This window comes from Macaca thibetana, chromosome 3, assembly GCF_024542745.1.
Source record: "Macaca thibetana thibetana isolate TM-01 chromosome 3, ASM2454274v1, whole genome shotgun sequence".
NCBI classification, from domain to species: Eukaryota; Metazoa; Chordata; class Mammalia; order Primates; family Cercopithecidae; genus Macaca; species Macaca thibetana.
Genome location: NC_065580.1, coordinates 181,050,887 through 181,294,679, shown reverse-complemented (window position 1 = coordinate 181,294,679; position 243,793 = coordinate 181,050,887). Strand labels below are relative to the sequence as shown.

Here is a 243,793-nt window from a genome sequence, read left to right as displayed (position 1 = left end):
AAACAATAGCGGAATTGCAGATATAGGAAACAGCCATTACCTGTAGGCCTAAGGCAAGAGCATCAAAGGAGAAACAAATCTGGAGTAAGAACCTTTCTCTGCCATTTGAGAGGCTGGGGTCACGACCATGTCCCATTGGTTAGTGGAAAAGTTCTCTGAGGACTATTGCCAGCAGAAATTGCTAAGAAGTTGCCTTCTGGGATGCTTGGGAAACTATCCACAGGGGAGAGTTGCTTCATGGAATTTGCTGGTAAGCTGCTTGAAGGGAAGCTGTCCTCTGAAATGCCAGGGGAAGCTGCCTGTGAAAAGTTGCCATACAGCAGAGCTCACTGGAGGGTGGCCCTAATGCATTTTCTGTGCCCTGCTAGATGTTGTGTATCATAGGAGCAAGCAGAGAAAAACACTGGAAACAAGCCCTGTTTTCCTTCAGTGTTTCCTAGAGCCATCTGCTGACAACACTAACATTGGGCATCTGACAGAGGAGAAATATTTATAAGGTTTAGCTCCAGTGTCACAGGCAGAGCAATGGAGGATGGATTTGGAGCTGCAAGGAAATAAACTGGTAACTGAACAAAGTAAGTAGAATTGCTTTATTTTTTTTCCTAAGTGAAAACAAGGGGTCTTGCAAGACTTGGAATTCACAGATTTATCCAACCAGGCAGAAGAGTAAAATTTTACATATGGCTTCATATAGTTGTTTAAACTGCATAAACAAGAATCTAGTTAATGTTTAGTTTTTGGAATATTCCTTTGAAATATTTAAGTGCATTTATGCAGTGAGAGTGTCAGAATTCTCAGTTTTAGCCTGTGAATATGCTCTATTGGAGAATTTCTTTAAAAAATAAAAGATACTGCCTGGTCATAAACAGTTCATTCCCTAGGGGGAATGTCTGTGGTTTCTTAAAAATTGAGTTGAGATAGTATTTGCATGGTTTGAGCCAAGCTGATTTTGGTGTATTGCTGAATCATCTAAGACATGGAGTTGTATTCCATTTAACCTGATTGGATAGGAATAAACATGCCATGTGTTGAGGTCGCATCTACAATACATTGTAAATTGTAAAGTACTATGTAAATCTACTCTAGAAGTATTTCTGTTTTGACTCTACTTTTTCTAATGTCATTTAACTTGCATAACATTTAAAAAATTCTCTTTGTAAAATCATTCTTAAAAGCTGTTGAAGTGATATCACAGAGCTCATCGGAGAGGCCAATTCAAAATACTATTTATAACTCTCTGTGACTATAGGAGTTTACTATAAAATAACAGCTTCTAGATGTCATCTAGAGGAAAACTAACTCTTTCCCAAGTGGGCTTGAACATTATTAGAACCTCAGACAGCTGTCACCCCTTAGGCAGAAATCTCGTCATTTCATACTACACTTGTAATGTTCTGAATCTTTATTGTCCAGAGTTAGTTTTGCAGTGGCTGTAGAACCGATCAAAGAGGAATTAAATTGAAGTAATGGCTTGCTCTTTCCCAGTGTATTCCACAAAAATATGATGAAATCCTATCATCAGAATGAATGTTTTATAAAATTGAGTTTATTTTTGTGCTAAGAATTCTAGAGTTTACCTTCTACCATAAGGTTCCAGCATATCCCAAATTTAATTTAAAAAGGTTTGGGAGGTTCCAAATATCATTACCATGTTTTCAAATCATGCACAATCATTTTGTAATTTAAGCAGAAAAGAAAATACAGCATGAGTACGGCTGAAGTGTTTGCATCTGATATATCTGCCTAAACCGTGTAGCTGAAAGAGTGGATATTTCAGATACCACAGGGTGGAGCATGGGCCACTCTATAACTCTATTGCAGAAACTGCTTTTTAAATTTTCTGGAGTAGAGTTATTATTTAATTAAGTAATAGAGATCCCCCTCTAAAAATTAGTCCCCTCCCAAATTCCTCCTCTCTTAATTACTGTAAATACTGGTTTCATTTTGCTTGCAAGTAATTTTCTGCTTCCTACATTTTTGAGGTTTACTAATTTGGAAAGAATTATAATTTGTGTACTCTACCTCATAAAACTCGGTAATACTACAGAGTCCAGGGTCGGAAAGTTTCATTTTCCGTGTTTTGGTCAATTTTCAAGAACTCTTATTCATAACACAGTCAGTTTTATTTGTTTTATAAGACAATAATTTCTTACAAATACAAGAATGTTGGAACTGCCATTTAAGAGAAAAAAGCTTCCTGTCTTCGTTTACTTAAATATTAAAATTAGAAAACCACTTTTGCCTAACAACATTCATCCCTTAGATTCAGATACCTTCAAATAAAACCAGTAAAGGTAGAAAGAGACACGTTTATCCTTTTACATTTGATTTAATGGAAAAGTTAGTCATCCACAATTTTTTTTTCTCTTGAAAATAAAAACCAGGTGAAAAAATCATGTTAAGGCAAATGGCCATGCAATTTCAGATATTCAACGGTTTTGAAATCTCAGTGGAGTCTTCCAATTCTTGCTTTTAAGAGTGAAAGGTTTACAAGAACTTTTATAGTCTTATCTCACAGGGAAAAATATTCCGTAAAAAGGCTTGTATTGCTTTTGAATCATGCCATTATCTCATAAATAAAGACTCAATAAAAACTGACTAAAAAAGAGAGAGAGAAGAAGCAGTATTTACAGTGAGATGGTATATTAAAGACAATCAAATTCAATAAAACCTTTTCGCGCTCGTTTTTCAAGGAACTAGATACTAAGAACTCATTAAGGAAGAAAACTAGCTCAGAGCAACTAGAAAATTAATGAACTATTTAACTTAAAGTTTGATGGGCACTTGTCTCTAAGGGTTCCATTCTCACGAATAATATTCATAATTATGTTTGACAATATTTAAATAATCCTGATTTACAAGCAATTAGGTATATAAGCACTTGTACATGATTACGGGATGTATGTACAGGGATTGTAAGGGATGGTGAAAGAAAATATGCAAATGAATGTGGACAAACGAACCCCAATCCATAACACAGTTGACAATAATTGGTATACATGGAGTAGAACACATACATTTTTGACCCTAATTCTTAAGTTTTTAACCTATATTCCAGTCTCATGTTGTAAAAAGCCATTATTAATTGCTGTCATTAACTTTTTTTTTTTTTTTGAGGTGGAGTCTCACTCTGTTGCCCAGGCTGGAGTGCATTGGTGCCGTCTTGGCTCACTGCAACTTCCACCTCACAGGTTCAAATGATTCTCCCACTTCAGCCACCCGAGTAGCTGGGATTACGGGCGTGCACCACCACGCCTGGCTAATTTTTGTATTTGTAGTGGAGACAGGGTTTCACTATGTTGGTCAGGCCAGGCTGGTCTTTGAACTCCTAATCCCAAGTGATACACCTGACTCGGCCTCCCAAAGTGCTGGGATTACAGGCGTGAGCCACCGCACCTGGCCCGCTGTCATTAACTTCTCAGTGGTTGTTGGTGCTGGGTGACCATTTGCATAAATACATTTCATTAAATGGGACTTATAATTCATTAGCTATATTGAGCTATCCCACTTCACCAACATTTATAGTAAATCTGATACATAATAACGACTATTAAATTCTTTGTCAGATAATTCCATTTGTGCCAGTTTGTTCTTGGCATCTATTGGTTGTTTTTTATCATTCAGGTTGAGATGTTTTTGGTTCTTGGTACAAGGATTCATTGGTGACTGTATCCTGGACATTTTGTGTGTTATGTTGTGAGACTGGATCTTACATACCTCTGTTCCATAGACTCCTCTGGTGCTAGCAGGGGATGTGGCAGGATCTCTTCATCACTGTCATGTGAGAACCAAATCCAGGTTCCCCACTAGGCCTCTGGAGGGAGGTGGCCAGGAGGGGATACCTCATTACTTCTGAGTAGGGGTAAGAATTTAGCTGTCCTATTCAACCTTTGCTGACACGTGCCTGGCTGGAATGCCTTCTTATTGCTTTCTTCACGGCTTCCACTGACACCACAGGGCAGGAGTAGGAGTGGCCTCACCCTTCCGTGAGCAGTGGGGAGAGTTTGGAATCTCCACTAAGCCTCCTCTGACGCCACTAAAGGGTGGAGGGGAAGGTGTTTTAGTGCCACAGCAAAAGGGTGGAAGTCCAGACTCCCCGTGTGCTCTTTGCTGACACCTGCAGAGTGGGGTGGGATTTCCTACTGTTTGATGGAGATAAACTTCTCAAAATCCTGCTCAGCCTTCTCTGACCACCCAGCAGGAGTGGAATGTGCAGGGTGCGGGAACAGCTGGGTCAGAGTGGAAACCTAGTCTTCCTACTCCGCCTTTGTTGATCTGAGAGGGTGTGAGACCACAGTTTTTTCTGTGCTATTTGTTTGGATGCGAGCTGTTATTTTTTAGTTTCCTTTTTTCTTACACTTTCGGTGGAGAAAAACAGGCTTTCATAGAGCGCTACTGTTTGTGACCATTAGCATTTCCTGATTGGAGGCATCTTCAGCTTCAAATCTGGAAACTATAGGCAGCTATATATATATAATATATGAGCCTCAGGCGTCTCATCATGGCACCATTCCTTGGGTCCGTAGTCCCTAGCTAGTCTGTCCGCTCTCCGCCTTTGAGAGCCATCTTATTTTGTTTTATCTATGGCGTTGAAGATATTTAGCTTTACTTAGTGGGAGAAATAAGGAAAAGTGCCTCTCCATGTTTCTAAAATGAGAAAGAGTTTTCAGTGATCCATAGTAGAAGTATTAAAAGAAAATAAAGCTTTCGCTATAAGGGAATAGGATGGAAGAAAGGTACCAAAAAAGGCAACAACAGAACAAAGAAGGGGGAGGAGGAAGGCCATTGATTTGACTGAATCTGGTGAAACCGCACTTTGGCAAGGGTAACAGCATGTTCCCACAACCACGGCCACACTGTCCTCCAATATGCAGACTTACCCCATGCTTTCCCCCAGGATGTGGCAGGCCAGGTTTCCCTAATGCAGGCCTCCGTGACAACGGCTTCAGCACTAATTGAGTGGTTAAGTTAAATATCAAAAGCTGAAAAAGCCAGTGCCCTTATACAAAGGCTGGAATGTAACAGAAGCCCATCAAGAGTGTTGCCTAGGCCTTTCCTGGGCCTTAAAGCATGACGAAATAATGAAGGAATTCCTCACAGGACCCATTTAGGTTTAAACGAATTGTATTGGGGTCTGAAGACACTCTCCAAACCTCCGTGATTTAGCAGGAGACAAGATAAAGGTAATCACCCCAGCACCTGGACCCATTTAGATTCAATTCACTGAGGCTTCAGAAGCAGGTCTTCAGGCCTCAGACCTTAGTTATAGATGAAAAGAAGGTAATCATTTATGTCTTCAGATGAGTGCACACTTACACGTAGACATATAGCTTAGAAGGTATATAAGCTCTGAAAAGCTTTGTAATTTGGAGTTGGTCTGGTGATCATTTCCAGGCCTTCTCCCTGTAACTGGTTACAGAAGTAAAAACTCTCTTCCTCCCCAGTTCATCTGCATCTTGTTACTGGGCCATGAGAAACAGCAGCTTGGCCCTCAGCTTGATCTGGGAACAGGACGAAATGACACAAATGCCCAAATCTTTGGGGACAAACTGGCTGAACGATGGATTGTGGCTCACTGAATCTTTCTCCAGGATTTTTGCATAAGGCCTGGGTGGATCTGGCACGCAGTGTGACTGCCTGCTTTTATGGTTGTGTGGTAAACAAACTTCATTTGTTTCTTTTTTCTCTACCCGTGTGCAAACTTGGCTTCTCTCATTATGGTTTCAGGAAAAAGCAATGTAAAGCTTGGTGTCACCAGAAATTTCGTTCAAGACAGATTTTGTGGTTTAACCAGACTTGTGAGCTCTGATATTTTTTTTTTTTTTTGAGACGGAGTCTTACTCTGTCACCCAGGCTGGAGCATAGTGGCGTGATCTTGGCTCACTGCAACCTCTGCCTCCCAGGTTCAAGTGATTCTCCTGCCTCAGCCTCCCGAGTAGCTGGGACTACAAGAGAGCGCCACCTTTCCCAGCTAATTTTTTTTGTATTTTTAGCAGAGATGGGGTTTCACTGTGTTAGCCAGGATGGTCTTGATCTCCTGACCTCGTGATCCACCCACCTCAGCCTCCCAAAGTGCTGGGATAACAGGCGTGAGCCACCATGCCCGGCCGAGCTCTGAGATTTTATGTTAGCCCACTGCTTGTAACCTCAAAATATCCCAATCCAGCCAGGTGTGGTGGTTCACGCCTTTAATCCCAGCACTTTGGGAGGCTGAGGTGGGAGGATCACCTGAGGTCAGGAGTTCAAGACCAGCCTGGTCAACATGACGAAACTTTGTCTCTATTAAAAATACAAAAATTACCCAGGCACGGTGGTGCACAACTGTAATCCCAGCTACTCGGGAAGCTGAGGCAGAAGAATTGCTTGAGCCCGGGAGGTGGAGGTTGCAGTGAACCGAGATCATGCCACTGAACTCCAGCCTGAGCATCTATCTAAAAAAGAAAAAAAATTCCAATCCATGAAAATTAAGTTGTTTTCAGAAGGACATTTTCAAGAAATCTAAAAATCCCCTATCCTTCGACTTTCCAATGTTCTGGCATTGAAGTCACAATTCCCATGTTTGTTACATTAGAATCATACCTGATATTCATTTCGTGCTCTCTCAATTTACCCAGCTGGGGTGAGACTTTGGGAAATAAGAATTGATGTTTAAAAACAAGATAAAATCATGGCAGAGAAACCAGTAAATACTTATTTTACAAAACTTAACACCCAACATAGTACCTTGGATCAGTGTTGGAACTTACTCTGCATATTCAATCAGGAAACTATAGTTTATTCAACCATGTGCTAAATCTATAGTTTCAATATGTGCTTTTTTGCTCCACTTTAAAAAGTGAGGCAGGCCCTGAAAGAGTTTGAGGCAATTTCATTCACTCATTATCCGAGTCCTATATCACAAAACCTTGTGAATACTCTCTGCAAAGGGGATGAGATAAGGGCAAGTGCCTTAAGTCAAGATCTGGACTTGAAACGCTCATGATATTAATTGACTTCTAGTAGCAAGGCAAGGAGAACTACACTTACCTCTTCACATATCAGTAGGGGCACATCAGTAACTTCATGAAAACATTTGTGAAGATTTTCAGAATCTTGCAATGGTCTCTGTCTAGTTTTACCATCTCAGTATGGGTCATGCTTGAAGGACGAGGGTTACCTCCAATAAGTATTTGCATTTTGGAAGGAAATAGAGATAACTGGTATTTCATTACATTTTAACACCCATATCAGTGACTCGCATATAGTAGGTATTCACTAGCATTTGTGCATTGACTAAATGCCTCATTATAAAAAAAAAAAAGGTCATTTTCAAGTATCACAGTCCCTAAAATACTAGATAGGACTCAAGCTGATTACTGAGACCGTAAGGGATAACACAGTTCTTGGATATTTGGTCCAGTTGACAAAGAACTGTAAGTGTCATGGGGTAATATTATGAAATATTAAAAGATGAAAGAGATTCCCTCATCATTGCTTTTCTTTGTACTCTTTGCTTTTCACCCAGTTAATCAACTACAGTATTACTTATATCCTTACTTATTTCCCAAATATTAAATTATTGACATTTTAGTCTCTACCACGTGTTTTATTTTAGGACTATTTTATGAGTAACACAACACTTTCTGCCTATCAAAGTATTAACGTTTCCTGGAGCTGAAGAAAAGAGATGAGTAAGATGGTGAAACAACAAGTGAATAAATAATGGGAGTCCCTTGGAGAAGGGAAACTTTGCCTCTCCTGCATGAGGGATCATTCAGACACTCCAGATAGGTTAGGGGATTGTAACAGAAGGGGTGCCTTACTTCCTTGCCTGTGTACAGCCCATGCAGGCATCAGTCTTACAGAAGAGAAACCATTGTTTAACAGACTTAATCAGATGGGTCTGTATATTAGTTATAATATACACTAGCCCATAATAACAGACTCAATCTAGTAATGGCTAGACAAAAAAGAGAAGTTTATTTCTTGATCAGTATCATTCCTATTGGGTGTTCCAGAAGATGGCTTTCTAAATCATTCAGGAAGCAAGGTCCTTTCCAGCTTGTACAGCTTGTGTCTCTGCAATCTTGAGGGCTTTGCTTGTCGCTGCCATAACAACAGAAGGGGAAATAACACAGGGGCGTGTGGGTGGAGGTGTAGGGGCCAGGTCTGGAAGTGGTATCAATTATTTCTGCTCATATCCCATTGGCTAACACTCAGTTACCTGTCCACACCTCCCAACAAGAAAATATGGTATCTTTGTCCAGGAAAAAGACAAAATGGATTTAGATGGACAACTATCTCTGCTAAACGAGATGGACAACAATCTCTCCCAAACTTAAGATAACACGCTTTCCTCACATCCCAGCATGATACCTGAGAAGTACAAATATCTCCTGAAACTAAGAGGAGTAAGGAAACAATGAGAGATTACAGATTGCCTCATCTTGTAAGTCTCTGGCTGTGTGATGAGGAAAAGGAGGATGATCTCATGGGAGTCAGCACAGAGAGAGCGTACCTGAAGGAACCTTGTGAGTGGGGGACCAATGACTTAGCAGTGACCTGTTTGGACAGAAATCTGCAGACCAGAATGAATTATGGATTTCTCAGCAGATCTCAGGAGATGCAAGTACAGATTATGACACAGGGGCCAGATGCCCTGCTCCTCTCACCCACCCCAGCATTTGAAACCCAATGGTAAGGCCATTCAATGGATATTAAATTGTTGTGATCTAACTGCTTGGAAGCTGGTAATAGAAAACAAACTAAGTATAGAAAAATAAAATTGTATTATGTGCACATCTGAATTTTTATACTGAGTTTTGCATCCACTGCACATATCTACTTATTATTTAAATCATATTGCAAAAGCAATTAAGGATCTCTTATGATTTACTGCTTTGAATACATTAGTCTTCTAAATGTCTATTAGTTTTTAAGAAATGTAGTTGCCATAAACAGCCTTGAAATTGCATAAAGTAGTTATACACCCTAATGTACAGACGTTCCTTATTTCATAATGGATAAGGACAAAAGGCTCCCCAGTTCCACTCAAGATCAACTCCTAGGCATACTATGTAATAGCTTTGTGATTTTGGGTGAATTACAATATTTTTCTGTGCTCCAGTTTCCTTATCTGTACAATAGCAATATTGAACTACCTAATTCTTAGGATTAATGTGAGAATTAAATATGGGAATATATTTATGTGTGTTCTGGTTGTAGCCTCAAATTGCCACTTCTTACTCCTATTTCAGGCTTTCTTTCACCTGAAATTATTATATTTATTAATTCTCGATGAGAATATACCATCTTTTCAAAATGAGACAAACATTCTCTTGGCTTATAAGTTTTGACAAAAATATATACCTGTGCAAACACCAATCTTATTAAGATATAGAACATCATCTACAAAAGTTCCCTTCTGTTCCTTTGCAGTTACTTCCTCACCACCCACCCCTAATACCAGGTAGTCACTAACTTGCTTTCTGTCACTATAAATTTGTTTTGCTAATTGTATAATCTCATGTGAATGGAATCATACAGTACAGATACATTCAGGCCATAGCATCTGTCTTGTTAATCAATTTTATAGGTTTGTAGGGTTAGATCATTAGAGTTTCAATTTGCATCATTTTGATGATTAATCATGTTGAGTATCTTTTTGGGGGTTTATTTGGCCATTTGTGTATTTTTATTTATGAAGTGTCTATTCAAATTTTTACCTTTTTAAATATTTTATTTTACTATTGAATTATAAATGTTCTTTATATATTTTGGATGCATGTGATTTGTTGGATATATGTATGGCAGATTTTTTTTCTCCTAGCCTGTGACTTTCATATTTATTTTTATAATTGTATCTTTCTAGGAGAAAATGCTTTTAAATTTGATGGAGTCTTTTTACATTTATGTCTGTGATCCATTTTAAGTTCATTTTCCTGCATGGTATGAGATGAACATTGAGAATAATTTGTCCAAAACTGATATCCAGTTGTTTTGGCCTGTTTATTGAAAGAACTATCCTTTCCCTGTTGAATTACCATATTTATTAGTCAGGGTTCTCTAGAGGGACAGAACTAATAGGATAGATGTATATATGAGGGGGAGTTTATTAAGGAGTACCGACTCACATAATCACAAGGTGAAGTCCCACAATAGGCCATCTGCAAGCTGAGGGACAAGAAAGACAGTCCGAGTCTCAAAACCTCAAAAGTAGGGAAGCCAACAGTGTAGCTTTCTGCAGGCTGAAGGCCCTAGAGCACTTGGCAAACCACTGGCGTAAGTCCAAGAGCCCAAAGGCTGAAGAACTTGTAGTCTGATGTTCAAGGGCAGGAAGCATCCAGCAAGGGAGAAAGACGAAGACCAGAAGACTCAGCAAGTCAAGTCCTTCTAAGTTCTGCCTACTTTACTCTAGCTGTGCTGGCAGCTAATTAGATGGTGCTCACCAGGATTGAGGATGGATCTGCCTCTCCCAGTCCACTAACTCAAATATTAATCTCCTTTAGCAACACCCGCACAGACACACCCAGAAACAATACTTTGCATCCTTGAATCCAATCAAGTGGACAGTATTAACCATCACACCTTGGTATATTTCTTGAAAATCATTTGATTACATGATGTGTGAATCTATTTTTAGACTTTCTATTTATCTGTTCTTACTCTCAATTCAACAGTCTAACTACTCTAGTGTATTATAAGTTCTGAAATCAGGTATAAAACTCTCAATTTTGTTTTGTTTAAAAAAATTAGTTTGGCTATTCTATGCCTTTTACATTTTTTTTATTTTTTATTTTTTTATTTTTTATTATACTTTAAGTTCTAGGGTACATGTGCACAACTGCAGGTTTGTTACATATGTATACACGTGCCATGTTGGTGTGCTGCACCCATTAACTCGTCATTTACATTAGGTATATCTCCTAATGCTATCTCTCCCCCACCTCCCTCCCCACAATAGGCCCTGGTGTATGATGTTCCCTTTCCTGTGTCCAAGTGATCTCATTGTTTAATTCTCACCTATGAGTGAGAACCTGCGGTGTTTGGTTTTCTGTTCTTGCGGTAGTTTGCTGACAATGATGGTTTCCAGCTGCATCCATGTCCCTACAAAGGACATGAACTCATCCTTTTTTTATGGCTGCATAGTATTCTATGGTGTATATGTGCCACATTTTCTTAATCCAGTCTGTCACTGATGGATATTTGGATTGACTCCAAGTCTTTGCTATTGTGAATACTGCTGCAATAAACATACGTGTGCGTGTCTTTATAGCAGCATGATTTATAATCCTTTGGGTATATACCCAGTAATGGGATGGCTGGGTCAAATGGTACTTCTAGTTCTAGATCCTTGAGGAATCACCACACTGTCTTCCACAATGGTTGAACTAGTTTTCAGTCCCACCAACAGTGTAAAAGTGTTCCTGTTTCTCTACATCCTCTCCAGCACCTGTCGTATCCTGACTTTTTAATGATTGCTGTTCTAACTGGTGTGAGATGGTAACTTATTGTGGTTTTGATTTGCATTTCTCTGATGGCCAGTGATGATGAGCATTTTTTTCATGTGCCTGTTGGCTGGGTAAATGTCTTCTTTTGAGAAGTGTCTGTTCATATCCTTTGCCCACTTTTTGATGGGTTTGTTTGTGTTTTTCTTGTAAATGTGTTTGAGTTCTTTGTAGGTTCTGGATATTAGCCCTTTGTCAGATGAGTAGATTGCAAAAATTTTCTCCCATTCTGTAGGTGACCTGTTCACTCTGATGGTAGTTTCTTTTGCTGTGCAGAAGCTCTTTAGTTTAATTAGATCCTATTTGTCAATTTTGACTTTTGTTGCCATTGCTTTTGATGTTTTAGACATGAAGTCCTTGCCCATGCCTATGTCCTGAATGGTATTACCTAGGTTTTCTTCTAGGGTTTTTATGGTTTTAGGTCTAACATTTAAGTCTCTAATCCATCTTGAATTAATTTTTGCATAAGGAGTAAGGAAAGGATCCAGTTTCAGCTTTCTACTTATGGCTACCCAATTTTCCCAGCACCATTTATTAAATTTGGAATCCTTTCCCCATTTCTTTTTTTTTGTCAGGTTTGTCAAAGATCAGATGGCTGTAGATGTGTGGTATTATTTCTGAGGGCTCTGTTCTGTTCCATTGGTCTATATCTCTGTTTTGGTACCAGTACCATGCTGTTTTGGTTACTGTAGCCTTGTAGTATAGTTTGAAGTCAGGTAGCATGATGCCTCCAGAAGAGCTAATTATGACAAACCCACAGCCAATATCATACTGAATGGGCAAAAACTGGAAGCATTCCTTTTGAAAACTGGCACAAGACAGGGATGCCCTCTCTCACCATTCCTATTTAACATAGTGTTGGAAGTTCTGCCTAGGGCAATCAGGCAAGAGAAAGAAATAAAGGGTATTCAATTAGGAAAAGAAGAAGTCAAATTGTCCCTGTTTGCAGATGACATGATTGTATATTTAGAAAACCCCATAGTCTCAGCCCAAAATCTCCTTAAGCTGATAAGCAACTTCAGCAAAGTCTCAGGATACAAAATTAATGTGCAAAAATTACAAGCATTCTTATACACCAATAACAGACAAACAGAGAGCCAAATCATGAATGACCTCCCATTCACAATTGCTTCAAGGAGAATAACATACCTAGGAATCCAACTTACAAGGGATGTGAAGGACCTCTTCAAGGATAACTACAAACCACTGCTCAGTGAAATAAAAGAGGACACAAACAAATGGAAGAACATACCATGCTCATGGATAGGAAGAATCAATATCATGAAAATGGCCATACTGCCTAAGGTAATTAATAGATTCGATGCCATCCCTATTAAGCTACCAATGACTTTCTTCACAGAATTTGAAAAAACTGCTTTAAAGTTCATATGGAACCAAAAAAGAGCCTGCATTGCCAAGACAATCCTAAGCCAAAAGAACAAAGCCTTTTACATTTTATTACTAATTTTTGAGTCTTTTCAATTACTGCTTTCCACCTCAAGTTATTTTCTACTTGGCATTATGTTGGATCTGTGTATTGATTTGAGAAGAATTGACCTTTAACAAGATTTTTTCTTCTTATACACAAACATGGTATCTAGCTCCACTTATTTAGAAAATCTTTAATTTCTCACATCATAGTTTTATAGTTTTCAATGTTTGAATTTTGCTCCTACTTTGTTAAATTTTTCCAGAAGTGTTTTTGTGATAAGTACATCATAATATATTATTACTATTTTTGCTTTAACCTGTCAATTATCTTTTAAACAATTTTAATTGTCATACAATACACGTGAAAATATTCTGTGTTAACCATTTTTAAGTGTATAAGTCACTAATGTTACATATATCACATTGTTGTGAAAGAATATCCAGAATGTTTTTATCTTGCAAAACTGAAACTCTAAACACTTAATGACAACTCCTGATTTTCCTCTCCCTTTAGCCCATGGCAATGACCATTCTACTTTTAATTTTCATACATTTGACTCTTTTAGATATCTCGTATGAGTGGAATCACACAGTATTTGCCATTTTGTGACTGGCTTACTTCACTTAGCATAACGTCCTCAAGGTTCATCCATGTTGTAGCATGTGACAGGACTTCTTTCCTTTGAAAGACTGAATAATATTCCATTGTGTGTGTGTGTGTATATAACATTTTATTTGTTCATTCATTCATTGATCGACATTTGAGTTGCTTATATCTCTTGGCCTTTGTGGATAATGCTTCAATAAATGTGGGTGTGTAAATATCCCTTCAAGATCTTTCTTTCAATTCCTATGGATAAATACCCAGAATAAATACCCAGAATAGGGATTACTGGATCGTAGTTGATATCTATCTTTTAAAGACATTTTTTAAATAGTAAAAGAAAATAAATTGTAATTATCTACATATTTAGCATTTTTGGCAACTTTTATTCCTTTGTATAAATTCTAGTTTTCATCTGATATTATTTTATCTCTGCCTGAAGTAGTTCCTCTAATAATTCTCATTGTGTATATCTGCTGGCAATGAATTCCCTAAACTTTTATTGTCTGAAATATTTAATTTTGTATATATTTTTAAAATATACTTTTATGTAGAGAATTCTGGGTTGATGTGCCTTTATTTTCTTCTTAGAATGAAATATCAGTGGTTATTCTTTTTTTTTCCCTGGTTAGCTCTATAAAATGCGGAAGAGTCCTACACAAGAATGTAAGTACCAGAGAATGAGATCTTTAGAAGTCGTCTTGGCTACAAACATTTATCTTTTGGTTCCCAAAGAACCAAATCCTCACCATATGCAAAATACAGTTGTGCCCTGCTAAAGCCTCCCAGATGTTTCATCCATTGAAACATTAGCTCAAAGTCCAGAATCTCATTATGTAAATCAGATGTAAGTGTGGATGTGTCCCTTAAGATGTTACTCCTTAAGGACATCTCCTCTTGTTCAGTTCCTCTTTATCTGAACTAGAGAGAAGTTATGTGAGCCAAATGCACCAAACATACTGTGGCTGGAAAGGCACAGAATATTTGCTCTTGATCCTCCTGTTCAAAAAAGGGTGAACTTGGAGGCATATAGGAGTTACTAGTTACAGAATTTCTACAATGCAGCATGGCAGTAGTTGACTGCTACTTAAGACCCAAGACCTGGGAGTAATATGCCATAGCTCTTAGATCCACATTCTCGGCTCTTGGTTGGTCTTCAGAATCATCCTTCCTATGCAATGAAAGGTTTCTCATATTTGCAGCAGAGTAGTTTTTTCTGCCTGCTTTCTGCTTGTAGAAGTCTGGGAGTCCAGAGGCCTCTAATCGCTTTGTACTGTTTCTGTGTCTTTCAGTTCATATAAGCAGTGTTTCTGTCAATAAACATCTTAAATGCTTTGTTCATCAGATAAAAGCCACATCCAAAAATCTCTTTGAATTAAGCCATTCTCTACCTTGAGCTTCTGGTGAGATTGCTGAAGGACAATCCCCTTAAGATTTTCAGACTCCCTGTTATCTGACTGAATGGTTCTTCAAGTCATAATCCTTAGTCGTCCTAAGGTCTTAATAAAGAATTTTACAGTTATATTTTTGGCCTTATCTTTTGACCGTCTTTTATTGAGGGTGTCCTAGCTTTGGTCTTTACCTGGAATCCCTTTCTTCATTTTGTCATTACTTGTCCTCTGGACATTCATATGCAGCAATTCCAGGATCTTTTTTGTTTAACATTGTTTTCTTTAGATTATCTTTCTCCTCTCACGTTTTAGTTTTAGCAGTAGAGATAAAGAAGGTAACACTTTCCAAAAAAATCCGGTGATACCTTCAAGACTATCAAATGATATGATTGTCACTTAATATTAATATCTAAAAACAACCAGCTATAATTATTGCTTAATTAAGGGAGAACCATAATGGTCAATAATAATTTTGATGAATAAAGTAAATTGTTGAGCTTAGATAGGGATTTTTGAAGGTTTTGTTTTGGGATATACTGATGACAGAAGCAGGAATAGGTTATCTTTAACATTAGCAGCTTGTTTTGTGCTGATTACAAAGGACTGATCATTAAAGTGAGGTTTCAGTCAGTGGTTAAACAGGTTTAAAACAAGTTCTAGAATTATTTGTTATCACAGATTTTATTTTCAAACTATGTAAGCTCTAAAGAATTTCAAAGTCATACTGTCAGTATTCTAACTTCTTTATTGTTAAAAATTTGTTTTAAATCCCTTTACTATCTTACCTTTTCTTTTTAAACGTTTATCCTTTCCTTCATGCACCCAGGCAAATTTCTTTAAATTCGTAATATCATTAGACTATTTGCATTCACTTTTCTCGGCTCTTTTTTTCCTAACAATCTTTGTGAAACAAACAAAATCCATAGTAAGTCTTTCATTTATTTGGTTTTGAGCAGCTCAATCCATGATCCTTCTTCTTCAGCTCTGAAATAAGTTTAGATAGGTCTTTGGGTCACCACACTCCACTTTGAAAGATAAATATCAAGCTATGACATTTTGCTTGAGAATAAAAATGTGATAATATTAATCACGTATTTCTAAAGTTTTCAATATGGATATAATACAGGCCAGAAAAACAATACAAAGAGACAAAAACAGGGGTCGCCAAACTTTCCGTAAAAGGCCACATCATAAATATTTTAGATTTTACAGGCCAAGGGAAAAAAATCTAGGATATTATAAAAGCACTTATATAACACTAAATAAAAATATTTATGAATTATTTCATTGATGAGATTTAAAATATGATAATGATTTAGCAAACATTTTTGTAATGTAGGTTTACTAATGGGAGGAATTGAGTTTTTTTGTTAGGGGATCCACCACTTCACTTAATTGAGTTTTGATGTTAGTGTTTCTGTCTTGAAAATTGATTGCAAATGTTCATCTGTTAATGCAGATATGTAATGATATTTTATGTATTTCATCTTTGGAAAGATCTTTTCACACAGATAGTTACTACCAGATACAGATGTCAATCCACAAACATATGATTTTAATTGAGCATATTCATCGTTGGGAATGGATTCAAAAAATTATATTAGATTCTTCTCTTAATATTTACCTTTTAGCATGTTGTTATATTATAATTACTTCCAATTGAAGATGATATAGAAATTCCTCAATTGCGCAACTGGAGTTGGAAGTATGGAAATTCCCTTTGCACAGTTATTTAAGTTCAGAAAAACAATCCTGGAAATGTAGATTCAGTTTGGAAGTTATATGTGTTGCAAATTTTTGTGTGCCTGGAGGTCTCGCTTTTTTTTTTTTTTTTAACTTTTGGTGAATGTAAAAAACAGCTAGACTTATTTGTGATTCAAACAAAGTTAGTTGTCATTAAAATAATTGTTCCACACTATAAGTGTTGCATATAAACACTGTAATTTTAGATTGAATTCATTAAGACACATTATGAAGTCTGCAGCAAAAGCTACTCTCCAAAGCATCCAGTATATGCCAATGGTGGTTAAGGGTGTTCCTCCTCATTCAGAAAAATTTCAATCTCAATCCCCACCTCAAAAATTCACAATAAAACTTTACCACCATGAAATTATCAAACTGATAGGGAAATCGGGATATTCGGTTCCTGCTTGTGACAAAAATTCACAGAACTGATGATGGTTATGAAAGCAAATGAAGCTCACAATTGAAACTACTAGTCAATAACTTAGGATTGACTTAAATATCTTCTGCAAATTACTAGCTGTTGAATAACACGGTATACATCTAGAGTCTTTAAGTACTCTACATTTTCACAAGCTTTGTAAAATTGTCTTTCTCCACATATATTTTTACCAATGTTAGTGGGTAAAATTTGCAGATTCCACTTCAGTTTGTACCAAGTTAATGTTTTCCCAAATTATTTGAAAATATTATCGCCAGTATTTGTTCCACATAGACTATTTGTAGAGGCTAATTCTTTAGTCACCTCAAAAGTCAGCATGACTTGTCCAGTGAACAAGGACTGAACAGTGTTAGTAATCTTTGTCCATTCATCAAGAGGCAAAGAAAGTCACTGAAAATCATTTAGATTGTCTTTAAATTCATAACTGATATTACTCTCAGTGTTCTTCACTCTCTGAGCAAACATTCTCACCAAAAGTCTAATAGTATTAACGTAAAACCATTTAATGGAAACTCCATTCTTAGCTCCCAGGCTGTACGATAATAGGTGATCTCCAGGCAAAAATATTTACCAAAGAAGTGTCTTTTGATTAAAATGCAGCCAATTACCAGGCTCACAGTCCTGGAAGAAAATAGTTTAGATCAATGTGACTAATCTTTCTTTAAAAATAGTTACATCTCTTTAAAGAAAGAAATACACTCACAATCTCTGAGAATTGATTTATAATGTTGTTTTCATGATGCTATTTATGTACAGTAATCAAGGGAGGCATTCGTTCTTATAATTCTTCTATAATTGTAAACTCCAAAATTTAGCTGGAAATTAAATGGAAACAATATGACAAAACCAATGATATTCATATAAAATTAACTTAAAAGTGACAGATGATTTCTTTTCCTGAAACTAAAATGTTGCTTGTTATGAGAGTATAATTCTAACTCCTACAGTATATTAAAAAATATTTAACATGACTTCATTTCCATGATAAACAGATTTCCCCAAGGCCTTTCTCTCTTTTCAAAAAACTTAATTCATATGGTATAACTTGATATAATTTGGCTTTTACTTTGTGTAAATGCATCAGTTAAGTATTATGTGGGTATCTGTTCTCTCATGAGCCTACACAAGTAAGGTGGTATCATCAGAGCTTCCATATAAGGAAATACAGACCAGAAAGTGGTATTGGTGCTTACGCAACTGATGATTTTTAGATCATGATCGACATGATAATAAAACAGTTAAATAAACAATCTAAAAACAATATTCAGACCACATAGAGCCTCTGATGAAAAACTCATGTAGATTGCATTAGTGCCAATTATACATAGAACAACGTAGAACATCATTTCAAAAGGTAGTTATCCATATTTGATGGCCAGTCTTTCCTTGTATTGAGGTGACTCTGAAATAGACCAGTTGCTTGGTAAATCAACTATTTTATTTTATTTTATTATTTTATTTTCCATAAGTTATTGGGATACAGGTATATTTGGTTACGTGAGTAAGTTCTTTAGTGGAGACTTATGAGATCCTGGTGCACCCGTCATCCAAGCAGTATACACTGCATCATATGTGTTGTCTTTTATCCCTCGCCCCCCTCCCACTCTTCCCCCCAAGTCCCCAAAGTCCATTATATCATTTTTATGCCTTTGTGTCCTCATAGCTTAGCTCCCACATATCAGTGAGAACAAATGATCTTTGGCTTTCCATTCTTGAGTTACTTCAATTAGAATAATAGTCTCCAATCTCATCCAGGTCATTGCAAATGCTGTTAATTCATTCCTTTTTATGGTTGAGTAGTATTCCATTATATATATACACACACACACACACACACACACACATATATATATATGCCATAGTTTCTTTATCCACTCATTGATCAATGGGCATTTGGGTTGGTTCCATAATTTTGCATTTGTGAATTGTGTTGCTATAAACATGAGAGTGCAAGTACATTTTTCAAATAATGACTCCTTTTCCTCTGTGTAGATACCCAGTAGTGAGATTGCTGGATCAAATGGTAGTTCTATTTTTAGTTCTTTAAGGAATCTACATACTCTTTTCCATGGTGGCTGTACTAGCTTACAATCCCACCAGCAGTGTAGAAGTGTTCCCTGATCACTGCATCCATGCCAACATCTCCTGTTTTTCTATTTTTGATTATGGCCATTCTTGCAGGAGTATGATAAGTTTTTGGTTATGGTTGTTTTTTGCAGGAGTACAGTGGTATCACATTGTGGTTTTGATTCACATCTCCCTGATCATTAGTGAAGCTGAGCATTTTTCCAAATGTTTGTTGACCATTAGTTTATCTTCTTTTGAGAATTGTCTATTCATCTCCTTAGCCCACTTTTTGATGGGATTGTTTGTTTTATTCTTATTGATTTGTTTGAGTTTTTGTAGATTCTGGATATTAGTCCTTTGTCAGATGTATAGATTATGAAGAATAAATCAACTATTGACCCTTATTTAGGCAGTGTGGTTTATATTCTGAAAATGACTCACAGATTTTGAAAAAAATTACATAAAAATCTTATAATTTTATAATTTTCTGTCCATCACACTTTCTCAGTATTTTTGCCATAAAATTTTCTTAAACTAAATGAATTTGAATAACTGCTTTGTGATTTACTTAGGAAAATTGCTTATGTATCTGTTTCCTCATTTGCAAAATAAAAATAACAAAACCTTGTTCATAAGATTGTTTAAAGGACTCAATAAGAAACATTTGAAAGTCCCTGTAATCTGGCAGATGTCAGAAATACGAGTTTCTTTCCTTTCTTGACACCAGTGAGTGTAATAGAAAAGTAACAGAAATAATGCTTTAGCTAATTTTGGCTAGAAATCACCATGACCTTTGTCTCTACAGATCCATGAATAGATGAGTTTTAAAGACTGATTCATTCTTCAAAGTCTTTATTAATTCAATGGCATAATAAAAACCTCACAGATACAAGCCATCTTTTTATATCTCACATTTTGACACCATATCAAACCCTTTTCCTGGTACCATTTAACTCACTCAATTGAGAAAGACTGCATGGTTAGATTGCTGAAGACTTTTATTCCTTTCACACACAATTAACACTGGGAATATGCTGCGCAATAGTATAGATGATATAGTGTAAGGTAGAATAGCACTTAACCATGGCATAAATTCAATTGTAATTGTGTCTTATATTATAAGGTATAATTGGGCAAAAACTAGATTCTAATTTTAGTTTATATAATTACTGTGGTAGAAGATGTATTATAATGTTTAAGTACTGAGATTTTTTTTTCTGGGTTTTTGCATTCCAATTCTCTGTTATAGTTTTGTCTTCCCATAGTGGTTTTCTGTCCTATCCTCCCTTTATAAAGTTGCAACACACATTTTTAAATGCAATTTCTGCTTAGTTCTCTTTTCTATGAAAGAGCAAACATTCCAGCTAAGAAAAGAGAACAGTATCAGCCTTTAGATAGTGTGGGCGAAACTGAGAGTCACTTCCCTTTCAGCTCAGTTTTGATTTCATGTTACTTAGACTCTACCTGAAAACGATTTTGTGTCATATATTTGTATGATGTAAACATCATCCACATTAAAAATGTTAAAGCCTCAATGTCTTCCCTAAGTATTTATGAAAAGAAAACAAGAAACTATTTCTGATTATATTATCAATATTGAGAAGGAATGGTCAGTAAGTATGTGATATTTTATGGTCTTTGATCAAGAAAAGAGGAAGGTAATTTGAAAGTGTTTGTATTTCTAACCTTATCTGCTGGAATGTGTGTGTTATCTGTTGGGCTATAGTTTTAAACAGCTCATTTGTTAAAGAGCCATTAAAACTATGAGTTTGAAAATAACCAAGGAATTTAATACTACTTAATAAATATTTTGAGGTTAAAAATAAGTGTTACATTTTCTTTAGTGGCATATTTACAAAGTTTCATCTCTTATTTATATCTCACAGTTTCAACACTTTACTGCAAACTTTAAATACTCATGGCAGGAACCTAGAATGAACAAAAGAGTTTGCATGTCTTTATTTCCATGATAAATTTTCCCAAGGCCCTTCTCTCTTTTCACAAAACTTAATTCATCGGGTGTAACTTGATATCATTTGGCTTGATACCATGTTCTATGTTTGTCTTTTGTGAAGTTCCAGTCATATCTGGATAAACATTTTCTCTCTTTTTAAAACCATTTGACAGAATTACATGCACCGGATTTTCATTCCTTCAATGTGTTATCACAATCTTGTTTTTAAAAGTTATTCGATCTCTAAGATCTAATGTACTTTAAGAAGTTCTTTTATTTGTGTTTTTGGTAATCTGGTTTTTTTTGTGTGTGTGTTTTGTTTGTTTGTTTGTTTGTTTTAGCAAAACCTGAAAACTTCTTTGACTAAAAGAAACTTGCCTTGACAATAAATAAAAGATTATTTAGCTCTTATTCAAATTTTAAAAGACAAGTTTTGAAGTCAGTCCTTTTTATTCTGTTATTTGGTACTTATAGTAATACATTAAATTAATTCAGTCTTTAGATTTTAGAGGACTCTTAGAAATATTCCTTTCTTAAAGCATGCACACTTTTTATAGTCATTGTGGCTATTTTGTAATAAAGAAATGAAAGTGTGACTTGTTTGTAGTTACATAGTCCTGATGAGTGGAAAACGGGTCCTCCGATTCTCAACTCACCTCTTTCCACAAGACTTCACTGCCACGTCTGACCTCCCACACTTGTTTTTGTTGCAAGATTTCCTTTTCATGTCCCTGGGTAAGCAAGGGTAACACAGCTCTCTGTGTTTTTGCAGCTTAGGGAAGTGAAATGAAGGGGTCGTCAGGGTCAAGATGACAGTGGGATACTCAGTGCTTTCCTCGCCAGGCTGCTGGTCAGCCCTTTCAGCCCTGCTGCCTTTGAAAACACACTTGAAAGTAACTCCTTCCACTCCAAGTGTTCAAAGATGAGCAAATCTTGTGGCGTTTACTAAACATAGTCATCAGCTTCCAGTGATCAGTTTGCAAAGAGAAAAGAGAAAAGCATGTGTAAGAGAAAAGACTGTGTGTTAATGTGTCTCCTATGGCCTTCAGAATGTGGTGAAAAAGAAAACATGTAATCACAAGTAATTAATAAATATCTATGCAGATAAAGGAGATACATGGATAAGGGGGTGATTAGTGGTTACCCCATTTCCTTTTGTCTGAATTATTGACAAAATGGTTTTTTCATAAATAAATGGAAGAGCATATTAAAATTTCTCCACAATTATTTTCAACCCTCAAACTGTATTGTTAGAAAAGTATTTTTATAAAACCAGTAAAGGCACTTGAACTTGTTTACAGAACTAACCTATTTAGAATGAATACTACAAAAACATGCAAAAGAAATGTGTGTTGTTCTGAAACTAAAGCTCAGGAACAATATAAATGAAGAAACATCAAAGTAAGAAATGTTATCTCAACCAAATGTGAGTCACTTCCCATAACGTTGCCTATTGGATTTTAAAACTTGGGGTCTCTCCCATATGGGTAGCAATTTAGAAAGCAGCGCTGTGTCCCAAAAGATTTTCTTTTCAGAAAAATATCACTAAAATACATCTTCCTAGTAGAATCCCTGCTAATAAAATCAGAATATACCAGATAATTGTAGTAACTAATGAAGTCGTATTTTATATGGATACTAGCAAATTTTAGTAACTAAAGACTCATGTGCAATAAATATCCTAGGCAATTGAAGTCCTATAACTTTAAACTCATGCATGTTTTTAAAGAAAATTCTAGCATAAAGTATTGATTTTATAAACAATAACATCTTTATACAGATTCATGGCATTTTGCCATTCAATTTTTTTCCATATGTAATATTTTATTTGCTGAGCTATCAGAATTTAAGTGCTGTGCAAAACAAATATTTTCTGAAATTCACTTTACGATTTAAGATAAAGGTCACTCCTCTTCTTCCCCACTCTTGTATCCATCTATTTTTGTACAAATCATTCAAATAAAAACTATTTAGACTGAACTGAAGTTAAAGAATAAAGGAAGAATGGTTATGGTTGACAAAGGCAGCCTCTGTCCCATTACCATTTTTCCTCTAAGTCAGCTTTTTGTACTATACTTTACTCAGATAAATGCCCAAAAATAAGATTCCTACATCCCATGGTGGTTACAGGTTTAGTTGCATCAACAAATGCCAAACTGTTTTAAAGAGTGTTTGTATGTTTTTTACATTCCCTTCAGCAATGTATGAGTGATCCTGCTTCTTCACATGCTTGTTAACATTTGATGTCACTATTTTTTATTCTATTTATTCTGAGAGGTATGTACTGATATTTCACTTTGGTTTTAATTTTTATTTCCCTCATTGCTAATGATGTTTTCCTATACTTATTTGCTCTCTCTATATGGGAGATATATATATATATATTCATATCTGTTATCTGTTTTCTAATTGGGTTGTTCTGTTACTGTTGAGTTTGAGAGTTGTTTATATACCCTAGATACTAAACCTTTATTGGATAAGCAGTTTGCAATACTTTGGATAAGGAGTTTGCAAATACTTTTGCCCAATCTGTAGCTTGTCTTCTAAGTTTCTTAACATAGAAAATGTTTTTAATTACAATTTGGTCTATTTTTTTTTTAATCTTTCATTTTTAAGTTCAGGGATACATGTGCAGGTTTGTTACATAGGTAAAGTTGTGTCACGGTGATTTGTTGCATAGTTTATTTCAACCCCCAGGTATTAAGCCTAGTACACATTAGTTATTTCTTGTGATCTTCTTCCTCCTTTCACCTTTCACCCTCCAAGATACCCCAGCGTGTGTTGTTCTCCACTATGCATCCATGCATTCTCAACATTTAGCTCCCACTTATAAGTTAAAACATTCAGTATTTGATTTTCTGTTCCTGTGTTAGTTTGCTAAGGATAATGACCTCCAGCTCCATCCATGTTTCTGCAAAAGAAATGACTTTGTTCTCATTTGTGGCTGCATAGTATTCCATAGTGTATATGTACCACATTTCTCTATTGCAAAAATGTTCTCCCATTCTGTAGGTTGCCTGTTCACTTTGGTGACAGTTTTTTTTTTTTTTTTTTCTGTGCAGAAGCTCTTTAGTTTAATTAGATCCCATTTGTCAATTTTGTCTTTTATTGCCATTGCTTTTGGTGTTTTAGTCATGAAGTCTTTGTGTATGCCTATGTCCTGAATGGTATTGCCTAGATTTTCTTCTAGGGTTTTTATGGTTTTTGGTCTTACATTTAAGACTTTAATCCATTTTGAGTTAGTTTCTGTATAAGGTGTAAGGAAGGGGTCCAGTTTTAGTTTTCTGCATATGGCTAGCCAGTTTTCTCCATTTCCCCATTGCTTGTTTTTGTCAGGTTTGTCAAAGATCAGATGGTTGTAGATGTGTGGTGTTATTTCTGAGGCCTCTGTTCTGTTTCATTGGTCTATATATCTGTTTTGGTACCAATACCATGCTGTTTTGGTTACTGTAGCCTTGTAGTATAGTTTGAAGTCAGGTAGTGTGTTGCCTCCAGCTTTGTTCTTTTTGCTTAGAATTTTCTTGGCTACACGGGCATTTTTTGGCTCCATATGAAATTTAAAGTAGTTTTTTCTAATTCTATGAGGAAAGTCAATGGTAGCTTAATGGGGATAGCATTGAATCTATAAATTACTTTGGGCAGTATTGCCATTTTCATGATATTGATTGTTCCTATCCTTGAGCATGGAATGTTTTTCCATTTGTTTGTGTCCCCTCTTATTTCCTTGAGCAGTGGTTTGTAGTCCTCCTTGAAGAGGTCCTTCACATCCCTTGTAAGTTGGATTCCTAGGTATTTTATTCTTTTTGTAGCGATTGTGTATGAGAGTTCACTCATGATCTGGCTCTCTGTTTGTCTATTATTCATTGATAGGAATTCTTGTAATTTTTGCACATTGATTTTGTATTCTGAGACTTTGCTGAAGTTGATTATCAACTTAATGAGTTTTTAGGCTGAGACAATGGGATTTTCTAACTATACAATCATGTCATCTGAAAACAGAGATAATTTGACTCCATCTCCTCCTATTTTAATACCCTTCATTTCTTTCTCTTGCCTGATTGCCCTGGCTAGAAATTCCATTACTATGTTGAATAGGAGTGATGAGAGAGGGCATCCTTGTCTTGTGCTCCTTTTCAAAGGGAATGCTTCCAACTTTTGCCTATTCAGTATGATGTTGGCTGTGAGTTTATCATAGACAGCTCTTATTATTTTGAGATATGTTCCATCAATACCTAGTTTATTGAGTGTTTTTGGCATGAAGCGGTGTTGAATTTTATAGAAGGCCTTTTCTGCATCTATTGAGATAATCATAAGGTTTTTGTCATTGGTTCTGTTTAGGTCTCTAAGGGGTCTAGTTTCAATCTGCATATGTTGAACCAGCCTTGCATCCCAGGGATTTGCCTATGTCGAACCACCCTTGCATCCCAGGGATGAAGCCAACTTGATCATGGAGGATAAGCTTTTTGATGTGCTACTAGATTCGGTTTGCCAGTATTTTATTGAGAATTTTTGCATCAATGTTCATCAGGGTATTGGCCTGAAATTTTCTTTTTTTGTTGTGTCTCTGCCCAGTTTGGGTATCAGGAAGATGCTGGCCTCATAAAATGAGTTAGAGAGGATTCCCTCTTTTTCTATTGATTGGAATAGTTTAAGAAGGAATGGTACCAGCTCCTCTTTATACCTCTGGTAGAATTCGGCTGTGAATTCATCTGGTTCTGGGCTTTCTTTGGTTGGTAGGCTATTAATTACTGCCTCAATTTCAGAACTTGTTATTGATCTATTCAGGGATTCAACTTCTTCCTTGTTTAGTCTTGGGAGGGTGTATGTGTCCAGGAATTTATCCATTTCTTCTAGATTTCCTAGTTTATTTTCATAGAGGTGTTTATAGTATTCTCTGATGGTGGTTTGTGTTTCTGTGGGATCAGTGGTGATCTCCTCTTCATCATTTTTTATTGCATCTATTTGATTCTTCTCTCTTTTCTTCTTTGTTAATCTGCCTAGCAGTCTATCTATTTTGTTGATCTTTTCAAAAAATCAGCTCCTGGATTCATTGATTTTTTTGAAGGGTTTTTTTGTGTCTCTATCTCTTTCAGTTCTGCTCTGATCTTAGTTATGTCTTGTCTTCTGCCAGCTTTTGAATTTGTTTTCTCCTCCTTCTCTAGCTCTTTTAATTGTGATGTTAGGGTGTCGATTTTAGATCTTTCCTGCTTTCTCCTGTGAGCATTTAGTAGTATAAATTTCCTTCTGAACACTGCTTTAGCTGTGTCTCCTGGTGCATTATGTCTTTGTTCTCATTGGTTTCAAAGAACTTATTTATTTCTGCCTTAATTTCATTATTTACCCAGTAGTTATTCAAGAGCCAGTCATAAAGTTTCCATTTTTTTTGTGTGGTTTTGAGTTTCTTAATCCTGGGTTCCAATTTGATCTCACTGTGGTCTGAGATGATGTTTGTTATGATTTCCATTCTTTTGTATTTGCCAAGGAGTGTTTTACTTTCAATTGTGTGGTCAGTTTTAGAATAAGTGTGATGTGGTGCTAAGAAGAATGTATATTCTGTTGATTTGGGGTGGAGAGTTCTGTAGATGTCTATTAGGTTCACTTGGTCCAGAGCTGAGTTCAAGTCCTGAATATCCTTGTTAATTTTCTGTCTCCTTGATTTAATATTGATTTATTATTTATTTAATATTGATTTAATATTATTACTTATTTATTATTTATTTATTATTGATTTAATATTGACAGTGGAGTGTTAAAGTCTCCCACTATTATTGTGTGGGAGTCTAAGCCTCTTTGTAGGTCTCTAAGAACTTGCTTTATGAATAATAGTCACTCTGATTGATGTCAGGTAGTACATCTCATTGTGGTTTTGCTGTGCATTTCTCTAATGATCAGTGAAGTTGAGCTTTTTTTCATATGATTGCTGATTGCACATTTTGTCTTCTTTTGAAAAGTGTCTGTTCATGTCCTTTGCCCACTTTTTAACGGGGTTGTTTGTTTGTTTTTTCTTGTAAATTTGTTTAAGTTTCCTATAGAGGCTGGGTATTAGACCTTTGTCAGATGCAGTTTGTAAAAACTTTTTCTCATTCTCTAGGTTGTCTGTTCACTCTCTTGAAAGTTTCCTTTGCTCTGAAGAAGCTCTTTAGTTTAATTAGATCCCATTTGTCAATTTTTGCTGTTGGTGCAATATCTTTTGGTGTATTTGCCATGAAATCATTGCCAATTCCTATGTCCAGAATGGTATTGCCAAGGTTATCTTCCAGGGTTTTTATAATTTTGGGATTTACCTTTACATCTTTTAAACCATCTTGAGTTTATTTTTGTATATTGTGTAAATAATGGGTCCAGTTTCAGTCTTCTGCATATGTTCATGTCTTCCACTATTATTGTGTGGGAGTCTACGTTTCTTTGAAGGCCTCTATGACCTTGCTTTGTGAATCTGGGTGCTCCCATTTTGGATGAATATGTATTTACAGTGGTTCGATTTTTTTGGTTGTTAAATTGAACTCTCTACCATTATGTAATGCCTTTCTTTATCTTTTCTTATTTTGTTGGTTTAAAGTCTGTTTTGATAGAAATTGGGATTTCAATCCCTGCTTTTAAATTTTCCATTTGCTTGGTAGATTTTTCTCCATTTTAAAAATTTTGAGCCTATGTGTGTCATTGCATGTGAGATAGGTCTCTTGAAGACAGCGTATCAGTGGGTCTTGGTTCTTTATCCAACTTGCCACTCTGTGTCTTTTAACTGGGGGCATTTAGCCCCTTTACATTTAAGGTAACTATTGATATGTGTGGATTTGATCCTGTCATCATGATATTAGCTGTTTATTTTGAAGACTTGTTTATGTGGTTTCTTTATAGTGTCACTGGTCGGTGTACTTCAGTGTGTTTTTGTAGTGGCTGGTAATGGTCTTTCCCTTCCGTATTTAGTGCTTCCTTTAGGAGTTCTCATAAGGCAGGTCTGGTGGTAACAAATTCCCTCAGCATTTGCTTGCCTGAAAATGATCTTACTTCTCATTTGCTTGTGAGGCTTAGTTTGGCCGGATATAAAATTTTGGGTTGGAATTGATTTTAAGAATGTTGAATATTGGCCCCCTGTCTCTTCTGGCTTGTAGGGTTTCAGCTGAGAGGTCTAGTGTTAGTCTGACGGAATACCCTTTGTAGGTGACCTGTACTTTCTCCCTAGCTGCCTTTAACATTTTTCCTTCCATTTTGACCTTGGAGAATCTGAGGATTATGTGTCTTGAGAAAGATCCTGGTGGTTGACTGGAATTCCAAGTTAATGGGTCTTGCCCTGTGAGGTCCCATGGAAGTGGGCCCTGCAGGCTGTTGCTGCTCAGCCCCCTGGATTCAGCCTCTTTCTTGGGAGTGTATATGGGGATCTAACATCCTGCTTTGGTGAAGCTGCCACTACTTTAGCCAGGAAGCATGGAAAACCAGAGTATCTAAAGCTCGTGGGTCTCTGCACGTGCCTTAGTGGCTGCACTGCTGAGACTCCATGTAGCTCTGGAGGCTTGGGTTCATGAGGGACTCTCCAGACCCGAGAGTTGAAAAGATCCACTGGAGAAACCTGGGTTCCCGGGGTTGCACATTCACCCACCACCTCCCTGGGTAGGGGAGGTCTCCTTGGCTTCGTGTCACTCTCAGGTGGGCCATCGTCCTGCCTCGCTTTTCTCCACTATCTGTAGGTGTAGTTGTTTCCTTGATTAGTCCCAATGCGAGTACCTGAATGTCTCAGTTCAAGATGCTGTATTTCATTTACTTGCCCCTTCTGTTCCTCTCCATGAGAGCTGTACACATTAGCTGTTTCTAATCAGCCATCCCAATTTCTTAATTTTTCTATTTGTGGATCATTCTTTTGTTATCAAGTCTAAGAACTCTTTGTCTAATTCTGGATCCTAAAGATTTTCTTTTATTTTATAAAAGTTTTATAATTTTACATTTAAGTTCCTGATCCATTTTGACTTAATTTTTGTTTAAGGTGTGAGGTTTAAGATAAGGTTTAATTTTTTTCCTATGGCTGCCCAGTGTTCTCGCACCGTTGTTGAAAATGCTTCCTCCATTGAATTGTTTTTGCATGTTTTCATAAAGTCAATTGGGCATATTCGTGTGAGTCTATTTCTGGATTCTCTTTTGTATTCCTCTTGATCTCTCAACCAGTATCACATACTCTCTTGATTACTAGAGCTATACAGTAGGCCTTAATATCAGGTAGACTTATTCATCATATTTTATTCCTTTCTTATTATTGTTTTAGCTATTCTAGGCTGCTTGTGCCTTTCTATATAATTTTTTTTTTTTTTTGAGATGGAGTCTCGCTTCACACAGGTTGGAGTGCCATGGTTCACTGCAACCTCCACCTCCTGAGTGTAAGTGATTCTTCTGTCTCAGCCTCCCGAGTAGCTAGAATTACAGGTGCCCACTACCACACCTGGCTAATACTTGTATTTTTAGTAAAGACCAGGTTTTGCCATGTTGGCCAGCCTGATCTTGAACTCCTGACCTCAGGTGATTCGACTGCCTCAGCCTCCCAAAGCACTGGAATTACAAGTGTGAGTTGCCATGCCTGGCCCCATAAAAATTTTAGAATAAGCTTGTCTGTGTCTACAAAAGACATTACTGAGATTTTGATAGAAATTACATTAACCTATGGATCAACTTGAGCCCATTGATTTTTTTTCTTTACTTTTTAAAAAATGTTCCAAGGAGATATAATTCATATAACATACAATTTACCCCTTTAAAGTGTACAATTACATATATTTTCACATAGTCATAGAATTGTGCACCATCATCACAGTCAATTTTAGAACACTTTTATTGTCCCCCAAAGAAATCCTGTACTGACCAGTAGTCATTTCCCATTCCCTACCTCCAATCCCCTCAGACCTAGGTAACCATTCATATACTATCTTTCTCTAGTTTGTCTGTTTAGGAAATGTAATATGAACAGAATCAAACAATATGCAGTCCTCGTCACTAGCTGCTTTAACTTACAATGTTTTCAAGGTTCATCCACATTATACAATATTCCCCTTTTTATGACTGAATAATATTCCATTGCATGTGTGGTAGTTAATACTAAGTGTCAACTTGATTGGATTGAAGGATGCAAAGTATTGATCCTGGATATGTCTGTGAGAGTGTTGCCAAAGGAGATTAACATTTGTGTCAGTGAGCTGGGAAAGGCAGACCCACCCTTAATCTGGGTGGGCACCATCTAATCAGTTGCCAATAGGGCTAGAATATAAAGCAGGCAGAAAAACGTGAAAAGACTAGACTGGCCTAGCCTGCCAGCCTACATCTTTCTCCTGTGCTGAATGCTTCCTGCCCTTGAACGTAGGACTCCAAGTTCTTCAGTTTTGGGACTTGAACTGGATCTCCTTGCTCCTCAGCTTGCAGATGGCCTATTGTGGGACGTTATGATCATATGAGTTAATACTTAATAAACTCCTATATATATATATATATATATAATAAAAACTATAAAACTCTTAGAAGAAAGCATAGGACACATCTTGATTTTGGATGAGTCAAAACTTAATTAGAGATACAATGCCAAAAGCCCAAGAGATAGAGGACAAATCAGATAAATTGAACTTTATAACAACTAAAAGCTTTTGTGCTGCACACTACATCATTAGAAAAGTAAAAAGACAACCTACAGAATGAAATGAAATATTTGTAAATCATATATATGATAAGAGAATTAAGTTCAACATATATAAATAAGTTTTATAATTCAATAATAAAAAGACAAATATCCCAAGCAAAAAATGGGCAAAGGATTAAGCAGACAAGTTTCCAAACAAGATATACTAATGACCAATAAGCACATGAAAAAATGCTAAACATAATAAGCCATTAGATATACGCAAATCAAAAGCATGATGAGATACATTATATATATGTGTGTGTGTGTGTGTGTATATATATATATATATCCTATTAGTTCTGTTCCTCTAAAGAACCCTGACTAATACATCATGGATATAACGTATCTTTTTATCCATTTATAAGTTGCTAGACATTGAGTTGTTTCTGTATTTTGGCTGTTACAAATAATTCTGCTGTGAACATTTGTGTGGACATGTTTTTATTTCTCTTGGATATATACCTATGAGTAAAATTACTGGGTCATATGGGAACTCCTTATTTTGCATTTCGAGGAACTGCCAAACAATTGGTTGTACAATTTTACATTCCAACTAGCAGTTTCTGAGTGTTCCTGTTTCTCCACATCTTAATAATTATTATTATCTGTCTTTTTAATTATATTTATAGCTATTCCAGTTGGTGTGAAATGTATCTCATTCTGCTTTTGATTTGCATATATCTAATGGCTTATTATGTTTAGCATTTTTTCATGTGCTTATTGGTCATTAGTATATCTTGTTTGGAAAATTGTCTGCTTAATCCTTTGCCCATTTTTTGCTTGGGGCATTTGTCTTTTTATTATTGAGTTATAAAACTTCTTTATATATGTTGAATTTAATTCTCTTATCATATATACGATTTACAAATATTTCATTTCATTCTGTAGGTTGTCTTTTTACTTTCCTAATGATGTAGTGTGCAGCACAAAAGCTTTTAGTTGTTATAAAGTTCAATTTATCTGATTTGTCCTCTATCTCTTGGGCTTTTGGCATTGTATCTCTAATTAGGTTTTGACTAATCCAAAATCGTGATGTGTCCTATGCTTTCTTCTAAGAGTTTTGTAGTTTTTATTTTTAAACCTAGGTCTATGGTCTCTTTTAAGTTATTTTTTATGCATGATGTAAACAAATTTCAACTCTATGTATCTTGCATGTGGATATCCAGGTGTCCCAGCACCATTTGTTGAAAATACTTTTCTTTCTTTATTGAATGTTATTGACACCCTTGTTGGAATCAACTGACCATAAATGTAAGAACACATTTCTTGATTCTCAGTTTAATTCCATTGACTTACATGTGAATCCTGAAGCCAGTACTGTAGTGTTATGATTAGTGTAGCTTTGTAGAAAATTTTAAAATTAGAAAATGTGATTTTTTTTCCAAGTCTGTTCTTTTTCAAGACTACTTTGTATATTCTGGATTCCATGCAGTTCCACATGAATTTTATGATCAGCTTGTCAAATTACAAAAAGAAAAATAGGTGGGATATTGATAGGGATTGTGTTGAATCTGTAGATGAGTATTTCCATCTTAACAACATTATGTGTATCAATTGATTTTTGACAAATGTGCCAAAATAATTAAACTGGGAAAATCTGGTCCTTTTAATATATGGTGTTGTACCATAGACTTAAATATCATAGCTAAAACTATTCTACCTCTAGAATAAAACACAGGAGAAAATCTTCATGACCATGAGTTAACCAAAGATTTCCTAGATATAACATCAAAAATATAATTCATAATAAATATTTGATAGCTTGGTCTTGAACAAAATTAAAAACTTTTGATCTTCAAATTATACCATGAAGGAAGGAATAAGAAAAGTGATAGTTTTGGAAAAATTATATCTGAACTTTTACAACTCAATAATATAATAAAACACCCAATAAAAATCCTTAGTAAAATATTTGAGTAGATATTTTACCAAAGAAGATATGAAAACATTAAGTAAGGAAAGAAAAGCAGTCCCAGGCTTCAAAGATTGGAAAGTGTGGGTAAATGGATTTATGGGGAAACTAATGAAGTAAAGTCCGCTTTCAGATTCCTCTGGTGCCCCTCTCTGAGCCTATAAGCACTGTCTGTAGTAAAGGAAAATTTACATTCTGCCTTTAGGTGGGAAAGGGGGAGAGAATAGGAAGACTTTTATCTTTGTAACTTTCTGCCCAACATTTAGGCTAACAGAGGGAAGGCTAAGAGATCCCCCCGCATCTTGTCTTTAGTTCAACTATTTTTCATATTCTAGCTTCCTTCAATATTATAGCAGCATTTATTCATACTATCCCTCGAATAAAAAAATCCTAATGTCCAACAACTATTTTATGGATAAATAAAATGTAATGTATCAATACAGTGGTATTTCATTATTTGCCAATAAAAAGGAATGAACTACTGATACATACAACAACCTACACAAACCTCAAAAACAATATGCTTAGTGAAAAAAGGCGAGCACAAAAGACTACATACTGTGTAATTTCATTTTTCTGAAATTCCAGAAAAAGCAAAACTATAGAGAGAGAAGTCAGGTTGCTGTTTGCCTGGAGCTAAGGCAAGAGCATGGATTAATTGTATACTGGCATGAGGGACAATTTTGGGTTAATAGAATCGTTCCAAAACTGGATTTTGGTGATAATTGCACAGCTATATAAATTTAATAAAATGAAACATCAAAACAGTAAAGAAAGGCATTATTACAGAACAATAGCTTACAATTTATAGGAATTTCAAGTAAGCGGTTTATTTGCTGATATCAGTAAGCAGATCTTCCTTTTGGATGTCTCTCTCTCTCTCTCTCTCTCTCTCTCTCTCTCTCTCTCTCTCTGCTTTACCTCCTGAACTTTGCTAGCACGTGGGGAGTATTACTGTGGATACTGCTTCTTTATCTGTTTTCGCTTATGGATTCTGGGTTTTCATTTAGTATCCATGAATCAAAAGGAAGTCTAGTTCCTTGTTATTGACTGTTGTTTAATTGTCTCACTATTCTGTGTTTTAGTCATTTACTATACTTCAATTGATCCTCTATCTGTATATTCTTGGTTGACTCTTCCCTGTGAGTTCTTTTAACAAAGATTAGTTTAATATTAATGTTTAAGCAATGTACAACACAGCTGTAGCCTAGCCCCTTATAATAAGTATATCCTGATACACATACACACACACACACACACATTCTATTTTTTTAATGTGATGAGCATAGTTTGAGAGGTAAGTGTAATGTGTATGTTAAGATTAGGTTATGAAGGCCGATTTTCACTGATGAGCATTATATTTTGGATTTCAGCTCTACTTTTCCAAATACCTGTCACTACAGTCACTATTCAAGTGCCCATCTCTATTGGAGCATGCCTCCTGGGCACATATTTTGTCACAGGCTTTGCTTAAAATTACAGCTCAATAAAATTTCTTATAACTACAGAGCATTCAGTTCTGTTGGCAGCAGTTATTTTCCACCTATTTGTATTGCTTGTGACTGAGTTCCAGCAAATCGCTTCACATTTTTTTCTCTGTTGTTATACTTACCCATTTTTATTCTCAATGCTAGATGTGATATTTATCCGACTGCCAACATTTTATATGCCCAACTCCATAGTTTTAAGTTGTTTTCAGATGAGCAGCTACGTAGTAATAGTAGACCAATAATGACAATATTCACAGATAGTCAGAAGGCGCTGCAGACTGACCTTTGTCTTCTCAATAAGCATTAAAAAAAGGACATATGTAAAATATATGTCTTTTATTGTAGTCTTATGATTTAAGATAAATTCATAAAATAATTTAAACATCTTAGCTGATTTCCACTTTAATTTTATGTTTCATTTTGGAGGCTAGTGCTTAAAATCCTAACTTCACACAGCAGGAAAGTGCCATGGCTGTGGCCTAAGCCAATGGCAAGATTCCAGATGGTGGCTTCCGGTTATAGATTATTTGCTGTATCTAGGATGATCATGACAGTGAATACTATGATGATGATAAGGAATATGACGATGATGATGAAGATGATTTTTGCTGTCAGAGAGTGGGGATATTCTCGACTGCCATCTTGAAAACTCCTCTTCGGAATTAATGAGGCCAGAAAAATATTCTGCTAATGTATATATAAAATAGGCATTCATCACCAGCATAATGAAATGTATGCTATATATTTTAGTTTTATTGCTTTGAATGGTAACATTTTAGTTGTGTCTTTATATATGTCTCTCTATAATAAAATTAGCTACATTAAATTTTTACCAGGCAATTAAGTCAATGAACACTGCTATCCTACTGGCTCTGAAATGAAGGCACACCCTTTCAGAGTGTACCCTATCAGAAAGAAAGAAGAGGAAAAAATATATAATTATTAATTTATGATGCTATGCAGGTAAATTCTCTACCTCATCGTTCTGCCACCCGACACCTGACTTAGGGTTTGAGCGTCATGACAGATTGTTTCTGTTGATGGTACTGTGATTCAGGCACCTAATTGTTCTCCCTTAAATCACTTTGGGTTGTGAATACTATAAAAACTTCAGTGTTTGCTTGATGAAGAGAAAATATATATTATAATGAAAATTTCCAAGATATGGCATTTCTTACATGTGATGCTTACATGTAACAAGTTGATGAGTATTTTGGACTCTTGTTAATAATTACTCATTGAAATATATGAGCTCTTTTTAACTAAGCTCAAAAGGGTAATCCATTATATTTAATATGCAAAGATTGATTGTGGTGGAACATATTATGAAATTTTGTTTTGTTTTGTTTTTGAAAAGGGAATATTGAATAGAACCAAATATTTTTTACTCTGCTTTTAAAAGGTACGATTTTTAACTAAAACAAATGTTCTCAACATATACCATTCCCTTCCCTATGATGGTGAATGTGCTGGCCAGTTGAGGGGGACTAAGATTTGGGTCCCAAAACTAATGAGCTTGAATCTTGTGTTTATTCACAGTAAATGATGTTGACAATAGCCATACATCACAAAACAGGCTAGATTAACAAAATAAAGTTACAGAGAAAAAATATTAACCCATATCGTGGGTAATTATTATAGAAAAGTCTTTCTACTTAACAATAACAATGAAAAAGCTACCCTTGTCCTTGTATTCCGATCACGAATACTTAATTATTCCTCTATCATATTAGGTGGAGGTATAACTTGAGTCCCATAAATGCATACTTATTTCCTTAACAAGCTGTTGGTATGAGAAAGGCTTAAACCTTTCTCTGAGATTGGTACATCAGTAGGTTGGGCATGTTGGTATGAGAAAGCCTTTCTTTCACCTTTAAGAAAGGCTTAAAGGCTAATTACCTTAGATGATGAGGCTTTATGAAACCACAAATACCTTGTAATTAATTTTGAACAATCACAAATTTTTTATAACTTTAATATTGTGTCTTATTGTAAAAATAAGTATTCATTGTAGAATATTTAGAAAATGAAATTAGGAGAAATAAAAATCCCTAAAAATAACTTACAATCCTATTACCTAGAAACAAACACTATCAACCATGTCTTCTATATTATTAAAGTTTAAAAATAGGCACCTAAGCCCCTCTAACAAAACTGGAATTGCAGTGTATATGTTATTTTATATCCTTCTTAGAAAACAAAAATCAAACTTTCATTAAATTCAGGTATCCTCAAACCTTGTTTGCTTGTGGGTGCAGATGTGAGTGTGGTAACCTCTCTGATTTTTCTGGCTTTTGTCTTCACCATCTGGATAGAACTTCAAGTTCTGTTCAAATGGTGACAAAGTTATGTCTGAGAATAGTCTAGTCGTTACTTAATTAGTTCTAGTACGATGTTTTGTGTTCCCTGCCACATAGTCCTTGGTGTCACCATATCCTACTGGTGCTACCATATCCCACCAGATTGTGATGGAACGTTGCTGTGCCCACCAGGCTTCATTGCTCCACTGGGCATTACCACTAATGTCCTGGGAACTCACGGGACAAAATTATGCAGGTCATTTGATGGCACAGTGGAAAAGCCTGCCTTTGTCCTCTTTGTGTTATGGTATATTAGAAGAATGCTAAAAGAATACTTTTATACCCAATGTTACACAAAGGAAATAGTAAAACAGTCCAGAGTAAACACACTGAATAAAATGAAACCACTTAAATGGATACTTACAAGGACTATGTTTTGTATAATATTAACCAGACAAAACCATGTGTATCATCAGGCTTTGTGAGGTTGGAGTTAACTGCTATTGAAGAGATGCTTCAGGCTCTGGTCAACACAACGAAAGACAGGGAACGGAAATCGCCATTTGATGTGAAGAGAGTGACTTTAAAAGAAGACAAGAAGAAGACACAAGAAGATTTGCTCCAAACTAGTTCTTCCCATAAAACCTCTGCGCCGGCTGGGCGTGGTGGCTCACGTCTGTCATCTCATCACTTTGGGAGGCTGAGGTGGGTGGATCACCTGAGGTCAGGAGTTCGACACTAGCCTGGCCAATATGGTGAAACCCCATCTCTACTAAAAATATGAAAATTAGCTGGGCTTGGTGGCGGGCGCCTGTAATTCCAGTTACTGTGGAGGCTGAGGCAGGAGAATTGCTTGAACTTGGGAGACGGGAGGTTGCAGTGAGCCGAGATCGCGCCATTGCACTCCAGCCTGGGCAACAAGAGTGAAACTTTGTCTCAAAAAAAAAAAAAAAAAAAAAAAAATCTCTGCCCCATCCTCCAACATGGAGTAGCCCCTGTGTCTCTGACCACTCCCTCATCTTCTCGACCTTTTTTGGATTTCTACTGATGCATTGAGAATTTTGATTGTCCTACAATTTACCTTGGTTAATGCAGACCTTAAACCTTGAAGTTCATGTTAAATGCCGTTTGTTTTTTTTTGTTGTTTTTTTTGTTTTTTTTGGTGTTTTCCACAGATATTTGCTAAAGCCTTTATATAGTGACATTATCCTCCCTGATCAGGTTCTTGATGATAAGTATTATTGAGTTTTTTTTTTTTTTTAAATTTTGTGGGCACATAGTAGGTATATATATTTGTGGGGTATATGGGATATTTTAATGCAGGCATACAGTGTGTAATAATCACATCAGAGTAAATGATGTGTCTATCACCTCAAGCATTTATCCTTTGTGTGATAAATAATTCATTATACTCTTTTAGTTATTTTAAAATTTTCTGTTTAACAATACATTTCCATGCCTTTTCTCTGAGATTGGTACATCAGTAGGTTGGGCATGTGTTAGGAAGCATCACACTGATTATTATCAGGCAAGTTTAGAAAACATTGTCTCACAATTCTCATTACCTTCCTTTTTCTTGTAGACCTCAGTTTACAGCTCTGGAGTTTAGAACCATCTGGACCTCACTCCCAGAAACACTAGTTTAATTGGTCTGTGTTAGGGTCTATGTGGCAGAGATGATTCGAACGCTCAGTGTTGATAACTACTATCTTAGGCAAAAATCAGATGCTTTTGCAATCACAGCAATTGTTCTACTATGAGTATCCTTCGAAGTATCTAATACTAATTTTTCAGACTGTTAAGATTACCTTTAGAAATGAAATTTGTTGGGTGAATTTGAAGCTTTTTAAAAATGATTGTTTCATGCATTTTTGAAATAAATTGCTGTTTTTGTTTCCCCATGCCTAAATATGTGGAATTTCAAGCTATCTCTGCTTATCTGCTGTGCTTCCAGCTTTTTATAGGAAAATTGGTTATGTTTGCGTATTGTGCTGTTAGCTGGGAAATTATGTGATTAGATTCATTTTAGGATTTTTAGGATGAAAACATGTCTGAAATAGCTCTTATTTAGGTTGCAGCAGCAGGCATAACTTAACACATGCAAAGCCACAATGAGGTGATTTGAGGACTGATTTTTTTCCACTTGCTGCTGTTGGGATCAAGTCAAAATTTGTCAGTCATTGAATCGGCCCTATGGATGTATTTGCTCTGGCATCGCTAACCAAGTGAAGTCTACCAGTTTGAGCAAAAAGCTCACTACATTTATTCTTACTGGTTGACAGTTTTATTTGTGGTCCCTATTTAAAATGGAGAAATTGAGCCCAGCCCTTAAACTTTTGGCTTTGGCAAAACTGCTTTGGACAAGATACAGAAAGCTAAAGAAGGAGCAGCTGAGATTTTTTCCTTAATAAACGTTTCCTTTATAAAGTTGGCAAACTGTAGACTACTAAATGGACAAGTTTAAGCATGTTGTTCGATGCCAGCATGACCTAGAATTTCTTGACCGGTAAGCACACTAGCTCCTTGTCACAGACAGTGTTGGTACTTTTCAGCCACATATCCCAGAAAAACTCCTTACACTTTTGAAGTTTTATAAATATCAATTTGTGGCCTTGGCGCACGTTAGAGGAGCAATGTGTGGCTTTGTAAGTGCTTAACAGCTATTTGCAAACTGTTTTCTTCTTGGTGCAACTTAGAATAATCAATCAACAATTAGCAAATGTTAAATAATAATCTCAAGGTGAACAACTTGTATTTGGAACAATGAGAAGGTTGTCTCTAATTTTTACTACTTTTCATTTCTGTGTTTCTATCGTACGAACACCAAGGTAAAAATGGTTTGAGGAAAAAAAGACAAAAAATGTTAAGTCATGAATTGAAAGTTTTTTCAGAAAGGAAGTTGTAGCCAACGGAATGGCAGTAGAGAAGTCATAAATACTTCATTCAATTAAGCATAATTTTTATGACTTTTCAAAACATAAAGGGAGAGTTAGGGAAAGGAATTTATGAGTGAGACTTATAAACTGTCCTATTTTCTTTTGGAATTTGAAAGGTGTTGATTTTTGGTAAGATTTTATATATACAAGATTGACCTCATTTTACCAATACCTGCTGAGCAATGCTTTCCGTATTTCCAGACCAGTCCAAGAAGAAGATGGGATATAAGAGATACTTGACAATTTCAAAGTCCTAGGCCCGCTTCCTGAGCTGAGCAAGGTAAGTTGTGGACTTTTTAGATCTCCACTTTACACAGACACCTACTTACTGGGTTCTATCAGACTCTGTCTTATGAATAACTTTTGAAAAAATATGTGGTGTCGATAAGATTCATTCAACGCTTTACTGATATTGATAATGTGTCTATTTACTCTGAGCCAGGCACTGTTCTGAGTGCTGGGGATTCAAACAAAATCAATGAAAGTCACTTTCATTCATTGTGAACAAAATCAATAAAACTCACTTTCTTGTGAAGATTATGTTTAATAGGGAAATACAGCGATAACACCTAATAGATATAATACATTCATCAAGTATAATAAGTAAAAATATAGTACATTAGAAGTTGCTGAATGTTATGGAACAGAAATTGTGCAGAAATGAGGGTGATTAAGAATGCAAAAATGGTGGTAGTTTTCAATGTTCAATAGAGTGCTCAAGAGTAGGGGTCTTTTAAACAGAAAAATACGGCAAAGACTAGAAGAAGGGGAATCAGAGAGCCATCTGGATATCTAAGGAAGCTGTGTTCTAGACAGAGGAAAAAGCCATATTTGAGGTGTGAAACTGCAAGTTCCAAGTTTCAGTGGCATGAAAGGAAATCAAGGGCTTAAAAAGCAGCTGATTTCATGTCTAGCTGGGTCTTAGAGGACAAGTGGAGAAGGATAGGCAGAAGCCAGATGATTGAACACTGTGTGTGCTCTGTTAAATTGTTTATACTTTATCCTATGGGGGCCAGTTTGTCTTTCACACAGGATACATTCATAGACAGGATAGATACATAGACTCTTATCTGCTGACCTTTGGATATAGGAGGCTCTCAATAAATGTCTAATGAATTAAAACATGTTTGATTTTTAAAAAGCTTCTAGTAGTGTAGTAGTGGCAAGAATTATAAGAAATAGTTCTTTTTCACAAACAATTGTATGAGTAAATTTTATCTGTAATAGTTTCCTATTGCCACCATAACAAATTACCACATTAGTGACAACACAAATTTATCATCTTGCAGTTCTATAGGCCACACAGCCAAGATTCAGTGGCTGTGGTCTGGGCTGACCACACCCAGACATCAGTGGTCTGGGCTGTTATCTGGGGAACAACTGGCTTCTAGGATCTTTCAGGTTGTTGACAGAGTCTAGTTCCCTGGTTTTAGTACCAAGGTCTCCATTTCCTTGCTGGTTGTCAGCTGGGGCTTGCTCTTATCTCCTAGAGGTCCTTCTCAGGCCCTTGCATGTGGGCCCCTGTATCTCAGAGCCAGCAACAACTTGAAGTCAAATCCTTCTTCGGATTAGATTTGTTCTGACTTTCTCTTTTCTTCCTCTTTTCCCATCACTCCATCTCTTAAAACCAATTCTCTGCCTTTCTTTTCTGATTTTAAAGGACCATGGAATTTCACTGAGCCTACCCAGATAATCCAGGATAAGCTCCCTGTTTAAGGTGATTAGTAACTGTGATGTTGTGAAATATATATTTGGTCTTTGTCCTATTTCCTGGCATACAGCTCTTAAAATCCTTAGAATCTCCAGAGTGGTAAGAGTGTCCTTTTTATGCTAATGAGATGCCTGTTCGTTGGGGCCATCTAGATTGCCTCATGATTGGGGGGCTGGTCACAAGAAAGACCACGCTATGACTATGCGGTTGGAACTTTAATCCCATCACCAACCTCCGGGTTGGAAGAGAAGATAAAGGATAAGTTGACCACTAATGGTCAGTGGTTTAATCAATCACACCTACATAATGAAACTTGCATTAAAACCCCCAAAGGACTGAGTTTTGATGGCTTGGGGATAGCTGAGCATTTGGAGGATTTGGGAGGGTGGTGCACCCATGGAGGGCATGGAAGCTCCGTGCCCCTTCCCAAATGCCTCACCTTATGCATCCCTTCCATCTGGATGTTCATCCGTATTCTTCGTCATATTCTATTTGGTATTATTGCAATTTTACATTATATAATATTGCAATAGCGTATTATAATATTACAATATAATTTGAAATATTCTTTATAATAAACCAATGTATGTGTGTTGCAGAGTGCTGTCATTTGCTGTAGTATATTAATAGAACCCAAGAAAGCAGTTGTGGGAACCTAGTTCGTCAGAAGCAAAGGTAAAACAACCTGAGGCTCGTGATTGGCATGAAAGGTAGTGGCAGTCTCAACCTGCGGGATCTCATGTTGCTTCCAGGTAGATAGTGTCAGAATTGATTTAGAGGACAGCCAGCTAGTGTCTGCTGCAGATACCTCTGTGGAATTGCCTGGCGTAGGTGGGAATGGCCCCCGCCCCTTGCCCCCTCACATTGGTGTCAGAAGTATTGAATGAGTGAATAATAATAGGAAAAGCACTTCAGATTTCTGTATTCTCACAGTAACCTTAATTGTATCTGCTATTAAGGTTAGTGTGGTGTTGTGCTTAGATTCATGTTTGAATAACTAGAGGATGGGTATCTTGTAGGAGACATCTTTAGAATTTTTACCTATCACAGTGTCATGTCTTGGGGTGACTCATGCTCAAATAATGATTTTTTTTTTTTTTCCTCCAGTGGGATACAGTTGAAGGGAGCTAGGTGGTAGTACAGAACCTATTCTCTGGGGAAGAACTGACATAGGAGTTGTTACTAAGTTGCAGTTGATGGTAAAGGGATAGTGAGTTGAGGGGTTCAATTTTTGAGGAGTGTTGCAGTCTAATTTAGAAGGCAGAAAAATGTCATTTCCAGTTAAGTCAATAGTGAGTAAACCAGAAAGCAGGGGATACAGAGAGCCAAGTATACAGTGATGCTTATTCATAGAATTAATCTGTCTGTAGGCATAGGTCTCCTTTGCTGGGTAGGGTTCAGGACAGGGCCTCGGTCTTCAGGCGGTGAAAGGCAATGGGGTGATCATGGGGTTTTAGGCAGAGGACAAGTCAAAATTAACCTATAGGGTTAAAATAAAATGAAAAGACAAAGAAAGCAAATGTGTAACAAGGGCAATTTAGGGACGAGAGCCAGCTGTATGCACTGCTTGATGACAACAATTTTGGCACTGACTTGATGTAAGTCATTTTTACAAAGAAGCTTAACAGTTTGTCAATAGTGCTGTATAAATACAAATGTCTAGTCTAAATCCTTCTGCCTTTAGAACATGTCCCATTTCTCCTCTTGTAAATGCAGTGACATAGCTGACAATATATAACAAGAGTTGGTAGCTTACTATGTTTCAGAGGTGGAAGCGGGCAACATTCCTCAATCGGCTTTTCTTTTGTTCTATAGACTTAAATATATATATATTTATACATATCTATTTATATATTTATATTTATAAATATATATTTACATATTATATATTTATATATATTTATAAATATATATTTATATATTTATATTTATATATTATATCTTTTTACATATTTATATTTATAAATATATATTTATATATTTATATTTATAAATACATATTTATGTTTATAAATACATATTTATATATTTATATTTATAAATACATATTTATATATTTATATATTTATATATTTATATATATTTATAAATATATATAAATATTTATATTTATATTTATATTTATAAATTTATATATATATATATATATTTATATATAAAAAATATATTTATATATATATATATATATATATATATTATATTATATATATATATATATATATATATAATATATAAATTTTTTATATATATTTATATATTTTTAAAATTTATATATTAAAAAATATATTTATATTTTTATATTTATTTATTTTATAAATATTTATATTTATATTTATATATATATATTTTTTGCCAAGTGGTTTACTTTTAGCACATGTTACAAAAAACTTTAGAGAAGAGAGAAAAAATGTGAATGCAAGTAGACATTTACAAAGATTGAAAATAACTTTTTTCCCCCTTTCCTAGTTTTAAATACTTTAAAACATTTGTTTTTGGTCTGAGAAAAAGAGAATATCTCTTGGTAACCTAGAAGGGTTCTTGGATCTGAAAGGAGAACCTTAATTAATCCTTTGGGGAAAACATCATTGAGACCGAGTGTTTTTAGGGCTCTTCCCCAGGCTACATTTGCTGGACTCTGCTCGCTGTCTTGTGACCAAAGACCTTCATGCCAGATAGCCATTTGCTATTAGATGTGAGTGTATGTGTGTCTGGTCGGGGAGAAGTTGGGGGAAAATGTGGTAATTATTGAGTAGCATTATTCTGTTTTTAGTCAACTTGCACCTCTATAATAAGCAAGTTTCTGCTTCACATTTTTCATCCATCTAGCTGACCTGGCTACAGCTGAACCTACCAGATGATTGACCATGGCATTATGGCATTAGCTGACACCTTACTGCCTCCAGTTTCCTGCTTTGGGTTGCCTCTCCCGGGGTTTGTCATATTTCAAGTCTGGTTCTTTGCCAGCCGGTTCACTATCCCAAAGATTGCTTTAGTTATTACATGAGCGAGCCATATGTGAGTTAAGTGATGATTAGTTCGTTAATTGGTACGAACTACTCTTTTAGATCATCATGCAGATATAAAATGCTGTGCATTTTGCTGCAGATTATTGATGCTTTTGCTGAGACAAACATAAGTTCATGTAGCAACGGCTATGGTTAGTGTAGCAGGTATTTGAAATAGAACAAAAACAATAGGAAAAAGGCAATGATTAAGTTCAAAAAAACATTTGGGACCAGAGATTTTTATTTTATTTTAATCGTCTCATTAAGGTTTCTAGCATTTCCCAGGATCCAGGTCCTCCCTGGCAGTCAAATGAGGCTGCTTTATTGAGTAGCCTCTGGGTTACTAATCCGATGAGTTGGCAGTAGGTACTAAGTAAGCTAAAGTTAGAGATTCATGCTCCCATAATTGACATAGATTATACCCTTATTCTTAAATTGAGCTGCAGATGAATTCTGTTTGTAAAAGGCTATGTACTGATGGCTCAGTACCATCTTCTCCCATTCTGGAGAAATTACTAGATATATCTTATTAAGAGAGGACCTGTGACGTAACTTGCATATTCAGAGGACAACGTGGGATATAAATGTGAAAGGGTAAGAAAGAGGAGTGCAGCCAGCTCATGATAGTTTGCCTTTTGGAAGTTTTCTGATAGGGTCACCGTATTCTGATTTGGAGACTGTGTAGGTTGTTCAGTTTTCTAGGCTAAGCTGAATTTATAGAAGTCTGAGGCATAGACTAGAATGCCATTTTTAGTTTTTAAAAGAGAAAACACAGGGGAAAAGCTCCTTGCCATGGGTCTTGGCAATGATTTTTTTATGTGTGACACCAAAAGTACAAGTAATAAAAGCAAACATAAACAAGTGGGACTACTTCAAATTGCACAGCCAAAAAATAAAATCAATAAAATAAAAAGGCAGCCTACAGAATAGGATAACAGTATTTGCAAACCATATATTTGGTAAGGATTTCATATCCAAAATATGTACAGAACTCACATAACTCAACAGCAATAATAATAGTAATAATAATAATGTGGTAGTTATTGAGTACCATTGCTATGCTGGTCCTTTACCCACTTTTTGTAAAGGACCAGCATAGACATTTCTTCAAAGAAGGCATACACATGGTCCAAGGTACCTGAAAAAGTGCCCAACATCACTAATCATCAGAAAAATCCAAATCAAAGTCCCAGTACAATATAACATTATATCTGCTAGGATGGCTGTTGTTGAAAAGACAAGGGATTATAAGTATTGGCAAGGGTGTGGAGAGAAGGAGACACTTTCACACTGTGAGTGGGAATACAAATTGGTACAGCCATTATGGAAAACAAGATGGAAGTTCCTAAAAAGTAATTTAAATTAAAACTACTGTACAATTCAGCAAGCCCAATTCTGGTTATATATTCAAAGTAAATGAAATCAGTATCTCAGTGGACACTCCCGTGTTCATTGGAGCATTACTGACAACAGTCAAGATACAAAAGTAACCCGTATCTATAAATGGATGAATGAATAAAGAAAATATAGTATGTATATTGACATACATATATGTATATAAAATGATATATTATCCAGCCATAAAAGAAAGGGAATCTTACCATTGCAACCACATAGATGAACCATTGGAAGACAGTGTCATTGTGGAAGATAGCAGGGTGATTCCTCAAGGATCTGGAACCAGAAATACCATTTGACCCAGCAATCCCATTACTGGTTATATGCCCAAAGGATTAGAAATCATTCTACTATAAAGTCACATGCACACGTATGTTTATTGCAGCACCATTGTGAATAATATTCACTATTCACAATAGCAAAGACTTGGAACCAACCCAAAAGCCCATCAAGGACAGACTGGATAAAGAAAATGTGGAACATATACACCATGGAATACTATGCAGTCATAGTTGTTTTTTGTTTGTTTGTTTTTTGTTTTTTTTTTAAGACAGAGTCCTGCTCTGTTGCCCAGGTTGGAGTGCAGTGACATCATCTCAGCTCACTGCACCTTCCACTTCCCAGGTTCAAATGATTCTCCTGCCTCAGCCTCCTGAGTAGCTGGGACTACAGGTGTGTGCCACCATGCCTGGCTAATTTTTGTATTTTTAGGAGAGACGGGGTTTCACCATGTTGCCCAAGTTAGTCTCAAACTCCTGACCTTGTGATCCACCCACCTCGGCCTCCCAAAGTGCTGGGATTACAGGTGTGGGCCACCACACTTGGCCACTGAATGGGTAATTCTATCTAATTTTTGAATTTGAGATTTTATTCCGTGTGACCACTTAGTTCAATATGGGCTTTCTCAATGATAAAAATTATGTTTTTCTCTTTATGGGCTAACTCCTTTACTTATTGTTCAATTAATTTAGAACTTGGGCAGCTAAGAACAATGTCAGTTACTGGCCTTTCCTGAAGTCCCAATTAATTGTTAAGCATTAAAAATACCTAAACCTAATGATTTTGTGTGGAGTACAAGAACATAAACTAATTAATCACTTTCAATTTATATAGAATCATATTTCAATGTAATGATTTATTTTCTGGTTTAACATTGCTGTTGAATAATTTTGGCATGAAAGTACATAGAGGCAGTCATAGTAAATTAATTAAAACTTTTTTTTTACTTTATGCATTTAATAATCTCCTGAGATATAAGGTCAAAATTATGTTAAATTATCTCAATACACAGTGGCTTAAAACAACAATCAGCTTTACCAGCTGCTATAATTCTGAGGAGTTGACTGCATTTAACTGAGTGGTTCACCTGCGTCACATGATGGATTGGCAACATCCAGAGGGGTGTTGGATGGGCCAGAATGTCCAAGATGGCTGCCTCATGTTGATGGCAGTTGTTGTGGTTGATAGCTCAGCTGGGGTTGCTGACAAGTATGTTCCTGTTCTCCATGTGGCTTGAGCCTCTTATAGCAGGTGAGAAATTAAGCTGACATTTCTCTTAAGGCCTCAGCTGGGAAGTCCCAGAATATCACTTCTGGTGCATTTCATTGGTTAAAGCTAGTCCCAAAGATAGATTCAAGGGGACAGGACATCAGCTTCACCTCTTGATGTGAAGAGTAGCACGTGCATACGAGGTGGGAGAATTTGTTAGTGTCATTCTTGGAGATTAACTTATCTGAGCAGGAAAAATTTTAATGCCTTACTTAGATTATTTCAAGGAAATTAATTCTCATAGTGTGAGAGATGCTTCCCTTTAGATACTTTAGATAATTCAAGCTACATCCTGAGGTGGAAAACCTCATATCCCCAACCAACAGACAGTGAGATCCTGGCCTCTCTGTCTCCACTGCATACCAGCAGACACCGGATGGAGAAAAGCCTTTGAAAGTAGGTGACAGAAGCTGCAAAATTTATAAGACACTGAAGGGGAAGTGGGATCTCATCATTGTCTCAGATTGGGATTCCTGGAGAATGTGTGGTACATGAGAGCCAGTTATCTGGCTCAGGTTGTTTTTGCTAATCTGACTCCCATACTTGGATTCTGTACAAATTTCAATGAAGAACAGCTTACTCTACCACTGGAAACTACTGTGTATTCTTTTTGGGGGAATGATGGGTGAAGCAATATCAACGTCATGTAGAGGAGAAGTATCTCCTTTCCTCTTTGTCCAGCTATCACCACCATCATCATCATCCACCACATTGTGAATTACAAGTGGTGAGGAGTGTGCCTACAGTTTGAATAATGGCATGATCAATTCCTTTTACTTTTTCCTCTCCAAGTCTATATACACTCCTTGTGTAGGGATAGAACAGAACCTAGATTACTTGAGTATAGAAGCTTTTATACCTATAGAACTTAGAACTTTTTGTAGAGAAAATGGTGTATTCAGGGGAGAGACAGCATTCGTCTAAGGTAAAAAGAGAGTTTATGCCAAGTATTTCAACATGCAGGAGGGTTTTATTTCAGATGAAACAGGCAAGGAAGTATCATTGCAAGAGAATGCATCTGTAATATTTGGAAAGGCAAAGATAGGATATGTCAGATGTGAGGGAGTGGGTTTGGGTAAAAAGTATATGTAGCTGGGTCAGGCGTGATGCCTCATGCCTGTAATCCCAGCACTTTGGGAGGCCGAGATGGGTGGATTGCTTGGGGTCAGGAGTTCAAGACCAGCCTGGCCAACAAAACGCTGTCTGTACTAAAAATACAAAAATTAGCCAGGCGTGGTGGTACATGCCTGTAATTCCAGCTACTTGGAAGGTTGAGGCAGGAGAACTGCACGAACCTGGGAGACTGAGGTTGCAGTGAGCCGAGATCACACCACTGCACTCCAGCCTGGGTAACAGAGCAAGATGCTGTATTAAAAAAAAAAAAAAAAAAATTAGCTGAAGAAGTTTGTCTTCTATTACATGATAAAGTCCTCAGCAGTAAGAATTATATTTGGGATGACCATGGCATGCTACAAAATAATTTTAGTGTTCAATATTTGTTCAACATTGGCAAGTAAATGATGACAAGCTATTATATAATAGCTTGACAGAAAACAGTATGAAAGAAGGATGTTTTAATATGGTATTTTTCTATGTTTGAAGATTGGGGCAAATGATTTAAAATTCTGCTTTTGAGAGCTCTTAATTTAGAAAAATAGGTTACTGTGCTATAGGAGTTTATTTTTATTCACTTTGGAATTTATATTTTAATTCAACTTTGGGATTCACATTTACTTAAAATAATTTCTTGACATTCATTTGAAACATGAAATGTAATGAATAATTAAAATAATTAAAATTTCAAGAGAGGATTTGATAAGTAAGCTTATATTCCAACTCTAAAATATTCTGGTATTCCCCAGCTAATACTGGAAACCATCTGTGATGGTTAATACTGAGTGTCAGTTTGATTGGATTGAAGGATACAAAGTATTGATCCTGGGTGTGTCTGTGAGGGTGTTGCCAAAAGAGATTAACATTTGAGTCAGTGGACTGTGGAAGTAGATCCACCCTTAATCGGGTGGGTTTCTGGTCGTTAATACTTAATAAACTCTCTAATCTATCTATCTATCTATCTATCTATCTATCTATCTATCTATCTATCTATCTTTCCTATTAGTTCTGTCCCTCTAAGGAAACCTTGACTAATACAGCATCATTTTGATTTCTTTAGAAAGTAGCTAACTTTTTTCCCCCATGTTTTATATTTCCTTCTTTCTATGTATGTTTGTGAAACAATGTCACTTTTATTTATTTTTATGCTAATATTTGTAATCAGTTATTATACTGTGTTCTAGATATAAAAATATGAGGCATTTAAGCCGAATCTACTCTGACCCGGAACTTCCTTCTTGAATAAATTCCTCATTTGAACTTAGTTGAACTTCCTCTTTTCATCAGTAAATGACAGAATGTTTGACTTCGTGATCTGTGAGCAATACATACAGCTAACTGAAGAAAAGGATGAAACAAACTTTATTAAGCCTGCTTTTTTAGAAACAGAAAATTATAAAAGTCACTGTTTTGGTCAGTGTCCTTCGACATTTTGTCAGCTTTAGCATGTTATTATTTTAGCAGGAGTAATTGCTTCGATCACCTAATCAACGTCACTAGCTTCATATTAAAGGAAGTGTAAATCGTCATCTTGCAAAGGTTTAAGACCTTCTCTGTAAAGAATGTGAGAAGTCAGGTTTCTTTTTAAAAGTATATGCAGTGCCTACTTTTCTGTTTTTTGTCTGCTGGGATTACTGTGATTCTGGTACTTCATAGTGCCAGGTTTTTGAGTTCTACATGGGTATGTGAAGTCTTACTACCTAGAAAACTATGAGCTGCTAGATCATCATCTTAACAAGCCAAAAACTGGTTTCTATGAAACCAATTTCCTCACTTGATCGTTTCAATTAGAAAAATGGAAAATCCTATGAGTCATTAGATCATTCTTTGAAAATAAATATTTTTAGGAGGTTCTATCTTCATTTTTACATTTAGAAAGATAATTGAATGTAATTTTTCATTGCATATTTTAACCTGTAAAATTTTTAATTATTATTATATTTTACTCAGATGGGAACATAATAATACTACAGATAGCATCCAATTTTGCTAAATACAAGCATCTCGAAAAGCCAGCATCTTTAATGGGACATGAAGAGTGTGTCAAGTTAAAGAAAACAAAACTTTATTATTGTTTACTTTTTTTTTTTGTATTTTACAGCATGCAACCTCAAAGAGAAAAGTTTAAGGAAATCACCTCAGGACAAAAAATTACAATGTAAAGAGAATTATTTATCTCCAAATTCCAGATTACCCCCCTGCCCAACCCCTGCCAGCAGCACCACCCACATGGTTTCTCATTTAGTTTCGAGTTAGTTTAACAAAATAGACTCTGCAATCTGGATAAAGTAGTAAGTCACTTCAGGTATGGTACTGATAGGATGCTCCTATGGACACTGCAGATTTTAAGTACTATCTTTTTATAATATAGGAGGCATATGCAAGCCTGTCATATGTGGAGATGCCGTGCATCCATCATATATACTACATGCTGTTTTAGAAGACACATTATCCATTTAGGTGTCTTATAACAACCTACATGGAAAGTTACTTTCCAGTGTGTTCAAGGTTCCTTATCTGATTCTGCAGAGGTTGAGATCTGAGCAGGTCACTATTTCTGGAGGCTTGTTACTTGATGAGAAATACTAATAAATATCTCCCATCAGACATCTCATCTTTTTGCACATTCCTATAATACTCTTACGCTTTCTACAAACATATAAATACCATCCATTTATATATTCTTATTTAACCCCTGGTTAAGATATTGGCATCAGTTTGTTTTAACAACAATAACATAATTATCCCTAACAATCAGCATTATAAAAGCTGTCATAATCACTTACATAACTACAACTATTATCTAGATAATAGTTAATAAGTTAGATTAATAAGAATTCAGTGTTACTCAGCACATTGCTATAATGTTTTCATGTGCTTTTATCTTATAAGCTAAATCTTATGAGCTGTTACTTCTGGAATAGAACAATATTTCATTAATATATTTAAAATTTTAAATTAATAAACATTTTCTTCCAAGAGATTCTGGTTCTATGGAGAAAAAATAATGTGATCAACAATTTCTATTGCTGGAAACAAACTAACAAATCATTTAGCTCGAAAGCCCCTCTCTTACAAATACAGGAACTGAGCTGACTGACCCCTCGTTTAATGACCGTGCTATTAACAGGTAATGCAGTTTCGAAGGACAGCACAGGCTGAATACAGAAATCTCTTTCCAACAGGTGGTCAGTCTTTACAACAATTGAATACTAATTATTTTTACTCACTAAAATTTGGCTAAGACTGAAATGGTAAACCATGTGAGTCTCTCAGGAGAGTTTTTAATAAAATAAGTAGGGCCTTTATCATTGCTGAATGGTCTTTGTACAGAATGGACCCACAAGCCTCACCTGTTGTAGATGGGATTGCTTTGAGAGAAGTGGATTTGCTGAAAAGCAGATGGAAGAACACAGGATTTAGAATTGGCATATTTGACTATAGCTTCTGCATCTACTTGTCTTTGTGTTACAGAAATGATTAGAGAGAAGAAGTGGGAAAAATTCATAAACTTCATTATGATTATTTTTCATTTTAAGGAGGACATGGGACCTTTATTAAAAAAAAAAAAGAAGTTTCCCATACGTGAAAGATTCTTATTTCTATAATGGGGAAATGGCGAGACTATGAAAGAAAAAACAAATATGTAATTGAACTTTAACATATAATGCCAAAATAAACTATAGGTCACCTTTGGCAGTATATAATGTTTAAAAATAATTTCAATGTTTAAAATGCCTTAAGAGAGGACTGTTAAGATCAGATTGAGAAGATAAAAGAATTGATGTTTTAGGGTGCCATTCTACTCTAGAGCGCTGTAATTTCTATGGTTATGATGGTTCTCCTTTGTTAAATAAGGACTTATAAAAATTATTTATTTTATGTTTGTATTTATTTATTTGCCTGTTGGTACTAGTCATCTGCTTCCCCTTATTTCCCTCAACCTACTATGACAACTAATCAAATGTAATATTTTAAGACTATTTACCAAGGTTGCTTTAAATTTTTGTCTTCTTTGTAAAGTGCGAAAATTATTTATTTTAAAGTTAGCATTCATTTCATTATTCCTTCTTTAATAAAGTATTTATTGGCCAGGCACAGTGGCTCACACCTTGTAATCCCAGCACTTTGGGAGGCTGAGGCGGGTGGATCATAAGGTCAGGAGTTTGAGACCAACCTGGCCAACATGGTAAAACCCTGCCTATACTAAAAAAACAAAACTTAGCTGGGCGTAGTGGTGCGCCCTTGTAATCCCAGCTACTCAGGAGGCTGAGGCAGGAGAATCGCTTGAACCCGGGAGGCGGACGTTGCAGTGAGCTGAGATCGCACCACTGCACTCCAGCCTGGGTGACAGAGCAAGATTCTGTCTCCTCTGTCTCAAAAAATTAATAAATAAATAAATAAATAAATAAATAAATAAAAATAGGTAAATAAATAAAGTATTTATTGAAGGATGGAATTCATGTACTTCCAAAGTTCTGAGAGGCAAAGCATGGTGATGGCTGATTCTTTGCCCGTTATATCTTGCTATGTTATCAGAGCAAGTCAAACATATAATTATAATATAGTTTAAGAAGTGCTGTAATAGAGGAACAGTACTACTATGGGAATTCTGAAGAAAGGAATGAAAATCAGACAGGGGGAAGGGAAAATGTTTTCTCTTTCTGAATAGCCAGGGATATTTATGACATTGCACTGATAAATGCAGAGATCTCATTCATGCCTCCCTGAGCTAATGTGTATGTTTCCCTTACTGCTATGCAAACTTCTTTAAGAAGGGAGACATTGTCTACAGTATCTAGAATAGTCTTTTGGATACAGTAGACGTATACATGAAATAAGGATACACATTAATTACTTTCTCAGTAAGCTTGATAAAATGGAAGATGCTCAATAACAGTTCAGTTTCTTGTCCCTTGAGAAGTGGTGCATGAATTGTAGCCTGGGTAAATTTCATGTCTTTGTATGCTTTTGTTTCTTTTTTATGTCTAAATAGTAAATCAGGAGGAATTTCTTGGATATGCTGGTGATTAAGACTTGATTCTTTGGTTTTAATAATGTTAACATATTGAGGTTTAGTTGTGACTGACTATGAAATTCATTGTTTTTTACTTACATAAAATCGAATTACAGAAGCTTTGGCCAAAGAATAATTGTATAATATAGAGTGTCTGAACTTGCAAGCTGTATCTGATTCGTGAACATTTATTAACATGGCCTTATGTATTAGAATGTCCTCTACAAACATGTCAAATTATCAAAATTCAAAGCTTTTCATTTTCAAAAGCTGCCTAAAATGCCACCCTCTCAAGACAATCACCCTAGAAGTCATGGTCTCTTCTCCGAACCATTGTAATTCCTTGGTTCTTTCAATAAAGAATTAAATGCTTTCCAGTTTCTTTCTGGTCTTGATTGTTCTCAGGGATCTCCTCAGAGTTATTTTTTATATTTTGTTTGAAAATTTGAAGAGTTATTTGTGGATGAATTCTCATAGAATATATTTAATTATGGAGGTTCTAATTATACTTCATACATGAGAAGTAATTCTGAAACAAAAAAGTCAAATGCCTTAAACTCTTTATGGGCTGCTTTATTCATCAAAGGAGATGTAGAATTAACCCATTAGAAGTACTCTGCTTTCTCTGAGGGGAACTTAATTGTACAGTAGATTGGTATATAAATTGAAATGTAATTATTTGCTGTTTTATTAACATATTTTAAAAGTAATTGAATATTTGCAGATGAGAGGGAAAGAAGCAATAAATCAAGCTACAAAGCATTTATTGAACACATACTTGCTCTTTTAAAAAAATTACATTCTAGTTTATATAATGCGAATGCAGGAATGTTCCCTTTCTTTCCTAGTCTTCTTCATCCTTCAGTTTAAAAGAAAGACATCAAGTTGACATTTTGGGAAGACAGAGGCAGTAGCTTACATTTTGATTCTCCCTAAGTGTTTCTATTATGCAAATACAGAGGGAGAAAACCAACTGGAAAGTGTGGCAGTGTTCTGAGAATAGCACTCAAAGCTGGAAGGGCTTTCTCCGGATCTAATTTGCTGGTTGGTTCATGCAGACAACAGTAAGGTACGGATCCTAAGAACTCTCATACTATAAAACAGATGCTCTCTTCCAGGTCAAAGCTTTGAAATAGGAGACACTTTTAGGACTAGAATTCAAACTGACCAGGATAGTGACAGCAAGCTCAAAGGAAAATGTTGGTCCGGGAGTCAGGAGTTGGCAAACTTTTTCAGTAAAGGTCCATAAAGTAAATTTGCAAGGTCTATTGGGGTCCACATGCGGTCTCCTATATTTATTTCCTCCCTCTCTCTCTTCTTTCCTTTTTTATTTTCAACTCTTGAAAAGCCTAAAAACTGTTCTTAGCTTGCGAGCAATATAAAACAGGCCCAAGGTTCGTATTTAGTACACAGGTTGTAGTTTGCCTCCCTTGAACTCCGTAGAACTGAAAAAGAGAAGCAGGGGAAGCAGGTCTCAGAAAGTAGGACTCCTTACAGTCTTTACCACTTTATGAAAACAACAACAGAGGGCGCTTTAGAGCCACAAAGTTGGAAATGCTAACAGGGCTCATCACTCTTTTCTAAAAGGACGTGAAAACTTGTTTTACTTAAAACAGAGCAATAGAAAAAGGTAAGTCAAATCTTATGCCAATTTAATATTGGGGAAAAAAGAAAAAGGAGTACCAGAAATCCTTACAGATTAAAAACATTCTCGAGAGACATACTCTCAAAGAAATAAACACTGTAACCTAATATTTGAAAACAAAATACGCCTGTAGTCCCAGCTACTCGGGAGGCTGAGGCAGGAGAATGGCGTAAACCCGGGAGGCGGAGCTTGCAGTGAGCCGAGATCGAGCCACTGCACTCCAGCCTGGGCGACAGAGCGAGACTCCGTCTCAAAAAAAAAAAAAAAAGAATATGATAAGAAGTGTGAGTGACCAACATACATTAGAATAATGAAAACACAGAAATGTACTAAAATATACTATTCTGAAGAAATGTTTGCAGTTTTTTTTGTGTACATGCACACATGTATAAAATAAGTTGATTGAATGAATGCTGATTTCCATTGTCAAACGTGAACCTAAAAAATTAACTCTCCCTCTTTAGTCTTTTGTATCGAAAAGAGGATCTCTGGGTTTTGTAAAGCATATGATGAAATACTGTCTTAATTCTCTATCTCTTCTCTTACCAGGTATTTTAAGAGAGAATTTCCTGATTTTTGAAACCATCTAATGATTGGAGTATGTACTAAACAGATGGTAGTTTATTTCGTGAGAAATTTTATTGAACAAGTACATGATAATAGAAATAATATTTACAAGTTCAGAAGTTAGAATAAACCCTGTTTTCAATAAGCAAATTATATGAGTGAGATAGATATTTTCTTACATTCATTTCTTCATTGTTGTTTTGATCAAGTCTCAAAGGATGATTAAATCTGTTGAAATTTATCAAAGTTATCATTTATCTGAAAGATGACCTTTTCTAAACTACATAGTGCACTTAATCCATTATATGAATGCGCACCATTCTGGGAGGAGAGGATTGCCACTTTTCTAATATTACACTTCTTGTAATCAATGCTGTTCTCAGGAGGATTTTTGTTTCATGGACTAGATGTTCTTTGTAAATTCTCAACATGACCTAATATAAAAATCAATGCATCTTTAGGTAAGTTCATTTCTATTATTAGATCTGGCTGTAGCTTCACGCTAACGTGTTTCGAAATATAAGCAGCTCCCTACCATAGGGCATGGCTTTTTCCTGGTAATGTATTAAATTTCATTATGGTAAAAACCATTACAATAAAATCCACTACAGTCTCCCAGCTCCAGCAGATTGCCAGCAATGTGTGTGCTTTAATGTTCTCATTACAATATTTATCTTGATTAAGGCAAAAATACTTTTGTCCAGGCTGTATCTCTATTAGTGATCTCTCCCCACAACAACAGAACATGGAGTTCCTGGCTTAGCAAGGACTGAAGGAAGCACTTTACCATGACACTTGAGCGGGGACAGACAGATAAACGACTGGGAGCTCGGAGCAGAAGGAAGGACAGCCATGCACCCAGCACTGGTTACAAGATAGATTAGCATGAACAATGTATTTCACAGACTAAGAAAATGATGATTAATTCTACATTTGGCCTATTCTTGATGAAACGTGCCCAAATTGAACAAAAGGTGCCAAAAGAATCCCTGGGGGCGTTTAAGGTCTGCTTTATTTTATTCCCTTTTTGACCGGGGAGGTGATTAAGTACCTGCAACTTGGTTTTTTTAGCCATCATTAGAGCATTCCAGCACAAGGAAAGAATTTAGAGGCTCTTTGAAGTGGTTGTAGAAAGATTTGCATTGAACTACACTCCTCCTAGAATCCAGAGTATGTGGAATACTTCAGTGACTGAGGTTTCTATTCATCTTACTCTTCCCTCAGAGGACAACTTTTTGTAAATCTTACGTGTATTTGGATGTGGGTGGCGTTTTATTGGTCACCCACATTTTTCATTATGTATTAAAAATCTCATTCATAATCTGGCTTCCTAATGATGTGTTTGATTGAAATAGTCAAGCTATGCTTTTTCAAGTTTAGCATAGTGAAAAGAGAGGTAGTTCTGAAGCAACATTATTGTACATATGCAAAGGAGCTGTGAGTCAGCAAGTTAGCAGAAATTCTTGGGGCCTGATCACAATGGTGGTGTGAGAGGTGTTCTCCAGGTGAGTTGGAAAGGGGCGAAAGGGCAGTTAGAGGACACAATGGAGAAAATCAATCTTCAAAGCTTCATTGTAAAATTTCAATATTTAGTTTGAATTATTTCCAGAATAATAGACATGCTCAAAATAACGACATTAAAAATAGTCTTTGGACATGTGATTCTTGGATTGTCTGCCAGTTGGGATAATAAGAACTCTTGTGTCCTTTGATTAGCACTGATAATTTTATTCCATTGCTTACTCTAATTCTCATGTTGGTGTCCCATCATTAATATTTTGTGACATCATCTTGAATCTTAAAAGCAAAAGTATACAAAATGGTTCTTAAAATTCCATTGCTGTGTGCCATGAGCATTTTTTTTGACATTTCATGTTCTGTGATGTTTAAGGGGAAAACATCATGAAAATCGTTACCCTAATATTATTATCCAACATGGCTGCTCACAGGTTAGGAGGAAAAGCTCCAGGATTGTTGCAGGGGGATGGCGACTCACCTAGTGAGGAAGTAGACTAAAAGTTGAGAGTTGTTCTTTTAATCTCTTAAAGAGTTCTTTTGCATAAAGCTTCTTTTTCTGAGGAGTGGTGAAGATTGTAATGACGGTCCCTTCTTGTACTCTTCCCCAGTTTTGCATGACAATTGGCTAGCAAATTTGTCAATATGGTCCAATTAGTCTTGATCCTCATGAACAAATAAATGAGAAATAAAAAAGAATATTGAAATCAATTATAAATCCATAGTGCATGCAAAATTGAGAACTATGGCCCATTCAGTGAGAGACCTAGATGTTACAGGACTGAAGATAGCAGCTACCTAGTTGAGGGAACTTCTATTTAGTGGAAAGAAAGTAAGTGTAGCCTTTAGGTGCCCAGTGATATTAATTCTAATCTGCCAATTACCAGTGACATGACCTTCAAAAGACCCTCAAGTTTTCTGGATCTTCATTACATAAATGGCAAAAAAAAAAAAAAAAAAAAAAAGGATTTCTCAGATGACATTTCATTACAACACTCTGTGAATAGTTTTTATTCATTATATTCTTACAAGATTGGTGTATTTTGGTTTATAAGAAAAGATCTCATTTTTATTTTATGCAATTAACCTAAGGAAATACTTAAAGAAAGGAGGACACAGCCATAAACAGTTCTAGAAGGGTCATTTCTCTCCGTGTCTCTTCTGGATTCTTTATAGATGTATTTAAGAGAACAAAAAGAAAAGATCAAGAACGAAGAAAACAGTGTTATTTAGTTACACATCTTTCAGTGTCAAAGAATTATTTGACACCTTGAAGATACTTTTCACTAGGATTCTTGATTGGTCAGAGAATGCTAAATACAAGATTTTTCTGGGAAAAGAATGACTTTTATGATAATCAATGTTCTTTGTTCGATTTCTGGACAAAAATCTTAGCCCTTCAATAACGGCCTTTTCTAATTCTGTTTTGTAATTGCAGTAAGGCATCTTGGAGGATTTATCTCTAGTGATACAGGCCAGCAGTATGTGGCCTTTTCTTGAACCCGTCAGAATTGTGACTTTTCTTTGAACTCTTGGCTGCTTGGTGCTACTGACCTTGTTGCTCATTTATAACTTGGGTGCCATTTATCACTCCCAGACTTACAGATATTGTTGTGGAAAGAGACGGAATGCAATCATTCATGCCACTGCCTCTTTCTAGTGGTGCCTTCCAGCTTCCTTCCTTACAGGATAACTGATAGGGAGAGATTAGTGACAAAGCTGTAATTCTATTGAGGGATTGTGATGTAACTGTATCATAAACCATGAAGTGAGACTCCAGAGATTTGAGATCACCAGAATGCTGAGATTAAGTTACAGCAGCCACAGTCAATCTCTGTCAATATGTGTTTTGTGATGGTTTGTAATCTGCCTGTAAAATACTAGCTACCTGTAGAAAATTCCTCTTTTTATAGTATTGACTTTATTATATAGTTTCTGGAATTTCAGAGCTTAAAAGAAATATCGATTTTTATTTTTACAAATACAGACATTTTAGAGACCATTAAGAAAGCTTGCTCTGAGTTGGTAATGTATGTTTTAATTCTGTGAAACTTTTTGTTGGTTTCTCATATACCACTTGAAATATTTAGCTTTTGATATTTTGAAATGAAATCTTTTATGTATGTAAAAAATTAAAAAAAGATTTATTGAGGTGAAATCTACATAATAAATGATTTGTAAGTAACAATTTAATAGCATTTCATGCATTCACAATGCAGTAGAACCATCACCCCTATCTAGCTCCTAAACATTTCCATCACCCCAAGTTAAAACCTTGTACCCATTCAGCAGTTTCTTCCCACTTGTCCCTCTTCCTCATCCCATGTGTGAAATTTTCAAAATAAAAATAAATGAATAGACTTGATATTTTCTTTACTTAACACTTAAAACGAGTTAAAGACACTATGTTTGATTAATCGTTTCAGTAAACTGATGCCTCTAGCCACATTTTCATAAGCCATTTGTGGGGTGGGGCTTGACCGAGTAGCACAAGTCTTCGGAGGTATTAATAGATCTGATGTATTACCTTTGCCAAAGAAACTGGAGACGCTAATATAAACAGATTTCCTTACTGGAGGATTTTCTGTAGAAACCTTTCATGTGTCAATGAACTCTCCTTCTCTCAAGTCTACAGCCATAGTGTACAGCACTTCCTGAATTAATTGCCTCTTTTTTTCTGGAGTATTCTGAGTCTACTGCTAAGACCCATTCAATGTAAAAAATATATATAATAATCTTGGCCTAATTATGACATTGTTGGAGGATAGTACCAGGAAATAGGAGCTTTTTACTAAAGGGATTTAAAAAATATGAATCCGACTTTTAAAGCTAGTATTGACATTATATTCTTTGCTAGAAAGAGAAAAAACCCTGAGATACAGGGTTTCTGAAATTTCTTCTAGTAAATTAAAATAGTAGTTAATATTTTGTTTATTTTTATTTTGTTTTATTTTATACTATTTTATTCTATTTTGTTTTATTTTTGGAGGTAGGGTCTTGATTGGTTGTGGTTAACATTTAAAAAACTTTTATACATTATCTACATTTCTATCAGTAACCCTGAAAGCCAGGATTATTGTCCCAATTTTATGGATGGATAAACTGAAGCGCATGAGTAAATTAATGAACTACATCAAAGTATCTTCCTCTAGGGTTAAATGATTTGCCCAATATCCATCCCACAGTTTTAAATGGTGGAGTAATGATTTGAATTCAGATGCCTGTGCCTCCAAATCCTGCAGTCTTTCTTTGTACCCTGCAGCACTGCTGTGTAAGCATGAGTTTGGACTCTAGTTTTCTGGACCTTCGTTTTCATATTTATAAAAATGAAGAAACCGAATCATCTCTAAGTTCTCTTCCAGCTTTGAAATTATATTGCTTAAACCCTGTGCTATTTCCTAGGCTGTTTAAAGGCTTTAGAGGAAAATAAACATTCATATATCAAGAATACCAAGATCTCAATAAAAATGTTAAACTCCGTTCTTGAATAAATGAACAATTACAACAGCTGACCTTTATATAAACCTCCCAGAACTCAGAGTGAATTATAGAATCAAAGGAAGAATTCTGCTCCATTTTTATATAGTTAAGACCAACGTAAATACATGACTTGACTTAAACACTAGGAATTCTTAGGCATAGGTTGAACTTGCAAAGCAGGTGTGTGTGTGTTAGCCTCTGCCTGGCCGTCCTTTATCAGATAAAGAGTTAATCCTGGAGCCTAGGCTTGTGTTCAGGTGGGAGGGAAATGTTAATATAAATCTACCACCTTTAAAACAGCACAGTTGTTACTTTATTAGAGAAAAAGGTGAGAGTGAATAGATGTGGTCAAATGGATTTTATTATTTTTCCTCTCCGACCAGTAAAATACTTTTTTTTTCTGTTTGTAAAGACCAGGATTTTTTCCTCTTGTTTAAAAAACATACATCTCAATTCCCAAATTTTCCTTCTTTCTGATTGTGATAAACCCTGTTAAAATCACTGTGTTATATACATATTACCACCTAGGAAAAAGATTTTATAGCTTTATTTTCTGTGGTTTGTATTAAACTATGAAATACTTTTTGTAGGCTTTGGAAATTTTTAAATAAATCTCATACTAAATATGGTTCTCAAACTATATATCTCCCTTTTGTTCATCTTTTACCCTGATATTCTGCTATCTCCTCTCAGTCTTGTTCTATGTTTTGAACTGTGGTTGAGTGAGCCCCTCAGGCTATAAAGTAAAAGTTTTGTTCTCACTTCATTTTTGTAAGAAAGACTCCTCTCCATTATTGAATGAAGAAGCTGAAAACAGATTCTGCATATGGGAGAGTTATTTGGTAATTAAGTTTCCTGCAGGTTATCTGGATCACAAAAGGAAAGGGAATAAACTCACCAGATTATATTTTTTCAACATTTATGGTTACTAAAAAACAACAGACTTTTTCTGAAGACCCAAGTGGGCTTTAACTTCACATGTGACTTTTATAATTATCAAGAGAATCATCTTAAAAAAATGGAAACTTCGTAACTTTTCCCCAAATTCACTCTTAATCTTTTGATAGTTAGCATTTGCTTTCGAGGCAATTGTCTTTTCCTCAGTTGTTAACTAGAGTAAGCCAGCTAAATTTTTCACTGCCAGTTTCTGTCCATAAAATAAAAACAGTCCTCCAAAATAAGTTTCATGAACTTTATGAACTCTCACATCTTCTGCATAATTTGTAATTTCACTTAGCAATCAATTTCCACTGTCAGATTTTTAAGCTCCTGAGGAGAAACTGATAGACAGGTTCCATTAAGTGGTTGATATGATGAGCAGGAATGGAAGTTAGCATCAGGTGGAAAGGAAAGTTTCAGTGAAATCTAATTGGTTAAGACATAATATTTATGTTGAATTTATTCATACGATGTGGCTTCATAACAGTGGTGGGCCAGAAAATAAACATCTAGGTGTCGCAGACCACTTTAAACACCACAGCCTTCTGGAAAAATAACTTTATACAGTATAGTTTGTTCTTCGTATTTGAACATTTTACTCCTAATAAAATTGATTTTCTTCTTAGATATCTCACCACCATCCAGACTAGGCATTTGATTCCATTTGTAAGCCTACCCACATTTATCCCTTGTCCATCCACAAAGAGAGAGACATGAGAAGTGAGCATAGAATTGGCGACACCTGTAACTAGCTCTCCTAATACATCCCAGACAGCTTACTGACCATAGAATAGGTCAAATACTTCCTATAGATAATCTTAGATATTGACCCTCCTGTCTATGGACAAGCAGAACTGCTGCTCAACAGCACCTGGAGGTCTATGAAATCCCCTTAGGAACATGTGGCTTGTTCTGACAGAGCAAAGAGATCTACGCAAGGACTCATAAAATCTGACTGATTTATCCTAGGCAAACACTAGGATATTGCCCCCTCTGGTCCATTCTATGTGGTGGGGGCACATAACAGGCTATTCTTGCTTTTCATCAGCAGATGTTCATGGAAATTGTCATGACTTATTTCATTGTCAAAAAGATTGATTTTTCCCTTAGGAACAATTGTAATAGGTGGTAGATGTTGTATTTCTGACCAAGGATAGGGAAACGCATACAACTATAAAAGTCTGTAATAATTTAAACTAGCAAAATTGTGCTCAAATCCATAGACTGGGGAAGAATGCATTAAAAATACCAGTTATATAAATACAACTTTTGTTATAAATTTGATAAAGAAGTATAGCTAGTTGTGACAAACACTTAACTAAATGACTGTTTTATTTGCTTTCTTAGAAATTAGAATGTTTTTGAAATAATTTGTTTTTTTTTTCATCTAGCTTTATAAGCTATCCAGGGAAACTGAATCAATGTCTTATTTTTTCTTTCTAGATATTTTTCTGAAGCAAGCAGATATGTTTTGCAAAAACAATTTACAGGTTGTATTTTATTTTATTTTATTATTTGTATGTTTGCCAAGCCTGTGTATCATTATGTATTGAGTGAGACTTCCAAGAGTGTCAACACTGAACAGAGTTAGTGGTGAAATTTACCCAAAGCAGTTAGCTGATGGACCCTGAGGGCCTCATGTAAAAATACCCAAGGAAAACCTCTTGAAGCAAACTTTTGTGTTTCTTCGTGACGGACGTGTTCTTTGAGTATGGCATGTTCAGGTTTCCAGAGCCCTGTCTGAAGATGAGGAGATTTAAAGAGGCTACCAGGTTAATCCCTCCCTGTAGGCCTTGGCATTTTTTTTCCCAGCCTTCCTTGCAGGTGAGCATGTTGGCGCCATCTCAATGCTTACTTCCTTCCCACCTCAGAGTGGATTACAGACCATTCTCTGTGACAGACGCTCATGAGCCACAGACATTCTTCTCTTCTGGCCCTTCACTGCCATACCTCTTTCTATTTTTTTTTTTTTTTTTTTTTTTTGAGACGGAGTCTCGCTCTGTCGCCCAGGCTGGAGTGCAGTGGCGCAATCTCGGCTCACTGCAAGCTCCACCTCCCGGGTTCCCGCCATTCTCCTGCCTCAGCCTCCTGAGTAGCTGGGACTACAGGCGCCCGCCGCCACGCCCGGCTAATTTTTTGTATTTTTAGTAGAGACAGGGTTTCACCGTGTTAGCCAGGATGGTCTCGATCTCCTGACCTCGTGATCCGCCCGCCTCAGCCTCCCAAAGTGCTGGGATTACAGGCTTGAGCCACCGTGCCCGGCCATACCTCTTTCTAACGCATACACATGTTCCTTGTCTAGACCAAGAATCTGGCTTATTCAGGCAAATAGGTGCATTCTAAAGAAAGAATTGGTACACAGTAAATGAAGTGGGAAGTATGAGTTAGCTTCAGAGGTCATTTTAAATGTTAAGCACTGAAGTGTGCAAAGAACGAATGTGAACTGAGAAGCCTGCGTAAAGGATAGAATGCTAGCCTAGAACTCAGGAAAGGTGTGCTAAGGATGGTTTTGCCACTTATTTGCTGTGTATATTTGAAAAAGTGTTTAAACTTACTGCATCGCAATTTCTTAGCTGTAAAGAGGACCAACTTTCACATTCCCAATTGCATGTTTATAAATGAGGTTTGCCTTTATTCCTTTCTGCTCTATGGGAACTAGCAAATACCAAACATACGCACCAGAATAAATATATAGGAATATTCAGTTAACATGCTCATCTTAACTAACTTATAGAATTCTATCTTGTTTAGAGGTAGTTGTATTAATCAGGGTTCTCCAGAGAAACAGAACTAAAATGTTCAGAGAAACAGACCCAATAAATCATACATAGTATGATTAATATTAATACATAAAAAATCATACAGCATACCCATGATACATTATATATTAATATATTTTTATTATATATTTATATATCATTATATATTACTATATAATAAATCATATAGTATATATAATAAATTATATATTATGTATTATGATGTAGTATTTATTATAAATCATTTAGTATATGTAATTATATAAACTATATACTATAAGGATAGAGTATAGATATTAACATATAACGATATATATTATATATAATTATATACATACTATGTACATACCATGTATTATAATTATATATAGTATATATGTTTATATATGATATTATATGATAATAAATACTATACATTATTATAGTATAGAGTATATATAATATATATCATAATATATACTATATGATTTATTATAAGGAATTGGCTTAGATTATGGAGGCTGAGAAGTGCCAAGATATGCAGTCATCAAACTAGAGACCCAGGAATAAAGATGGTATAGTTCTCATCCAAAGGCCAACAAGCTCAACACCCAAGAACAGCCCACGTTTCAGGTTGAGTCTGAAGACAGGAAATGATGAATGTTTCAGCTCAAGCAGTCAGGCAGGAGCAATTCCCTCTTATTCACAGAAAGGTGAGCCTTTTTGTTTATTCAGATCCTCAATGGCTCGGATGAGGGTCACCCATACTGGGGAGGGTGATCTGCTCTCCTTAGTCTACTGATTCAAATGTGAATCTTGTCTAAGAACGCCTTCAGAGACACCCAGAATAATGTGCCACCAAATGTTTGTGTACCCTGTGGCTTAGCCAAGTTGATACATAAAATTAACAACTCATTACTCAGAAAGGGAGATATGTAGGAGGTATGTATTTGTCTCTAAGCTTTGGGGCTAGCTACTGCTGTTTGTTTTCCAAGGGGCTTTAAAGATGTTTGAGAAACTAAGAACACTAGAATCATATGGCCCATCCTAAAAGCCCATCCAACTCAGGAGTCTCCAACTTTAATAGGACCACTCGTGTGGGGAGGACCACTCGTGTGGGAAGGATCACTCGTGTGGGGAGGATCACTTGTGTGGGGAGGACCACTCGTGTGGGGAGGACCACTTGTTTGGGGAGGATGGCAGCATTTTTCTTTGATCTGTATCACAAAGAGTAGAGATTGAAATTCAAAGGTATGACTTCCTTTTGATAATGCTCTCTTATCTATGAGGTCTTCTACAGTTTTCTTGACACTCTTTATTTTCATATCTATTACCTTTCAGGAGTTTCAAGCTGATTAAGTCCCTAAGTAGAAGTATGCATTCATTTTCCAAAAAATGTTTTCTTCAAGGTTCAAGGACATGCTTCCTTTTGGGCTCATCCTAGATTTGTAAATGAATATGTCCTTCACGTTTATATATTCTTCTCATGATCTTTACTTTTACAAATGAAAAATCTTAAATTGCCTTTATTCTATTTTCATCTAGAACTTTGTATTTCATCTGGATTATTTCAGTTGTCCTTGTGTTATAATAACCACAATTGCTACTGGATATGAATAGGTGAAAATAGGAAAATGGGGATACTGGAAACTAATAGGAAGAGAAAGATGGTGATGTCCTTTTTTTAATTTTTGAGATGGGAGTTGCCCAGGCTAGAGTGAAATGGCATGATCTCTGCTCACCGCAACTTCCACCTCCCAGGCTCAAGCGATTCTCCTGCCTCTCAGCCTCCAGAGTAGCTGGGATTACAGGCATGAGCCACCACACCCAGCTAATTTTTTTTTGTATTTTTGGTAGGGACAGGGTTTCTCCATGTTGGTCAGGTTGGTCTCGAACTTCTGACCTCAGGTGATCCACCTGCCTCAGCCTCCCAAACCGCTGGGATTACAGGCATGAGCCATCGCGCCTGGCCGGGTTTGAGCTTTTGCACAAATTCTTGCCCACAATCTTCCTTGCCTGTTAAATACTGAGTTACTTTTTCAAAAGTCAGCTCCAGTATTCATGTGCCTTATGAAGCCTTCCTTCATCTTCCACAGGCACAATTAATTTTTCTTTTCACTTTTATGTAAAATAAATGCATATTTATTATGATGCAAATGATATTTCAACTCAAATAGTTATGATTTGAGTCTCATTCTACTCATTGCAACAAGTAGAGTGTTTCTGGGATACGACTAAGGCGAAACTTATAGCTGCACTTTGAAAATACTTTTTGGAATGTTTTGATGCAACACATAAGAAATTATAGATGATTGAGACATATTTTAAAAAGTGAAATGAATTTGCAGAAAAATTAATTGAGCATGAAACAAAAGCAAAAAAGGTCAGGAATAAATTTAATCAGTTTTTTTAAATAATGAGAAGCAAATTGCATCAAAACATGTTTAAATCATAACTAAACTAATAAGTCATGAAGAGAGAGATTTATTTTTTCAGGATAATAGAACTGAATGGCTAGAGTATTATTAGATAATTAAATTAGCGGAAAGGAATGAGTCATCTGAACCCATGGAAAAAGACTTAAATTTATTGCTGATTAAATGTGATTATTGACTTTAATGAGGATAACATGAAATTCCTAATGACATCAAAGCAATGAAGAGGTCTATGACAAACTGGCTAATAAGTGTTGTCAACTCAGCATGTTAACTAAGTCAACTTCTTTTCATACTCACATACTCCGACATTTGACAACTCAGTCGATGTGCAGGAGGAACATTTGCAATACCTGAAATCTTATCTATATGAAAGAAACTCGATAACTTTCCCAAATTGGAGAACAATCACAAAAATTTTCTTAACTACCAATAAGTTGTGAAGATGAAAGTTTCCTAAACTATCAATAATTGTTAATTTCACATATTATGCTAAAGAAAAGACTGGGTTGGTTGACATTGTGATATTTTCGGCTTTTTAAATTTCACAATTTTTATGATTTTTTATTCTAAATATTCACATACATGTGTAACTTTATATTTGTAAGTTTATATTCTCTTTCTTAAAGAAGTCTTCTTCAAATTGAGTAAGTTTCAGGCACAACAAAAGTTGGACCAAACTGCAGAGCACACTTTGCAGGTATTAGTAAGCATTTATTTTATTTATTTCGTTGTCTGTTCATTCCTTGTAGAAGGAAACCAGGATGTTTGTCTTTAAAACCTTTGGGCCTAGCACAGTGCATGATATACTATAGTAGAAATTGCTTAGTAGATGATTATAGGATGTATAAGTATCTAATAGACCGTGAGATAGGTATGAGAAACCCTCTCAAGGAGGTTCTGAGTCCCCTCTTCTACTAGCAAAATGCTTGAACTATTCAGATGAAAATTATTATATGTTAGCAATTTATCATTTTAGAAAATTTGGAAAATACTGCTTTGAGTAGTCCAATCATTCAGTGAAAGCATAGCATCATTTGACTTAGAAAAAATGTTTTCAAAGGTGTCTGATTCCATCTTTCCCTAACTGTGATTTAAAACACAAAATTTATCCCAAAAGTAATGATGACCATTTTGAATGTCAAAAGAAATTTCTATCAGAAAAAGCCTTACACTTTAACTTTCTTTCAACTTTGAGTGCAAATTACAAGTAAAATGAATTCCAGTCAGATCTTCATTTAACTTAAGAGTATGTTTAGAGGTAGCTATTATTAGTGCTATAATTGGTTTTTTTCCCTTTTGAATATATCTGGAGCATACAACTGGGTGGATCAATATTTTTAGTTATGGAAAGTTAAGGAACAAAGCATGAACTAAAGACTCTGACTCTTGTTTCAATAACGATGGGATATTTTCATTTTCAAAGAGAAGAACAGTTATACTGTTAATAAATTCATTTATTCTGTTGCAAGTAAGTTTTAGGAAAGGAATGATAACTCAAAAAGGAATGAAAAACTCAAATATGTTTGAACTTCATTATTTTAACAGAATGTTGATATTTTATACTGCAGTGAGTGATAAAGTATGAATTTTTGTTGTAGATGTATAATTAAACTAAATGTAACATTTCTTGTCATTTTCTTAAGATTAGACATATAAATAAAATGAAGATTCTATGAAATTTGTCATGTACAAAGTTATGTCTTTTTCTTTATTTTCATTAAACACTGTGATTAACGTATGCAGTAAAATGATGTTTCATAATAGGTATTTTCCAGTTTGTTTCTCTTTTAAAAAAATATTAAAATAAAATCCTAAAATGGGAAATTCAGGTGAAAGCTTTAGGGTAGGTTCTCATTTACTTGGGCAGACTTTAATATGCTTCTGCCCTTATAAATGAGGCTGCTAATTTCCTAACAGTGCAGTAGAGGATATGATGCCTTTTGCAGTTCCCCAAGGAAAACATCAGAGAGAAGAAGAAGAAGAAGAAAAAAATACTGATTGGGTTTCAAGATTGAAGAGTGAAAAATCTAAAAATGTTCTCAATAACCTACTGTAGAAATAATCCCCAGTGGCTCAAACTGCTTAGCTAGATGTAAAAAAAAAATAAACATTCTCCTTTTCCCAGCATGCCTGCCCCTCCGCAAATTATTTTATACAAGTCTCATTCATTCGGTCAGTAAATATGCATTGAATAACTAACAACATGAGTGCCAGGCATCATGGCATATTATCATAAGGATATGAAGAAACAGATAAAAACTTAACTTGCTCTTGTTAAACCCTTGGTCTAATTTGGGAAAATAGATTATGAAAAACGGTCATGTTATCAGCAAGTATAGAGTGCTGTGGGAGCAAGGCGGGGCAAGGGAGTAACTACCAGAATCACAGCATTCTAGAACTGGAAGGGGGTTTAGAGATTATTAACCCATATATTGGACACACAGTTTTTAAAAAAGATTAAAGAATCAGTGCACTCAAAGGTGAAACTTTTCATTGATTTAGTCAACAAACAATTTCTGAGTAACATGTGCCCAGCGTTGTTCTAGATGTTGGGGTTAAGACCGTTAAAAACAACAGCAAAGGCCGGGCGCGGTGGCTCACGCCTGTAATCCCAGCACTTTGGGAGGCGGGCGGATCATGAAGTCAGGAGATCGACACCATCCTGGCTAACACGGTGAAACCCTGTCTCTACTAAAAATACAAAAAACTAGCCGGGCGAGGTGGCGGCGCCTGCAGTCCCAGCTACTCGAGAGGCTGAGGCAGGAGAATGGCGGGAACCCGGGAGGCGGAGCTTGCAGTGAGCAGAGATCACGCCACTGCACTCCAGCCTGGGCGACAGAGCGAGACTCCGCCTCAAAAACAAACAACAACAAACAAACAAACAAACAAAAACAACAGGAAAAATTCTTGCTCTCATGGAAGTTACGTTTTAGTGGCAGTGAAAGTCGCACAGCTAAAATTAATCTAAGACTAGGATTGAGAACTACGTAAGTAGAGTAACTAGAAAATAAGTAATAATGAAGATCATGAAATGCACCAGGGCATAGATGTTTTTACATCTGTGTCTCAGCACAACAGAAGAAAAAGCATGACCACTGATTCACTGAAATATCTGCAAAGTAGCAAGTCCCGACTCATTTAATTTCAAAAGATAACCAAATAAATAACATTTATTTTCATTATGGTAGATTTCAAGATATTTGCTGAATCCTTGCAGATCAAAAGAGGGGATTTCTAAAGAAGTAATAGGCAAGTAAAAAGTCAACTCTTCTGGACAAGTATTTTACAGTAGGGAAATTAAATGGAAAGATCTTTATTTGGAAGGCTAATTAGAATAAAGGAGAACTATATCTGTGTTATAAGTGAACTCTCTTATGGAAAAGTTTTTGTAACTCTATATAATACTATAATTGTAGGGAGTATATGATGTATATTTCTATAGCGTATACAATATATTTGTATACAATAAATTTGTATAGAGTATACAATATATTTGTATACAGTATACAATGTGTAAAATGTATAATGGTACTATAATTGGTTAAGGATTAGGTACATTTTGGAGGAGAATTTAGTTGACAAAATGACCATATTTTGTTTGGTCATTTTGTAATTTATTCTTTTTATAGAAGTGCTAAAACCTAGGCTCAAACACAAAACTTGATCCTCCAACTCCGAAATCTTTGCTTTGCAGAATTGTTGGCTTATCTCAGTAAGTGGTAGTCGAGCACATAGGAATTTACACATTATTATGAAAATTCTTAACTTCTCAGAGTTACTGAACAAAATGGGATTCTTAACTCCTCTACATTTGTAGATAAAAAATTCTTCATATTATGCAAAAATTAATATGCCATAATTTTAAAAATCGTAAGAGTAGCTTCGCTTTTATCAGCCTGTGGCTTGGACATAGTTTATGAATCTAGCAAAGGTCATGTTTAATCTGTGGAGCTGCTAGTTTTCATACATGTGGGAGGAAAATATTCAAAGATATATGAATCATTCAAACTCTAGAGATCAATTCTGACCATTTTCTGAAATTTTTTTTCTTCTTCTAGTTGACTTTTTCTTCTCCTTGGAAATATCCATTTCACAAGAGCAGGTTTTGTTTTCTCTATAATGTTCAGCTATTCCTTTCTTTTCTTGTTCTCTTGTCCATTTCCTTTTTATTCTCTATTTCTCTGTTTTTGTGGGGAGAATATTTTATCCCTATTGTTTTCTGTTATACATTGATGGTCACATGATAATAGTACGTGGCAAAATCAATTAACTGGTACTCAAACAGCATTTAAAAAATGAAATAGAAGGGAAATAGGAGGACAATACCCGATTATCTACTATATGTAGTAAGAACAGACATTTTTTAAATGAAATATTATTAATCTGTTATGTGTGTGTGTTTTTATATATGATATTAAATGAATTTTTTACTGGGAGTCATAGTAAAGAGGTAAAAAACCACTGGAGTAAGGAGTGTTAAGGACTTGATAAAATTGTACAGAATTATTTCAAGTAACATATTTTAAAAACTCAACAGAGCATAAGCCATAAGCCAGGGCGTATGACTGTTTTCCCTATGGTGATTATTTGTTTTAAAATTTTTGTGGTAGCAGAATTTGGCCCTGTTAACATTTACTATAATGTTCATTCATATTAAATATATTCAGGTTGGAATGGATTCGCTTCACAGAACAATCTGGCCCTCAGGAAAATGGTGAAATGAGGGGATTTTTTTTTAATATTCATACCTAAGATCCCAGACAGCTTTCTTTTTGGGGATTTGCCTTACACCTTCCTATCTAATATACTCTTCCACATAAGATTCATTTTAAAAGTCATTTTCCTCAAGAAAAAATTTCTTACTAATAATTCATGTACCAACTTACTAAAAACACACAACATAAAAATGACAGGTGTGGTCTTATATTAATAAAATGAGAGACTTGCCTGCTCTTGTATTGGGATTAAATGTTTTAATTTTTATTTTTTAATCATTCTTTTACAGTAATTGTGTGGGAATAAAAGTGAGAATGATTTGTAAAATTCTTATTTATATTTAAGAAATCCATTTCAGAGTTTTGTCTGAAGTAAAAAGAGTAAAAGCTCCATATGCTGAATAATTACTTGGTTATTTTTAAGCTAGTACAGAGATTAATCAAGAAGTTACTGGGAACTTACTACTTGAGTAAGAATAAGTTGCAGAATAAGCAGATGACTTTGTTTTTTTTTACTTTATGCAAAAAAAAAATTAAAGAACTAATACTAGACAATACCAGTTATAGAAATTTATAGATGTGTATTCCTCATTTGCCCTGGTCGACCATTCCCATTTGCTACCAACCTTATAAATCCTTTGAATATGCACTCGCAATGAATAAACATAATGAATTATTACACTGGGGGTACTCAAAAAATTTTGTTGGGAAAATGGACTTCTTGTGGCCTTAAGACTCAATCAGTGTTAGCAGAAACCACACAGAGACACAGAATGTTTGAGCTGAAAGGGCCTCAGAGATCTTAATTTAGGTCTTTGGACTTCGTGACCAACAGCTCACAGGTTCAGGGCCTGTCCACAGCCATAGATTCAGAGGAAGAGTGGTCCTCAAACGCAGGACTTCTTAGTTCAGTTAAGGACTGCTTCTAATAACAGTTGCTTCAGATCTCCCAAAATACTCTCAGGCAGGCTGTGATAATGTACCCCCAAGATAAGAGCACAGCCAGGTGTGGCTAGCCACAAACACAACTCAACTATGTAGACAAATGTTCTACCACAAAAGTTTATACAAATGTGTACATCCTTAATAGTGTTTCTAGATACTTTCAATTACATAAGATTAGCTAAATCTTAGATGCCAGGAAAGTGGATTGTAATTTTTTTCTGACTTAGCGAACTCCCAGATACATGACTGCGTAACTCTGTGAGTGTGTGTATGCACCACCCATTGGTACCTTAACCTCCTGGTGTTGAGAAAGAACAGCCAGAAAATGGGTCATCTCCCTTTATTGCAAGATGATGCTTGTTAGGTATAGTACTTGAAATAGAACATCCATTTTAATGAGTGTCTAATCATGATAATCTTGTAATATATGATGCTCTTAAATTTGTGCTGGATCATATTAACACCAAATTAAATTTTAAACTGGTACAGTGTACTTTTAAAAGTATATTTAATTCATACTTTACCTTCTACCTATTTTTTAGTTGCTATATTCTCACTCTCTTGATTTTGGGGAACCAAAACATATTTGTACGATTTTCTGAATCTCTAATAAACTCTACTTTGAGCGAACACATCTATCACAAGAAATGCAATTTCAAGATTATATTGACTTGCAACTATCTGTACCAAGCTTTGTTTGTAAACCATCACTAACGTTTTTCACGAGTTTTAATTTTTTATGAACTGTATTTAGTGTCCCTTTAAGATTTCAAATATTGCAGGAGAACAAATGAGTTATGATGTGATTCTCCAGGCTAAGAAATAAAACAGACACTTTTCACAGTTCTGTCTAAAGTGTACTCTTAAGCCAAATTGTAAGAGCCTGGGTCTTTTAAAAATGTTTCCAAAACTAAGTACTCACAAAATGTGCTGTACTTTTCCTATCTTAGCACTCATCACACTTTACTGGACAGGTTTGATAACAGTTAGTCTCTTGTAAGAGATTTTACAACCTATGACCTTACCAGGACCATCTTTTTCCACTCTACCATTTGCACCTAATATAATACAAACACATTACAGGTATAAGACAAATATTTTTAGGTTAATGAGAAGTGGTTTAACTATTGGTAAGATTTTACTTAATATTGTATTTGTATACTGTTTGTGACCTAACCATTTTTTGAGTAGCACCATATTTAATAATTAAAGACAATAACAAAATATGTGCATTTTCAGATTATTTTATCGCATTACTTAAAATGCTGTGAAAATATATGGTGTCCAAAGCACATAGCTAGCTCTACTGTCAGGTGGATCACTGCTCCACAAATACCCTGAATACGTAACATCTTCTAAGACCCCCAGTGGGACATGCACTTAAGAATATATAAAACATTGCTTTCATATATGGTATTCAAATTTATATCTCTAAAAATGAAAATATATTTTCCTACTACTTTATGTTAAAATTCATGGTAGATAAAAAGGAATGAGATCATGTCCTTTGTAGGGATATGGATGAAGCTGGAAGCATCATCCTCAGCAGACTAACGCAGGAACAGAAAACCAAACACCACGTGTTCTCACTTATAATTGGGAGCTGAACAATGAGAACACATGGACACAGGGAGGGGAGCAACACACACTGGGGCCTGTCAGAGGGAAGCTGGAGAGGGAGAGCATCAAGATAAATATCTAATGTATGCGAGGCTTAATACCTCGCATGGGTTGATAGGTGCAGCGAACCACCATGATACATGTTTACCAATGTAACAAACTTGCATGTGCAGAAGCACGTGTGTCCGGAACTTAAAATAAAATTAAAAAATAAAAGATTTATGGTAGAACATGTATGTAATTTGCAAATGAGTATAATATATTGGGAAAATGATTCTTTTTTTGACAAACATGTGAGTTAAAAAAATGGAATATTACTGTTTACAAGACCACCATTAATATATATCCAGAATACTATGATGATGCAAAATATTGAACGACGGTTCATGAACATGTTTACTCTTCATTGACATAAGTGCAGATGATGTAAACAGTGCATTATAAATATGCATATATTTTAAACCACCATTTGAGATCACGTTGTAGGGAAGTCCTGGAAATTATAAGCAAATGACAGATAAATAGAAACCAAATAGAATTGAGGAAGTTGAAACACAGGTGAAGTAGAAAGCCAATGAAAAAGTGGGATTTCCTAGCAAAACTGCAAAAAACCGCCCCAAACTGGCATTAACAAGATCTTGGCTAGTCTATGAGGTTGTTAGCGGGATAATTTATTGCAAAGCTGCTAAGCTGGGCCAGTCAGAAAGGGCAGTTGGAATGTGGTGGAAAGCAGTATCAGCAACAATGGAAGCTAGAAATAGGAGAATATTATTTTCAAGTAGTGAAGGGAAATAATTGTTTGTCTAGAATTTTCTATCTCCAAGCCTTTAAAAAGGAGAGATAAACTCAAGATTTTTGCAGAAAAATAAATAAAGGGGGCATTTCTCATCAGCAAACCCACATAAAAAATAAAATGACTTCAAAGGAAGTCTGAGATGCAAGAAGACACGGTGAGCAAATAAAATAGATACGGCTTTGTAACTGTAAGGAAACATTTACCAGGTAAAAGAATTACAACATTTAAAAACTAACGGGATAAAAATCAAGAAAAATAAATACGAAAGAAGAGAATATAAACTGAGAAATGGCTGATTAGATGAAAGCTTTCTGAGTTCCTTTCATTATTCAGAAGTAGTGTAAAAAGATTGATTAGGCCGGGCGCGGTGGCTCACGCCTGTAATCCTAGCACTGTTGGAGGTGGATCACCTGAGCACAGGAGTTCAAGACCAGCCTGGCCAGCTTGGTGAAACTCCGTCTCTACTAAAAATACAAAACTTAGCCGAGCGTGGTGGCGGTAGGAGGTAGGAGAATTGCTGGAACCCGGTAGGCAGAGTTTGCAAGAGCAGAGACCCCGCCACTGTACTCCAGCCTGGGCGACAACAGCCAGGCTCCCTCTACAAAAAAAAAAGCGGCCGGGCGCGGTGGCTCAAGCCTGTAATCCCAGCACTTTGGGAGGCCGAGGCGGGTGGATCACAAGGTCAGGAGATCGAGACCACAGTGAAACCCCGTCTCTACTAAAAATACAAAAAATTAGCCGGGCGCGGTGGCGGGCGCCTGTAGTCCCAGCTACTCAGGAGGCTGAGGCAGGAGAATGGCGGGAACCCGGGAGGCGGAGCTTGCAGTGAGCCGAGATCGCGCCACTGCACTCCAGCCTGGGCAACAGCGTGAGACTCCGTCTCAAAAAATAAATAAATAAATAAATAAATAAATAAATAAAATAAAAAATTACATTTAATATGTAAGTGAAACATTATGTTAAATTTTATAGGAAAACAGCTAATAGAACAGAAACAATGTTTATACACCAAAGCATAAAGAGAAAAAAATAACACTGATTTTCAGTGAAGTGATTTAATAACTATTTAGTTAAAGATGCAAAATTAAAGTACTGACAGTAGAGGGCAGGGTATCCCTGAGGCTACGCTGATAATTTCTTGAAATTGCCCAGTATCTCATGTTATCCCTGAAGTCATATATTTCATGTATTGAACCAGATATTAAAGATTTTATGCTTAAAAAATACTGATAACACAATTTATTTTTTATTAAAAACAGAGATCTTGATACGATCTGTGTAATACGAAGACCTAGCTTCTAGACAGGAAATAGTATATTTATTTTCATTCTTTGGTTTTAGAAAATGTATTGAGTTTTGCTGATACATGTTGAGAGTAATTTTTTTTTTTTTGCATTGAAATCAATTTTGAAGTCTCTTGGTTAAAAATAAAAAAAGAAAAAAGAAAAAAGTGACTAAAGTGACTATACAACAGGATAGTGACCATCCCAATATCCAATCTCTAAATAATGCCCAATATTGTTTCTGGATGTGATTCTTTGGCTATATGCTCTCCTATCCTATAAATAACTTTAAAAATCCTTCTTTGATTCTGAATCCCTTACAACATCTTTGTGGTTTAGTGCAGACAAAACTGGATCTTATATCCTGTTTTAAGCAACTCTGTTAACATATAGGAAACACTCAAATGCTTGTTTCTTTGTAAATAAATAAGACGTTTTATGCTGCCGCCCTCATTGTGTTAATTATTCTAATTAAAGTGTCAAAGTACAAAGGGTAACTGGACTTTAACATTTTATTAATTAGTCACTTAGGGAGCCTAGGTTATTCTGCTATTAGTCACTGATATTTAAGTCACTTGCTATTACTGGATCACACTGATATCATTGATATTTAAATATCAGTGACTTACAGCAACACTATTTTATTTCTCATTCTGCTGTGCGGTCCTCCGGGTTGATGATTCCATATTGTCATCACTCTGGACTCCAGCTCATGGATCAGCCCTTCTCTGCAATATTCTAATCTCATAGAATAGGAGAAAAAAGAAAATGCCAGACTGCATAGTGGCTCTTGAAATTTCTGTTTGCTGGTGACACGTGTTACTTCTGCCTACTTTTCTCAAGTCATGCGACCAAGGCTGATATCAGTGAGTGAGGGAGTATAATCCTTCCTCAAAGCTGGGCTGTAAACACTTGCCAAAAGTAACGCTATCTACTACAGTATCTTTATGATGTTTCTGAGAAATCGAGCCAAAATTTTAGTCAACTGGTTTGTGTAAACTACTTATACAGATGTTCCGCATATATTATTATTGTTTAGTCTTCAGTCCCTGAGAATTCTGAAGAAAGTGCTCTAGGAATCTGGTACAGTAAGTACTGACTTGATATTGTTAATAGGCTCTTGGAAACTGACTGAGTGGAAAGATGCATAGGGAAACCAATTTTCCCATAGGCTACTTGGTATAAATAAGAGTTAAGTTCCTACAGCACATTTTGATCACAAAAACATCTGCAAACTTTTAACTAAAGACTAAAACACTTCTAATATTAAATATTATAATAAATGTGAGCAATGTATGCATTTAAGAAAGATTAATAAAAACAAGTAAGATAATTATTTACCCATTTATTTCAGTTCAGGGTTGTGGGTGTCCAAAGCCTATGGGGACAGCTTAGAGCACAACACAGGAACCAACCCTAGACAGGATGCCATCCCATCAAAGGGCCCACTGACACACACACACACACACACACACACACACACACACACACTCAGACTGGGACCATGTAGGCATCCCAGTTCATCCCACATGCACAGCATTGGGGCTTGGGAGAACACTGGAGGATGGGGAGAAAACTCACGCAGACATGAGGAGAATGTGCAAACTCCATTCAGACAGTGGCCCCAGCTAGGAATCAGTTTTTTTCTCATCAACATTATAACAAAGTGATTTTATTTGAGGACCTGCTGTGGACTGTATATTTAGGAATGACTATATCTTATGTTGGTGATTATTAATGGTAAGGAAAATTTTAGAAGGTCCTGAAAAGTGAAATGATGCTGTGATAGTGAGTTGAGTTTGCTTTTTCACAAGGATGAGACTGCAAAGAGAGCTCCTGGTCTCTTCTTCATTCTGTTCCTGGTGGAAGGGATTATAGATCTATGAAGGAGAGAGGGGAAAAAGAAAACAAAGATTTTTTCTCCTTGTTAGAATCAACTGTAAATCTTAGAAGACTACTTTCGTGAATACAGTGTTTTAAATTTACAAAATCATTTATGATTTTTTTTCATAAAACTTTTAGACTAAGCCTGGTAAGCTAACAGGTGATATGATTGCCATGTTCCTGTGGAGGGTTCAGATTTGGAAATAATTAGCTTAGATAATGAATAATGTAAAGACTGAGAATTTAAATTTTATGACTCTTTTTTTTTTCTTTTGCCCATAGATGATATAGCTTCTCAATTATTGTAGAAGTCTTATGTTATCTTTAGTCAGGCTGTATTCCTAGATGTGACTTTCAAATAAATTCTGGTGAAAACTATTATTTAAAAAATGAAATGACTGACCCAATACATTGATTATTTTTCAACTCTGCTTTACAAATATAAGAAAAACTAGATATGATTAAAATATCTTTCCCTAATACTTTGAATTTTAAACTTAAAGCATGTATAGCTATATTGTCCATTATTATTATATTTGTGAGATAAATTTACAAAGTAACAGTATTATTGAAATTAAGAAAAAATATAGATCATAGGACTTGTTAAACTAGATATTTCTGTATTAAAAAGAGCTCAAAATCAGCTCCTTTTCCCCACTTTCATTTTAGAAGGCTGAATACTGTTCAAATTTCAGGTCTACACATCTACCCTGAAATAATGTTGTTACATTCACATTCTGCTAAGGGAGCTACCTACCTTGTTTATGCTCCCTGGGCATCCAAATTTTTTTGTCCACTAAATCATGACAAGTAACAATTCACATTACCTGGTCAGTTTCTTTAGAATAGGACTATGTAGACAGCCAAAATAATATTTGAGAATTAGTGAGCCGGCCCACACTGTAGAAAGAGAACCGTATTTATTTTATTTTCTCTTATTGTATGGCAGTTTAGTTATCAAAGGCATGGAATTGAGTTTGAATCTTGGTTTACTGCTTTTTAGATCAGGAGTTGGCAAACCATAGTCAGTGGCCCCACCAATTCTTTACGCAACACAGCTATATTTTTTGTTTTAAGTATTGTCTATAGATGCATTTTCTTTATGCAGCAACAGAGTTGAGCAGTTGCCATGGAGACTGTATGGCTGCTAGGCCAAAATATTCACTCTCTGGCCTTTCAAGAAAAAGTTTACTGACCGCTATCCTAGGTAGATGACTTTGTTCAAGTTATTTAAGTTTCTTTGCTTCATCTTCTAATTATAAAATGGGAATAATAGTCTCTACTAAGCTGGGTTTGTGTGGATTAAATAATTTAATTTATACAAAAAAATTAGCATAGAGATAGATTGGAAATAAGTGCAACCTAAAGACTAGTTATTGATAAAACCATCATCTTATCAAGAAATATAGAATGGCATGTATTTCCTTGTTCCTGGAGGAAATATAAGGAACTGGTAAAAACTCTTATAAGAGAATGAATCTTTGGTGACATTTCATCAAGAATCTGGATTCTTTTCCGCTGAATCTCTTTTCTGGGTTCCACGTAATTCTAGCCTCTTGCAAACCTGTTCTGGACTACCACTTCTTGTAGCAGGCTCTTTCTTATTATTTGTGGGGATATCTCCATGTCTACATCTGGAATTGCCCAAAGGTCACTGTAAGTATTGAAACTTTATTAATGGATTTTTTCCCCTCCAAAGTACTTTCCAAAATGCCTGCAGCCAGGAACTTATAGCTAGAGCAGGGCTTTTCAGTCTGATTTTGGGGACCTCACTGCTTTGCCCTGTTTTTGCTTTCTCAGTGAAGAACAAAAAGGTTTCATTCTGTTTGCTATTAGGCATGAAGAGTTTTCATGAATTAACAAGTTCTTTATTGGGCAAATATATTTCAGTCCAGCATGTTTAAATATTACAGATTGGAGCAAATTTTAGGGCTTTCTGATTTACAATACTATGTTCAATATCAGGTAAATTGCAAAATATATGAAGACTTATTTTTAGCTTTGTGACTGCCAACATTTCTTTTTTTTTTTTTTTTTGAGACAGAGTCTCGCTCTGTCGCCCAGGCTGGAGTGCAATGGCCGGATCTCAGCTCACTGCAAGCTCCGCCTCCTGGGTTTATGCCATTCTCCTGCCTCAGCCTCCAGAGTAGCTGGGACTACAGGCGCCCACCACCTCGCCCAGCTAGTTTTTTGTATTTTTTAGTAGAGAGGGGTTTCACCGTGTTAGCCAGGATGGTCTCGATCTTCTGACCTCGTGATCCACCCGTCTCGGCCTCCCAAAGTGCTGGGATTACAGGTTTGAGCCACCGCACCTGGCCGACTGCCAATATTTCTTAAGATTGTTTTTCAGATCACAAGTAAAATATGTAAATTTTAGAAATTTTAACAAATATAGAAAAAGATAAAAGAAGTCTGCTTTAAGTCTTTTCCTCAGTTGTGGCACTTTCTGTCATGTGTTCTCTTCACACACACACACACACATACACACACAACTGTACTTTATATGGTAATATATCATTGGTATGCTTTATTGTATCTTGTATCTTGTTTAACTTGATATAGTCCCATGCATAGTTTCCTATATGATTAATTATTGCAACATAGCATTTCAGTCTGTAGAAGTACCGTGATTTATTTAAACATGTTCATATTCCAAACTTACGAAGACAGTAAATTGTTACAACTTTTCAAAAGGTTAATCTGTTAATATAATGTGAAATTTTAAATTTAGAGGTTCTTAGACATAGAAAATTGCATTTCTAGGAATTTATCCTAGGGGAACTAATAGGAAAACCTCACCCAAATGCATATTGAGATGCTCACATTAGAGTGTATAAGAGTGAAAATAGTATTGCGGGCTCAATGTCCACAAGTAGAAGATTGTGCAACTACTTTATGGTGCACGCTTCCAGTGGAATGCAGTCTGGTTAAAAGTGAAGGAGTTCCTTTTTCTTTATGTACATTAAAATGGTTTATGCTGTTTTAAGTGAAATAGAGCAAATGAAATGAAAAAATAGTTTGTCAGACACACACACACACACACATACACACACAAATCTGGATGAGTATTCGTCATGATACCCTCTGTAATTAACTCTGAGTACTAGCATTATGTAGTATTGTTTCTTTTTAATTTTTTCTTTGTAACATTTGTCAGTGATCCATGTATTGCTTTTGTGATCAGGGAAGAAAAAAGGTAACTTCATAAAGAGAAAAAGGATTTATTAGGTATGAGACACTTCATAAACCTGTGCTTCCATTTATTTACAAAAGTTGAGAAGATATTGGGAACAATTCTTACTTTTTAGTGGAATCTTCATTTTTCAAGTACTCACGAGACTTGGTAATGACTCTGCTTACAGTTCAAAGGTGCTATGGAAATATTTTTATCCGAAGATTGTTAGACTCAGGGACAAATGGGAACATTATGATTTCTCATACAAGGTGGACAGTCCTACGGGTAAAAGTACATGCTTGTAGCTTTTGCTTAATATGATTTCTTCAGAAAGCTGCTCAATCCATAAGAAGAAGGAAGGTGATAACAAGGGAACTGAATAGGGGACCTCAAGCTGCTAACATTAAGAAATCTTATAATCAGTAGAGAGGTTGTAGAACTTTTTGCGCTCGTTACCATTTTGTTCCGTTGGTAAATAATGGGACTATGAAAGTGCATAGTTATTATTAAATAAACCACTATTATGGCAACCTAGAATTATCATCTTGCTCCTAATTCATCTATAAATAGCATTTGACTAATTAGAATTAAAAAATTCAAACCAAACACATGTCCTTAGCAAGAATTCCTAATTCTAATTAAGTCTGTCTCTTTTTGTATATACATACATATATATAGAAATACATATATGAATGTATATATTTCTTACATATATAAGAAAAATATATGTATATATACACACAATTATATATTATATATACTCCTATTATATATTAATATATTATGTGTATAATATGTATGAATTTGGCCTTCAGATAGTTTGTGAAGTTTATGTTAATATCCTCTCCTCTCTAGCCATGTATTATGGTATTTAATTTGTGATGTTGTAGGTCAAAATAGAACGTTATTGTTTTCCTTTACTTTTTTTAATTACTAGTGTGGTTGAACATTGTTTTCTTATTCTATTGATTGACTAGTTTATTCTTGTTCGAAATCCTATTATAGTTCTTTGCCCTTGTTTTTATTAGAGCAACGGGTTTGTAAACTCTGAGCTGCAGACCAAATGCAACCTGCTACCTATTATTGTAAATAAAGTTTCACTGAGAAATAACCATGCCAATTGATTTACATATTTTATTGTTTATGTTTTTGTGATTGTTGTTGTAACAGAAGGATCAGGTAGTTGTGGCAGAGATTCTATGGCCTGGAAAGCCTGAAGTATTTACTCTCAGACTTTATAGAAAGAGTTTATGGTATCCTACATAACATTAAGAAATCTTATAATCAGTAGAGAGGTTGTATTAGAGAACTGGTTTATAAAAAATATTTTCATCAATTTGAATGAACTATTTATGAAGTAAAAATTTTAACCTTTTCAAATATTTTTGCAAATATTTTAAGTATTTTGCTTGTCTCATTAGGCCCGCATGGTTTTTCATCTCTATGAGATTCCTATTTCCTCCTCTTTTGATTTCTTAGAACCCTGGTTGCTGGAATGATGGATATAGTGTCCAATAACTTAGCAGGGCCGCCACTATCCTTTTTACCATGATTCCTTTTCTCCTTTGACTATCTTTCTCCATTGTCCTGCCCCACTTCTTACTATTTCCTGACTTTGCTATTGTTCAATGGTCTGTTTTCAATGTGGGATCATTAGTTATGTAGGAGGTTTTTAAATTAAGAGCCAATTAGATGTTATATAGCTTTCTTGCATATGTTATTTGTCACTAGGTATTTTTATAATTGAAAAGAAATGGATCAAACTCTTTCTTTCCATTCATAGTCATAATCCAATATTTTGAAAAATGTTTCTCCACAATGGTGGTGATCAAATGATGTTGCTATGGCTTATTCATGTTTATCTGAACATTATAAATACAGGGAGATGGAAATCACTAGTCCCCATGATAATCATTATTTCTCTCCTTCCTAAGCACATGTAAAGATTTCCTAACCTCCCTTGCGTTTAGGGCAGGGACATGCATCTAATTATATACTAAGGTTTTGAAAGGAAGTGCCGTGTGTCACTTTAAAAGTATGATTGTAAATTCCTATTGATCTGGCCACCTCAGGATCCAAAAGTTGAGATGGCAGACTGACAGTGATACAACCAGTATCTTGGTTCGCTAAATGACTATATGGAGCAGAGTTCCCACATAAATTGCACATTTCATGTGAACAAGAAATTACCCCATGCCTCCATAAGCCACTGAGATTCTGTGATTAATTAGTTACCACAGTATAATCCCATTTATTCTCACTAACACAGAAATTAATTTTAGAAATTGAGTTTTGCTATCACAAAATACTTTATGTGTACTCAGCAGGCAGTGGACAAATGTCGAGAATGTCGACCCTGAGGCAGGCAAAGAAGAAAATTAATATTACATGATAGTAAAACATTTGGTGAAACTGTGATAGTCAGGACTTGGAAGGCAGACCATAGGCCTAGGTACCTTTTAGCTTCTGGGTGAAAGGGGGAAACTGGAACCAAAATAGTAAACGTTAACTGCTGTTGGCTATATTTGGCAAGGTGGTGCTAAAACAAAAATGAATTCAGGAGAGAATCAGCTGGCTCACAAGCAGGAATGAGAAGAAACAAAGAGGATCTATAAATGTGGATTCCTCCAGTATGGGAAAAAAACAACTGCCTCTTGACCCAAAGCGGTAAGCAAAGGGATTTTACAGAGCGTTCAATACAACCGTTTGGTTGACTAAAGTTGTTTAAAGACCTTAAGTTGACGAAAGTCCTTTTTTTTGAGACGGAGTCTCGCTCTGTCGCCCAGGCTGGAGTGCAGTGGCCGGATCTCAGCTCACTGCAAGCTCCGCCTCCCGGGTTCCCGCCATTCTCCTGCCTCAGCCTCCCGAGTAGCTGGGACTACAGGCGCCGCCACCACGCCCTGCTAGTTTTTTGTATTTTTAGTAGAGACGGGGTTTTACCATCTTAGCCAGGATGGTCTCGATCTCCTCACCTCGTGATCCACCCGTCTTGGCCTCCCAAAGTGCTGGGATTACAGGCTTGAGCCACCCGGCCCGGCCGACTAAAGTCCTTAATAGTGAGGCCTTCCCATCGGTTATTGCAGGTATGTTGAAGGTCACCCCATCAAACTGAGAGAAAGTGAAATGGGGTTGAGAAAACAAAGAGCTCTCCAGGAGATCCAAAAACTAGGTATTTGAAAGCGTGGGTGTAGTTACTGGCACAGGGCAGGGACTGGAAACGGATAGAGAAGAAGCCTCTTAAGCATTTGCGAGCAATGTGCTGCCAAAACGACCACACGTGTGGACTGAGGAAGCCTTTGACCGTATGAGGCTGAAAATGACCTTTGTGCACAGAAGCTTATGTGAGCAAGAACGGGGCTGGCAGAGCTGTGGAGTCTTATTTTCAGTTACAGTCGCAGAAGGGAATGGAAAAAAAAAAAGAACCTGTCAGAGGGTAGAGACAGAAGCCACATACAGGTGGGGAGCCTTTGCTGCTTGAGCTCGGCAGGACTTCAGGATTTAAATGGGCTGAGGCATATGTCCTGTTCCTCTGCTTTCTAAAAGTGAGTATTATTATATTCTGGCTCTGCCACGCATTCATTTAGCGTGTGCGTGCGTGTGTTTGTGTGTGTGTGTGTAGGACAGGCAATTTGGCTTTTAAATTTAGAGGTCTCCAGACCAACGGAAACACGCTCTGGGCTTGGAAGGGATTATTGCATTTCACGTAGATGCTCTGGACTTTGAGATTCAGGGACTGACTGGATGGACTTCAGGCTGTTTCCCATGTGCAGGTGCCGAATATGCGTTATGCGTCAGAAGAATAGCGAACTGAAAATTCATGAATAAGAGGTGGTAGAGATTAATAGTCTTCACCATAATGGATTCTTCTCCTTTTGCTTGAAAACTTCCTAACACTCTTTGAAGTACTCAGGGACAAAATTTGCCAACGAGCTGTGAACAGAAATGAAGTGCTTCTCTTAAGAGTGGCTGTGAGTTCTCTAAGCTCTTCCTTTGCTATAGCAAGCGTTAAAGCCGTGTGTGTTTGTGTGTTCCAGCATCACAGGATAGGGAGGTCTCCCTCAGCCCAGGTTCCAAAAACACCATGAAGAAACCTTTGTTAACCCAAGCCAGACACATGTGCAAGAAGAGATTTTTTGTTGCACTAAGCCATTGAGATATGAAGTTAACATTTAAAAAAAATCAATGTTACAACAAGTTCTCTATTTGAAAAGCTTACCTGGGATTAGTCCCAGGTAAATAATGGGGCAGAACAGTTAAATAAGAAAACAGAGGCTGCTCAGAATAAAGACTACTTAATATAGGTTCAAGTTAAAAGAACGATGAAAGGTCCTATTCAGCAAATGCTGATCCCCTAAAAACTGTACTTCATGCCCGCAACAATTGTTCATAAATTGTAAGACACAAATTATTTGATTCTAAACATATCCCCCCCCCCTTTTTTTTTTTTTTGAGATGGAGTGTCATTCTTGTTGCTCTGGCTGAAGTGCAATGGTGTGATCTTGGCTCACTGCAACCTCTACCTCCCAGGTTCAAGTGATTCTCCCATCTCAGCCTCCCAAGTAGCTGGGATTACAGGCGCCCAATACCACTCCTGGCTAATTTTTGTATTTTTAGTAGAGATGGTGTTTCGCCATGCTGGCCAGGCTGGTCTCCAACTACTGACCTTCGGTGATCCACCCACCTGGGCCTCCCAAAGTGCTGGGATTACAGTCGTGAGCCATCATGCCCGGCCCAAATATCCCATTTTTAATGTTAACTACCCCAAAAGACCAATGAATGCTGTACGTATTTTCTTTTTAGTACAAGCTATTATTTTCATCTATAATCATGGACTGGTAGAATGCTACATAGTACCTGATTTAATTATGCTTTTCTCATTTTCTAAGTTAATTTAGTTTTATCTAAGGACATCAGAGTAACTTCTTTAATTTTTCATAAGAATCTGAACAAACAGTGCTTACATTAGGGAAATAAACCATTCACTAATTAAAAAGTTCTAAGGATATAGATCTGCAGTTAATATAAGTTATGTACAGGTTTAATGTGTAGCGATAAGTCAAGAACCTTTATTCAAAATATGACTATATCAAATTATTTGCTTTTCTGCTTGATTGTTGGTACAAACTGTAATGAAGATTGGAGTTTTCTAGGAAAGGTAAATGAGAGTTCTCAAACTGAATAGTGTTCACTGAAGGAGAACTTGGGAAACTGAAACTTAGTTTTATAGGAATAAAGAAAGTAAAACTAAATAGATAAAACTGAACTGTAAAGTATTTCTTATATTTATATAAGAAATTTCTTATATTTAATATATAATACTTAAATATAAGTATTTCTTATATTTATATAAGAAATTTCTTATATTTAATATATAATACTTAAATATAAGTATTTCTTATATTTAAATACATAAATGATATGTACATGCAGATCATTTTTGTTTCTATAAACAATCATTTCTACATATTCTTTATATAATAATACGGGGATTGTCAAATTTTCATGTTTGCAAATTAAAATCTATACGTGAAATTGCCTGAATTGTGAAAAACTATAGCTATTCCCAAAGTTTTTCAGTTAAATTTACAAACATTGAGTCTTATTTTCTTGTCTAAACTTTGCTCTTTTCTTTAGAGTACAGTCTATCTTTTTATCTCTCTCAAGCAGCCTCCGATCTTGCACTCGACCTGCCCATAAATATGAGACAGATGGAAATAAATAATCCACTCGAAAATCCACTTGACACAAGTACTACATTTTATGTCTTACAGGACTGGAAATAGGTCTGACTTTAAAGTCATTTCAGGACTGTATGACACTTAGAGAAAATGTCTTTTTATTTTTCCCATTGAGCTAGACATTTCTGGCCTTCTTCAACCTTCATGTAATAGTGAATTTATTGATACTGCATTTGCAAGGTTGATGTTTCATTTCTAAAAAAAGAATGTTTACTACAATCAGATGATAAGATTCTCTTCTGGTCAAAGAAGATCTCTTAAGAGTAGTTCATATGGGGAAAAGAAAAGTGAGTATTATTTATTTTTAGTAGTGGGTTTGTAATGCTGTTTTGCATCTGCACTTGTAAGTAGCTTTAAAAATCCAATATCCATGCCAATAATGATTGTAGAAACACATACAAACCTTACTTTTTATTCCCTAAATTGCATTAATTTCAAAGCATTCGTATGTATTTCCTAGTAAGGTAGGTAGAATGGCTCTTTTTCACGGCATCCCACGAATTCTAAGTGTAATTCAGTAGTCCTCCCTTATCCGTGGTTTTGTTTTCTGAGGTTTCAGTTTTACCCAGAGTCAACTGCGATCCAAAAATATTAAATGGAAAATTCTAGAAACAAACAATTTAGAACTTTAAATTGCGCACCATTCTGAATAGCATGATGGAATCTTGTGCTATCCTGTTCTGTCCAGCCCAGAACATGAATCATCGTTTTGTCTAGCATATTCACATTGTGGAGCCTACTCAGTCCTCAGTCACTTAGTTTCTGTCTCATCATCAGATTGAAAAACACAGTATGTATCAGGTTTGGTACTATCTGTGGTTTTAGGTATATACTGGGGGTCTTGGAACACATCCTCCTAGGATCAGGAGGGACTATTGTAATATTGCATTGAGGATAACACTTTGTCGAGATAATTTAAATGACTTTATTTGCTATAGTAGTAATTAAGGCTTAGTGATCCACAAAGTCTTTAAACCATTGGAAATAAGAGCAAGCACATTGAAATTTGGGACAAATATTTCACTAATACTTTTCATCCTAAAACTTGAAATGAAAACAACTGATACAATTAATGAGCCTACTAAAGAAGCACGCCATGGAACTAACTATAGATAATGGACGGGGTTGAGAGGGAAGGCAATCAGATGGCTCGAGTGGTAAGTTTTCAAAATATTGGCGTTCACCTTTCTTAGGTTCCTCACTGCTGCTTAGTGGAGTATTTTTTGGCAGATAATTTCTCTGCATTTTTATGTGTTTAATGAGAAACATCTTTATATTTTGAAGATGATTGAGATAGTTTCACTTTGAGGGCTATTTTATCTGTGCTCCAAAACCCAAATAGAAGCTTTTAGCTGATTAATCTGAATATTGAAAGCATAAATTCAAATTAAACTTCTCTCCGTGTCTTTCAACCCAATCTTTCTGTTTAACTAACAAAATAAGCAAAAACAGTGCACTTATTTTTATTTAGAAACATTATCAAAATTAAGGCAAGAGTTCCAAATGCCAGCTGTGCCATGGACTCTAAGTAATTTCTGGAACAATTAATAGAAAAAATAATTTTGTTTAATAAGTTACTTGAGAGGCTCAGAATATGTCTCTTATGACTTTACATATTTACATAAATGAGAAGTGCTGAAATTGAAGTCATTAAAAGATGTTTATTTACTTCAGAACTCTACACCAATAATTTATTTGATTCCACTGAACACAGTCTGTTCTCCCTGCTCTTAGGTAATGACATGTATGCTAATCACTCATTTTGCTGGAACATTTAAAAAATGTATTTTAGATTGCTTTAGAAACTCAATTTATAACTTCTTCAGATGCTCAAAGCCAAGTGCAGGACTGTAATACATCTTTAAAAGACAGCGGCATTTTTGTGAAAACAACTAAAAGATCAGTAAATAGAAAACAGAAAATATTAAAGACATTTCAATTCTTTCACTTAAGGAAGAAAGATTTACACTGTCAAATGTCCCTGAAGGGCATTGAGGAGATTTAAGTAGAACATTAAGTAAAATATTTCTGATTATGAAATGGGTTATTTTTAAAGTGGTCTCTCTGTTTTGTAGCAGGATTATTAGTAGACAGGCAGCAGTGGTATTAATGACAGCAACGTCTATTGAGAGCTTACTAGATACCAAACACTGTACTAAATGCTCTGCAGGATTTCTCATTTAATTGACTCCTCCCTTGCTGAAATCCTGAAGTTCATTTTATTTGTATTATACAGATAAGGAAACTGAGTCTTAGATAAGTTCATTTGTTAAAGGCCACAAAGCTAGAGGGTTACTGAGCTGAAACTACAGCAGCCAAGCCTGTAAATGTTACTTAGTTTTCTGAGTCTTCAATTTGTTTTGCTAGGTAGAATAAAAATGATAAGACTGATCTCTGATAATGCTTATTATTACTAAATAAGGTAACAAATGTGAAGGTACATAACACATGTTTTATAAATGTTACTTATCCTCCTTAATTAACTATGCACATGTCACCAAAACTCTGCCATTTATGACATTACATTGAAATTATGTGTATATCCTATTACCAAACTCTGAGCTCTGAGAGGAGTTGGATGGAACCATGTTTTAGTCCTCCTGTATCTCCTTATCTATTACCGCATACACACTCCAGTATGTTTTAAGCATGCAATCAATGTTAACTCTACAAAAAAATGAATGGGGAAGAGTGCAAGGAATGCACCCATGTAATATTGGTTGGAAGGCAGCTGGATAATATAGTTTAGATTTTAAAATGTGTTTACTCTTTGGCTCAACAATTCCACTTCAAAAAATGATGGGGCTTCTGAACTAAGATATGTTTTCACCTATAGTCATCACAACATTGTCTTCAATATGGAAAAGTCAAAAACATCCTAATTGTCAATTTAAAAATTGTAACAGGCCAACAATGGAATAGTATGAAGTCATTAAATGATGTACAAATGCACTTAGTGGGGAGAGAGTCTCCATTTGAGAGTAGAGGGTTGGGAGAGAGAGAGAAGCAGAAAAGGTAACTATTGGGTACTAGACTTAATACCTGGATTTGTTGTCATTATTTCACCTGTACAACACCCATGACATGAGTTTACCTATTTATCAAACCTTCACATGTACCCCCGAACCTAAAGCTTTTAAAAAGATATATTTGTTAGTATGTGAAAAGAGATGTGATATAAATATATGATCATCTTCCTCATACACACATGCACACTGTAACAGTTAATAAGTCAAAAGAAAAAGTTATATCTGGGTAAAGGATCACAAGCTATCTTTATTTCTCACACTCTTCTTTATTTCTTTAAAATATTTTGTAGAAAGTATATATATCTTAATCTGTGGAAAAAAATAAGTTACTTTAAGAGATGAATGGCATCATTATCAATAATTGAGTTTTTGACATAAGGCGTCAGCAGTGGATGGCATTAGGTTTTTAAAATATTGAGCAAGTGACACCTTAAAAGAGTCATTTGGTATTAGGAAATTATTTAAAGCAACGCCTTTTAGGCTATTAGCAACTTTTTTTACTTCGTTAATAACTAAACATAGGAGGCTTTAAGTCATTTCTCAGATTACTTCTTTTTCTACCCTTTGTGTTTACATGAGGTTAAACATATAGAACTTTGAGATAGATTTGTTTGTGTAGTTTGATGACGAGGAAAGACTCTGGATATGTGTCTTTGTCCATTCAGGCTACTATAATAAATTACCATAGACTGGGTGGCTTAAACACACAGAAATTTATTTCTCATAGTCCCAGAGGCTTGGAAGTCCAAGTCAACGCCATTGGCAGATTTGGGGTCTGGTAATGGACTATTGCTTGGTTCATATGTGACTCCTTCTCACTGTGTCCTCATATGGTGAAAGGGACCAGGCAGTTCTCTGGGGCCTCTTCTATTTTTTTGTTGTTGTTGTTGACAGAGTCTCACTCTGTCACCAGGCTGGAGTGCAGTGGTGCGATCTCGGCTCACTGCAACCTCTGCCTCCCCAAGTAGCTGGGACCACAGGAGTGTGCCACCACGCCTGGCTAATTTTTGTGTTATTAGTAGAGACGGGGTTTCACCATGTTGACCAGGATGGTCTCGATCTCATGATCTCATGATCCGCCTGCCTTGGCCTCCCAATGGGGCCTCTTCTTAAAGGGCACTAATGCCATTCATAAAGCCTCTTCCCTCATCATCTAATCATCTCCCAATACCCCCAGCTCCTAACACTGTCACATTGGTGATTGGGTTTCAACATAAACATTTTGGAGGGATACAAACACCCAGACCACAGCAAAACATTTGAAACCCTCTTCTGTTAGATAAAACTACAGGAAACTCCAAGATGGTTCATTCTATGCTTTTTAAAAAAAAATATGAATACACATTAATATTAAAAGGGAAGATCTATTTCTATGTCAGAGAAATATCAACAAGGGAACACTTGGTTCTAAGCAAGTTGGCTGTAAGCCTATTGTAGGAAGAAATTATATTATGAAAAGTAAAACAATAAAAATAAAAGTTTCATGTTCTATCTTGGGAGTGAGTGGTATTTTGACAACTGCTGTTTGTCACAGTAGACAGAATGAGATTCAGAATGGTAGACCCCAGAAGAGGGGCAATAAATATGGAAAAAACTACATATGACATATGAGTATATGAGGAAATGTGATTCTGGAGATCAAAAGTGAAATTAGAATATGAGATTTCAGGAAATCTAGCCCTCTTGAGGTAGCTATAGAATAATTTTTAGGCATTCATTTTTAATTTTCATGAGTCTTAAATGATTAGAAATGAGCCTCTAGTCGCAAAGGTCTGGGAAAAATTGGACATGATTCCCTGCCATGATTGCCTGCCTTGTCCATGATTGTCCTTAAAGAGAACTTCTTTCCTGGTTTATTGTTGCCTCTTATGATCTTTGCAGTTGAGCATTCCTAAATGAGGTGAAGCAACTAGAACACAGGACTGAATATGGCTTGGAAGAACTTTGTAACAATGGTGGTTATCTACTATATAATAAAGATTGTGATTACAGGTTTTATAAAATGTATTTCTCTCACAGAGAGACTTTTTATATAGAGAACACCAAACTTAGTTTTAGGCATTTGACCTAAATTCTATACTGAAGACCATCGGGTCTCTTTCATTATGTGAAATAAATGAGGTTTAGCCTACAGTAGGGTCTGTGATTACTCAACTCTACTAAAAGTAGCTCCAGACTTTGGTTTTGCAGAACACATTAATATTAATTTTGTTACTTGAACATTTGCTTTTTGTGTAACAGAATCCACATGCTTGGTTAAGGCCAACATATGCTGTTTATTATGCAGGTTTATGTGTTCCTGATGATACAGCACATAAATCAAATCTAAATTAAACCACTACCACTTTTCCCGTATGCCATGATATTTGGGGATGACATTGTTGGCTAAGGAATCATGAGAAAACAAAATACTTTTGCTTATTGAACATGACACAATATATTTAGAATTTTTGGGGAGATACTCATACTGACCTCAATAACAACACCATTACTGAACAGGAATTTTAGGTATTCCCATTATAAGTCCTCCTGTTTATGCAGTTGTTTTGCTTAGCTTTTAAGATTTTTCTAGTAGTTACATATGATCTTCCAAGCCAATGAAATTTAAAAAATTAAATTGGCTTCGTGAGACTATGCCTTTTTGCTTATTTGGTTGGTTTTTAAATCTGGGAAAGACAGTATGACACGAATCATATATTGCACATGTTTTAAAAAGTTTGGGGTGCTGATTTTTGTTCTTTTTATCTTCCGTGGAATGAAAGGGTGGTACGACAGCATTCAGATAAATGTTGGGGAGTTTCTTGTTTGAAAGTGGTTTATTAAACTACAGCACGGAGGGAATATGGAGAGACACCTTCGTTAATGGTTTTTAAAATTGTCTTTATCATCAAACCCCTTATTTTCATATTGAGCTGTACTGAAGAAAACATTTTTGTGATAAATTTTTGTGCTTCCATACCCTTTATTCAATGAGGAAATATTTATCAAGCTCGTAAACGCAATACACTTTGAATTGGCGACTGTAAGCCTAATCTCAATGCTCTGAAACTCCCATCATAAAGATAGACATATGGGCACAACCAACTTGTCAAATAGATCAGTACATCTAAGACTTAGCTCACATGTTACCTCCTCTGGACAACTTTCATCTATTCATTGAGTTTGTTTTATTCATTTGCCTGTTTGTTTCCTTCCAGAGCTAGAAGTTATCTTCCCTGCCTGTCAACTGTCATGACAGTTTTTATCTCTAAGCTTTGGTTGCAGGGAACAGATTCATTCAATTTACCTCCAAGTAAAGGCAAGTTTCTTACAAGATTCTAAGGGTCTGGAAATGGAATCGCCTCAGGACTAGAACAGGCATTCTAGCTCGAACTGCAACTCACTCTGGGGCTCAGTGGTCTCTCTACTTGACATTTTCATCCCTCTCTCTCTGCTTTGCGTGATCCTTAGCGACACTTGCTCCACTTCCCTACATCACCTCTTACTGACCCCACTGCTGGGTTTCTTGGCTCTAATTCCCCGTGTAAGACCGGCTACTTTACTTGCCATGCCAGCTCCCCTCCAGGGGTTGTGGCAAGTCTATGAAATGCTTTCTGACATTTGTCCTGTAGTTTCCACTCATAACTGGCACTTGGATAAGCAAGACATCATGAATATTGAATCATTCTGAATGTCTAATAAGTGGAAGGTGAGTTTTTGAAACACATACTAAAAATGAAGAGTCCAGGATTTCTGTTTCTACTAAAGATTGTCAGAAAGCTGGAGAAAGGAGCATGATACTCAAAATGGGTTTGATGATGCATCAAAAATATTGTCTCTTATTCTTTTAAACAGAAATAAAAGTATTTCTGCCTGAATAATTAGCAAGATTATATATCAAAAGACAATATGTTATGAAAATATAAAAAATCGATTGAGTGAATTCTGTTTAATCCTCATCATATCTGGCCTGTCTGTACTTGACAGCATTGAACACTCTTGTCATCTTTACCCTTTGTTCTTGGCTTCTAGAATATCCCATGCCTTGTGTCTCTTCTTACCCATTCCCCAACTAATTCCTTCTCAGACTCCTCTGTTGGCTTCTCTTCGCTTTTCTCTCTCTGTCTTTTTTGAAAACTTAATTGCTCTCCAAGTATTGGTGACATCGAGGCGATTGTTCTTGGATATATTCTCAATTATCCAACCACCAGTGACCAATATCCTTCTCTCCCATGAGATTTTCAGTCAACTGTAATCATCAAAGTTATGTTTCCATCCTCAACTTCTCTACTAAGTTCCAACTTACAGGAATTTTCCATATGGTTTATTGGACTTTTCCAGCTGGATACTCACAGGCATATGCAATCCTGCCTTGTCAAATCCAACTCTTTGTCTCCACCCCTCTCCCCTGACACTTTTTCTGACTTTTGTTATTTTTTATGTCAATGAACATTTCCAACTAGCCACCCAAGTCACAAAGGGTGAATAATTCTATCCTTCCTTGTTCTAAGTCCCGGATTAAATTATCTTCTCTAGTCTACTATTTTTACTCATTCAGGGCTTGTCTCCAGTCTCCATTCCTCTGCTACCAGTTTAGAACTTCCTCATATCTCCCATGACTCTTTTCCCTATTTAGGGATCATTCTCCTCTGTTCCATAGTCCTCATTGCTTCCAGAGTGAGTTTACTAGAATATAAATATGTCATGCTACTCTTTTTTAAAAAAGCCATTTTTAAAGGCTTCTCACTGCCTACAGAATCAAGCTCATACTCATTTTGATATCATCAAAGATATTCAGGGATCATGTTCCTCCTCTCTCCTTTGTTCTTATCCTTCCCTTTCACATGCTTTTTCCTATATCTGTAACCGACATAAACACATAAAGTAAGAAGATCTGGTGTGCACAGAAAATTAAATAAAACACAATCTTTCAACATTCTGATGAAGTCTGTGAATTAAAATGATCACTTTAAAATTTTATATTAATTTATAAACCGCATTGACAATTTTTTTTACTTTTGATAAAACACTTAAGATTATTTTTAGTAAAGATTGCCATAATACCTGGCTTACCAATAGAAGGGGTAACATATATTTTTGGTTTCGAATCAATTAAATCACAAAGAAAATATGCTAGTATGTGACTTATGACCAATAAAAGGTGTAAATTGTGTAACTTGAATCTATGGTATCTTTATGTGACAGTCATATTAGCAATGGATTAGCATTTTTTTTTTTTTGGTTGCTTAGAAAAAGCATGAACAGGCCAGGCATGGTGGCTCACACCTATAATCCTAGCACTTTGGGAGGCTGAGGCAGGCAGATCACCTGAGGTCAGGAGTTCGAGACCAGCCTGACCAACATGGTGAAACCCCGTCTCTACTAAAAATATAAAAATTAACCAGGAGTGGTGGTGGGTGCCTGTAATCCCAACTGCTTTGGAAGCTGAGGCAGGAGAATTGCTTGAACCCAGGAGGTGGAGGTTGCAGTTAGCCGAGATGGTACCATTGCACTCCAGCCTGGGCAACAGAGCGGGACTCTTTCTCAAAAAAAAAAAAAAAAAAAAAAAAAAAAGGCAAGAATGTATCATACATTTAGGAAAATAAATGGAGTCCAACATTTCAGTGCCCCTTCTGCTGAGTGATTTCAGAGACTATTTGGGAACATGATTTACTGACGTATGATGTGGCCTGTAAGAAGAATCTGTATAGAAAAGTGGGGTTGGCTGAGAAAAATGGTTACTTTCTTCAGTGTGAAGAATTTTGAACTAGATAATTTGTAGGAAAGGTCAGAAATTCAATTTTGGCTACTTAAAAATGCCTTTGTTCTGTTTCAATTACATCATCAAAATACAATTTTTCTCCCCTATCATATAAGTTCTGTATGACTAGTTGGACAGAATGATTGTTGAAGTTTACCAAACTAATTTTAAGGTTTCTAGTCTGTTTGATATGATGTTCCTTATATAATCAATAAACTTTAGATGATGGGTGTTCTTCTAAAGTCAACATCGTATAAGAAATAATAAATTCCTTCCTGGAAGAATATACTCAGAGCATATAAAACAATCACTGAAATTATTTTAATGAGAAAAGGTAAATATTTTAAGCCTGTTTATTTCAGTAGGCATAAAAATGAACTGGTCAATTTAAATAAGTATAATTTAGCAACCCACAAAAAAGTTAAACAACTAAAGATACTGCTCTATTTAATAAAATAGGTCTATCTATGAAAGTGTATCTTTCAAAAGAGATTACTGTAAGACAGGATATAATAAAAATGTAAAGAAGACATAGAACAATGTGCTCCTTTCTCTTGTGTTTTGTTTGTTTGCTTTCATTTTTATATCTCCTTTGTGTATCTTCATATATATATATTAAGACTGGTTGCTCTTAGCTATTTTTATTTCCTGGAAAGACTTTGTTTTGTGTATCTCTGAATTCTGAAGAGTGTTATTATTTTTTTCTGTCACTCTTTCTTACATGAGTTTTCCCATAAAATTCATTCAGAGAAATAAAATATAAGCAGCACTTTCTAATACTAGGCCTCAGGAGCAAATATTACTCTATGTGACTTCAAAATTTGGTCTAGTCTATTCCAAAGGCCTAAACGGAAAAGGTAAGTAGATACATGGAAGATACATCTGGTACTGCATTAGCTCACAACTATAACATGGTTTTGTCATGTGTATTGGTTTCCTATTGTTGCCATAACAAATTACCACAAACCGCAGTGTAATTATCAGGTTCTTAACTACTTATGTCACACTGTTAGAATGACCGTGGACTAACATGGATTAGTTTGTCACAATAAGTATGGTTTTCTGGAATTGTAGAATATTAGGATCAATGCCATGGATAGAAAAATGCTTCCTTCTTTGAGAAGTAGGAGCTGTCTGTCAGTTTCTGGTCCAGGGACTAAAGGGGAAACTAATGAGGGAGGAGTGACTATGAAGGTAACATAATGAGGACTGTCTATAAAGGTAACATAATGTAGTGATTAATTTTGTCCCAGCCTAGGGCGTAATGTGTGAGGAATTATATGGTCTGTTTGTCGAACTATACATAGAACACTCGATCGTGCTTCTCAGAATAAGACAAAGGCCCCCAGGAAGAGGTGCTTGCTTCCTCATTTTCTAGATCCTGATGTAAGCAGGCCTAGGAGTCAGTGAGCTGTCCCCACGGGATCTGACGGTTAGCAGGCCCCACCATTTAACTAAACCAAATCATCAAATTGTAGAAGTTTGATGCCAGAAAGGATCTTGAAAGACCATGTTCTCTACCATTTTTAACATGACAGAGTGTATGCATTAGATAAGGAAAAGAAAAAAGATGCTGAGGGTCCATCTATTCATTACAATGGGCACACAGTAGCAAAATTACAGGTCAACTGTTGTCCACCTCCTACCCCTTCACAAGTTCCTAACTTGTTGGTTAGGACTGTACTTGGAAACAGGCTCTATATAATACTTATATATTATTGTACTCAACTAGCTATTAAACATATATACAGAATTTTTATGTTTTTCTCAGCACAGAGCTTTATAATTTTTTTTTTTTTTTTGAAACGGAGTCTCTCTGTCGCCCAGGCTGGAGTGCAGTGGTGTGATCTCGGCTTACCACAAGCTCCGCCTCCCGGGTTCACGCCATTCTCCTGCCTCAGCCTCCCCAGTAGTTGGGAACTATAGCCGCCCGCCACCATGCCTGGCTAAGTTTTTTTTGTACTTTTAGTAAAGACGGGTTTCACCGTGTTAGCCAGGATGGTCTCGATCTCCTGACCTCGTGATCCACCCGCCTTGGCCTCTCAAAGTGCTGGGATTACAGGCGTGGGCCACCACACCCCGCCATAGCTTTATAGTTCTTAACTGGAGTAGCCAAAGTCTTCCTTTTCTGTGCCTCTAATCCTTTCTCCACCAGTAATTTGTGTGATTTGGTCTGGACTTAATGAGTGCTTTTGGCTCCAAGACCTTAGTCACCGATAACAGAATTTTCTCAGTTTTTGCTTATGTCTTTCCCCAAAGTAGAGCTTGAAAAATCAATTCCTGACCAGCGAATAGCCTTGAGGTTTGGCTAATATGTTCAATGAGTAATGTGGCTCTTCGCTACTGAAGTTCTCTGCCTTTCTGTCTACGGTGCACAGTGTCTACACCCGTGCTCTCTCTGGGTGCTTCAGTGTCAGGATTGGTTTGGTGTGCCAGGGGGTTTGGGTCACTTCCCACTTGGAAAATAAATTGAAAACATCCTTTCCGCACTCTGAAGTGTGATGTTACTTTCCCCATTTTCTTTAAAATTTGCTCTAAAAGAATGGCTGAGGGGTGATAATATTTCATCTTCAAAATTTGCTCTAAAAGAATGGCTGAGGGGTGATAACATTTCATCAATGTATATCCAATAGTGTGGGAACCACACATGTGCAACATACAGAAGGATGAAATTCAGAAAAAAAAGCAGATTAAAAAATATACGCCCTTACTACCCAAACATATTTTGATATGCAGATTTTTGCCATATTTTTTAAAAAGTTTGATTTAGCTGTGATCTTACTACTTTCACGCATTTTTTGTTTTTTTTCCACTTCATAACACATGTATCTATTCCTCACATTTTAAATATTATCTCATTATTATTCCACAAAGTCAACTTTTCATGACATGTGTGATAATTTTTCTAAAGAGTTCGAGGAGTTGTTTCTGCTAATTTTACTGCAATAAACGACTTTGTGCTTTAAGTCTTTCCAGCTTTCATATTTAAGATAATTCTTTAGAATATATTGTCAGAATCTATGTGGTCATTTGCAAAATAGGCCTGATTTTTCCATACTTCCTGAATTTATGCCCCTTTGCAATGTCATTGAGAAATTTTTCCCATCAAGAGCGAAGCCTGTTTCTCCACTACTTTAATCAGAAGCTGTAACTTGATTTTACCAATAAAATGCAGCAGAAGCCATGTGCAGTGGCTCACATCTGTAATCCCAGTACTTTGGGAAGCCAAGGTGGGAGGATTGCTGGAGGCCAGGAATTTGAGACCAGCCTGGACAACACAGGAAGACACTGTCTCTACAAAAATCTTTAAAAAATAATAGCCAGGCATGGTGGCTCATGCCTGTAGTCCTGGCTACTAGGGAGGCTGAGGCAGGAGGATCACTTGAGCCCAAGAGTTTGAGGCTGTAGTGAGCTATGACTGCACCAATACACTCCAGCCCAGATGGAAAAGATGTCTTTAAAAAAATTAAATAAAATAAACAGAGCAGGAATGCCAACTGTGCTAGTTCCAAACCTAAGTCGTAAGAGGTCTTGCAGCTTCTGCTCTGATTCTTGGACTCCTTCCAGCTGGAGGTTCAGAACTCATTTGCCCCTCTCACTCTAGCTGATTGTCAGCCAATTGCAGAAGCACGGCCACCTCCCTGATTGACACGAGATACAAGTGCACAAGTGAGCCCAGCATGACCAGAACTACCCAATTAAAAGAATAATAATAAATTGTTGTCATTTTATTTAAGTTTTGAAGTGGTTTTCACAGTAAAACTAACTGATACAACCTATTTGATTAAAAAGAATAAATATGTTTAAGCCTTATAATTTGTAGTGATGAGTTATTTCCCAAAACTGTGGTAAAAATTTGCCCTATCAATAGTTTTGCTGCCTTCATCAGCCAGGCTTATATCATTGTAAATTTTTGCTAGTTTGTAAAAGATAATTAGTATTTCGTTTTAAATTTAAGTGCAACATTTTAAAACCCAGTTTCCTCTTACCCCAATGAAATAGTTACTAATTTGATGTCATTTCATTAAAACAAGTCACATTTTGCTGTGAATCTTTTTCCAAATTATTTTCCTAGAATTAATATAATATTTGTCAGGTTTATTTCCTCTTAGAAGATATAGAGATTGCAGCACAAATTTTAATTTTCAATTTGCTAAATAATTCTTTATAAAGTCTGTGTTGTGACCCTTTTCCCAGATATTTTTAATTCAATACCTATCAAATTTATAAAATTGAAGTTGGTTTTATTAAAGTTTCTACTGACATCATCTTACTGCATTGGATGTTGATCCCAGTGATTGTGACTATTCTCAGTTGTTAAAAGCCATATAATCATTATTGGCTCACAAGCAAGAAAATGAGATAATTGTATTCAAATTGGAAAATTTGCTTCTGGGTAAAGCATATGCAAAGAAAATATAAGGCAAAGTATTGGCCATTATACTTGTGAGACTTTGAAGTGTTGCCATCACCCAGTGCATTTTCATTGCAGACAGAATGAAAGCAAAAATTACATCATTTATGTGTCTTTGGCTGTAGGTAACAGAAAACCCACTCAAACAGCACTAAATTATGAGACTCATTGGTTGGACTGATGGTTAGCCAATTCCTGTCGGGATAGGAAGAGTAGTTTTTAAAAACTTGAAATACTTTTTCACTGATTGCTAAAAAGTATAAAAGTAACTTCAATAAGTCGTAAAATTAATTAATAAAAAGAAATTAGTAGATGAAATTGCACCTGCTGCCTGTGGCACAAGAACTCAGTGGTATATATTCATAAAATTTATTTAGCTTATGGTTTTATGAGATTCAGGTATTTTCATGTGAGCTCAGCTGATCTCACCTGGGTTTGTTTATGTGGCTGCTGTTAGCTACATGCCAGCTAAGGTGTCTTTCCTGATCTTGGCTGGCCTTGCTCACATATGTTGGGGCTGGCATGGACTTTGATAACTGGAGTAACTCAACTCTGCTCCACCTGTCTCATCTTGTAGAAAGTTAGTCCAAGTATGTTCTCATAGTAAAGGCAGAGGAGCAAGCACGTGCCTAGTCACTCATGTGTTTTTCAAGCCTCTGCTTGCAGATGCCTACATTTGTCAAGCCACTTTGTGGATTCCAGAGACAAATGGATGGCACTGCAAAGTTACATGCCCCAAACACACAGATGAATGGAGTGGTGAAGTGGTGAGATCATTGATAACAATCAAACTACAATAAACGTACTGATTCACGTGACTTATAGGATGCTATTGATAAATAATCCTCTTCTTGGAATGAGATCCGAAACATTCGCAGTTCCACTCACCTGGTGTAATCTTGTCATGGTAAGCAGCATATGCATTCTCTAAAAAGTGTTCTATGTTTTAGGAGAATCAGCATTTTCATTGTCCTTTAAACAATTGCCATTGTTTGGAACTACACATACTCATTATAGGAATTTATTGGGATAATTGAGAGTTTGGATAGCAATAGATGCCTACGTAATAAACATGAATCTTTAGAATTTGTGAGAGCACAGCAAAAATATAAAGAAATAAAATAATAAATTGCCTACTGGGCCATCTTCTGATGCTAGGTAAAAATCAGAAAGTGGAATATATTTTGATAATGTCAAGAATTAATATAAAATGTAACAAATCATTTGCATTTATTGAATAAAAACTATTATTTCAACAAATGTATAAGTAGCTTATCATTGCTTTTGAGCATTAAAATTGCTTAAATTTTGTGTCAATAAAAGATGAAAGTGCTTAACACATGTATTTCATTAGAATTTATCATGTTCCATTAAAGTTCATAGTTGTAATGAGGAAAATTTGCAAACATCAAACAGGGAAAATTGGCAAACATCAAAGGGGAAAATTGGCCTCGCATGGTGGTGTGCATCTGTAGTCCTGGAGGCTGAGGCAGCAGGGCCACTTGAGCCCAAGGGTTCAGTGCACTGTGATCGCACCTGTGAATAGCCGCTGTACTCCAGCCTGGGCAACATAGCAAGCCCCTGTCTTTTAATTAAAAAGAAAAAAGATGGGGTGGATCATCAATCAGTTATCAATTCCATTTCATATATCCCATCAATCAGTTTCACATAACGCACTTGAAATAATATCAGCTTCCAAACATTTTTAAAAAGAATATCAATAAAGAATATAAACATTTAGAAAGTACCATCCAAACTTCATTTTAGGTTAGAAATATTCAAGCACTTCTAGATATAAAATATTAATAGAGCATAACAAAAATAATATGTGCATATTATCGTAGTCTAGATTTATGGCTCACTTGGAATCATACTTCTGGAAACAGTTTATGAAACTTTCCCACTTTTTTGGAAAAATGTGTATATCAAGACAGTAGAATTTCAATTATCACTGATGAAGCTTCAATTATTTCACATAAAAATGATTAATAATTAACTTAAAATGTGAAATTCAAGACTGAAAATAGTTTTATGTTTTGTTATTCATCAGGGAGCCAAAAGAAATACCAGAAATAATAATATATCAATCTTTATTTTCTTTATTCAAGAAAAATAATTGGCAAATATTTGCATACAAATCTTATGATATATTTTCATATAGTTGTGTTAACATAATCTGAAGGACAGGTTGGAGTTTAGGCTAAGCTTTCATAAAAGTTTTTGGATATTTTTATTTAGCACTACATTATTATATTCAATTATCTCTGGGTGAGGCGATAGAAGATGTAAATAAAATTAAATTCCTTTCTTGATGGATTTTATACTATTATCATATATTAGATGAACATCAGAGAGAATTAAATGATGTACTAACTGGCTGGGGGAATTGATCTAATGAAAATTGAATCATGTACCTCTATTTGTAGCCTGTTTCACTAGAATAGCAAATATAGTTTGGAAATTTTATCAAATGTTGAATATTCAATAGAAATTGTGAAGTGGAAATAATTAAGAAATTGGAAAGTGGACTTTTTAAAACAAATTTGGGTTTAAATTATTATAGTTTTACAGCTTTCACTACTTTGTTTAACTTGAAAAATTTTTGTTAAAGCTGGCAGATTAATGCATGATAAAAGTGATTAAATCTATAAAACTAAGTAATGCTGTGAAAGAAAAGATGTAAAAATAAAGGCATATGATTTAACAGTTGAGGCAAAATAGTTATAATAAAAAGACTGTTACATACACTTAAATCACATAAAACTGATATCACAAATGAAATGTTTAATAAATTTTATGACCTTTCTATTTGTTGGATCCTGACATTTTCCAGGTAATATTAGGTAGATTTGTAGTTTTAAGATGAACATACCTATAAAATTAGGCTAAGTAATTAAATATGATATTCTAATAAATACCTTATGAATTATTAATACATGAATTTAATATGTAAAAATCAGAGTACTATAAAAACTTGAAACATTTTCAATATAATTTTTGGTAGTTTAGCAGACATGTAGACAAGATCCAGTAAAATTAATTACATTTCGTGTGTGAAGAAAAATTCCCTATCTGTTTAGACTATGTTACCTAATAACTAAAAATTTTATGAGGAATTTTTGGAAGGAGTTGATGTAGTTTCTTATGTCAAATCATGACTGAAAAAGAGATATTATTTAGCTAGAGGCAGTCACATCAAAGAAAAGATCATAACACTCTAAAAATCAAGAAGCAATTTAGAAGTTATTAGAATGATTTGATGAGTGATATGTACTGTGAGTTATTTATAAGTTACAGCATACATCACTTAATAAAGTTTCAGGCTGGGCATGGTGGCTGAGGCAAGCAGATAGCTTGAGCTCAAGACTTTGAGATCAGACTGGCTAACATGACGAAACCCCGTCTCTACACTAAATACAAAAATTAGCCGGGCGTGGTGGCACAGACCTGTGGTCCCAGCTACTTGGGAGGCTGAGGTGGGAGGATTGTTTAAGCCTGCGAGGTGGAGGTTTCAGGGAGCTGTGACCACGCCACTGCAGTCCAGCTGAGGTGACAAAGTAAGACTTTGTCTCAAAAAAAAAAAGTTTCATAGTATATATGTACACATATATGAATAGTTTATTATATTTTGGCTTATATGTACATATATATCATACTATACAGGTTGTTTCATATTCTTAATATCACTCAGCTTATTGGCCCCTGTACCTGGAGTCCAGAGACAGGAAGGGACTTGGGGCAGGCTTCAGCTGGCATTTCCACCTATTTCTCTCTAACCCCTTTGGCTCTGCTCTTCTCCATAAGGACTTAGTTCCTCAGCAGTAGAGTTCCGTATTGGTGGCAAAATGGTTGAAGCAATCCCAGGGGTCATCCTCATGTCATGACAAGCAAAGAAAGATTATCTCCTAGCAGCTTTTTTTCCAGAGCAGTTAAACTTCATCCCCATAACTGTGCAAGATATCCTCGCATCTTGCATCTTGTTCCAGACTGCGTCATGGGCATGTGTTAAATCTTGTCTGTGTGGTCAGGGAATATCATACACAGTCTGGCGTAGGCTGATTTCTTGAACAACTCCTGGCTCAGTCGATGGTATGCTCCTCGGCCTGACAGGTGCAGCCCTGAAGTCTGGGTGATGCAATGAAAGGGGAGCTGAGTCTGGCCTCTGGTCACATCCAGTGTAAACACCCTGAGTTAACCTGCAGTACCCACTGTGGCCCACTATCAGCCTATACTTCTAGCTGCATCCCCTGCTGCTATATTGCCTGCACGTTAAACCCTGAATCACTCTGCACCAAGTATTGTTCCCTGAATCAACAAAGTAGAAGAAAACCTGTAAACCCCTTTTTCTTAATCACTTCAATCTGGAATGTTTTCTACTTCCAGCGCATCAAAATCCTATTGCCCCCTTTTGTCACAAAGTCGACTTTATTTGTGATCTGAGACCGTATGACATAAAACAACAGATTGACCCTTTAGTTTAAAAAGTTAAGTCATTTATTATTCACTCATTGTCTTGGAAAAAATGAAAGATCATTTGAATCTGCAAGGATGGTATGAAATTGCTTGGTTTGTTAATGTAAATTGAATTGAGTTTTAATTTTAGTTGTTTCCTTGAGGAAGCAGAAAAATGGTTTTCCTACTAAATTAGTATTTCCTACTAAGTGAGGGAAATTTAGTTTGGACCACATGTGCCTAATGTGGGCTGTTAAATGTGGAACACCTAGAGCTTTGAGAAATATACTGTGAAATATTAGGATTTTTTTTTTTTTTTTTTGAAATTTCACTTGACCGAGCTATGGGGCATGGGGAGAGTGTAAGGAAAGGACTGTGTCCTCTCTTATAATGAATTAACTGGGAGTGGATCACGGGGCTGTTTCTGGACATAGTGCAGTCCATGTTATTGTCTGATATTCAGATTATTCACAGTAAATTTTTTGAATTAATGACCTTCTTAACTATATATAAATTTTTATCCTTTCTTTCCTATACACACAACACCTAATATGGTGTTCCACTTCCCCCTTTTCCTTTTCCCCATATAATTGGACAAAATCACTTTGCCTCTGACTCTTTAATATTGGGTGAAATTCAGTCCTCCAATCTTAGTCCAGGTTTGGAAGGACAAGAGACAGAAATCCAGTTTCAAGGGACTAAATGAAGGGCTACCCAAAGCCTCGGAGGCCCTCCCTCTATTAAATATCTTCTCTGTTACCCAGTTCTCCAGCAGTTAACTGGTTAACTTGTTAAGATGTAAATCTAAAAGAATCCCTGGGAAAATGGAACAGTGGGAGTCTAGGGTTCTAAAATTTGTATTAGCAAAGGGTCTAAAACTCCTTTGTTTACAATGTCTTAATTATTAAAGAATCCAATAGCATTAAACAGCTTGAGAGAATGTTTGCCCAGGGGAAGTCTATATTTTTGGCAAGCAATAAAATGTTGAATATAAATGAAAGCTACCCTGAATCCTAGCATATGTGTCTCTACTATGTTATTTGCTTCCAGATTTTTTCCAAATGGATACTTTTAAACATATTTGTCAGAATACTAAACTTATGCATCTCATTTTTGTTTAAATATGTCTTAAAATTTTCCCCTAGGTTGCTATGGTCTTCTTAATTATTATTAAATATAACCAATTTTCCAAGAAACACTTTCCAGTTTTGTACTGCCTAAACAACCTTGCATTATGATATTTTCTCCTTTTGAATATATTTTCTTGGACTACATTTCCGGAAATAGAATTACTGAATAAATGGTTTGGAAATATTTATGGCTCATTATATGAAATGCCAAACTTTTTCAAAAGAGAGTTTAAAACAATTTCTATCTCATAATACAGTATGTATATCAGTTTTGGTTATTCTCCACTATTATGCATTTTATTTAATTATACTTTCTTTATTCTTTTCATTTTACTGTCCCACTTCCAGACTCAAAGAAGATCCTAATTTCCTGGAGAACTAGGAAAGTGTATTTATTACTGTTGTATTTATTTACTTTTCTATAACATTAGAACAATGACTAACGCAAACTAAGTAAACATTAAATGTTTGTTGCATTTGATTTAAATTAATCATGGGAATTCTTTTTGCAGTTATAGTAACTGCCAAATTACTTCATGTTTTGGTAAATTACTTTATTATGATTTTAGCTTTTTTCATTAACTGAGACTCATGTTCCTCTTTTTAGTGCTTTTTTGTTTTTAATGAAATGCTTCATGATTTTCTGTGTCATCCTTAAAAGAGGACATGTTTATTTTTTCTGGATTGTGCCAATTTTAAGATATTTTCTGCCAAAGCATGCATCATTTAATTTAATTTTACTCCTTCAATAAGCAATTATATGACTGAGTTTACAGTTAGCATTTGAGATACAATTGAGGTTAAACATTTTAAACATGTGCTTATTAAAATAATATTCTTTATTTTGTGAATTGTTTGTTCTAGAGTTTGTCCATTTGAATCTTGAATTTTATCTGTAAAATAATTATAATTAAATTTTAAACTTTTCCTGTTACATTTGCTCTAGATTTTTTTTTAGCTTTTTTCAATTTTTATTTATGGATAAAACTCAGAAATTTCAAAATTTTATAGTCTCATTTGTTTTGGGGGCAGCAGATACCTCTTTTTCTTAGACAGTTCAAAGGTTATTGACTACTACTTAGCATTGCCACGATAGGCTAAATGTCCAGTTTTATTCTATTTGAGGCATTCCAGATATTATTAATGCTTTGTATAATGACATGTTGCACTTTCAGAGTATATTTAGGGATGGGATGTGATTAGCTTGCATAGTCTGCATAGATTTTTTTAAACTGGGAAAACAATTACCTATGCATATATTAATTAAAAACATTTTCTTTTATTTTGATGTATGGGTCAGTTTTTAGTTTTTCCTACTTTTCAATATGATGTAATATATTGATTTTTGTACCATGCTCTTTCATTTATTGATTGCTCAGCATGTATTTTAATATTTGCTAAGTCTACTTTCTCCCTTGTTTGAGATTGTTCTGAAATATTTTTTATTAATTAATAATCCAAATAAAATTTGTCATCTGAAGGCTATAGTCTAAAAAAGAGTTTATCGTTTTGGTTGTGATTTTATTAAACATTCATATTATTTTGGGAAAGTCCAAAATTATGTATGACTGTCTTTCCATCCAGGAGCATGATTATGTGTTTCTACTTATTAAAGTATAAAATTTCTTTCCAATAAAGCTTTATAGCTTTTGCAAAGTATGTCCTATATCTCTCATTTATGTTTTCAAATTAAGATTGCCATTTTAGAAGTTTCGTCTCAGAGGGGCACCTGGCTGTGTGAGGTGTCAGTTGGCCCCTGCTGGGGGGTGCCTCCCAGTTAGGCTACTTGGGAGTCAGGGACCCACTTGAGGAGGCAGTCTGTCCGTTCTCAGATCTCAAACTCCATGCTGAGAGAACCATTACTCTCTTCAAGGCTGTCAGACAGGGACATTTAAGTCTGCAGAGGTTTTTGCTGCCTTTTGTTCAGCTATGCCCTGCCCCCAGAGGTGGAGTCTATGTAGGCAAGCAGGCCTCCTTGAGCTGCAGTGGGCTCCACCCAGTTCGCACTTCCCAGCCGCTTTGTTTACCTCCTCAAGCCTCAGCAATGGCGGGCGCCCCTCCCCCAGTCTTGCTGCCACCTTACTGTTTGATCTCAGACTGCTGTGCTAGCAATGAGTGAGGCTCTGCAGGCACGGGATAATCTCTTGGTGTGCCATTTGCTAAGACCATTGGAAAAGAGCAGTATTAGGGTGGGAGTGACCTGATTTTCCAGGTGCCATCTGTCTCAGCTTCCCTTGGCTAGGAAAGGGAATTCCCTGACCCCTTGCCCTTCCTGGGTGAGGCAGTACTCTCGCTCAGTGGGCTGCACCCACTGTCCGACAAGCCCCAGTGAGACGAACCCGGTACCTCAGTTGGAAATGCAGAAATCACCCATCTTCTGCATCTGTCACGCTAGGAGCTGTAGACTAGAGTTGTTCCTATTTGGCCATCTTGGAAGCTTCCAGAGGAATGATCAGGCAGCAATATTTGCTGTTCTGCAATATTTGCTGTTCTGCAGCCTCTACTGGTGATACCCAGGCAAACAGGGTCTGGAGTGGACCTCCAGCAAAATGCAACAGACCTGCAACTCAGGGTCCTGACCATTAGAAGGAAAACTAACAAAGAAAGGACATCCACACCAAAACCCCATCTGTACATCACCATCATCAAAGACCAAAGGTACATAAAATCACAAAGATGGGGAGAAACCAGAGCAGAAAAGCTGAAAACTCTAAAAATCAGAGCACCTCTTCTCCTCCAAAGGAACACAGCTCCTTGCCAGCAACAAAACAAAGCTGGATGGAGAATGACTTTGACGAATTGAGAGAAGGCTTCAGACGATTGAACTTCTCCAAGCTAAAGGAGGATGTTCAAACTCATCACAAAGAAGCTAAAAACCTTGAAAAAAGATTTGACTAATGGCTAACTAGAATAACCTGTGTAGAGAAGTCCTTAAATGACCTGATGGAGCTGAAAACCATAGCATGAGAACTATGTGACACATGCACAAGCTTCAGTAGCTGATTTGATTATCTGGAAGAAAGGATATCAGTGATTGAAGATCAAATGAATGAAATGAAGCGAGAAGAGATGTTTAGAGAAAAAAGAGTAAAAAGAAATGAACAAAGCCTCCAAGAAATATGGGACTATGTAAAAAGACCAAATCTGCATCTGATTGGTGTAACTGAAAGTGATGGAACCAAGTTGGAAAACACTCTGCAGGATATTATCCAGGAGAACATTCCCAATCTAGCAAGGCAGGCCAACATTCAAATTCAGGAAATACAGAGAATGCCACAAAGATACTCCTTGAGAAGAGCAACTCCAAGTCACATAATTGTCAGATTCACCAAAGTTGAAATGAAGGAAAAAATGTTAAGGGCAGCCAGAGAGAAAGGTCGGGTTACCTACAAAGGGAAGCCCATCAGACTAACAGCAGATATCTCGGCAGAAACTCTATAAGCCAGAAGAGAGTGGGGGCCAATATTCAATATTCTTAAAGAAAAGAATTTTCAACCCAGAATTTCATATCCAGCCAAACTAAGCTTCACAAGTGAAGGCGAAATAAAATCTTTTACAGACAAGCAAATGCTGAGAGATTTTGTCACCACCAGGCCTGCATTACAAGAGCTCCTGAAGGAAGCACTAAACATGGAAAGGAACAATCAGTAGCAGTCACCACATAAACATGCCAAAATGTAAAGTCCATTGATGCTAGGAAGAAACTGCATCAACTAACAAGCAAAATAACCAGCTAACATCATAATGACAGGATCAAATTCACACAAAACAATATGAACCTCAAATGCAAATGGGCTAAATGCTCCAATTAAAAGACACAGACTGGCAAATTGGATAAAGAGAAGATTCATCAGTGTGTTGTATTCAGGAGACCCATCTCATGTGCAGAGACACACATAGGCTCAAAATAAAGGGATGGAGGAAGATCTAGTAAGCAAATGGAAAACAAAAAAAGCAAGGGTTGCAATCCTAGTCTCTGATAAGAGAGACTTTAAACCAACAAAGATCAAAAGAGACAAAGAAGGCCATTACATAATGGTAAAGGGATGAATTCAACAAGAAGAGCTAACTATCCTAAATATATGTGCACCCAATACAGGAGCACCCAGATTCATAAAGCAAGTTCTTAGAGACCTACAAAGAGACTTAGACTCCCACACAATAATAATGGGAGACTTTAACACCCTACTGTAAACATCAGACAGATCAATGAGACAGAAAGTTAACAAGGATATCCAGGAATTGAACTCAGCTCTGCACCAAGTGGACCTAATAGACGTCTACAGAACTCTCCACCCCAAATCAACAGAATATGACATGATTGTATATTTAGAAAACCCCATCGTCTCAGCCCAAAATCTCCTTAAGCTGATAACCAACTTCAGCAAAGTCTCAGGATACAAAATCAATGTGCAGAAATCACGAGCATTCTGATACACCAATAACAGAAAAACAGAGAGCCAAATCATGAGTGAGCTCCCATTCACAATTGCTACAAAGATAATAAAATAGCTAGGAATCCAACTTAGAAGGGATGTGAAGGACCTCTTCAAGGAGAACTACAAAATACTGCTCATGGAAATAAAAGAGGACACAAACAAATGGAAGAACATTCCATGTTCATGTATAGGAAGAATCAATATCGTGAAAATGGCCATACTGCCCAAGGTAATTTATAGATTCAATGCCATCCCCATCAAGCTTCCAATGACTTTCTTCACAGAATTGGAGAAAATACTTTAAAGTTCATATGGAACCAAAAAAGAGCTTGCATTGCCAAGACAATTCTAAGCCAAAAGAATAAAGCTGAAGGCATCACACTACCTGACTTCAAACGATACTACAAGGTTACAGTAACCAAAACAGCATGGTACTGGTACCAAAACAGATATATAGACCAATGGAACAGAATAGATCCCTCAGAAGTAATACCACATATCTACAACCATCTGAACTTTGACAAACCTGACAAAAACAAGAAACGGAGAAAGGATTCCCTATTTAATAAATGGTGCTGGGAAAACTGGCTATCTATATGTAGAAAGCTGAAACTGGATCCCTTCTTTACACCTTATACAAAAATTAATTAAAGATGAATTAAAGACTTAAATGTTAGACCTAAAACCATAAAAACCCTAGAAGAAAACCTAGGCAATACCATTCAGGACATAGGCATGGGCAAGGACTTCATGTCTAAAACATCAAAAGCAATGGCAACAAAAGCCAAAATTGACAAACGGGATCTAATTAAACTAAAGAGCTTCTGCACAGCAAAAGAACTACCATCAGAGTGAACAGGCAACCTACAGAATGGGAGAAAATTTTTGCAATCTACCCATCTGACAAAAGGCTAATATCCAGAATCTACAAAGAACTTAAACAAATTTACAAGAAAAAAATAAAAACCCCATCAAAAAGTGGGCAAAGGATATGAACAGACATTTCTCAAAAGAAGACATTTATACAGCCAACAGACACATGAAAATATGTTCATCATCACTGGCCATCAGAGAAATGCAAATCACAACCATAATGAGATACCATCTCACACCACTTAGAATGGCGATCATTAAAAAGTCAGGTAACAACAGGTGCTGGAGCGGATGTGGAGAAATAGGAACACTTTTACACTGTTGGTGGGACTGCAAACTAGTTCAACCATTGTGGAAGACAGTGTGGTGATTCCTCAAGGATCTAGAACTAGAAATACTGTTTGACCCAGCCATCCCATTACTGGATATATAACCAAAGGATTATAAATCATGCTGCTATAAAGACACATGCACACGTATGTTTATTGTGGCAGTATTCACAATAGCAAAGACTTGGAACCAACCCAAATGTCCATCACTGACAGACTGGATTGAGAAAATGTGGCACATATACACCATGGAATACTATGTAGCCATAAAAAAGGATGAGTTCATGTCCTTTGTAGGGACATGGATGAAGCTGGAAACAATTGTTCTCAGCAAACTATCACAAGGACAGAAAACCAAACACCACATGATCTCACTCATAGGCGGGAATTGAACAATGAGATCACTTGGACACAGGAAGGGGAACATCACACACTGGGGCCTGTCCTGGGGTGGGGGGAGGGATAGCATTAGGAGATATACCTAATGTAAATGGCGAGTTAATGGGTGCAGCACACCAATATGGCACATGTATACATATGTAACAAACCTGCACATTGTGTACATGTACCCTAGAACTTAAAGTATAATTTTTAAAAAAAGTATTAACAAAAAACATGGCTACTTTAATTACTGTTGTGATGAGATACTTTAAAAATTTTTTTTATTTTTTTGAGACAGCATCTCAGTCTGTCACCCAGGCTAGAGTTCAGTGGCAGATCTCTGCTCACTGCAACCCCACCTCCCCGGTTCAAGCGATTCTCATGCCTCAGCTTCCCGAGTAGCTGGAATTACAGGCACGTACCAACCCACCATGTCTGCCTTTTATTTATTTATTTATTTATTTATTTATTTATTTATTTATTTATGTAATTTATTTATTTATTTTAGTAGATAGGGTTTTATCCTGTTGGCCAGGCTGGTCTCAAACTCCTGACCTCAAGTGATCCACCTGCCTCAGCCTCCCAAAGTGCTGGGATTACAGGTGTGATCCCCTGCACAAGGCCTAATTTTTTTTATTTTTTTTGAGACAAAGTCTCACCCTGTTGCCCAGGTTGGAGTGAAGTGGTGTAATCTCAGCTCACTGTAACCTCCACCTCCTGGACTCAAGCGATCCTCCCACCTCAGCCCCCCAAGTAGTTTGGACCACAGGGGCTCACCACCAGGCCCAGGTAATATTTTTATAGAAATGGGGTTTTGCCATGTTGCCCAGGATAGTCTCGAACTCCTGAGCTGGAGCAATCCTCCCACCTGAGTTTACCAAAGTGCTGGGATTATCCGCATGAGCCACTGAACCCGGCCTGAGTGTTTTTTTTTTTTTTTTTCAGTGTTATATTATTATCCTGTCTCATTCATACATTTAATTACATGTAATAGTTTGATTTCTTGAAAATGATGTGCATCTTCTTTTCCCGTAGGTATATACTTTCCTTTCAGTATATGTTAACAGTTGCTTCAGGGTAGACACTATTATGGCAAGTTATCATGAGAACGTCCTTCCATTGAGCAATTGTGGGATTTCTGAGCTAAATTTTCTAGGTCATAATAGATTAGCCTATCATTCTATTAAATCTCATATATCATTTTTTAAAGATCTGCAACGAAGCAGAAGGAAAAATAGCTACAATGAAGTTAGAGATTTGCTCAAATATTTCATGGCCTTAAGCCCAAATGCTTATGGGAACTCTGTCTGCTGTAGCAACGCCTACTGACTTCTTGCATTTCCTGAAGGATGGTTAGAAAGGGATGCCCGTGACTTCTTGTGGGTTGGTCAGATTTCCCAACACTTCCTGCCTGATGTAGGTGTCCAGGTGGAGGAGTGTTCTCATGATCTAACAGTCAGACTTTCACTTATTTCCCTTTTTGCCATCCAGCTTCTTGTCTTTTTTATCAGCGGTTTCTCTATTCTATGGCACAGCTTATCTAGAACTCTCAAAGCTGAAGAATACAATTTTGTTGTACAGACTGAAAAAGGAACCTGGGGTTTGAATACTTTTGTTTCAGACTTTTTAAAGCAATCTTCCTGTTTTATGCCTCCCCCCCGCCCCACGTCCCTACTCCTTGTCCTCTGGAGATAGTGGTTACCTTCAATTCCTGAGCTTTTCTGGAGTTTTATGGCACAAATGGACTTATTTATTCTGGCTTCTCTCCAAGAATTCACTTACCTATCTGTTACTATTATTGCATCCTTAAGTCAGCTTTCAAAAATTTATTGGTCTTATTAGAGTGCTTTTGTTTTCTCATCTTATTTGTCCTTGTAGGTTAATGATTTTATTTTTTTAAACTATCTGAGCATCATTTTAGTCAGGTTTAGGGAGGGAACAGAGGTGCACTTGTCTTCCATGTTTTTAGGAAGTCTCTGTCATGATATATTTTCATACTGTCTGCAGTGGACAGAGCCAGTGAACTCCCTGGCATCTGTTTTTCTATACTCATTGTTAACAAGACATCAGATTACTAACTACGTGATTTTGGAGGAGTAAGCCATTATTAACTCAAACTAAAGGTGAAACATTTTCCAGCTCTTGGCTTTATTTTTCCTTGTGGGGGGAATTCAGGTGGAATAATGCTCCCCACTTCTCACTCCGTCCTCCTTAAGGAAAAGGAATAACATCTGATTATGAGGTAGAAAAATAAAGTAAGTGTTCTCCACTCAGTTTTATTTCTTCTTATTAGGTTTTCTCCCCTCAGCAAGCCAGCTTGGAATAAACTCAGTAGTACAGGCTTTGTCTCGATGAGGCTCTCCAGACATCTGTAGTTGAAGTGTGAGTGAATTCATTTGCCCACAAACTAGACCATGTTCCCTATCCAGCCACGTAAGTAAAAAGGCTTACGTCTCCATAGGTCCATCTCCTGTGTTTTATTTTTCATTTGTTTCTAAACTTGGGCAGGAAAGAAAAAGCCATTATATATCTACTTTCATCTCCATCCTTGAAACAAATAAACAAAACCCAGCCCGACAAGTTAATTCCTCATGCAGCAATATTTGGTTTAACAGTGGACGTGGAGTCTGGGCCTAAGCCATTAGTGCTTAATATTCCTCTGACCATGGCGATTGGTTCACGGTTGGGCAGCATCTATGTTGCTTCTGCAAAGTAAAGACCATGACTTTCCTTTGATTTTTTAAACATCAAAACATGTTTATTCTTTCTCTGGATGGTTTTATGAGAAACTCTTATAACTGGGAAACACTGCAGCAATTTTGCACCCTTGACAAACCCAGTAAGCACATGAAGGAGGAATTCTCCTTGGAGGAAGAGCAGAAGATGGAGATAGAACTCAGATAGAATTCCACCTGAAGTCTACACTACTCCTAGACTTTTCATTTGTGTGGTATATTAGTCTGTTCTATGCTGTTAATAAAGACACACACAAGACTGGGTGATTTATAACGGAAAGAGGTTTAATTGACTCACAGCTCTGCAGGGCTGGGACAGCCTCAGGAAGCTTACAATCATGGTGGAAAGGAAAGCAAACATGTCCTTCTTCACATGGTGGCAGCAAGGAGAAGAATGAGTGCCCAGCAAAGGGGGAAACCCTGTATAAAACCATCATATCTCATGAGAACTAACTCACTATCATAAGAACAGGATAGGGGAAACCACCTCCATGATTCAATTTTCTCTACCTGGTCCCTCCCACAACATGTGGGGATTATGAAAACTACAGTTCAAGATGAGATTTGGGTGGGGACACAGCCAAACCATATCATGTGGGTTAACACATTTCTTTCTATGTTTAAACTCACTTGAAGTGGGTTTCTTACCATTGAGAGCATCTAATCACTGCATTGTTGAGTTTGCTTTTCTAGGGTTTCTGTAAAATTGTCACATTTTAATTACAAGTGAGTTTCCAAACAGTGTTTCTCAGAACATAAGCATTATGCCCAGTCTGCTCAAGCAAAATCTCTGCTCGTGGGTTCAGATTTACTTTCACAAGTCAAAATTGGTTTCATCCTGGGTTAAGTTTACTTAGCTTTAAGACAGGATATATGGTAGGCCACATGGCATGAATGGCAACAACAAATCAGAGGAATTAGGAGACTTACTTCATTGCTAAGATGGACATAGTCTCAGGAGATGAGACAAGATGAGCATGAGCCACCTCAACTCATGGAAGCCACATGTTCTGGCGGCCCTTTCAGCTTTTACACCTTGTAGGATTCATAACATTCTCCTCATATTCACATGACTGGCCCTCATTCTCCAGTATGGTAGTATTTCATTGATACTTGTTCCTCAATAAACAATTTCAGCAATGAGGATCAAATGTATGGTCTGGAATGTAGTAACCACAGATGAATTCTCAATAATCTAGGGTCTAGTCTGCTCCTGTGACTCCTTTAATTAATATGCAAGAAAGATTTTAAGAATACCAATTCCTAGCAATGAAGTAAGTCTCTTAATTCCTCTGATTTGTTGTTGCCATTCATGCAATGGGGCCTATCATGTATCCTGTCTTAAAGCCAAGTAAACTTAGTCCAGGCTGAAACCTATTTTGACTTGTAAAAGTCATTCTGAACCCAAGAGCAGAGACTCTAAGCAGACAAGGCATGGCACTAATGTTCTGGGAAACACTGATTGGAAACTCAATTTGTAAGTAAAAATGTAACAAGTCTATAAAAATCCTAGCAAAGCTAACCCAAATCCTCAGCTGTCTATGAGGCTAACAGTTAAATCATGGACCTACTTTTAACTCTACTCTAAATTAGTATCCTATGAATATGGACAACAAGAATAATAATAATAATATGTCAGGTACCAATTAAAGTGCTTTATACATATTAATGTATAATAAATAATTTTGTTTGGCCTTTGTTCCCAGTTCCTGGGAGTTATATTCTAAAGCCTTAGAATTCCCTGAGTGACAGGAGTGTTTTTGCTATTCATGGTATGTTCTGATAGGTTATGTCAATGAGGTGACTTATGGTGAGCTCATAGTTTATGCTAACAAGATGACTCAGGATGGTGTTGGCCAATCCAGAAAGGCTAACCATGTTTTTAGAGGGTTGGAGCTTTGAACCATGTGATATTAGCCTGACCTCCAGTGAGGGGAGTAGGAACTGGAGATTAAGTTCAGTCACATGGCCAGTAATTCAATCTATCATGCCCACAAAATAGAACTCCAATAAAAACTTAGACACTGAAGCTCATATGAGTTTCCTTGGGTAACAATGTGTATTTTTACACATCAGTGATTGGAATGGTGATGTGTCCTGACTCTGTAGGGAGAGGGGATACCAGAAGCTACACATCTGGGACCTTCTCAGGCTTCACCCTATGCACCTCTTTTTGTTGATCCTGATTTGTATTATTTGTGCCATCATAACACTGTAATTATATGTATTGGACTTTCCTGAATTATCTGTCAGTCTATTAAATGATTGAGCATGAAGAGAGAGTAGGAACGCCTGAATGTTTAGCTTGTTGGTCAGAAGTGCTGGTGGCTTGGAACTCATAAGCTTGTGGCTAGTGTCTGAGATGAGTGAGAGCAGTCCTGTGAAGGCCTGTGCCTTCCGCCTGTGAAGTCTGCCGAACTCTGGCTAGCCCATCGCAAGTCACTACACACGTGTCAATTCAATCAACTCTGTGGTGTGAGTGTTTTATACTCTCATCTTACATACATAGATTCATAAAGACTCATACATAACATGTTGATAAATTGCTGAATAGTACATTTCGTCTCTTTGTTTCATAGTTTATATAATAAATTTATTTTCATATTCTCTCAGAATTTTTACAGCAAAAGAATTATCTGATTTTTTCTTTATGTGTCTTTTAGAAATTTAAGTTCTATTGCTGAGTACATTTTACTTCCTTTTGTAGAAAAATTTTTATCTTACTTTAAGTTCTGGGATATCACTTCCTTTTTAATTTGCTGTGTATTTTTTTCTAAGTCCAAAATTGTTTGGAAGATTTCAAGGGAGTACAGTGGAATATATTTAAAGACTGCCAGACCTCAATTCAAAACCTAATGATTATGTTAAACGAATTTACAATTCTTTGGAGCTTCAATTTCCTCATTTCTGAAAATGGAGATAATTATACATATATAGAATAATGCTATGAAGAGGTATGAGATAACATATGTAATAAATCCAGAAAATATATTAGGTCAATTTCCCCTTTAGATTCAAATAGCCTCAGGGTAAGGGCAAGCAATCTACATTTTTTTATTAGCATAATTCTTTTAGGGATGATAAAGTTATAGAAAGACATTCACTCTTCTTTCTTCTCTTCCTCGGGGGTTACTTTTGCAGTGGTTGATACCATCTCAGAGCAGTGTATGTCAGCATTTGGGGATGGGGCATGGGAGAGGGAGAGATAACTCTTATTTTAAAATAATTTCCTAACAGGAGAGGTTTTGTAAATACCAGCCTAAGTTGCTATTAATGAGACTTTCTTATTTCCAAAAGCCTTCAGAAGAATGTGGTGGTGGTCATGGATTCACAGGTCTCCATTTATAGAAAGCATAGCTAACTAAGGCATGCAAAATGTGTTCTCATGTTTAGGATGAGGCCACGCTTCCTATGTGTTGCTCCCAGCCAATAACTGAGCACAAGACGACTACTAAGTCAGTCAGCTTCCCTGGAGAAAGGGGACTGCTTGATGGCCATTTTGCTTGAATTCTCTACTCTTAATCTGTGGTTGCTTTTTTCTCTTTTAGCTTACTATGGAAATGGAAAAGAACTGCTGCTTTGAAAGTTGATGTTGACGTAATTGGGAAAAATTTGGGAACATTTATCTTTGAAATCCCTTGAAACTATATTATCTAAGGATTTAGTGTTTTTATTTTTGTCAGTAAGTAAGGTCTATATTTATGTTTTGGTGGGGAAATGCAGTAACAAGCAGACAGAAAATAACCCTTAAGATTCCTCATTCTGAGTTACTGGTACAAGTAAATATTTCACATGCCATCCCTTTCATATAGATACATTAATTTGTGAGCTATATTAATTATTGTTATGGGTTACATGACCCTATTTTCTCACTACTTCTGTCAAAGTAATAAATATACCTGAAATTTAAATATTGTTCCCTCGATGTAGTACAGGTTTTTGCCCATGATAGTGGGGTTGGAGGGTAAGAATAACCTGTCGTTATCTTTTAGCTAACCCAGGCACAATGGGAATACAACCTTTTACTACAGATGTGTGATTGTTCATGTCATCTACTAATGGAAGGTACACAGCTTTTTGACAGCGTTGTTCTAAAAGCAGCTATTTCTATAGCTTTAAATTACATGCTTAAATTTATATTTTGCGACCATATTAATGTCAGAAGTAAGATAGTATTAATTTCCTCTGTGGAATTCTAGATAATTAGCATGCTTACATTTCCTCGTATCTTCCCCTCCTTCCTTCAATGTCATAAATTTTGTTGATATTCTTTAAAATTTGTGCCTCAGTTTGTTTAATTAAAATTATTATTTACCACCTGACTTTTGTATAACATATGTCATTCAGTTATGTCAATGTTGGCATTTTATATTATAATCATTTAAAATTTTTACCTTTACAAATTAATTCAATACTTGGTTGCCACTGTAAATATTTATTTTTATCACATGGTGAGGCAGACATAAAACATAAGGCCTAAGAAATAGGCCATATCTATTGAGAAGTATCTGCAATAAGTAGTTGATAAGGGGAACAGAGCTATGGGACCAGGCATGGAGTGTTCAAATTCTCCAAAGAACGAATAGGAGATACATATATAGAGAGATTTATTATGGGAATTGGTTCCTGTGATCGCATAATCCAAGAAGTCCCAAAAACTGCTGTTTGCAAGCTGGAGAACCAGGAAAGCAGTGGTATAATTCAATCTCACACCAAAAGGCCAAGAACCAGGGGAGCAGATGGCATAAATCCCAGTTACAGTATGAAGGCCTGAGAACCACGTGGGGAGAAGTGGATGCTGGTGTAAATCCTGGAGTCTGAATTCCCAAAAACCAGGAGTTTCAATGTTGGAGTTTAGGAGAAGATACATGTCCTAGTTTAAGGAGTGAGAGACAGAGAAAGAAAGAAAAAATAGAGAATTCACCCATCTTCTGCCTTCTGTTCTGTTTAGCTCCTCAACACATTGGATGATGCCTGGCTACATTGGAAAGAGTGAATTCTCTTTACTCAGTGCTAATGATAATTCCTTCCACAAACATCCAATCAGACTGACCCAGGAATAATGTCTTACCAGTTATTTGGGCATCCCTCAGTGCGGTCTGAAAGATGTGTACCCCTCCACGCCTGCCAAACCCTTGGAAGGTTGGTGGGAAGGTTGGATGACTGTCTCTCCCATGTCCTATGTAACATTCTTGTTTTATTCCTTCAAGTTTGTGAGGGGTATTAGTGGAATTTGATAAAACTACCTCCACTTATTTACTATAAAATTAAAGTACTTTCTTGGGAAAAGGAGTTGTGTTTCAGCTTATGTTTTGTCAGTTGGATTCCAATTGTGTTGTATCTGATAAATTTTTTTTAAGTTTGTGACATGTGGTTTTAATATTATACTTTCCTAAATCCAGGATTGAAGGAGTTTCCCTTTCTCTTCTGGCTTCTATTTGGTCTTTTTAGTTAATTTTTAGCATAGAGTTCGTAAGTCAAGTTCTTACATTTGTCTTATTCCCAGAATTTCATTTCATGAATTGCCTGGGCAACTTTCTGAAACTTTTGTAGCATGACATGTCGGGAAAATGACTTAACTTACCTCAAATATTTTATTGGTGTTCTTATTTTATAATGTCCTTTTTGTGACACAGTTTGTCTTGCCTTAATTGCTTATCTTGCCATTACTACTAATTGTCGAAATGAATGAATAAGAATGAGAAATGAAAATGAAAAGTAAATGAGAAAAGGACATGCAAAATCACTTCATTCTCATACTCTTACCAGCAAAACAATGTTTCAGGGTTATCTCTTCCCTAACATGGAATTCTTTCTAATTCCCTTTCTGTCAGGCTGAGATTATTTCTTGTGCACGTAATTCCTCCTGTGGTCTCATTATTGCTGCAAAATACTTTAAAATACATGTTTAATAGCCTGAAGTATTAAGGAAGTGTCAACCAAACTGCTCCTGGGAAATAAAATGAAGTATATTTGATTTTAAATACTCTTTTTTTAAAAAAAACCCTTGTTTGTTCTTAAGCTCTATTTAGTTGAAATCAGTGTATAGGCAAAACTAACTTTCTTTGGTCTGTTTTGAAAATCACTGTCTTTTCAGAATACAACATCATATAATTATGTAAGCTTAAGAAAGATTAAGTATAACATAGCATTTGTATCTTTATATAACTAAATTCTAATTATTTATTAATACTAAAGAATTGGGGTTGAGGAGATTTCATTAAGATGAGTCAAAACTTACTCCTATTTTTGTGTTGTTGTTGTGTTGTTGTTGTTATTGCTTTTTTTGTTTTGTGTAACTTTATCGACCAACAGTATGCACCAACCTCCTTTTGGCAAAACAGTGAATGTTATATCTCTCTTAAATGATAGTGCTTTATTATTTGAACATTTTTCAAAGGACAACCTTATTTTAACATGAGGTAACTTAATATTACTGGAGAGTTTTCATTTTTAGCAGATTCAGAGAGCTTTATGTTAGGGTTTTATTAATTCCCATAACACATTTATAATTTAAAGAAAGCCTTGGAAACAGCCCTTCACCAAGAGACAGTTACCATTCGGGGCTTGCTTCTGTGAGAAAACACCTCACCCACAGTCTGAAAGGGCCAGCATTTAGCACCAACAGCCTCACTTCCCCGTCCCACAGTAATTATTTATGGATGCGCGCTTAATGTCAGTATGGCTCACAAATTTTGGATGAGGTCCTAGAGTTGCTGTCTCACAAAATCTTACGTTTTCTCATTCTTTGCAATAGTCTTCCTATATTTTCTGCAATTGTTTCTGTAATTTCTGCAATATGGTTCTCTGTATTCTTACATGTTTTTTAAAATTTAGTTTGAGTAGGATTTTTTTCTTTCCAAACCAACTGATTTCTGACAAAGACAACCTCAAACTCGGATAAGAAACCATGTGTTGTATTCCCAGTGCTGTCATAAATCTGCAATAATCTTGTCACGAAGAATTAGGCTTTTCTCTCTCCTCCGTAGTATTATTCATAACTCTGCAGCCTTATTTCGTCTACATAGTCTAATTTTTTGATCATCTGTCTTCTTTAGAAGAGGCGATTATTTTATTTTTATCACCTTGATATATTCAGCATCTACTATTGTGGTTGGCTCAATAATGTGTGCTTGATAACTTTTTGTTGATCAAGAAAGAAACCACTGACTATTTGGAGTACAAGTCACTTTATAATTCTTGGATGCAGTTTGCTTAGAAGGAATCAGAATAGAGAATTTCTAAAGTTTCAACTACTTCTAAAATTTTACCGGCCGGGCGCGGTGGCTCAAGCCTGTAATCCCAGCACTTTGGGAGGCCGAGGTGGGAGGATCACGAGGCCAGGAGATCGAGACCATCCTGGCTAACGCAGTGAAACCCTATCTCTACTAAAAATACAAAAAACTAGCCGGGCGAGGTGGCGGCGCCTGTAGTCCCAGCTACTCGGGAGGCTGAGGCAGGAGAATGGCGGGAACCCGGGAGGCGGAGCTTGCAGTGAGTTGAGATCGTGCCACCGCACTCCAGCCTGGGCGACAGAGCGAGACTCCGTCTCAAAAAAAAAAAAAAAAAAAAAAAAAAAAAAAAAAAAAAAATTTACTATTGATCTCTTGTTTCCTTTGGTTGACATGGACATTTTTAGTTTTCCTTTTCTGTCTTGGGTTTTGCTTTCTGCAGCAAGCCCTTTCTTTGTGTGTATTAGGAAAAAGTCTAGCTTTTTGGATATTCTTTTCTTTGTTTCTGTCTCTCCACATATATTTACATATGCTATTTTTAGTGGTGGTGTCTATGTTTGGGCTTCTATAACAAAATGCCATAAACTGGATGACTCGTAACCGTTCCTATTACTCACTGTTCTGGAGACTGGACGTTTAAGATCAAGGCATTGACAGGGTCCTGTTTGAAATGTTTCAGCATGCAGTGCTAAGGTTTAAGAATTCAGTGCTTCCTTTTAAAGAGTCACATTGCTCTGTAATAATTTGAGTATTAGGAAATGAAGTTCTAATATTGCTTTGATGTAAGCTAGTGTGCTTGGCAATTTCTAAATAAAAAAACTAAAATATAATTGATTTCAGCAAGATGATAAAGATTTGTAGAAATAGGCAACTATGTTTGCAGTGTGACAAATATCTTTTTTTTTAAAATCCTTTTAGTAATTTCTCCTAAGTAACTAAAGAGCAGGGTAAGGTCCAAGCACTGGCAGAGTTGGTGTTTGGTGAGGGCCCCTTTTCCTGGTTCATAGGTGGAGCCTCTGTGAAAGCTCTTATCATAGGAACTTTCTGGGACCCCTTTATTAGGGCACTAATCCCGATCATGAGGGCTCCACCCTCGGAATGTAATCACCTCCCTAAAGTCCTGCCTCCTATTGCCCTCCCATTGGGGATTAGGTTTCAACATATGAACTTGAGGGGGACACGTTCTATCTATAGCAGGTGGTTTTTTTAAAAATGCTATGAAGATCCTACCTTTAAAATAATTTAATAAGACCATTATTTTATAGGTGATTAATATGTGAAATAGAAAAATATAAAAACACTTATGTACTCATCCCCCAGTTTCCACAATTATCAGCACGTGGCTGATTGGACTTCATCTCTACTTTACTCAATCCCCCAGCTCTGCTGGATAATTTAAAAGCAAATACTAAACATCCTATCAATTAATCTGTAAATATTTTAATGTGCAACTCTAAGGTTTAAGAATTCAGTGCTTCCCTCTAAAGAATAAAATTGGTTTGTAATAATTTAAGTCTTAGGAAATGAATTTCTCATATCGCTTTGTTGTAAACTAGCATGCTTAGCAATTTCTAAATAGAAAAAAAACTAAAATATAATTGAGTTTAGCAAAATGACAAATATTTGTAGAAAGAGGCAATTATAACTAAAGTGTAGCAAATATCTTTTTGTTATCCTTTTAGTCACTTCTCAGTTTCTAGTCTCTTTTCTCAGTGCTTGGCTAAGATCAGTAGAGAACCGCAACTCCTCTCAAATGCTATACATTCCATTCTAGTAACATGAGATAGTTCTCCAAAAGTTACATCAAGCCTTAAACTTTATAGCAAACCTTACTCCAACATAATAACATGGATTCATGTTACACTGAGCATAGTCCCTAAGTATTACCCTGGGAAGTCTTCATCCAGCTGTTTCAAATTATTTTCATTTCATACGTCACGTTAATAGCAGGGAGGAGACTACTGCTAATGGTTTTTTCTTGGAAATTAATCTGTCAACCTGGTGAAAGTATAATGTTTCAGCAGATGAGAAGGAACCCTTCGGTTTAACATCCTAAGCATATTAATACACTTAGCAAAAGCATAGCAAGATTAAGTAATCGATTAGAATTTCCATTAAGAATGGGGAAACAGCACATACAGTGGGGCATTAACAGCCCTTCAATGTGATGTAGTCATAAAAATGTTTAAAAAATACGTTTAGATTTTAGATAGTGATGGTTGAATTCTAATGATGCACTTTGGGCGTGGGGGTAGATGTACATAGGCAGTGTAGTGTCCAAGATTTAATGTAATATTTTATGATGTAATACGCTATACTGAGCCTGCATTTGTGGTGTTGGGATGGGAGGAGATTTTTCCGGTGAGCCATGTATAAAATAAGCTTTCCATTTCTCTGAAGGTAGTCACTCAAAGGATTTTCAAAAGTTGTTTTGTGACTTTGTAATTGAATAAGGGTGCCCAGGATTCACAATGTTTTTTATTAATGAGTTAGGAGAAATCTTCCATTGTGCAAAAACACAGATTTTAATCACAGGTACAGATTGTTATAGAATCAAAGACAAAGAATGTAATGATGTATCAGTCCTGGAATGTATAACCTCAAACAGATTGCAATATTTCTCTGCCTTTGGCTGTTAATGTTCTGCTTTCTCCAGCATTGAATATGCCAGATACTTGTTTTTCACTTTTACTTCTCACCCAATAATTTATTTCATATCCTTTTAATTCACTCATCACTCTTATGCAACTCTCACACTATAACATAAACTTAAAGCTGCCATAAATTACTTTCGATTTTGCATGTATATATTTATCTTTCATAATTTTAATAGCTTGTGAGTGGACTGTAAGTCAGATAGAAACTTATAACATTAGAGTTCAGCAGAGGTGAGCTAATTTTTCTCTTGTGATATATATATATTTGATAGTCAATAATGACTTAATTTTACATTTCATAATAACTTAAGGATTACAATTGGATTGTTCTTAACTCAAAGAATAAATGCTTGTGGGATGCATTATTACCCCATTGCTATTACTACCATTTTCCCTGATGTGCTTATGTCACATTGCATACCCGTATCAAACATCTCATGTACCCCATAAACATATACATCTACTCTGTACCCAGAAAAATTTAAAAAATATATATTGAAAAAAATTTGTAAGCATTTATAGTGGTTGCGTTTGGTGCTAATACAATGGTGGTTTATATCTCCTATTTGCTGTGTTTTCTCAGTTTTTGATGACACAGATGCAACACCGCTACTTAAACCACGTCTTGGGAAAGGTTAAACAACTTAGCGTAAGTTAGTGCCATCTTGTAAGCTTAATTCGATTTATGTGACCTAAAACAACATTCTGCTATGAGAAGGAAAATGTAATTAATTGTTTTGAGATATATGTTGTAGCTATTATACAGTAATAAAATGTTAGTGAGAGAAGCTAGGTGTGGTGGGATACACTTATTTATTGTAAAATGCCTTCAACTTTGTTGAAAGCTTGAAATATTTTATGACACAATGTTAGGGAGGAACAACAAAAACATGCTCTGAATTTCTGACAACCACCTTACAGTTAAGCTTTCAGAGCATCATTTCTATGCATGTCAGAGGCAGTCAGTGTAAGGTCCATTATTCGTTCAATATTCTGTTTTTCCTGGTATAATCTAATTAGATGTGAAACAGTCAAATATCGGGGGTTATACAAATTGATCTGTGAACACGTAATTTTTTTCTTGTGCTTAAGGTCACTTTTACTCTAAGTTTGATTCTATGGGTTATCTATAATATTTTATTACCCATTCTCCTAAATATTATCTCCTCTATTATCTGCCCTTAAAATTTCTTAATATGTTGATGTAATATTTGAATGATTTATTTATAGGGAAACAAAAGTACATTTTCCATAAATAATATTACTATGTCTACAGTAATAGAAGTCTGTGTATTCACATGTACGTAATATATTATGTGTTACATAGTTATAAAATTAAACATTATTAAGAAGATGGTAACCAGCCGTTCTCCTTCTTCAGTGATGCAACAGAGCTAGAATGAATAGAGCTGGGAAAAATATACAGCAGAAAGAATTTCATTATGCACATGTACTTAATTTGGGAACAATACATGTCTCAATACATGAACAATACATGTCTCAGATGATTGTGTGTGTGTGTGTTTATGTATAACATAGGAATATAGAAATAATTGCCTTGAGAAGGTCTATCTGAAAATGTATATGTACTAAGTTAACCTAAAATGTAAAAAATTTCTTTTTATGAGCTCATAAACTGTAAAAGGCTACAGGCAATATATATATTTATTATCCTGCTATCAGGATATTAAATTAAAATATAGATCACTTCAGGTTTGTGTTTTCTTTTTAAATTTTTAAATTTTAGCTTTTCTTAAAGCACATGAATTAAAAAGATGAATTAAGCTGATCTCATTAAGGAGACAGAAGATCTACGCAAAGCCTCCTAGAGTAGTCTTTCTGAATTGACATTTTTCTTTGGTCAATATTTGGTGCTAACTTTTAGATCAATCCTTTGAAATTATACATTTGTTGGGATTTTCCTTTGGTCAATGTAGTGACAGGAAATGAACCAATGATATTAATTTATATTTAACTTTGCTAAATCCAACTTTATCTAGAGACTTCCTTTTGGTTCCTTGCTTATAAAAATATCCCCTTGAAGTTATTTACGGTTTAACTGTCATTATGATAAAATCCTTCTACTTATGAAAAAATATTTTATATACACAGAGCTAATGAAATATATTGCCTCTGTGTATATGAAATATGAAAGTTTAATATGTAATGCAAAATATATTTGTGCTAGCATTAAATCAGGTTATAAGTAATAGAAAAATCCAAATAGTGGTGATTTAAACAAGACAGAATGGTATTTCTTTCTCGAATTCATAAAGCAGAGAGATAATTTCAGGCTTGTTTTGGTATCCAAAAGACGCTGAAATTGCTTTCATCTTGTTCTGTTAAATATGGCTTCCACCATAAAGGTGAACTCTTAATCCAAGATGACTGCTGAAGTTCCAGCCATTGCATCTGCATTTCAGCCATCAGGATGGAAGACACACTTCCTGACATTTTTATAGAACACTTCAGTTTATATTTTATTGGCCAGAACTTAGCCACATAGTCACACCTAGCTATAAAATAGACTGTGAAATGTAATCTTTATTTCATCTGGCCATGCACCAACCTAAAAATCATGGTTACCTCACTGTGGTAGACAAAACAGTAGCCTCCCAAAGATGTCCATGTCTTAATGATCTTACATAGCAAGACAGACTTTGCTAATGTGATTATGTTGATTATGTTAAGAATCTTGAGACAAGAAGATTATCCTGGATTGCACAGAGGGCCCAGTGTAATCACCAGGGTCTTTAAAAGAGTGAAGTTCAGAGGAGATGGGATGATGGAAGCAGAGGCTGGAGTGAAGTGTGTGAAGATGGAGAAGAACGTAAAGACCTAAAGAATGCAGGTGGCCTCTAGAAGCTGGAAAAGACAAGGAAACAGATTCTTCCTGAAAGTCTCTGGAAGGAACCAGTCCTATAAACACTTTAATTTTAGTTATTTAAGATGCATTTAGATTTTCAACTACCAGAATTGCAAGAGAATAAATGCATATTACTTTTAGCCACCGAATCTGTAGTAAATTTCTACAGGAACAAAAGAAAATAAAAATATCTATGAAGGAAAAGGGGTTTATGGTCATTAGGCCCCTTAATAGTCCACCATACATTTTCTTTTCTTTTTCTTTTTTTTTTTTTTTTTTTGAGATGGTGTCTCGCTCTGTCACCCAGGCTGGAGTGCAATGGTGCTATCTTGGCACACTGCAACCTGTGCCTCCTGGGTTCAAGCGATTCTCCTGCCTCACCTTCCTGAGTAGCTGGGATTACAGGTATGTGCCACCAGACCCGGCTAATTTTTGTATTTTTAGTAGAGATGGGGTTTCACCATGTTGGTCTTGAACTGCTGACCTTGAGATCTGCCCGCCTCAGCCTCCCAAAGTGCTGGGATTACAGACATGAGCCACCACACCTGGACTAGTCTACCATACATTTTCAATGGCATATCCATAATTTTGGTCCTTGAATCTATCTATAGTTTTTTCATATTTGGATTCAGCAGCTACGTGTCATTGGCAAGTGGGTAAGAACTCTAAACAGGTTGCCAAAGTACACAGCGCTCAGTTTACGCACTTGGTAATTAAGAACATCTATTACACAGCCACCAGTACTGTGGGAGAAGGCCTCCCTCAGATGTTTTGTCTAGTATTTGCATGCATATTCCCTCAATCCTAGCATACAACAAGTAAGTAGTAAGGCCTGGGATTGAGGCCAGAGAGAGAGAAAGAACAAAAATCCTGGGTCTGGTAGAGGAGGAGGTCCCAGAGAGTGGCCTGTCTGCATTTGATGTCCTGGTCCTTTCTCTTAGCGCCTGGTGGTCTGTCTGCTAGATCTCTCCAGCTGTCTGAGTTCACCCTCCATTGCCCCTCCTCAGGCTGATTTCTGTCCGATTATCTCACCACTCATGCTGACCACTGCTTTCAAAAGGGGATTTTGGTTGTTATTGACCCTAGATTATCATTCAACTCAAATTTTATACATTTGCCAAGTATTAATTTTTTTTGGTTAAGATTTGCCCCCTGTAGTAGATAGAATAACGTCCCCCCAAAGATGTCCATGTTCTAATCCCCAGAACCAGGAAATAAGTTGCATTATGTGGCAAAGGAGAATTAGAATTGCAGATACAATTAAGGATGCTAATCAGCATATGCTGAGATTACATTGGAGTTTATCTGAGTGGACCCAGTGTAATCACAAATCCTTAAAAATAGAAGAGGGAGGTGGAAGGTTTCAGCATAAGAGGGAGATATAACTAGAGAAGAATGGTTTGTGAGATGCAACACTCCTGGGTTTGAATCTGGAGGAAGGGGCCACCATCTAGGGCATGTGGGTGCCCTCTAGAAGGTGAAAAAGGCAAGGAAACAAATTCTTCCTTAGAGCCTCCAGAAGAAACACAGCCCTGCCAACACTTTGATTTTAGCTCACAAAAACTCATTTTGCACTTCTCACTTCCAGAACTGTAAGATGATAAATTTGGCTTGTTTTAAGCCAATACATTTGCAAACATTTGTTAGAGCAGCAATGGGAAACTAATGATACATCCACCAACCTGTTAAAACAAAAAGACTTGAGAGATTAGAGGTTAAAGCACTGAATAAGAGGAAACATTTATGGGAGAGAAAAAAAGTCCCTCTAATGGAAGCAGAGATAGCACAGTTTATAACACTTGTGCAACAAATTTCGCTTCACATTTTCTGGCATTACAGGCAAAAAGAGAAAGATCTTTGGTTACATAGTTTTCATTATCTGATGACAGCATATCAATACACCTGAAAATGTAGTATTTTTCTTCCAACTGTACTAGAACTGAGATTAATTGAAGTGTCCTTGCTTAGAAGACACTGGCAAGGCTGAGGGCCATTCTTTGAACCATGGTTTAGGAAAAGATACAGTTTCCACTAGCTCCTAAGGGAGCAAAGTCTGTGTTGTGATTCGTGAAGTCATCTGAGAGAGGCTCCAGTTATGTATGCAGAGATTTTGCTTTTTGAGAGTCTTCATGTAGAGATACCTCCTGAAAGAAGTAGCTGAAAGAAAAGTTAATTTAGCTGATCAAACACCAATTTTCTGATTGCAGGGAGAGTAAAGCAGCTGTGTTCTCCTTTGGAGAAGAGGTCTTCTAGACAGAGACAGGCTTTAATGAACTTGAGTAAGTCCTGTTTTAGGCAAATCCCAGTGAAGAAGAAAGGTAAGGGTTCAACAAAGAGGGAAGTTCAGGGCTGCCATTCCTCATCACAGCAGGCAAGTAGCCTGGATCGCCGCTGCCCACAACCACGGCCCCTTTCCTAACTGCCGAGGGTAGGAACCCAAGTCCCAGCAGGCGAAGCAGAACTGAATTGAATAATTGTCATATATAACTGCTTTATATATAATGCTGCAAGCTTTATCCACTGCGGACCAGAGTTGGGTGGTTTGAAAAAAGAACGTATGATTGTATAGTGGTGGCTTTCGATTGAGACACTTGGATGGATGCTAATATCAACAACCTCTTACCAAGATAAACAGTTTAAAAAAAAGTCCTGGAAGAGTTAACATCGCTCTCAAAATTCAGAGTTGTAAGATAACCTTTAGCCAAACTCTACCTTGTCGATTCAGCTGAGAATCACACGCTTTCCATAAGATTGGTGGGAGGCTGTCAATGCAAGAGCCAGATTTGCATCTGCTTCCTGAACTATATCTGCCTTAGAAGAATTCACAGCAGGGACCAGTTTATCTCATATGTATTTTTAATGCTAAAAGAATTTTAAAGTTTTCTCAGTTTTTTAAAAAATACCTCCCCACCACCAGAGTATATTGATCTTCAAAATTCTGCATCACATAAACAGCAAAAAGTAAATTTTTTTTTTTTGAGACAGAGTCTCGCTCTGTCACCCAGGCTGAAGTGCAGTGGTGTGATCTCAGCTCACTGCAACCTCCGCCTCCCAGGTTCAAGCAATTCTCCTGTCTCAGCTTCCCGAGTAGCTGGGATTACACAAAAAATGATTTTATTCTAAGTGCTATTTAGATTAGGATATTATCAGAGAGACTGAGGAAGATGACATGCATCAAGTACATTTCTGGGGGCTATACACCAAGGAGGATATTTTAACATGTGACTTTATTTCATCATTGTGACAACATTCTAAAATAGGTTTGATGATTGATCTCTGTTTTATAAAGAATAACTTTCATCTCAAAGCAGAAGAGCCAAGATTGAAACCTGTGCTTCCTCCCAAGCCTGTGCTTTTCTTACTGCATTACTTTGCTATTTTTTAATTGAATTTTCACCTCAGAAATATACAGTTAATTTTTCAAGAAAGAAATGAATGTAATGTGGAGAAGTTCTTTAATCTCTGTAACTCCATATTGAAGAAAGATGCCACAAATGTAAACACTCATTAAATATTAACTGAGGAAGTGTCTACATGATCTTCACCATCTGGAAGAATGTGGGAAAAACATGAGCCAAATGTTCCTGAATATCTGTACACTTGGCATCATTTTGCTAAATGATGCATATGCTTGGTGTCATTTCTTTTTAACATTTTGTGTAGTTATATTTGTTATTAAAAATACAGTTAAGAGAAAAGGTCCCCATTTCCTTTCCCAACCCATTTAATAAGGAGTAGCAAGTCTTAACACATTGGTTGGTATCTTCCCAGATATTTTAAAATTCTGATTATAAAGGTAGTATTCATGCATGTGTGCGTGCACACTTGTACACAGAATTATACTTATTGTTCTGTGCTCTGCTTTTTAAGGGGATTTTGTCAACGTTTTTGTGTATAGATAACTATCTTATTTCCTTTATGACATTGTTTGATTGCTAAGTGTCATTTACACAGAACTTGAGATGGTATAATCTTGTAAATATTGTGAAAAAACCAATGTGCTCAAAATCTCATTCTATTTCACAGAAAACATTAAATAAAAAGAGAAAAGTATTATACATGATTTATTAAGTTTTATGTCAAAATACACTTATAAATGGTAGTGTTGCTACAGATGGTACTTCATCTAATATGTATTTTTGACAAGTTTTTTGGACTAATATTAAGATTATGTAAGTTAGGATTGTGTTTTATTACATGTAATATATGGCAACTTTAAAACATTAGAGATTATTTTACTCATTTTGGAAAAAGCTACTGAGTTCCATGACACTGGCATCTCATGTCTCCCTCTTTTGCATTTTTTTCTTTCATTTTGATGAAACATCTTCCACTAGATTTTTTTAAAGTTTATATTAGATTGTAACATATATACAGTAGACTGTCAAAATCTTAAATGTACATCTTGATAAAAACTCACACATGCACACACTTGTGTAACTGCCACCCAGATTCAGATATAAAATCTGGGTTTCCTGAACCCAGAAGATTCTCTTGTGCTCCTTTTTAGTTAATATTCTTCTCCCCAACAAAGGCAGACACTATTCTGACCTCTATCACTATACATGAGTTATGCTTGTTCTTAAGTGTCATATAAATGGAATCATATGGTATATATATTTTTGTGACTGACTCCTTCGGCTCAACATTTTGTTTGTATTGTTTAACGTGGAAATAGTTCACCCATTTTTATTATGTGCACAATTATTTTGTCCATTCTATCATTGATGCACTTTTGGACTATTTCCCAAATATTCCTATACATGTCTTTTGGTAGAAATACAGTTCTGTTTTGCTTGGCTGTATACCTTGAGGTAGAATTATTGGATCATTTGGTGTATATACAGATTTTTTTTGATCTTGGCAAAGAGTGGGTGTACTAATTCATAGCCAAATTAGCAAAGTACAAGAGGCTTGATTGATTCACTTTATTGAAAACACTTGATATTGTCATGGGCTTCCTGGGTTGTTGCTTTGCCAGCCGGACACCTCTGTGGCCAGTGGCACCTTTGCCCACATTTTGCTTGAGCCCACTGGGCTCATTCCACCCACTCAGCCTAGTAGGCTGTGCTTGGCTTTTGCTACTGGCCGAGATTCCATGTCTGCCAAGGGCAAGCCAGGCACAGAGAAGTGAGTAATACATGAGTGAGTGAATGCAGAGTCCAGCCACTGCACACAGCTAGGCATGTGAGCTTGCTGTGGGGTGGGCAGCTTCAGGCGCTGGCATGGGCTCTGGCTCCCTGCTGCAGCTGGACCACGTGTACCATGAGAGGCTTCCACTGCAGGCACCGGGGAACATGGTGGCACCTGGAAGCTTGGAGACACCAGGAACCACAAAGCCCGAAATAGGGGGTTGTAGCCCTGGCTCAGGGAGCTCCTAAGTCTGGGCTCCCTGAAAGGCCACAGCTCTTCTCTCTCCTCTCCTCCTCATTACCTGTAACATGGCAAGTGAGGGGCATGTTTCAGCCCTTCTTGTGTTACAACTCTTTCTGTCCTGCCATTTGATGGATCCTGAGTTCTTGTCCTGCATCCAGGAAGAACGAGGTACACAGACAACTGGAGGGTGAACAAGGCAAAGATGTGCTTTATTTGAGCAATAGTACAGCTCTCAGGAGATCCCAAGTGGCTGTCTCCTTTCCACAGGCAACTGCTTCCTGCTGCCATTTATGATGCCCAGGCTGTTTGTGCCCTTGCCAAGTTGCCCAAAGCCCCACTTCGCCCTCCTTCCCATGCTCTTCGGTGCCCAAAGTCCAGAGAGGGCCTAGGTGGCTGGGGGCTGGCATGTCAATGCCACCCTAAGCATGTGCATGCCTGGCTGGGTCATGACAGTGCCCAGGCTTGGCCACAACTTTGCTTGATATCAGAGTGGGTGCCAGGAGTGGGGAGATGCCAGGCAGTGGGAGCAGGCACTTCCAAGCCTGCAGGGGCACGGGGGCTTCCTGGGCCCTAGGTCTGAAGCCGTGGTTAGGTGGCTGCAGCCATGCCCAGGTGGGCGGGCTCCCACCCCACCAACTTAGAAGGGGGAGAAACTCCCACCTGTTCCCAGCTCCCACCAGCTCTGCTCGAGCACGCAGCCCCAGCCGTGCCTCTCCCTGCTGCAGCCAGCGTCTTTGCAGCAGAGGCTTCATATGGGCCACTGCTGCTCTCAGTAATGTTAATCTTCTGAATTTTTGCAATTTTGTAAGCTATGTAGTCGCATCTAATTGTAGCTTAAATTTTTTATATCCTTGGTGAATTGCTTATTTCTATTTCCCATTTTTAATTGGGTTGCCTACATTTTTTTTCTTTATTTATTTTTAGGAATTCTTTATATATTTTGGATGTGACCCCTTTGTATATATTGCATGGACTGAACCTTCTTGCAATATATTTCTTGCTATATAAGTTCATAATATTGTCAAAAACAGACAATAAAAAATATCCAGGGTCATAGAGCAATAGCACTTATTTAACTTGAGATTCTCTAAGTTTCAGATGGTTTCATGCTTTCTTGTGCATTTGCGGTCATCGGTGGGAAAACAAGCTGCTCTACCGTTACTAGCTGGACTCATTGACATGTCTGGGTTGGCTGCCTGTTGACTGATCTAGCATGGCCGTATCTGGTGAAACTGAAGTAATTGAGCTGTACTCCACGTACTTCATTTTCCAGAAATCCAGTTTGAGTATTTTCTTATAACCATGGCAGATGAACAAGAGCAGAAGCAGAAATGGTCAGCTCTTTCAGCTTTCTTTAGCTGTCTGTCACATCTGTTAACATCCCATTGGCCAAAGCAAATCAGAAAGTTGATACAAAATTAAGGGTTGGAGTAAAATCTCTACCTCTTTAATAAGAGGCATTGAAAGTTGCATGAAAAAGCATGAAAAACTGGGGACATTAATGCAATCAATCTTTTGCACTTGCCTTTTTACTCTATTAAATGGTGACTTTTGATTAATATAACTTTCTAATTTTATACAGTGTAATTTATTATTCTTTTATTAACCATATGGCTAGTCACTTTTTGCTGTTTCTTAAACATATGTCTACCCCAAGCTTATAAAAAAAACTGTCCTAGGTTTTTTAAATAGAAGCTTTCTTATTTTTTCTTTCAATTTTGGGTCTATAAGTCACTATAAATTAATTTTTATACAGGGTGTTAAAAACCATATATATCTAATTGTTTAACACAATCACTGGAAAACTTCTGAAAAAAGAGAAAAAATAATATTTATAGTATATTATCAGATAATTGTTTATGAGTGGATCTGCTTTAGAACGCTATTCTGTTTTGTGCTGTTTTTTTGTCTGCCCTTGCACAAATACAATACAGTCTTAATTAGTTTAATTTCATAGCAATTCTTGATATCTGATATAGAAGTCTTGATATTATCTTGGCTCTTCTAAGCCTTTTGCTTTTATGTATAAATTTTGGAATCAACTATTAATTTTCACCGAAACGTATGGTGGTTTTGATTTTGATTTGATAGAATTTATTGATCAATTGGACAGAACTGATGTGATTCTAATATGAAAAAATTAGAATCTGCAAACATGACACATATCTTGATTTATTAGGTTCTTTAAAATTTCTTTCAGTAATATTTTACAGTAATCTGTCTTGCACTTTTTGTTGATTTATTGCCTAATATTTTTATGGTATTGCTAAAAGGGAATTTTAAAATTTTAATATTTTAATTGGTTTTGGTATACAAAACTACAATTGATTTTTGTAGTTAGACTTTATATTCTGATACATTTACTTATTAATTCTAATAATTGATTTGTATGTTTTGGATTTCCATTATGCGATATCAAGTCATCTCCAAATATTGACAATTTTACATGAAACTTTGATGTATTTATATCATTTTTCTTGACTTTTCCTACATGTTAAGAACTGCACAATGCTGAGCATAAGTGACAGTAGTGGAGATTATTGTCTTGTTTCTGAACTAAGGGGAAAAATATTCAATATTTTACTTTTAAGAATCTATCTGTCTATCTATTTATCTGTCTATCTTTTATAAGCTAAGAAAGTATCTTTATTTTACTGGGTTGGTAAGAGTTTTTATCTTGAACAGATGTTAAAGTTAATCAAATACATTTTCTGCATCTATTAGGAAGGTTGCATGGTTTTGCTTCTTCATTATTTAATGCGATGAATTATACCGATGATTTAAAAAAAATGAAAACATTTCAGTCCTAGAATAAACTCTACTTGGTCAGAATGTTTTACTCTTTTATATATACATGAATTCCATGCACGAATTTTTGTTCAGGAATTCTGCTTAGATATTTATGAAAATATTGTTCTGTAGTTTTCATTTTTTGTGTGTAAAATTTTTATCAGGCTTTGTTATCAATGTTAAGCCAGACTCACAAAATGTTTGCAATTGTTCCATCATTCTCTGGTTTCTGAATGATTTGGTATGAGATTGGTATTGTGACTATCTTAAATTTTTGAAAAATTTTACCAGTAAAGCCATTTGGTCGTGGAGTTTTCTTTCTAGGGAGGTGCTTAATTCAGGTTGAATAGTGATTATTCATGTTTTTTGTTTTCTGGTGTGCCAATTTTCGTAAGTTGTATTTTTTACGGAATTAATCCATTTCATGTAGGTTTTCTAGTTACTGGTGCAATGCTATTTCTAATATCCTCTATGCACCTTTTCAATGCCTTTAGTGTCTGTAGCCATGTTCTCTTTTTTCATTACTGATGTTGGTATTATCTTGCTCTGTTTTCATGACATATGTTGGTTAGAAATTTATTATTTTAAATTATTCTCAAAGGACCACTGTTTTTCTTTATTGCGTTACTCTATTTTATGACTGCTTTTTTTTTCATTGATTTCTGCAGTTAATATTCATTTTTTCTTTTACTTTCATGGGGATTAACTTGTTTTTATTTTTCTAGCTTCTTAGAATAAAAGCTTAAATTTTAGTGTTTCAAAAATATATACATTTAATGCTATAAATATTTTTTAAATCACTGTTACAGTTACATGCATTTCACAAATTTGGCAGGTTTTATTTTATTACTATGCAGCTAAAAACATTTTCTAATTTTCATTTTGTTTTCTTCTTTGACACATGGGTTAGTTACAATATGTTACATAACTTTCAATTATGTAGACATTTTTGAGTTATCTTTATAACTGTTATTTTCAAATTATCTTTATAGTTTTACTTTTGAATTATCTTTGTAACTGTTTATCTTTTTAATTCTACTTTGGTCCGATAAAATACATGGTATAATTACAATCCTTTGAAATTTGCTGGTGTTTGCATTATGGTCCAACATCTTTTTCAATTAAGTATTTGTGAAAACAATATTCTGCATGTAATTATAAAAAGGTGATAAGGTCATATTGGTTAATTTTGTTCTTAAAATAATCCTTCTAGGAGATGTCCAGCTTTTTCTAAAATATTATAAAATTATGATATTAGATTAATATAAATGTAAACTGTTATATCTTCCTATTTAATTGACGTATTTGTTGTTACAAAATGCCCTGTTTGTTTTCTATCATTTTTTTTCCTTCAATTCTTTGTCTCATATCATTGTAATCTGTTTCTTTTTTCTAAATGTAGTGTTTGGGGATTTTTCTCTTCATTTTTTTTACTTTCAATCGGTCTCTATACTTATATTTAAAGTTTGTCTCTTATGAACAGCACACAGTTAATATGATTTTATACTCAGTCTAAAAACCTTTGAGTTGAATATTTATGAATATATTTAATGTGATTACTGATAAAAATGGCTTTAAATCAACACTCTTGTGATTGTCTTTTAGTTGTTCCACCTATTATTTCTTCTTTTGCTTTTCTTTAATCAATTTTTAAATTTTATTTATCTTGTTATTAGCCTCATAGTAATAAATTGTTACATTATTATTTTAGAGATTATCCTACATTTCATGGTATCATCTCTGACTTTCTGGTCTACCTGAATTTAGTACTTTCACCAGTTTCCCACCAAAGCAATACTTTTATCATAGTTCATCCATTTAGATAATCTAGGAAAATCTCTTTATTTTAATGTCAACTGATTAGCAACCTTAATTCCATCAGGACCCTTAATTTTCCTTTGCTACATAATGTAACATGTGTAGTTTCGAGGGATCAGGATGTGGAAAATTTTGGAGGACCATCTATCTGTCACTTAAGAGGAAATAACTCAAAAGAGGCTGTTGAAACCAAAAAGCAATGAGATAAATTAATTGGCAAATTTAATTTCTTCTCCTAATCCCTAAGTACCCAGTGGGGTAGAGCATATAATGGAAATTAGCTCACTTTTAGAAAATGAAGAAGCCATGTTTCCTTTGCACATCTGTGGTGTAGAGTGAACATTTTTTTTTTTTTAACTGCACTGCATGCAGATTGTGAGATACAAACTAACAACTTTCTTGTTAATCATTAATTTAATAGCTACTGCTTAATATAATTCTGGACTTAGTCTATGGCTTGAGCTTGAGTAGAGCATCTCCTTCTTTTTCTTCCTTTCTTCCTTCCTTCCTTCCCTCCTTCCCTCCTTCCCCCTCCTTCCTCCCTCCCTGCCTCCCTCCCTCCCTCTCTCTCTTTCTTTCTTTCTTTCTTTCTTTCTTTCTTTCTTTCTTTCTTTCTTTCTTTCTTTCTTTCTTTCTTTTCTTTCTTTCTTTCTTTCTCTTTCTTTTCTTTTCTTTCTCTTTCTTTCTTTCTCTTTCTCTTTCTCTTTCTTTCTTTCTCTTTTCTTTCTCTTTCTTTCTCTCTTTCTTTCTTTCTTTCTCTTTCTTCTTTCTTTCTTTCTTTCTTTCCTTCTTTTTCTTTCCTTTCTTTCTTTCTTTCTTTCCCCCCCCCCCCCCCCTCCCCTCCCCTCCCCCCCCCTTCTCTTCCATTCCCTTCCCTCCTTCCTTCCTTGTTTTACTCTGTTGCCCAGGCTGGAGTATAGTGCTGTGATCTTGGCTCACTGCAACCTCTGTCTCCCAGGTGTAAGAGATTCTCATGCCTCAGCCTCCCTAGTAGCTGGGATTACAGGTGTGTGCCACTATGCCTGGCTAATTTTTTGTATTTTTAGTAGAGACAGGGTGTTGGTCAGGTTGGTCTCGAAGTCCTGACCTCACGTGATCCACCTGCCTTAGCCTCCCAAAGTGCTGGGATTACAGGCATGAGCCACCGTGCCTGGTCACAGAGAGAGTATTTCTTTCTAATTCATCTGGATATTAAAAACAATTTTTATTTGCATGAAAATCATTACTTAGAGACAAAGAGACAGTCCTAGATACTTGGTGGCAACTTCTCAGATGAAAGGTTTTTTTTTCTTTCTAAAGTTCTCTGCTGTTTCTTGTATATAGGAAAGGAAATCATAGTAATTATAGACCATCAGATTCAAGTTAAAAGTTGCTGAAACCTGTGGTTGTTTTTTTCTAATAAAATATTTCTTGTTAGCTGATTAATCTGCTTGAAGATTTTCTTTTCTTTTGGGTATTTAGATGTCATGATTTATTATGTTATCTTTATGAAGTAATTGTATCTTTGGCTCAAGCCTGTAATCCTTGCACTTTGGGAGGCCGAGACGGGCGGATCACGAGGTCAGGAGATCGAGACCATCCTGGCTAACCCGGTGAAACCCCGTCTCTACTAAAAAATACAAAAAACTAGCCGGGCGAGGTGGCGGGCGCCTGTAGTCCCAGCTACTCGGGAGGCTGAGGCAGGAGAATGGCGTAAACTCGGGAGGCGGAGCTTTCAGTGAGCTGAGATCCGGCCACTGCACTCCAGCCTGGGCGCCAGAGGGAGACTCCGTCTCAAATAAATAAATAAATAAATAAATAAATAAATAATCCCATTAAAACAGTTTGGGAACTTCGCAAGAGAAGCCAGTTTTAAAAATTGAGGTGCCATGTTTTCCCACAGGGATATACTGCTCGCCTTTTGGAGGTCAGTATAAACAAGATCAACCGTAACTATGCACTGAGAAGTGTTTTTTGGTATTAGAATGTAGACTAATTGAAGCATCAATGGCACTTTTAAAATTCTTATGCTTTTCACATCCTATAAAGATTATTAAAGACTTCAAGGGTTGTGTATTTGAAATCCAAAGCATAAACACTGAATTTTTAATCTATAAGTTTGTGCACAAAAAGCAGTCAGATATTTAGGGCCATTATGATGATGAGCTGCATCTTGTTCTGTCATCTGAATGCTTGTCATTTTGTAGACGGGGGATAAACAGTGGTCTCTTCATGTTGATGAATGTTTTCCATACTTACTAAAACTAAGTTTTCTTTTTTTTTTTTTCTAAGAATAAGTCAATGAGTAGACAGACAAGTTGCTTTTTATTATTTTTATGTCTCTTTTCAAGTTCACTCTTCTTATAGAATGCATTGTATTATTCATAAAGTTAATGCGATTGGCTGCTATTTCACATTCTTACAGCCAATTTGTGCAGACTTCACTCTTTTGGTGAGATCATCATGATTGTACGTCTCAGGTTGGGCTTTTGATCTTTGTAAAGAAGTTTGCTTTCCTTCATCCTGGGAACACAGATGATGCTCATATTCTCCATACAGTTATTTTATAAATGCATGTCTTTGATCTTATGGGAGGAGGTCATAAATTCCTTATCTATAGTAAAACTCAACCAATTAAAAATATCCTGGCAGCAGCGGATCAGAATCGTGTTTTAATAAAGGATGGCAGCATGATAGGGTGAAAATACGCTAACTAGTTACTAATTTTCTTTGGAAGTCCTGTATAAAATTGATGGTTTAAATTTCTAAGGTCTACTTTTTGTTTAACTTATCTAGTAAAGTGATTCCAAATGCAATTTTATTGAAAAATTATTTCAAATTTGAGTAGTATATTAAAATCTCATCATTGCAATTTATGTTTGGAGTCTTGGAGGGCTAGTAAAAACTGGATAGTAGAATACCATAAGAAATCCATTTTTTTTTTTCAAGTATGTCTAGCAACTCAATGGCAGACTGTTTCTAAGTAGGAAGCCTAGCTTGTCTGGTTTAATGAATTGTAGTACTTAAGAAAGGCCTCCCATACTTTTAGTGTTTGTTTACAAATGCTATTTTGTTAAGCAAGTCAGATATGAATCATCCACTAATCTTGTTTATGAAATTAATATATTCCGTAAAATTCTTTGATTAACAGTAGTTTCCAAACACAACCTATGTGTTAGTGGGATCTAAATCTATGTGATATTATGATAGTTTGAACTCTGTTTTGATTTTTACTTAGCAAAATGGTCAACTCACAGTTAAGTATGACCTCTTTGATTTTCCTAAGCTTTTTCTTGTTCAATGTCAGATCGAAGACTTGAGATGAGTGGGTGGAAAAGTTGCACATTCTTATGAAATAAAAAGGACAGCCACAATTTTATACATATGTGTATTTACATGTATGACATATATGCATATGTGTGTGCACATATGTGTGTATATATGTGTGTGTGAAAGGGAGGGGGGAGAGAGGAATGAGGTCCACATAATTTAATTTGATTACTAGTAAATTTGTATGATTAATTCAAATATTTAGACAAATTTGCCTTTAATAGGAAAATCACCAAAAAGGCAAGGCAAGTAGTTGCATAAGTTTTGCTTTTTTCTGAAATTTCCTGCATTCCCTTAGAGAAAAAAGGATTTCACATTATCTATCAAGTAACTAATTTACATATTTGATCTCAGGTATTTTGATTTCAATGTGTGTAGCAGTTCAGGAATAAAAATGTTGTATTTCTTATATTATTTGTGTGTTTATGATTGAGCCTTATGATCTTTTGGTTTAGTTAGGAATTTGCCTTCCCCATCCCTCCTATTAAAACTTGATTTTTGGAAAGTATAGATAGAAGAGCTGTGCTTTTCTTTTAAAATGCTAATAAAATTCAAAAGCAACTTGAATACATTTTATGATACAAATTTTACATATATTTAAAACCAGGACTACAAAATATAAATGTATAAAAAATGGTTGGGATTCTTTCTCTGTGGAATGAGTATATATTATATACATACAGCCCTATGAGTATAAATAGGTTACTGTTTCTCCTAAAGTGCCTACGTTCATGATGAATTCCGATCCTTATTACAGAATCATGAGCTAGAAATCAAAATACACCAATAGATATAGGTAAACGCTGGTAAAATTCTGACTTAGAAAATAATCAAAGCTTAAAGCTTATCATTCTGATTTGGAGCAAGAAACATGTAAATTATGAAATCATGAGCAGCTTCTGAGCACACCCCCTTTATGTTACCTGCAAAGACCTGAGTCAGAAGCCTGCATTTCAAAATGCTTATTTTTTATTTTTATTTTTTACAGTGTGGATGAATGGCCACGAATAATACAAATTGGCTTTACTTTCCAAGTTTATTATCCTTCAACATTCGTTGGCGGGTTAGCGACATCATTTATTATATAATGAGGTAACCCCCAAATGAAACCTCCAAACATCTTCTCTTTCTGGTCATCATAGGCTGCCATTCTTCCCCTAGAAATTAATACGTCTGTATGCGGGATTGTGCCTTTTCATCCCCTGCTGCAGAGTCAGCGGTCATAAGAGCTTTTGTGTTCATGAATATGTAAATGCAACATGCATAAAATAAAATAAAAAAGCAGACAGTTTCTACCACAGACCGTGCCTAACTCTGCTGAACTAATACACAAAAAGCTAAGATTTAATTTTTCAAGCATTTTGAGTCAATGTTTCAAGGCATGACATAATTATGTAATATGAAAATACATAAATTAGGCATATGCAGATGTGCATGACAGTTAGACTCTAAATAAATCGGCTTGAGCTTGTAGTCATGGCTATAATGATTCGTGCAGATTCACTTACTCCTTCACTCTGATGCCTGGTAATAGGGGGGAAATGCCTTAGGTCTTTAATGACCTTGTATGTAGTGACTAGATTCTACTCCCATACTTCACTCCAATAAATGACGAAGAAATGTTTAAATAATATGTATTATTTGTATATGTATGTACGTGTGTGTATACATATATATTATACACACACACATGCTTTTTTTCTTTTGAAGGGGAAAAGCGATGGCTATATTCCACTGAAGTATTCTGGAGGAAGCTGTGGGAAGAAAATTGGCGGATTTTATTATTGAAATAAGCAAGCATTTCCATGCATATTTTTACGGCATGCATGGCTATGCACCACTCTGTGCAAACAGTGCTATTGCAGCTTGGGCGCGGTAATTAGGTTGATGTAATTATGGTGAAATAAAGGCAGTCGCACTGATAATTTCGCAGTGAATATTAAAGACATATGTGCCTTCCAGTGTACAATAAATGAACCTGAACTGCTGTCAGGGTCTAGGAAGACAGTGTGGCCAATGCACCTATTGTGTCCCGGCTGCAGAAAGGAGCCTGCCGATTGGCCACTGTCTGCAGCACATAGCACTGGCTGGTTATAAAGGACTTGTCTAGGGGAGAGCCTGTAGGTACTCCATTGTCTGGTAAAGTTCATATGACTGCATTCTTTTTTGCAAGGCGGGTGGAGGGAGAGCGGGGAAGGAGGGGGTGTCAGCTCAACTGTAAAAGCTGCACAGATTTTTTTCTTTCTCTCTCTCTGCCTCTCCATAGATCGTTTCTGTTTCATGCCCTGTCTCATTTCGCATAGCTAAAAAAGAATGCTAATTAAGATCCCTTGTCTTAACCTGAAAAATAATGACTCGGCTGTAATTAGAAATCCGGTGAGAGTTTAAAATTCTGGTAGGGGACCAAAAACATCAGTTACGGTGCTTAGGAAGAAAATGAAGAATTATTTTTCTGTAATCAAGGTAAACATGGGAGAGGGGGGTTCCCCCCGTCTTTTTAACCAATTTTAACCAATGGTGTTCTACTGCAGATGAGAAGATACTGTATTTCAAAAACTATTTTAACCATCAAATTGAAGCAACACAAATCAGTAGCAATAGAAGCCTTCTTAATCCTCCTTAGGATGCAATTCAGATGAAAGAACTGCTTTTTTTTTCCTATTTTTCTTTTTGTATGTGTGTTATAGATGGATCTGAGAACGCTGTCTGGGCTTGGTGCCAAGGGCTGGTATTTCACAGCAGCGACCGCCTCACAGACGAGCTGTGGGAAGCAGGAGGGAGACTCTCTCTTAGGGTGCCACTACTATGGAGACACAGCTGGGCTGAACAAGATTTGCTTCAAACGACAACAAGAGAGACAGAAAGTATCTGGTTCAACCGCTGCCCGAGCAGGCAGGCACCAGAAGAGCTAGCAGCCAATCCGGCCATGCTCGAAGCCAGCTCTGCAGCTCAGCCAATCAGTGACATCACTGGTGAGAAACTCATTTACATCATGCAGTAATGAACTTTGTTTAACATAGCCTTCCCCCTTTCCTGTCACCCCCCCTTTCCATATTAGGTCCTTCCATTAATTATTCTGCTGGCATAATTTAAACCGCTATGCAAAAATGTGGCTACATTCTGTCCGATGGCTTTTACCTTTTTTTTTTTTTTTTTTTTTTTTTTTTTTACCCCATTGGTGTCTGCCGTCACTGAAAGTGATTCTGGTTACAATTCTATTTTGTTTTGAATTTGCAAAAATTATCTTCTCTTTCTTAAAAAAAAAATTCTTAACAACATCAAACCTCTGTTTATATTGTCTGATCCCTCTTCTTATGAATGAATACATGCTTCTCCAAGTTGGGGTTCAGAATTGTACAAGGTAACAGAGAATAAGGGGTGCATTGCCATGGAAGTTGCAGGTTTTTCAAACAATCTGTGTCTTAGAACATCCTTTAACGTTTCCAGATTTTATGCTGCAGTGGCCATTTTACATACAGTGCTTTATCCAAAAAGCACTTATGTGCATCTGTCACATGGAGGAAAGTTCACTCTTGTTATATTTCATTCTCCACTGCTCTTGGCCAACATTGTCATTTTATTAATGAATAGAACTGAGGTCATTTCTGGACAAATCTCCCCCTTCCCACCCCAGCACAATGCACCTGATTTGCATCCATTTACTAGAAAAACTGAATACAAGAACCAGCTTGAAAAGAAGTTAAGGGACCAGCTTACATATTATTTCAGAATTTATTGCCGTTATACAGTTTGTTTTTTAAAATGTATAATATTTAACATTTGCCTTAGTGTTTCTATAAAAATGCCTGGTCTCCATTCGCAATGTAATGCCTTTAGCAAATTTATGGGATTGTTACATAACCAAAGTAGATCAAATGAAATAATGTTCACAAACGAGTTCATTTATCTGCAGAAAACCTTTGGAAATACAATTTTGCGTTGCACATTTATATTTAGCTGTCAGGGATAAATTCATTTGTTCTATAGATAACTTAAAGAGGCTGGAACATGTGGCATGTGAAGATTTCAGGTTGCTTTATAAAATCCCAGAGAGCAAAACTGGGTCACACTTCAATGCAATTTCTATTAAGTCATATCTTTATTGCATATTTGCGTTAAAGGCACACTGTTTTCTAGCAGAGAAGGTGAAGTTTCGTTGTCTTTCTTTTAAAAGGATGTTTTGAATATAATTATTCAAAAACATGGAATTTAAAAAATATTGACAAGGGTTTCATAATAGTGCATGATTCGTTTAAGAAGCTTAGAGAGTGCAATGATAGGCATAGTCACTTTTTAAAACATATGAAGGATTTAGATGGGAAACCATGGCCCTTTTAATTCATGAGGCATTCCATCATCCCATCATCAGTATTCAGGGGGCGACTGTCCCGAATCAGTCACGAGCTCCCCTGCTGCAGATCCTGTAATTTGAATCATGTGTAATAATATATTATCCTACTGGGGGCCTTCTTTCAGTAGGAGAATGGTTTATACATTCTGCTATAAGAGAACTTTTGGCTTCTAGCCGACTCACAGCCATTACTCACATAGGCAATCACGATCGTCTTCCTTAAGGAATAACATCTGCACAACCTCCAGAGCCAAAAATCTGCAACCTCCCGCACAGTGTGAATTATGATTTCTTGGAATTGGGATCACTTGACAAACTGAAGTAGAAAAATGGAAGGTTTAAAGGAATGGATCAACATTTTATTGAGTGTGCCATGTGGCGACAGCGCAAATTCCCATTCCTTTGAAATGATGGAGAATGGTGAGGAAAGGAGGCCAAAAATATACCTACATGTGTTCATTTGATTTTTAGACACAGCCGAAATGTAATGTGTTTTATGAAGATGTGGCTGCCTCTGTGTTTTTCTGTGGACATCCTAGCAAGGTCCTGTAAAGGGCGCAGCAACGTGGAGAAATAAACGGGGGGCGAAGGTGACTGTGAAAGCAGAGAAATTGTGTCACCTCGAGAAGGAAGCAATGTAATATCACAGGAACCGTTCTGACCCCGGAGTTAAAAATTATAGTGTGCCTCTGATGCTTTCTCTTGTTATCACCTTGATCAGGTCACTTAATTTCTTTCCATTTTTCTCCTACATTCAAAAATTAAAGACAATGCCAGCATAGAGATTTTCTCTTTGTGTGAAATGCCTTCCCACTTTTTAAGAGTCTAGATCCTTTTTTGCTTCAAGGACCAGGTTAAATGTCTCCTCTTCTGTGAAATCTTTCCGAATCACCATGACCAGAATCTCTCACTTCTCCACCCCTTTTCACCCATTTTATTGCCTGTATGCCAGTCAGTATTGCTGTGGGGCCACATGTGTATATATCTTTGCCAGTAGACTGAAAGCCCCTTGGGGACAGAGACCACATTGAATTCTTCCACCCCCAGCTCTAAGAATAATGAATGATGCTCCTAAGGTTTAAATCCATGTTTTAATTAATGAATTATAAGTACGTTACAGATTGCAGAGGGAGGGTCATACAAATTTCAGGGTTACGATTATTGTTGTCAACTATTACCACTATGTACCAGTTGATGTCAGCTTTACCTCATCAATGTTAAGCCTTTTATTTCACTGGCCCTTCATAATAAAGCTCAGATTAAATGGTCTCTGTATTATTTTTCTTAAATAGCCAGTCATAGGGAAAATGCAAATCATTTTGTTTATTAAATATAAAATTAAGCCAACTTAGTTGGTGTTTAAAAACTTAAAAATAGGTGAAATTTATGTAGATTCAAGCAACCATGATAAGCAAATTACAGTATCCAGCTCTACTGTTAATGATACGAAAAATTACTTGGAAAAGGTAAGCAATTAACATGGAATGTTGAAATGCTTTACAAAGCATAATAAATCAGGAAATATAGAATCCTACGTCAGTGTTATCATTAATGTATATATTTAAATCTGTAAACTAGTACAATAATCTTGAGTGATTTCTAGATGTTTTTGATATAATCTGATAACATAATGCTGAAACAAGATTGATTTTATGTTAGTTACCTCTTTAAGTTTATACTTTTGGTTATTGTACTACTGCTAAGGGGAAATTAATGTTTTGGCAAACAATGATATTTTTGTTAATGTTTGAAATTGTTTTTATATTTAAAAATATATTTTAAAATATTTTTCGCTACATTTTATGAGAAGAGAATGAAATAATTAGAAAACATATATATCTTTACTTTTATATCTGGAAAAATAGAAATTTCAGAGCTTGAAATCATCTGAAGTCTTTATTTTGTAAAAGTATTAGAGAGGAAAATATCTTGCTCAAAAGTGCGTACTTTCAAGTTCCCGGGACAGCTGAGACTGGTATCAAGAATTCAGAAAGACTGGGTCAGTATTTTTTTACTCTACCAAATAATCTTCATGTTAAAAACTAGCAAGATAGGATTATACAATTTTATAGTACTAACATAAATTAAATTACACTCACTTATGTAATCCAATACTGTATGTAAAATTCATATATCATAGGGAAAAAAGGGAGACTGGACATTATTGAGCTGTATTTTTCCACTATCCTACAATAATGCTATTGGTTCCAATAAATAATCATTTGTATTAGTATTCTTTAAAAATAATTATGGTTATGATGAAGTAGAAATGGAAATGATATCTGGGTTCACTTTGCTAGCTTTGAATTCGGCCAACACAGATATTGTATCTTAATGGCAGGATTGGTTAAATAGATTTGGGTGGGTCAGTTTGAACATTTTTAACCAATGAATTATACTGTTATTCTTAGTCTTTTTTATTCTGCTTAAGTCTCCAGTTACCCAAAGATGAGATATTTGCATTTAGCCAATTATTTAAAAATATAATTCTGGACCTTATAAATACTGAGAGATGAATTGTACCCACTTAGAAACGAATGTTTCTCAAAGACAATAAAAAGAGTAGGACTCTGTTCAGCATCTTCTATTTAGAAAATTCCAGTTAAGAGTTCAGAGAGTGACTGAGAAAATGCAAAGCATCTTAAAGAAAATGTTACTTCACATCATAATTTGAGACGTGGTAACTAACATCCATTTGCATTTGAATACTATTTTATTTTTCTAAATTTATTAAAGTAACGATAAACAAGATAGAAATAATGAAACACCCCCTCCCATACTGGTACTTATTGATATCATAATTGCATGATCCTTATTCCAAGATGATTGAATTAGGAAAGTGGGAGTAAATATTAGGGCCTAGGCTTATACAGCAAAACTAGTAAGTTTGTGATTAAGAATTGTTTATTTGTAAGATGGCAAAGAAATAGATAAAACTGGCCTAAAACATTTGCATATTCTGCCTTTTTTTCCTGCTTAGCCCTTACAACATGATTTAAAAGCAATATCAGTATATTTAGGTGTTTACTGAGGATTTCCATGAACTGAAGATAACACATCTTGTTATTAATCAGTGAGGTCGCTCTGTAACTGGTTGCTGAACCAAGAGGAGGAACAAAAGGCTATGAGTTAATGGTTAATATTTGCTGGGGCCTAATATTTGCGCTATATGCCATATGATACGCTATGTACTATGCACACGTTCTTTCATTCAATTCTCAAATCAATCCTTTGGTGTTATTACTATCCTCATTTTACAAAAATGAGAAAATTGAGTTTCAAAAAGGCGAAGCCACTCCTCAAAGTCACATGACTAGCAAGCAGCAAAAGAGGGATTTGAACGAAGGATTCTGACTTGAGAGCATGCATTCCTAATCACTCCAAACTGAAGAATCAGTACCTGTGATTTTGCTGTTTGCTGTAGAAACAGATTTTTTATATATATTGCATTCATAAATGGTGTATCTGGTTCAGTTTTTTAAATGTTCACATATACTTTTATCTTAGTATTTTATAGCTCAGTTTGAAAGCTATTGACTTTGCAATAATATCTACATTAATATTTTCTTTATATTTTGGTATTTCTGCACCCAACCAGATCATTTAGGTAATACATACCGAAACAATTTCTGAACAGTGACATACCAGATAAATGTAAGATCATGTTACTACTAAATGTCTTTGTAAGTCTGAATTACTAAAAATAAGTATTAGACTAAATGTTTCCATTTCCTCTTTTTCCTAGATATTTTACTTATTAAATATATCACCTATTTTATGAGAAAATTAATTCTTATTAATTTGACAGTTGCAGAATGTCACTTTGGCTCATTTAGACCCTGACTATCCAGACATTTAAGGTAGTTCAGTTTCTCACTCTTGGTTACACATCTTGTATCTACAACCCACGGCAATCCACAGGACGTTAAAAGAATCTTACAGTTACTGAATATATAGTAATACGTTTTATGCCTAATGCTAGATATTCTAGTTTTTATCTATAGTGGTCAAGACTAGAGGGCATAGCTGAAAGTTGTTGACTTTCAGAGAATCAGCTTAATGTGGGAAAAGGAGAGGAGAAAACAGAATTGTGTAGTTTCTTACCTTCCTGATGAAACATTGTCCAGTTTTTTTTCTCAATTTTTTATTTCTTTCTCGAACAATGTTGTGCACTTACCATATGCCAGAAACTGTGCAGGCAATAAAATGAGCCTCTTGTGAGCTCCAACTTCAACATTGTTATTAATGTTCGTAATGAAAACACTATGTCAATATATGTTCATGTATAATTGAAGTGTTTAGTTTGGTTACATAATCTATGGTACCCTCTTTTCAAAAAAGCCAGAAAAGCAAAAGTTTTGACCGCTATGATTCTCATTTGAATGAAACTCCACTCCACGGCACTCCACTGTGTCTGTACCTCTTCTATGATCCTGATACCTAGAACTTAATGCAGTGCTCCTTGGAAGGTTTAAGGAATGCAGGGTGAAGGAGGACTGTCGTCTCTGTGTCTGGGGGCCCCTAGGCCCATGGATGTGGTGTAAAGACCTCAATAGCAGGTTTAAGGATCATATTCTGATTTGCCTGTGCCTTACACTAATCTCTGGTACAGTTAGAATTTGATATTATTTTTTTCTCCCAAGATTCCTTGACATTCTCATTACTAATAATTACCTTTGTCGGAAAGATTCAAAGTTAACATAGCAGTTCCTTTCATTGCTTATGAACTTACTGGGAAAGCACTTCAAGTATAGTACTTAAGTACCGGTAAAGTACTTAAAGCATTTATTTTCAGAATGTTAATTTTTACACAGTGAAAACTAGAGATAATAGTGTCAATGACTACTTAGTGATCACTTAACTCCATGAGGCCCTGTGAGAAGTGGTTAGGAGCATAACATCTCTGGATAAATGCCTGATTCTGATTCTGAACTTCATGACTGAGTAGATATATAACCTTGGACAAGTTGCATAACTTCCTTGGGCCCCAGTTTTCTCATCTGTGCAGTAGTACCTACCTTAAAAGACTGTGAGGATTCTAGTGCATTTTTGCAAAGGATGGCGTTATAAAGATGTGTAAATTCATGTTCTTTGCTCTTCAAAGTATAGAATGTAGTTAGAGAGTATGTGTTTGTATACATTTAAATAAATATTAATACAGTGTAAAGTGCTATACCAGAGATGTATTTATGCTTGCATAAATACTTTTAAAGTTTAATTTTACTCCACCTCTTTAACCAGGTTTTTCTTTTATTTGAACAAGTTGTCAACCATTGTTATAATCATCAGTTTTATCCCATCAAATATTGGTTTCATTTAAAAAGTTGTTTAAAAAGATTGTTATTTTAATAATATCTGTGTAAGTTTATAATTTCAGGCAACTAATAATATTCAATTCATTGATTCTACTTTTTCCTTCATTGCTTGGTGCATATATCAGAAAATACAAATGTCCTAAGTCACATGTAAAAATGCACGAAACCATTTATTCTGATTTTTGCAAAGCTCCATGGTAGAGCTAATATTTTAGACCATGATACCCTAGAATGATCAGAGGTTAGGTTCCTAGTTAGTGGCATTCTGTAAAGACAATTAATCCACAGTGCAAGTGTCTAATGTTCAAGAATCAGATACTTGATACACATAGATTTTCCTTTAACAATATCCATTGTACTCAGGAAGAAAATAATAGACTCTAATTAGAAGACCTGACCTAAAACCCTTTGTAAGTGCTCAAGCCTCAGTTTTCTTATTATGAAATGGGGATAGTAATGACTTACTGGAAAGATAATTGTATGGGCTAAATAAGAGGACCTGTGGAGTACTGTTAGGTTTTCTCTTCTGTAGGTTTTGTGAAGTCTGTTCAAGTGTGTGTTTCAAAGTCAGTGAGAACAACAGGACTTCAATAAAATGCAAGCTTCTGAGGAGACAATCTCTAGTATGATGTATTCTATAGAATAGAGAATGACAAGATTCTTTAAAAATATTTCTCATTAATACCCCTGTTCAAATGAATCAGGGAATTGTGAATGCAAGTTAATTAAATCAGAATTCTTTCTCATCTTAACCTGGGAATGACTGAGACTAAAAATAGTTTCATTTTAAAAAGAGGTTCATGAGCTCTCTTCCTCTCTCCACGCCCATCTCTATCTCTGTCTTTCCCCACCTCTGAGAGAAACTGATGTATTTGGGTAGTGAAGAGCATCAGTAAGGGTTTCCAGTGATTGAGGCAGAGGGCTGTTCAAAGGCATGAAGATGTTTAGATTAATAGTAACGATGTAACTAATTTTCAGGTGTCTCATTAAGGTGAAAAATAATACACTAGAAATAGCATCATAATTGAACACCTATGTGCCAATTTTACGATGCTTTTACAATTTCATCTAATCTATTACAATTTGTTATTACTCCCTTCAAGTTTTATCCATGCTTTCTCATTGTGCTAATAATGAAGATGACGATCAAATGAATTTTGCCATGATATTTTGTAGGTGTACCTGTTGTTTGAACTATGTATATAAATAGTAAAGCAGAGAAATTACACATTCTGTTTGGGTATCTTATAGTAACATTGCCTTTTAATAAACCCTGTTTCTCCTTTTATTTAACAGCAATTAGCTAATATCCTATTAAACGTCAATGGAGATAGTCTTGCATGTCATTACGGTGCAATAAGATCTATTTAGCTTTTCAGTTCTTACAAGATATTCATTTTGCAGTGGAGTTAAGCTTTTCTATTACCTTCCTGGCATGATGGTCTAGGAGTCTTTAAAAATTTTTTATTAAACTTATTTTAGTTATTTTTTTTCCCCCTTTGTTAGTTACTTGATTTTTCTAGGGCTGAGAAAGTGGGTTTTTAACATATCACTTCTCTAGGGATAGGCTTCAGCATGGGGGCTGTTGGAGAGGCCATATAACCCGTTTCTCCAGGCGTATGTCTAGTTTATGCCTACCGTACCAGGGTAATTATTGATGGTGCCCTCTTTCATTTTCAACAGTGACCCATTTTTCATTAGAAATTATGTGGCCATTCTATAATACAAAGTTAATTTCTGAATGTTTTGGTAAAAATTATATTTTCAGATATGCGAATCTGTTGTTATCATGAAAGTATTTGTACTTTGCAGATTGTGCAACGTGAGTTTAGGTTTTGCAAATGTAGTCACTACAAGGATAGATAATTTTGTTGATATGTGTTAGACAAGCAATGAGTAATTGTTGATCTAAACTCAACAGATTTGAGCATCAGATTTCATTAGTACTCTAGTCTAGACTAACAGCAGGAAGAAGTCCAGGATGTCAATTCATTTAACAAATACTAGTTGAGCACTATGTGCCAATCATTACTATAAGCACTGAGGGACACAGCAGTAAAGCAAATAGACAAAGTCCGATGTGCTCATAACGCTTGTGTTCTGAGGTCCTTTATAGGGTAATAACACATATTTATTAAGTTATACCAATGACATTTTGCTCTCTCATACAAATTGCTTTGACAAAAGGAAGGCTTCATTTAAAACCCAGCCTGTTTTCATTCGACTGCTCCATGATGTAGGCTAACTTTATACCATGAATTCCTACTGGTACGTTTTTGTTTCTCTCACTCAGTAGCTTACCTGACATCTTAGGCCCTCCTGGAGTTGATGGTGCCAGCTGCCCATGATTTTTATGTTTCTATTTAGTCAAAAAGCAGCTCAGAAATCCAAATTTCTAATACCTTGAGATCTTCTTATGTTCTAGCTAACACACAGATGTACATGGAAACTTTATTATCTTATTTGTTTTTGGAAACTTTTTTTTCTCTCTGAGAACAGGTTATTGTCATTTTTGCCTATATATATAAAATTCATCTTTTTAAATGTATCCTGGAGCTTTTCAAGTGATTTCTCTCCTGTGGAAGCACCTTCTTTTGTTATTTGGCTTTTCATAAAGCCCACGAATATTTTAAAATTATAAATGACTTATGTGCATAAAAATAATAAGCAATTTATATATTAAGAATACATATTTAAGCAATTTATATGTTAAGAGTACATATTTAAAATGAGAACAATTATATCATAAAACCAGGACTGTTTGGAGTTTGACATAGACTTAAGACAATTGTTTAATTCCTTTATTTTCTAAATGTGCCCAGGAAATGTGTAAAGAAATGGTATTCAACTTGCTCAGATTTACACAGCAGTTTGTGATAGACTCAGGAAAAAACCAAGATTTTTTAAAATTTGAATTTTTAAAGTTTTGATTATAAAAATATTTTCTCTGCTCTAAATTTGAAAAATTTAAGAGTTATATGAAAGAAAATTGAAATATTTAGTTATTTTGCTATTTATAAATTACCATAGTTACACAAATTCTAAAAATACATATTTTTTTGAATAATATTGAAGTTTCACTATATAAATAATTTTATATCTTGTTTTTAAACATGAAGAGAGAAAATATTATGTGGTATGATATAAGGGATGTACATTTAGATGAAAAATAAAGGAAGAAAGAATTGATAAGACAGCATTTCAAAACTTAGATATTTTTGAATTACAACTTCACAAATTATATGAGGCGATATGGGATATATGTAGAAGTGAATATGAATACGTCAATGTCATTTCTTAAAAATGTTTTGTGGTACATTGAAGTGAGATATGTCAAAGTGACAATGCTGTCATAGATGCGGATGCCCTTTTTTGTTCCTGGGAAGTAGTATCTCTTCCCTCCACACATACTCTGGGTTATACCCTCTCTTAAATCCTCATGGAATTTGTTCCGTCGATGATCCTTCTCCTGTATCGTCACCTTCCTTTCAACAAGCTGTTCCTTCCCAGCACTCAAAAATGACCAACTTTCACTCATCCTAAGCAAACAGATGAAGAAAACAATAATAGCCACCTCCCATAAACCTGTTTCCTCTTGTATCTCTTGCTTAACCATTCTGTTGCTGGACAGGAAGTCAGGAGAGCTGGGAAAAGACTCAAACTCACTTGGGACAAGTAGGGTAACTTCTTTGCAGTCCAGCAGAATTGATAATTTTATGTTTCATAAAATATAAAATGATATTAAAAAGCTATAGTTTTTCTTTTTTTCCAAAAGTACTTTGTCCACCTTGGACATCACATAAATTTAAAGGAGAAGAGAGGAAATATCCTCCATAAGCTATTTTTTAATTGTTATTTTTAGGGAGCTCTAAACTAACTCTAAAGGTGTTTTTGACTGAATGTAATTACCATTTACAGCCATGATCTCATTTCCATTCATTTATTTTGAGATTCTGTTCCCACTCAGGGTTCTAATGGTGCAGGGGAGGTAGTAGGGTCAAAGTATTTTAAATAACGACCAAGGAAAAATCTATTTTTAAAGGAAATAAGCTCTTTGTGCTATTGAAGAAAGATCACTGGACTTGAAGTCTATTTGTTACTCCAAAATTACTTCAATGAGAATAGGAATCAGGTGATCTCATTTCTATTGCTAGCTATGCCACTAGTCATTTGTGTGACAATGGAAAACCAGTGTTTATTGGTTTATCAATTTATATGATGGACAGGAGACCAGATCAGGACTTTCAACAACTTTTTTTAAAGTAGAATTCTTTCTTAAATAAAATAGACTCAGAATCCCAAAATATTTTTAGAAAATGCAATGACCCTGTTTGGATTAGGGTTGGGAACCTCAGAGCTGTATTCTTGTACTCCTCATGCACTTTAGGTGATGCCTAAGATGCCCTCATTACAGCCTCATAACTCCATGAGAATAAAGCCACTAGAGTAGATAATTGTTTACATTGCCTAGAGTTTGAAAGCGAGACTGTTTTTGTTGTTGTTGTTTTCGTTTTGTTTTGGTTTTGCTTCTTTTGTTCAGCCGTTAATAAATTAATACAAATTAAACTTCCACTAGATGGCAGTAGATCAAATCTTTGATATTGACAATCTTTAGTGTAATATTTAAAACCACGTATTTGGACTACTTACACAAATTTTAGAAGAATTCTATTGTCTTATATTTTAAACTTAAAATTCTTTTTCAACCTCTGAATTTTCACTTGGTATTCTGTTTTCAAGACATTACTATTGGTTAGTCCAGTCTTTATGGTGCATGGTAAAAAAAATACTACTTGCTCTGATTATAGAAATTTTTAAAAATTGCATAATGTTCAGATGAACACATTTTCATGAGCATCTAAATTTATTATTCATACAGTCTTGATTTTACAGCTTCACTGGAAGTCTAATTTTTTGCCCCAAAGTTACAATGACCTGGTCATTCATTTCTCTATCCCATAACACCCACTCCCTTCCACAGCAATGAAATTCCAATGATAGTCTGCATTGTGTATACTCTTAACTTTGCAGAAAGGGGATGCTTTCTAATTATATTAGATGATGGGAATTTGTGATAAGGATAGCTAGGGAAGTGAGGTATCTCAGGAAGCTGCTTCATAATCCTAAGGTTAAAGGTATAGTAGCTTCATGGAGGCACAGAGCAACACCATCCTTTGGGATTAGCAGGTCCTCCAGGAACCCAACAGCTCTGGTACCCTCATGCCAACAATGAGCCTCCCAGAAGTTGCCTCAGCTCCTCTTTTTGGATACCACTTATTTATACTCCCCAGGAAAGAAGAACTGGTTGAGTCAATTTATTGTAGTTGTACACAGATCACCCCTTAAGGTCTGTCTCTTGCCAAGTCCCCTGAGTTGGTTAGATCCCACTGAGGACAGCTTATTCTTTAAATAGTGTATTAGTCCGTCTCATGCTGCTAAAAAGACATACCTGAGACTGGGTAATTTATCAAGGAAAGAGGTTGAATAGACGCACAGTTCCACATGGCTGGGGAGGCCTCACAATCATGGCGGAAGATGAAGGAAGAGCAAAGGGACGTCCTATATGGTGGCAGGCAAGGGAGTTTGTGCAAGGGAACTCCTCTTTATAAAACCATCAGATCCCATGAGACCTATTCGCTATCATGAGAATGGCACAGGAAAGACTCACCCCCATGATTCAATTACCTCCCATCGGGTCCCTCCCACAACACTTGGGAATGATGGAAGCTACAATTCAAGGTGAGATTTGGATGGAGACACAGCCAAACCATATCAAATAGTCAACATAAAAGGTCAAAGTTTATGCCTGTTTTCCAGGTGAAACTAGTGATAGCTCTAGCTCCCCATTTTACTCTCAAAGTGACCCCAATTCAAATGCTCGATGATATGATTACCTGACCACACGATCATCTTTACCTTGAGAACTAAGTCTGATCTTCAAGCCAGAGTCCTGTGACACAAGACTTGTCTAGTGAAAAAGAATTGTCTGCGGCAACTTTCCTAGGAAGGAGCTGTGAGGCACAGGTATTTAGAGTTGTATAAACTGCCATTATGTAGTCCTTAGAAGAAAATAAAAAGAGAAATTAAAGACGAAAGCTAACTTTAAACTCAAATTCCTACCTCACTGGTTCAATTTTATCCATGAGATACTATCTATTTCTAATGCATTGTGGAAAAGAGTATTATTTTCATTATTAAGGACAGTATAAAGCTAAAAAAGAAATTAAGTGACTTGCCTGTATTACATTGTAAATATCAGAGAAAAATTCCCAAATTAGAACTTTAGAGATGGTTAGTCACAATCTGTTATATATAAGTAGTAGACTGAATCTTTTAATTATCACTCTTTATAATAATTCACATGCTACCAAATGTATTGGAAGTAGTTATCTTTCCATCAAAATTATTATCCCAAATTCTTTAAGTAATCATATTTTTAGATTTTAAATACATTTTCTCCCACATTTGTCCTCTATCACTTTAAATGAGTATAGTTAATACAGTGAATCATAGATTCTAAAGCCCTTTCTATTTTGTTGCCCTCAGTACAGATTTGTAATGAAAAAAAAAATAAGTGACTGAAACGTTTAACCTGAGGAAGAGGAGCCAGACTCACTGGTATCATTCCTCAGAATGTAGTTTATTTCAGAGAGGGCTGTGATGAAAGTTTTGCTTATCTCAATGTATGACACCAGAAAGAGAGATGATATTATAATTTAAGACATTTTGTTTAGAACAATTTCATGAATTCTTCCAATCAGAATGGGCTATTGAAAACATTTGTGCTAAGCTTGTTCTCTGGAAATCATTTATTTCATTTGTGGTATTTCAAACATCATCGTGCTGAGGTGGAGGGCAGCAGCCATTATAGTCATACAAATATTACTGTATCACATTGTTTAAAGTATAGAAAGACCCGCTTGTTGGTTGAAAACCTCCTATGTCTTTCTGAAAGATTAGCTCATGTTCACCAAATTCCATCTTATTTTCCTTCTCCTGAGTACAAAGAAAGAGTAGATTTCTTAGCCCCTAAACAGTTAGGTGGCAGCATGTGACTAATTCTGGCTCATGAAATTTGATCAGAAGGCATCAGAGTCACTTCACCGACTCTGGCCTGTGTCCTGAGATGGCCAAGCCCCTGCATGGAAACAACCTGGATTTCTAAGACTCTGCTTGGAGAGGAGCCATACTAAAGTGAAGGATGAAGTGAAATACACTGAGTACTAAGTGAAGAGGAAAGATTTTTATGACATAAATCACTGAAATTTCAAGATCCATTTGTTACCATTGCATAAGCTGGACTCTCCTGACTACCATAGAAAATATATGAAGTTTGTTTTTGTTTTTTGTTTTTTTTGAGACGGAGTCTCGCTCTGTCGCCCAGGCTGGGGTGCAGTGGCCGGATCTCAGCTAACTGCAAGCTCCGCCTCCCGGGTTCCCGCCATTCTCCTGCCTCAGCCTCCCGAGTAGCTGGGACTACAGGCGCCGCCACCACGTCCGGCTAGTTTTTTGTATTTTTAGTAGAGACAGGGTTTCACCGTGTTAGCCAGGATGGTCTCGATCTCCTGACCTCGTGATCTGCCCGTCTCGGCCTCCCAAAGTGCTGGGATTACAGGCGTGAGTCACCGCGCCTGGCCCTGAAGTTTGGTTTTATAATTTAATTTTATTTTTCTGACTTAGCTAGTCTTTGCCATAGCTGACATTCTTTCAAGCAAGTAGTGAGATGGGCCATTACTTAAGTGTTCATTACTTAAATGTTCATTCAAATACTACACCGAATTGGATGATATCTTGTATCATATGTTTATGTGACCAGACTGATCAGGGACAGTTTGAAAAAGATGTATCTGGTGCGGCTAAATGTTGGGAGCCAGAATTAGTCACATTTCATGAGCCAGAATTAGTCACATCGTGCCACCTAACTGTTTAGGGGCTAAGAAATCTACTCTTTCCTTGTACTCAGGAGAAGGAAAATAATATGAGATTTGGTAAACAGTACGAAAGATATGAATTGAGATTATCATCCAAATCATTTTTAACCTGCCTAAAATATGAGAAATCATTTAGAACATATAGAACCTGTAGGCAAATGTAAGCTGTAAATCCATACAGTAAGAGAAGGAAAAAGGCAGTAATATTTTGTAGTTTGTGATTTTAAAAAATCAATGTACAATCTTAGAGTTCTCAGGTTTTATTTGTAAAGTAATAGTGTTGTGGAACTAGCAAATTATCATTAAGTTTCTGTGACACATTAACTCTTTCAGCATAAGAACATGTAAATATTCACCTTGTAGAAATGGTGATGACAGGTCCTGGTTTATTTGGGGCAGTCTCAGTTTATATCTTTTGTTTCATTACAATTCTTTATAGTGTATCTTTTCATTCACATATTACGCTGAATTAGATGATATCTTGTATCATGTGTCTATCAGGCTAGAAGGATCAGTGACAGTTTGGAAAACACGTATCTGGTGCAACTAAATTTCTTTTTTGTTTTTCAGTTCTGTGGAACATAATATGGCATGAAAATATCATTATATGAGGATGTTAGCTACCACATCCCCATGTAATGGGATCGGCCCACAAAATATTTTTGAATCCATAACTTAGTGAAAGCGTTGTGATGAGTACATCTAAAATAAACATTTCTAGGTTTCTGTGGATGGACTCAGGAACCTAATCATCATGTATGTAAAACATTAAATCAAATGAAAAGTGCAGTCTGGTTTTCAATAATTAACTTGCCAAAGAGCTTTAGGACATAACTGTGTTTGTCATTTCAGCATAAGCAGTGGTTTCCAAATGCAGCTTTCAGTTGTATTAATTGTGTTGGTATTTTATTTTTTATTATGGAGGATTTTGAAAAATACCAAAATTACATAATAGTATATCAAACTACTCTGCAGCTATTAACCAGTCCAAATAGACATTAACCAATTGTGATTTCTGTCCTATCCATTTTCTTCCTATGTTATTTTGAAGTAAATCCAGACATCATATCATATTATTTTTACATATTTTAGCATTTGTCCCCAACAAGATGGACACTTTGGTAGACATAGTTTTATGTAGTTTCTATATAATAGCATATGTTGAACAAATATTTGTCAAAACAAATTTGGGTTGAAGTTTAACATGTCAGCATTTACCCACATTAAATAGATATTATCTCTTGGACTAACAGCTTCCCGATATCACCTTTATCAGAACAAATTACCTTTAAATATTCCAAACGTAAACTCTAAATTTCCCTTTAGACAATTTAGAAGTGTTTTATACGCTCCAATCCAGAGATCAAGGAGCTCTGAAATGGATTCTGCAGCTGTCTCCCTTTGAAATTCTTTGCTCTGACACTTCAGATAATAGTACAGCTTAGCTTTCCTGGGAAGCAAATAGCCTGCTCTTCCAAGAGGTGAATACTTTAGATTGACAGGTTAACTTCAAGAATGTAATTCTAATAAATGGAATTTATGGGGCGAATGTTAAAAACACTAAAAAATACCTTTTATTGGCCTGTTTATTGAGACTAGGAACATCATGTTACAAACAAATTCTGCTTTCTTTGTGCTAAAACATTCCTATGTCATCTTTTAATAAACTTAACTGGATTTATAAGAAAGGAAAATTATTCCCTTTGTTTTATACTTCAGAAAATAATTAAAACACATTTCTGATTTGTATGAAAAGAGAAAGCCAAACAAAATTTTTAAAATTTATCAAATATAAAATTGAAAGAAAAAAGAGAGGAAACCTTGGTACAGGTTATATTTGTAGTAAAATTAGAGAAATTTGGAAGGTTGCAACATATTGTTTATGTATTGTACCAATTTCCTGGAACTTACTATCTATATACATATAGATTTTTTATTTGTATGTAAATGATGTAAAATGATTAAGATGGTAGAGCTAATATGGTTTATTGAAGAAGGAGGACATTAGAGTTAGAGCTTATCTTAATTGAATCACTGGTCTTTTTTTGGCTCCTTATATCAATGGATATAGATGGCATTAACTTAATTTAGGCATGTGATTTAGATTACAGTGCAGGAGTAAGAAACATATTTAAGGGAATAGCTCTGTTTTCACCACTTAGCAACCATATAACCAAGGTTAAACCTTGCTTCTCTTATTATGTAATGATAGTAATTTAACCTATAAAGGGACTGCAAGGATTAACTAGAACTGTCTTGGTAAATATTTTTAAAATCAACTCTATTTTCATGTTTATGCATAATAAAAATACTCAAATTTTAAGTGTACAATTTGCATCCTTGACAAATACATATAGTCATGTAGCCAACATCATAATCATGATGGAAAACATTTCAATCACCCAGAAAGTTCCCTTGAGCCCCTTTGTGGTCAATCGGCTCCACCCACCCTCAGCTTCTGCAACTACTGATTTGCATTCTGTCATTACAGTTTTGCATTTTCTGGAATTTCAGGTAAATGGAATAACACAGTGTACAGACTTTTGTGTCTGGCTTTTTCTACTTAGCGTAATGCTTTTGAGATTTACTCAGATCCTTGAGGGTATCAGTAGCTCATCTGATTTACTGCTGAGCAGTCTCCTGTATTAACTGCATATATGACAAGTGGGTGGACATTGAGATGGCTTCCAGTTTGGGACTGTTATGAATAACGGTCTGTGAACATTACAGCATAAGGCTTTTGTGGATAAAGCTCTTACTTATCATAGCTACTTGGGTTGCGTGTTAAGTTCATGCTAAACTTTTTAAGTAACTTACAAGGTGTTTTTTCTTTAAATTGGCTTCCATTTGCAATTCCCTCAACCACATACCACTTGCTTCACACCTCACCAACCACTGGTATCGGTCATTAAAAAAAATTATCCCTTCTAAAATGCGTATGTAGTGGTATCTCATTGTAGCTTTAATTTGCATTTGTTTGGTTTTCAAATCAGGTAATTTGGACTGATAAAGTAGGTTGAGAAGTATTTTATTTTCTACTTTTTGGAAGCATGTGTGCAAAATAGATATTATTTTTCCTTAAATCTTTGCTAGAATTCACCAGTGTCGTCTAGGCTAATTCTTTCTAGACTAATACTTTCAGCATGTTTCCTCATGCTTATTGTCCATTCGAGTATCTTCTTCAGGATGCCCATTTTTACTGCATCTTTTTTCTTTCTGTTGGGTTTTAAGAATTCTTTAAATATATGTGATTTAAATCCTTTGTCATATATATGTCTGTGGCTGTTGTTCCTGGTCTGTGGCATGACTTTTTATTACCTTAACAGTGTTTTTTGAAAAAGGAAAACCTTTAATATTGATGACGTCCTGTTTAACAATTGATATTTCATAATTTGCACTTTTTGTGCCCTGTCCAAGGATTTTTTGCCTAAGCCAACATCACCAAGACTTTCTCTTATATTTCCTTCAACATGTTGTGTAATCTATTATGTTTAGTTCTATGAACCATTTCAGGTTAATTTATGTATACGATGTGAAGTCGGGGTCAATGTTCATTGTATTTGTGCATAAATACTCATTAGACTATTCTTTGTTGAAATGACTATGTGTCCTTTGTTGCATAACCTAGACATGTTTTTCAAAAAAATGAATTGATGGGAAGCCGAGGCAGGAAGATCATTTGAGGTCAGGAGTTCAAGACCAGCCTGGCCAATATGGTGAAACTCCATCTCTACTAAAAATACAAAAATTAGCCAGACCTGGTGGTACATGCCTGTAATCCCAGCTACTCAGAACGCTGAGGCACGAGAATTGCTTGAGCCAACCCAGGAGGAAGAGGCTGCAGTGAGCCGAGATGGTGCCTCTGTACTCTAGCCTGGGTGACAGAGCGAGACTCTGTCTCAAAAAATAAAAAAATCAAATCAAATAAAAATAAATACATAAATGGATAATATCTGTGAACTACCTATTCTGTTGTATTGATCTTATGTCAATTGTTACACCACATTGCTTTGATAATTCTAGCTTTATAATACATCTTAGAATGAAGTGGTGTAAATTTTCCAACACTGTTCTTTTAAGAGATTAAGCCTATTTTGGATCTATGCCTTGCCATTTAATTTTAGAATCACCTTGTTAATTTCTGCATAAACGCTTGCTGAACTTTTCATTGGGATTTCATAAGCCATAGATATATATGGAGAAAATTAAAACCTTTTCTAGTGTTGTATCTTGTAATTCATGGACATGATATCCCTCTCACACTTTTTGTTTGTTTGTTTGTTTTTTGTTTTTTTTTTCACTATTTAATAGTTTATTTGAAGTTACGATCATTGTCACAACAATTTTTCACATTAAACACACATCACAAAACTAAGTAAATAATGACCTAGATTAAATTGCTTATCTCAAGTTAACCACTTACTCTGGAGTACTTTATATAGCTATAATAATGGCGGCTCATGCTTGTAATCCCAGCACTTTGGGAGGTCTAGGCGGGTGGATCACCTGAGGTCGGGAGTTCGAAACCAGCCTGACTAACATGGAGAAACCCTCTACTAAAAATACAAAATTAGCCGGGTGTGGTGGCGCATGCCTGTAATCCCAGCTACTCGGGAGGCTGAGGCAGGCGAATCACTTGAACCCAGGAGGCAGAGTTTGTAGTGAGCTGAGATCGCGCCACTGCACTCCAGACTGGGCAACAAGGATAAAACTTCATCTCAAAAAAAAAAAAAAAAAAAAAAAAAACATTCTTCAAAATCATCATGACTTTTTTTTTTTTTTTTTTTAGCTGTCCCTTAATTCTGCCAAGCAATACTTTGGAGATTTTAATATGCAGGTCTAGCATGAAGCTTAGTAAGTATACTATCCCTATGGGCTTCATGTTTGTTCATTCTATTTTAAAAGACATTTTAATTTAAAATTTAGTTGAGCCTTACTACTATATAGAAACATAACTGATTTTTGTGTTTTCATGTTGGATTCTTTGGCTTTACTACGCTCAGTTCCAGTAACACTTTTTATGGGTGTCTTTGCATTTTCAACATAAATGATCATCTCACCTGTAAATAATGTCAGTTTCATTTTTTCCTTTCCAACATGTATGACATTTTATTTATTTATCTTACTTTTAATCATATTATTTTTGCCCTATTGCACGAATTGGGACTCCCAATATAATTTTGAAAAAAAACCTGGTAAGAACAAATCTCTTCACATTGCCCCTGATCTTAGAGGAAATCATTCAGTCTTTCACAAAAGTGATGTTAGCCAGTTTTGGTGGATGTTTTTATCAGGTTGAAGAAGTTTCTTTCCATTCATAGTTTGCAGGTAAATTTTATTATTATCGAATTGTGAATTTATCAAATGCTTTATTCTTTATCTGTTGAGATGAGCTTATGTTTTTCCTATTTTGTATAATAATATGGTGGATTATATTGATTACTGGATATTAAATCAAACTTCATAGGGCTGAGATAATGTGCTTTTTTTTTTCTTTTTTTGCATTTTTGGATATTGTTTACCAAAATTTTGTTTGGGATTTTTACAACTATGTTTAGGTGACTTATAAGTCCATTTCATGTAAATATGTATGCATGTATTTATGTGTTTATTCATTTATTCAAATATTGCCTTTGGTTGGTTTTCAAATCAGGTAATTTGGACTGATAAAGTAAGTTGAGAAGTATTTTATTTTTATTTTTTGGAACCATGTGTGCAAAATTGATATTATTTTTCTTTAAATGTTTACAATTCACCAGTGTCATCTAGGCATGGAGCTTTCTTTGTAAGAAGAATATCAACTATAAATTCAATTTGTTTAGTAGTTGTAAGGCTATCTATCCAGTTATCTGTGACTTGTTGAGGAATCCTTTGTCAGTGTATGTATTTCAAGGAGTTAGCCCATTACATCCAAGATTTCGATAAGCCTATAGTTTGCTCATAATATTACCTTTAATCATTTTGATGTCTGTAAAATCTGTATTTACGTCCATTTGTTCATTATTGATGTTGGTTATTTATGTGTTTTCTTTTATTTTCTGATTAATCCAATTAATGCTTTAGCATTTTTTTCCTCTGTTCAAGAAACCAAATTTTAGTTTCATTGCTTTACTTTTTTTTTCTCTTTTTCTTGATTTTTTCACTCAACTTTATTATATTCTTCCTTCTAATTATGTCAGGTTTAATTTTTCTATTTTTGTTTCTTACAGTGAAATCTTAGCTCACTGATTTTAGATCTTTATTAATGCTATATAGTTCCTTTAAAGCACTGCTTTAGCTGCATCCTACAAATTTCATACAGCATGTTTTCATTTAGCTTACATTTTATCTAATTTATTCTTACCTATGGTTTATTTATAGATGTGTTGTTTAATTTTCAGACCTGATGATTTTCCAAATATTATTGATTTTTAGATTAATTCTTTAGTGACCACAGAACTTCACATGGTTTCAATTTTCTTAAATTTATTGAGATTGGTCAATCTTTTTCTTCAGGCATTTTATACCCTTGCTAATTTTCCGCCTTCTCTTTCTATCAATTACTGAGGGAGAAGTGTTCATATCTTCAATTATGATTTTGGATATGTGTAGTTCTTTTTCAATTTCTATCAATTTTAAACCTCTGGTATTAGTGTACCCACATTAAGGTTTTTTATGTATACTGATGAATTGATCCCCTCAAAATTATGAATATCATTCTCTTTAAAAAAGTATTTAATCAACCAAGATTGTAAATATTCAAAGTGTACAACACAATGATTACATATGTATACATGATATAGTGATTACCACAATGAAATTAGTTAACACATCTATTACCATCCAAGCCGTATATTAGATTTGTTCATCTTCTAACTTAAAGTTTGTACCCCTTGTGTTACATTTCTTGTTATAAACTCTACTTTGTCTTATATAAATATGAGCACTCTAGCTTCTTTTTAAAAATGTTTGCTTTGTGTATTTATTTTAATCCTTTTGCTTTTAACCTATATGTCTTTATATTTAAAATAGATTTTTTCTAGATAATGTCTTAGGTATTGCTTTTTGATTCAATCTGACAAGCTCTGCTTTTTCATTGTTTTTAATTGAGATGTTCAGACAATTTAAATGTATCATTATTTTCAGTATAGTTGTGTTTGCATTCATGATATTGCAGTTTTTTTCTACTTGTCTCACCCATTCCTGTTCCTTTTTTTCTTTTTCCCTTCTTTATTTTTGATTAAGATTTTAAAATTTATTTTATTTTTACCATTAGTTTTACTTTTGTGTTTTTTATTGGATACTCTAGGGTTTATACTATACATCTTTACCTTGCAATTATACTTTTCCTAATAATATTATACCAGTTCATGTGTACAGTAAGACCCTTATAACAATATACTTCTATTTTCAAACTTTCCATCATTTCTACTATTCGTGGTGAAAATTTTATTTCTCTGTATACTACAAACACCACAATATATTTTTAAAGCACACAATTAATTTTATAGATTAAAAATGCTTACATTTACCCACTTTACTTCCATTTCTAGTGCTCTTCCTTCATTTGTACAGATACAGATTTTTGTCTGATTTTATTTTCCTTCTGTCTAAAGGATGTACTTTGACATTTCTTGTAGTGCAGCTCTGTTGAGGGTTAATTCTCTCAGTGGTTGCTTTTTCTGGGGAAAAAAAGTGTTAATTTCCCCTCAGTTTTGAAAAAATTTCACTAGGTAAAACTTGTAGGTTGGCAGTTTCTTTTTCTCATTCAGTATTTTAAATGTTTTTCTTTATTGTGTTAGTTTTAAGTACTTTCTGAGGAGTCTGCCGTAATTCTTATCTTCAGTCTTCAGTATGCAATGTGTCTTTTTTTCTTCTGACTGCTTTTAAGATGTTAACTTTAGCAGTAATTTTCAGCAATTTAATTTTGCCATGTCTCAATGTACTTTTCTTCAGTTTCATTCTGCTTGGGACTTGTTGAACTGCTGGGATCTGTAGTTTGATAATTTCTTAGCCTTTATTTCTTCAAAAATCTGTTTTTTGTTCCTTCTAACTCTCCTCCTTTTGGTACTCCAATTATATGTAAGTTAGACTATACAGTATTGTCTTATAGGCCACGTATTTTCTGTTCACTTTAGTTCCCAGACTTTTTCCTCTGTGCTTGCTTTATGTTGAATAATTCCTATATAATGTCTTCAATTTCATTGACCTTCTTTGTCTGCAATGTGTAATCAGCTATTAATCTTATCCCTAATCTTGGCTTACTGCAACCACTGCTTCCCAGATTCAAGTGACTCTTTTGCCTCAGCCTCTTGAGTAGTTTGGATTACAAGTCCACACCACCTGTAATATCTGGCTAATTTTTGCAGTTTTGGTAGAGACTGGTTGGCTCTACTAAAGTCAGGCTATCTCCAACTCCTGGCCTCAGATGATCCACCCATGTTGGTCTCCCAAAGTGATGAGATTACAGGCATGAGCCATTGCGCTTGGCCTAAATGTTTATTTATTTATTTATTTATTTATTTGAGACAGAGTTTCACTCTGTCACCTAGGCTGGAGTGCAGTGGTGCAATCTCAGCTCACTGCAACCTCCACCTCCCTGGTTCAAGCAATTCTTGTGCCTCAGCCTCCCAATTAGCTGGGACTACAGGCACATGCCACCATGCCTGGCTAATTTTTGTAATTTTTAGTAGAGACAGGGTTTTGCTTTGTTGGCCAGCTGGTCTTGAACTCCTGGCCCCAAGAGATCTGCCCGCCTTGGCCTCCCACAGTGCTGGGATTACATGCATGAGTCACCGCACCAGGCCTACATATCTTTAAATAATGTATATGTGACTGCACAATTGCAGCATTGGTATCTAGATAGATAATCAATTCATCTATAAACCAGTGATCAAGTAACTGTCTAAATATTTAAAACACAGCTCTTGTTTAGATCTTTCTTAGTTGTGATGACCTTTTTCTGTTGGGTGGTGGGGAGCCCTGCTGGTCACTTTGAAAATCTACTAAGGTCGAATCTTCTGATATCCTGAAGGTTTCTTTCAGCTGGATTAAGCTCCTACCTCCAGGCAAGCCCAAGTTTGTGGCCTCCCATATTAATGCTCTTCCTATCTCCCAGAGTCGACCGTATTTGTTCAGCTCAGTGTCTGAGAGCAGCTCACTCCAATTAACTAGAGTTGTTGACTTTTGCAGAAATGGAAGCAGTGGGATCCAACCGATACTTAGCTGCAATACGAAAGTGAGTTCACTTGGTACCTGATGTCCAAGTAAGATGCACTGAAGTGTCAAGATTTTCACATTCTTTCTGATAAATTGATTCTCCAAATTCTGTCCCATCACTGACATTCGTGTGTAGTTGGAAGTCTCCAGTCCTATAAAGCCCACTGAGAAGTTATTCCTTGTCAGCTTTGACACTGTCAAAGGTCATCTGGTACCCAGCAAGCCAGCCTCATCACCAAAGACAGCCAAACCATGGATTTCAAGTCCTGAAAAATGAAAGTCAACATCACAACCAAAGTGTATACATTCTCGTTGTAACAGGAGGACTTGATCTTATCACTTATCTCTCCTGTGTTTGGTAAGAAGATAGTATCTAATGTCAGTTTCAACCTTGAGACACCTGGTCTTTAACTGTGATTTCTGTTCCCAGAGTGTTCTACTTTTCTGTGAAAGTCAGATCATATCACACCATTTATATTTGGCCTCCAACATCCCAGTAATTTTACCAGTGTCTGTATTAGATGAAGCAGATGTTGAGAATTCCATGCCACTGCATGACTTTTTTTTTTCACATCCAGTTTCACCAACCCTGAGCCAACTCCTTTGTGGAAAGTATCTCTGACAGCTATGCCAAAGTCAGCATACGATGGAGGAATACAATGGCCACACTCAGGTCTGTCTGTAGGTCACCATGGTGAAGTCTTGGGAAGAGATAATCTGGTGGTCTCCGAATGGGGGTGCTCCCACTGCTGTGCTCACAGCTGAGGCCACTGGGTTTGCCTGCCATGGGGTCACAGCTGCCTCAGCTGGAGGACAAAGTGGAGGCACCATTCCACTTGCAGTCTGAATGTTTTTAAAATGTAAAAATATTTTTGAGCTGTATTAGTGCTTTCCTTAGAAACAGAATCAATATGATAGATAGCAGTAAGATAGATAGATAGATAGATAGATAGATAGATAGATAGATAGATAGATAGAAGACAAAATGAGCCAGCCGCAGTGGCTCACACCTGTAATCCCAGCACTTTGGGAGGCCGAGGTAGGAGGATCATGAGGTCAGGAGTTAGAGACCAGCCTGACCAATATGGTGAAACTGAATCTCTACTAAAAATTAGGCGGGCATGGTGGTGCATGCCTGTAATCCCAGCTACTCGTGAGGCTGAAGGAGGAGAATCGCTTGAACCTGGGAGGCAGAGGTTGCAGTGAGCTGAGATCATGCCATTGCACTCTAGCCTGGTGACAGAGTGAAACTCCTGTCTCAAAAAAAAAAAAAAAAAAAGATAAAATGAAATGCATTATGGAAATTGGCTCACACAGTTATGGAGGCGAAGTCCCATGATGTTTCACCTGCAACCTGGAGAACTAGGAAAGTCATTGTTGTAATTCAGCTTGAGTTGGAGGGACTGATTATGTAAATCTTAGTCCACGGCCAAATGACTGAGAACCAGGGGCCTCCTTGGTATAAATTCCATGCCCAAAGGCCTGAGAATCAGAAGCTCTGATGCCCAAGGACAGCATAACCTGGATGTCCCAGCTTAAGGAAAGAGAGCTAAATTCTTCCCTTCCTCTGCTTATTTTGTTCTATCTGGGCCTACAAAGGATTGGATGATGCATATCCATACTGGTAGCAGCAGATCTTCTCTACTTAGTCTACTGATTCAAACGAGAAGCTCTTCAAGAAACACCCTCACAGACACACCGGAAATAATATTTTACCAGCTACCTGGGTATCCCTTAACCCAGTCAAGTTGACATGTAAAATTAACCATCACATTAACCTTATTTCTAGTAGTAAATTCTTGATACATATTTGTTGAATGAACAAATGTCACATTCTTTTCCAATAATAATAGCTGTATTTCTACTAATAACTGTTACTGAGTGTTTAGTAAGTACCAAACTCTAGACTATGTTTTTATGATTAAACCTCATTTAGTTCTCACAACAAATTGTGATGGAAAAATAAGGAAACTGAGGCTTAGAAACATGACGAAACTTGCCTGAAGTTAAACAACTGATCAGAAGATTGACCCAGAGAGCTTGTCTCCAGAATCCAGTCTGAATCACTACCTACTGTGCCTTTATTTTAGCCACTCATGAACAAATAAATTTAGTAACCCTCTTGGCTAAAACATCTGGTACACATAGTTTAGTTGTATATGATTGAAAAATTTTTTTGCACATATATTACTTTTCATTAGAATTGTTATAGTGATTAGCATGCTTATATTTTCCCAAAAGTGCCATCTCTCCATCACAAATTCTAAAGTCAATGAGTTGTCTTTAAGAAAAATAACTGGTTTATATCTTTTAGGCTCAATTCTTGGAGTGATCAATCCTCCTAATGCTCATCTTCTTTCCAGTTAGTAAAGTCTGGGTCCTTGCACTTTTTTGGATTCTCTTTTTAAATGTAATAGAAAAGAAGCAGCTTTGGGCTTTGTCCAGTGTGTTCCTGAGTTGTGATGCGGTTGTCTGTAGTAAGGATATCAATAACTGTGGAATGACAATGGTGATTCGCATTGCCATTGTTTCCTTCTAACCTCCTGGGAACAACTTTTTTCACTGTGTGGGTTTGTCTGTGATGGAGAGAGCTACAACAAAAACTGTGGTTGCCACCATTTTTACATCGGATGGAGGGATAGATACTTTTCATTGTGATTCAAAATAAGTAATTTCTGGCAGAAATAAAAAGAAGTCTCTTGCTGTGCTTATTCCATAGCTAGTGACGAATATTAATATTACACCTCCATAACCAGAGGCCTTTACTGCGCATGACTTTGGCAACGATACATCCTAAACAAATTTGGGAAGTATGATGATGCTTGAGATATGCCATGTTTTCCTTTTTTACTTTCTAATTTTCTGCTTTCCTCTCTCCTTTTCTTAATGGGCTGTGTGTGTGTGTGTGTATGTGTGTGTGTGTTTGTGTGTATGTACACTTTGGTGTGTCTCTTAAAAAGTCTTTTCATCTCAAGCTCCCTGATGTATCTGCAGTGCGTCCACCCCTCTCTGCCTCTGCTTTCTCTCCTAGCTTCTATCATTCCCAGCCCGAACTATAACCTCCTAATTGGTGTCTCCAGTTGTGTTCTGTTTCCCTATTGTTGATTCACCACACACTGTTTAAAAGATGTTTTACGAATGAAAATTTGAGCATCCCTGTTGCTTAAACATATTTGGTGGCTGCCTCAAATCCTTAATATTTCTAATCTTCATGGTTATGTTCCTGAAAATATTCTCTAGCCACATTCATTTACTAGATCATCAGATTTGGTGTGTTTTTGGCTGTCATTATAGTAAGATATTTGTGTTATCAATCAGTACACATACACATACATACACACACCTGCCTACAACAAAAGTTTCACAAAAATACCTACGTTTTCTACACATACATATCCATGTACCTATGTGACATAGATGTATAATATATGTATGAGTACTCCCCATTACATGGAACCAGGAATATGTTTGTCCTATTTGGGTACTTATGGCCAACATTTAGAATTTTTCCCAGTACAGAATAGGTACCTAGGATATATTTGTTGTTAAGAAGTCATAAGCTAAAATAACCTTTATAAAAGAATGGTATGTTAAGAAGCCATAAGCTAAAATAATCTTTATGAAAGAATGCTATGTAAGTGTTTCACGCTCAGGAGTTTCCAATAAAATAGTTTTCTGTAGGAAAAGCAATCTAAGAAAATATTTTCTATTTCTGTTTATTGATGTGATTTTATGTGTTAACTAAAAGTCACACATAATAATTTTCCTTTGAAATGAATAATAGTAACTGTTTCAGTGATAGTTTCACATATTGCACATTTTAACATACACTATACAACATAGTAAAACAAACCACATTAAAAAATTTATGTGTTGCTTTGTTTAAGGTAGAACATTACTTTCATTTTGTTCTGATATGTTTGGCTTTAGACAGATATACATTTTCATTTACTAGACAAGATTCATCATTGTAGAATCCATTAAGTAGGCACTCAGTACCTAAAAGCTTTAGGTGTTTAGAGGATGTTTGGAAAACTGATGAAATGGGAATCTGAGCTGCACAGGTAGGATCCATTTAATTTGGGGGCATGCAGGAGTCAGCCTTAAGGGAGATTCATTATGATGGTTAATAAAACCACCTAGCATATGTAATTGGTGTGGGATTGCATTGATAAACTTCCTTTCTAAGGTATTTGAGCTGGCTATTGAGCCTTTCAGCTTTCAATGTTGGATAAAATTTATATTAGTCTCAAGCACCAAAACCAAGTAGTTTCATGTGTTGATTATTTGTGAGTCTTTATACAGTCCAACTTTATACCAGGATTTGAATGGGGCAAAAGTGCATTGTTCTAATATTCAGATACCGACATATATCGGGTATGGTGATTGATAGATTTCCTAAAGTCATCTCTTATTTGCGTTTCTTAATATCAGCTGTGGTTATTGTCTCTTCTAAAGTTATTTAAAGGAAGAATAGGGTTCTTACTGCTTTTTTATAATTAAAAAAACAAAAGGAAAACAGACTCAAAAATTGATAGTAGTTGGGGTCCAATCTTTGCATTTTTCTATTAAATCTTGAACTCATATATGATATGGATGACGTGTTCTTCTTACAATGATTTACTAGTTGGGAATTGACTAAGCTGCAATGAAGAGATTTTTAAAATATGGAAATTTGAAAGAATTCTTAAAAACAGTTACTTTAAAAATTATCCAGGTAAATTAAAATAATTTATTGCATGCTTTTCTATTTTCTGCCCAGCCTTTAAACTTTTATTTGGCGGTGATGGTATTATTTTTCTTTCTCAGCAAGATATGGAGATGATAATTGTTTATTCCAGTTATGATCTTTATATTTGTGATCCTTCCCTGACCAGCTGTGCTAGAGTATGTTGTTAACACTATCCTGGGAATCATGTAAAAACCTTGGTCACTTAATGTCAGGAGGTAATCTTGGATAAAGTCACTTAGAAAAAGGACAAGGCAACACCTAATCTTAAGAAAAACAGTTGAATAAGAGTATAATATATACTCAGTATATAAGAGCTGCCTTTTCTCTAAATCTTGCCAGCATTTGTTATTTATTATTATTATTTTTTGTCTTTTTGGTAGCCATTCTATTTGCAGTTCTCTGATGATTAGAAACATTGAGCATTTTTTCATATGCCTAGTGGCCATCTTTATGTCCTCTTTTGAGAAATGTCCACTCAGATCCTTTGCCCATTTTGTAGTAGGATTATTTGTTTACTTTTTGCTGTTGAATTATTTGAGTTCTTTGCATATTCTTGATATTAGTCCCTTGTTGGACACACAGTTTGCAAATATTTTCTCCTACCCTACAGATAGCGTATTGCCTCTAGCTATGTTCCTCTTGCTTATGGTTGCTTTGGCTGTTGAGGGTCTTTTGTAGTTACGTGCACATTTTAGGATTGTTTTCTCTATTTCTGTGAAGAATATCATTGGTATTTTAATAGGAATTGAATTGAATCTGTAGATTGCTTTGGGTAGGATTGTCATTTTCATGATATTAATTATTGTGGTCCATAATCATGGGCTATCTTTCCATTTGTTTGTGTCCTCTTCAATCACTTTCGTCAGTGTTTTCTACTTTTTCTGATAGAGTTCTCTCATCTTCTTGGATAAATGTATTCCTAGGTATTATTTTTTGGGAGCTGTTATAAATGAGATTGCTTTCCAGATTCTTTTTCAGCTAGTTTATTATTGATTTTAAGGAATCCTACTGATTTTTGTGTTTTGATTTTGTATCCTACAATTGTACTGATTTTGTTATCAGTTCTAAGGGATTTTGGTGCAGTCTTCAGGTTTTTCTAGATATAAGATCATGTTGTCTGCAAAGAGGGACACTTTGACTTCCTCTTTTCCAATTTGTATTCTTTGTGATTTTTCTCTTGCTTGATTGCTCTGTCTAGGACTTTCAGTACTACATTGAATAGGAGTGGTTAAAGTATGCATTCTTATTTTGTTTCCAGTTCTTGAAGAAAGGCTTTTGGCTTTTTCCTATTCAGCATAATGTTAGCTATGGGTTCTTCATATATGGCCTTTATTATGTTGAGATATTTTCCTTCTATGCTTAATTTATTGAAAGTTTTTATCAGGAATTTATGTTTAATTTTATCAAATGCTTTTTCCTGCATCTATTGGGATGATCGTATGTTTTTGTCCTTTATTTTATTGATTTGATGTATCAGATTCACTCATGTGCCTATGTTGAACCATCCTTGCATCCCTGGGATATATCCCTCTAGATTTTGGTGCATTATCTTTTTAACATGTTGAAAGATTTAGTTTGCTAGTATTTTGTTTAGGATTTTTGCATCTATATTCATCAAGGATATTGGCCTGTGATTTTTTACACGTGTGTGTCTTTGTCTGGTTTTGTTTTCAGGCTAATATTGGCCTCATAGAGGGAATTCAGCAATAAAGCTATCAGTCATGGGCTTTTCTTTGTTGGGAGACTAATACTCATTCAATCTTGCTACGCAGTAATGGTTTGTTCAGGTTTTCTATTTCTTCCTAGTTCAATATTGGTAGGTTCTATGTGTTCAGGAACACATCCATTTCCTCTAGGTTTTCCAGTTTGTTGCCATATAGTTGTTTATAATAGTCTCTAATAATATTTCCTATTTCTGTGGCATCAGATGTAATGTACTTTTTGTTTCTGACCTTATTTGAATCTTCTTTCTCTTTTCTTAGTCTAGCTAGCAGTTTATCAATTTTATTTACCTTTTTTTAAAAAACAACTTTTCACTTTATCTTTTCTTTTTTTTTTTTTAGTCTGTACTTTGTTTAGTTCTGCTCTGATCTTTATTATTTCTTTTCTTCTACTAATTTTGAGATTAGTTTTTTCTTGCTTTTCTAGCTTCTTGAGGTGCATGATTAGGTTGTTTATTTGAAATCTGTCTACTTTATTGATGTAGGTGTTTATTGCTACAAGCTTCCCTTGTAGCATTGCTTTTGTTGCATCTCATAGGTTTTGGTACGTTGTGTTTCCATATGTTTTAAAAAATGTTTAATTTCCTTCTTAATTTCTTCATTGATCAATTGTTGTTCAGGATTATGTTGCTTAATTTACACACATTTGTACGGATTCGAAATTTCATCATGTTTTTAATTTCTATTTTGTTTCATTGTGATCTGAGAAGATACTTGATATGATTTAGATGTTTAAAATTTTTTTGAGACTTTGTCTTGTGGCTTAGTATGTGGTTTATCCTGGGCAAAATCTCTAGTTTCTTATAGGTGGACTGGAGACAGAAAAGTCAGTCTTTGGCAAAGACAAACAGAGCAGATAAGTAGAAAAAAGTGAGCAATATTACAAATTCAGAAAGACAGAATGAGTTGCTGGTTTCACTGTTCCCTATGACTATGTTAATTCCTCTTGAAAGGCATGTATATAATCTAGAAAACATGAAACGTTTCTGAATCCAGAAATAGTAGAAGTAGCTTCCTGTTGCTAATGGCGCTGTGCTGTCAGCTTACTGATCTTGGTGGCTAACAAATTATGTCAGTGATGTTGCGATCCTGAAGCAAGCTGTTAAACTGAAACTTTCCAATTTTCCAGACAACTTTCTATCATAGAAGAGGCAGTAGTTTCCTCCATGGTGCACTTCTGAATTGTGACTTTAGGAGTTTTTCCTGAAGGTTCTGCCTCGAATATTTTTGTTCATTTCTCCCAGTGGTTCTGTAAGTCATTTAACACCCTGTGATACATAAGTTGGGGCTGAAAATACCAACTGTGGATTCTTTTCTCTGAAACTGAACTTTAACAAATACAATAATTATAGCATTTAGAAAACTATAAGGTAATACTATATATTTATTCATTCATACATGCTTGAGAGTCATTGGTAAACAGACAATGCCCTCATGGAATTTATAAGCTAGTGAAATAAGACAGACAGTAAGCAATAAATAGAAAATAATAAGTACATAATATATCATGTGAAAAGGTAGTAAGAGCTAAGAAGGAAGAAGTGGAAAGTATATCTGTAGTTTTAAATAAGGTGGTCAGAGTAGGTGACATCTGAGCAAAGACTCAATTGAAGGAGATTTTGTATTGCTATTTCAATATTGTTTCATTATACAAGCTTGAAGATGAAACTTTAGTTTCTGTTTAATATTTTATCTATAATAATCCTATATAACATTAAAAAAATTTCATATTGGTCTCATATTTGTCAAGTGTCATCATTCATCTTCTTCAGATTAACTGACATGTGAGCTTTAATACAAGTCTTCTCCCCAAATTCATTTGTACAGATTATCAGGTTGTGAGATTTTCCTTTCTTATATCTCATATAGAGCCAGAGCAATTGAAGAGTAGGTTGAAACTGATAAGGCATTAAGTAAAGACCATTAGGTTACAGTTATAGAAGCAATACTTTAAATTTTGATGATCATAATAGTAACAAAAGATAATTTTGCATAGGGTGAAAGTTTCAAACGATTATGAGTTGCAAGAAAACTCAGAAATCATAAATATTGACAATTCTTAGAATGTATGAATCACTTACATAACAGCAAAGATCATTCCAATTTGTCAAAATCTCTCCAAATGGAACAGGCATTTGATTTGTGATTTGCTAAGGCCTATGAACATGAAGTTTTTACCTTCTTTGTTGTGGCCACTCCATCTTTATTTGTGTGGCTTGAAGTTTTCACTAGATGTTGTTGCCTTTTTATCCACACATCACATTATTGACCAGTAATGAACTTGAAATTTACTAAAAACCTTGTCATTGGTACTTACTCAACTGTGCCTTTCTGCATACTTGAAATTTTATTTTTTAAATTCTAATAGCTCAATTTTTTTTTCCATTAAATTTTATCTTGTTAGATTGGGTCATTTTTATGACTATTGAATCTAAGTAATCCCCGACTCTTTTGTCAGATAAGCAATTTTTGATTTCCCTTGTTGTCTTCTTTACACTCTTCTCTACTCTAATTCATGAGACTAATAAATTCTTTAAATGTATCAAAATGGAAGACTAAATCTGGCAGCAGACACCAGAAATGTTTCACTGACTGCCTATCAAAATCTCACACTCATAGGAATGATCCTCTCGACATTTATACATTCATTGCTCAGCCATTTGTAAATAAGAATGACCATTCTGTCATTTATACATTTACTAGTGTAAAGTAGTATTCTCACTGAGTGAATGAACTTCTGTGTGATTCCCTTGTGTATATTTGCTACAGCATTTTTTCTCTCTTTTTAAAGTGGAGTCATACCGTAAGCTTGAAATGCTATTAGGATTAAATAAAATAAGTTAGTAAAATAATCCCTAATATATATTAAATGTCTTATGAATTTAAGTTCTCATTTCTCACTTTCCCTTCTTTTTTATTATATAAAGTTTATAACATAATGTTTTGAGATATATATATATATATATATATAATGAAAGCATTACTACATCAGACAAATAACATATTCATCATCTCACATAATTACTGTGTGTGTTGGGGGGATGTGTATGAAGAGCATCTAAAATCTCTTTTAGCCAATTTTCAGAATACCATATTGTTAACTATAATTCTCATTCTGTACGCTACATCTCTATCTTCATTCACCCCACATAACTGTAATTTTTTACCCTTTGATCTACATCTCCCCATTCCTCCCTAACCTCCTCCCTGATAACCACCATTCTACTCTGTTTTTATGTCATCGACTTAAAAAAGATTCCGCATGTAAGTGACATCATGCAATATGTTTCTTTCTGTGTCTGACTTATTTCATGTAGCATAGTATCCTTCAGGTTTGTCCATGTTGTCACAAACCTGGCAAGATCCCCCTTTTTAAGATGAAATACTATTCAATTCTGTGTGTGTGTGCATTACAATTTTTTAGTACATTCATCTGTCCATGGACACTTAGGTTATTTCTTTATTTTGGCTATTGTGAATAGTGCTATGATAAACATGGAAGTGCAGGTGTCTCTATGAGATACTGAGTATTCATTTATTTGAGTATATTCCCAGCAGAGGGATTACTGGATCATATGGTGGTTTTCTTCCTGACTTCTTGAGAAATCTTCATACTGTTTTCCAAAATGGCTACACCAATTTATATTTTCTCCAACAGTGACAGGTGTAAGGTGACATCTCATTGTGATTTTGATTTGCATTGCCCTGATGATTAGTGATGTTGAACACCTTTTCATATATTTGTTGATCATCTGAATGTCTTCTTTGAATAAATGTTTATTCAGGTCCTTTGCCCATTTTTTAAATTGAGTTGTGTGAGTTCTTTATAAATTTTGGATATTAACCCCTTAACAGGTATTTTCTCCCAATCTGTAGGCTACCTTTTCATTTTTTTAGTTATTTACTTTGCTGTACAGAAGAGCTTTTTAGTTTGATGCCATCCTACCTGTTTTGTCTTCTTTTGTTTGTTTTTGTTGCCTAAGCTTTTGGTGTAATATCCAAAAAGTCGTTGCCAAGGCCAATCACAAGGAGCTTTTTCCTAATTTTCTTCTTCTTGTTTTATAATTTCAGGTTTTACATTTAGATCTGTTATTTATGTTGATTTGATTTTTTGTATATGATATAATATAAGGGTCCAATGTTAGTGTTTTACATGTGGATATCCAGCTTTTTCATCACTATTTATTGAAGAAACATATCCTTTTCCTAACGTGTCGTCTTGTCGAAAATTAGTTAATCATATGTTGCTTGGGTTTATTTTTGCACTCTGTATGCTGTCCATTGATCTGTGTGCCTGCTTTTATGCCAGCACCATACTGTTTTTTGTTTTTTGTTTTTTGTTTTTTGTTTTTTTCCTAGATGGAGTCTTGCTCTGTCACCCAGGCTGGAGTGCAGTGGTGCAATCTCAGCTCACTGCAACCTCTGCCTCCTGGGTTCAAGAGAGTCTCCTGCCTCAGCCTCCTGAGTAGCTGGGACTACAGGTGTGCACCATTACAGCTGGCTAATTTTTGTATTTTTAGTAGAGACAGGGTTTCACCATGTTAGCCAGGCTGGTCTTGAACTCCTGGCCTCAGGCAAAATGCCCACCTTGGCCTCACAGAATGTTGGGATTACAGACGTGAGCCACCATGCCCAGCCCATACTGTTTTACATACTATAGTTTTGTAATATAATTTAAAATCAGGCAGTTTAATGCCTCCAACTTTGTTTTTATTTCTCAAGTTTGCTTTGGCTATTCAATGTCTTTTGCACTTCTATACAATATTAGCATCTTTTTCTATTTCTGTGAAAAATATTATGGAAATTTTGATAGAGATTGTATTGAACCTGTAGATAGCCCTAGGTAGTACCAATATTTTAACAATACTAATTTTTCCAATCTTGTCCAAAGTGAAAAGGAAGAAGCAAAATTATCCCTTTTGGCAGACAACATAGCCCTGTAGGTAGAAATCTTTGATGACTCCACAAAACTATTAGAACTAATACATGAATTCAGTAAATTTGCAGAACTCAAAATCAATGTAGAAAAATCAGTTGCATTTCTTTACACCAACATGAAACAAAAATATTGAAAATATATTTTTTCTTTCAAAACTTTTACTCACTTTCTTATCATACAGCAATTGATTATTAACTGAAAATCCCAAGGCACCTAACCTCATAGCCTTATTTATTTTCTAATTATTTTATTTTTGAAAAATTAATACATGAACCGACATACGATGAAAATAAGTCTCACTCTTTGCCATAGAACCTCCACCCCTCTCCTCCTAGCAAAATAAAATAAAATTTTATTATGCTAGACCAGAAATATCTAGTGGTCTTGGAAATCACTCAACTGTAAAAGGAGGGGAAAACGACATAAAAATGAAGAAGATAATCTGCTAACTTTGTTGTTTTCCCAAACTGAGACTTTAGTTAAAACAATTGGACCTTGGGAATTTAGTCTGTCAGTCTCTTATATATTGACCAAACAATATGAGATATAGACATTGGTTTTCAGATTAAGTTTCTACAAACGTATGATTAAGAACCCCTTTAAATATGCTCTTTTGCATGAAGCACTTTTCAGCATAGTTACTCTATTTTTTGTTTTAAATTTATAAAATAGAACCCCATTTTGCTTGTTTTCAAATAGAGCTCAAGCAAAGAGATTGCCATGATTCTTACAGGATCAGAAATAGAGAAAGCAGAATGAGATTGAAGAGAGTGGTTGACTGAGATATATTTATCAATTTGATTGAAGAGACACTACAGTTGTTTTGTTTAACATGATGGTTTTTGGAAGTACAATATCAGGATAAACCATAATAGATATCTCATTCTAGAAACCATCTTTTCAAAATATTTTTTTCTAAAATCTAGTGAATTAATTCATTACGGATTTGTATTTTGATAAGTTAAAAATAGTATTGTATTTATCAGTTATAGCTACAAACTGGGAGATTCTTTGTTTGATTTACTGGTTTTAAAACAAAGACCTTTACAAGGTGTTATCTTTCTAAAACAACAGAAAAGAAAGGGAAGATGGGGGAATACATCTTTCCTGTTTTGTGTTGCTATAACAGAATATCAAAGACTGGGTGACATATAAAGGAAAGACATTTATTTTTTACAATCTGGAGGGTGGGAGTCCAAGAGCCAGGTGTTGGCATTGGGGAGGGCCTTCTCACTGTGTCGTCTCATGGTGGAAGGCAGAACAGCAGAAGAGCATAAGTTCTCATGAGAGAGAGGAAGGAGGCCAAACTCATCCTTTTATCAGGAACTCACTCCTGTGATAGCGGACCCAATCCCATGATAAGGGCATTAATCTATTCATGAGGGCAGAGCGCTCATGACCTAATTACCAATTAAAAGCCTCACCTCCCAACACTGTTGCACTGGGGATTCACTGTACAACACATGAACTTTGGGGGACACATTCAAACCATAGCGTATTCAAGTAAAATCTGAATTAATTCGTATTCAGTTAGAAAGTCAGACCAAAACATTTCCACCAATTCACTAACTTTATTTTGGCCATTTTTTTCTGACTTTTCAATTTTACATCTTAACCAGAAAGGGATTGATCTAAACAAACCTTAAAACACAAGGTGAATTTGGACAAAATTTATGAGTGTTTGCATATTTTCTACAAGGTTGTATTTCTTCTTCCATTCACTTTTAACTTAAATAATACATCTCTTTCTTTCAATAAGTTGTTCAACAAATATTTACTGAGATTTCACAATATTCTAGACACTGTGAATACAAATAAGAAAAAGCTCTTTGCCCTTATGAAGCAAACAGGAGGAAGAACGATGATCACCATATGTACCAGTAAAACATATAAAGAGATATGCTGATAAGTACAATGGAGAAAAATTGAGCAAGAAAGAGAGAAAAGGGATTGGAATGAAGGGCTATTTCAAACAGGTTGGTTTGGAAACACTTGAGTAGAGACTTAACAGAGGTGAGAGAGTGATGCAGTTCTCCGGAGGAAGGCTTTGCATGAAAGAGAATAGCAAGGGCAGGCCCTGACACCAAACAGGGCTTGGCAAGTTTAAGTAACAGCAAAATGGCCAACATGGTTGTGAGGAAGAGCTGCCGAGACGGACTCAAAGAAATAACCAAACTGCGGAGAGTCCTGGAGACCACTGTCAGCACATTGACTTTTATTCTGAGGATCTGAAGAAGTGACATTATCTGACATATTTTAGAAGAGTCATTCTGGCTGTTGCATTGAGTGTAGACCACAGAAGCAGAAGTGAGGGTAAAACTAGGGAGACACACACACACACAATTGATTGTCAATATTTGCAAGTTTCATATTTTTGAATTTCCCTACTTGGTAATAACCCCCAAATCTATACCTCATATATGCATTACAATACGTGCGTGTACAAAGTGTTGAAAAATGTGAGATACACAATGCACATGTTCAAACAAAGTGATTCTCTGCCTTGCTTTCTGGTTTTAGCTCTCATGCAGTAAACAAGTGTCCTTATCGCAGTCTATCTGGTGCCACATTTTTTTTTTTTTTTTGCATTTTCATGGGCTTTAGTTGTTTAAAATCGCCCTGATGCAAAGTGCTGAAGTGCTGTCTAGTGTTGCTAAGTGCAAGAAGCTGTGATGTGCCTTACAGTGAAACTATGTGTGTTAGGTCAATTTCATTCAGATACGAGTGATAGAACTGTTTATGAGTTTAATGTTAATGAATCAACAATGCAGTGTGTCCAAAAAATAGAGGAAATTCACTAATATGCACATCAGACCACGTAAGTGATAAATTAACACTTATATTATGTAGTGAAGCTATGGAAAAAAACTAAATTTGTGAATTCGTAAGATGATGACCAGTAGAAAAGCATATGGAACAACATTGTTGTGAGGCTAAAGGCTATCGAAATTTATCATCGCATTACCCGGGGTCAGGAGAATGTTAAATTCTTCTGGGCTAGTGCTGGCTGACTCACAGATTTCAGAAAATGTTAAACTTGCATGAGATTCAGGTTCTGCAGATAAGGAGGCTTAAGAATTAAAAAATACCTGCTTTGTGTTATGCAATAAAAGGGTCATGTGAAATAACAGGTTCATAACGCTGATGAGATTGCTTGTTTTATGATGACATCAGCAAACAAACCTATATAATGCAAATGGCCCCTAAAGCTCAGGTTTTAAATCATTCAAAGGCCATGCCATGAATTATTTGTGAGAAATATATATTAAATAAGGTGTCTTTAAACAGAAGCACACACAAAACAAGGTTATGAATTGACTGTTTGACAAAAATGTGACCAGCTACTGAAACCTAACCCTGTATTTTCCCTAGAAGAAATGGCTCTATATTTGTTCATTCAACATTTGCAATAACTTTTTAGTACATGACTACAGCAACTAATGAGAATCAACTGTATATAAACATATATATTTTTGTATATGTGTGTTTTGGACTCAATTGTTTCACCAGCCCCTAACCAAATTCATATGTTAAAACCCTAATCCCCAGTACGTCAGAATGAGACTGTATTTAGATATATTAATTTAAAGAGACAATTAAGTCAAAAAGAGGCCCTTAGGATTGGCCCTAATCCAATCTGACTGGTGTCCTTATAAGAAGAGATTCGGACACACAAGAGACATTAGAGGGGCACACACATACAGAAATGACCATGTGAGGGTTGGCCATCTGTGAGCCAGAGAGAGAGGCCTGAGAAGAACCCAACTCTGCCAACATCTTGGTCTTGAACTTCCAGCTTCAATGACTGTGAGAAAATACATTGATTTTATTCACTTCGTCTGTGGTATTTTATTATGGCAGCCCTAGCACACTAAGGCAACATCAGGCAAATCACGCTGGTGTCATGGAACAGCCATGTGTTTTATGGTGGTGGTGTGAAGTTTATGAGACACGATTAAATTTGCGTATATTTTGAAAGAGGAGCTAAGGGGATTTTCTGAAGAATTGGATATAACTTATTAGATAAAAACAGAAGTTTGCATTCATGAGAAAATGTATTCCTATTTTGTTCTTTCTTACTATTCACATGTTGCACCATTTTTTTTCCAAAGAAAAACAACTAAGAAAGGAAAAAATCTTATGACATGAGGGTAAAAAGACTGACCACCCTAGTCATATCACTGAAACATTTCCAGTGGAATCAGTAAAGGCATGATGTGTTTTAGGAAATACGATAGGGTTGTTTGTGACAATATAAATGTAGTTGTTCAGGGTTCAATTTTTAAAAATTTAATTTTAAAACACTTTAGTTTTGAAGAGTTAGAAATATTTGCAAGGAAAAATGATTTCTTATTTTTTATTAATATTATTTTCCATGGTTCTCTAGTAAGAAGAAATCAAACTTAACTGCATAAACTATAATTAAATTCAAGAGTAAATGAGTAAATGAATAAGTTTTACGATCTAATGACATATTTACTCTATCCATGACACAATTATCTGAAAGCAAATTGATTATTGGATATAAAGACTGTTTTAGGGAACAAAAGCATTGAAAATAAATATGCAAAGACTTTCTTTGTGTTGTGGATTAAACCTTACTGTTTTTAAAGTATTATAAAAGATCAATTAACAATTACATACTTAGAAAAATGTACTTGGAAAAGTAATTTCTGTGCATTTTATTTCTGCCATTAGTGTTCAACTTCATTATTTGGATTAACATTTTAATGTAATAAAGATATATTTTTGTGAGATAGTATCTTGGGGCAACTTTTAAGAGAAAGACGTTTTCATACATTCAATTTATACTTTTTTGTTTTTAAATGCAATCTACATGTTTCACTTTAATAAGGAACCAAATAGAGTCTTAACTTTGCTTTTGTTTCCTTATCTCCATTTTTCATTGTGGTTCTTATTTCTATTAAGTGGATTATGTGGCTACTGTAAAATATTCTTTTCATAACAATTGTCCACATTCTAAGGCTGTATTCTCTTCATGTTCATATATTTTGTATTTGTTTCATAGTATTCCATTGCTTTTATAGTGAGGAAAAAAATCTGAAGTGTCTAAGTCTCTAAACCTAAAATTACCTTGGCTAATTAACATTTTTAGCTGCAGAATAGTTGTTTTCTAACAAATTCTTCTTCCTTAATTCTTTTCATAAGTTACCAAGTATCTCTTACAGCTCCTAACAAGTCCTAAATCTTGAAAGTATTTAAATATTTTCAAAATCTTAAAATATTTAATTGATAGTCAATGATACCAGTTAGAATTTCTGATCGATGTTATTTTGAGAAACAAGAGCTGCTTGATTTCATGCAGCTAAATGTTACTTTTAGAATTTTTATTTTTTAAAATCTTTTATCTGAATTTAGACATCTACTTTTCACTCTTACAGCTAGATTTTTTACCCCTGGTTTTTGCTCTTTTTCTGCCACAGATTAAGTTTTATTTCTGTTCTAGAAGTAGCTTCTTCTTGAAAAGCTTACTGTCTATTGAGTAATTATTCATTTCTCTTCTGATATTTACATGTTTAATTAGCAACACTTTATAAATTACTTTCATATATATTATTTCATTGGAACCTGATTGATTTCATCCCATGAAATAAATGGGAGATTATCATCTTCAATATATAGATAATAAGACTGAGGTTCAAAGAGATTCTATGACTTACTTTAGGCACACAGCTGATGGTGGTGGCACGGGTGGACTGAGGAATCACCCAGTGCTTCTCCCTTCCAAGTCTTGGGCTCTTTCCACTACCATCCTATTACCTTTGCAGGCAATTGAAGCTTAGGTATTCTGCAATCAACAATACTTGCAAGATTATCAGTCTTTAGTATAACCATGAATATAATTCTTAACAAATAATACTATGTACATTAATGTAGGCATCTGTGAAAGTGCTTTGTGAATTATGTCTATGCATACACAGCATATTAATATTTAGTCTAGCAAAATAGCATTAATATAATTAGATATAATTGAGAAATATTTGATGCCTTCAAAATTATTTCAGGCCAGCATTTATTTTCTTATAAAATATAATTTTGGTTTATATCAAAATAAATCACACATACCTTAACAAGACATAATTCTACAAAGCTTATATATTAAGTGGAATACTGGCTTACATTATTTTAAAAGAGAATAAAGGGGTGATGGATTAAACAAATCTTATGTCTCCCTCATGTAAAAGTGCAAGATGAGAACCTGCTGTGGCTGCATGCGACGGGGGAGGGAAGGGATAGATAGGGAAGCTCTGCCCCTTGAGGTCATCCAAGATCCCAAATTTCTTCTATGTTGTTGCTTCACCAAGTGTTTTCCTTGTCTGAATAGTCAAAACTCATCCCTACAACCACAGTCCAACACAAGGGAAGGGAGGAAGAAGTCAAAGTTACCAGCAGTGACACAGACCTCTTCCGCCCCACATCCAGGAGGCTGTTCCTTATCTGCATAGCTTTTCCTAGCTGCCCTGCATTCAATAAATATTTAGGGGTTCTGTTACTCAAAGAGTAGAATGAGCGAATGGGTATTGGTTGATGAATACCGTTATCTCCTAGCCTGATCACTCATACACAAATGAGTCATTTATTTATTTTTTTGATACATTTAAAACATACTTTTGGACATACAGTAGTCCAAAATATTTTTATATTACTTGATACAGCTCCAAGAATGTACAATTCTCTCTTTTGGGCCCGTTAAATCTAATTGTTATCTGGCAATGTATAAACTAAAAGGTGAGTTATTAATCACTCCTCCCCTGACTTACACACAGTCACTTGTATAGTGGGACAGGATACCACAAAGATACTTCTTTTCAGAAAAGCCAAGAATATGATACAAACTAAAGTCGTTGGTTCATTAAAGTTGTCAAGTCCTGCTGAGCAGTCAGTTCTAGCTCTTCCTAAACCGACCATCATTATTCTGCCTTTGTGGGGTAACTCTTTTGTTTTAGTTTTCTCCATGGCTCCTGGATTTTCCATTTGGGAAGTTTTTGTTTGTTTGTTTGTTTTTTCTACTAGTCTCTATGGATTCCTGATAGGTGAGTGTTAGAATATATCCCCTTCTTTGGAAAAGACAAATTTCACAGTCCATTTCCTGCTAGTACAGATTTGGAGACCTAGAGATTGCTTTAAAAGTTTAAAAGACACAGGCTTTTTGAAAATTTCTCTTGTGGTTTCTTCGAAAAGGCAATTTCCATCAAAATGTAATAGTTTCAGTCAGATCCATGTGCAGGTAAGCACAAGCAAAGATTTTATTTAACCATAGATATGAAGTCTGAAATCTCTTGTTTATTCACTAGTCCTGTCCAGCTACCAACGCACAGCCGACATTACAGCTGCCAGGAAAAGAATGACAAACTGCAAAAATAACATTTGTAAAGATATAATACAGCAGTGAGGACTCAACATCAGAGAGGGCAGAACCATTCCGAAATGATCTGAAGATCACCAGCTGCTTAAAACTTCCTAGAGGCGTTGGCCAATTCTGAATCAGGGCAGGGAATAAGCTCAATGCCAGCCGAGGCTACGATTAAGGAAAAAGAAATCAACAAAGCTGTTAGTTGTCATGGAAAGCTGACTGACAAGTTATAAACTTGAGAGGATTCTAACACATGGCTGAGTTCTGGGGCTCCTCAAGAGGTCAAGGAGCCAGATCAAAAGGGAAAACAAAATTTTCTACAGATCTGTGAATATTAAGGAAAAAAAAATCACCAAAGACCAAGAGTGGCTTACTCAAGCACACAGCTAATCTCCCTCTGAATAGAAGTGCCAGGATTGAAGGTCAAGTGGCTGAAGAGCTGACCTTGGAACCTGTGACAGCAGAGCTTGATCTTAAAATCTTCCAGGGATGAAGAGAAGAATACTTGGTAAACTATTTGTCAAAAGCTCAGGACGCCATGGCTGAGGAGTAGGATTTAATCAGATGTAAACAGAGTCTTAGCAAAACTATTACCAAATCCCAAAAGTGTTCAGTCTCTAATTAGTTGTGATCATCAGTTCCTTACATATGTCTAACAAAGGAAATGGGGAACCCTCTCTAATGGAAGATGACATCATATGGAACCTCCGTGGTTCTTTCATGACAATTTCTAACATATAATAACAATTACTAGATATGTAAAAAGGTAGGAAAATATGACTGATGATAAAGAGAAAAAAAAAATCCAAGCAGACCCATAGATGATCTAGATATTGGAGGTAACAAACAAGAACTTGAAATTAATTAAGAACATATAATTATTTTAATTATACTTAAAATGTTGGCCAGGTATGGCAGCTTATGCCTGTAATCTTTTGGAGATTGTATTAGTCCATTTTCATGTTGCTGATAAAAGCATATCCAAGACTGAGCAAATTACAAAAGAAAGAGGTTTAACTGGGTTCACAGTTCCACATGGCTGGGGAGGCCTCACAATCATGGCGGAAGATGAAAGGCACATCTCACATGGCAGCAGACAAGAGAAGAGAGCTTATGCAGGGAAAAGCCCCTGCTTTTTTTTTTTTTTTTTTTTTTTTGATGGGAGTCTTGCTCTCTGCACCCCAGGCTGGAGTGCAGTGGCACAATCTCGGCTCACTGCAAACTCCGCCTCCTGGGTTGGTGCCATTCTCCTGCCTCAGCCTCCCAAGTAGCTGGGACTACAGGCACCAGCCACCACGCATGGTTAATTTTTTGTATTTTTAGTTGAGGTGGGGTTTCACTGTGTTAATCAGGATGGTCTCGATCTCCTGACCTCATGATCCACCTTCCTTGGCCTCCCAAAGAAACTCTCCATTTTAAAACCATCAGATCTCGTGAGACTTACTCATGATCATTAAAACAGCAAGGGAAAAATCTGCCCCCATGATTCAATTGCCTCCCACTGAGTCCCTCACACAATGTGGGAATTCAAGATGAGATTTGAGTGAGGACACAGCCAAACTCTATCAGAGGCCAAGGCAGGAGGATGGCTTGAGCCCAGGAGTTTGAGATCAGCCTGGGCAACACATTGAGACCTCATCTCTACAAAAAATTTTTAAAAAAATTATCTAGGCCTGGTGGCGCATGCCTGTAGTCTCAACTACTCAGGAGGCTGAGGAGGAAGGATCACTTAAGCCTTGGAGTTCCAGACCAGCCTGGGCAACAGAGCAATACCCCATCTCAAAATAAATAAATACAAACATAAAATGTTAATAAAAATTGAGGAAAGGGTGGAAAATAAATGAAGGATGTAGACTTTTAATATACAAATGCTGTATATGATGGTGAAACCCTATCTCTACTAAAAACACAAAAAATTAGTCAGGCATGGTGGTGTACACCTGTAATCCCAGGTACTCAGGAGGCTGAGGCATGAGAATTACTTGAACCCAGAAGGTGGAGGCTGCAGTGAGCTGAGATTGCACCACTGCACTCCAGCCTGGGTGACAGGGTGAGACTCCGTCTCAAAAAAAAAAAAAAATAAAATAAATAGAAATAAGTAAGTAAAGAAAGACAAGAAAAGAAAAAAGCGAAAAAGAAAACATTTCTGTCTATGAAAAGATTTGAATGGACATTCAAGAGCTGAAAAAATGCAATACTGAAATTAAAAATCAATAAATAGTTTTAATAGCAAATGGAGAAAATCATAAAATAGAATATATTTCAACAGAAACCATCAAAACAAAATCATCTAGAGCGGAAAAACTAAAAATGAAATAAAAATGACAAAAGAGATGTGTGTCACACACTCAAAAGATCAACTTAATGAAAGCTACACTCTGAAACCACCTGAAACAGAGAACAGTCTTTTTAATTGATCTTTCCTTGTGAGAACAAATTGCAATGTGACTGAGAGGCGCTTGGGAGTCCCATCTCATCTTTTGCTTTTTGAGATACAGAAGCTGGCTAGTTTTCTAAGAGAGGCCCCAAATGAAGTTGTCTTCAGCCAATATAAATTGGAGGTAACAGGATGAAAGACATACTTTTTAGCAAAGTTGTATTCTCTTTTGTCTGTCCTTTCAAATGAAGTAAGTCTTGCAAAATGTATTTCTTTGAGACCTTTTTTAAAGCGGCAGCAAGCAGCCAAGAAGCACCGCCATTTTGACTTTTTCTGGTATCCTTGACTAGAGCTGTGCTGTCTAATATGGTAAGCAGTAACTAGTTGTGGTTACTTAGATGTAAATTATGCAAATTAAACGAAGTTTGATATTCAGTACCTCGGTTGCAGTAGCCACAGTTCAACTGCTCAATACTATCAAACAGCACAGATGTAAAAAAATTTCCATCTTTTCCTATATTGATGTAAGATTCTATTAGACAGCAGTAACCTAAAGTTATACACTCAATAATCATACAATTTTCCTTTTAACTTTTACTAGATGCTTACCATGGCATAGTTACCAGCTTTTTCCAGCTTTTCAGCTGAAAATACTAAGTTAAGATCTTTACTTTAGAATAATTGGCCAGGAGTGCATTGGTTTTGTTGGAATTTAACTATCAGAAACTACATAACATTCCTTGAAGGTCCATGTTGGAACAGATGATTCTTTACTTTTTTTTTTTTTTTTTTTTTCCTGGTATAATAAGCATGGCTGCCACTTTTCTCAGAGCCTAGTAATAAGCGAGTTTGGTGGTGTGGAGGTCCACCAATCAGCATAAGGTTGTACTTAATTTCTCTGTTTTCAGATGGCACCCAAGACTTCCTCTCTGTGCACTGGTTCTGAGTCTAGTGTCCTTTTAGTTCAGCCCTGCCATCGAGCAGTCCTCCATTTTTGAAAAAGAAGAGACTAGTGAGAGCTGATCACCAAAGAATCTAGTTGCTTTTTGCACAGATTTTCAACTAGTTTCCCTATTTTCTATTTCACATATTTATTCTCTGTTTTCAGGGTTCACCCTGTCTCATATTTTTGAGCCTTTTTTGGGCATGTAGTTTATGATGATTTCCTTTGGTTTTCTTTATACTTTTGGATGTTTAGATTTGAGGTTTCTTCTATATGTTGCCTTTCACCACTTGGCTACCTTCTTTTCAGCTTCATTATTTTATTAAAATTTCCTATTTGTTGCCTTCTTCTCTGGTGTTTTCTTGTCCTCCACGGGACCCTCACTCTTTTGTTTTAAACCCTTTGACAGGCATTTTAGTAGAATTTTTAAAGGGAAAGGAGGTAAAAAAAAAAAAAAAAATGTTTACTACTCCAGGTTAAACCAGGAATCCTGCATTGTTTTATGACTGAACTGTGAATAATAGGCATGTGAAAAATTTGTATTGGTAAGAACTGATATGTACTATGTATTCAATATATTCTGAGAACTCACATTCTTTAAAATATAAATAATTCTATGCCATACTTGGTATTTTCACATGAAAAAAACTGAAATTCCAAAAGATTAAATCATATCCTGGAGGTCCAAGAGCTTAATAATAACAATCGATTTATGCCTGATTTTGTCATGCTTCCTTATATCATAATACAGTGTTTAAAGGCTCAAGAACTTGTGCCTGGGTTTGAATTCCAGTTGTATAATGCAGTAACTTGGTTTCACATTCTACTTAATTTGTCTGTGTCTAACCTTTATTTGTCTCTGTGTGTAGAATATTGGTAATATAACAGCAGTTATCTACTTCATAGGATTGTTGGAAGGATTAAATATGTTAATGTATGCAAAATATTTTGAATAGTGCTTGACATACAGTAAGTTCTATAGATGTGTTAGTAATTTCTAATTGTATTACTTTGTGCTCCATCTGTTCTAAGGAAGAAAAGATATTGCTTCTGCTTATGGATGGTCTTTTAAAGCTAGGAAATATGACCTTAAAGGTGTGACATCTACTTGCACTTTAAAAACTCTTGCTTTTCTAGAACTTTCTATTACTAAAGCTTGAACATGGAAGAATTGTTACTGAGTGAGCTAATGAAAGAGAAACATGCTGATTTCTTCTACTTTTAAAGGGGAAATGGATGATGTAAGTTCTGAAGATAGATCTCTATGACTTTTTAAAAAAATCCTCTAGATTACTTTTAGTGGTTTTTTCACACTATTTTCATTCTGTTCATTCTAATTTCAAAAACCCTTCTAATTTGTATATTTGCATTAGTATCCCTAGAAAACATTTTCTCCATAACCAAATTGATGTAGAATCATAGTTTTCAAAATGTTATTGCATGGGTCATAAAAAGTAGTTGTGGGGACTTTAAAACTATCCTGAAACAATCTTCTTGTTTGCTTGGATTTTATTTTTCAGATTAAATCCAAACCACTCATAGTTTGAGTACCATCAGCTGTTGGCAAAACTTAGCTTCTTGGTTCTATGTAAAAGTGAATCATTTTGTAAACACTCTGACAACCAAGATATAAATCCTTTGGTTTACACAGGTGACCTCATGAATATTCTTTTCCACCCTTTGAGTGTGTTAGAGAGAGAAAATACTACAGGCATTGAATATTGAAATTTTTTCTAATCATTGTAACTGGAAGGAGAGGCTGACAGATCCATTCTCTGGACATGTGTTTTAAAGTTAAGGAGGAAAAGACATGAAAAAATACTTTATAGGCTTTGCTGAAACCAAAGCATTTGGAGCACAGTTTAATACGTTTGCCAAATTTTAAATACAGCTGGGTTCTCCCACAGTTTCTTTAATTGGAAGCAGATTTCTGTGCTAATTCTGTAACGTGAAGAGAGCTCTAACAGTATTTCTTTCCTAAAAGTAGGACATATATTTGCAGTGACCACTTCGAACATCAACAACTCCTTAACAATATCCGACTTAGAAATTTTCATTGTGACTTAGAAATTTTCAAGGGTTTTCAGTAGAATTATTGCTTCATATGGTTTTAATATACTTAATTGTTAAGTGTATAAATAATTAAAATTATTTAATAACTGATAATTAAGTTCACTGGGTGTTTTGTTTTTAGAAAAGATAAAAGTGGATCATATCTAATGAATTAAAAAAATGAAGCCGTTCGTATTGTAAAGTCAAAGTCCACATTCTGCCTGAATGTGAAAGACAAAAAGTCTGTTTAAGTTTTCTCTAAGTTTAAAAAATTTATCAAGTTTTTAACATTTTAATATGATGAAAATTTAGTGGAAAAGACTAAATTGAAACAAAAGTGTATTTATATTATATACTACATATATTCGATTCAAAACTACAGTACTAGTTTCTGAGTCACCAAATATGGAAATTAATGCCAATATGATGAAAATACAATTTTAAAAAATTTTGTTTTTAATACCTTGTATTCACTTTAACACTCAGTATATTACATTTTTAATAAGAACTAATGATACTAATAGTAATTTGAAAGAAACGTATTATAAAATTTTATAAAGAAAGCATTAAAATATATTTTTTTGAAGGTTAACCTTGAGGCATTATTTCAGTCTGCATTCCAATTACATATTGGAAAGAGGGGTACAGCATCTAATTTTTAATGCTGCTCTTCCTTTGGTAAGAATCTAGGTAGTGGGTAAAAAATAAAATAATTTTGAAATAGTTTTTTATTTATTGAACATTTTTTAGGCTGCACCTATAAAATATCTTTATGGCGATAAATACTTTTATAGCAATAATCTATACCAGATGGCATCATCATGACTTTCTAAACTTTCTACCCTTTCAAAATTACATACCTGATTTTTGTTGATAGTGTTATTATAACTTAGAGTATTTACCTGATTTTAAACAGCACAGCAAAAGAGCTGTTTTAGGAGAATGAGCATAATTGTAATATAGGCATTTGCTAAGGAGAGTCTTTAAAGACCATTTTCATTAAGACACAAAAAGATTCCCGAAATATTAGTGTAAGCTCTAAAAATTGTGCCAACAGTGTACCCTGAGAAGGCAGTTATTTCCTTATTATTATGCAGGCACCTAAATAAAAGGTCGATGTATGTATCAGTTTGTTCCCCAGGATCTTTATTGCTTTCTCTTGGTCTTTGTACTGTTCCCTGTGCTAATACTGCAGTATCTTAATATTAATATATTTTATTGTAAGTTTTGATATCAGTTGAGCTAGCCCTCCCATTTTTATTTGCATGCAAGCGTGCTTAGCTCTTCATGGCTCTTTCAGTTTCATTTCCATTTTAGAATCAGCTGTGTAGTCAAAAAATCTGTTGTGATGTTGGTTGGTATTGCATTGAGTCTGCAGATCAATTTGTGAAGGACTGACTATCTGTATTGCCTGTAATTCACAAACATGATGTATATCTCCACTTACATAATTAATTTCTCCCCATAAACTTTATCCCATAGAATTAGTGCATATCTTTTCTTGGATTTTCTTCTTATTGCCTAATTTTTTTTACACTGTGATAAGTTGTACCTTATATTTTGTTACTGATGTTTAAAACTAAAATTGATTATTGTATACTGGTTTTATAAAAAAAGGCCTTGCTAAACTCTTATTAATTCCATCAATTTGTAGATTATTTCTATTTTCTATTTCAAAAAGCTACATCATCTGCAAGTATTGACAGCTGTCAATACTGACATGTTGACTAGAAATGATGGTATGAATGTCTTTGTCTTGTCTTAATGTCTTACTATTGCAGATTTAGCATTAAGTAATTGCAGAAAATTCCTTTTGTAGCTACCCTTTGTTGGATGGAAGAATGTGCCTGTTTGTTTTTAATTTGTTGAGTTTTTAAAAAATCATAAATGGATGTCAAATTTCAATAATATCTCTTCCCTTTAAAATGTTTACGTGCCAGATTTTATTGATTGATTTTTCAACATGAGCCAAATGTATTGGTGAGTGTAGTAGCTCATTGCTTTTTTAAACTAGAATTTTCCCCATTATGAGTGAAGTTGAGTATCTTTCTTTTAGTATGCTTATTGGCTATTTGGATATCCATAAAATGCCTGTTCAAGTCCCCTCTCCCTTTTTACAAAATCAGGTTGCCTGACCTTATTGATTTATAGATGCTCACTATATATTCCTGATGTAAGCCTTTGTCGGTTATTTGAGTTACAAATATCTTCTCCTTGACAGGCAGGCTTGACTTCTCATTTGTTAAGGACGCCTTCTGGAAAATGTTACTCAATTTTAATGTAATGAAGTTACTCAATTTTTAAATTAATGGTTAGTTTTTCTGGTAATGTTTAAGAAGTTCTCTCTCTCTCTCTCTCTCTCTTTCTTTCTTTCTTTCTTTCAGACGAGTCGCACTCTGTCGCCCCCAGGCTAGAGTGCAGTGTCGCGATCGTGGCTCACTGTAACCCTCCGCCTCTCAGGTTCAAGTGATTCTCCTGTCTCAGCGATCGAGGTAGCTGGGATTACAGGCGCCCGCTACCACTCCTGGCTAATTTTTGTGTTTTTTGTAGAGACGAGTTTTCACCATGTTGGCCAGGCTGATCTCGAGCTCCTGACCTCAAGTGATCCACCCGCCTCGGCCTTCCAAAATGCTGGGATTACAGGCGTGAGCCGCCGCACCTGGCTGAGGTCTTTTCTTACTCTGAGGTCCTAGTGATACTCTTCTATATCTTTTAGAACATTTATTGTTCTTCCTTTTAAATTTACATACATAATCAGTCTGGAATTCATCTATATGGTGTGAAATGGAAATATTTCATTTCATACATATGTATATTATATATGTATATATATAAATTATAAATATACATATATATGTAAATTATATATAAACTATAATTTCCATTTTATTTTTTTCCAGAGGACTGTTTTTCTTCAATCCTTAAGGATTCAGCTTCTTACATGGGTTTTGCCGGAGGTCATGGGGAAGTACCAAGAGGTCTAAATCATGGTGGGTGTGTTCAGTACTTCATGAAATCCATTCCCAACTAACTTGCTATGAATGGCACAACTCAGGCATTAACGTAGCTTCACATATACCTTGGGAAGCACACAGGAGTTGAAGACACTCCCCTAGGAAATGTCTGATAGCTGCAGCCTCTACTGTTTTGAATGATGAACTTCTTAGAAGCCTTGTCCTTGGGTATACATATTGCGCAGTGTCTGCAGCAAATAGGCTGCTTGTGGCTGTACCTCTTTTGGGCATGACATGGTTCCTTCTTTTCTTTGTCATCTTGAAAGCAAGAACCTGAGACTAATTTCGTATTTTTTTTTTTATAAATTACATAAAACACCTTTATTATTGTTTTACAAAGTCAATGTTTAATTACATTTATCCACATTTCCATCCCCCTTTATTTTCTTTTTCTTTTTTTTTCCTTTTGAACTTTTATTTTAGATTCAGGGAGTGCCTATGCAGATTAGTCACATGGGTAAGGAACATAGTCCTGATGGGTAGTTTTTTAAAAATTCTCACCTTCATCCCTTTTCTTGTGCTCCCTTTCTCTTTGCCTCTCTTGAGCTTCTGTTTGGGCTTCGGGATTACATTCATCCTTGGTACTGGTGGGGCACTGGTTCCAGGAACACCACTCCCCTCTCCCCCACGTGGATACTCAAATCCCAGAATAATCAAATCCTGTAGCTGAGGAACCCTGGAATATCAATAAGAGGAACAACTCTGTTTGTTGCAAAAAAATCTGCCTGTAAGTGGACCGCACAGTTCAAACGTCTGCTGTTCAAGAGTCAGCTGTATTTTTCTTATGCTTGAAGTCTATCATTCAGAATTTCCTTTAATAGAGGTTTTATGGTTGTAAAGTCTCTTGGTTTTTGTTTCTTTGAAAATGTCTCTTGTACCTTCATTCTCGAAAGACTTTTTCATTAGATATTTTATAAAATAATCAATAGAAAATTTTTTTTGTTTTAGTACGTTGTAAAAACCCTTCCAAATGTCTTCTGGATTCCAGTAAATAAGTCAGCCATTAATCTTTGGAAAGCAATTTGTCTTTTATTTATGCCTCTCTTTCCTCTCTCCATGTGTATATAATTTATAAATAGATATATCTATTTATATACATAAATAGAAACATATAAATAGATATATCTTTAAGATTTCCTCTTTGTAGTTTTCTGAATTTTACTATGATTTGTCAGCTTTTTATTTGCTTGGGTTTCATTAGGTTTTTGAATTTGTGGATTGATATATTTTTTAATTCTGGAGAATTCTCAGTCACTTCTACTTAAATATTGCTTATACATTGTTCTTTCTCTCTCTTTCTGAAAACTCCAATAAAATATATGTTAGATTTTATTATTGTATCCTTAATGTATCAGATCCTTTCCTCAACAGTTTTATATTTTTGTCTTTCTGAGCTTTATTTTTGATGTTCTTGATGGTTTTTTTCTTAACTATTTCGCATTTCACTAGGTTTCTTCAATTGGATCTAATTTGTTCTCAAATCCATCTAGTTTCTTTTTTTGGTTACCATACTTTTCAGTTCTATACATTCTATTTGGTTCTTTTTCAAATATGCTATGTGATTTGAAAATACTCTGTTACATTTTTCCAGCTTGGCTTTTATTTTCTTTTAATTTCTGAGAATGATTATTTTACAATTATTATATGATAATTCCAATATGTAAAGTGTTTGTATACGTTTCTGTTGGGTTTTATAAATGGTGCCTTTCTCTTGAGTACCTAGTTATCTTTGACTGTGGGCTAGACATTGTGTTAGAGAAAACATTTTAGAAAAGTATTGAGGCCCAGTATGATATTATGTTTCTACACAGAGGATTTTGGTTTGCTTTTGCTACATGTCTAGAGGTGCTAGGAAACCTAGATGCCTGTAATCCCATTTCAAGGCTTAACATTTTCTAGGCCTTTATGATGCAAACCTGAGCTGTAAGTATGCACATTGGGTGGTTTATTTCTGGTTCATTTGTCCTCTTAGGAAGCAATCCTTTGGAGTTGTAATCCTTGTATGCTTTAGGAGTGCTTCTAAGCCCAATAGAGCCAGTCTTTGAGGATTTTGGACACCTCAGTTTGTATTTTGACTCCTGCAAGGCATTTTCGCTACTGGTTACTCAGCTCTTTATTTATATTGATAAGTAGCCTCAATGCAAAAGTAGCCTTAAGTACTGGGTGTGGTTTTATGAGTTCTCATCCTTTCCTGGATCTCATCCCATATGTCATCTTGAATTTATAAGTTATTTGATACATTAAAAAATAATTCTTTTTAATAGTTCATCAAGCTATTTTTAGTTGTTCTTAGCAGGAGGACGGATCTGAATACCTAGCCTACCATCGGGAGAAGCTCCTGATATTCTCTTTTCAATGTAATTTCACTTTAACAGAAGTTGTTGGAGTAACGAGGATACAGCACATCATCATTTTCCTTAGTCCCCGTACACACCGGGAGATAGGCCTAATCTCACCAATGACAATGAATTCAGAAAACACATTAACTTTGAAATCTCTTCATTTAAGATCAAATGAAGGCTGTTAATAAGTAAGTGTTCTGCTTACACCCAAAAGAGCACATTTTATGAGTTTTTTGTGTACTCTTTCCAGTGAACTATTTGGAGATTTTTTTTTGTTTTGTTTTTTCTTGTTCAATGCATACCACAAGGCCAGAGAACTTATTATGGACAAATGCAGTTGAGTTTGAGTACATAATTAGAGTGACTGTTTAGCAATTTTAAATTTATATAAGGCATTAGCAATTAGAAAGTAACTAGTGAAAATCTGGACTTAAGGTGCATACAATGGCATTTAGCTAAAGGCCATATTCTAAGTTACCCAGAATTAAATTACTAACTTAATAGTATAACTATTAGTGCATTACACTAATATAAAGAAAGTGATAAAATGTATTATTAAATAATTTAGATTGTCATCAGTTTAAAATTATAAATAAAAGTGACAGTGGCATAGTATGTCCTCAGTTAACCAGAAAGCTTGGATAAGCATATCAAATTATTGGTAATAAACTTTACTATATGTCTCAATCATATTTCTTTGTTCCTTCGCTGTCAAAAATGTAGATTATCTATCTAACTGCTTGAGAGGAAAATTTTATTATTTTCCCTTAGGATAGTCCTGTTTTATTTTATGTCAATTTTTTTTTTTTAACACTCCATAATTTTTAAAGTAACCTGGCAGGAGCCCAAGTGCACGGAATGAAAAATGGTTCTTGGACCTATTCCATATTGCAACACCAAGTCTCTTAAATCACTTTTATATGTAACATTTGTATTCTATTCAGCAAATGGTCATATTACTTACTATTCTGTTAAAACATTGCATAGGTATTTGCTTAAGACATGCATTACTCAGAGGATAATAAATTTCTTATTATTTAACATGCAGCACAATGCATCAAAATACTTGTATTTTTATTTATCAAAGCTAACATCACTGCTTCTCTATCAGTTCTTTGTATGCCTTCAAATACAAAGAGGAAAGTGTAATTAATGAACCAGTAATTTGGGAGTGATCATCTTTTCTGTTCCTTAGTTCACAGATACTTGCTGGTATCTGCTTTATGCTTTCACGATAACTTCCGTTTGCATTACTCTTTACATGACTACATCTGAGAGAAGTATACGGTAAGAGTTAGAAATACTACTCTCGTTTAGTAGTAGCAAAACTCAAGTGCAAGACTCTGAGAGTCACGTGGCCCTGTTCAGCTTCAGATCTGGTACTCCTCCCAGTAACCCTAGTTTGTTTTTTCTCCTAATTTTTACTGATTCCTATCCCACCCATGCATGACTTTTGAGATTTCAGCTCTTGTGACCTCATTTCTGCAAATTATGCATTGAGATTTTTGAGATTTCTTGAAATTTCTGTTTAATGAGTGGTGTTAATGTAACATATAGATTTTATTACCTGGAAAACTTCGTTCTTTATCATCCACTACTTTCAATTAATTAATTTAACATAGTTTGCCTTTCTTACTGGTCATAGTATAACTCTGAGGTAATAAGGTGGCATTTGTAATTTACCTATTCATAGAACTTCTGGGAGAAATTTTGTGTCTAGTTCAGAAGGCATGGCAACATTTAAAATTTGATTTTGGAGTATTCTAACCAAATCTTTAAGAGCCATAACTCGAGGTGAAACCTGCCAGCAGTAAGTTCTTCACGTAGCCCAAGGCTTGTTTGGTTTTGATTAGTTTTACTAGACTTCATTTGGTTTCAATTAAACCTTGAGACAGGCTAGTGACTTTCATGAAACATGTGTGTTTCCCAAGTTAGAAAATAATTCTTTTGTGTGGACGAGTGTAACGTTTTCTTCACTGAAAGAAAACATCTACTCAAAGGTAATTTTAGAAGATTTTATAATCACATTGCAAGGAGATTTTTATACATCGAACTGTCTCGTATTATGTTTTTTAAAAATTATTATCTTGTATTCTTAAATGGCAAAATGAAAATCACTCCATATGCTTCCAAAGCAATAAGAAGACACATTTAATTATATAAATACAACAACCTTTTATATTTAACTGCCTATTGTTAATTTGATTTTAAAATAAGCAGCTATTCTGGTGAATTCCAGATATATTTTAATTCATTTATTTTTGTAAAAGGCTTTCTTTCAGTATTACATGGTCTTAGGTCGTGTTCAAATGAAATGATTTCCTGAGTCGCAAGTCCTTTATTACTTAAAAACCGTTGCAGCATCATATCACTGGATATGAGTTGAAAATCATGCACAGAATATGCAAAGGTAGAAGGAACGGCATAAAGCTATAAATATATTATACACCCTAAACAAAGAAAACTGTGGTTTGTAGTCCTTAGAGAAAAATCTCAGATGTAAGTTCCTTTTGTATTCCAAATGTTTTTTTGATCCTAAACAAAATCCTTTATTAATCCTTATTAAAAAAAATTCCTTGTTGGGTAATAAAAATAAATAGAAAACAAACTCAAAAGTAGTGTTCGAAGTGATAGAAGATGTACATTTCTCTTTCTATGAATTCATAAAGCCTGGCTTCAGATATTATTGATTTTTACCCAGAGGCATCATTAAATACCCCACCATCTGTTTAAGATTATGCCAAAAATATTGCAGTTATAAACATAGGGCACATGTATAAAAATTAGATGTATCAAGTTAAGGATATTATCATGATGCTCTTCTATATTCTCAGCGTGAAACAAAAATGTTAATAAATATGTGAATATTCTGCTTGTAAATATGTCTGTAGAATTTAAAACTGATAAATAAATTTGTTCAAAAATGTAGAATTTAACATTTACCACTCTGAAAACAAGAGCAGATCACCTCTTGAATAAGTGTCTTCCAATTTTGTTTCTAACACAGCAAATATTTTATATTCACAATTTAAAAAATTGAATTCTCCAAGTATTATGATCCAAGATTTAAATAAAATTAATGACCCCTTCAAATATTTTTGTTGAGAGTTGTTTATTAATACCTTATGTGGTCACATAAATTAAAATTAATGACATCTGGTATACATGTGAATAAATTCTTCACATATTTTATCATATTTAAATAAATAGAATGAAAAACAAAGCACTGACTTTGTATTCATACTACCCAAGTTTGGATTTAGATTCTGCTGTGAATTCATTGTGTGCCTTTGGGATCTTTTCCTTTCTGGGCTTACCTTTCATTAAATGGAAAGAACTAGAAGCTCTCAATGGTTCTTTCTACCTTTAACATTCTATTGGTTATTTACAAATTAAAAACATTTAGTTTGGTTAGCATAGGCTATATGTTTATATATAGGTTATGTAATTATATGTGCTTTATATCTCTAGTAATTAAAAATTATTTTTTTACCTTGTAAATTTAAATTTATCATGAAGGAAGTAGAACTAGTCACATTGGTAGACATGGTCATTCACTATTACACTATTACTTCTGAATGAACACACATTATTTTCTCTATAGATCAAGAACTGTCTATTAATCTATTAAAGTATATTTTCTCAAAACTGATCCCAGGGTGCTAGGGACACAAAATTCAAAGATAAATAGGAAATTAAATTTGGCCATGTGATATTGAAATATAAGTAAGCAAATAAAATAAAATGTGATCAAACTTTATCAGTTCGAGTTTTTATTACCAGCAAATCCCAATTTTATTGACACAGAATTATCTCAGATTAGCAAAAATAAGTGGTGGTACTTTTTTCTTTTTCTCTTTTTTAAAATTATACTTTAAGTTCTGGGATACATGTGCAGAATGTGCAGGTTTGTTACATAGGTATACATGTACCATGGTGGTTTGCTGCACTCATCAACCCATCATCTACGTTAGGTATTTCTTCTAATATTATCCGTCCCCTTGCACCCCATGCCCCAACAGGCCCTGGTGGGTGATGTTCCCCTCCCTGTGCCCATATGTTCTCACTGTTCAACTCCCAATTATGAGTGAGGACATGTGGCATTTGGTTTCCTATTCCTGTGTTAGTTTGCTGAGAATGATGCTTTCCAGCTTCATCCATGTCCCTGCAAAGGACATGAACTCATTCTTTTTATGGCTGCATAGTATTCCATGGTATATATGTGCCACATTTTCTTTATACAGTCTATCATGGATGGGTCTTTGGGTTGGTTCCAAGTCTTTGCTTGGAATAGTGCTGCAATAAATGTATGTGTGCATGTGTCTTTATAGTAGAAAGATTTATAATCCTTTGGGCATATATACCCAGTAATAGGATTGATAGGTCAAATGGTATTTCTACTTCTAGATCCTTGAGGAATCACCACACTGTCTTCCATAACGGCTGAACTAATTGACACTTCCACCAACAGTGTAAAAGGGTTCCTATTTTTCCACATCCTCTTCAGCATCTGTTGTTCCCTGCCTTTTTAATGATCACCATTCTAACTAGCATGAGATGGTATCTCATTATGGTTTTGATTTGCATTACTCTAATGACCAGTGATGATGAGCTTTTTTTTTCTTTTGTTTGTTGGCTGCATAAATGTCTTCTTTTGAAAAGTGTCTGTTCATGTCTTTCACCCACATTTTAATGGGGTTGTTTATTGTTTTCTTGTAAAGTTGTTGAAGTTCCTTGTAGATTCTGGATATTAGCCCTTTGTCAGATAGATAGATTGCAAAAATTTTCTCCCATTCTGTAGGTTGCCTGTTCACTCTGATGATAGTTTCTTTTGCTGTGCAGTAGCTCTTTAGTTTAATTCGATCCCATTTGTCAATTTTGACTTTTGTTGCAGTTACTTTTGGTGTTTTAATCATGAAGTCTTTGCCCATGCCTATGTCCTGAATAGTATTGCCTAGGTTTTCTTCTAGGGTTTTTATGGTTTTAGGTCTTACATTTAAATCTTTATCCTACAACTTTGTTCTTTTTGCTTAGGATTGTCTTGGCTATGCAGGCTCTTTTTTGGCTCCATATGAAATTTAAAGTAGTTTTCTCTAATTCTGTGAAGAAAGCCAATGATAGCTTGATGGAAATAGCATTGAATCTATGAATTACTTTGGACAGTATGGCCATTTTTACAATATGGATTCTTCCTATCCATGAATATGGACTGTTTTTCCATTTGTTTGTGTCCTCTCTTATTTCCTTGAGCAGTGGTTTGTAGTTCTCCTTGAATAGGTCCTTCACATCTCTTTTAAGTTGTATTCCTAGGTATTTTATTCTCTTTGTAGCAATTGTGAATGGGAGTTCACTCATGACTTGGCTCCCTGTTTGTCTATTATTTGTGTATAGGAATGCTTGTGATTTTTGCACATTAATTTTGTATTCTGAGACTTTGCTGAAGTTGTTTATTAGCTTAAGGAGATTTAGGACTGAAATGATGGGGTTTTCTAAATATACAATCATGTCATCTGCAAACAGAGACAATCTGACTTCCTCTTTTCCTATTTGAATACCCTTTATTTCGTTCTCTTGCCTGATTGCCCTGGCCAGAACTTCCAGTAGTACGTTGAATAAGAGTGGTGAGAGGACATCCTTGTCTTGTGCCAGTTTTCAAAGGGAATGCTTCCAGTTTTTGCCCATTCAGTATGATATTGGCTGTGGGTTTGTCATAAATAGCTCTTATTATTTTGAGATACATCCCATCAATACCTAATTTATTGAGCGTTTTTAGCATGAAGGGCTGTTGAATTTTGTCAAAGGCCTTTTCTGCATCTATTGAGATAATCATGTGGTTTTTGTCTTTGGTTCTGTTTATGTGATGGCTTACATTTATTGATTTGCATATGTTGAACCAGCCTTGCATCCCAGGGATGAAGCCCACTTGATCACGGTGGATAAGCTTTTTGATGTACTGCTGGATTCGGTTTGCCAGTATTTTATTGAGGATTTTTGCATTGATGTTCATCAGGGATATTGGTCTAAAATTCTCTCTTTTTTTTTTTTTTTTTTTTTTTTTTTTTTTGGTGTGTCTCTGCTAGGTTTTGGTATGAGGATGATGCTTACCTCCTAAAATGAGTTAGGGAGGATTCCCTCTTTTTCTATGGTTTGAAATAGTTTCAGAAGGAATGGTATCAACTTTCTTTTTACCTCTGATAGAATTTGACTGTGAATGCATCTGGTCCTGGGCTTTTTTGGTTGGTAGGCTATTAATTACTGCCTCAATTTCAGAACTTGTAATTGGTCTATTCAGGTATTTGACTACTTCCTTGTTTAGTCTTGGAAGGGTGTATGTGTCCAGGAATTTATTCATTTCTTCTAGATTTTTTAGTTTATTTGCATAGAGGTGTTTATCTTATTGTTTGATGGTAGGTTGTATTTATGTGGGATCAGTGGTGATCTCCCCTTTATCACCTTTTAATGTGTCTATTTGATTCTTGTCTCTTTTCTTATTTATTAATCTAGCTAGTAGTCTGTTTTGTTAATCTTTTCAAAAAACCAGCTCCTGGATTCATTGATTTTTTGAAGGGTTTCTCATGTCTCTATCTCCTTCAGTTCTGCTCCAATCTTAGTTATTTCTTGTCTTCTGCTAGCTTTTGAATTTGTTTGCTCTTGCTTCTGCAGTTCTTTTAATTGTGATGTTAGGGTGTCGATTTTAGATCTTTTCTGCTTTCTCCTGTGGGCATTTAGTGCTATAGATTTCCCTCTAAACATTGCTTTAGTTGTGTCCCAGAGGTTTTGGTTCATTGTGTCTTTTTTCCCGTTGGTTTCAAAGAACTTATTTATTTCTATCTTAATTTCATTATTTATCCAGTAGTCATTCAGGAGCAAGTTGTTCAGTTTCCATGTAGTTGTGCAGTTTTGAGTGAGTTTCTTAATCCTGAATTCTAATTTGATTGCACTGTGATCAGAGAGACTGTTTGTTATTATTTCCATTCTTTGTAATTGCTGAGGAGTATTTTACTTACAAAACTGGTTGATTTTAGAATAAGTGCTATGTGGTGCTGACAAGATTGTATATTCTGTTGATTTGGGGTGGAGAGTTCTGTAGATGTCTATTAGATCTGCTTGGTCCAGAGCTGAGTTCAAGTACTGAATATCTCTGTTCATTTTCTGCCTCATTGATCTGTCTAATATTGTCAGTGGGGTGTTAAAGTCTCCCACTATTATTGTGTGGGAGTCTAAGTCTCTTTGTAGGTCTCTAAGAACTTGCTTTATGAGTCTGGATATTCCTGTATTGGGTGCTTATGTATTTAGGATAGTTAGCTCTTCTCGTTGCGTTAATTCCTTTACCATTATGCAATGCCCTTCTTTGTCTTTTTGATCTTGGTTAGTTTAAAGTCTGTTTTATCAGAGACTGAGATTGCAACCCCTGCTTTTTTTTTTTTTTTTTTTTTTTTTCCTTTCCATTTGCTTGGTAAATCTTCCTCCATCCCTTTATTTTGAACCTATGTGTGTCTTTGCACATGAGATGGGTCTCCGGAATACAGGACACTGCTGGGTCTTGACTCTATTTAATTTGTCCATCTGTGCCTTTTATTTGGGGCATTTAGCCCGTTTACATTTAAGGTTAATATTGTTATGTGTGAATTTTATTCTGTCATTATAATGCTAGCTGTTTATTTTGCCCCATTAGTTGATGCAGTTTCCTCATAGTGTCGATGGTCTTTACATTTTGGTTTGTTTTTGCAGTGGCTGGTACCAGTTTTTCCTTTCCATATTTAGTGCTTCCTTCAGGAGCTCTTGTAAGGGAGGTCTAGTGGTGATGAAATCTCTCAGCATTTGCTTGTCTGTAAAGGATTTTATTTCTCCTTTGCTTATGAAGCTTAGTTTGGCTGGATATGAAATTCTGGGTTGAAAATTCTTTTCTTTAAGAAGGTCAAATATTGGCCCCCACTCTGTTCTGACTTGTAGGGTTTCTGCAGAGAGACTTGCTGTTAGTCTGATGGGCTTCCCTGTGTGGGTAACCTGACCTTTTTCTCTGGCTGCCCTTAACATTCTTCCTTCATTTCAACCTTGGTGAATCTTATGATTATGTGTCTTGGGGTTGCTCTTTTCGAGGAGTATCTTTGTGGTGTTTTCTGTATTTCCTCAATTTGAATGTTGGCTTGTCTTGCTAGGTTGGGAAAGTTCTCCTGGATAATATCCCGAAGTGTGTTTTCCAACTTGGATCTATTCTCTCTGTCACTTTCAGGTACACCAGTGAAACGCAAGTTTGGTCTTCTCACATAGTCCCATATTTCTTTCTTCTCTAATCTTGTATTCATGCTTTATTTCATTAAGTCAGTGTTCAATCTCTGATATCCTTTCTTTCACTTGACCGATTTGGCTATTGATACTTGTGAATGGTTCATGATGTTCTCGTGCTGTGTTTTTCAGCTTCATCAGGTCATTTCAGTTCTTCTTTAAACTGGTTATTCTAGTTATCAATTCCTCTAACTTTTTATCAAGGTTCTTAGCTTCCTTACATTGGGTTAGAACATGCGTCTTTAGCTCGGAGGAGTTTATTATCCACCTTCTAAAGCCTACTTCTGTCAATTCATCAAACTCATTCTCCATCCTGTTTTGTCCCCTTGCTGGCAAGGAGTTGTGATCTTTTGGAGAAGAAGAGGCATTCTGGTTTTTGGAATTTTCAGCCTTTTTGTGCTGGTTTACTCTCATCTTCATGGATTTGTCTACCTTTAGTCTTTGATGTTGGTGAACTTTGGATGGAGTTTTGCGTGGTCGTCCTTTTTGTTGATGTTGATACTACTGCTTTCTGTTCGTTAGCTTTTCTTTTAATAGTCAGGGCCCTCTTCTGCAGGTGTGCTCGAATTTGCTGGGGGTCCACTCCAGACCCTGTTTGCCTGGGTATCACCAGCAGAGGGTGCTGAACAGCAAAGATTGCTGCCTGCTCCTTCCTCTGGAAGCTTTGTCCCAAAGGGGCACCCATCAGATGCCAACCAGAGCGCTCCTGTATGGGGTGTCTGTCGACCCCTGCTGGGAGATGTCTCCCAGTCAGGAGGCATGGGGGTCAGGGACCCACTTGAGGAGGCAGTCTGTCCTTTAGCAGAGCTCGAGCACTGTTCTGGGAGATCCTCTGCTATCTTCAGAGCCAGCAGGCAGGAACATTTAAGTCTGCTGAAGCTGCACCCAGAGCCGCCCCTTCCCCCAGGTGCTCTGTCCCAGGGAGGTGGGAGTTTTATCTATAAGCCCCTGACTGGGGCAGCTGCCTTTCTTTCAGAGATGCCCTGCCTAGAGGCAGTCTGGCTACAGTGGTTTTCCCAAGCTGCGGTGGCCTCTGCCCAGTTCAAACTTCCCTGAGGCTTTGTATCCACTGTGAGGGGAAAACCGCCTACTCAAGCCTCAGTAATGGCAGACGTCGATCTCTCCCCAACTAAGCTCTAGTGTCCCAGGTTGACTTCAGACTGCTGTGCTGGCAGTGAGAATTTCAAGCCAGTGGATCTTCGCTTGCTGGGTTCCGTGGGGTTGGGATTTGTTGCTCCCCGGTGTCAGCCCCCTTTCTAGGGAAGGGGATGTTTCTGTCTTGCTGGTGTTCCAGGCTCGACTGGGGTATGAAATAAACTTCCTGCAGCTAGCTTGGTGTCTGCCCAAAGGCCGCCTAGTTTTGTGCTGATACCGAGGGCCCTCGTGGTGTAGGCACCCGAGGGAATCTCCTGGTCTGTGGATTGCGAAGACCGCGGGAAAAGCATAGTATCTGGGCCGGATAGCACCGTTCCTCCTGGCACTGTCCCTCAAGGCTTCTTTTGGGTAGGGGAGGGAATTCCCCAACCCCTTGTGCTTTCCCTGTGAGGCGACACCCCACCCTGCTTCTGCTCACCCTCCATGGGCTACACCCACCGTCTAACCAGTCTCAGTGAAATGAACCTGGTACCTCAGTTGGAAATGCTGAAATCACCGGTCTTCTGTGTTGGTGTCTCTGGGAGCTGCAGACTGGAACTCTTCCTGTTCGGCCATTTTGCCCGGGAGCCCTCAATGGTACTTTTTTCAATGCTTAAAAGTGGAAACAATCTATTTAGAAAGTGAACATGTGTTATAGATTTCAGGATATCCATTACAAGATAGGTTAATAGAACTATTGCTCTTTGCATATAGAGGAACAAACTTGAACAGAAAACGCTCAGTCTTTATATTGAATTTCCTTGTCTTGAAAGAAATGAGGAGGTAGTGACCAGCATTTTTACTAGAATATCAGAGGTGCCTCTCATAAACTACTTGCATGTTGACTTCAAGAGTTGCTATGGTCAAAAAATGCAGAAAATGAACTAGTAGATAACTGTGGGAGATGGAATGTGTTGATGGCATTCACCACAGGTATGCACTTTTCCACTTATTTTCTTGACTGGATTAATGAAAGGCTGAGGAAACTATTTTTATTTTTTATTTTTTTAAGGCAGAAAGATCTTCCCAACATACTAGTATGGTGAAATGAAAAACAACTACCCATTTCTTGTCCTCTTTTATCCTTTATTGTAGTTATGTAAAAAGCTTTACTCTTCAAAAAAATAATAATAATAATAATAAATGTTTGGCCAAGTCATGGGATCAACTCAGGATTTTTTTATAACCCAGATTTTGGATAACCACATTTTCTTGAAATGTGCAGTAGTCTTAATTGCACCTCTGGCTTCTAACGTGAACCGCTGGAGCCAAGAATGCTTGAGGGAAAACAGCCATCCACCAAAACACAATGGGATTTATTCCTTCGTTTCGGGTTTAAAGAAAGGATCTTAAAAATCCAACATTTTAGCCTATAAAGCTTTAGAAACCTTTCAAATACCTCTGAGGAATCTGCATACTTTGTGGCTCAACTTATTAGTCCATTTCATTCACACGAGGATATTCTCCACTCTAAACACTCTGACTTGCAGAGGATGGAATACCAAGTAGGTGTACTCTGGATTGGGGCTTTGATAAGACCTTTTCAAAGAAGAACCATAGTACAACAGTTTTTGGGATACAGTTTCTGGAATAGTATAAAATAGTGAAATGTAGGCAGATTTTTGTAACCCTGCTAGTAAGCTAATTAATGGTACATATTACTGTGTTGGTTGAAGAGGTTTTATTTTTTCCTTTAAGAAATTTCTATGAAATGCAAGCTATTATAATTAGAAAGAATTGTTCCTTCGCCAGTTTTAAAGCGTTTGGAGATATTAGTGTATTAACCCTACATATTATGTGAAGGGAACATTGAACTGGCAGCCAGAATTCCTGAGTTCTGGTCTTGAAACTGGCATGTGCTACTGATATTATTTTGAGCGTATTCATTCATCTGTCCTGGAAGAGGTCATGAGTGCTAATCAAATATTCCATGTGTTCATCATTATTTGCAAGCATCCCCTGTGGCTATGTTGGGGTCATGTGACAAATGCAGGACATAAATCCAAGGGATGTTTGTCTTCCAGTTTGAAGGAGTTAAGTGAACCAGGATAAATTTTCAGTAATCTTTGTCATCTGCAAAGCAGCAAACAAAGGTTTTAAATGGTCAAGTTGCAAGATAGAAGCAAGGAGATCTCTGAGTTGTAAAAAGAAGAGGAAAGCCATTTGTTCATTGTGATATGAAAAAGAAAGAAACATTTACTGTATCAAGCTACTCGAATCTGGGGGTTGTTTTGTGCCACAGCATAGCAAATCCTATGTTGTCTAGCATCTCTCCAGGAGTCATCACAAACTGAGAGGTTTGGAGACTTTTTTCTTTTCTTTTTTTTTTTTTTGAGACTGAGACTGGAGTGCAGTGGCGGGATCTCGGCTCACTGCAAGCTCCGCCTCCCGGGTTCACGCCATTCTCCTGCCTCAGCCTCCCAAGTAGTTGGGACTACAGGCGCCGCCACCACGCCCGGCTAATTTTTTGTATTTTTAGTAGAGACGGGGTTTCACCGCGTTAGCCAGGATGGTCTCGATCTCCTGACCTCGTGATCTGCCAGCCTCCGCCTCCTAAAGTGCTGGGATTACAGGCGTGAGCCACTGCGCCAGGCCGGTGACTTCTTAATTCTGTTCCAGTTTGTATTCCTGAAATTGTCTTTGGGCATATGACCTTCATTTTACAAAAGAAGGAACAGAGAAGTTTGGAGATAACTGCCTAAAGTCACAAAGTAAGTTTGTGGCCATACTGCACGGTGTGTCTCTCTGGGACCCTGCAGATTCATTTTCCCCAGGTCTGTTTCTCCACAACCTACGAGATTAACTGTGGGATCATTCAAATTGACCATTAACAAAATGCCAGATTGACTGTTCCTGTCTACTAGGTTTTGTTCACTTAGACATGATATAATTCTGTGATGCAATGGATAATACAGCATTCAGCATCCTGGCCTTAATACCAGAGACTTATCTATCAGATTATGGAGTGTGATAGTATACATATTATGTCTATTTTCAATTAGGGAAAAATTCTACCTCTCTGTTCAGTTTTGAGATGGTTATGGAACAAGAACCTTATGATAGACCCCAAAGCTATTTTCACAAAACTTGAATGTAGAAATGTAATGCAGGGGTCCCCAACCCTCGGGCCATGGACTGGTACTGGTCCTTGGTCTGTTAGGAACTGGCCACACAGCAGGAGGTGAGTGGCGAGCAAACAAAGGAAGGTTCATCTGTATTTACAGCTGCTCCTGTCAGATCACAGGCAGCATTAGATCCTCATAGGGGTATGAACCCGATTGTGAACCGCACATGTGAGGGATCTGGGTTGCACACTCCTTATGAGAATCTAATGCCTGATGATTGTCACTGTCTCCCGTGACATCTAGAGGTAGATGTCACCTCTACATGGGACCATCTAGTTGCAGAAAAGTAAGCTCAGGCTCCCACTGATTCTGCATGAAGGTGAGTCGTATTCTTCTTTCTTTATATATTACAATGTAATAATAATAGAAATAAAGTTCGCAGTGAACGTAATGCTCTTGAATCATCCCGAAAACATCCCCTCAATCCAAGTTCATGGAAAAGTTGTCTTCCATGAAATTGATCCCGGGTGCCAGTAAGGTTGGGGACTGCTGAATTAATGCGTTTGTAACTACCTGGTAGTTTCTTGTCTCTGGCATACCGGATGGATATAATTGTCCTCACAGTTGTCAAGTGTCAAAATGTAAAATGTAGTACACGTAAACAAATATTGATGAGGCTAAAATGAGGTAATATCTGTAAAGTCCCTAGGACAGAGCCTGGCATAGAATGAACAGTCTACAGGTGATTATTAAATAACACAAAGAAAGGTGATTATGATGGAGCATGAGACACTGCGAGCTAGGATCTAGTTGACATCCCCTTTCATTTTCCTCTTATAGAGCCCCAGATGCATGTCATCCAATTTTTTTGACAAAAATATGTCAACCGTATTTTTGTGCTAGGAAATATGATTTTGTATTACATGGTAAAATATTTTTACTTAGGACCCGTCATTATCTCAATTAAAAATAAGGAAACAGGCTAAGAGGAGTTAAGAGGTTTACCCAAGTTTACAAAGCTGTCCGTGTCCTTCACTATCTGCCTAGGAAGTTCATAATCTTTCCTAGGCAGCCTTTTGTATCACTGTCTCCATTATTAGTAGGAGTGCCTACTACTGATTACTAGGAGTGCCTACTAAGGAGTAGCAGTGTCATGTGATTTGAGCATGGTAGCCCACAAGTTCCACTATAAACCTTCTGCAGGGTAGGAATCACTTCAGACAAGATCTGGAGCTCAGGCAACTTCCCTCTGGGTGAGCAGCATTTATTATTCAAATACACTTATTTACTAAACTTAATTATTATATATTCAGCTATTTAATAATCTGTGCTAGCATTTTATCATGGTTTCACATTTGTTTTTTCTCTGACCTTTTTGAAGCTTTTTTCCTAGTGGCTGAGGTGTGTCACACCAACCATCTTAAAGACAAGGCCAGGCACATGGTGAATATTTGTTGACTGTACAGTTGCTAGAAGGAGGCAGGTTCAAATGAGTCACTTATAGAAGCATTTGAACTTTAATAGATTGTCAGACGTTTGAAAACTCTTATCACTGCCATGTCTTGTTTTGGGACATTTTGGTTTTCTGCATTAGGAAAACATCAGATACCTTGGCTTGATCACTATGGAGCTTGCAGGTTGCTCACACCATTATGTCACTTCTGTTCTTGTGATCATTTATTGGAAATTATGTCATTCTACTTCTCTCTGTTTCACAGGTGAATCTTAATTCCAATCCCTCCTTCTACACTACTTCTAAGAAATCTCATTTTTGCTTTGTTTTTGTTAAGGAGTATCCTGCCACCATTGTACTCTATGATCTCATCCATAGTGTCACAGATACTCCTCAGATTGTGTATTTGCCTTATTTTAAAAATTAAACTTTTTTAAAAGACTCTGTTTAAAGATTCTAAAGACTCTATTGTATGCATTGCTATTATTAACAACTGAAACCACTTGCCATTGTTTAAGATAAGACAAATCATCTGTTTCCTGGGACTGAAATGAGCTCCTGTTTCTTGCAGGTTTGTGTGTTTTTCCAACCCATATATGATTATAATGTTCTTCCATTAACCTTCAAAATTCTTTATCTCCTTAGGGTTAATATAGTGAAATAATTACGTGGGAAAATGGAAGGCATGTTAACTTTGCTTTTGAAGTCTAGCTTTACTACTTGGTACCCACGTAATACTGAACAACATATTTAATCTCCCTGATCCTCATTTTCCTTTTGGGTAAAAGGAGAGAGAATAATGTGCATATAGAATAGGGATTAAAGGCATGGACTCTGAAGCTATTCTACCTAGTTTGAAGCTTCATTGTGTTTTGCCTATGTTGTCACTGGCAATCACTTAACTCTTCATGGTGCAGTTTTCACAGTAACAAAATTGGTGAAGCCATTGGATCTTCTTCATACGATGACAGTGAGAAATATTTTTATATATGCTTTTTCTTTCGGATTGTAATGGAGGTTCAAAATAAAGCTTGCTCAAGTCCCTCCTATCAAATGGCATAGTATTTGTATATAACCTATGCACATCCTCCCATATACCATAAATCATCTCTGGATTACTTATAATAACTGATACAATGTAAATACTGTGTAAATACAGTCAGGTGCTACATAAAATATTTCTCTCAATAACGGACCACATATATGATGTAGGCCCCATAAGATAATAATATAGCTAAAAAGTTTCTATTCTCTAGTGTGACCTTGTAGCCATATGCATTATTCACGTGTTGGTGGTGATGCTGGTATAAATAAACCTACACATATGATTATATACAGTACATAATACTTAGTAATGATAGTAAATGACTATGTTACTGGTTTATGTGTTTAGAGTACTAAACATTTTATGGTTATTTTTGAGTGTACTCTTTTTACTTAAATGAAAAAAAAAAGTTAACTGTAAAACAGCCTCAGGCAGGTCCTTCAGGAGGTATTCCAGAAGAAGGCATTCTTATCATAGGAGATGACAGTTTCATTGGTGTTATTGTCCCTGAAAACCTTCCAGTGAGAAAAGATGTGGAGGTGGAAGAGAGTAATATTGATGATCCTGACCTTGTGCAAGGCTAGGCTAATGCGTTTGTTGATGTCTTAGTTTTTAAGAAAAACATTTAAAACATAAAAAATTAAAATCATAAAACAAGTAAGCGAAGAAAAAATATTTTTTGTATGGCTATAAAATGTGTTTGTGCTTTAAGCTAAGTGTTGATACAAAAGAGTAAAAAAGCTGAAAAATTAAAAAGTTTGTAACATAAAAGTTACAGTAAACTAGGTTTAATTTATTGTCGAAGAAAAAAATGAAATGAATTTAGTGTAGCCTAGGTGCACAGTGTTTACAAAGTCTACAGTACTGTACAGAAATGTCCTAGGCCTTCACATTCACTCACCGCTCACTCACTGACTCACGCAGAGCAACTTCTAGGCTTGCATGCTCCATTCATGGTAAATGCCTGTATTACGCTGTTCTTGTATTGCTATAAGGAAATATCTGAGACTGAGTAATTTATAAAGAAAAGAGGTTTAAATGGCCCACATTTCTGCAGGCTTTACAGGAAGCATGGTGCTGGCATCTGCATGGAGCTTTCAAGGGAGAACAGGCATGTCACTCGGCAAAAGCAGGAGCAAGAGACAGCAAGAGAAAGACAGAGACAGAGATAAAGAGACAGAGTGAATGAGAGGGGGGTGCACACACTTTTAAACAATCAGATCTCACAAGAACTCACTCACTATGGCAAAGACAGCACCAAGCCATGAGGGACCTGCCCCATGACCCAAACTCTTCCCACCAGGCCTCACTTCCAGCACTGGGGATTACAATGAGAGTTAGATGGGGACACATATCCACTTATTTTTACTGTTCCTTTTCTATGTTTAGATACACAAATCCTTACCACGTGTTACAATTGCTTATTGTATTCAGGACAGTAACGTGCTGTACAGGTGTGTGGCCTGTGAGAAATAGGCTGTACCATATGGCCTAGATATGTAGTGGGCTACTATGTAAGCTTGTATTAATACACTCTATGATAATTTCACTGTGAAAACATCACCTGATCACACATGCCTTAGAACATGTCTCTGTCTTTAAGTCTCTGTGCATGATTGTAGTTGCTGTACTGTATTGTTTTTAAAATTTGTGTTGTTTTTACTGTTGTCTTGTTATTTTTTTATGCCTTCATTTTTCCAAGTATTTTTGATCCACAGTTGGTTGAATTTGTGAATACACAACCATCTGATAAGGAGGGCTGACTGTACGTCATAGTACTTTGATTATAGTTCAGAGGTCTGTAAACTTTTTCTATGACAGGTCAGATAGTAAATATTTAAGGCTTTGTAGGACACCTAAACAACTCTGCCATTGTGTAGCAAAAGTCATTATAGATAATGTATAAACAAATTGGCATGATTTTGGTCAATAAAACTTTATTTACACAAACAGGCTTAGGCTGGCTTTGGCCCATCAGTCATACTTTGCCGACCCTGATCTGACTGATGGTTAACACAAATTTGATCCCATCAGGCAATTTTGCCTTTTCTTCCCCAACTTACACATACTCAGTCTCTGTAGCCCTGAATTTGCACTTTATTTCTCTTGCTCATCTGAAAGGATTCAATTTTCAATTGTTTAACTAACAAGCTTTTTGAGCTGGGAGCCAGAGCAGAACTCAATTTCAGTGTTAATTTGTAGTTGTTAAATAGAATTAGGAATAAATTTTTAGAATCAAATATACTAACAATAGAGGAACTTTTCTATTTTCATCTATCTCTCTTGATGGACAAAGTTGAGAATATACATCCTCAACTTCTTCCCATAGGTCCCTAATAGGGACCCAAACTTGCAGCATACAAAATCAAACTCCTTATTTTCACCCTCTAATCTATTCCCCCTGCAATCTTCTTCTTCCTTGCAGTTCTTCAGTTCAAAATTTTTAGATCATCCTTGACAACTTCCTCTCTCGCATTCTACATAGATAGAATTCAACAGAAAATTCCTCTGGGACTATCTTCAATGTATATCCAGCTTCTGGCTACTTTGCACAACCATTAGCACCATGACTAAGTGATGAGGAAGAAACACAATATTTCCACAAATAAACTTTTTACTCAGTAACTCAGGATGTTTTTCAATTTGAGAGATGATAAGTATAAAGCTAAAATGTAAACCATATCAAGATCATTTATTATTAAGATTATTCTATGTGTACTACGTTTATTGTCCTGTTGAGTAAATTTTGTATTTCCAACTGGGTTCCACTGTCTCATGAAATGGCTATTTACTTTGGTGTGTCATGTATTTAGGCCATTTTACTCAACATTCAAAATAATTTTCTTAGTGTCTTTGGCATTTTTGGAACATACCTCTTTCTTCAAGATGAAATTTTCTTTTCCCCTCCAATATAGGCATTTCTTGTTTTATTGCACTTTGCTCTATTAATTAGCAGATCTTGTGGATTATCTTTTTCACATTGAAGGTCTGTGGTGACCTTCTGTCAAGCAAGTGTAGTGTCATTACTTCTTTTTTAAATGTAACTTTTAGGTTCTGGAGTACGTGTACATGTGCAAGTTTGCTAGGTCAAATTGTGCCACGGGGGTTTGTTGTACAGATTATTTAATCATCCAGGAATTAAGCCTAGTACCCATTTATTATTTTTGCTGATCCACTGTCTCCTTCCAGCCTACTGGGTCCTCCAGTAGGACCCAGTGTGTGTTGTTCCCTTCTATGTGTCCATGTGTTCTCACCATTTAGCTCGCACTTATAAGTGAAAACATGTGGTATTTGGTGTTCTGTCCCTGTGTTAGTTTGCTAAGGATAATGGCCTCCAGCTCTATCCATGTTGCTGTAAAGGACATGGTCTCATTCTGTTTTATGGTGTATATGAACCACATTTTCTTTATCCAGTCTACCATTGATGGGCATTTCGGTTGACTTCATGTCTTTGCTATTGTGAATAGTGCTGCAGCGAACATATGTGTGCAAGTGTCTTTATAACAGAATGATTTATATTCCTTTGGGTATATACCCAGTAATGGGATTGCTGGGTTGAACAATATTTCTGTCTTTAGATCTTAAAAGAATCACCACACTGTTTTCCTTAATGGCTGAACTAATTTACACTTTAATCAATCGTGTAAGCATTCTTTATTCTCTGCAACCTTGTTAGCATCTGTTATTTTTTTACTCTTTAATAATAGCCATTCTGACTCGTGTGGGACGGTTTCTAATTGTAATTTTGATTTGCATTTCTTTCTTTCTCTTTCTTTCTTTCTTTCTTTTCTTCCTTCCTTTCTTTCTTTCTTTCTTTCTTTCTTTCTTTCTTTCTTTCTTTCTTTCTTTCTTTCTTTCTTTCTTTCTTTCTTTCTTTCTTTCTTTCTTTCTTTCTTTCTTTCTTTCTTTCTTTCCTTTCCTTCCTTCCTTCCTTCCTTCCTTTCCTTCCTTCCTTCCTTCCTTCCTTCCTTCCTTCCTTCCTTCCTTCTTTCTTTCTTTCTTTCTTTCTTTCTTTCTTTCTTTCTTTCTTTCTTTCTTTCTTTCTTTCTTTCTTTCTTTCTTTCTTTCTTTCTTTTCTTTTCTTTCTTTCTTCTTTCTTTCTTTTGATGGAGTCTCGCTCTGTCACCAGGCTGGAGTGCAGTGGTGCGATCTCTGCTCACTGCAATCTCCTCCTTCCGGCTTCAAATGATTCTGCCTCAGCTGCTCGAGTAGCTGGGATTGCAGGTGCACACCACCACACCCAACTAACTTTAGTATTTTTAGTAGAGACGGGGTTTCACCATGCTGGCCAGGAAGATCTCAATCTCCTGACCTCGTGATCCACCCGCCTCTGCCTCCCAAAGTTGAGTTTTTTAATGATTGCTGACTGCATGTTATGTTGTCCTTTGAGAATTGTCTGTTCATGTGCTTTGCCCACTTTTTAATGGGATTTCTTGTTTTGTTTTCTTGTAAATTTGTTTAAGGTCCTTATAGATGCCGGGTGTTAAAAACTATGCTTAGTCAGATGCATAGTTTGTAAAATTTTCTCCCATTCTGTAGGTTTTCTGTTCACTCTGTTGATTAGTTTCCTTTGCTGCCTGGAAGCTCTTTAGTTTAATTAGGCACCATTTATCAATTTTTGCTTTGTTACAATTCTTTTGGCATCTTCGTCATGAAATCTTTGCCCATTCCTATGTCCAGTAAGGTATTGTCTAGGTTGGCTTCCAGGGTTTTTATAGTTTTGGATTTTACATTTAAGTCTTTAATCCATCCTCGATTTACTTTTACATATATTTTTAAGGACGGGATCTAGTTTCAGTCTTCTGCGTATTGCTAGCCAGTTATCCCAGCACCATTTATTGAATAGGACATTTTTTCCCAATGGCTTGTTTTTATCAGGTTTGTTGATGATCAGATAGTTGTAGGTTTGTGGCCTTATTTCTGCATCCTCTATTCTGTTCCATTGGTCTATATATGTGTTTTTATACTGTACCATGCTGCTTTGGTTACTGTAGCCCTGTAGTGTAGTTTGAAGTCAGGTAACGCTATGCTTCCAGCTTTATTCTTTTTGCTTAGGATTGCTCTGGCTATTTGAGCTATTTTTTGGTTCCATATAAATGTTAAAATAGTTCTTTCTGGTTCTTTTAAGAATGTCAATGGTAGTTTAATAGAAATAGGATTGTATCTAAAAATTGCTTTGGGCGGTATGGCCTTTAAACGATACTGATTCTTCCTATCCATGAGCATGGAAGATTATTTCATTTGTTTGTGTCATTTCTGATTTCTTTCAACATGTTTTGTAGTTCTCATAGAGATCCTTCACTTCCCTGGTTAGCTGTATTCCTAGATATTTTATTCTTTTTGTGGTAGATGTGAAAGGGATTGTGTTTCTGATTTGGTTCTCCACTTGACTGTTGTTGGTGTATAGAAATGTTAGTGCTTTTTGCACATTGATTTTGTATCCTGAGACTTTGCTAAAATTGTTTATCAGTTTAAGGAGTATTTGTGCTGAGACTATGGGGCTTTGTACATGTAGGAGTATGTCGTCTGAAAACAGGGATAGTTTGACTTCCTCTCTTCCTATTTAGATGCCCTTTATTTCTTTGTTCTGCATGATTCCCCTGGCTGGACTTCTAATATTATATTGAATAGGAATGATGAGAGAGGACATCCTCATCTTATGCACTTTTTCAAGGGGAATGCTTCCAGCTTTTGCCCATTCCGTATGATGTTTGCTATGGATTTCTCATAGATGCTTCTTATTATTTTGAAGTATGTTCCTTTAATACCTAGTTTACTGAGAGTTTTTAACACGAAATGGCATTGAATTTTATCAAAAGTCTTTTCCGCATCTATTGGGATAATCATGTGGTTTCTATCTTTAGTTCCATTTATGTGATGAATCATATATATTGATCTGTGTATGTTGAAAAACCTTGTATCCCAAGGATAAAGCTTACTTGATCATGGAGGATAAGCTTTTTGATGTGCTCCTGTATTTGGTTTGCCAGTATTTTTTGGAGGATTTTGCATTGATGTTCATCAAGGTTATTGGCCTGAAGTTTGCTTTTTTGTTATGCCTCTGCCAGGTTTTGGTATCAGGATGGTGCTCGCCTCATAGAATGAGTTAGGGAGGAGTTCCTTCTCCTCGGTGTTTTGGAATAGTTTTAGCAGGGATGGTACCAGGTCTTCTTTGTACATCTAGTGGAATTCAGTTGTGAATCTGTATGGTCCTGGGCTTCTTTTGGTTGGTAGGCTATTTATTACTGATTCAATTTCAGAGCTCATTTTCGGTCTGTTCAGAGATTCAGTTTCTTGCTGGTTCAGTGTTGGGAGGATGTATGTGTCCAGGAGTTTATCCATTTCTTCTAGGTTTTCTATTTTATTTCCATAGAGGTGTTCATAATGTTCTCTGATGGTTGTTTGTATTTCTGTGAGGACAGTCGTAATATCCTCTTGTTGTTTCTGATTGTGTTTATTTGAATTTTCTCTCTTTTCTTTATTAGTCTAGTTAGCAATCTGTTTTATTGATTTGTTTTTAAAAACAGCTGCTGGATTAATTGATCTTTCAAATGGTTTTTTGGGTGTCTGTGTCCTTCAGTTCAGCTCTGATTTCGGTTATTTCTTGTCTTTTGCCAGCTTTGGGGTTTGTTTGCTCTTGTTCCTCTAGTTGTTTTGTGATGTTAGGTTGTTAACTTAAAATCTTTCTTACATTTTGATGTGGGCATTTAGTGCTATAAAATTTCCTCTTAACACCACTTTAACTGTGTTCCAGAGATTCTGCTATGTTCTATCTTTGTTTTCATTGGTTTCAAAAATTTCTTGATTTATGCCTTAATTTCATTATTTTCCCAAAAGTCATTCAGAAGCAGGTTATTCGATTTCCATGTAATTGTATGGTTTTGAGTGAATTTCTTATCTTTGATTTCTAATTTGATTGCACTGTGGTTCAAGAGATTGTTTGTTATGATTTCAGTTCTTTTGCATTAGTTGAGGAGTGTTTTATTTCCAATTATGTGATCGTTAAGAGTATGTGTCATGTGTCAAGGAGAAGAATGTTTATTTTGTTGTTTTAGATGGAGAGTTCTGTAGATGTTTATCAGGTCCATCTCATCCAGTGCTGAGTTCCGGTCTGAATATCTTTGTGAATTTTCTGTCTTGATGATCTGTCTAATATTGTCAATGAGGTGTTAAAGTTTCCCACTGTTATTGTGTGGGAGTCTAATTCTCTTTGAAGGTGTCTAAGAACTTGCCCTATCAATGTGGGTGCTGCTATGTTGGGTGCCTGATGTTCCCTCAGTCTTTGAAACTGCTGAACTTTGGATTATTTTCTTTTTCTTTTATTATATTTTATGACCTTGAGGGTTTGATTGTGGTGTAGGGTGGATTCCGCCAACTTGCTTCATTTCCTGAAGATTCTAGGGGGCCAGTGGTCAGCTCCCAACTACTGGACTGTGTGCTAACTTTGGGGGACTTGTATTGGGCCCTGACTTTGTTCTCCGGCTCCTTGAGGTTAGGAATCCACTGCGCCGGAGGGGCTGAAGTATCCCAAGACCAGTGGTCACTACACTCCAATGAGTGGTGTCAGCCAAAGCGTTTTGAAGTGTGGGGACAGCAGGATTCATCTTCCTTTGCAAATGCCCACAGCAGCAGTAGCAATAGCTGTGGCAGAGTACTAGTGGGTATTTGGGTGCCTGCCTTCCTGTGGATGTTTACCACAGCGGCAAAGGCAGTGCAACTGGGGAGGGGATGGAGCCCCTGCTGGTGACTGTGTGCAAGGTCCTGCTGGAGGTGGTATTGGCTTGGGGACAGGGTGCCTGCAGGCACAGGTCTAGGTGCCTTTTCTGTGCCCCACAAGCCGGAGTGATCCCTCAGGGCACGGGAGAATTCTGCTGTTCCCTGTTCAGTGTTAGTGCAAGGGCAGGGAGCTGGCAGGGGCAGGGATGGCTGGCTCTGTGCCTGCAAATGTTCCATCTGCAATAGTGGTCCGTGCGGGGAGGTGGGATGGTCTGTACTCCCATGTGTGGGCAGGGCAAGGAAAGCAAAATCTGCTCGCACGGACGTGAGCCAGCAAAGCAATGTGAGGAGCTGCTTGGGCCTAGGGGAATCTACAGTATGTGGGTGGCGGAGCCTGTGGGCTGGTGTGTGTCTGCAGGGGCCACTCCATTGGAACTCTCCACCAGTCAGGCATGGCCCGCCAGCACAGAAGCTATGCTGTGAGTCCCCAGGGCAATCGAGACTGCTGTGCCAGGAGGCATGGCCAGACTGGGGCCCTGAAGGAGGGCAGCAAACCAAGGCATGCTCAGGTTGTCCTGGGTCTGTCTGATGGTCAAGACTGCCCTGCAGAGTTCAGGTCTGACAGTTCCTCTAGGGCTGAAGTCTCCTAAAGGAACAAGTCGAATCTAGGGGGATGACTGTCCCTGGCTGTGCTACGTTATAGATGCTCTCCCATCAAACTCTCCGGGCTCCACATCAGCTGGCTTGTTGCCCCTACCACTTCTCTAAGCAGCTCTCCCTGCCAGCTCAAGTGCCCATGATGGTGGAGGGATCTCCTCATGCTGGAGCCCCAGAGCCCTGTGGGGAGAGTGGGTTGCTCTTGGCCAGTTCAACTCATCCATTTCCTTGGAGCCATTGTGAGCCAAGAATCAGTCCCAGTGCACGGGAGCCCCGTGCAAGGTTTCCAGTTTTCTTTCCCTTCAGCTCAGCTTCTGTGTCTTCTCTCCACTCTTGGTGCCTTCACTCTGCAGATCTGTTAGGAAGAGATCTGTCTCAATACCTAGGTGGGAGCTGTTTCACCTGGCTGCATCTAGTCAGCCATCCTGCCCTCCCTCCTTTCTTGGTATTATTTTTCTAACAACATGTGCTTACTTTGTGTCTCTGTGCCACACTGTGGTAATTTCCTCAATATTTCAAACCTTTTTATTATTATTATATCTGCTATGGTGGTCTTTGATAACTGATCTTTGATATTATTATTGGAATTGGTTTGGGGCACCACGAACCGCAGACACGGTAAGAGGGCAAACTTAATCAATAATTGTTCTGATTGCTCCACAGCCTGGTCGTTCCCTTATCTCTTTCCCTTTCTTTGCACCTCTCTATTCCCTGAGACACAACAATATTGAAATTAGGGCAGTTGATAACCCTACAATCCCCTCCACGTGTTTGAGTTAAAGGACTAGTCACACATCTCTCACTTAAAGAGCTAGATTAAGCTAGATTAATGTTAATGAGGAAGACATGTCAAAAGCTGAAACAGACCAAAAGCTAGGCCTCTTGACCAAACAGTGTGCCAAGTTGTGAGTGCAACGAAAAAGTTCTTAAAGAAAGTTAGAAGTGATACTCCAGTGATGGCATGAATGATAAAGTGAAACAGATATATTGCTGATATGGAGGAACTTTAGTACTCTGGATCGATCAAACCAGGCACAACATTCCCTTAAACCAAAGTCTAATCTAGAGCAAGGCCCCAACTCTTCAACGTTTTGAAGAATGAGAGAGGTGAAAAAACTGCAGAAAAAAAGGTGAAAGCTGGCAGAGAGTGATTCCTGAGGTTTAAGGCAAGAAACCATCTTTATAAGATAAAAGTGCAAGCTGAAGTAGCAAGTGCTAGTGGAGATGCTGCAGTAACTTATCCAAAAGATCTAGCTAAGAGCATTGCCGAAGGTGGCTACATTAAACATCAGATTTTCAATGTGGATGAAACGGTCTTCTATTGGAAGAAGATGACATCTAGGATGTTTATAACTAGAGAGGAGAAGTCAATACCCGGCTTCAAAGTTTCAAAGGACAGGCTGACCCTCTTGGTAAGGACTAATGCAGCTGGTAACTTTAAGTTGAAGCCAGTGCTCATTGACCATTCTGAAAAGTCTTAGTGCCATTAAGAATTATGCTAAATCCACTCTGCCTGTGCTCTGTAAATGGAACAACAAAGTCTGAATGACAGCACATCTGTTTACAGCATGGTTTACTGAATATGTTAAGCCCACTGTCGAGACCCACTGCTCACACACAGAGAAAAGATTCCATTCAAAATATTTCTACTCATTGACAATACACCTGGTCACCCAAGAGCTCTGATGGAGATGTATGAGGAAATTAATGTTATTTTCCTGCCTGCTAACACAACATTCATTCTGAAGCCCATGGATGAAAGAGTAATTTCAAGTTTCAAATCTTATTACATAAGAAATACATTTTACAATGCTACAGTTGGCATATATCATGATTCCTCTGATGAATCTGGGCAAAGTAAATTGAAAACCTTCTGGAAAGGATTCACTCTCCTAGATGCCACTAAAAACATTCATGATTCATGGTAGGAAGTCAAAATATCAACATAACAGGAGTTTGGGAGAAGTTGATTCCAATCCTCATAGATGACTTGGAGGGGTTCAAAACCTCGGTGGAGGAAATAACTGCAGATATGGTAGAAATAGCAAGAAAACTGGAAGTAGAAGTGGAGCATGAAGCTGTGACAGAATTGCACAATTTTATGACACAATTTGAATGAATAAGGTGTTGCTTCCTATGAATGCAAAGAAAGTCATTCCTTGAGATGAAATCTACTCCTGGGAAAGATGCTGTAAACATTACTGAAATGACACCAAAAGATTTAAAATATGATATAAACTTAGTTGATAAAGTAGCAACAGAGTTTAAGAGGATTAATTCTCATTTTGGAAGAAGTTTCACTGTGGGTATAATGTTATCAAACAACATTAAACATTACAGAGAAATCTGTCATGAAGAGAAGAGTCAATCTAAATGGCAAACTTCATGGTCTTATTTTAGGATTTGCCACAGACACCTTAACCTTTGGCAACCACCAAGCTGTTCAGTCAGCAGCCATCAGCACTGAGGCCCCCGTGAGGAGGTCCCAGGCTGTGGCAGGGGTGCAGGCTGGTGGAAAAGTGGGAGAGAAGAGTCGGGGGCGGTTGGGAACCATAATGACGCAGGGAAAGAGGAAGGGAGCGGGAAGCCAAAACCCACTGCTTCTGGTATCAATCTTTTTCACCAGCAAAAAGATTATAACTTGTTGAAGGCTCACATGATTGTTTGAATATGTTAGCAATAAAATATTTTTAATTAAGGTGTGTGCATTTTTTTTTTTAGATATAATGCTATTGCACACTTAATAGACTACAGCATAGTGTAAACATAACTTTTTTTGTGCACTGGGAAACCAAAACATTCATGGAACTTGCTTTATTGTGATATTTGCTTTATTGCAATTGTCTGGTACCCAATTGACAATATCTCCGAGGTATGCCTATAGTTTATCTTTATTTGTGATAAGATCTTACACATTTGATACAACAAGTTATTTATATTGAAATGCATTTATCATATCTCTTATTTAAGAAGAACATTTGGAATTTTCAGTGAAAAGAAAGAATTAATTATTTTAGTGTTGTGTAGCCTGCTGAGGTAGTCACCCTCCTGCAATTTATAAATATTAGAAATATTGGTCAAGTTTTAGAATATTTTATTGCCTATTAAATGTTACGTGATTGTGTTAAATTATTATATATTGTTTGCATAGTGTGACAGCTGACTTTTGCTTCACAAATTATCTTAAATGGAAAAAGTTCTCAGTTATACATGGAAGAGAAAAGTCACATGTCCATTTTGGAGTGGATTTTAAATTGTGCTACAAAGAATGACAAAACACTGCAGCAAATGTGATGTTTGAAATATTATAAGAAGTGTGATATAAATGCCACTTTTTAATAGTATTTATAAAAGTGGAGCCATGATACATTCTGGCTATAATAACCATAACAATATTCTGTATTTTTACTAACATGAATGTTTTAAAAAATGTTTTTCCATAATTATTAGAACAACTTTAGAATTCCTCAAATATTTGTTTACATTTAGCTGTTCTGATATTTCCTGTTTACATTTACCCTTTGAGAAAGGACAAAATCAAGAATATGATACCCTTTTCTCAGCAAACCTGTCTCGTGTTGGGACCTGTCTTCTCCTTGAAATGCTTCTTATTTGTTAGTGTGGCAGCGATGACAGCAGCACTCCCAGATACCTGGGTAAATCACTTCACTCTAGTGCTCTGTTGTGGTCTCCCTTGAGTTCTGAGTGAGATGTGAAATCTGAGAAGGCAGATTTTGTTTTCGTTCTTCAGTAAATAAATGACCATGTGGTTATGCCTAGCGGGAGTATCTAGCACTGAGTGGGGCAGTTAAATACACCTGGATTTAAAACCAGACTTCACAAAATTTGCTGGGAATCTTACGCTCTCAGTTTTCTTGTGCGTAAAATGGGAATAATAACTGCCTTCTGGAATTGTAGCGGGAACTAAACGCAATCGTAGCTCTCTTGAGTGCTAAGCACAGGGCTGGGACCTCGTAAGCACTCAGTAACTGCCCATTGTTGTTTTTATTATTTTGCTTCCTTTTTTTTTTCCCTTCCCTGTTGTCTTTTTATTTTCCATTTTAAGGATATTGGCTGAGTAAAAGAAACTAAAAGACATCTGCACATAAATAAATGCCTCATTTTTAAACGTTCCTTGAGTGTCTTACTATGTATAGCTGGTACCTCAATTGTAGTTGTTCAATAAATGATTTATCTGACTTTGAGAACGTTCTTAAAAAGCTTAAATCCCTTAATGTTAATAATAGTGAAAATCTTATGTTTGAAAAAATGCTTTTGAAAAACATGTATTTTGTTACCCTTTTAAAGAAATATACTAAATATTGATATGACTAATTTTTTAAAAGTAATCAAATCTTTAGAGTGTAAGAGAAGAAATAAAAACAAAAACATTATGACACAGGGTTTATATCCCTATTTATTAAATTAATTAATTCAACATGGAAAACAAGAAAGTAGAAAGTACTTAGTAAAATACCTGAATATAAGAAGTATTTGGATGTGATAGATAACATTTTCTATACTATAATGTCACCTTAAATAGTGTACAAAGTTATGAGGATATGATAGTCACTTGGAGGATTCATGCTGGGATTGAATACTAGGACCACACATTTTAGAAAATTTTAAGCAGAAATGCTTTAGAAGAAATAGTCTTTATTTATTTATTTTTTTTTTAAAGAGCTTTTAAATTACTGAGTTCAAATACAGAAGAAGGCCTAAGTTTGAATTCATGGCATATTGCTATAATGCACTATTAGACTAATCCTTCATTTTCTTGTCAATTAAAGACTTATCTTTATTCACTGATTCACTTATCAGTAATTCGCTCGGTATTTTAAAACTGGCTGTTAAAAATCCCTTTGTTTATGGCAATAAGGCACCATTCATTTTGTGAACTTTATAAAACCAACCTCTGCCAATTTTGCTCTTTGAGAATAGCTCTAAAGATGTGTTCCCACAGTAATTACTGATTCCAGAGATGTTCATTAAAGAATGAAGTCAGAGGCAAGTGTTTGAAACAATTGTATCCCACCAAAGCCAGCTTCACTGCGCACCTTCCCAGAATCTACAGTACTTCACGTGTAAAAAAAAAATCACTGAAAAACTTTACACAAAATTTGTACTTTTGAGTGCTTTTACCTGCAGTGGCATTAAAGATGACTATTATTTTTTTTACATATTTATATTGAAATCAGATTCAGGGAAAGATGGAGGGAAAGCTAGGATGCTTTGAATATGGGCCCAGTTTTTCATCATATACCTTCTGTGAATAGTATGGGTCAATCTTGGGTTCCTGCTCCGTGTTGCCCGCTTACCCACAGCGACCAGGGTGCAAAAAGAAAAGGAAGGGAGAAAGTTCAGTGAAGCCAGCCAAATCTTAGCAGAGAAACAGTAAATGAAATAAATAAATAAATAAATGGTTTTGGAGTGGAATATTTCTTTTGAAACGGATTTTTTTTATTGTAGAAATGTAGAAAGAAAAGTTTAATGATTTTATTAGCTTATTATCGGAACCTGAAATGCCGGAATGTGTTTTAGGTACCGCATAGCTTTCCTGCAATTACAGCCCAGCCTCCCACTGAGCCATAATGGGCAAAGGAAGAGAGAAAATTCACAGTGAGAGAGCACTGAGAGAGAGATTTTGCATATCAGCCTGTCAGTGACAGATCTGAATGATAAACACCTTACAGAAATGAAGTTTCATTTATTTTTATTGCATGAAAATATGTAACAGACAAAGGAAGGAAGTCAGAAAATGGGATTAGATATATTTTCTAAATTTTTAGGTGTTAAACAAACTAGAGACCAGTCATTTGTAAATGAACACATTCCTTGTTTGGATGCAAACAACCCAGCCAAATTAGTTTCCTAAGTGCTTGGAAACAGCTTTCTGTTTTTGGCTTCCAGACTTGAGTTCTTTCATTCGTACTATTTTTTTTTCTTTTTGTTCAATCCTTATTAATCACCAATATTTCAAATACTGTATAAATATAGATTGATTTCATTAGAATTAATGTATTTGGGGGGCGACAGGTCGAATGAATGATTTTATTTTAAAATTCCAAGATCCTGCCTGATACCTGGCGTATAATACTGAGCATCCTGAGGAGAAATGTGGCAATAGAAGGCTTTTGTGAACCATATCCCAAGAACTGCAGATCCTTGCACTGTGGTCACTGAGAACATTTACTCAGGATTCAGGCTGGTAGCATTTGAACACTGAGAAATTGTGGAATTTCTCTAGGCCTCAGCTGCTTCATCTATAAAATGGAAAGGCTAATAATACCTACTTCAACAATTTTATTTATTTTTTGACAGAGTCTGGCTGTGTTGCCCAGGTTGGAGTGCAGTGGCGTGATCTCGACTCACTGCAACCTCCACCCCTCAGGTTCAAGCTATTCTCCTGCCTCAGCCTCCCTGTGCAGCTGGGACTACAGGCATGAGCCACCACAACTAGCTAATTTTTGTGTTTTTTTTTTTAGTAGAGATGGGGTTTTATCATGTTGTCCAGGCTGGTCTCGAAGTCCTGACCTCAAGTGATCCACCTGCCTCGGCATCCCAAAGTGTTGGGATTACAGGAGTGAGCCACTGCACTGGGCCAACAATTTTGTTTTCTTAAAGGTAGATTAAATGAGATTTCCTATGAACAACTGTCTGATCATTCCCTGGCCCATAGTAAGTGCTCAATAAACGTTTGCAATTAATATTGCATACTGATGACTGGAGCACCTTTTTAAAAAAATTATGCTTATTCCTAAATATAAAATAATTCATGTAACTATTACCAAAAATTCAGAAAAATAGAACTATAGAAATAAATCCTATTTCGAAAATAAGAATCCAGTGTTACCTTACTATCTGACTGTATCTGTCCACTATCAGTATAGCTATCAGATGCTTTTATTAACATGATCCCATTCAGGCTGGGTGTGGTGGCTTACACCTGTAATGCCTGCTCTTTGGGGAGATGAGGTGGGACAGATTGCTTGAGCTCAGGAGTCCAAGAACAGCCTGGCCAACATGGCAAAACCTCATCTCTACAAAAAATACAAAAATGAGCCAGGCGTGGTGGCATGTTCCTGTAGTCCCAGCTACTTGGGGGGCTGAAGCAGGAGGACTGCTTGAATCTGGGAGGCGGAGGTTGCAGTGAGCCGAGATCACACCACTGCACTCCAGCCTGGGTGACAAAGACCCTGCCTCAAAAAAAAAAAAAAAAAAAAAAAAAATTAAATTAAATAAAGAAAAAAGAAAGAAAATCCGTATTTAAAAACTTGCTATATTTTAAGTGTTTATATTATATTATAAGTTAATTATATGAACCCATTCTGTAAATTGATTGATAACCTGTTCTACTTTATCTATTTATTTTTTTTTACTGTCAGTTCATTGCCATCTTTCCATCAATAAATACGGATATACCAACTGATGTTGGTGTCTTCATCACGCTTCATGCTCCACAGTCGTCCATAATTTACGTAGTCACCCCCGGTATCTTAAATATTTTTTGTAAATATAGATAATAAAAATGTCTTCAATCAGCACCTTCTTGTTTGCTGTCCCTGGAGTGTTTGGGTGACGATTAAAAATGACAGGAGCCTGACTTGGTTTTTAGGTCTGAATTACAGCCCTGCCATCTACAAGCTGTGTGACTGTGAACAAGTTACATAACCTTATTGTATCACAAGTTTTTTTTTTTCATTTAGGAAATGATGATAGTAAAGAGTATCTACCTGACAGGATTGTTGACCACAGAAAGATATTAAGACAACATAAAGCTTTGGAGACTGGTTTCTGGTCTATGATATTTACTCAGGAAGCATTAGCTTGAGGCTATGTAAAATCTTGGCATTTCTCCCAAATCATCAAAGATAAATTATGTTATTCCTTTGAACTAGCTAAATTTTATTGCTATAAAAATTTACTTGCAAACTAAACATTTCGCTGCAATATGTATGCATACTTTGGAATATTTTCATGTGAAAATGCATGTTATCCTACACAATTCAATTCTCAAACCATGTTGGTTAGAGAAGAGATTAATAGTTATTTCTAGACACACTATACACTGAACCATTTGGAGAAAAATCACCATTGGACAGTAGCAACTAGTTTAATATTTTGCATCTTTTATTTTCTCTTTTAACATTTACAAGGAATAGAGGACAGTCTTATCAATGACTAACTTGTTTTTGTTTTCTTTTTGAGACTGAGTATCACTCTGTCACCCAGGCTACAGTGCAATGGTGTGATCTTGGCTCACTGCAACCTCTGCCTCCCGGATTCAAGCGATTCTCCTGCCTCAGCTTCCTTAGTAGCTGGGATTACAGGCGTGCGCCACCATGCCCCGCTATTTTTTGCATTCTTAGTAGAGAAGGGGTTTCACCATGTTGGTCCTGCTGGTCTCGAACTCAGGACCTTGTAATCCACCCATCTTGCCCTCCCAAAGTGCTGGGATTACAGGTGTGAAGCGTGACGCCTGGCCAATGACTAAGGTTTATTACACCCCGTGGATAGATGCAGGGCTGGGTGCATGACGACAGGAAGGTACTCCCACTTTTCAAGGACAGAATGTGGGGCGGGTGGTAAAATCTGAAGAGATCCTGAAAAATTGTCCTCCTTTACGTGTTGTGATGTATTACTTCTGCAATGGCCATCGAATCTTAAATACCTAAGTCTAGATATGGCATCCTTATTATGTAATTCTGGAACAAAAGTTACCCGACCCACTCAAAATAGGATAAAAATACTCTAAGACATTGAGAAATTTCCTCTGTTCCCTGTGGGCTAGTCAGGACAGGACAGTGAGAGCCCTTAGGCTGGCTCCTCTGACCTCAGCAGCTCCATTCACTTCCCCCAAAACGGTCCTAAATAATTTTAAATTTCTCTGTGTACCTTGACATGAAATAGTTGGAAAGCATACTCTTAAATGCCACTTTACTGTCTGTACTGGCTAAAACAATGAGCTATATATGTATGAAAAATAATGTTTATGTGTTTTCTTTATCAATTATTGATTTATACCCTTGCTAGTGTTTCTAAAAGAGACTAATAGTTCCCTCAAATACATTTAATGACCCAGTTTGAGAAATGTTGTTCTAGAAATTAACACTAGTAATAGTTTTGTGCACATATGATTACACATACAAATATAAATTCTTGCAACTTAAACTCCGTAGAAAAACTTGGATGTAACCTGGCTAGGGGATGAAAAGCTGCTAATGTTAATATGTCTTTTAGCAGATGATCAAAATAAAAACAATACAATCCAATAATTCCCATAAAAATTTGAAATCCTCTAAAAATATATCTATGTAGACAATAAGGTAATATTATTCTAAAGCAATGATTCCCAAAATGTGTTCCCCAGGGCAGTAGATCAGTGTCATCTAGAAACTCATGGAGAGCTAATTCTTGTGACCCACTCCAGGTTTACTGAAGCAGGAGATGTGGAGGATGGGGCCCAGTCTACTGTATTTGAGGAAGCTCTTCAGGCGATTCTGATGTGCTCAAGTTTGCAAACCACATAATGAGGCTGACTCTTTTTCAGTCATTCCACACCAAATGAGCACCGTCCTACGTTTACCTTAGGAAACATGTCCTCAGTTGAGTGGGACTGCTGATATTTCAATTCCTTTTAAAGAATTTGTCTCAGAGCCAGTCTGTTACTAAAGAGAAGTTCAGTTTCACTATTGTACAGTCAAATCTCATTAAGCAGTTGCTGAGCGTGTTTGTATGAAACTCAGGTTTGACTTTGCCCTGCACTGTAAACAAAACCTATGAAACGTTTTCACATTTGGAATGATTAGTCATCAGGAGATGCAGTCACAAAATTTTATTGAAAGCCTAATATTTATTCAAAAGCCTTTGATAGACTACTTTTGGAACTTCTACGACATTCTCCACCATAATATTGTTTAGCTTCTAACTCTCCTTAGATTGCCTTTGGTCAGAAAAGTTAACATGGTTACTGCTTTGTTTATTTGACTTTCCTACCTCCTGATTCACAGTAGAGTTAGCTTTGGAAGGAGACTAGGAGTCAAGCGCTTGCCTGAGTAAAACCTACTTTTGGCCAAGAGAACTCAAAAGCAAAACCTTATATATATCCACCTTATTGCCCCAGCAAATTCAGCTACTAATTTCTCTGCTGCTATGAGATTCTCTCTCAAATTCCTAATTCATAGTCAAGTCTCATCTTGTTCCAGAGCAATTATGGTGGTTGGGAAGCCCAAGATGAGAAGGGTAACAGAGGAACAAGGGAGCTGAATCCTAACAGTCAATCCTACTTGTTCCTACTGTCTCACACATTACCAGCATTCCATCCTGAGGACTTAACTACCAACTTCAAGCTAGTCCACGTCTCATCTTGTGGCTCATCATGTCTCATCATCATTTTGTGGCAAACTGTCCAGGATGACACCCATTTTTTGCAAAACAGAAGACACAGAGGGGGAATAACCTTGGTTTTTCTCCAAATCCTAGATGTATCTCATATCTGTGTTTCCTGAAGTTTTCTGTCTAGTGCTCTTGTGGCCTGAGGCTTTTTCCAGAATCCAAGTGAGTGGGAAGAAAAAGCGAGGGAAAGTCACGGCCCCTGAAGAAAGAGGGATGCTCAGTAAAGTCCAACAGATAGAATACCAGCCAAGGATGTGGTGGGTGGAGCCAAGGACATTAAGCTAAAAGAATATGAAACTTAAATCTATTGCCATGTCCCAGGGAAAAGTGTTTATGAAATTTCAATGAACAAAGCTTACCTTATTAATCACTTTGTATGTACCTTTACTTTTTTACACAGAGATCGGATCTCATATTTCTTTTGAACCTGCTTCTTTTTTATTTAAAAATTTATGACAGGCTGGGCCTGGTGGCTCATGCTTATAATCCCAGCACTTTGGGAGCCTGAGGTGGGCGGGTCACCTGAGGTGGAGAGTTCAAGACCAGCCTGGCCAACATGGTGTAACCGCGTCTCTATTAAAAACACAAAAATTAGCCAGGCGTGGTGACGCGCGCCTGTAGTCCCAGCTATCCGGGAGGCTGATGCAGGAGAATCCCTTGAACCCGAGAGGTGGAGGTTTCAATGAGCCAAGATCGCAGGACTGCACTCCAGCCTGGGAGACAGACAAACATTTTTTAGGTCACAAACCTTTTCTTCTTCTTCTACTTCCTCTTCTTCCTTCTTCTTTTCCTTCTTCTTTTCCTCCTTCTTCTTCCTTCTTTCCTTCTCCTCTTCCTTTTTCTAAGCGTTCACAGTATAAATAGAGAATTTGTTATACGAAATACTAGGAACCAGCAGTGTTTTGGATTTTGGATTTTGGAATATTTGCCTATGCACAATGAGTTATCTTCCAGATGGAACCCAATTATAAGCACAAATTTTACTTACGTTTCATATGCACCTTATATACATAGTCCAAGGTTAATTTTCTCCAATATTTTAAATAATTTTGTTCATTAAACAAAGTTTATGTCAAGTACTTATATGTGGAATTTTCTACCTGTGGCATTGTGTCAGCACTCAAAATTTCAAATTTTGGAGCATTTCAGATTTGGAATCTTCAGATTAGGGGTGTTCAACCTATATTCTCTTGTTATACAAGATGCCTATAAAAACCACCTTCTGTATTTATTGCCTTCATTTTTTTTTACCAGACTCTTTTTAATATTTTCCCATGAATACTTAGAATAAAACCCTAAAATATCAGCATGAGGATTCACGTTATTTTATTTGTTAATTTTAATATGTAATTATAACAATGATACTTTTTAATTTTTCAAAACCCAGACTATATACAAATGTATACTGAGATGTTCCCTTTCCACCATTTTTATTTATTTATTTATTGAGACAGAGTCTCACGTCTCCCAGGCTTGAGTGCAATGGCACGATCTCTTTGCCTCCCGGATTCAAGTGATTCTCCTGCCTCAGCCTCTGGAGTAGCTGGGATTACAGGCAACAGCCACCGCGCATGGCTAATTTTTGTATTTTTAGTAGAGATGGGGTTTCACCACGTTGGCCAGGTTGGTTTTGAACTCCTGACCTCAGGTGATCCACCTGTCTCGGCCTCCCAAAGTGCTAGGAGTGCTAGGATTACAGGCTTGAGCCACTGTGCCCGGCCCCTTTCCATGATTTTTCTTGGTTTATTCGGTATAGTTCCAACATTTTGTGAAACAAATACAAGCAAATGTGAATATACAGTGTATTGGTTTCTCACCTTTTTAATAGGGGTAGCAAACTATAAATATTTTTCTGTATTTTTAAAAGAAATGGGGTAATACATCCCACAGCTCCTTCCACATTAGTAAATATATATGTGTATATAAAATTTTTATAATTTATAATGTATATATAAAACATATATATATATATATTCCTGGCACATAGTATTCACTGCGTGGAAGAGACTAATCTTCTGTACTATCTGCTCAGATTCATTTGGATAAGGTACAATGTAATTTTCTTCTGTCTTCTTTTTTTCTCTTTTTCTTTTTTGAGACAGAGTCTTGCTCTGTCACCCAGGCTGGAGTGCAGCGGTGCGATCTCGGCTCACTGCACCTCCGCCTCCCAGGTTCAAGTGATTCTACTGCCTCAGCCTCTCGAGTAGCTGGGATTACAGGTATGCACCACCATGCCCAGCTAATTTTTGTATTTTTAGTAGAGATTCGGTTTCACCATGTTGGCCAGGCTGGTCTCGAACTTCTGACCTCAGATGATTCACCCACCTTGGCCTCCCAAAATGTTTGGATTACAGGTGCCTGGCCAATTCATTTTTTTTCTATAAAATTAATGCTACCCTGATAGCTCCTAATTCTGACTAAACTCCTTTCAGAATCCAGGATTATTAATCATCTTAATTTTTTTCTGAATTATAATAAAGTAGATAATAATCTGGGCATCTCAAATGCCATTGCTCATCCTATAATTCTGAAAAGTATTTTTTTAGTTGACACCAGACAATTCCTGGTAATTTTCTGGAAAAAGTTAACATGTGGGACAATATAATTGTCAAAAATAAACCTGGGATTTTTCTTCCATAATCTTCCATAGGTAGCAAAGGAGAATTAGTGCAATTTAAATGTAGGCATGTTTCTGAAATTTGGGTTGTTCACCCATGGATACATAGTCTTACTAAATATCTTATTCCATATTATAACATTAAAGGGATTTATATAGATTGATTATTATAATCTTACTTGAACCATATTTTACTGCTTTTTTCTTATTTTAATGATGAGCATGTCAGTAACTAGAATGGCATCAGATAACCTTTAGTCTTGTTTATTTCCAATAAAACTTTTCTAATTACTTGAAAGATTAATATAATCTTGCACTCATCTGCATTCTAGCACAATGCTTTTTAATCTTGACTGCACATTAGAATCACCTGGGGAGATTTACGAAATTCGAATGCCAAAGACACCACAGACCAATTAAATATAAATATTTGACGGTAGGGCCCAGGCCACAGTATTTTTTAAAGCTCCCCAGGTAACTCCAATGTGCAGCCAAGCTTGAGAAACACTGCTCCTGGGAAAGGAACAATTATCTAGTTTTTGTTCATTTTTTTTTCCCAATTAGAGTTTATTTCAGTATGCTTTCCTGGAAGCATCCATGTTGTTAAATTTTGCCTTGAAAACCAAACACTAAAATAAAAATTCTTTGTTTTTATATTTGATGTGAAAAGAATAAATTCTCAGTAAAAGAAATCATATTGGGTGGAAAGTTTCAGTCTACATTTTGGAGTGTTGGGGAGAGAAGTTCATAGCTTGCTTCGGATTCTCAGTGTGATGTTTCTGTGGTAGGTAGGGAATTGACTGCAGGAAGAAACATGTTTTGTTACTGGTTTGTACCTGACCCTTGTCCATGTAAACACAGAATGCCCCTCTCTGAAGTGGTTAGAATGTAATCTGAGTTGAGCATTAAATTCTGTGAGTGATCATTCTCCACTCACAGCATAGCAAACTGTAAAACTTCCGCACACACTTTCAGTGAAACAAACTAACCACATGCAAAAGTGGGCAAGTGAGTTGTAATTCGAAAGACAATCTCAGAATGTGGGTGGAGCTGGCAGGTTTTTCTTCCTTATGATTGAATAGCTCATTATTATTTATGGGTGAACTAAAAAGTAAAATGTAGTAGTTTGGAGAAGTTTTTATCCAGCTGTAGAAAGTAGCTCAGTGGGTAAAAACTCTCCTCTGTCCTGTTAAAGAAGAAATGGGGGCTTTCTAGCATAAGGAAAAGATGATTATCATCAGAAATTGGGGCTACTTTGTCCTTAAATATAATTTTTCATGTGTATACTTCTGAGAAGTTATGTAGTAGAAAATTCATAGAATTTTAACATGAAAAGACATGATCCAGTCGCTAGTGAAAAGAAAGAGATCATTATATAAAAATTTGGAGGTGGGGCTTGGGGGGAGAGTAGAGTTGAATTTCTGATTGTCAGTTTTGTTTCCTACTATTGAATAAGATAGTAGATAATATTCACTGGATTACTTTAGTATTTATGGGGTTTTTTTTAATATGTCATAATAGAAAGTGTTTTTTCCCCTTCAGACTTTTCTTGTAAATCCTGTAGGCCATTGATTTTTCCATTCTTTGTGAAGTGGATATTTTACTAGGAATATCCTAGTAAAAGTCTAAAGATTTGTATAGTAGTCTCCCATTATCACATGGCTTCACTCACCAAGGTTTCAGCTACTCACCATCAACCAGAGTTTGAAAATAAGTTACTACAGTAAAATAAGATATTTTGAAAAAGAGACTACATTTACATACCTTATATTACAGCATATTGCTTTAATTCTTCTATTTTATTAGTAGTTATCGCATATATAGGGTTTGATACTATCCGCGGTTTCAGGTACTCGCTGGTGGTCTGGAACATTTCCTTCACAGATAAGGGGATGCTATTGTAGCATTCTTTCTTAAGCTACTGCTTTCTCAAACTCTCTCCCAGAGGACATGTATATTTTCTTTTTTCTTTTTCTTTTTCTTTTTCTTTCTGAGAGGGAGTCTTACTTTGTCACCAGGCTAGAGTGTAGTAGCGCAATCTCGGCCCACTGTAACCTGTGCCTCCCGGGTTCAAGCGATTCTCCTGCCTCAGCCTCCCAGTAGCTGGGACTACAGGCGCCTGCCACTGTGCCCAGCTAATTTTTTGGGTATTTTTAGTAGAGACGGGATTTCACCATGTTGGCCAGGATGGTCTCGATCTCTTAACCTCGTGATCTACCTGCCTCGGCCTCCCAAAGTTCTGGGAGTACATGTATATTTTCATGACAAAAGAGATTATATTTGCAAGGTGATGTATGGCATCCTATGATAGTTATTCTTTAATTTAGAGGATATGGTGTTACCGATTTTTGTCTGGAGCCTCTAACATACCCAATTACAGGACAACATGCAGTGTTACTTTTAATGAATTATATTTGATACCAGGATTTTCTTCCTTCAGACTTCTTAAAGCATGCTTTCACCTTTCAAATACGCTGGCCTGCCATTAATCCATTAATTTCACCCATTTTGTTCCCTTAGATGGAGTAATTTCATCAAAGTTTTCTCACATGACCAGAATCTGTATTAGCTATTTGGTGTGCTATAAATTTCAAAGCTAGTAGTATTCTTCCCCCACACACAAAAACAGATGTCGTGATTACACTGTAATGGTCCTGCCTAAAGTAAATTTAGATGTAAGAATATCGTCTTTATAGGTATTGTAGCAAAGTATGTCATTCTTTCTCATTTAGCTTAAATGGAGGTTTAATAAAATTGCTACTTATTAAAAGAGAAACTCCAGAGGAAGACTAAATAAATGAGGTGATATTTTAAAAGTTAATGAATGAGGTGCCTTGATCTATGGTTCCATTATACTCTTTTCATTGCTTCACAGAGCTCTTAAAACATAAGATGTGATGAAAAGAGTAGGTAAGCTAATTTGAACATTGCCTTAAAACATAGGCAGTGAAACACTCTTATATCTACCAAGGGGCTGAGAGTAGAAAGTCTATTATTCTAGAAAACATTAGGAAGCAAAATGTAAAATGTAAATTAATCTTCTTTATAACATAGTGAAAATTAAAAGTGAACTGTGTTTAAAGTGAGTAAAGCTGCAAAAATTTGGTGAAACAAACTATAATAAAACATATTTTAAAAATTTACTTTAAATGTTACTTTGATGATATTACTGATAATTCTACCTTAGAGAGATTCGTTTGTGTTATATATTATGAGCATAGTTTTATAATCAGTATAAATCATACTTTTAGTGCCAACTTATTTCACGTTGGTGATTCTGAAACTTCTTTATATGTATTAAACAGCTGCTGGATTATCTCACGTCATCTAATAGTAAAAAAAAAAAAAGGCTTGTTCTTTAGGAGAGACAGAAACTGGATCCTTAACGTCTGCTGAAATCTTTTCTCTGTCTTCGATCTCTGCTTCTCCCTATGTGTCTATCTCATCTTTGTTTCTGTGCCAGCTGTTGATTCCAGTCCTCAGAGAAGCTGGACTAGGGTTCCTCCACATTTATGAGTTTACATCTATTTCCAAAGACTTGAATTAAGCTGAAAAAGAGTTTCTCAATTTTAATTCTACATTCCTTGGGGGAAAGAGTGTGATTGATTCAGCTACATCAAGTTAGCAGATATTAGAGGAAAGAGTGTCACTTGCTTGTGGGGACCCATTCCTGTGGATGGAGAAAGGAGTTAGGACAGAAGGGGAACTGACATGAAATTCCAGGAAATTATCTAACCCGGTTAGATAACTAAGAAGTGTCAACTTAATTTTTTTCATTATTTTAAGTGAATTAGCTAGCAGAGAAAATCTTAGTTTTTAAAATATAAGGTAAATTAATAGAGTGTTTTTTCATTGAATAACATTTTCTTGTGCAATAAACTAGTTCATAATATCAGAAAATCCTTAAATTCTTGTATCAGTATTCTGTAACTCAAAGAATTGCTCTTTAAATTTTTTATATTCTTTAGTATGCTTATGGACCATTGGAGAAGTGGAAAAGTAAATTTTGGATTTGGATAACTAGGTAAAACTTATCCTCATTCTGATATGAATTAGGTAATTTTAAAGTGGCACTAAGTAAACTACAAAGTGTGTAGTACATAAATGCCATTTAGAGGTAAAATATTATTCAGAATATGAATACTTCAAAGGAGAATTAGAAATTATCACATCCCAAACACCGTAATAGGTATAAATAAGTAAAGTAATGCTCAGAAAGGTACAGTCTTTTATTCAAAGTTATAAAAACTGTTTAGAGAAAACTTGTAACGAAGAGCCCTATCTTCAGATTCTCACCTTTACGTTAGCTGCTTAGCCACACATGAAAAACAAACGAACCAATCTGAACTGCTCCTGTCAAGGAGATGCACTCTCTTTCCATAAAAGAGAAACTTGAGGACCCTAGGAGTTACAAATGCAGTGTTTATCCTCATATGAAATTTAAATAATCATCTGTTTTACTGATTCGGAAGTTTCTGGTAAGTATCGCAACTGAGAAAGGTACACAAAGGCATATTGCGGATATACCTATTAGAGTATCAGGTAGTCTTCTCATAGAGTCCATGTTTTCAACTCATTCACATCTCTGTATTACGAAGATGACTTAAGAAGATTGTGAGAAATGAGTTCACAGAATAAAGAGCTGTCAATAAGCATCACCCAGATGACTCTGTGTGTGTGTGTGTGTGTGTGTGTGTGTGTAAAGCTGTTATGGTAAGGAATATACACAAATTTACCTTTTCTGTTAATATTTTAAGATGAATCCATTTCTTTTCAGGACTGGTAATTATATTTATGGTAAGATTTACCTATTAATAATTGCCTTTAATTTAGATTTTGAAGTCTTCCATTACAGTGAGTTAGTAAAGAAAATGAGAGTTGCAATATCTTCATGTTAGTAAAGAGTTTTCCTGTTTATGCTCTTTGTTTTAGGCATAAATGATTTGTAATAGTGGCCATGGTTTCAGTAATGCATTGGCACTCAAGGGGCAGTAGTAACATGTTGTGGTGATTAGTAAACTTTTCTCTGTAACTTCAGTGCTGCTTAGAAAAGTGATTGTGTTAATGAAGGACTTGTATAGAATTAGTTCATCTGTATATTTATTTTTAACAACTCAAATGATCTGCATAAGAACATTTAAGTACCCTCATATCCAGGTGAGAGGCTGCTTGTTGGGAAAAAATAACATGAGATTAGGTATATTTAGCTCTTTCTCTGCTACTACTTTGCTGTGTATCATTGAAATAAGTGACTTTATCTTCCTAGGCATTACTTGTTAAATGTAGAGTTTAACGTTATATATTTAGGATGTTTTCTAGCTCTGTTTATGTTTCTATAATAAATGTTAATTGTACCTATAAACATAAATCCAAATTTCATAGATGACAATATAAACTTAGGTTCTCATTCTTTTGAAAATTCAAAATAAATAACTATGTAGTAATCAATTGCCTCCCATTATTAACTATTTTTATTCTCTCCTTAGTGTCTCCCCACTTTGGGGAATTCCAAGAACTCATGAAAAGATTTCACAAACCAATAATCAGCATTGATTTTTAACACACTAGAAACTATAGTTACCCAATGTTATTTTCAGTTCCTCTCCATATTTCATACTCATGTTAGTATTCTGAACTTCAAGTAGTAAGTATGGAAGATTCAAAATTAAAAAAAAGAGAAAAGGGGAACATAAAACGTTATTTTTAACTGTGGGAAAGGCCACTGTTTCTAAGTAGAAAATAAAATGCTGACTCCCAACATTTTGGGGCATAGATGATCTCCTCCCTTCCTCCACATCCATTTAGATTTGTTTTTTATGAATGAGTGCATGAAAAAGGAACTAATACCATATGGCATTTTCAGGTTCAGCAATGAAAAGTAAGGAAGGCAAAAATGAAATATTGGAACAAACACTCAGGGTTTAGGAAACGGGAGTTCCAGATCTGGTGCCTTGTACCAAATTTCCAGTGACGTTTATTAAATCCTTTATTTCCCTACCCTTTCTTTCAGTATCTGTAAATTGAGGAGTTTGAGCTAAATTTACTCTAAGCTCACTTTAAACTGTAAACGTATTTATTTTAGGATGTATTTTCTTTATGTGTTTATAAACAAATACTTTTCTGCATGTGGTTGTTAACTTTTTAATCCATAAACAACATTTTTCAATACTTTTACCCATATCATTCGGAATATGCTCAGGGGATACAAGTAATTCAAATATTTTTAAGCAAATATTTCAAATATTTGTTTAAGCAAACTATATAGAGAAATGTAAAGTTTTGATGGCACTTTCTTTTTCCTGTATTATTTTCTGTCCTTACTAATGCATTATAAGCAAGGTTTGTTTTTTAGATAGCCCCTCAAGTCAATTTCTACCAGTGGATTAAGGCCTAACAGAAGACCATTGCTCCTTAAGACAAAACAAATGCAAATTATAAAACTAGCAAACACAACACAAGAAAATTCTGCATTAAAAATTAGTTGGAGTAATAAATCACAATAAATGAAAAGGCAAACATGGGAATTATTTTCACAAGATGATAAATAAGCCAAGCTTTTGCTCTTTTACAATCTCATTTAAGCTGTAACATACACCCTTGCAAAAAAAGATCGTCCCGAATAGCCTAGAGGCAATAAAGAGGGTGGGCCTACTTAGTTAATTTTAAATTGTCAGCTCTTTTTTTCCTATTCTTTCAGTAAAATAAACTGTTTTGCTGAATAAGAGGGTTAAGAAAAGTCCTGAGTGAGTCACTCCAATTTGTTTCCACATTCTGAACAGTCAATAAAGAAATTTATTGCCTCATTAGGCATTTTGAGTAGATTTCTGGAAACCTGGGTGACGTAAGACAGAAAAGTAACCTAGTAAGATGTTTTAAAAGCGGTTGCAGCTGAATTTGTTTTTGAAATTGCAAGTTGCCTGTTAGACTGGAATGGCATCATGACTTGTTTCAAGAAATGGTGCCAGGCAGTGGGCTGGTTTCAAGGAGAGGAGGAGGAAACTGTGTGTTTTCAGCAAGAACTAAAAAATACTGTAAATACCGGTTCTGGAAAATACCGTAAGATGATAGAAGTGAGATGATTAGAAGAGGGCGAGGTCTCAGTAATCAGATCAAGAGTAAACGTCTTTTGTGGGGAAAAAAAAATGAAAGCAATGAAAATTGGAGCATTAAACTGAATGGGAAGCAAAAGCCAGCAATGCACACACTGCATGTTGCATCCTGACTTCTGCTTAGCTGATATTGAGCTCTCTGTTGAAATGTGGATACTTGAAATCATATGCTTCCCTCAGATCAAGTCATCTCTAACCACTTTGTGTCTGGTTTTGGGCTTCAAAGACTTACTAGAAGCCAAATGAAGGTAGCTACTTTCCCCACACTCTATGCTTGTAATAATCTTTGAGGCAACCTGTCTTAACTTTTTAAAAAATGACTGAAGGTTAAACTGGCGGTTGGTTGGTAAAGTATTATTATTTTTTGAATGAAAGAATGTTGACTTTGCTTGAAAACGTAAACAACCCAGGAGGCAAAAATTCATAGAACAAATGATTTATTAACAAGTAGGACACAATGGGTTGCTTGCCTAAACTTTCTTTTTATTCTTTTAGCAGATAAACACATTAATCATAATCAGTCTGATCTGTATGAAAAAATAACTTAATAAGTTAATCACAATCAGCCATAAAACAAGTAACTTTCAGGGAATTTTTCAGATACAAGGAGTATGAATATATATATATTCATGTGTGTGTGTGTGTGTGTGTGTATGTGTATACACACATGAATGTGACAGTCTGTTTAAGAGATTTGTTTTCATAAATTTGGAGGAAAAAAAGAATAAAAGGGGAAAATAAAGTTTTAATCAGTATTCTCTTCCTGTTAGTCAAAGATTTCTCAGCACTGTTTCATTCTCTTATTATAAAATATTCTAACTTTAGGAGAGATCTTGAAATGTAAAAAGAAGGAAATATTTTCTCCATCATCAAGTCTTTCAAACCTCCCAACTGATACCTTGCTACTGTTGTACCATGGAATATCTGGAGAATAAAATTTAAGAGAGAAAAAAAAATGTGGTGACAGGATACTAAGGGAGAGGCATTGGGAGAAGAAAGCTAGTACTCATCCCATCCTTGCAAATCTCTCTAGACAGTGTCTTCATCTGCAAAATGTGGGGTTTGAACTGGATGACTTTAAATTGTCCTTGAATTTTAAGGGTAATCGATGAGTCTAACTTGGTGGCCTGGAGGAGATTAAAATCTACTTAAAACCTTGGAGAAAAAGTTAAGAGCAGCAAAATGGTGCTGTGTTTCATTATTCCCTTTTTAACTAACATTGCGAAAGTTCCAGATCTGAGATCCTGCCAAATTTAAAGTTCTACTTTTTGACCTATCCAGATATAACTCAGAGATATTGTGGGTTTGGTTCCAGACCACTGCAATAAAACAAGTCACATAAATGGTATGTTTACACTATACTGTAGTCTATTAAGTGTGCAACAGCATTATGTCTAAACAAAGTATATACTTTGATTTTAAAATACTTTATTGTTAAAAAATGCTAATGATCGTCTCAGCCTGCAATGAGTTGTAATTTTTTGTTGGTGTCAGTTCTTGCCTCCCTGTTGATGGCTGCTGACTGATCAGGGCAGTGGTTGCTGGAGGATGGGGTGGCTGTAGCAATATCCTTATATAAGACAGCAACAAAGTTGCTACATCAACCAGCTCTTCCTTTCACAGATTTCTCTATGGCACGCAGTGCTGTTTGATAGTGTTTTACTCACTGCAGAATTTCTTTCAAAAATGGAGTGAGTTCTCTCAAACACTGCCACTGTTTTACCAACTACGTCTATGGAATGTTCTAAATCCTCTGTTGTCATTTCCACCATGTTCACAGTATCTTCACCAGGGATAGATTCCATCTCAAGAAATAATTTGCTTTGCTCATTCATAAGATACAACTCTGTAGGTGTTCATATATTATCATGAGATTGTAGCAATTCTGTCACAGCTGCAGGCTTCACTTCTAATCCCAATTTTCTTGTTCCAATTTTCTTGTTCTTTCTGCCACTTCTGCATTTATTTCCTCCCTGAAGTCTTGAACCCCTCCAAGTCATCCATGAGGGTTGGAATCAACTTCTTCCAAACTCTTGTTAATGTTGATATTTTGATCTTCTCCCACGAGTTACAGTGCTTTAATGGCATCTAGAATGGTGAATCTTTCCCAGAAGATTTTTAGTTTACTTTGCCCAGATACATCAGAGGATTCGCTATATATGGCAACTATAGCATTATAAAATATATTTCTTAAATAATGGGCTGCAGAATGGATGTTGTGTTAGCGGACATGAAAATAACATTAATTTCCTCATACATCTCCATCAGAGCTCTTGGGTGACCAGGTACACTGTCAACAAGCAGTAATATTTTGAAAGGAATCTTTTTTCTGTGTGTGAGCAGTGGGTCTCAACAGTGGGCTTATCATACTCAGTAAACCATGCTGTAAACAGATGTGCTGTCATCCAGATTTTCTCGTTCCATGTATAGAGCATAGGGAGGATAGATTTAGCATAGTTCTGAAAGACCCCAAGACTTTTCAGAATGGTCATCTAGCACTGGCTTCAACTTAAAATCACCAGCTGCAGTAGCCCCTACCAAGTAAGTCAGCCTGCCCTTTGAGGCTTTGAAGCCAGGCACTGACATCTCTCTAGCTGTGAAATTCCTGGATGACATCTTCTCCCAATAGAAGGCTATTTCATTTATACTGAAAATCTATTGTTTAAGAAAACCACATTCATTAATGATCTTTTGAATAACTTACTTCAACTTCTCCATCAGCACTTGCTGCTTCATACTGCATTTTAATCTTATAACGATGGCTTCTTTCCTTAAACCTTATCAACCAGCCTCAGCTAGCTTTAAACTTTTTTCCTGCAGCTTCCTCGCCTCTCTCAGCCTTAATGAAATTGAAGAGAGTGAGGGCCTTGCTCTAGATTAGACTTTGGGTTAAGGGAATGTTGTGCCTGGTTTGAACTTCCATCCAGGCTACTAAAATTTTCTCTATATCAGCAATAACGCTGTTTCTTTCTCTTTTCTCTCTCTCTTTCTCTTTCTTTTTCTTTTTGTTTTGTTTGTTTGTTTGTTTTTTGAGACGGAGTCTCGCTCTGTCGCCCAGGCTGGAGTACGGTGGCACCATCTCGGCTCACTGCAAGCTCCGCCTCCCGGGTTCCCGCCATTCTCCTGCCTCAGCCTCCCGAGTAGCTGGGACTACAGGCGCCCGCCACGCCCGGCTAGTTTTTGTATTTTTAGTAGAGACGGGGTTTCACCGTGTTAGCCAGGATGGTCTCGATGTCCTGACCTCGTGATCCGCTTGGTCACGTCTAGCTCTTGATTTAAAGTGAGAGACGTGAAACTCTTCCTCTCACTTAAACACTCAGACGCCATTGTAGCGTATGTATGTATGTATGCATGTATGTATGTATGTATGTATGTATGTATGTATGTATGTAGAGATGGAATTTCGCTCTTTCACCCAGCCTGGGGTGAAGTGTCGCGATCTCGGCTCACTGCAACCTCTGCCCCCCGGGTTCAAGCAATTCTCCTGCCTCAGTCTCCTGAGTAACTGGGACTATAGGCACGTGCCACTACGCCCAGCTAATTTTTTTTTGTATTTTTAGTAGAGACAGGGTTTCACCATGTTGGCCAAGTTGGTGCCGAACTTCCGATCTCAGGCAGCGCTCCTTCCTTGGCCTCCCAAAGTGCTGGGATTACAGGCATGAGCCACCGCGCCTGGACCATCGTTGGGTTTTTAATTGGCATAATTGTAATATTATTATGTCTCAGGGAATAGAGCAGCCTGAGGAGTGGGCAAAATTTGGAGAAACCATTGGCCAGC

The 243,793-nt window shown here is 36.0% G+C and overlaps 1 long non-coding RNA gene and 1 pseudogene across 1 annotated transcript; one reads left to right on the top strand and one right to left on the bottom strand.

Moving 5' to 3' along the window:
* The first annotated feature begins 369 nt into the window (after positions 1-369).
* On the top strand, positions 370-143,396 carry LOC126950777 (uncharacterized). Its single transcript, XR_007724293.1, has 3 exons — positions 370-575; positions 39,610-39,688; positions 142,936-143,396. It is a non-coding gene; the product is annotated as an uncharacterized LOC126950777 (long non-coding RNA).
* Positions 143,397-166,990: 23,594 nt separating this feature from the next.
* LOC126950976 (voltage-dependent anion-selective channel protein 2-like) lies at positions 166,991-167,830 on the bottom strand (annotated as a pseudogene).
* Positions 167,831-243,793: the final 75,963 nt, after the last annotated feature.